At 48.3% G+C, this 226979-nt stretch overlaps 3 protein-coding genes and 1 long non-coding RNA gene across 26 annotated transcripts; 2 read left to right on the top strand and 2 right to left on the bottom strand.

Annotated features, from left to right (window-relative positions):
• Positions 1-19840: 19840 nt before the first annotated feature.
• LRRFIP1 (LRR binding FLII interacting protein 1) lies at positions 19841-162493 on the bottom strand. Of its 22 annotated transcripts, XM_049712390.1 has the most exons (26): positions 106424-106832; positions 86938-87024; positions 80802-80819; positions 77198-77245; positions 75534-75578; positions 74865-74915; positions 71495-71533; positions 67899-67958; positions 65593-65655; positions 63382-63459; positions 61994-62038; positions 60770-60835; positions 55892-55981; positions 46631-46666; positions 46060-46185; positions 44423-44494; positions 42496-42666; positions 39610-39702; positions 38564-38656; positions 37300-37392; positions 35855-35996; positions 26020-26069; positions 24350-24467; positions 23723-23802; positions 22528-22632; positions 19841-20701 (listed from the first exon to the last, which is right to left on the bottom strand). In XM_049712390.1, the coding sequence occupies exons 1-26, from the start codon at positions 106538-106540 to the stop codon at positions 20591-20593; spliced, it is 2097 nt and encodes a 698-aa protein (XP_049568347.1). In that variant the 5' UTR covers positions 106541-106832; the 3' UTR covers positions 19841-20590. The 22 variants fall into 22 exon arrangements, with proteins under 22 accessions (XP_049568347.1, XP_049568348.1, XP_033280359.1 ...); XM_049712391.1 differs by lacking the exon at positions 61994-62038; XM_049712374.1 differs by lacking the exons at positions 19841-20701; positions 22528-22632; positions 23723-23802; ... (1 more) ...; positions 26020-26069; positions 106424-106832 and adding exons at positions 30978-33962; positions 162310-162454.
• Positions 106386-107951, top strand: LOC125965026 (uncharacterized). The gene is made up of 2 exons (XR_007478479.1): positions 106386-106526; positions 106808-107951. It is a non-coding gene; the product is annotated as an uncharacterized LOC125965026 (long non-coding RNA).
• A 26846-nt stretch (positions 162494-189339) lies between the features above and the next one.
• Positions 189340-210716, top strand: RAB17 (RAB17, member RAS oncogene family). The gene is made up of 6 exons (XM_049712407.1): positions 189340-189510; positions 196173-196332; positions 205057-205208; positions 206455-206580; positions 209518-209611; positions 209881-210716. Exons 2-6 carry the CDS (start codon positions 196176-196178, stop codon positions 209991-209993), a joined length of 642 nt encoding a protein of 213 aa, XP_049568364.1. The 5' UTR covers positions 189340-189510; positions 196173-196175; the 3' UTR covers positions 209994-210716.
• A 5407-nt stretch (positions 210717-216123) lies between these two features.
• Positions 216124-219026, bottom strand: PRLH (prolactin releasing hormone). 2 transcript variants are annotated; one of them, XM_004286817.4, is made up of 3 exons: positions 218925-219026; positions 216893-217025; positions 216124-216394 (listed from the first exon to the last, which is right to left on the bottom strand). In XM_004286817.4, the coding sequence occupies exons 2-3, from the start codon at positions 216966-216968 to the stop codon at positions 216231-216233; spliced, it is 240 nt and encodes a 79-aa protein (XP_004286865.2). In that variant the 5' UTR covers positions 216969-217025; positions 218925-219026; the 3' UTR covers positions 216124-216230. The 2 variants fall into 2 exon arrangements, with proteins under 2 accessions (XP_004286865.2, XP_033278897.1); XM_033423006.2 differs by lacking the exon at positions 218925-219026 and adding an exon at positions 217864-218055.
• Positions 219027-226979: the final 7953 nt, after the last annotated feature.

Raw genomic sequence — 226979 nt, 5'->3', positions numbered from 1 at the left:
TTATGTCAAACCCAGTACAAAAATGTTTCCAAAACAAATTGTAGACTTATTAAAAACTAATGACATGATAAGTCCCTACAATGAAATATCTTTCAGCAACAGAAAGGAACAAACTACTGATATATGTAAACTGGTGGATTAATCTCAAAAACATTATGCTGAATGAAAGACGGCAGACAAGAGATCACATCTTGTATGATTCCATTTAAGTGAAATGTACAGAAAAAGCAAATTTATAGAGACAAAGTAGATTAGCGGCTTTGTGGGACAGGGGATGGGAAGAGGGGGTAATGGTATCATTTCAATTTTAGCATATGTGCTGCTGAAGCGAGCACAGAAGGGTTGACTGTAAATGGGCATAAGGGATTTTATCAGAGGGATTAAAACATTCTGAAACTGACTTACGGTGTGATGGCTGCACCACTTGATAAAGTGACTAAAATCACTGAACTGTACATTTGAAATCAGTGAGATATATTTCAATAAATCTGTTTTTAAAAAGTTAATGACAATGGTTCTTTGAACCCAGCTGCTACATGAGGAAGCCCAAGCTGGTCACCTGTCAGAAAACCAAGGCACCCTAATGGACACATGAGTGACCCCAGAGAAGACCAGCAGAAGAAATGTCCAGCCAACCCACAAAATCATTTTGAGCCTTCTGGACTCTAGTTATCATCACTGTCTACACCCCTAAAAAGTTGAAGTACTTGTCAAGGGATTCTGGTGACCAGGTATTACAAAGGTTCCTGATGAGTTTGGGGGAAAAAAAAAGAACTGATTTTGTTCTAATTCTCAATGAACTATTTCAATCGATGATCCTGAACAAATCCCCAAGTTTACTCTCCCTGTTCTACAATGAGAAGACATTATAAAGCAGAAGAACTCACTCCTTGGAGACAGTCTGTCTAGCTTTGAAACCTGATTTAGACACTTAATATTAACAGTGTGAAAAAAATTAATGACAATGATAACACGGGACTTCCAAAATATATGGGACCTGCCCAAAGTTATAGCCAAAAGAAGTCATAGCTCTAGATTCTTATTATTCAATAAAACTAAAATAAATGATTTAATAAGCAGTCAAGAATCTAGAAAAGAACTAAAGTCTTTATTTCAAAAAGTTGAGAACAGAATTATTTAAGACAAAAGAAAAAGTGACCAATTTAAAAACAGTAAAAATGATAACTAAAACCAAGAGCTATTCTTTGAAAAATGAATTAAATAGATAATATCAGACAAATCTCACTGACAGTACTGAAACAAAAGCCAGCAATGAGAAAAGAAGCATTTTAACAAGACATAAAAATGTACTTCTAAAAACTGAAATTGCTATATACACCTTTGATGGCTAATTTGCAAATTTAACCAAAATAGCCAATTTTGTAAGAAAATAGTTTAAAAAAAAACGTACAGAGGGCTTCCCTGGTGGTGCAGTGGTTAAGAATCTGCCTGCCAATGCAGGGGACACGGGTTTGAGTCCTGGTCTGGGACGATCCCACATGCTGCAGAACAACTAATCCCATGCGCCACAACTACCGAGACTGCGCTCTAGAGCCTGTGCGCCTACAGCCTGTGCTCTGCAACAAGACAAGCCACTGCAATGAGAAGCCTGCGCACCGCAATGAAAGAGTAGCCCCTGCTCACCACAGCTAGAGAAAGCCCGCACACAGCAACAAAGACCCAATGCAGCCAAAAATAAATAAATAAATTTATTTAAAAAAAAAACAACTTACAGAAAAAGCTAAACAGAATCAACAATAGAAAAAATTGAACAGGCCATCAAAGATTTATCCTATAACAATTCCTATCAAGCCTACTAAATTCTTAATTCATTTGTATAAGCAAAAAAGTTCTAGGTCAAGTGAACAAAACTCTAACCTGAGTCATAAAAAGAGTGACGGCCCCTCAATCAATTCCCAGACTTGTGTCAGTGTACAGACCTAGAAGCGCTTGAATGAAGGGGAGGCTGGGTTTCTTCTTCAGGAAGAACCCCAAATACACTACTAAAAATACTCTTCCCTAAATGGTCCCTAAAGCCTTTTACCGGGGTAATTGTACATTGGGGAAAAGAAAATAATCAGCGCACTCCGGGAGGGCTCACGCCAGAGAGTGCTTCCCACAGCTTCTGCTGCCGGTGTCTTGTCCCCGTGGTGAGCCACAGCCACCCCCCACCTCTGCGGGAGACCCTCCAACACTAGTAGCTTAACATTTTAGGCAGAAGAGAGATGTGAAAATGCCTCAAGATAGATAAAGTCTTGGCCTGCTGGAGAAACTCAAGAGTACTGTGTGATGGAAAATGAATATGGACATGATGGCTGGACCTGGAGCAGCTATCCTGAGCCAGCAGGTAACCTTGGTAATGGAGCTACATATGAATGAGCACTCACACAGAAGGCGCTGGATCTCTGAGGACTCTGTGGAACAGACTTACCATATCAGCATTAAACTACTTATCTCTAAAACCTTTCCCTATCCAAGAAATAAATTTTCGTTTTACTTAAAAAAAAGAAAAAAAGAAAATAACCACACCTTTCAGGAACACTGGCTCTGAACTGACACGGATTTTAGGAGACCCAAAACATCACTGTGGCCTTCCAGTCAGAGTAGGGGCTTATGGAGGTCAGGTGATCAATGGAATTTTAGCTCAGGTTCATCTCACAGTGCGTCCAGTGGGTCCCTGAACCCACATTGTGGCTATTTTCTCAGTTCCAGACGCATAATTGGGAAAGACATACTGAGCAGCTGGCAGAATCCCTGCAGTGGTTTTCTGACCTGTTGAGTGAGGGCTATTATGGTGGGAAAGGGCAAGTGGAACCATTAGAATTGCCTCTACCTAGGAAAATAGTAAATAAAAGCAATGCCACATCCCTGGAGGGACTGCAGAGATCATCCAAAGATAACTCTTCTCCTTTTGAGAAACAGCTCTTGGCCTGCTACTGGGCCTTGGTGGAGACTGAACACATGACCCAGGGCCACTGAGTTATCATGCAACCTGAGCTGCCTGTTACGAACTGTGTGTAATCTGACTCACCCAGTGTGCACAGCAACTTTCCATCATCAAGTGCATCTGGTACATATACATATGTGATCAGGCCCTAGCAGCCCTAAAGGCACAAGTAAGTTACATGAAGAGTGACCCAAATGCCCATGGCCCCCACTCCTGCTACACAGCCTTCTCTCTCCCAGGCTGCACCTATGGACTCATGGGGAGTTCCCTATCGTCAGCTGACAGAGGAGACGACTTGGGCTTGGTTTACAGATGGTTCTGTGTGATACGCAGGCACTACCTAAAAGTAAGCAGTTGTAGCATTACCAGCCCCCACCCCTCAAGGGCATCCCTGAAGGACACTGGCGAAGAGAAACTCTCCAGTGGGCAGAACTTTGGGCAGTGCACCCGGTTGTTCACTTTGCTTGGAAGAAGAAATGGCCAGACATGAAATTATATAACAAACCACTGGGGCCCGTTGGTTTGGTTGGGTGGTCGGGAGCTTGGAAAGAACATAACTGGAAAACTGGTGACGAAGAAATTTGGGTATGCAGATAGACCTCTCTGAATGGGCAAAAGACGTGAAAATATTTGTGTCCCATGTGAATGCTCACCAGAGAGTGTCCTCAACAGAAGAGGATTTTAATAATCCAATGGATAGGATAATCGATTTTGTCGACGCCAGTCCGTCTCTTTCCCCAGCTACCATGTCAACACCCCGCGGGCTCACGAGCAACAGCACTGTGGTGGCCAGGATGGAGACTCTGCACGCACTCAGCAGCACGGACTTCCACTCGCCAAGGCCAGTCTGGCAAACTGCCAGCAGCAGAGACCAGTACTGAGCCCCCAGTATGGCACCGTTCCCCAGGGTGACCAGCCAGCTACCTGTTGGCAGATTAATTACACTGGACTATTTTCACCATGGAAGAGAACAGTGTTTTGTCCTTACTGGAATCGATGCTTACTCTGGATACAGATGTGCCTCCCCTGCATACAGTGCTTCTGCCTAAACCACTATCCATCGACTTTGAGAATGCTTTATCCACTGCCATGGTATTCCACACCGTAACGCTTCTGACGAAGGAACTCACTTCACAGCAAGAAGTGGGGCAGTGAGCCCGTGCTCAAGGAATTCATTGGTCTTACCATGTCCCCCACTATCCTGAAGCAACTGGCTTGACAGCACAGTGGATGGCCCTTTGAAGGCTCAGTTTCAGTGCCAGCTAGGTGACAATACCTTGTAGTGCTGGGGCAAGGTTCTCCAGAAGGTGGCATATACTCTAAATCATCATCCAATATACGGTGCTGCTCCTCTGATAGCCCCAGGATTCATAGAACCAGGAATAAAGGGGTTGGAAATGGGAGTGGCACCATTAAATATTACCCCCAGTAATCTACTAGCAAAATTTTTGTTTCCACAACATTATGCTCTGCTGGCCTCAAGAGGAATGCTTCCACCAGGAGACACGACTCCACTGAATCAGAAGTTCAGACTGCCACCTGGACACTTTGGGCTCCTCACGCCTCTGAATCAACAGGCAAAGAAGGGAGTAACAGTGTTGGCCAGGGTGACTCATCCTGACTACCAAGGGGAAACTGGATGACTACCTCACAATGAAGGTAAGGAAGAACATCTGCGGAATACAGGAGATTCCTTAGGGAGTCTCTTAGTATTACCATGCCCTGTGATTATGGTCAATGGAAAACTAAAACAACCCAATCTAGTCAGGACCACTAAGGCCCGGACACTTCAGGAATGAAGGTTTGGGTCATCCCCCAGGTAAAAAGAATACACAACAGGTAGTAGAAGAATGCAGTTATAAATACCTGCTACAACTACGTGACAGGCTGCAGAAATGAGGACTGTAATTGTAATGAGTATCTCTTCCTTATTCTGTTATGAATATATATATGCATATATACATCTATTAAATAAACACCTTTGTTTCCTTTCCTCTCTTATTCCCTTACTATGTAACATAAAATGTACTGACCGTATCAGTATTTAAGCGCTGTCAACTTTACATAACAGCATTTATGGAGAAGAGTAAAATCACTCAAAATGTTACCTCCTCTTCTGAGGCCAAGGGATTAGCACATTTTCAGTTGTATGCATGATAGCTGTATCATATTAGGTGAAATTATGATCTTGTAATTGTCTTTATTTGGAGATTAAGCATGGTTTAAGGAGATGCGTATGGGTGCCAAGTTAACAAGGGGTGAACTTGTGATTGTTAATTTAATGTGTCAACTTGAATGGGCTAAGGGATGCCCAGATAGCTGGTAAAAAAATTATTTCTGGGTATGCCTGTGAGAGTGTTATTGGAAGAGATTAGCATTTGAATTGGTAAACTGAGTAGAGAAGATCACCCTCACCAGTGCAAGTGGGCATCACCCAATAGGTTGAGGGTCTGAATGGAGCAAAGAGGTGAAATAAAGGTGAATTTGCTTGAACTGGGACATCCACCTTCCCCGGCCCTTGAAAAGGCGACCACTGCTTTGCTTGGAATGTCAAGCTCCTTGTTCCATGGTCTGCAGTGTTCTTCTGGGCAGGAAGTCAGGCTACCCCAGGGCTCATGTTGCAGGTTTCCTTTCTTTCAGAAATCACAGTCCTGTGCTGTCCATTATCCGTCTGAAAACAGTTGTTTCACACACGTGGCCTAGTTTTCAAGTTGTTTTATGGCAACATGGTAAAACCAGTCTATTACTTCATCATGGCCAGAAACCTCATTATGCTTGAGAGTATGTTTTCTGACTATAGTACAATTAAGAATAACAAAAAGGACAATAACTTCCCGAATATTTGAAAATTAAACAACACACTTGTAAATAATTCATGGAGAAATGAATATATCAACAATGGAAGTTAGAAAATAATTTGAACTAAATGATTACGAAAATACATCAAAATTTCTGAGATGCAGCTAAAGTGCTTACAGAGTAATGTACAGCATTAAGTGCTTATATTAGAAAAAAAGGTTTAAAATTAATGATCTACCTTAAGAAACTAGAAAAGTTAGACAAAATTAAACCCTAAGAAAGTAGGATGGAAATAATAAAAGAGAGGTAAATAAAAAAAATAATTATAAAAAACACATCCGAAGTTTTTTAAAGAGATTAATAAAATGTATAAACCCTTCACAAAACTTATCTAAGAAAATGAGAAAACACAAATTACCAATATCATGCATGATAAAGGGGACATCACTACAGAACCTACAAATTTTAAAATGGTAATAGGGGATATAATGAACAACATGATCTGATAAACTCTACAACCTGAACATACTTCCATGAAAATACAACCTGGATGCAAGAAGAAATAAACAATCTGAATAGTCCCATATCTCTTAAGAAATTAAAACTGTAATTAAAACTTTTTCCTCACAGAAAACTCCAGATGTAGATGGTTTCACTGATGAAGTCTACCAATCAACTGAGGCAGAAATAGAGTCAGAATTCAATCCTAACCAAAGTCCACTAGAGAAATATGGATGAGGGACAACTTCCCAACGTTTTATAGGTCCAGTAATATCTTGATACCAAAATCTGAGGACACTGCAAGTAAAAAATAAAGAGACCAATACTTCTTATGTAGAAAGACTCATACATCCTGAAGTAATTTTTTACAAAACAAATCCAGCAACACATAAAAAGAATAATGCATTCTAATCAAATGAAGTTTATCCCAGGAATACAAGGTTGGTTTAACATTTGAAAATCAACTTATGTTATTCATCACAGTAAGAGAATAAAGGAGAAAAATCACATGATCATCTCAATAGATACAGAAAAAGAATTTGATAACATTTATTAAAACTTAGAACCAGGGACTTCCCCGGTGGTCCAGTGGTAAAGAATCCACCTTCCAAAGCAGGGGACACAGGTTTGATCCCTGGTCGGGGAACTAAGAGCCCACATGCTGCAGGGCAAGTAAGTCCGCAGGCCACAACTACTGAGCCCGCAGGCCTCAATTAGAGAGCCTGCATGCCGCAAACTACCGAGCCCACACGCTCTGGAGCCCATGTGCCACAACTAGAGAGAAGCCCGCACACCACAACGAAGAGCACGCACACCGTAATGAAAGATCCCTCATGCCGCAACAAAGATCCTGCAACTAAGACCCAACACAGGCAAAACAGACTAACTAAATAACTAACTAAATAAATATTTTAAAAAGGTAAAAAACAAAAACCCTTAGAACCAATTCATGGTAAAAAGCTCTCAGCAAACCAGAAACAGTAAAGATCTTTCTCAATCTAATAACAGGTATCTACATACAAAACAGCCCTGGGCTTCCCTGGTGGCGCAGTGGTTGAGAGTCCGCCTGCCGATGCAGGGGATATGGGTTCGCGCCCTGATCCAGGAAGATCCCACATGCCGCGGAGTGGCTAGGCCCGTGAGCCATGGCCGCTGAGCCTGCGCGTCCGGAGCCTGTGCTCTGCAACGGGAGAGGCCACAACAGTGAGAGGCCCGCGTACCGCAAAAAAAAAAAAAAAAAAAAAAAAAAGCCCCAATTAACCCTAAAGCTAACATCATACCTGATGGTGAAAAATTCAGTAACTTCTGTCAAAAACAACACAGTTATTCTCTCACCACTTATATCTGACGTACTAGAGGTCCTAGCCAGTGCAATAAAGAAATAAGAAGCATACATATTGGAAAAAAAGAGGTAAAACTGTCTTTATTCACAGACCATATGATAACATACAGGGAAAAACCAAAGGGATATTCAAAGAAACTACTAGAACTAATAGGTAAATTTAGCAAGATTGAAGAATACAAAGCCAATGTACAAAACACAAATGCACTTCTATATTCCAGCAAGAAACAATTGGAAAATGAAAATTTAAAAACAGTACCACTTACAAAAGCATAAAAAAACATGAAACAGTTGGTGGTTAAATGTAATGAAAGATATACAAGACTTTTATATTGAAAACTACAAAACAATGATGAGAGAAATTAAGGAGGAACTAAATAAATGGAGAGATATACCATATTGTCAGATCGAGACTCAGTATTGTTAAGATCTGTTCTCTACAAATTGAGCTATAGATTCAACACAATTTCACTCAAAATCGCAAGATTTTTTGGTAGCAGTTGACAAGTTGATTGCAAACTTACATGGAAATGCAATGAACCTAGACTAGCCAAAACAATCCAGAAGAAGCAATTTGGATGATACATATTTCAAGATTTACAAAGCTACAGTATTGGCAATGTAGTATGTTAAACTAATAGATTAAAGAACATATTATGAGAGGCAAGAAAGAGAGCCACTTGACTTTTAAGAAAGGGATTAATTCAATTCAATGTGTAAAGGAAGTTCTAAGGCATATCCTATAAATGGTACTGGCACAATTAGATTTCTGCAAGGGGAAAAAAATACTGGGATCCCTACCTCACATTATACCCAATAACAAAAGTGAGATGGCTCATACTTCTGAAGGTGAAAACCAAACCTATAAAGTTTGTCAAAGAAAACACAAGAGAACATATTCACGACGTTAGGGTAGGCAAAGATTTCTTAGAACACGAAAGGTGTTAATAAAAAAGTTGTTAATTTGAACTTCAGCAAAAATTTTTTTTTTGAATTTTGTTTTATTTATATTTTTATACAGCAGGTTCTTATTAGTTATCTATTTTATATTCATGTATATATGTCAATCCCAACCTCCCAATTCATCCCACCACCACCACCCGCCCCCCGCCACCTTCCCCCCTTGGTGTCCATATGCTTGTTCTCTACATCTGTGTCTCTACTTCTGCCAGGCAAACCGGTTCATCTGTACCATTTTTCTAGGTTCCACATATATGTGTTAATATATGATATTTGTTTTTCTCTTTCTGACTTACTTCACTCTAGCTGACAGTCTCTAGATCCATCCACGTTTCTACAAATGACCCAGTTTCGTACCTTTTATGGCTGGAACTTCAGCAAAATTTAAAAACTTCTGCTCACTACTGAAAAGTGAAAAGACAAGCCAAAGACTGGAAGAAACTCACAATTTATATATCCAACAGAGAACTCTTACATAGATTATGTAACGAACTTGCATAAATAGAACCTTTTAAAAAAAGACAATCTAATAAAAAAAAGTGGACAAAGTAGTTGGATACTTACTTCACATGTGCATAACACAAAGCATATGAATTGCTCTTAAGTGTATAAGCAAGTGCTCAACATCATTAATCAACAGAGAAATGCAAATTCAAACCACCAAGATACCACTTCACACTCATTAGAATGGAAAAAAAAAACAAAACCTGGTAATACCTAATATTGTGAGGATGTGAACAAACTGACACTCACACATTGCTAAAGTGAATACAAATTGTTAAGACCACCTATCTTGGAACACTGGCAGTTTCTAATGATTGTTAACCACATAACTACCCTATTACCAAGAAATTACATTCTAGTTTCAGGAATAAACACCCTTCTCTACAGAATCATTCTTTAATACACTATTCAATAATGACTGAACCCTTATTTGTTAAGTCATATGCTAAGTGTTGAAGACATGAGTTCTTGCCCTAATAGTTAATGATAAGCACACAATAAATAAGCAATTCCCAAAAGTCATGTGGGAGGATGGGAATGGAGCACATAAATCTTATTGTAGAGTACCTTTTCTCAAAGTTGCCTGACATATGAATCACTTGGGGCACTCTTTAAGAATACAGATTCCACAGCCTAATTTGGAGGCCAGAAATAATAGGAAATTTCTACAACCTGAAGACTTAGGGAAACATAAAAAGACCTAACCTAATCTAAGGCCTTCATGAGAAAGTGTCCTTTAACCTTTAACCTGAGATCGGAAAGAAGAGCAAGGAGGCGTTAGCTGTAATACGGATTATCATATCAATTTAGTATTAGATTTTTATATAAAGGATATATTGTCACACACAAAATGCATTTGGAGTTTTTAAAACTGAGAGTTGTATTTAAAAAGCAATTAAAAACTAAAATTTTGGATTTCACAGATAATTAAGTAGGAAGTAATATAGCATGCTTGCATTGACAAAGGCAAGGGAAAGCCTATAAAGAAAGTGACATCTATCTAAGCTAAATCATGGAGATCACATAGCGGCTGGCTAGACTAAGGAGCAGGGAAGTGAACAGAGCACCTCAACCTAAGGGGACAAATATGGGATGGCCCCAAGGTAAGAGAAGGGTAAGAAGAAGGGACAGGATAACTAGACTTATGTATAAAAGTGAACTCATTATTGTTGATGGTACACTCATTGAGCTAGGAAACTAGGAGGAAGAATACTTTTCTGTTCTTTATATTATTTTGATTTTGGGTAGGGAACAGTGGTGATGATGAGTTCATTTTTATACATAGTAAGTTCAAGGGCCTGTAACAATTTGAAATAGATATACAGATGTAAAGCTTAGGAATTATCTGGACTGGAAATATTCAACTTTCAACTAATGTTTCAGAAATTCTTTTTAGCTGGTAGCTGAAAAGATTTGGCCCAATATCAAGAGCTTAACAGCCTTTTATTTATTTATTTTTTTACTGCGATAAAACTGGCTAGCAGTTGTTAACGTTTGGGGTTATGGACTTTCTGAAGATTTGATAAAAGTCTGAGAAAATGCACATACATACACATATAATTTAAAGGATTTATGGACTTCTATACTACATTTAAAAACTGCAAGTTTGGACTTCCCTGATGGCGCAGTGGTTAAGAATCTGCCTGCCAATGCAGAGGACACAGGTTCGATCCCTGGTCCGGTAAGATCCCACATGCTGCGGAGCAACTAAGCCCATGTGCTACAACTACTGAGCCTGCGCTCTAGAGCCCACAAGCCACAGCTACTGAGCCCTCGTGCTGCAACTACTGAAGCCCACGCGCCTAGAGCTCGTGCTCTGCAACAAGAGGCCATCGCGATGAGAAGCGCGCGCACCACAATGAAGAGTAGCCCCCACTTGCTGCAACTAGAGAAAGCCCGCGCACAGCAACGAAGACTCAAAAATAAAAATTAATTAATTAATTAATTAAAAATAAATTTAAAAAAAAACTGCAAGTTTGTAACTCCTGGCTTAAGAGATTTTATTTAAGTCAGTAAAGATCCTACTATAGGAATGCCAGGTAAATGTTTAAAATAAACACTGGGTATAAAGAAAGCTAGTTTATCAAAATAACTAACAATAGATAAGGGGTTTTCTTACTTTTTGGACTCTGGTACTCTTCACATTCTTAAAAAGTACTGAAAACCCCAAGGAGTATCTGTTTACGTTGGTAATATCTATTAATACTTATATTAGAAAGTAAAACAAAAATTTGAAATTTACTCATAAACACATTACTTAATATAAGTAACACTTTCAATTTTAAAAACATATATTTTCCAAAAAATTAGCAAGAAAAACATATATTTTGCAAATCTCTTTACTATATGCCTTTACAAGCTGCAGCCTCATTCACATCTGATTCTGCATTCAAATCTACCTTCAATGTTTTGCAAGCTTCATTCTTAAATATGAAGACACCCAAGTTCAATAACTTTGACAAAAGGAAAAATTTTAGTATAAGAAAACTACTTGCAAATCATATATCTGATAAGGGTCTATCACCCAGCATATCCAAAGAAGTCTTACAAGTCCAACAAAAAGACAAACAACACAATTTTTTAAATGATCAAAGGATCTGAATAAACACTTTTCCAAAGAGAATACACAAATGGCCAATAAACATATGAAAAGATGCTCAACGTATTAGGTAAATGCAAATCAAAACCACAGTGAGATACCACTTTACACCCACTAGGATGACTATTAAAATAGAGAGTAAGTACTGTCAAGGAAATGGAGAAATTGGAACCCTCTTACAGTGCTGGTGGGAATGTAAAACGGCACAGCCATTCTGGAAAACAATCTGGCAGTTCCTCAAAAAAAAAAAAAAAAAAATACAGAACGACCATGTGATCCGGCAATTCTGCTCCCAGGCATATACCCCTTTTTATTCTGCTCTCCCAGCTCTCACTCATCAAACTATTCTCTCCTGTGTTTTCAATCCCGGAACCAAACCAGAAGCTGCTCTCCTCCCTCTGACACCTCCCTCAACCCTACCGGGTCTTGTCAGTTTTAACCCCTGACGCATCTTGGTCAAGAGACCACTTACTGTTAACATGGATCCAGGCAATAACCCCCTACCCGGCCAGAATAATCTTTCCAGAATGCAGATCTGGTCAGTTCATCCCACTGCTTAAAACTAAGCAACAGACTATCACTGTTCATTGGATAACGATTAAAGCTTTAGTACCGTCTGCAAGACACACACCCCCCCCCACCACCACCACCAACCAAGGGCCTGGGCTCTGCAGAAACCTTGGCACTTCGAGGGTTCCAGATGCACCGGCCACTGTGCTTCCTCACACAGGTTGGGCCACGTGCCGCACCTCCGCCTGCCGCACCCCGGCCCCCCCAACCACCTACAATTCCTGCTCAACCTTCAGACCTACCCCCAATATCCGTTTTTTAGGGAAATCTTCCTGGCCCTCCACACAACATCAGGAACGTCCGTCAGTTTGGAAAACATCCCACCCTTCTGCCGTCCGTCCCACATAGCAGGGTAATTAATGTTCAGCGTCCGTTTCTCGCTCTGGACCGTGGCTGGTTGCTGCCGTACCCCGCGCCCGCTGCACAGGCCCCATTCGTATTTGTCGCAACGATACACGCGTTGAGTGAATTCCCATCTTTCCCCGGAGAAATAAACATCAGGTCCCACAACGCAGCTCGAAAAGAACTTCAGGCGCGCAAGTCCGCCTCGGCGCCCGCGAAGCGAGGCTGGGGGACCCGCTTGGAACCGAATGCAAAGGTACCACATTGGGGGATTCTGGAACTCCAAGGCCCCCCGACGAACGCGCAAACCCTGCGGACCACGGCGGCGCCCCCGGACCCTGCCCGCTTCCCCTTCCAGGACCCGCTGGAGGAGGCCTCGTTGGCCTCCTTAACGCCGCGCGGCCCTCGGCGCCGACGGGCCCTTGGCGGGGACTCGCCGCCACTGGGCTTCGCTGCCCCGTCCCCCACACTCCCGGCCTCCGCCCTAGCCTGACCACAGCCGCCGGCCCCGCCAGCCCGACTCCCCGCTCGTTGTACCTCGGAACCGCGCTGTCGCCGCAGCGGTGCGTGCGGCGTCCCGCTTCGGCCGCAGCCTCAGAGGGAGTGGCGCTCCTCGTGCAGCCGCGGGTCCCGCCGGGTAACGGTCGTCCGCGGCCCGCCCACTGCCTGGCGAGGCGCTTCCATTGGCCGGCGCGCACAGGGGCGGCTCTGTGATTGGCCCGGCATGCGGGCGCGAAGGCGGGAACGGAGTCGCCCGCTGGGATTTTGCATTTCCCGTGGGCGGGGGGCGGGGGAGCGGGGAGAGGTCTGGCCCGTGGGCTCATCTCGCAGCGACGCCCTGAGAGGCCTTAACTGCTCTGCAGCCCGCGACCTGTGACCTTCGACCCGTCTGGACGGCGCGGCTGTGCAAAGACACTGGAGGAAAAAAGTTGGGCGGCGCTCCCCGCCACCGCCGGCAGGGGCCCAACTGGCCCCTGGTTTGGGCCCGGCGCCCGCTAGGTCCCGCGCTCACAGTGTCCGGACAGCCGGCCCTAGGCTACCCTCCTTGGACAGCTGTCCCCACCGACACGTGTCCCTTCTTCGTGTCTAACACAGCGTGTCCTCCCTCGGGCAGTCTTTTACAATATCATTAGCAGGGCCGGGGCTAGGGTGAGAGAATGAGGCATTTACTTGCCTTGGGCGCAGAATTTAAGGGGGCGTCAAAAATCTCGATAATCAAGATAAGTGATATTTTAATGCAGTCGTTGAAGGCAATCAAAAGTAATGAAAAATCCAAGATGGACAAAATAGCCCCAAAAACACTCCTAATTTTTCCTTCTGCCTCAGGCTCTAATATGGTTCCCCAAGGGACTGTTATCCTGTCTTTAAAAATGTTCATTTTTTTCATCATGAATTTTTTGCATGGATTTTGACCTTTGCTTAAATCATGTTTAAAATCGTTTCAGGTTGCATTAAAATCTTAGTTTTTTGATGCCATCTCCAGATACTCCCCACTAGCCCTGGGGCAGTGGGGTCCTTGCTTCTGGTAGTTTCTGGTGTCTGTGTGTGTAGTCTGAAGCACTGCGTTTGCTGCCAGGCAGCTCTTACATAATTGATTTGGGTCTTACATAGTTTGGATGTGAAGTGTGACGTTTTTATGAAATCTGTCCATCTCTTTGTGATTTAATGCAGTGATTTTAACCCCATTTCAGCTTCAGAATAATGGTATTTACACAGTAGTTTTTACTTGTTTTTTTTTTTTTTAAGTCAGGACAGTGGTTACTTTTATTATTTTTTTGAAGTAGAGTTGATTTACAATATCGTGTTAGTTTCTGCTGTACAGCAAAGTGACTCAACTATGCATATAATATTCTTATGGTTTATCATAGGATATTGAATATAGTTCTCTGTGCAATACAGTAGGACCTTGTTGTTTATCCACTGTATATACAAGAGCTTACATCTGCTAACCCCTTTACGTGCCTTTTATGATTTGATTATTTTAACATTTCCTTTTTTTGTATCTTTTAAATATTTTAACATTATTAAAGTCACATGTATTTAATGTAGAAAATTCAGGAAAATGTAAAGAAGAAAATAGAAATTCCCTATAACCCTACTTCTCACAGAACCTCACTTTGGAGGCTACAAACTTGACATTATTCTGCTGAATTAGTCTTTTACTGTGTTGTAGAATCTGACTTTTAAATTTTATTTATCATTTTTCATCTGTATTAAGATTGAGCTGTAGCAGGTAGTAGACCATGAAAATTGTCTGTATTCTCTGTTCTGCCCCCATTCTCATAAACGTTCTCAAACTCTCATAATGAGTTTGGTCAAAAACATTATGAAGGCTGTGATCAAAGTTAGTAACATAACAAGAAGCATATTTTCATTTATGAAAGGTTTAGAATCAGTCTTGTTAGTTCCCCAACCAGTGATTTAACCCAGGCCCCCTGCAGTGGAAGTGTGTAGTCTTAACTACTGGACCGCCAGGCAATTCCCAATGTTACTCTCCTTTCGAAAGTTGGGAAAATCATCTGTTTTCGTAAATTTGGATAACTGGCCTCTAGGCCTCTGAAAGAAACAGGAATGGTGGAACAAGGAAATTTTGATGAAGAAAAAAGTGAGGAGTGAGTGGTTCAGTGAATTAAGCTATGGTTTTGCTGATGGGCTTGTAACGTGGTGAACACGTTACACCTGAAGAACACATGAAGACCCTCGAGGTCGGTCCTCTCAAGCAGAGATGAGCCTTAAACACCCAAATTTGCAACTTCCAGGGCCTTCTGTAGAGGAAGAACGGAATCTTTCTCTCTGGACTGTGAAGTGTCGAGATATTGAAGAGCATCGTGGGATGCTGGGCTGCATCTGGAGGCCGACTTGGGAGCAGGGGACTCAGGCTAGGAACCCACACACTTGTGCCTGACCCTGTGGCTACAACAGTGATTCCTAAATTGTGTTCTGCAGAGTCCTGGTCCCAGAAGGCTCTGAAAAAAAAAAAACAGGTTCCATGATCAAACAGTTTGGGAAATTGTACCTAGTCCATTTCCCTCTTAAGGAATCCCAGTGACATTCACAAGTAAATACTCCTCAACAAGCAAACCCATTGAGTGTTATAACTGAGTGTTACCGAAGAATATTTATTTATAGAATTCTCTTTACTAACATTCCTAGGAATTAGTGGTTATCGTTGGGAAACACTGGACTTACAGTAATAGTAGTGGTCAGAATAATGAAGAAGCAACATGTGCTACCATTTCGTGAGTGCTGTGCGGCAGACACGGTTCTAAGCATTGAACCTCTGGTGCTGAACAAGACCTTGACCTCCCAGCAGAGCAGAATGGTTACAGGGGCGGGCTGGAATCCTATTGCTAGTTCTATCCAGGGCCCTTCATTTCATAGTTGTGTCCCTTTAAGCAAGTTGCCTGATTTTTCTGTGCCTGTTACCTTATTTATAAAATGGAGGCAGTAAGAGTGCCCACCTCAATGGATTATTGCAAAGATTAAATATCATTGTAGATGTAGGGGTGGTAGTGACATAATCAGATTTTAAAAAATTTTACTCTAATAGATTGGAGATGTGAAGAGCACTGAACAGAGAAGGCCAGGCAAGGGTAGTTTGCCAATGATAATGGCCTGGTCCAGAGGAATAGCTATGGTGATGGGGAAACGGATGGATTTGTGAGGTCTTTAGTAAGTAGAATTGATAGATCTGTGTGCTTGAGATCAGAGTGGAGGTGGGTGAGGGAGAGGAAGGGGTCAAAAATAACACGTGGGCTTCAGACTAGGCTGGTGGCACGACTGATGCTGCCTTTGTAGCGGTAAGAATCTGGGGAAGAGAATCATGCAGCTGGGGCTGGGGAGTGGGAGAGGGACAAGGAATTCAGTTTGTATCAGGAGACCTGGCTTTGTAAGCTGAACGGGATTTTGTATTTCTATACTCTGTTGTCTTTTGTAACCTCTCATTAAGTAACCCTTTCCTGATGCTCCTCAATGCCCTTTGCTGGGCCCTCCTCCTTCACCCAACCCCTGTCAGGTTGTTTTTGGCTCTTGCTGTGCCCTCTAATTATTTACACTTTCTCCCTAGGCAAGTCTAGTCCCAAGACTAGAAAATCCCCTCTTTGCTGATGACTCCCAAATCTACACCTCCAACCTGGGTCTCTTCCGCAAGTTCCACACTCAGTTCTCTGCCATCCTGGAGGGATGCAGGATGCCTTCCAGTGGAGGATGAGAGATGGTAAATAAAACAAAATCTCTTGTGTGATAGACAGTGATAATTTGAGAGAAATGAATCAGAAAAGGGAACGGGAATTGTTGAGCGCTGGCAATTTTAAATAGGATGGTCGGGGAAGCACCTCACTGCTCTACGGCGCAACCGTTCTTATGTTTCACTAGCTTTGCAAGCTTGATGTGGCCTAAGTGGAACTCCTAAGCCCTCCTCTTTGACTTACTGTTTCTGCAGGACTACATTTCACTTTCACTGTTGCATCAGGTAAGATCTTACTGTTACGCTGTAGTGTGCATCTCAGGCACGGGGGTCGTTTCTATTATTACACGTGAGCCCATCTGCTTGGTGTCAAGAGATTGATTCTGTGCGAATGATTTTTTCCTAGGTGCTCCTATAATATTTCAGTGTGTTTATTTGACTATTTCATGCAGAGAGCATAAGTTACATTCATACATATTAAATCATATTTGGTAAGTAAATTGAAACGCTTAGGTTTTTTAAATTATTTTTTTATTTTTCGGCCACACCATGTAGCATGTGGGATCTTTGTTCCCTGAAGAGGGATCGAACCCGCGTGCCCTGCAGTGGAAGGGCAGAGTCTTAACCACTGGACCACCAGGGAAGTCCCTGTTGGTTTTAATTATACTTAAATTATTTTTCTAATTCTAAAATAAGCATGGACACACTTAGATTTAAAACAAAGACGTGCTACTGATGCAGCATCGAGTGGACATGCAGAAGCTAGTGCTATGACTGAAAAAGTAAAGGAAAAAGAGACTGGGGGGAGGTGTGGTGTGAATTTCATGATGAATATTGATTTCAGTTTTCTGGGAAGAGCAAAATGAAAGCGTGCTTTGTTACATAAAAAGTGTTTAAAGGGCTTCCCTGGTGGCGCGGTGGTTGAGAGTCCGCCTGCCGATGCAGGGGACACGGGTTCGTGCCCCGGTCCGGGAGGATCCCACATGCCGCAGAGTGGCTGGGCCCGTGAGCCATGGCCGCTGAGCCTGCGCGTCCAGAGCCTGTGCTCTGCGACAGGAGAGGCCACAGCAGTGAGAGGCCCGCCTACCGCAAAAAAAAAAAAAAAAAAAAGTTTAAAGATAATGCTGACAATATTAAGAGAAATTTTCAGCAAATACATAGTATGATGGTTTAAAAAATATGTCCACAAATTCTTTGATACTCTTTCCTTTAATATCTAGGGATGCTGCTCTACATCCTACGATGCTCAGGACAGACACCCAGCACCCAGGAGTGATGTGGCCCTGGACGTCAGGGGTGTGAGGCTGAGAAACGCTGGGTTACAGGGATGAAAAAAGCCAGCAACAAATTCCCAATAGCCACAGGAAAAGTTTTATTCTATGAAATGAATTTAAAAATTGTGTTCTAGCTTCCTCTGGATGAGGAAGTTTGTGCAACGTGGATTTGCCGTGTCTGTAAGGATTGGCACAAGAGGTACCAAACTAAAGGTTTGACTTCCTTCAGAGCCACTGGTTTGAGAAATACCATCTTCCCAGGGCTGGCGAGACAAGCAAGAGTCGCTTCTTCACCAACTGTGAGATTCCCCAGGCTCTGGTTTCCTCATCGGTGATACGGATTTAATAACAGCATCTACCTCTCTAGGGCTTTCATGAAAATCAAATGAGTGAAAACATGCATCTACCTACCTGCCAGGCATGTCTAAATAATATACAAGTGTTTGCTGTCATTAGTGTTATTTGTGAGCCAGATGGATATTTCACTGGTTAAGCAAGTTTGTATTAAGATGTTGTGGAAGGAACATTAGAGGTAAGACAATGAAGTAAACGTTTCTCTTCTGCTGGCTGGAAGGACACTGCAGGAAGTGTCACTGCAGGAGCTCCTCTTTCTGGTTCCTTCTGTCGTGCTTTCTTCCTCCTTGTTTACGGGGCACCTGTGGTGAGCAATTCAGGTCACCCGGTGGTGCGACCCGCAACCAAAATTTCTCCCAGTCTCGGCCCAAGTTTTCCTGTCTCCTGATGTCAGCCCTCTGTCACCCCGTAACTTGTCTGCCCCTAGTGGGTAGTGGCCCCAACCCCTCCAATGAGGTCTCAGTCCCACTTTGTCGCATTCTCGGGTTCTTTAGATCCTCTTTCATCCGTAGTAGTTAATCCCCTATTATGAGTTAATCATTCTTTATATTACACTTTCCCTGTTCCAATTACTGGGTGGTTTCTGTTTTTGGAGCGGACCGATACACTGCATTCTTGAAACAACTTGGAACGTTTAATGCTCATTAAGTAGAATTTCAAACTAAGTCTTTTGAAACCAATCATCCTAAAATTTGTTCTAACAAATCTTAGGTAAATATAGAAACCTGTGGGGAGTTGGAGCTGTCCTGGGATTAATGCAGCGTAGGTTTCCACATAAAAGCATTGTTTTTTGGATATGCAGCAGCTATAGCACGTCTGTGGCACTGACGTGTGGATTAGTGATTGGATAGTTTTATCTATGGAACACTCAAGAAGATCTGAATATCCTCGGCACAAGGAGACCGAATTTCTCTTACCCAGTGAAATGTAGCTTTACGTATCCCAGATCCAGACAGTGCTGGGGGACGGAACTTCGTGACCTCTAGCACTCTGCTGGGAATGTTTTCTTAATTATATATAATTAAGAAAGATGGAATAATTATATATTCCAATTCATGTCTAGCAGTCCACAATGGGTATAGTTATGGATGATGTCATCTTGGTTTGCACTTGCTAATATCCTGAAAAGGTGGCCGGCTGAACCAGCCTTAAGTGAAACCCAACGTATACAAAAGAGTAACTGAGAATCAGCAAATAGCCCAACGTCCTCTACTTTTGTCCTTGGAGTTACTGCCTCTACTCTGGTCTGTCACTTCTTCAGTTTACTTTTTATTCTAAGACTGCTGATTCTTATAAGTGTTCTATTCTTATTCACTGTGAATACACCTTCTTTTTTAAATAGAGAAAGAAAAGTGCATTGATTTGATATGCTAAAAAAAGAAAAAGATGATCCAAAATATAGAGAACAATTAGGATGAAATAAAGCTTCTTTCTCAGTGGGAAAAAATAAAAACCATATTGCTGAAGTCTTTCAACATTTCATTTTTTAATTTTTCCAATAGTACACTCTTTAAAAGAAGTTAACAACTTCAATTCCAAACAGAAGGATTCAATAATGCGAATGAAAAGCTGTCATTTTCAGTGAAGCTGTTGCCTAATTACCCTGGAAAAAAGTATTCTTTTGATTGAACTGATGCAAAAATCCCTTAGAAAAGCTTCATTGTTGCCTGTAAAGAGTCTTCTTAAGGTCACTTTTACTTCTAGACCATCCCCCTTGTTTCTAGTGAAAGAGTTTTGCTTGGTAATGGCTTGTGGTTCCACAGTGTTTTGTGTATGAAAAGCGTAGACTAAGAGATACTACTGAAGTCGCTCAAATTGTAGATTCTGCCACAAAAGGAAGTCCCAACACTGAAACGTTTCCCCTTAATGTTCAGCAAGACACATGAAAAGAAAACTCAAGTCCCACTTTCATCTTTACTTTGATCACCATTTTAAATGGCGTGAAGAGGCTGCCGCACCGTCGGAAACAGAGCTCCACGGCCCCGTGTGCTTATTAAATGGCCTGCAGGTTCGGAGCGGCCGCCCCAGCCCCGGTTGCGGTCTGCAGACAGAGGCATCTGGTTGCTGCTGGGGGTCCCGGGGCCGAGCCGGGTGCTCCCCAGGGGTGTTCTCTCGGAAGCAGGGGAAGAAGCAGTGCTCCCAGACAGCAACAGAACAGCGCGCGAAACAATGCTCTCCATCCACCCAATCATTTCCTGTTCAGAGCTGGCCTTTACTGCTGGGACAAGAGGACACTCCTGTTGGCTTTCATTTTTTCCAGGCGCTTCACTAAGTGGCCGTTGCTCACCTCGAGCTCTTCTGTTTTGTCCAATGCAGAGCGAAGCTGGAAATCAAGGCAAAAGGCAGTGAGCTTGGATTCCAAGCCTACTGACAAACAAATGACGACCCAGACCCACCGAGACTCTAAAAATACACATATACCTACACGTGTGTATACGTGTATTTCTTTTTTTTTTTTTTTTTTTTTTTTTTGCGGCACGCGGGCGTCTCACTGCTGTGGCCTCTCCCGTTGCGGAGCACAGGCTCCGGACGCGCAGGCTGAGCGGCCATGGCTCACGGGCCCAGCCGCTCCACGGCATGTGGGATATTCCCGGACCGGGGCACGAACCCGCGTCCCCTGCATCGGCAGGCGGACTCTCAACCACTGCGCCACCAGGGAAGCCCACGTATATTTCCTAATTTAAAAAGGAACACAAGGCACAAGATTCTGGCCTCATGAGTAACTAGGGAATCTTCCTCTTCTGAAATAGCTAGACCCCAGACAGGGCGCAGTCTTGGGGATGGTGACGGTCTCACGGAAGGTGAGGCAAACGAACAAACAAGCGCTGAGCCAGACCAGCTGGAGGAGGTGATCCCCACAGCCCCGGGCAGCTGGCTGCTAGGGCTCTGCAGCCAGAAACCGAAGTGGGAATGGCTGAGGCCAGGATGACCGTGCCCGGGAACCAGGGGGGCACAGAGCCTGGGGGGCACAGAGCCTGGGGGGCACAGCAGGAGCCACATCAGCAGGGAGCTGCACGGACTGCAGGCAGTGAGGCAGAGTGGAGGTGCCCTAAGGCGGGGGTTCACAGCCCTGTGCTTGTGGAGACATGCATCATTAGAACAGAGTCTGCAGTTCTGCTTCTGATCCAAAACCCTCCAGGAGGGTGGGCGGGGTCCTGAGACAGGTTAAACGGCCCTGCCCTGCCTTTCACCAGCAGAGGCAGAAGCAGAAGCCCTTTTTTGTAGAAATTTCCCCAAGTCAGGCCTGGAGTATAAATTCAAGTATCTAAATTCAAATCAAGCATAATCTCATAAAACACCAAACACATGGTGGGACAAACCATTTGAGTCAACAGAAGCAATAAACAACAGAAATAGACCCCAAAGACTGAACATGTTTCAGTCCTCAGTGTGGAAAGCAGAATAGCTGTGTATGAAATCGTTAAAGAAATAAGGATACAATCAACAAAGGAACCAAAACAAGAAACAATCAGGAATGAGAATACGAAACAAAAGGAGGTGAAATGGAAGATCTACAAAAACTGTACATTATGCAACGTTGGGAGGTAAGGAGATGGGGAACGGAAAAGACAGATGGTAGAGAAATGCAGAAGGTCCGTGAGAAGATCTGGTATCCTCTGATCAGAGTCCCAGGGGGAAGGTGGAGTCTAGGGAAGAGGAGTTACTGAAGGAGATCGTGGTTGAAAATTTTCCAAAATTTATTTAGAAAAAAGACCTCACAGATCAAAGAAACACAACATATCCCCAGCAGAACAAATAGCAGTAAACCCACATATTAACACATTAGAGTGAAGTGTAGAAAGTCAAAGGCAAAGAGAATGGCAGAGCAGCTAGAGAGGGGTAAAAAAAAAAAGATCACCTAAAAGGAGTTAGAATGACAGATTTCTTAGCAGAAGCCGGAAGATGGTGGCATGATAGTTGCAATCACCGTAGACAGAAAAACCACTGACAGGTGATTCTGGCCCTGAGCTCCTAATTGGCTGAACTACAATTTCCTTTACGGTGTGAGCACAGCCCTTCAGAGAGGTTTGGGCAGATGTGACAATGAATGATTCGGCCGCAGATTTCCCGGCGGTAAACCCTCCCTCTGCTCTCCCAACTAGAATAGCATTACCCATTCTTTTCCTAGAAATAGCCTAGAAAATTTACCTCTCTTTGAAGTTTCCGTTTTTCAGCCTTAAGTTCATCTTCTATCTTTTCAGCATTTTCAGCAGCCAGTTTATAACGTGATACTTGGCTTTCTAACCTTATGACCTGAGAGGAGAGGAGAAATCATGTGTATAAGTTGATGGGCCTGTGTTCTTTCCCCGATTGCTTTACTATATTTGAGATCAAAAGGTATAACTTGATAAAATGAGAGAAAACACCATGACAATAGTTATGATCTAGCATTTGGGACTATTACGTAGGTTCTAGCCACGCAAGCTATTTGTTCATATTTATGAGCAAGCCAGTACTGACACCTATCAGGGACTCATTTCCTCCCTGACCCTTGTCCCAAGTGTGGTTCCCGCCATGCAGACCCCATGACACCATCTCTCCCCGATGTGGGTCGATCCTGCAGAACCAGGCTGGTGAGGCAACGGCTCCACCAGGACCTCAGCTCCAGTCTAATCTCTCCCGGGGTTGGGGGGTGGGGAATCAGGAAAGGGAGGAGAGAGGCAAGGAACTCAGAGAGCGGGGGTGACGGAAGGCGGCTCTGCGGTGGCATCTGCGGCCAGAGACTCAGCCTGCCCTCAAAGGCGTGCTTCCGAACACGCATCGCTTTCTAGGTGCGCTTCTCATCTTCGTCTCTACAAAAATTCCAGAAAGTTCCAGCCACATATACCCACAATGGAGGGGGCAAGAGTACCTGCTTGTATCTCTCCCTTCGGTTAGGACACAGTCTGTCCCAGGGCCCAGCACGCTGGAGGCATGAGTGCCCCAAATCTAGGGACCAGAGCGAGCTGCTGGGCTGGGATGGAAAGAGGGAAAATCCAGGCAAAAGGGACATCCCTGCATGAAGCGTTTTGTAATTAACCGATTTTTTTTTTTTTTTTTAAAAACAAACTGTCAAAAAAAACCCTAACCACATTAGGTACTTTCTGCAACTAACTTTGTCTATAAAGGATTAGTATCGATTATAACAGCCCAGATACTAGTTATGACCTCTCCCTCCCCACGTCCTCTCCTTGTAGGAAATACATGGAGAGACTTGCTGCCTTGTTTACCCCCCTTAGGACCTTTTTTTGGTTCTAAAATTCTCTGCTTCTTTTTGTCCTCAGCCTTCAAGCCTTTCTAGCAAATAAAACTTCAGTTAATCCTCAGTCGGGCGGCCAGTGATTGCGTACAAGTGTGCACGTACATTTTGTTCTAATGCAGTTATCTCTTGCTCAGATTTTGCAAGTTTAAATTTGAGGTCGCTGATCTGTCTGTTGGCATCCCCTAAAGGTTGAAAGAGAAGGAAAATCTGTTAAGCTCTTGGGCTTTGAAAATGTTAAAACAATGGTTACTGGGAACCAAGCCCTTACTTTATAATCGTCGCCCTTGAGCAAAGAAGGCAAAGAAATGGTAGGGGGAAGGGGGAAGGGGAGAGAGAGTGGGCCTGCTTTTGTCCTCGTAAGCCGCCTTCTAGTCTCCTGGCACGGAAAAATACCTTCCGATCTCCCCATACAATCGGCAGATCCAAAGACTGTATTCAGCGTAGTAAACGTGGTTTCTAGCCGCACGTCAGCTGGTGGTACCTTGGTGTATGTTTTGGGTCACCTGTTCTGTTTCTTAGGCTCAGACAGAAACATCCTTGCTCTGCCCACCTGCCCATCCTTGTTCTAGCCCACAAGGAAACATCTTTGTGCTTCTGTACTCAGGGCTTTTGGGGGGACGTTGGGAACACCGGCCGTTCCTTGCCACGACAGTTTTTCTCCTCCCGCATTAGTACAATAAAAATCACGCATGGCAAAGGGATTTCTTCTACAGGAGGATTGACATTTACTCTGCAGATCCATCATGTGCACGTCCGTCCCGTTTTGTAAGACCCCATCTTCCGGGTGCAGACTGTCTAATCTGATATTCCTCTGTCTCTCTTCCAGCTGCCCTTTGAGTTTCTTAATCTGCAAACATCCACCAATAAAGCACGTTAATTTCTCGATTCTAAATGAGATGAGAGCCTGTGAGAAAGGAAGCTGCATGTCACGTAAAAGCCCACACCCACTAAGCACAATCCGATGTTGCCTTGCAGTTATTCTGTGTGTCTCGAAGGGGCCAGAGAGACAGGGGTTCCGTAATGAAGCGGGAGAGAAATGTAGTAAGACATTACGAGCCACCAGGAAGATGGGGGAGTCTCTCCCGTTTCATAAAGGAACAAACCCAAATAAATAAATGAAAAACCTTGTGCCAGTCAGTACTCTTCTTAGAAAGTACTAGTAGTATACAGGATGAAAATGGAATTCTATTTACTGTAACAGGCATGCATTGTTTTGTAACTCTGGGCGAGAAGTTATTTCTAAGGTTGAAGTTCCTCTCGAATTCAGGAGGAGATTTTCCGTAAAAACGGTTCTGAGTGTTTATCTACAAGTTCATAAATCAGTACACGATCCACCTTTGCTTTATTCACTCAAAAGCCAGGAAGGGCCACCTGGAGCCTTCCAGGCACAGCAGTGCTGTCCCCAGCGGAACCCAAACAGGTTGTAGGTTTGCCACCTGCAGAGAGCTGGTCTCTACATAGCTTTCTTCCCTCTGAGAGAGACACACGCACACAGAGTAGCTGGAATGGCAGTTAGCAGCCGTGACTGTAGAATCTTCTGCTATGTAATGGGGTGTCTCCCAGCCCTCGTTCTGTTAACCTCTAATCTCTGCGGACTTGTTGGAAGTCCCCCCACACACCGACAGGAACAGAGCAGACCCCCGTGACATACACACCATCGGTGCGCGCTGCTCTAAGAAAACAAGTACAGAGTTACCATGGACACGTGTTTTTAAAAGATCACAGGCACTTCATGAGAATCCTCCCACCACATTTAGTGCCTTAACCCAATTTTGAAAGAAATCTTCAAATCTTGCAAAACGCGAGGCAAATACGCGGGGTTAGGCTTACGCGGGAAAATGAGAAAATCGAGCTTCCTTAGAAAGTGACTGTGGAATAATTTAGTACTACCCTGCATATGAAAAAGACCAAACAGGACAACTGTGTAGCATTTCTTGAGGTAGAAGAGGTCAAGGAAGGTAAACTATAGTGAAAACAACTTGGATCAGCTGTAACAAAGAAATACCTGCTGGACAGGTGTGCTGACCACTGAGGGATTACAAAACTGACTTTTACAGTCCAGCGGAAGAGGAAGGGTGTTGGAATGTCTGGGGAACACCCTTGCCTCTCAATGCTTAATCTAGGCCTTCTACATAAATCTTTATTGTAAGCAGCAATCCATGTAGCATGTACCAAACTCAGACCCTGGCCTTGAATCTTTGGGACAATCTCTCGAAATCTGATAGGATTTCTAACGTTTTACTTGGATAAGAACATTAAGAACACTGGCTGGCTTGGTAATTATTTTCAGCCACGATGCATCAGGGGTTTCCTGATGAAGCAAGAAGCTAGAATGGGAAGGTTCCCGGTTTCAGGTGCCCCGTTTTCCAGAACTCGGAAAGTAATAAAAAGATCGTTACCTGTTCCAATAAGCATTCCCGTTCATCAACGAGCTTTTTCAACCTAATATCTAAAGAAATCAGAAAGATACAGGTTTAGGTGACTCCATGGACTGCCCCTTTCGGCAGATTGCTAAACTGAAGAAGGAGCATTGGGGTTAGTGAAACTGATGATGAAGGTATTATACACGTACCACGGCGAATGAGGCCACAGACAGGACGGGGGAGGAATTCAGCCAAGGGGGGTGAACTGCATCAACCTCCCACACATGCTTGTCTCGTCAGGGCAGCATCCGGCTGCATGCAAACAGGCTAATCTTCTACTCTGGGTTAGCATGCAAGAGCTCTAGGGCCAAACCACACTGCAACACAAGATCTCACAAGGCTTCACGGTTTAACATCATTAGCAAGGTACAAACACACTGAGAATCGGGATCAAATATCACCAGCATTTTCGTTAGCCTTGACTTTCCAAGTTTCCATCCCACGAGCGTTGATCTTCCTTATTTCTCTCAAAGACTCACCAGTGTCAGAGTTCTGACTCTCCTTACGAACCCTAAGTGTCCTGACAGCACCTCCGGTAACCCACTTTGTTGCTATTCTTTTGAGGAAGAATGCAGTAATAACTTAGGTTTCTGTCATTCTTCCCACCCCAGATACAGAAGTTTGCATACACGTAAGCACCTAGAAATCCCCCAAACAACTCTCTGAAGGGGCGTTGAGTAATACATTCTCCAGAGCACAGAGAGGAAACCAAGACCCAGGGAGGATTTTAGGGGCAAAATCCTACACCAGTTTCAGGGCAAAATCAGGATGACGTGATGGTGGTGGGTGCTCCTGTGTGCCGTGCCCTCACTGTGTGCCAGGCACTGTCCCAGCCACTCACACCACCTCCTGCGAAGCCCTCCAGGCGGGCAGTGCTGCCACGTCCCTCTTCTACAGATGAGGACCCAGGCCCAGCAGCTTTCCTAAGGCCCCAGGGCTGCACCCCTAACCCCTGCACCCACTGTTTTCCTAAACACAGCCCTCTGAGTCGGACCGGACTCCTGGCCTGGCTCTTCTTCCCGAGGCGGCAGTGCTCTCACACTGCCCAGGTTTTGATTAGCCATGTGAAATGGAAATAATGCATACAAAGCGCACCTTTGTTTTCATTAAAAAAAAAATCATCTATCCACATTCTAATCCAAGTTACGTGTTTTCGCTAATTGTTTTTCCAAACATCCTAAATTGCTATTTTAAAGGCACAATAACAACATAAACGAAAACAGAAAATGTTACGTATAAGATACATTTATAATCCTTTTGAGTTCCATTTTAATTTACATACAAACTGCTTCTGACAGATGTTTTATTCTGTCCCTTCCATAAATGCACCCAACACTGAAACAAAAATGAAAAATAAATTGAAAACCTGGCTCTCTTATTCAATATCACTTTTCATTTTATCTTGTATATTTTATATTCCTATATACAAAAACCACAGGCATCATAAGAAACACTGAATATATCAGAAAGTGATTTGAGGCTCACATATCTATTTACAATTTTATTATTATTTTTCTATTAGAAGACTTCAAATATCTTAGACAGCAAGTAAAAAAAAAGTTAAAATGCAATAATAGTGCTAACAATAAAAAACAAGAGCAATCTGACCTTGAGTCTTATAGGGAAAATATGAAAAATGGAGAGAGACAAATGGAACTTTTAAGGAAGAGAAATTTTAAAGCAGAAGTGGAGAAGATTAAATAGTTTCAGGAAACTGGAAAAAAGAAAGAAGCAAAGTTGTTTGACATAAAGAAAATAAGCACTGAAATAAGTCAGAGAAAGACAGACAGTATATGTTATCACTTATATGTAGAATTTGAAAAATAGAACAAACAAATGAATATAACAAAACAGAAACAGACTCACAGATGGTAACTAGTGGTTACCAGTGGGGAGAGGGAAGGAGGGAGGGGCAAGATGGAACAGAGGATTAAGAGGTACAAACTACTATGTATAAAATAAATAAGCTACAGGGGTATATTGTACAGCACAGGAAATATAGTCACTATATTATAATAACTTTAAATAGAGTGTAATCTATAAAAATATTGAACCACTATGTTATACACCTGAAACGAACATAATATTGTAAATCAACTATACTGCAATAAAAAAAATTCAAAAGAGAAATGAAAATGAGTCCTGCTTTTTTTACAGTCTTAAAAGTCAACAAGTCTAACCTGTGACGTGAACAGTGACGCATGACTGGTAATTACCGTGGTACTGATCAGGAGCGCTGCAAATCTCTACTCACTAAGCAGCCCTGCTCACCGTTGGTCTCTAACACCCAAACGATAAGCATTAAAGAAAATAAAGTCACACTGTCTCGAACTCAGAGTTTTATTTTACACTGGGAAGTTAAAATCAATTGGCAATTGAAGTTATTTTAGTAACACTGTTAAAGGATTACATTTTTTAAAAATCTGTTTTTTATATATTAAACTCCACCACGCTTTCTGGTGTGAACTTTAGAGACCCGTGAAACAAGAAACAAGAAAGGTGGCGAGGCCGCACAGACCGCCACAGGGCAGCAAGCCAGCCCCGGGACCCCCAGCCCCGCTCCAGAGGGGCTTGCGTGTTGTGACTGCGTCTGTCCCGGCTGCGAAGGTCAACCACCAGCAACAACCATGGTCACTCAGCACTTACTCTCCCGTGCTTTACTGGGTCTGATCCACACCGCCACTCTCAAAGGCAGGTTCTAACCCCAATTTCAGAGAGTAAAATGAGACACGGTAAGGGTAAGTAGCTTACTCATAATAATATATTATCAGGAGGATAATTTTCATTCTGTGGGTTAATTTCACCCAATCCTGGGCCTCAGGCCTCCTCTCCCCGTTGCAGAGAAAGTCGCCTCCCTCCATATTCGCAAAGCTAATGATCAGAAGATTGACATCTCAAGAAACCCACTGAGTGTGGTCCTTTCTCTGCTCCCTCCTTGCACTGACTTAATTTGATTATAATCCACGTGGTCAGTTTTCAACTTCCCCAGGGCTAGCCTCCCATGCCAGGATCGCCCCTGCTTCCAGTAAAAGGCAGAACAGGGACAGGCTGCTCAAGAGGTCTGTACAGATGGCAACTCCCTACAGCAGCTGCTGCTTCAGGTCAGCCGAACAGCTGAAGCCTTTCATGTCTCAAAAAATTCGTTCATCTTTGATGTAAGAGGGGCAGAGAAGGTGAAAGGGAGAGAGCGAAAGGGTTTTTCCCCTGAAAGACTGTCCTCCCTGTATGAGGTCAGCACACTGGATACGCACATATTCTGAACGGAGCACGCTCACACGCCCCTGCCTTTGCTTCTGGAGCCCGGACACTTGGAGTGAATCTTACTGTTGTGTTCCCTTGTTTCGATGGCCGTGGTGGCATGTCGTACAAGGTGGTCTCCTAGAAAAGGAATCTTATCAATGGAAAACAGGAACCCTAAACTGTCTAAACACCCAGAAGCAGCATTCCAGGGTCCTAGTGACAGTGGAAATTTAAATGTTCAGGTCATTAGGTTTTCCATTAATTGGAAATACTCAATGTTATACAAAGTAGTCAATGCAAGATATCCCATTCTCAAACACTCTTTTCAAAAATTTTACTGCTTCCCAACCTTTTATGTTATAAAATAGCCTGTAATTCAAAATTCTCAGTTACCTTTCCCTATTTTTTACAGAAACTCATAGTTATACTTACATACTTTGGAAGGAAGATTAACATTTTACATACAGTAGCCATGCTCTGGTTTGGGGTTGAAAAATACCCCAGCTTTTTGATTTAAAGTATCAGTGATCGATGCTTTTCTCTGTCCTGCATTATAGTGAAACCTCAGTGGTCCAGGTTCCTCTGGGGCTGGGGCTGACAGGTCACCATTTGATTCTTTTCTGAGTCTGAATTGTTTGACACTGCGATCTTTCCAAATTGCCTTATGTACTTCCACGCCTTCCTACACTGAATATACCAAAGGTAACCATTTCTTGATAATTCAGGGGCCTTCACGTGCACATTAATTACTGTGTGGGGCCATAATATCACCTCGCCCTCGGAGCAGAGTAATTGGTGTGCATAATGAAGGCTCTTAGATTATCAGGGATGGTTTGGTTCTTCAGAATCCTTATCTTCCTTTTTGCTGACTTTCCAATTCTCTGTTGCTTCCACTAGAGGTTGGGTCCTATGTGCTTGTTCATGGGCAGAGCACCTTCCATATAGGAAGTGATCTTACATGTTTATTGATTAAATGAGGGATGAACACTGGAGACTGCTGGCTGGCTGGCTGGAGGGATGGGAAGCCTATAGCCCTTAAATGTGCTGTTGAAGAACATGGGAAAGAAAGGAAAGAAGTTAAAATGGTTTGGTGATCTCACCACTGAGTAAGTTTGGCTGTTCAATCACTTCCCCAGAGGCCTTTAACAGTAGGAAGGAGAGCTGTTCCCAATGTACATTCCGGTATGAACGCAGCTTTGCTAAAGTTATAGATACCAACTTTAAAGTCCTTTGCAGCCCTTGGACTTGATTCTCTAGCAAGCCCCATAGTTTTCTATTTATATGGCACAAGTGGAGAGAACTGATCAGTCCCATTATCCTCTGCTTCAGGACACTTATGCAGAAATAGTCAATGTTTATTTGAAATTCTCATCATCCTCTTCGAAACATTCTAATAAGCATTGGCACCTGTAAGCAACGCAACAAGATGGAGACCTTTCTCAAGTGGCCTCTTCATCACAACCACAGACCACAGGAGATTCTATGAGGAAAGATCTTACTCAAGGATGGTCCAACACTAGTCCCAGTCTAGACGCCGGGAGAGAAGCTCTTCACTACTGACAATGGATATTACGCATGAGTCCTCCACAGAACCCCAATCGGGAACTAGCAACCCAGAAGTAGATAAGAGTAGATTAAAGATGATATGATGTAGCCACAGTCAGAATTCAAGTAGCACAAGAGTGATCACAGGCTTGTAAAATTATAAAATGTTTTTATTTCAAATTTTGTTGAGGTATTGGTCATTTTTGCACTCAATTATATCTTGTAACAATAATACGAAGTCATATGATCTCATAAAGTGTCAACAGCATTCAAACTGTACATTCCCCTGTAATTTTAATATTCTATAATGGATTTTTATTTAACTTTACAATTATTTTTAAAATGTTTCTTTATATAGAAAATATATATCTTGTTCAGGAAGATCAAAAGAAGAAATTTCTGGTAAGAATACACTGAAAAACAACAAATGAAAATATTTATACCAGATACCAAGCGATTCGACTATTTAAAATATCCCGTTAGAGTCTAATCAGAAGTTTGCACAAGAATAGCATCTTTTTGTCTTGCTCTACTGAATAATGATTAGACAAATACAAAGAGAAGTAATTTTAAGGTTAAAAACATAAATTTTAGAAATGATTCTCCCTAGCCAAATACTGCAGTAGGAAATGCAATTACAACATGTATCTCTTCCAGAAAAGAATTAAAAAAAAAAAAAATGAAGTCTTTGCATAAAATGACTTTGGTACATAATTGTCATGAAGTCAAAATCTCCTACAAAATAAATTCAGATATCCTCAAGAATGAGATCGAAAAGTATTGGTCTGAGATAAAATACTTATATGAGGTAAAGGCAAGTAAGCTATCCCTAGTGCTGTAAGATGTTTATTTGCTATCCCTAACATGATTAATTATTGTCCTAACATGCAAATCTCATCACTCAGTGACCTATGTGCTGTCTGGCGTTTATGTACTTTTTAAATAAAATACCATACAGGTTATACTATACATATCAAGATCAAATATGAAAGCACATACATTTAAATGAGACACCTTCATTTAAATCATACTCATAATGTGGAAATCTCAGGAGACTATTTGGTCGCTTCAATTAGATGTTGATACATTTGGTCAAGAATATGCACATTCATATCAGCTTAAGGCCAAAGCTAAATATTTTGATGCTGATTTTAAGCAGAAATAAAACAGTGTACATTATTGTTTGATGCTCTCGGAACGCTCTCCATTAGAACTAACTCCAATAAGAGAAGTGTCCTTCTCATCTGGGTGATAACCTTAGTGATGAAATAGAAATCTACAGGTAACAGTCTACAGCTTCAAGGATTAGATAACTTGGTGGATTGGCATTCGGTGCGTCTATACCAATCTAGAACATTTTCTGTGTCTCACCGGTGGAGTCTCTCACAGTCGGACTTGCTGTGCAGTCCTGGTCCCCCCCTAAGACCCCGCCTCAACCTACGACAAGGCACAGTCCTCTTTGTTTCTGCCCTTCCCGTGTCCACCTGTCATCTCTTCCTTGCTTTCTGAATTAAAGTCCCCCACCTCGCCTGCTGGTGCCACGTCATCATTTTCTAGACTAACGCTGTCTGAAACCTTCCTGACTGTGTGACCTCGATTTTCTGATGTCACACGCTCTCCTGTGCCTTTTGTTCGACAGGCATCGTTAATGTCCTTCGAGGGACCTTCATGTTGGAGCAGGGCGCTGCCTGGCACTTCCTCATTGTCTGGACCTGGAGGACGGCTGGGAGCGGTGCCGTCTTCCTCAGCATCATCTTTTCTAGCACCTTCCTCTAATTCTTTATTACTGGCACTGGTGCCTGATGACTGAACTGTATTATCTTCAAAATCCAACGTGTCTCCATCAGCTACTGCTTTCCTTGTCTTAGTGTTTACGCCATAATCGTCTTGCTGAAGTCCTCCATCCAGCTCAGTTGTAGGATTTTCTGGCCCATCGGCGTGTTCACTGCTTCCTGCCGCGGCGTCCTGGTTTGGGGTTTGAGTGACCTCATTTTGCGCTTCTACAACTGGCTTTTTGTCAGTAAGTTCGACCTGCTCTTCGTTCACTTCACTTAAATCTGGGTTTTGAAATGTTAACTCTTTCTGAACCTCTTTGGTTTCTACAGGCGCTGGGGATTTTTTCTTGTTTTTCTTTTTCTTGTTCTTCGTTTTCTTGGGCGACGAATCCGGTGCCTCTCCCTGTTGGTCATTCTTTTCCTCATCGGGCTCTTTCACATCTAGGGATTCGCTTTCAGCATCTACCGTACTTGGACCTGTCACCTCCTGAGGGCTGCTTCTGGCTTCTGGAGAACAAGGAATGGCTTGGACTTCCGGCTTGATGGGTTTCTCATCCCTTAATTTTCTTCCTTTACCCTCCCCTTCACTGTTCTCCCCACCTACCTCTGTGCTCTGAATCGGGACCTCCTTGGGCTCAGCTACTTCCTGGTTGGTGAGTTCTTTCTCTAAATCATGCCCTGAGCTTGGGTCCAAGCCTTCCGGAGCATCTACCTCACACTTCTCACGGTGACTCACTGTGTCATCGATACCCCTTGGAGGACTTGAGGCTACTGTGCCCACCTGCTCCCCCAACCCAGTGAGCCCTGCCTCCGGCACAGCCTCTGTGGGGTTCCCACTCTGCTCCCCAGTGTCTGCACTGCTCTCCCTTCCAACTTCAGATATTTGCAAAGGAGCACATTCCTGACGTGGTTCTACGCTAACCTCTTCCACGTTGGTTTCAAAATCTTCCTGTTTTTCTTTTTCCCACTCTTCTGCAGATTCTTTACTTTGGTTTTTGGTATCCAAGGCATTACTGCTGCGCTGCCCAATCCCAGGACCTGGGATTTCACCATCTAGTTCACTGTTTATGACCTCACTTGACTCAACCTGCTGTGTGCTTTCAAAGAAGGAAGTGTTCTCCAGAATCTGGCTTTGAACCTGTTCCTCGTTCTCAGAATTTACTAACGTTCCTGGGGAGGGGGCACTGTCTTCAGAGGTTTTCTGGTCCTCGGCAGTGTCACCAGGATGTAACACCTCTGTGTCCACACAGTCCTCTCCTGGGTCCTCTTTGTGCTGTCTTTGCTCAGTGTTCTGCAAGATTTCTCTTTTCCCCTCATTCTCCACCATTTCATCTTTCACCTCCACTTCATTGGCTCTTCCTAAAAGACCATTGAGAAAATTGAAGGGACCCCATGACGTGGTTGACCACACAACATACATTACAATGTAAACACATGTTCTCTTTCCCAGCCAACCCCGCTCCTAAAGAGAGAGAGCCATCAGAGAAGCGCACGGACAGAAGCCTTTGCCAGTTCTGTGCGGCAAAGCAGCCATCGCGTTAGCAAACGTTGGATCAGCGGAGGCCACTGCCGCCATGTCAAAGGCAAGAGCGGCTGCTGGTGCCACCTGGGGTGAACTGACTTTCAAAGGTGAAGTTAAGTTTTAACAAATAAGAAAGAGCTCTGGATCAGGCAGCCAAACTCTCCAAGATGAGGGGATTCAGAAGGACGGAAGGTTCGTGGTCCCCATTCTCATTTCTGGATGCACACGGGGACCACTCCTACTTTTCCAGCTGTCAAACTGCACTGAGTATCACGCAGCTCTGAGAGCAGCTTTCAAATAATTTTTAAAAGAAACATTCAGGGCTTCCCTGGTGGCGCAGGGGTTGAGAGTCCGCCTGCCGATGCAGGGGATGCGGGTTCGTGCCCCGGTCCGGGAAGATCCCACATGCCGCAGAGCGGCTGGGCCCGTGAGCCATGGCCGCTGAGCCTGCGCGTCCGGAGGCTGTGCTCCGCAACGGGAGAGGCCACAACAGTGAGAGGCCCGCGTACCGCAAAACAAAAACAAAAACAAAAACAAAGCACATGAAGACCACTTACAAAACTGACGTTTCTAGTTCTTTAAGTGTTCATTACACAACAGTTATCAAGGATTTATAAGATGTATATTTGAACAAGAACAGCATGATAAATTCTAGCTGCTCAGGTAGGGAACATAAAGGTAGGATGGACATTCATCAGTTTATCTTCCCTCAGCAATTCTGACACAATGAAAAGAGCTGTGTTTCTTGAATAGTCATCAGGGTAATGAGGCACCTTCCCGGAAAGCCAGTCCTGGGAAGCTGGGGCCTACAGGTTTCTTCATGTCCATGAAGAACCTTCCAAGTGGAAACTACAGCCTTGGTCCCTGACCTTATCTCAGCCTCACTGTGAAAAGCTGGAAATGGTTGTGAGCGAGGCCTTATTTGCTGGCTACAACTTCAGGCGGCCCACCACATGCAGAAGGTTTATCCCAAAGCCAAGTATATTACGACAAATATTAATTGGTGAATCTTTTCAGATATTTGAAAACTGTGTAAAATATTCCTACAATATATTGGGTTTCCCAATTTACATTCTTTCAGAAGCAAAAATGTGACATACAAAGGAACATCACCTCCGACAAAGGGGCGGACGTTTTCAGACTCTTGCTGGTAAGGAAAGCCCTCCGCAATGACCGCACTCACCACCCAGGGCTCCCCGTCCATCTCACCTACACCCAGGGCTACTTGTCCATCTGCTGTCCACAGGCCCTTCAGACTCTCAAAACGCTTAATGGTGCACGGGATCTGCAGCACTGGCTTGCAAATACAGTCAACTAACTTACTTTACGGCTCTGCTATTCTGATCTTTTGACAATTCTGTAACAGAATAAGTCACAACGCCGTGTTTGGCACATAACTGAAGAAAAACAAATACAACGGAACCGTCAACACGGTCACTTAATTTTGAGATTATTTTCCTTGTATTCACAGTCTCGCTGGCAGCTTTGAGAAGCAAAAGAAACATAGTCTTAAGCCATCGGTGGTGAGCACTGAACAGAGGTACATGCCGGACAACACACGTGGGTGATGGCATCGTTTGACAAGGAAGTTCCCATGAAGTGACAGAACGAAGGGCATGCTGGGTGATTGTTAATCGATCAGTGATGATTATGTCAACTCTACCAATGCATGGAAGGTGAACCAGTGCTGACTGGAAGACACGAGGATCAAAAGAAAACAAGTACTTACCTAGCGTCCCATCTCCTGTTGCCTTGAGGGCATTTAACTCTTCCTTTGTCATCTTTGTAGAACCTTGGTAGCCAACATTATTTAGAGGGTCTGAAGTCTCTCCATTGGTAGCTACTTCTGAATTTAGGATTATTCCATGTTTCTGGGAATAAAAACAGGCTCATCGTAATACTCACTAAGTGATATAAGGTTAAACTTTCTTTTATAAATAATAATTAAGAAAACCCCTATTTTTCCCTAAGCAGAGGAAAACTCTTCAGAGACAGAGGAGCGCTAGGCTGCACCCCTGTAAATATTCTATCAACACACACTGATCTGGGATGTCTTCCTCCAAGGGTCCTTCCTTACATGTTCCCATCCACGTCTTAGCGTGCTGGTGACAAAACACCTTCCTTGGGCATCCTCTTTCACTGCAGGCTGCCAGGAAGCAGAGCATCGAGCAAACCACTATAGAGTGGTCTTTACCTCTAAAACCCCGGCTGTGCTCTTTGAAAGGATAGAGATAAAGAAATATGTACGTGTTCTGAGAGGAATGATCAAACTTGGATGGAAGGTTTGTGACATTCGAAAGAAATACAATTCGTGCTCACTACACAGCAAAACACTTTAAACCCGGCGACGCTTCACAACGCCAGGATGCCCCCCTCACCCGGGATCACCCCCTCCCTCACCCGCTCCTGCCGCCCATAGCTCTTTCTCTTCTGCTTGGAGGAATTCCCAACCCTGTACTCACACCCTGGCTAGAAGCAGCACTGCGAATGTGAGCTCTAAGCCTGTTCCCTGCTGGCTTACTGCTCTGGCCTTGACCCTTCATTATAAGTAGCTGACGTGGATGTTTCCATTGGCGATGCATGTGCCAGCCCGTGGCCATACCCCCTAGACTCAACACCACCTTCTACGGTGTCGAGAGTCCACCCAGAGCTCTGACCCCCGCGGCTGCCCGTTGGTTTATTTTACTCAGTTTCCAGCCAGCAGCTGAAGACCCCTTGACATGGCCCAGACAGAACTTTCCTACCATCCACGGGGTCTCCAAGTCTAACTAGCGTCAGCCACGCCACTGTCCAGCTACAGAGGTCCTTATGTTCGAGACTTTAATATAAGAAAGAAATACACTCTCTAACTTGGAGTAATGTCCTGGAGAATTTACTGGTGAGTTTGAGAAAAAATTTAGACAGCCTATCAAAAAAATTCTTGGAAATCAGAGTTGCTTCCAAGATCAGATATGCCTATAAACATCTAAAGACAAGCGGCACACCCCACGGAATCTACACTGACTTCACATGTCTCTTTGGGGGTCAGTTAACCCACGATTTGATTTTATTAACAGAACTAAAATCAACGACATAAAATCAATGAACACCACTATCCACACACATTCATCCTTGAGAATCCTGGAATTTGCTGTTGTCGCCTGGATTTTTAAAAACTGTACTTTGGCTTCATACCTTTAATTCCTCTTTCAGCACGACTACTTCTTCTCTAAGATCGTCTCGTTCACTCCTTATGGAATCAAAGAACTCTTTCTGCCTCTCTAATGCCTGAGTGTGTAGCGGAGCAAAGAGAGAGAAGATTCGCACAGGTGAGCAGACGACTTCAGAAGCAGGACTAGGAAGGAGGCTTCTACTATGTAAAAGGCTAACACCGGCAGGGCATTCGATAGACTATGCTTAAAGATACAAACACAATGCAGTGTTAAGCTCTGCACTCAGTTTACGCCAGCCAAGAAATGTCACTGTGCATGCTCCCTGAGAGACATTAACGTTCTGAAGGATGCTCTCTGCTTTACACCCTCTCCTGGCTTAGTCTGCTGTTTCACGGCATAGCTGGAGAAGCAACAGAAGCCATGCACCCATTTAAATGAGGGATAAATAAAGGAAAAGAAGAAACGTTTACAACCCCCCAGTGACAACTATTTTAGTCATTTAGACTGTTTTTGTACGTTGATTCTCGGTGTTTGTTGTCACAGATGAACGTAAAGTGGTCCTGAGGCAAACACAACGCACACACAGACATGCACACGAGATCTTAAATAAGCATCGGTGAGTGTATCAGAGTGAAGGCAAGGTGCAGCTTCACGCTGTAAAGGCGCTGACGTTCGCTTCAACATCTAGAGATTGCTATCAGAGCCATGGGGAGTGAGTCGCCGTGTTTGGGAAGCCATTTGGCATCGCGGAGCACAGCTGTCACTTTAGTAAGCGTGTTCTTTGCTCCCTACTCGTCACTCCTAAATGCAGATGGGCTGCCTCTTCTTTCCCTGTGGAGCGAGAGGGGCTGACATCTCCCTGGGGAGGCTCAAGGTGGGGATGCGTGAGGCACAGCACCTGCCACCTTGCAGCTTCCTCAAAGCCCTTGGAGAAAAAGCCCAGGCAACACGGGACAGGGAATTCCAGGAGGTCTGAGCCTCCACGCGTGGACCCGCCCAGCAGGCTCCTCACTCCTCTGATCTCTGTGCCGCCGGCTGCTCACAGGCAGGCAGGGAGCCCGGGAATGCTGACCAAAGGAGAATCTCCACATTGGAAGTCCACTTCCAATGTGGAGTTAATGTCAATTTGGGAAAGTTCATGTAGTCTCTCTTTTATTCGTTTTGTGTCCCACGGGGGTCACATGCAAACTCATACAAGGCTTTTTGCAAACCAAAGATTCTGAAAGCATTCAATTTGCTAAGCAGACTGCCCACTTGAACCGATTTCAAAGACTTGAGAATCCTACCCCTATCTTTTTGTCTTTCCATTCTATTGTTTCCTGAAGATCAGAAATCTCCCTGATATAACTCGCCTGTTTCTGCTGTAGCTGTCGGATTTCCTGAAGAATAGGAACAGATAGAAAGAAAGCAGATACAGGGTTAAACGGGAAGCAACTCTGCAGTGTAGACAACCCCTGAGCCAGCAAGCGCCCTTGGAGGTCCCGGCACCATTTTTTCTCACTGATCCCGAGTTCGTTCTCAGGATGCAGGGACTTTATCCTTGTCCTTTTCCCCAGCTCCAAGAGTAGGAAGAAAACCAGCTGGAGTGAACTTCTCACTTACAGGCACTAGAGTTCTAACCAAATTAAAAAAGTAAAAAGTCAAGTCTGTATTAGTTTCTTTTTGTCGCTGTAACAAATTACCACAAATTCAGTGGCTTAGAACAACACAAACTTATTTTCTTACAGTTCTGGCGCTCAGAAGTTCAAAATGAGTCTTATGGTGTCCCCAAGGCATGGGCAGGCCTGGGCTCTTTTCTGGAGGCTTGGGGCAGGGGAGAATCTATTTCCACCATTTTTTAGTTCCTAGATGTGCCCACAGTTCTTGGTCTGTGGCCCCTTCCTCACGTGGCTCTGACCTCTGCCCCCGTGGTCACATCTCCTATGCTGCCTTTCACTTTCCTGCCTCCTTCTTGCAAGGACCCTTTGGATCACTCTGGGTCCATACAGATGATACAGGATAATCTCCCATCACAAGGTCCTTAACTTAATCACATCTACAAAGTCCCTTTGTCTGAGTAAGGTGACATAGTCACAGTTCCAGGGATTAGGACATGGGCATCATGGGGGGCATTATTCGGTCTGCCACACCTCCTCAAACAAACACAAAACCACCAAAGAATGAGAATCTTCACTAATAAAAGGAACTGTCTCCTCAAACGAGGCATAGAGAATTCGCCTAAACTCAATTTTCAAGAAAACTGGTAGCTTTAGTAATGACCCAGCAAGATGCTTGTAAGTCACACACAAAGAGAAAAAAAGAACAGAAAAGAAGAACGGGAAAAACTACTCACCTCAAGCATTTCTTCTCTTTGCTTCAGGGCCTCTTTCACCTCAGCAAACTGAAACTGGAGGATACTGTGGGCATGCTTTTCCCTTTCAAATTCCTATAAGGGAGGAGAAGAACGTTCAAGTTCCAGTGGAATCACATTTTTCTGTCACTCTAGTTCACCTTCTTATGATTTACCTTTACCTGGAACAAATTACCTGTTACCATGTCATCACAGTTCTCAAGGCCTTTTTTAAAAATAAATTTATTTATTTTTTTTGTTTTTATTTTTGGCTGTGCTGGGTCTTCGTTGCTGCGCACGGGCTTTCTCTAGTTGTGGCGAGCAGGGGCTACTCTTCATTGCGGTGCGCCAGTTTCTCATCGTGGTGGCTTCTCTTGTTGCAGAGCACGGGCTCTAGGTGCGCAGGCTCAGTAGTTGTGGCACAGGGGCTCAGTAGTTGTGGCTCGCGGGCTGTAGAGCGCAGGCTCAGTAGTTGTGGTGCACGGGCTTAGTTGCTCTGCTACATGTGGGATCTTCCCGGCCCAGGGCTCAAACCTGTGTCCCCTGCATTGGCAGGCAGATTCTTAACCACTGTGCCACCAGGGAAGCCCTCAAGGCCTTTTTAACAACATGAACCAGTTTCTCTGGATTTTCTAGAAGACAACCCTACGATCTACTGTAAAATTAACCTGAGGACAAACATATGGACACCAAGGGGGGAAAGGGGCGGGGGTGTGTGTGGTGTGGGATGAACTGGGAGATTGGGATTGACATGTATACACTAATATGTATAAAATGGATGACTAATAAGAAACTGCTGTATAAAAAAATAAATAAAATAAAATTCAAAAATTCAAAAAAAAAATTAACCTGAGGAGTTGGCACAGCTGACAGTATGACCCGATTTCTTTACAGGTAAGCCGTGCCCTGGGAAGGCCCCCAAGCTGTCTGCTGAAGGCCTGGAGGAGGCAGCTTTGCAAAGAGTGGTAATAAAATCATCCCTGAGTCTGAAATATGCCGATGAATACTCTTTGTGGCAAAAAGGGATGGTCTATCTTGGCAAGTTTATCTCACTAACAGTAGGCGGCCAGCTCTGTACCTCAGAGACAAAACAGAAACAGGCGGGGGAAGCAAAGCCCTTGTCAGCACAAAGCCGCTCCCCCAGTCCAACCCTTCCCTGCATGAGACTCATCCCTGCAACCGGGCAACACGCTCCTCTCGTCTCCCACTCAGCTCAGCGCAGCAGCGCGGTCCCTGACGATGGTGTGGTTCCCACCTAGCTGCCAGCAGTTTAGGGAACAGCAGGGAACACCTTCCCTCGATTCGTGACCAGTTATTTCAGAAGGGATTTGACCTTAGCTCATCCTGGCATCATGTGCTCACCCACTTTCTGAAGTCTGGGGGTGACTGGATCCTCCTAGCTGTGACAAAGACATGTCTGTCGGGCTTTGCTTCGCCCATGGTCCCCACCTTGGGTCAACATTCCAGGATCACCCTATTTCTCTGGAACTAGATTTGGGACTTCTTGGTCTACTTCCTGATGCCTAAATGAGGGCATTCTAGGAGTAATTTAGAAGGCATTACAGTACTGTTCTACCCAAGTGGGTTCAGAATACGCTCTCTGCTCCTAAATTATGAATTAGTTTCAAAGAAAGCTTTCATGACATCAGGTCTCATGAAAAGCTTCTCCTTTGTTTCAGAGTTCAGTTACCAGGAACTTCATGGACAAAATTCTTCTTTAGCTTCTAACTCAACTACAGTAGTGAAAGAAGGAGGCCCCTGAGTTGTTTTGGTATTTGGCTTTAACCCTTGGGATTTAGAGGATATAGCTAGTTAGGGGAAAAAAAGATAATGACACTCACAAATTAAATTTTCTATTTATCTCAGCAACTCTGAAAAACTGGATAATATTCTAGGATTTGAAAAACCAGCTAATTCCTTAAAATATGAAAAACAAGTATTCCTTGCTGTCTCACAAAGAACAGCTAAGCCCAGCCTTCACCAAATCAGCCTACTGTCATTAATTTCAACATATGCTCATGCTTTTTGTTGATAACATAAGTTAACATATTAATTCCAGTGGTTCTTCATGAAAGCCCAAATAAGATTCTACCCTTTCCTGAGGTTAATGAAGGTTTTTAATTCTCAGGTGGAGGAACCATGTCTTTTCCCAATCAGCAGAAAACAAATGAATATAATTTTCTTAAAATCCTTGATACTTGCAACTAGTTCTCTCTGGTGTTGAGATAACAAAATAAGAATGAAGAAATGTATATTAACAGGAAAATCTTGAAGCCTCTAATTGTGCTTTGTCCAAGCATGCTGGGTCTTTCGTAGGCAGGTTTTTTCATGGTTATGATTTTACCTTATATGCAAAACACACAAATGTCCTCCTAGTAAAATTGTCTCTAGTTTACATATTGAAATTGTGCATACCAATATTGCAAGTCCCTCAGCAAAGAGCATGGTATTCTTATTCTTATATGTTTGGGCTTCCAGGGCAAGTGGAGAACTATTGTTTTTAAAAAAAACACACACGCAAATATATACATACACATGTATAACGTGTAGATACCATATACCAAATATATATACATACACACACACACATATTCTACCATTCTTACCTATACCGTATGTATATCCTCCCATCCTTATACATACCATTTATATATATAGTCTACAATAATTACATATACCATTTATATACATATGCCTGTGTATATATATATTCTCCCATTCTTATATATACCTTTTACTTGTATATTCTCCCATTCTTACATATATCATTTATATATATATTCTACCATCCTTACATACACCATTTATATATCTATATATTCTCCCGTCCCTACATATAGCATTTACATATATATACACTCCACCCTTCTTTCTCGCACTAGCACATACTTTGGTTTTCTCCTCGTACTGCCGCCTGGACTCAGCCAGCTGCTCTTCAAGCTCCAGCATCATGTCCTTTAGCGTATCGACCTGGTACATAAAGTTTGTCTTCTCATTGTCTAGCTGAGCGTTGGAAACCATGGCCTTCTTATATTTTTCTTCAACTTCTGCTAGTGAGTCCTGCAGAAAATAGGTCATGTTTTCGAAATTGTAGTAAGGAAACAAAAACACAGATTAGTTCAGTATTTTTAACAAAACCTCCAAAAACGCAGCCCTAAATTTAGACTTTATTTCTTGGAGCAAATGAATCAGAAGAAGAAACACATGGCAATTTGAAATGCCCCAGAAGTCTCCCTTTTCAATGTGTTCCGATTCTCATGACTCAGGAAATGAGTTATTAACCGTGTGTAGGGGTGAAGATACCTTACAGTCATCAGGACAAGGGGGACGCTGGGTGGAAGGGGCTCCGGTCACAGAGGCAGCAGAGCCCTGGCTGTGGGAATCTGATTCTGTAGCCCGCTGTACAGGTGTCTGAAGTAACCACTCAAGACACGTGACCAGAACCTGGGACAGAGCCAGTGCTGGGGAGGGGGAGTAGAACACCTGCCGCCAGCGGCCCACTGTCCCCATTGGGGCTTATGAACCGGGAAAGGCTTAGTGGAAGTTCACATGTTCAACCCAGAGGAAAACTCAACAAGGTACACAGGCCTCACGGGGTAGGTCCTGGAGAGACAAAGCTCATTCCTTTGAAAAGACAACCAGGGAAAGAGGCCTGCAAAGTGAACATGCCCCCCTCAACCCCCGGGCTCCCACACCGGCAGGGCAGGCCCCAGGGGACAGCAGCGTGTGGACCCCGAAGCACAGACCAGCGGGAGACGACTCTGGGAGAACACAGAGCAGCATCCCAGGTGCAAAGGACCCTGAGCTACAGAAAGGCGGGCACTGGCGGGTCGGGCGTGTGCCAGCTGCTACCAGGAGGCTCTGCGGAGACCAGCGCTGCTCTCGCCTGCACTTGCAAACCAGGGCAAGGATTTCAGGTGGGACCAGTGATTCCTGCGCTGCTTCCATGGCTCTCTTTCCAACTCCGGTAGGAGTTGAAAGCCAGAATCTTAATTTTCCCCCCTTTTTAAAGAGCGGTGACAAATAGGAAACTGATTAATTAGTCATGTGATTTGGCGCCCCTGGGATACCGAACTCAGACTGGTTTGGGGGTACTTTCTCAGGAGCTGAAAAGGAAGGAACAGAGTTACCATCTCTTGCTAGACTCCTGAGCTGCCCGAGCTGCCCGGTGAAGCCAGAGAATAAAGTCCCTGATGCCCCACCTCACTTCACGGAGCCTGGCAACTCAACTTCCTGGTCGGCACAATGCAGTAATTCCACTTGCTACGAGTACCGTGTTATTTACTCAAATAAATCCGAGAAGATACACATTCAGACATTGCTTCCATTAGTAAAATGGCGCAGTATGCAAATAATTTGTGTGTTTCAAAAGCACAGCAACAGAACTTCCTTATCGGGAGACATCAGGTGTTTTGAGAAGCAAATTAAGTTGAAGCCCTCCTTGTATGTAAGGACTGCGGAAAGTGAAGAAAACCAAAAACCCTTCTTCAGGTGTAGGGTATGCTTCTGTGGGAAATGAGAAACTGGTTTTAAGCCAGGTGTGGTGGGGAGGTGAGTCCAAGACATGCACCAGGAAACATGTTAGTAACATTTGCTAATGAGGAGTTACAATTTTCGAGTCTTGGTTTCAAAGCTGCCTTTGTTCCCAAAGCACACACCCTGAGCACACACACCCGTGCTACTAGCATTCCTGCCACTTTGAGGTCTACAGTCTGCGGCCTCTTTAGAGCGAGCATGCAGTCTGAATGTCTTCTGTAGGATTTTTTAAAGTTAAGCTGGGTTAATATCGTGAGTCCACACTTCCGTAAGCCGGTACCTTCATCTCCTTCAATCCCTGCATGTATTTGCCTTCTACATCCTGAATCTGGTCCTTTAACTCATTGAGCTCCTGGGGGAAATGGCAAAAAAGGCAAATGATGTCAAAGGGAAAAATGGACAGAGACCACAAGGAAGGAGAGGCGATTCTCTGATTCTTTTCTACTTCTGGGCGGTTTCCTTATTTGAGTAGTTGGAGCAGCGATCTTCGTTTAACTTTTTTAAGTGTTAAAAGGAAAATAAGATGAATTTCAACACTACAAAGATGAAAATGTAGGTGTATCTCATATGATATTTTCACACAATTTTATCAAAGCTATGTGGCTTCAAATATTTTTACGCAGTTTTATAAAATCAGCTTCTGAAAATGGAACAGGTTAACTTACTCATACTTAACAGTTCATTCAAGCTCTTTTGAGTTCTGCTCTGTGCTACACACAGTAAGATACAGAAGACAGAAATCAGCAAAGCCTTGTCCCTGCCCTTACAGAGCCCAAGGACTCTACTTTCCCATCTCGTTCACCGCCACATTCCCAGGGGCTGGTGTCTGGTGTGAGCTGGAGTTGCAATAAATCCTTACTGAACGACTGAGTCATGCTCACAACCCCAAGACCAGATGCAGATTATGACTGCAGCCAACTCCACTTCAAGGCGGGAAAGGATGACCAAAGGGCTGCAGGAGGCCGAGGGACCACACAGGGAGGGACATTTCAGGAACAGAAGTCAAAACATTGTTCTTATAAAGCACAGGAGTTGGAAGGCGTCTGCAGGGGGACCTAGTCCCACCAGCCCTGATGCTTAAGCTCTTCTCTGGCCTCCCTGGCGACTGCCATCCATCTGTTCAGGTAGCACCAATGGAAGTTGGTTCCCTTTCACCAGTTTTCATCACTAGAAAGCTCGTCCCTAAATGAAGCCAAACCTGACCCGGAAGAGCTTCCCTGCCCTTGGTGCCCCGGAAGAGCCTCCCTGCCCTTGGTGCTCTCTCCAGAGGACACGAGGTCTGGTGATTCAGCCTTCCCTCTGCACAGTCTCCTTTTCAGATGCAACGTCCCTAGTTACTTTAACAAGCAGAGGCCCATTTGTCTGTCACACACTCAGTGTTGAGGATGTAACAGAGAACAGTGTCCACAGACTAGTGGGAGAAGGAAAGATCACTAAAATACCATGATGGGGTCTACTGAAGGCATACTACGCATATGACAGAGGGAAAGGAAGGGCACGCTGCAGGCAGAGGGCGGGGATGCGCGAAGGGCAGGGTGGTACTGTCGGGGGCAGCGAGTGATCCGTGTCCAGCACCTTCCAGTGCTGTGGGCGGAATGTCCACTTCTGCTCTGTGTACAGAGGTGGCTGGGCACCTCAGGGCAGCGTGGTGAGGGGTCTCGCCCAGGTGTGCCCGGGGAGCTGAGGGATCCCAGCGCAGGTGTGCTGGCCCTACCGGGGCGGGGAAGTCGGGGCGGCTCCTTGCAGAACAAGAACCGGGCCGGGCCCTACTGTTACTAGAACACCAAGCTTAATGGGAGGGAGGGGAGACCAGACGGAGAAGAAAGAGCTGGAACTTCACAAATTAAATCCTACTTTACTTGAAGACTGATTTTCACAGAAGGTTTCTCTAGGTCACGAGTAAGTAGAGGGTCTTACCTTGATTTCCCTAATGGAGGCCTCAGTGTCAATGGAGATGGAGGTGTCCCCGCTGCCCCTTCGAGAGGAAGTCCCACCCAGGGAGGCCAGTGTGGCTGCAGACAGGCCAGGCAGCCCCCGAGACCCCTGCAAAGTGGCAAGAGCAAATGGGATTTCAGGCCAAACCAGGATTATTTCTCAGTCTACGAGGATGGTACCTTTACTTGAACTCAGGTTCCAAACTGCAACATCTTCGGTGGGTTTGTGGTGAGCAAGAAAAAGAGGTTCATCTCGAGGGGCCTCACGGACGCTCAGGGTTTGTCTGGAGTAACCGTAAGCTCCATGGCTGGGCCCATCGTGAATTCCTTCACCGTTCTGCAGGTTTAACATGCACACTGGAAGTGACCCCCGCCCCCGGGGACCCCAAAGGTTGTGTGTTGCCTGGTGAGCCACCCACTAGTCCTGTTCACTCCATGGTGAAATTCTTTATTAAAGATCAAGCAATATATTTTCTTGTTAGTTTCATCCATAAATTTCGGGACCCTCGTGGTTTATAGATGACACAATATAAAGCTCTACAGAAATTCCTTACCTTCTCCGTGAAGTCTTTTTCTGGTCTCTCTTCAACCTGGAGAGGAAAATGGATAAATATTAAATACTTAAAAGCATTAAACGGAGAATCTGGATTTAGGGGGTAAGATAATAATAAAATAAAGCATCAGCTTCCTTTGTGATTTTATTTTTTTATTTTTTGCATCATGTGGGCCTCTCACTGTTGTGGCCTCTCCCGTTGCGGAGCACAGGCTCCGGATGCGCAGGCTCAGTGGCCACGGCTCACGGGCCCAGACCCTCCGCGGCATGTGGGATCTTCCCCCGCTTTGTGATTTTAAACACTCCTTTGCCATGAGACTCTCGGATACGCTGGTGTCACAGCGGTGGCCCACGGGCAGCTCAGTGAGCCTGGCTGAATTTCACCGTGTGGTTTTTCAACTTTCACAACTTCCACAGGAAGATGATTTGTGAATGAACTGAACAGGATGACTTGACCAGTTTCTACATGTGTGCAGGACACAGTGTGGGACAGGACAGGCCCCAGCCTCGTTCACCCACCACAATGACTATGATCGGAACGTGAGAATATGACCAGCGTTCTGGGGGCTGGAAGATGCAACCACACAGTTTTAATTTTGACTCTCACTACACTTGGTCTCCAAAGCAACAGAAAGCAGTGGAGCCACAACTGTAGCTTTCCCACTGCTTCTGAGTAACTGAGTCAACGTGAAAATTCTAGTGTAAACATTTTGAGACAGACACCCAGATGTGGGGAGCTGGCTGGGGGTGGGTGACGGTACAGGAGAATTTGCTGGGTGAAAAGGGGGACCCCAAGAATTTGGCTTTTCAAAATCTTTCCTGTTTGGACTGTCTCTGAATCCTCTCTTTTCCCTCCTGCAAGCAGGGGTCTCTGCGGGAACCCCAGCAGCCTGTGGAGCCCCAAGACAGCACATCTGCTTCAACCGTACGGGAGACCCCTGCCCTGTGAGGGTCTGTTGGGGTCAACAGTCTGAGGCTGCACTGGTGCTATTTCTTTCTTTGCTTAGCATCCAACGAAAGGCCAACTTTCTCTTCTTTTTTTTTTTCTTCTTTTTTTTTTGGCACATTGAGGGCTCCTTTCCGAAAGTCCATGGGAAAGGTCCCAGAGGGCGAGAGAACCCTGCACCAAGTTGTCTCCAGACTCTCTGGATTTTCCCATCATGCCTCCAATCCCACCTCCTGTAGCTCAGCGGTTCTTAAATTTGATGGCCAGGGAGTCAACTGAAGATGCCCGTGACGGGTGGGATCACACCTTTGATCCAGGAGACCTCGTGAGTGAGCTGGGACCCTGCAGTCACCCTTGACTGTTTACGCCACAGACCACCCAGACTGCAGGTGGACAAATCCTAACGGGTCTGGGTCCAAGGCCACCGCAGAGCGGCTCGTGAACAGGTCAACTGCCCACGTCGCCGTCATGCACGGGGCATGTGGGTGCAGGCGCTAAGCACAGGTCAGGATGCCGTAATGGCGGTGATTTCCTGTAAAGACGCGCACTTCCTGTCCTCTGCCCACCCTGGGCCCGTGCTGGGCTGGATGCCCACATCCTCACCATCCTGTCCCCCACCAAGAAGGCTCACTGACTGCCACCTTCTCTCCTTCACGCTCCTCAAACCTGCTTTCCAAGGGCAGGATGCCTGAAGTAACCGCTAGAATAACACAGCAAAGCGTGAGAGCTAATCAGCCGACCAAGGGGATCAGAAGGAATCGTACAAAATACTTGATTAATTCAAAAGAAGGCAACTTCTGAAACCAGCTCTGAGCTCAGGAGAGTCGAGCTCAAGGCTCTTCTGCTTGACAGGTCCAATTCTGCCCCCGGATCTGCCTCCCAAATCCACTGCATCTGTTCTCACGCACCCAGCTCACATCTGGGGCTTCAGCAAGAACTTTCTACTCTCAGCTAACCAGTCTCCTTCTTGTCCTGAGGAGAGGGCGTGAAGGAGCTGCAGCCCCCAGGCCAGCGGGATGACCTGCGCTGGCCTCACTCCCAGCTTTTGCTAAATAAGCCCCTGGGCGGGTGGGGCTTTGGATTCTGGCGTTGCCTCCGCCCAGAGGACTCTCCTCTCCACTGGGCCACAGCCGGCTGGCCTCCAAGGACAGGAGATTTCCAGACACTCTTGGCCACGTGCATCCTTTTTCACTCGATGTGGCAGTCATAGCCTGTTAGATAAAGGCAGCTCACTCACTACCATGTCGCACACCGCCTGCCATTTGTTGGCACGTGCGTTTAGCATGTGTAAACTTATATATTTATATTTTTCAGATGTGCGTGTCACACCAGCCTAACTAGATATTCTGGAACATCTGTAGATGGCCCACAATTAAGATGGTTCTATCTCATCCTCCCTGGCAGAGCCCCAGGGAGCCCCTGACCGATGTTCTGAGTCATGAGGAAGATTTTAGCATTTCAAGTGTGGGTCTCCTCTCCACTTGGGAATACAAATATTCCTGAAAATTTCAAACAACAAAGGAAAAGTTACTGTCCAGCACTTGCTCTGCTGCAGAATCCATTCATTAGATCTCCTGGACACAAGGCCTTTATTCCCTAGAATAAGTTAGTTTGCAGAACAAATATTAATGAGATGAAAATAAAGAAGGTATTTTAACTGTTGGTGGAAAGAGAAGATTCAGTTGCACAGACCATCAAGCTACCGTGAGAAGCCTGTTGCTGTTTTGCTCTGCAGTTTAAATAGTGTCTTTCCTGACTGTTCCTCAGCAATAGATAAATACTGCCCAGAGAAATGAAGCTCCAGAAATCCTCTGTTCAGCTACAAAGATATCCGTGCCCACAAAATGAGGACCCCACTTTCTTTTTTGTAGTATTTCTTGTGAGAAAGATGAGAACTATACACCAGACCCCAAAGCACTGGTTTCCTGGGGGCCTTTAGCATAGCTTTGTTCTGCATTGTTTCACCATAAACACACACACTGCTTTTGTAATTTGCAAAACACCAAATAAGGGAGAAAAAACCCTAAAACCATAGCTTTCTCTTTAGTTTAAAAGTAGTTTGAAAAAAGCCTTTGTTCTGAAATAGATAACGAACTCAGAATGTGAAAATTCAGGACGTGTTTTTAAGTAGAGACCACGGAGGGAAAAATTAAGCTCTCAATGACAGTTATAGCCAATCTATGCTTGACTATTGTTTCCAATCTGTATTTTACGTATCAGGGTGACTGACGTTTGTCTGTTTTCTGAAGGACAAGGGACACGTGTATCTGCCAGCCTTCCTGCAACCTAAGAAGTACGCGGAGCCCCATGGAAAGTGGTGCAGTTTTGGTTGGGGGAGGGACAGATTGGGAGTTTGGGATTAGCAGATGCAAACTATTATATATCGAATGGATAAACAACAAGGTCCTACTGTATAGCGCAGGGAACTGAACTATAGTTAATATCCTGTGATAAACCATAATGGAAAAGAATATGAAAAAGAATATATATATGTATAACAATCACTTTTCTGTATAGCAGAAATTAACACAACATTGTAAATCAACTATATTTCAATAAAACAGAAGGAAGGAAGGAAAGGAAAGAAGGAAGGCAAGGCAAGAGGAAGGGAGGGATGGAGGGAGAAAAGCCGTGCAGCAGCATGGAGCCATTGCAGCCCCACCGGATGCCACTAGATGGCAGCCTGCGTCGAACGGAGTGGGACCAGCCCAGGGAGCCTTGGTCAGGCAGGGCACCCCTCACTGCCCCTAACAAAGGAACAGATAAGTAACCCTGACGGTGAGTTTAATTTGACATAAAGCATAGTACTTTATCTCTGAAAATAATATACAAAGAAACAGAATAGATGGAAGGGTTTTAAACACTGTCGTTTCTGCTGCATGACGTGACCCAGGGCATGCCGTGGACCACACGTGTCCCAACACGCTGCAGCCCACGGCAGCACGGGACCCGGGACGAGCCACAGGACCTCGTGGACATCGCCTTCTTATCTGAGGTCTAAGGGCGGCAGCACCACAGACCTTGCAGCCTGTTAGCCTTCTTACTCTCATTTACTGAGCAATACTAAACGTTTTAGGTCAGTGTGAAAACTTTATAGTAACGGCCTCATGAAACGTGCAAACCAGTATTTTATAATGACAATGGAGTGTATAAAAAGGTATCTTGTAAAATCTACGGGAGGTAGTCACTTCCAAACAAATTCTGTGAACTTTTAAATTATGGCAACTCTTCCTTTCAGAAACAAACGCTTAACGTAGCACGTTAAATATTTTGTTAATTCCAACCTTCTAAAATCGTGTCTAAATGAGCACACTATTTAGGCTCACTTAAATATAATGTCTGGTGAGGTTTCAAATTCCAAGTTTTCCATATCACCACCTGGCTTGCCCACCTTCCTCGAGACAGAGTACAGTAGGTGGGCGTGGGAAGACCCTAGCAAGGGGGCCAGGGACAAAGGGACTTTTCCTCATGGTGCCCCAAGCCCCAGATGGGAAATGGGATCATGGAAGCAGTGTCATCACGGGGTCCCTCTCGAGAAACCCACTGACAGTACTGAACGCTGCTCAGAAAACACCCATTTTAAGGGTAATTTTCCTTCAGATATAAACAGCAGTGGAGGCTACCATTAGAATGGAAATTTCTGGTTTAAATCCGATAATATTGACCTCATCCTGAATGACTGGTCCTTGAACTCTTGTATTTATAATTCAAGACCTGTTTTTCCACCTGGTTCCTGCTTCCACCTCTTCACACGACACAAAACATGAGTCATTACAGTCTTTTGTTTTTCTAACTCAGATGGGGCTGAGATTCCTGTTCACCACCAATGCTTCTCTGAAAACACACTGGCGCGTGAACCTGGGTGCCAAGCAGGACACCCCTGACCGGTGCTTCCGTGACCCGGCAGGTTCGCTGGGTTCTGAGGCCTGGGTGACACAGCTGCGTCGGGCCCTCCAGGCGAGGCCCTCTGCCGGGCTGTTCTCCAGGCCTGGATTACCCAGACTCCCGAGTCCAGCTCCCTGGAAGCATCCTGCCTCTTTCCTTCGAGCCCGTGCTCTGAGTTCTATACTGTATTGCGCCCATTTGCTGAGGTCTGTGAGGGGAGCAAGTGTGTTCCTTCACCACTGCAGCCCTGTGTCTAGAACATTCGATAAACACTGGCTGAATGAACGGACCCCAACTTCCTCAACAGGAAGGTTCTGGAGAAGAAAATAGGGCTCAGCTACAGAACGTGAAAAATGAGATGAGGTCCCATAGTGTATGCCCTTCTGAGATGGGGCGGGCACCCTCTCTGCTCCCCACGAGGCTGGAGGACCCAGGGGGTGGGGCACACTTCGCATCTTTGGATGCTGAGGTACCTTTATTTTCTCAAAGTGGGGCAAGCTATCATTTTCCCTCATTCTGGTTACTTTTGTTCTTGGGCAATGCTCCACTTGCCCGTCCCCTGGGGCACCAGCCTACATCCCACACCCAGAGCCTCCCAGGGCTGCCCCTGCCCCGGCTCCTACTTCCTCCCGGAGAGGCCCCTGCCCCCTGCCCTCACCCGTACCACCCCCTGGAACCATATTCCTGATGGATCACCAGGCGGGATCATTCTCCCCGAGCCATAGTGGACAACACTCACAGCCCTGGAAAACTCGCCCAGGAGAAGCAGGTTATCAACCCAAATCTTTTCTTGTTTTTGGTTTTCAAGCATATCATTACTCGTCTTTCCAGGTGGAGTTCAGGAAGCCTACGTGCCTGGCCAGGTGTCCCCAGCCAGGAATGAGAGCTGTGACATCTTAACCTGGGTCTTGGAACTCCCCCTTCCTGCTCTGCGTCCTTCTGAGAAGCCAGGCGGGGAGGATCACTCACCCCACGGGCCTCTCCCTGGGCACCGCCTGTCCCTGCAGGCCTCCCTCCCAGGCAGGAGGACCAGGGGAGTCTGAGCACAAGTTTCCTGGCCTCTTTCCAATCAACAAGGCCAAATGCATCCACTTACACTGTTCGTCTCGCAAGCCCAAAATGCAAACTCCCAGCCCTTTCCAGTGGTGTGACTGTGCAGGCTCAGAAAAGAGAAATGGGGCAGATTCCGTGGAAGAGGACTGCGGTTTGGAAGCACAGAGCAGAGGGCTCACTCAGCTCTGTCCTCCAGACTCTCTGCAGAGGCCAGGAATGCTGCCTGTGCTCTATCCTTCAGGTGACCAGGAGCCACCATAACTGCGTGGAAGTGCCCTGCGCGGCACACAAGTGTCTCTGCCTCCTGAGGGCCACACCCAGACACGTCCTCAGCTCTGACGCCCCACACCCGCGTGAGGTGCCCGGATGCTGACCTCTGCTCACTAACCGTGCCAGCCTGAGTCAGCCGACCTTTGTCAATGAGCAGCTGGGTCAGGGGAGAAAGGAGACGGAACTGATGACCTGTGTGTAATGAACTGAAAAATCAGCCCAGTCAAGCCCCTGGGAGTCTTGCAAACCCAGGGCTCTCCAGGGACCAAGGGACGGTGGCGGAGGTCTTGCCAGGCTCCCCAGTTACCAAGAGACCCCCGCCTCTCGTCCTCAGGTCCCAGGGACACGGGCACGATGAACGCTTACCTCTCTTGTGTCCACTAAACCCATTTTGTGGGAGTAAACCGTTGTCAGATTTAGGAAGCAGATGACAGGGGAATTCATATCTGGTTTCAGTCTCTTCCGTCCGGGGAACTAGACGTGTTGCTAGGCTGAGACTTCATTCTGACGCCCGAATAAACCCAAAGACGTCAGACCATCACGGGCGCACAGTTCCCTGCTTCGCCTGAGCTGCGCCAGGCAGGGAGCCCAGGAGGGGTCAGGCCTCAGCTTCTTCTGTCGACCGTGAATTTTCGTGTTCCCCAAAGTGAGCGCCAGAGAGCGAGCATCATGCCTGAGAACGGGCGGCTCTCCGCGTCGGGTCTATCATGGGAAAACACCGATGACTTCCGTCGGAAACACGCAAGCAAGGGCTTGAAGGCGGAGGCAGGCAGGCAGGCCCGCGCAGACGGGGGCTGCTCACCTCGGCGCAGGGATCCCTCAGTTCACAAACGCTGCGCTTCAGTCCCGTCTGACACGTGCAGAAGAAGCGACGCGCCAGGTTTTGAACACTGAACGTACGTGATACGGAACAGCTGGATATCTTACCGTCCCTGCTTGACCGGTCCTGGCTGGAGCAGTAAGCAGCGGACTTTGTGGGGTGTCCGCCATGCCACGTTTCCTGCCCCACCCCAGTGCGGTCAGGAAGCGGCTTCTCCTATTACCCTCATTGCTGGGGGGCGAGGGGGGCAGCCTTCAATTCCACAGGGAAACAGGCTCTCCTGCTCTAATACTCGCTTGCCTCATCTATCTTTTGTTTTCTCACCCTCGATGTGTAAACGGCGGAGAGAACATTTCTCTACTAGCAGGAAAGCATCCGGGCAAGCCCAGTGACGAATGGCTCTGGCCTTGGCCTTGGAGTCGGGGAAAGCAGGGCAGGCGTGGGGGGACTGAGGCCCCCGACTCAGCAATACGGGCTCAGTCTGCAAAAGGGATCCATTCCTTTGTTTTCGTCGCCAGGAGAAGCAGACGTCTGCATTTGGTGTGAAGCCTCCTGGCTTTAAAAGGCTGCATCTAATTTTAAAAGCAAATCAGCAGCACCCCATGGGTGCACGTGTGCAAGTGGGCGACTCAGCCCCATGGCCTCTTCTCTGATGACCAGGAACACTTCCTGAATTTTAGACATCGATGCGTCTAACTGTGGTGTTGTGTAAGTGAGTTACAAACCACAGTCAAGCTCCAAGTTCAACCTCGCCCATCTTTGCCTTCTTCTGCCCAGGGTCTATGAGGAGGGGTCCTGGCCCTCGGTGTGGCAGCCCCCGTGGTGCAGGGCTGGCATGCACACCGCTCGGCACACGGCCCAGCCCCTGTCCACTGGACGTCCTTCTCTGGTCATTGTCCCCCATCCCAATGGGGGATGGTCAGCCCCCCATCCCAAATGTCCCCCAGGCAGATGTGCCCTGCCAATCCCTTATGGTCAAGAGAACAATACAGGTGCCTCATACAAAGCATCAGATGCGGTGAAACTGTCTAAAATTCCAAGGACCACGGGAAAAACACACAATAATGAGACTTAAATGATGGAGACTAGGTAGCAGGACCCCTTGCTTTCTGAAGCAGAACTTGGGTCATCTCAGGCCGGGTGACAAACAGGAGAGCAGCTCTGTCATTTGTTTCACAGGCACTGAACAGAGGACCAACAGGACAGTGGGGGATGGAACAGAGCTAGGGATGCCGTGGCACTCGCAGGCCGATACTTTACCATAAAAAACTGTTGGGCTCCAATAACAGATACTGTTCCAAACAAAATGTTAAAAAGTGAACCCTTCAGGGGTTTCCCTGGTGGCACAGTGGTTGAGAGTCTGCCTGCCGATGCAGGGGACACGGGTTCGTGCCCCGGTCCGGGAAGATCCCACATGCCGCGGAGCGGCTGGGCCCGTGAGCCATGGCCGCTGGGCCTGCGCGTCCAGAGCCTGTGCTCCGCAACGGGAGAGGCCGCAACAGTGAGAGGCCCGCGTACCGCAAAAAAAAAAAAAAAAAAAAAAAAAAAAGTGAACCCTTCAATCTAAAAGAATGGTACAAATGAACTTACTTACAAAACAGAAATTGAGTCACAGATGTAGAAAACAAACTTATGGTTACCGGGGGGAAGTAGGGGGAGGGGTAGGAGGGGTAAATTGGGAGATTGGGACTGACATACACAAACTATTATACATAAAATAGCTAACTAATAAGGACCTACTGTGTAGCACAGGGAACTCTTCTCAATGGCCTATATGGAAAAAGAATCTGAAAAAGAGTGGATACATGTGTATGTATAACTGATTCACTTTGCTGTACACCTGAAACTAACACAACACTGTAAATCAACTATACCCCAATTAAAAAAAATAAATTAACTGGGACAAATACAAAAAGAGCCTTCAAATTTTTAAATCATAAGAACAACACATCCAGGCACATGGCTACATTTCTCCCGCACTGCGCAAAGTTCCCGTCTCCCAGTGAGACCCCCATCTCTTCAGCGCTGTCAGCAGCTTCCTAGATGGTCCTTTGCAAACTGAGCAGTGCAATTCTGAGCTCACTGAATAGTCATTTTCTAAATTTGGAAGCATCCTCCCCAATCCTGCTTTTGCTTAGACCTGAAATAAATCATGGAAAGCCTTCCTACTTTCTCCCGGTTCAGGCGTTTGGAGGTGGAGGGGTCTTCTTACGGGACAGAGGAGTGAAGGGTCCAAGGGGGGGGGAAGGGAGGAAGTGGACAGCAGCAAGGGCGAGAGGCCCACTCACCACTGGGCTGGCCCGCGCCGAGCTGCCTCTCGAGGAGCTGCGGGAGCTGGACTTGAAGTGGCCGCTGTGCTCCGAGGGCTGCCCACCCAGCTGGCCGCGGGACACGCAGATGGAAACAAAGGAACAGGTCAGCGAAGATGCAAGGAGGACGGAGGCCACGAGACAAAGGCTCCGGTTAGCTGTGAGGCCAGCCAGGCGCAGCCCAGAAGGGAAGGAGAGGTTAGTGCGGCTGCTGGCCGGCCCTGGGAAAGGAGGTTGTGTCTTCCCAGCATTCGACATGCGGCCACTCAGAACACAAAACTTAATCACACTATCAAAAAACACAGAATTCTTGGTTAGTAGGAAGAAAGTAACACAGAGCATCTGTTCAGCTGGGGTGTGGAGGACACCTAGTTTCTGCGCAGAAAAGCCTCCACGATGTGGAAGAGACAGGTCTTGAGAACGTGAGCTGCCTGCCGGCACAGAAACTGAAGACCGGGACAAGCGGGGCCGGCTTCGGGGCAATGCAAAAGTTTGCCTCTCTACTATCTTTGCAAGTGAATACAAAATAAGATTTAGGGTTAATACAAAATCAGGCAAGGCTTTTTAAAGTGCCGCAGGACCTTCTATCTGGTGGCCTGCGTGTACATCTGTCTGTCTACCCATCTACCTAAACTTCCTCTCTTCTAGTAAAGGAAAACACCAGCAACTCGTGTATCTGGAGGCTACGCCCTTAACTTTGATTTGTATTCACATTTGTGATAGGCCTAAATGCATTTTCAGTTTAACAACAATAACAACAAAATCTTACCTTCCTATATGTGTACATATACCCCATATCCCCTCCCTCTTGCATCTCCCTCCCACCCCTCCATCCCACCTCTCTAGGCGGTCACAAAGCACCGAGCTGATCTCCCTGTGCTACGCGGCTGCTTCCCACTAGCTATCTATTTTTCGTTTGGTAGTGTCTATATGTCCATGCCACTCTCTCACTTCGTCCCAGCTTCCCCTTAAGCCTGCCCCGTGTCCTCAAGTCCATTCTCTACATCTGCGTCTTTATTCCTGTCCTGCCTCTAGGTTCTTCAGAACCATTTTTTTTACATTCCATACATATGCGTTAGCATATGGTATTTTGTTTTTCTCTTTCTGACTTACTTCACTCTGTATGATAGTCTCTAAGTCCATCCACCTCACTACAAGTCACTTTGCTATACAGCAGAAGCTAACACAACATTGTAAAGCAATTATACTCCAATAAAGACGTTAAGAAAAAAAGTATGTACATATCTGAAAAGTATCATAAAAGCGGTTCATGAGACCTTAAAAAGAAAATCTTACCTTCCTCTTGAACAAGGCAGGGTGGGGGGAGGGTGGGAGGGGAGGTGGAACTCGAACACCATTTAGGACCACAGGCACCGGCAGACTGAGAAGCTGGCCTGCGAGGCCTGTGCTGACTGCCCGCTCCCTGCCCCCAGGCCCCCTGGAGGCCCGCAGGCATCATTCCTACTGCAAATTATGGGGCCACAAAACTTCAGGGGCGCTCACAGTCCTTATCGTAAATACCATCGTTTAGTTTGCCTGTTTTTCCACCAGAGAGGAATTCCCCAGGGCAGAGTCTGTGTCTATTTTGTTCCCTGCTGAATCCCCAGCGACCAGACGAGGCCTGGCACACAGTAGGTACTTGAGAAATACTTGTTGAATGAACCATTTCAAGTTTAGGCTGTTAACAGCCTTGGTCAAGATGAGCAAATTCCCCAGACCCATCTTGCCTGGACTCATTCCTATGTTGGATAAATATTTATTGTGTATTTACACGTAGGTGCAAGATGCTGTTTCTGATGCACAGATAATACAGCTGTACGTACACTGTGTGTAAGAATCACTGCCATGTATGGCACGTACAAGAAATCTACCAGCATTACTAGCCTCACCTTTTAGCTTTATTGTTCAAAATAAAGGAAAACACCTAACGTCAGCACTTTAAAGCAGAAGTATTTCGCCTTTGGGTTTGCTGATACAAGAGAGAGGAAAACTTCCTCCTGTAGACAAATCCTACTGTATCCTATGTCATTCGAGTCCTGCTTTATGGTGCTGAGATATGACAGGTTGTTGTCAATAAGGTTTATCTCTGACCCAGGTTTCCCCAACTCCTGAGTCTCAAATCATCCGATCTGACTTGATCATGCGGAAAAGAATCAGTGTAAAGTCTGTGTCACTGTGGTCCATGTGGCACCTTTGGAGTCGCCCATACTTTGGAGTCAGCGTGGTTAATGTGGGCTGAAGTAAGTTATTCAATAGCAAGATCTGAGTCCAGGGTCCATCTCTTATCGGCCACGAGAGCTTGAGAAAGTTACATATCTTGTCATCTATGTCATGAAGTAGAGACACTGACCACACAGGTTCTGAGGATTATGCAAGAGAATACAAGCTGGGCTTTTCTCAAGCTGTCACTTTCTGCTAGAAACAACTCTCACGGCTCCTGGACCAGCTGGCATCGGTGGTGATGACCGCTTCCCAGAGGGTCAGAACTAAGAAGGTCACTTCACACACGGCCAAGAGTCCTTCCTACAACATGCATACAGCTTACGAATGGTAAGGAAGGTACAAAATAGAAAGGTTTTGAAGCAAAACCGTTCTACTTTCAAGAACTAGTCATTTAATCACTTAACCGTAATTGTAATTAGTCCTTTAATTGTAAACACACACTGTGTCTGAGGCTAATTTCTTGGGAGAATGGAGACGGGGACAAGTCTTTGAAAGAGGGCTCAGGACTGTCTTGGGCAGGCCTGGGGCCAGCCTGGACTCAGCTCATAGTACTGCGGGTCAGGACAGGAGGGACTCCCAAGGCGCAGTGTCCTCACATTTTTGTGTGTGTATTTGTCAGCGGCCACAGCTCCTAGCTGCATAGAGAGCCTGGGGAGATAGCATTCCTGGGCGTGGGGAACTCCACATCCCCTTGCAGGGCTATCCTGAGGGCTGGGGGTGGGGCAGAGATGGGAAAGGATGAGAGGTCAGTGAACCTTCCCTCCCACCAGGCCTGCTCATCTGTGGCTGGCACACAGCTGATGGCCCAGAGATCTCTTCTGAGGGATTTTATCCCAGGGTTCAATTTGTCCCATTTAATCCAGCAAACGCGTGCTGTGCTCCTTCTGCAAGAGAGTGTGGTGTTAGGTGCAGAAAAAAAAAATCTTTTGATTCTCTTTTATTTCTTCAGCCTGGTGTGAGACCGGGGACGTGAGCCCTATTTTAGGCATTCTGCTGTCGGGACAAGAAGACCTTTTACCTCCTAACTCCCTAAAGCCATACCGCCCAGGCAGTTCCTACAGAAGGGTTTAAAGCACCAAATAACTGCTACACAAAAGAGCAATCAGCGATGCCAGTCACAGGGCCCCGAAGGTCAGCAATCGGCTACTTGAAAAAGCCCATCTACAGAGGCAACACTTAAAGAGAATCTAGGAGACGTACATCCCGCCAGACATTAGAAGTTCTGCTTTGGTGCTTGGGAAGATCCAGTCTCTTAAAGAGTTAGGCTGCTGCCTCTTACTGATAAAAGAAAATCATTTAGTTGCATTTTATCCGTCCTATGGGCCTGAGCTATTTCATCCATTAGGTATGGTTTATGAGCTTTTTAAGGGCCTACAAAAATATTTAAGAACTTGGAAAAAGACAATATAGCGGGTTCCACTGCATTAAAATTTTATGCAATATAAAATTGTTAATGCAAGTGTTCAATTAGATGTCGACAGAAATTCATGCTACGTGGGACTGACACACACACCACTACGTATAAAACAGATAACTAACACAGACCTACTGTAGAGCACAGAGAACTCTGCTCAATACTCTGTAATGGCCTATATGGGAAAAGAATCTAAAAAAGAGTGGATACATGTATATGTATAACTGATTCACTTTGCTGTACACCTAAAACTAACACAACACTGTAAATCAACTACACCCCAATAAAAATTTTAAAAAACTCATGTTACATCAATTATTATAATTAATATTTATAAAAACTACATTCTGAAGAAACCTGTAGGCTACCCTGGCTTACTGCCTAAGAATTCCTGAATATTCATGGCTGGAGAAACATAATAAATCATAAAGCTGGATCATTTAACCAATTGATTAAGTAGTCAATGACTTCCGAAAGCAAAATTATAAAAGCACTTTCAAGTATTTCCTCAGCCATCGTCGTTCATGTGGGGCGTGGATGCATCTTCCTAGGATTTGTGCAGGAGCCTCAGGACGCAGAAGCACCCGCCCCTGAGGAGGGCTGACTGGGTCCAAAGCCCAGTCAGCTGATCCTCAGGACAGGTCAACCAGTTTCCGCACTTCCATGGGCCCAGCCCATTTTGTTTTCCTTTATCCTTCACTCATCTTTTTCATTCAACAAGTATTTCTTGTACAACTACTACACCTTTATTGAGAAACCCTATCACTTCAAATCCTTCAAAGAGGTGAAAGGACAACAAAATAGGAAAAGGAAATTCCTTATGTGTAATATTCTAGTCCTTAAATTTGTTCATCTTCCTCGATCATCCAGAGGTGAGAATAATTTGTGGCCTGTTGAATTCCCTTTTGACTCTTTGACTCCTTTTATTATTATAAGATCACTTCATCCCTTGTTGCAGGGAAAGAGCAGATAAAACTCAATTAAGATGAATCTTTCTCCCTTTGACCTCAACATAAACTGATGAGTGAGGACATTAAACTAACCACCAAAGGCTGTATGACTTACGTTATCCATGACACTTATTACCATGGAAAACTGGGATGAGACAGTGTTTCCTTCCTATCACTCTGGTTAGTTATCTCCCAGGGCTGAAGCTGTGCTGAGAGAGTCACCCCAGGGTCATGCAGCAGAAAGCTCGGGAAACACAGAAAGTGCCTTACAGAGTGGGAACCGCAGGCACTGCTCCGCCGAGCCCCACCGAGACTGCTCTCATCCGACACAGACGCCTGTGACGAAAACAGACTGTCAGGACAGAGCACCTTTCCTCTCTCCATCGGCACCCAGGAAACACTGAAATGTAAGCTAAGGAAGAGTGACACGTGCCAGGAACACGTCCTGAAAAACAGCACGATGGAAGACATGCAGGAAAGGCTCAAAACCACCTCCACAGGCAAAGGCTGTGCAGCAAAAAAACAGGGTCGTGCAAAAGTCCAAGTGAGAGAAGTTTCAGTTGCTATCAACCAACTGGCATGCAGTGGAAGCTCCTTTAAATCTATGACTCTGAAAAATATTCCTTGCTAAGTAAAAACTTGTAAATCTAGATTTAAAACGAGCAGAGAGTTCAAACATCCTGGATTTTCTCATGGCATCCTCATAGTTGATGCTTAGAAAGTTACTCCAATATGAAGTGACTTTGTAATAAAAATAGCATGTTGATTATAGCTCAATTATCTTATAATTCTTTAAGAATTGCTAACTAGAGAACATTTCATTAACTTGAGAATCCTATGTAATCAATCACTGAGGGTAAATGAGGTAAATAGGAGCTTACAATACCATGAATGGAACTTTAATTTCCCCTATTTCTCCCTGAGGACACAGCGGGTTTGCTGGACCAGTTATACATCTAATTCATAAGTGTGCGATCTGATGGAAGTTCAGAAAGTTATTAACAATCAGAGTGTGGCTACTTTGAAAACTTAAGTTTCCTGCAGGGCATAAGTACCTGGTATTTAAAACTGGAAATTTCCAAGATAATATAACATAATGGATTAATATCTGTTAAGGCTACCAAAGCAATAAAAACCTATCTTTCTTTTTGCCAATAGATTAAGTAAATGTCGCCAATACTTTATTTCTGCCTAACAATCCTATACAAACACTTGTCTTCCCCAGCTACTGTCAACTGTCGGGAGAAATAAACCCCAGATCTGGCCAAAGGGGGCTGCAAGCGTAAGCTCCACATAAAGGGGTAATTCACCCCTAGAAGGGCTGCAAACAGGTTAAGTCCACCGCACTCAGAGCAGGTGTTCGGTGGGGGAGAGGCGCGCATGCGTGCTGAGGGGCCGTGGCGGGGGGGGGGGGCGGTTAGGCAGAGCGGGGGTGGGGGTGGGAATGGGCGGAGTGGGCAGAAGCGGGCAAGGGGTTGTGGGAAGCACACGCACCCGGTAACTCCCAGCCGGCCGGGCAGCGCCGTACATATAGGAGGGCTGGAGGATGAAAGCAAATGGCAGGTTTTTAAACCCTTGAAAAAACAGCAACAAGTAATAGTGACAAGGTAATTATGATGCTTTTGGTGATCATGACAGCCAAGTTATTGTACAACTGTTATAAGGAAAAGTCCACAAAGGCACCATGCCTTCAATAACTCTGACAGATGGAAATCCACATTTACAAGGAAAATAAACATGAGATGATTTCTAACTTTAAAAATAGTGAACTTCCCCAGAACCTCTGAAATATGGCTATTTTCTGGGCCTCTCTTTTCAGGCATTCCTAGAAGAAAGGGTCGGGGAGCGAGACAGAATGGTGACAACGTCAACGACACCAGCAAGAGTCCAAACCCACGACTCAAAATCCCAGGTGAAGAAAGCACTTGGGGGTGTTAATACACAGGAACAGTGCGGCAGGAAGAGCCTGTTTGCTTCTATCAGAGGATCCCAGCGACAGTCTCCAAGATACAAAGGAGCTGTAGAGGGGCTGCAGCTGCCCAGGGCTGGCACGTCTCTGGCACAGGGGAACCCACACCCGAACGGAGACAGAGCCTGTGCGGGGTGTGCTGGAACACAAGGGCAGCTCGCTCGTGTGACCTGAGCCTCACCTCCAAAGAGCATCATAACCTGTTTACCGGCAGAGGCCACGGAGAGCCCAAGGCAGGGGGCCCACGAGCTGGTCGGGGAACATGCAGGAACAGGGATGAATCACTCAGCAACGCCAAGGAACACGACAATACAGGGAGATGGCAGTTCAACCTCCATAACGTGATGTGTTCTTGGAGCTTGGCCTCTGACCTCCTCCTACGAGAGCAGGACTCCTATACCTGGAGCTAAAAAGGCCAAGCACCTCGGGGACGGCCTTGTATAAACAGGAAACACAGCGGAGAACGCCGTTCTCCCCACTTTCCAAGACGGAGGAGTTAGATTATGCACAAAAGCCTTCCAAATTGCTTCCTGGATACATTTACAGGAGAAAAAATGTGTTTTTAAAAAACAAAGGAAACCCCAAATGGGGAACAATTGCTGGAAAAGGAGGAGAGACCCAAGAGACCAATTTTTTGGACTTGAGCTTTTGAAAGTATACATTTAATAGAGCCTCCTTTTTCCTAAACTCCTTTTTTAAAAAAATTATAAGGTCTTAAATTATTTTTGATTTGCTTTAAAAGGATGAGGAAAGTCTTAGCCAGTTAGTCAAGCCAATTGAAACATCTACTAAGCTCTGCTCTTTGGACTTCACATGGAAGAGGTTGAAGTATCCACGTCCATTTAATCAGCAATTCAAGTGAAAACAGAAGGAAAGAAGAGGGAAGAATGATGTGAGAAGGAGGAGGACAGACCCGGTTTCCATTCTGGGCAGACACGGGTCTGGGAGCAAGGCCACGACTGAGAAGCCCGAAATCGGAGCAGGAAAGTCCCTGTAATCAGAGAAAACGGGCCGGAGGGGAAAAAGGCTCACAGCTTTATTTCATCTCAAAGGCATCATCAATTCACACGAAATTGACTTCTGCAACAAGATGGGTAAAGGACATGCACTTGCAGGGAAGAGAGAATGAGGGGAAGGAAATAAGGCAGTCCAGTTAACTGACAGAACTACTACCTGGGACTAAATTAGGACTTGAGAGTCTACACACAGGCAAAACCAGGTTTCATTAATTTGAACTGACAGCAAGGTCAGTGGGATTTTGAAGGTCTTTCTAAAGCAAATTCTAATGTTTACAGTTTGGTGGGAAAAACTCAAAATCAGGAATTTGCAGAGATAGTAACCTCTATTCTACGTAATAAAATATTTCATTGGAGATGATCTTGGGCTTGGTTAGGTATTTACACAATGCGCATGTGTTCAGGATTCATAGAAGACATGATAGATTCAGTGGGACATTTCTGAGACCAACAGTCTATACGAGATTTCTGGGGAATACTACTATATAAATTAGCGGTTTCCCCAAATACAATGTCCTATCCACATTAAAGGACCCTTGAAGAGGAGGCTAGCTGTTTCAGATTTCCATGTCAGCAGTATTCTACTGATTACGCAAACCCAGGGCAGCCCTCGAAGGGGATGAAGTAGTTCTGTTCGGGTAACTTGGTGGCACGCTAAGACATCTCCCCATCCTTTCGAGATCCCGTAACTTGTGCCTATCGTTCCTATGCCTCGGATCAGGTGCACCAGAATGACCTGAGGGGCAGGCAAGTGGAATCCTGGGGTGCGCAGGGAGAAAGTTTCTAATATTTTAACACAAACCCTGAAACTCGTTCCAGTGGTTGGGAGAATGCCCAGGGTAGAAGCCATTTTGTCAATTAATTTTGGTGAATAATTCACATCCAAGTATTAGATAATTAACACCATGTTCTATTTTACAGAAAGTATCTAAGCTTGGAAGTAAAGTTTTCTGAATGACGAAGTGCTCTTTCCAACAGCAAAATCTCCCGCTGAATTAAGAAAATGCACACAATACACAAAAAACTCAAGGTGTCAAAACCCACCAATCCTTTGGTGCTTACAGTTGATCTTATATTGTCAGAGTTCACATACTAGGGGAAGGAAGGGTTGGAGTATTTATTATTATGGGGGGCAGCGGTGGGGGTTTGGGGCGTGGGCAAGCTGATGGAGAGAGGGAGAAGCTGCGGCAGTGTCTGGAACGCCCCCTTCCGCCCTCCCCACGCAGCAGGAGTAGAAAGTTGGGGGCGGGGCTGAGGCACGACAGGGGTGAGGACGACGGAAGGACTAGGGTTAGACTACTGTGGCTCTACCTGGCTAGTTTCTATTTATTCTTTCTTTTCCCCTACGTATTCTTTAAGATTCAGTTGACATTCTTTGTTATGACACTTCCTGGCAAAATCAGTTTCTGCACTAGTGCGAGGGGCAGGGGGCGGGGGGGGGGGGTCTGTCTTCTGTTTTACAAGTAAATGCTTCCGGAGGACCTAACTCACCTGCTTGTCTCTGTGACTTCCCTACCTAAACTAGTTCCCTTATGTTTGCTGAGTGAATACAAATCTCACCTAGGTAGGATGAACAAGCCTTACCTATTAGGGCTCTTAAATAATTGAGAAATATTTGCCTATCAAGATTGGTGTATGTTCTTAAAGTACGGGAAGGAATGTTATTGTGTGGACGTTTGGATTTGATTTGATTTTCATTCCAAGTCTATTCCATCCTTGTGAAATTGCCCCAAGTATGCATGTACCCTGCAAAGTAATTCTGCTTTCAAGAATTCTCAAGGGAAGAATTTCAGGGCTTTCTTCTTTCCCTTTTGATTAATTCCAACTACTACACAGCCACATACCTTCTTTCACCGTGCCTAACTCAACCCCACAATCTGCATTCAACATTTGAATCTGAATTCAAATGCAAGAGAGTGGGCTAAATCCGAATTAAATATATCACGTTAATTACCACCCCAAAATGGACTTTAACAGTTATCCAAAGGAAACGTCATAAAATAGACATTCAAAGAGAAAAGAGAGTGGAATTTACACATATGGGATTGCATGCTACAAAACCTGTAGTTTCTGCAGAGAGGATGTGAAAGATTTAAATGGAAACCAACCAAGGTGTCCTCTCTGGATGACGACAAAGTAGAGAATCTGCTGTCACCGCTGTAGCTGGAATTCTGAGCAGCAAAGAAGACAAGGTAAGTGATGAGCACTTCCCTCCTCTCCCCAAAGCACCACCCGGTCAAAAGGCAAATATGGAATGACACAACCAAACCAGTACTGGTACTCCAGGAACGCAGAGGCAGCTAGAGAACTGATACCCGCTACTACAGCAGAAAATCTTAACCACTAGGGGTTCTAAGCTGTGTTTTACTTTTCAGTGTTTATATCTCAGTGAGGTCGTGTGATTTAACTATTATCATTACTTAACTATTTATATTTAAATTTAGCTATTATTATCTGTAATTCCTTATTAAGTCTCATGATGGACCATCTATAACCTTAGTCTAGACTTTCCATATGACATCTCTTCTTAGGTAACTAAAATTCCATGTACTGCACGATTTTCACTCTTTCCTCAGCCCAGCACGTCTGAGGGCTGCAGCTCAGCCCCGAGGCTCCAGGGAGGAAACAAACACCATCAGTCTTGGCCATCTCCTTCCTGCCCACAGACTGGTACTTCTGACGTCTATGAAATTTCCCATTTCCCATCCAATTTTTCTCCAAGCCCATCCTTACACTGTTCCTGGAGTTTCCTGCTCCTATATAAGATGCTACATTAGAAGTACGTTACTTGGTCCTTCAATCATTATATGGGGTCACCCAAAAAGTTTGGGTTTTTGTGACCCGAACGAACTTTTTGGCCAACCCAGTATTTCTCGATTATTTATTAAATCAATTTTATATCCAATTTCACTCTGTGGTGAACAGTTTTATAATCAAGTTCTTTTGTATCTGATTTCTAGAGGCATTACTTACTCTAAACTAAATCATAAGGCACACTTCTACCGTTTCAACGTAAAAATCAAAGATTAAACTATATGGAGATATGTACGACGTAAAGCTTGATGCCACCTTGTATGGTCACAAACATGCTGGCAACTACATGTTTGGGATGCTCTAGAGAAGGATGTAATATTGGGTAGAAGTTGGACTAAAGAACTTCTAAAGTAACTTCCAACTCTGAACTATGATTCTTTGTGATCGATATGGTGAAACTATGCATTTAGGGTGAAAAGTTACTAACTAGTCAATTTAAGCCCAACAAGCAGTGGGAAGCCATCAGAGCTCCTGTCCTATAAAGCCAGCACTGAACAGCCCTCAGGGATGCTGAGCACAGGAAGCAAAACTGTCAACATCCTATAAGAGCTGAATGGATGTCGCTTGCTTCTGTCCCCGGAGTGCTGTATGACCTTAAAGAAAAACATGACAGAGCTTGAAAAAGTCCAAAGGCTGTCAGTGCAAAAGGCAACATAAATAGGAAGACACAGCCTTTAAACTGGGAAGATTTTTTAGTTTGGAATGAGAAAAGCTGAGCTGAAACAGAAGTGTATGCAATCCTTCATAGGAACGAGAAGGCAAAACCTGACTGGCCAGTTTCAGAACGCTAAGGTGGTGTCCCGTTACCCCTTTGAACCCTGAAAATATAATTTAAACGTATATATGATATTGCTTAATATAATTAAGGCAAATGAAAAGAAATACTGTTTTATACAGCTAGTAAAATGTATTCCTACAAGAAAATAAATGAAGCAAATGCAGGAACAGGAAGATTTTAGATAATTTAATGTATAAGAGATCTGCGGCAGGTCAAGAAACTGAATTAAAATGTATCTGGTTTAACCACCTGAAATCCCCAATGACTTCCTTGGTAAACCGAGACCTCCCCCACTTCTTACTGGCTGCCCTGCTATTGGTTCATTTCTTCTTCTCCCCCCCTGCCCACAGCATCCCTCAGCTCGTCTTCTGCTTCCTTCCCTGGAGCTATGAGTACTGCGAGCATCTCAGTGGTCAGCAAAACACAGGCTCTAGGGTATGTGTCGTTGAAATTACGAATGAGAGAGGTGGGCAACAGTGGAAATGTTGAATTTAAGTATGTTTGAGAGTGGAATACACTTCATATGCACATTACACACATACACCCAGGGCAATAAAATAATGAAGGAGCTAGTACTTAATTCGACCTTTTAATACCTAAGAGATTCCTTTCAACGTCGATCTCTTACCTTAACACTTAGAATGTTAGAAGACGAACAGTCTAACATTGCTAACCAACTGAAAAACATTAGCTTTCACTCTATCATGCACACACACACAGAACTACTATAACAGAAAATAACCAAAGAAGCTAAATTTAGCGATATTTTAGAAAAGCTTTGCAGCAACCTGTTTGAATTTTGTGTCACGCAAATTTACTAACCCTGCCAGATCTTCTATTCAGGGACTGGGATCCGTATAATTCTCCATCATAACCATTTGTCTGTTTCAGCGAAGAAAAGGAGAAAAACGGACATCAGTATACAAAGGCAGACACAGGTACAGATGAGCAGGGAAGAATTAGCCGGGTACAAAGTGAGTTTTTGGAGTGGAGCAGATGGACACGGCCAGGGTAGCACACATCCCGGCAGGCCCCCCGCTGCCTCCACGCTCCTGATCTGCTCGACTACACCTCAGGAGAAACCAGCCCCGTCGGCGGATCACAGTGTCACTGTGACTACGGGGCACTCACTCGGGGACAGGAGGAAATGCCAAGTCCCCATGGAGTGAGGCACATGGGCCTGGGTGCACTTGATTTCCTCGGCAGTTTTTGGTTCCGGTTTTGTGCTGATGATGCGGGAATCCCAGCCTGTGAGGAGCCTGGATGTCAGGCAACGTGGGCTGATGACTTCCACCTGAGTCAATTCGTCTTGCGTTCTTGGTTCAGCATGAAGTCCTTAAAAACCACGGCTCATTATGAAGCTGTATTCAGAAGATTCAGAGAGAGCTTCTACTCAATTTATAATTAAATGCAAACGTTCATCATGGAAAAAATGTCTATCATGGCAGTACATCCTCTCTATCAGTTTTTCATTCATCCAGTCCTCCTACTTTATTTTTCAAAGTGAAATCTGAGCACATATTTTATGAGTTCATAATTTGTTCTCCAGAAAAAAAGAGAATGATTAAGTTAAGCATATGCTTGTCTTCCTTCTCTTCCCAATTCCCAGCCAAAGCTCGGGCTCTAGAACTGCTCTCATTCATCTATAAGGAAATTTCCGCTGATTCAAGATAAGAGCCGCCAAGTGTCAGGGACATGACCAGCTCCTGAGACAGAAAAAGGAGCAGTCCCCACAACTGCTAAACATGGAAGGAGATGCCAGGGGATCATGGACCTGAGTCCAGATTCCAAGTAGAAGCTTTGTCATATGACTTTGGGCAAGTTAATTTAATCCACTGAAACCTCTCTACCTCCTTGGCTGTGAAAACGTGCATGGTAATAAATACTTTACAAGGCCATTGTGAGGATTAAAGCTGCTTAGAATGGGTGCCCAGATCAGTGCTGACTGTATGGTTAAGTGCTTGGTACCGAGGAAGGACAGGATACGTTTCCTTGTTAAAAGTTCGGGGGAGGGGAGACGGTTCAGCACGTATTATGCAGCTGTGACGTCGATGAAGAATACATATATGGATTTCCGGGCAGATTATAAATCCAGATTCATGAAACCCTGACTATAAAACTGTGTACTTACTTGTGTTACAATTCAAAAGCAAGTCTATTCGAAGTTTCTAAACGAAAAAGAGTATGTAGAAATCCTTCAAAATTAAAATTTAAAACTATATTAAAACATTTCTGAAATAAATTTGCTAGTAAAAAAACCTTTGGAGATTGGCAGGAATTTTTATTCAGTCTAATTTCCTTTTTTTCTCTCTCGAGAGAAATAATCTTGCATGTCAAGGACTCATATATCTCAGACCTCAGTCTTATTCCTTTGATATCTGTTTAGAAGCTAGTTTCTGGAAAAAATTAATATTGAAGGCTAACGTCAATCAATTTTAGACGACTTTCCCCTTGCTAATAAATAAGGAAGAAAAATGTATTACATATATAAAGCCTCTGGCTTTCCACTGTTGCTTATAAAATACATACTGCTGTAGATGGATTTCTCCTTTTTGATCTTCTCATTCTCTCATTTAGCCTGCAGCGTAAAGCAGAGGGTGGGTGAAGGTTGGGAGAGCAAAGGCCCTCCTTCAGTTGTCCCTTTCTCTTCTGGCCTTCCATGAAAATGCAGGAAAAACCCTTCTTTTGAAGGCTTTGTGGAACCACACTTTTCTGTTGTAATGAAACTCTGTCATAGAGAACGTATCCCTACAACGTACTCCCAAATGTGAAGACCTCACCAACAACATCTCTGTAGTGAGAAGTACTGTGACCTTCTTAAATAACACACCAACTTTCTCCTCTTGGGTAGTTTTTCTGTGTTGAATTCAGATGGGTGGAGCTGTTTTTAGTGGCATAAGAGGGTAATAAGGAGAGTTGAAAATTAACTGTAACAACATTAGAGTAAAAAGTCCACAGAAGGCATATATCACCTTCACCTTAAGTCAGGTCTCGGATGTTCACCCAGCTTTGTTTTACAGAATTGTTTTTCAACACTCCTCAGACCACCTGCATCCTGGTCACGGGGCGTGCTTCCCATCCCAGGACATCGGAATACCCGGAGGCCCGGGAATATGCATTTTAACAAGTTCCCCAGGTGAATCTTACATATAGTAACACTGAGAAGCACTGCTCTAAGACAGAACAAAATAAAGACATTCACCAATCAGCATTTTCTAAAATAGGATAAGTCAGATATAAGAATAAATGTCCCATCAAAACCTATTATTCTAATGGTAACGTGATTAGTCAGAATGCTAACGACTCCATGCAGTGCTGTCAAAGCATAACCAACTTCATGCGTGACCATGCAAAACGCAACCGTTATTATTTTCATGAATAGTTTTAGGTATTCTTCCACTGAGTCAAAAGACAGAGCACCTTCAAGGGCATTAGAGATGGCAAACAAAATAAGCAAGGCAAAATCACAGCTCTGAAGTGCAATCCTTGATGCACTCAATCTAGTTTTAAAGGGGAGGACAGCAGCCTCACCGGGAGACTCCGGGTACAAGCGTGCTGTGCCGATGTATGGTCCTGTTAATTATCATCTTAAGGGTAAAAATATATTTTAAAAACCGGAGTTTGCTAGATAGATTTTCAATGCAATGGAATGAATGAAGCACAAAATCCTTTTGGAAAAAGTCCTTCAAGTGAAGAGGTGTATAATCTGCTCTAATAATTTCAGTGCTGAGTCACTTTAATGCTGAGTGTGATTAACGCTGGTGAGATTACATTTTTCTTCCTTTTAGTGTAATTTAAGCTTACAGGTTTTCAGAAAGCATAAGGCGTACAAACTCTTCTAGATGGATGTAAGAAGGGAAATTCTGAATTTAAATCTAAAGGCTTCGTTTTTGTTACTGGATTTGGGGTCTTTCTCAAAGAGCACTTTCTGGCCAAAGAGCCATCTGGGACATTTAATTTGAAAGGATACAGATTAGAAAATAATCAATTTTTCATTAGATAAAATGACTTTAAATTCAATCTTTTAAAGGAAATGTAGAGGCTTGGGAATTCTTGATCTGATTTGAGTTCCCTGAAGAAGACCCATCCTTCCCATCTGGTGTCTGCAGCTGCTACCCCAAAGCCTGGCAGACAGCGGTGCTCACAGGCCGCCGGGTGCGGGAGATGGTCAAGCACCCACACCTGGGTTCCAGACCCACCCATGAGGGTCAGAGCTGTACCCAGGAGGCTCTGGGAAGAAGAGAGCTCACTGTGGTGTGTGCACCTGCCCTCCCGCCCTCAGTCCCCAGGTAAGAACAGGTGCGTGGCATGTGTCTTTTAAAACAAAGGTGTACAAATGCTCATGAGATTACTGGAAACGCCACAGGTTATTATCTCCCACACAACACTATTAGGATCAGGCCACATGTTCGTCTCACCCAAGCGTAGGGACCCCCGTACTCCAAGTCAGGCTGCGACTGTCAGAGGTGGGATGGAAGAGAAAAACAACACAAAAGAGTTGCCCAAAATCAATTAAAAAGCTACCTAAGGCATAACACAAACATAAAACAAAAAACAGGCAATCTTGAAAATCTTAATGAAATTCAACTATTTTCATGACTTCTAGAATCTCGTATGTATTTACAAACGCAATTACATTAGCATTACCATAAAATCCATTAGCATTAAATGAAACTTCCGTGGCAGCTGTTGCCCTAATTCATGGAATCTGAAGCAGTCTGAGCAATCCTTTCTCCTCCTCTACCTAAAGCATTCTATTTACATTAGGCAAAAGGTCAACAGATTTGTCACTCTCAATTTTTAAGTAGAGAAAATTAAGTACTTATGATATCTAAATCTAGGTTTTCTGAGAATGTCCATACAAACGCTAGAAAAAAAAATTTCTTCCATTTTTAAGGGTTTATCATCACTGTCAGTGGAGTGAAGAAGGCCTGTATTTTGAGAAAGTCAAGAGATAAAAGATAGGGTCTTTGGGCTTCCCTGGTGGCACAGTGGTTGAGAGTCCGCCTGCCGATGCAGGGGACGCGGGTTCGTGCCCCGGTCCGGGAGGATCCCACATGCCGCGGAGCGGCTGGGCCCGTGAGCCATGGCCGCTGAGCCTGCGCGTCCGGAGCCTGTGCTCCGCAACGGGAGAGGCCACAACAGTGAGAGGCCCGCGTACCGGAAAAAAAAAAAAAAAAAAGATAGGGTCTTTGAACTTTGCAAACGGAAGATTTCCAAATATTAAAATATGAAAAACGGTAGAAACTGGCCCTACGCATTGAAGGCCTGAGATGAGCCCCCCTGGCGGGGGAGGCGCAGTGGGGAACCCTGCCCGCCCACCAACCAGGAGAGGCCACTTCCGGGCCCCCGACGGGCTTTGGGATTGATGCTGTCACAGCACCCTGGCCCTGAGCAGGCCCCCTCGCTGCTCTGGGCTTGTTCTGTGTCTGTAAAAATTAGAAGGTTTGACTCTTATCCCCAGGATCCAAGTTCTCAAGGTCTGTGATTTTTAACGAGAGTTATTTCTTTAGATCAAGTGCGTCACAGGAAAGAGCGGGGGAGCACGCCACCCGGCTAGCGACGAAAACCCATCCACTGCTGACTTTCCACCTTCCCCCCATCTCTTACTTAGCACCCTAATTGTGGAGCTCCTCCATAAACTTTTATATCCTAAAACAAATAGGCTTGTATCTTGGCAAAGAATGGTGTCCAGCACAGAAATTTAGCTCATTTCTGGTTAAAATCGTTGAAAATGAAATAAATGCTATAAACACCCAAACAACCACTAATAATACAATAGTTTTAAGCTTTTTGGGATCAGCTCTGAGAATCTTAAGAAAGTGACAGATTATTTTCCCAGAAAAATGCAAGTACAAACAAAATCTTGAATACAATTTCAAGGAGGATCGCAGATGGAAAATGCTATTTTATTTTATTTTATTTATTTTTTTGCGGTACGGGGGCCTCTCACTGCTGTGGCCTCTCTCGTTGCGGAGCATGGGCTCCGGACGCGCAGGCTGAGCGGCCATGGCTCACGGGCCCAGCCGCTCCGCGGCATGTGGGGTCTTCCCGGACCAGGGCACAAACCCATGTCCCCTGCATCGGCAGGCGGACTCTCAACCACTGCGCCACCAGGGAAGCCCGGAAAATGCTGTTTTGAAAGAGAGTTTGGGTTCTTTCTGCATCTCTCCTATTCTCCCTTGAGCCCAAAACAGTCAGGTTTTGCCCTCAATATTTCCATCAAAAGTGCCCTTGTCAAGCTCACCAACGTCTTGGCCAGTGGTCATGTGAGTCCTGTGCTCACATGATCACGCCCCTTCTCCTTGAAAAGGTATCTTCTTCATTTGGTTTCAAGGACCCGACCTTCTCCTGCACCTGCTGGACAGCTGTAATTTCTGACCCTTGTCTACAGATTCTGCAAACTGAGTTTTGCATTGATAATGTTTAGGTTACATAAATCTTACTTCCTCTCGTGTGAATCATGTCAGAGGGTATGTGAGGAAGTTACAACTACATGGCTAAGGAGAAAGTTTCAAATAGCAAGGAAGCTCTTTAACTGACTTCACCTTTGAACCGTAACTTTCTGGCAAAACCACGATGGATATGCTTTTGGCACCTTCAGGCCAATGACAGTTGTTAACAGCAAAGCAACAGTGTACAGCCATCCTTCGGTATCTGCGGGGGGTTGGTTCCAGGACCCCCCCAGATACCAGAATCTGCAGATGCTCCAGTCCCTTATATAAAATGGCGTAGTATCTGCATATAACCTACGCACACCCTCCTGTACACATTCAGTCATCTCTAGATTACTTGTAACACCTAATACAACATAAATGCTACATGAATAGTGTGGAATTTTCCCCTCTGAATATTTTTAATCCGTGATTGGTTGAATCATGCAGAACCTTGGGTATATGGAAGGCTGACTGTATCACCTTTATAGTTTATTGTTATAAACAGCTAAATTAAATGTACATTTGGTGCGTGTATAAGAAGGCTAGGAGTTACATCACGACTTAATTGCCACGGTGATTAAAAACAAGGCTTCTGCCCCATACAGTCCTTCCGTAAAATGGAGTGGCTGCGTCGAGACCGAATTATTACCAGCAGAGAGATGCAGCTTTAATCCAGGGGTAAACTAACCTGACACGCTCAGATTAATTCACTGACTTAAAGGACTAAGCAAAACACGTTTTTCTCTACTTCACTTCCCAAAGCATGCCTTGTTTTCAAGTATAATTATGAAGATTTTTGGAATGTTTAAGGAAAAATGTGTATTTGTGTTTCTCAACCATCAGGCTGTCAGTGATGAAGAGATTTCATTATAGTTGATGAAAGGAAAGGCTCCTGAGACCTCAGGCTGGACGGATTCAATGTGCCCCGGTGTTCCACCGGCAGCCTACAGCAGCTTTCAAGGAGCTATGGGAAACATCACTGAATAATAGTTCCTTTAACTTGTAGTTACTTTAACTGAGATTCCAATTTGCTGGGGAGCTTGTGCACTTCCATTAGGACAGAATGAGCCTTCGTGCTCCCCTTCACCACACTAGCAATGAGGCAACTTACTCTAAATGGGGCAGTTTTGTGATGTGGACCAACACGAAGAAAGGACGACTTCCACTCTGGGGAGAAAGACACAACAAAACTGCTTACGCTTATCACTAATCTCTCTACATCACAAAGAGACATCCCACCATTGAACAGAGGCTACAGGGATAATGAACAAGAACTTCGAACGCAGGGATGGAAGGGCCAGGAGCGTGGACACAGACTGTACCATGCAAACTCAACCATCTGGTTACTGACCCTCAGACTTCCGCGGCTACCCGCTGACACGCGATCATCTTCATCAGACGCCTAGTAAAAAGAAAGGATGAAAACAACCATGAGGCGATGACGTAACAGACACAGAGAAACCAGTGACCAGCTCTGAGGGAAGCGGCTGACCCGACACATGGCAGGGGGGCAGATCAGGCCCCTGTGAAAAACTCAGTGCACGTGAGCCTGGGTTTTCGCCAAAAGGGCTTTGTTTGTGCACCTCTGCTTAACATAAGACTGTTTCTGGATAACACGACTTTAACTTCACTACAGTGATGCTGTTCACTTCGCTGGTAACCTACAAACATGTAGCTTAATGCATATTACTCTGCAAATTATTCATGGGTATTTAATAGCGAAAAAAGCACTAAAACTGTCATGAAACTCAGAAAATTTTCAAACACTCACTCTCGCCTCACCAAAGTCAGGTCACAATGCTAAAGGCTGAGTTCACAGTCTTTGTTTAGGTAACAGTATCAGTGTTAGTTAATTTCTTTCATAAGTATCATTAAGATATAGATATAGATACAGATCTATAGATAGGTGTATATACATACAGACAGATGGATAGAGAGACAATTTATGTATTTCAGCCATTAAAACTGCAAATCAGACTTCAGTCAAAACGCCGAGGTAACGAATGAACACAGTACTAACCGACGTGTTTCTTCTGGATCTACGGGAGTAGCGCTCACTGTCTTCCTACCAAAGCAACGGAGGAAACAGCACAGAAAGGTTAGGGCAGACACAGGAGAAGGCTTAGATACTCCATAATACAGTATTTCTGATATAAATGTCAAACAAATATTTTCTTTGCTTTTGCTTAAAGGCTTCAATTAAACCACTGGGGGAAAATGTTTTCTTCTAAAAGTGGGTGGGGGGCTTAAGCACACAAAGAATCAGCATATTTCATTTTGGCTTTAAAAGCAAGTGCGTGTTGGGTGAAAAGCAGGGTCTTAATTTTTTCCGAATTGAATGTGGTCCATTGAAATCAGCCTACTTTTCTTCTTACGTTCAAAACCTTACTCACTTCTCTTCAGGAATTGGAAGAGAAATCACTTTCGTAAGAGATCCAATACGGATGCCACCCCATCTACCATATTTTGTGCATTCTAAGGTGCTCCATTTTGCATTTGGACGTCTCTGAAGTTGGGGCATATCTTATCATCAAAGTTGCTCACGATTATAATTAGCAACTTTCTGTTTCTTTCTCAGTGGTATATAGAACACTGACACATCTTTTAACTGTGTCTTACGACTTGATAAACGTACATCTCCCTGTGTCATATAAACTAGAATGATGGTTTACACATAACAGAGGTTGAAGTTAATAGTTTTTTAAATAGAGGAACTGTGTGCTCTTTATATGTCATCAACTGTTTTCTTTTATATTATACACAGATCTCTCAATGTTAGGTCATTTTATACTCCCTTAGATTATTTTATGTGTAAGGGACACCTAATAGGACAGTTCCATACTGGTCAGGTTCTCAAATGCTACAGGTACGTGATGATGTCCATGAGGCCAGTCAGCAAGGTGACAAGGACAGGAAGAGGTGGGGAGCACTCAGGTGGATGAATTCATGACAGGAGCCATGAAGCCGTGCTCCCTCGGGACCAGTGGACAGCTCTTGGAATCCCCCCTCTTCTAGAACCTCCCGCCAGGGGGCAAGATCTCCCCCTGGGAGGGTCGTAAGGACAGGGGTATCGTGAGGGGCGGGCCAGCTCTTAACCGACTAAGGAGGACAGCTAAGTCGTGCCAGGAAACAGGGTGAGAAGGTAAAGGAATTTTCTCACCAGAGGACAGTGGTTTCTCAGGCACAGCAGATGAGGTTGGGGCGGGGGGTACCCAGCAGCAAAGTATAGAGGTCGGAATGGGGTGACCGGGCAGCTGACTGCAATCGTGAGTGAAGGAATTGCAGCATCACGCGTCCCCCTGGATTCCAACTAGAGCTGGCTGGACCGGATGCTCATGGGAAAGTTCTCGCGCCGGGGCCACACGCCCAGCCTGAGTGTCCCCAGTGGGGAGTCCACTGCAGAGGAGATCGGGGTCCTGGTCGGGGTGGAGACCCTCACAAACGCTGGCCTGGAAGCTCCAGGAGTCAGCTGCTACTGAACAGACCTGACACCAGCCCTGGCCAGGGCACCTTCTAACCAGGTTTCACGTGGGATGTACACAACCAGGCCAGATGCAAGCACGCCCAGCAGGAAATCACTCAGTATCAAATTAGGGTGCAACAGGGATCTAGCCATGTAATTAAACTGTGGAAGAATCCAATTACAAACCATTTACGCTTTTCAAAATCAGATTCAAGGCCTACCATCCATTGCTCGATGTCGCCCCACTTTGTATCCAGCCCATAATATTTCTACAGACAGAAGGGAAAGAAAATTAGGCAAGAAGTGCAACGGTAATCGCACAGGACACTGTTCTGACATGCATTTCCAAACTGTTGCCAAGCCTCGGGGTCAAGGTAGCATGCCAAGGCAGAGCAGGGAAGCACATGGTCAGGCTCTGACCTCCACGCGGCCTGTGAGCCTGTGAAGACAGAGCCTCCCAACCCGCTCCCTCGGGGAAGACGAGAGAGCCCAGGACGAAGCAGTCCTGGGGCGAGGGGGTGGCCTCCGTAGAGACCAGGAATTCAAACTGAGCCCAGCAGCTTTCAAGCCCCTCTGTAAAGCTGTCCATGCCTTCGGAACAGGTGTACTGCAGGAATAAAGCACGATTTAAGAGAAGCTAAAGCCATTCCCGTGCTGCTACAACAGGAAGGAGAACACCAGAGGAAAGGGGGAGAAATGGTGTGCTGCCCCTAGATTTCTAGTACACTTGCTCCAGCTATCTGATAGCCATGCTAAATTTAGGCCCTCGAGAATTTCTGGGCTGTGGACGTCTTTATAACATGCCACTGATGGCAAGACGACCAAGCAGGTTGTTGCAGAAGAGGTCTTGGCCCAGGGAAGAAAAGTTCTGCTTGGTGTTTTCTTTAGCCAACACCTCCATGGTTTCAGCTTGCCTGTCTAAACCGCAATGGCCCAAGTTAGAAACAGAAAAGCAGATTCAGGGTGGCTACTACTGTTACTAAATACAGCAATTCCAAATTCAGGTGGGAACCCAGGTAGACTCTCAAGTAATGGGGTTTTGCTGTCCTCCTCACTCTTCCCTCAATTTCTAATAAGAAAAGCAAGAAACAACCATCCAAACCTCCCTATCGTATGACACAGATGGGATTTTCCTCTTACATGTGAAAAGCTTATCATCAGAAGAAAAAAACTGGATGCTAGAGTACACGACAATTTTTGAAATTGTTTTACAATGACCAAAACAGGCTGCTGCTATGTTTGGTTCAGTTTCCATTTATTTTGATGGGCGGCCAGATTTAGAATATATATATGGCTCTTCGATGGCCTTGCCCCTTTCTCCTAGAGGCGGCAGCAAGCAGAAAACTGGAAGAAGAAAATCAGGAGGGAGAATTTAACAGTGCTTTAAAAAGTCAAACAATACAGAACCTTAATATCCGCAGCACATAAGCCAAATCTTTTTCTGTAAGTTCCTTTCCTTAGACTATAAATCGAGAAAGGAAATAAACGTAAACACTTCCTAAAGTCACGTTTTAACATCAGTTTAAGTGAAATGCAACGGCTTAGAGCTATTCTGCGTTCAATTCATGTTAGCCCCACTCTCACTGTCAAATTCCAGATATGAAAATTTGATGCCATCAACCCTCCTTTATCCCACAGCTTAACTGCAAAGACAGAAAGAAAATGTGGTTTTTAAAAAGGAGGGGGCCTACAGAAATTGACAAAAAGTAAATTCCAAAAGAAGTCCGTGTTATCCGATTTTCTATTTCCATATTTCCCTTTTTGGCCAATTCTATACCCATATCACATACTGCACTCTACCTATTGCTCTTTTTAGGACAAAGATAAGAATCAGTATTTAAAGTCTTTCATCGAGTCCACAGGTGGCCTAATAAACAGCTGCTGTAACTCTACAGCTGCATCTCCACGCCATTCCATGGAGGGAGGACACCCCTGCCAACAGTAAGTGCGGTTAACGAGTAGTCCTGGTGTTAGCTGGCAGTGACAGCACAGCAAACTCTAGAAAGTGTAAGATATTGCACATGTAAACTGCTATGATTAGCCAGCGAGTCATGCAGAAGGAAGCAAAAGCCAGACGAACGCAGAAGTGCTCGACTTTCAGAAACAGCTTTGATTCCGCAGGAGAGAAACCGTGATGGATGCAGCCGATGGGCTGGAACAGAGCCTTACTGCTTCCTTTTCCGTTTCCTGAGTCTCCGTGACAAGGAAAGCCTTCCCTTCCCTTGGACACATCTTTATGATAAAAATGTGTATCTGTTTTCCCATGGAGGGCTTCCTGTGCTCCCTCTAGCTGTATTTGTATACAAATGACCATTCTGACAAAGTTCTAAGGGCGTATCCCTGGTGAGTTGGTGAAAGGAAAATAATCTTGATGCAGCACCAGATGGGAATGAATCAAAGTGGAAATGACCAGATAGGAGTCCCTTGTCTAGGTTTTAGGCAGTTATGTCCTGCTCTATCAGATACTGTGATGGTTCCCAGCCTTGTCTTTTTGTTTGTTTTTGGTTTTTTTCCGCGGTACGCGGGCCTCACTGTTGCGGCCTCTCCCGTTGCGGAGCACAGGCTCCGGACGCGCAGGCCCAGCGGCCATGGCTCACGGGCCCAGCCGCTCCGCGGCATGTGGGATCTTCCCGGACCGGGGCACGAACCCGTGTCCCCTGCATCGGCAGACGGACTCTCAACCACTGCGCCACCAGAGAAGCCCCCAGCCTTGTCTTTTACCTATGAAATCCCTACCTAGATTCTCTGTGTATGGGTTGGAGCTCTAGCTTCAATACACATTTCCAAGTGGACCCTGCAAAAACTAACCAAGTCCAAACAGATTCTGGCACCTACTTAACTGGTTTCTTAACACTCTGGGGGACAGTAGTTATGCAGAGTGAGAGAGGCAGGAAGGAAAGGCAATTTGGAACTGTAGCTGGCAAAGGAATCCAAAAGCAGAATTTTACATTTACTGATAGAGGGTGTTTAAAGGGTCGGCACGTTCTACCCTACGAAATTAAGTCACCTTGCTTTGATTTTCTTAGTTGCTCTCAAAGGCAAATATAGTCCTTCTTTATCTGTAAACTAAATAAATTTGTAAACACGAAGCTATTATAGGTGTCGTAAGTAACAACAATTCATTTTTGGGAAAGACTCACTGTAAACACTTTCTGTAAGTTCTCAGGGAACCGCTTACTCCTTCCTTCGTTATTGCTGGATCAGGAGTCACTGACTTGGTTGTTCTCCTCTTTATTTTCTGTGTCTGGCCTGCTCAGTGCATTTATTTCTAAACCTCAGCTGCTTTTACAAAATACTAGGAAACAGAATATTGGAGATAGAAGGCAGGTGTGTTTTAAGCTGTTGGATTTTACTGTTATATCACCATTTTCTTTTTTTACTCAGATTTTAAATCAGTATGTAATAATCTCCTCATGTATGGTAATATGCCTTGATAGCTTAAACCCCTTCTAATAAAATTATATGAGAGGATAATCTTTCTTTTTAAATATCTGATTTCAAAAGGTTTTCCGAACTCTGAGGTGTGATTTTTATTTTGTCTTAGAGTTCATTTTTCTTCTTCAACGATTTTCTAATTTCTTGAGAAAAGGGAGATGGGAAAAGCTTTCAGTACACAGAAATGTGTGCTGATGGCTGCTTTGCGTGTGGGCTGAAGTGGGGACCTAAGCATTCTTGTTCAAACCGATTCATAAATAAAGCAGTAAAAGAAGCAGTAAGAACTTCGATGAGTTTTCAATCAAAGGTGTTATTTCTGAAAGGTGGCCAGGTCCTTGGCAAGGGAAAAAGAGTACATGCAAATTAGAAAATAAAGAAGGAAGAGCCTACCTTTTGAACCTGATAGATCTATAGAGGAGGGCAAAAGAAATTGGGAAAGAAATATAAAATCCAGTTACAGAAGTATAAACATCAGAAAGAAAGGTTCTGTAAGTACCTAGGAATATGAATAAAAGCCATATTGGAAAAAAAGGTGAAAACTGGTGAAATATGAATGAAAAAAACCTCTTGAAGCCTCATTGAAATAATCAGTAATTTCATAACAGATTTTACATTCTATTTTAGATATATTGGTGAAACACAGGCATGTCCACACAAGTCTACAAGAATCCTGCTACTATTCTAATGCAGAAGTTTGTATAACCTGTTACCGTTAATGGGAAAAAGAACTTCATCTTCAATTTAAAATTTCTTTTCACTGTGATCAAAGTTTAACAAAAAAGTACAGAAATTTAATTGGAAAGTCAACTGGTCAAATTCACAAAGAGTGAAGAAAGAGGCTTTCACATTCGGATTCATGCAGAATACGTGGAAAATTCAACAGATACAAACAGAATACCAGGAAAATTCCAGCCAAATGGAGTGATCACTGGAATATAACTGAAAAAAAATTGAAAAGCTTATTATCATACCTTGACATATTCGTTTGCTCTAGAGCTTCCTCCTAATTTTGTAGTAATCTCTAGGTAAGACTGAGATGTCTACTCCACCCATCCGTTCATTCATTCATTCAACAAAACTTTGACTGAGTCAGGCATTGTCCAAGGCACTGCCACAACTACAAGGCTTGAGACTCGGTGCTTCTAGTCCTATGTGGGTGAGCACAGATCAATGTATTCAACACTATGACTACTGAACATTGTTCCTCCAACAGAAATGTTTATCAGGTCAGTAGCAACAAGAGATGCACTCTGACCATCATGAGATCACCTGGGCATCATACCACCATTTTTTTTTCCCACTAGTGTAGGTTCTCGAACAAAGTAAAAGGTTCACTCAGATTTCCCCAAGAATATCTACATATTCTCCTGAATAAATCCATTAAAAAGGAGCTCATAATCTTTGAAACAGCCCCCAAGCACAGCTAACGTAGTCGGTTCTCACCATCCGCACGGGTGAAAAGAACCATTCTGGGGGGTGCGGTGGGCGGCTAGGAGGGCTGGGGTGCCTGGGCCATCTGGATAGATCTGCAGCCGGCTCGAGGCCCCCATGTCCTCAGGGCCTGCTGGGGCTTGATGACAGGTCTACACTCCTCCAGCACTGATGACACTCTCATGCTGGCCTTGGAGGGTCCCAGGCACTAGTGTGGCTTCAACCATGACCCATCTCTGACACCCCCCAGTGGTGCTGCCAGCTTCCTGCTCTCCTGAGCCCCCAGCGACGGTCACTGCTCTCCAGGCATTCACAGCCTACGTCTGCCTGCAGCCGAGCTGACCTCCTTGTTAAGGAAAGCCTTGGTCCTGCTCAGAAGCACCTGTGCAGAGACAGGGTGGCTCGCCGGCCGGTGCAAACAGGGATTGTGTTTCTCAATTTTTACACCAAAATATCAACCCTACTAGTTAAACACGGGTCTTCCAAAGCATATTCATTTACACTTAATCAACAACTTAAAATGCCAGTGCCTGGGCTATCAGATTGTATAACCTCAGATTGTGGTGCTATTTCTAATAATAGGCCCGGAGATGTGATATGCAGAGGGGAGACCGAGGGATGTTGTCTGTACACCATCCTCAGTCCTAAAAGCGCGTCCCCAAACCTGCAAGCTTGTCTGTCTCCTCTCTCTAGATGTGCACGCGAACGCCCACGCGCACCCAAGGGCCCACTCGTGCCCCCTCCCCCAGCCCAGGACACAGGTCACGTCAAGAATCAGCTGGACGAACAGCTGCTGCTCCCGTGTTCTCGGTAACACTCAGTGGACACAAAGGTCCTTTCTGTGTTTATATGACAAGCCCTGAATCAGCACCAAGGAAAAAACTTGTTTTTCAAGGTGCACGTCTGCTTGCAAAACGCTAAGGACCACGTGGACCTTCCCCCGCCTTGGCGGCGAGTGGCAGCGTGCCCTCTGCCAAGGTTAATCCCAAGGGTGACACACTGACGCCGCCCTTTGTTTTCGCTGTTGGTCATACACTTGATCTGGAGGCAGAGGATGTAATGGGAAGCCTCCAAGCTTTGCAGCTTTTCCAGGTCCAGATCTGAATCCTGGCCAGCCACTCGCTCAGCTTTTGGGAAAGCTGTCTAATTAAGGTCCGTCTTCCTCGCCTGTCAATAAAACCCGGACAGACCCCTCTCCAGACTGTGGCAGCACCCAGTCCCGGCACCGCCACACGCCAGGGGCTCCAGGAGGTCCCTGCCAGGCCCCCCGCCCCACCCCAGATCTCTCTCTGACTACGAATAAAACATATGCGTATTTTATTTTAAACCTTTCAAATCCCTTTTTTGAGGAAGCAGACATACGCTTTAAATGGCAATGCGCTCCTGTCCCAAGCACACCGAATTTACGATAGCAAAACTGTCCTTTGTGTGAGTCAGTGCTCCTGGGCTCACACATCGATACAAACCACCGGGCAGAGCCGGGGCCCTCTCTCCATCCTCCAGGCCTCCGCCATCTGACTCTCATCACCCATGAGGCCTTCTTGCCTGTCCTGGCTTTCCCCACCTGCAGCTTCTTCATTCAGCACCTGCACTCACCCACCGTGCTGCCCGGAGTTACTTTCTCTGCTTCCTGCCTGACTGATACGGGCCCCCCACCCAGGGTGTCATTCTGCACCCAGATAATTCCCAGCGTGGGGCTGAGCCATCAGGCACATGGCCTGATCCTGAGAAAGGTCCCTGGAAACGTGTTCCCACGTCTGAAAGCATCTCTGCGGTGGCTGAGTGCTGAGGGCACCCAATTAGCAAACTGCTTTTGTGCGAGACCTTCCAAGGAACTTGAATCACGACAAAACATTTTCATCCCTGTGAACCACCCGAGTGTCTTTACCGCAAGAATAAAGAATTTCAATGCAAACTATTAGACAGAGAATGGATAAACAACAAGGAACTACATTCAATATCCTGTGATAAACCATAAGGGAAAAGAATATGAAAAAATGTTTGTATATGTGTAACCAAATCACTTTGCTGTACCGCAAAAACTAACACAACACTGTAAATCAACTATACTTCAATAAAATAAATTAAAAAAAAAGAATTTCAAGATTCTAATGCCATCTACTAACCAACGACACTGTGTGTCTCACCGAGTGAGGCAAACTATGGCATTTTTAATCGGATTTCCCAGGTTTTAATCAGATTTTCTCTGCAAAGCCCGAGGTCCTTAGCAGGTACCAGACACCCCAGGGCAGGCCACGGTGCACAGGAGCTGGGCTTGAATCTCAGCTCCTGCCAGGCCAGGATACTTCAGTCCCTGTCCTGAGAGCACAGTGGGGCTCCCAGGGCCTGGTGAGGCTGCTGTGAGGGGCAGGGCTGTGCCTGGCGTGGCAGGCGGCGGGGGGACCCTCCACACGATCACCCCCTCCCCCCACCGACATCCAATGCCCATTTAATGATACCAAGATTAAATGGCCCTGACTTAGTTTCCCATCTTTGGGTAGCAACTGCGGTTTTGCGACTTGAAATATTGCAACTGAAGTGCAGGAGTTCAGCAGCAGATCACTCTGCAGAATTAAATGCAATGGGAGGGGACTTTCTTTGACTCCAAGGGGGAAAAGGGTGCTTTGCTTTGAAAGGAGGCCCTTCAAATAAATGGTTTCTTACTTAGCCGAATTCCTCTTAACTTTCATTTTCTAAATCAAGAACTTCTGCCAAAGAACTCTGTAACAGGCTGCTTTTGTTATCAACTATATATTTAATTCAATTCTGCCCATAATTAAGGCTAGAATATATCATAATTTGGAAGATAGATATGTATGTATATACAATGCAATTCATTTTGGACTTGAGTTTGTAGAAATTTTACCTTTGTGAGAGTAACTTTCTCTCACTTGTGAGACAAATGATAAAATGATTATCATTGATAACACCACCAAGAAAACCAAAGGCAGGCCCCCTGACAGGTTCAAGGTCATCTTTCCCGAGTCCAGTGGTCCAGCTCCAACAACAGAGCGGAGGGGACAGCCACAGGCCACCAGAAACACTACCAGGCAGCCACTCAGTCAAATGTGGCAAAACCTGGAGGGGCAACAATGTATTTTGAAAAATTCTTCTTACAGCTCTTTTAAGGATTTAATATGAAAAAGACTGGGGGGTGGAGGGGAAGCAGGGGAAGCAGAGGAACGAATGAGCCTCTGCTGGAGCTGGAGAATGCAGCCTCACCTCGCAAACTGTGATGAAGCCACTGCATTAACCCCCGAGCTTCCCTGCCAGTTGGTTTCCAAAGCAGAGGGCAGGGGCTGGCAGTGTCCTACACACGGGGGCTTTGCAAGTAGCCACTGAATGGACAGGAATATTCTAAACAGACATTGATGCCAGGCAGTTTGAAAAATCAATTTGCTATTTAAAATCTCTAACTTAGGGAGTTCCCTGGCGGCCCACTGCTGGGGCCCGGGTTTGATCCCTGGTCAGGGAACTGACATCTCGCAAGCCACACGGCTCGGCTCAATCAATCAACCAATCAATCAATCAAATCTCTAACTTAAAAACCAGTCCAGGCTAAGAGAACTATTCCATTAGGTGGCCTCCAACGAGGACTCTTTATGTCAGAGTCTGGTGCCCGGCTGTTGGCTGCTGTCAGGGTGATTCCTAAAGCCCAGGTGACACTGTCTCAGACAGGTTAAGTGACAAAGGTCTACAAAACAACAACACCTGTCCCTTTTCTCCACCTTCCAGTCCAAATACTTCTCCCCATAGAAGTATTTCTTCTTCACATCCCCAAGTGATGCCTAAAATACGGTCGAGGTGTGGCTGCCCCTCTGCTCGGGCCACTTCCCAACATCGCCGCCGGCGTGTTGTGTGGCCTTTCTCTCAGGGACATGTCCCCTCCATCCCCATCACTCCGGGGCCCCCGCCCTCCTGTCATCAGGACCCAGGTATGACTCTCCTAACTAACCCCCTGGGCTTGAGTTTCTAGTAACCTTCAACAGATTCTTGGAGCCACGTGGGAGAGGTTTCCTCCTCAAGTTCAAGCCTGGCCACGCCCCTCGCCCCGAGTACACACGTCCACGCGGAGTGGCAAACCCCGCAGGGAACAACAGTGAGCACCTCGCCTCTACAGGGAACGTGACCTTGGGGACCTGGCAGAAACTGCAGTGGTTTTAGGAGAAACTGGAAATCCAGACTTTAACTGAAACCTCACAAGTTTTAAGACACCGGTTCGACTTTGAAAATTTGGCTACCTGAACCAAACCAGACTCTGAGTACGAAAATCATCCCTGGGGAAAGCAGCAGGCCGCCTCTCCAACACAATACATTCAAATCTTCAAACAAGCAGAGCCGCTGGTGGGCCTGGCACGGCTGCTCCCCAGACCCCGCGAGGCCGAGGCCCACGGGAGAAGGCGGAGACCGTGGAGAGGGACTCGCTCGTGCGCTGCGTGGGCTTCAAGGTCACAGGGAAGCCCACCCCTTGAACTGCGAGTGAAAGAGCCCTCACGCTGCCCACGTGGCTTCTGGCTGCGGCTCAAGGTGGTGAACGAAAGTAGCAAACAGCATTAACAGGTGTGTAAACACATTACTGTCCACCTTCCCAGGAGGGCAGTTTCTATCCTGGTTATTTCATCCAGTGTGTATTCTGTTCTCTGTATCACACATGGGCTTCAGGCCTCATGAAACCTATGAAAAAGTGTAAAAACCACAGGGGAAGCATTTTAAACGAGACTGCTTAGCCTAAATAAATAATAACCTGTTCTGCTTTCACATTTTAATTCAGAGGATGGGCATCCTAGCTCAACAGCTAGAACCTCAAGTCCACAGCCAGCACCTCTTGGCTCCTGGCCAGAAGGCTGGGCCGGGGAGATCCACGTGGGCACGTGCTCTGTGCGCAGGCTCGTCCCAGGATCCGACAGGCTGAGTGTCCAGGATGGGCCATCTGGCATCTGTATGCTATGCCATGCCCTGGCCTGACCTTGAACCAAAGTCACAGGCACAGGTGCCTTCAAACCGAGAGCAACAGCAGAGGGGCAGGTGCCCCCGTGCGGCCCGCTCTGCCTGGAAGGAACGCTTCCGCGAGAACCGATGAGGAGCCCCGCGTTACCTCTTTCTGCTGTCGCTCCAGCTCCTTCATCCTGATCTCTCGGGCCTCTGCTCGTGCCGCACGCTTTGCCGCCAGCCTGGCCTCCGCCTGCAACAGACCAGAGATGGCATTAAGAGACAGACCAGCGGCTCCTGTCCAGGACACGGTTAACCATGATGCTCTTGTTCAGAGGTTAATAAATAGTAACACAGACTTGTAAGCGTTAAAAGGGTCCAGGAATCACAGTCACCATAGTTACAGTAGTCACGATTGACCCCTTACTAAATGCCAATGGGTGCTATTCTGAGGGCTTCGTGTATATTATGCCGTGGACTCCTCGTAACAGCCCTATTGGGGAGATGGTGTTACCATACCCAGCTAATAGATAAGGGAACTAGGGCACAGAGAGGGTAGGGCGCCCACCGTCACACAGCCCATAAGTGGCAGGGCTGGGCTGTCTGCCTCCCTCTGGAGCGATGACAGATTAGTGCACGGAGCAAAGCACTAGAGCTGGACAAGACCCCAGGTCACTGGTTGAACCCCTCCCTTTACAGACCAGGAAGCAGAGGCCCGGAGACGCCACCAGACCTGTCCAAGGTCACTGGGCTGAGACTCTGCCCCTGCTTTCCAGAACTCCTGTCCAGTCACCCTTCACTACTCCCCGCTGCCCCCCAGCTGCCCCTCAGCACCTGAGCCCTGGGAAGCCCATCTTTTCTCAAGCAAGACATCTTCCACCAGAGCAGAGTGGTTCCAGCTGTTACATTAAAACAAAATCTGGCTCCATTTAACTACCTGTCAACTTGCAGCTGATTTGCCCTATTCTACTCAAGAGCATCTAAGACGCTTGACCAGGACCAACCGACGTCGTCAGACCTGGCACCTGAGCCCTGTTTCTCATTCTACAAATCTCGAGCTTATTCATTATCGCAGGTGATACAACGGCCCAGTGAGGTGAACGGTGCAAGGGGACCAGGATCCAGGTTTTCTGGTGTCAAACAAATCCATCCTTTCCACTTAATTTTTTATGGGAATACACTTGTGATTCTTCCAACAGTTCTGACAGCTTTCGCTGCTCCCTAGGTCATCTTAAAACGGGGCCTTTGGAGACGGCCACGTGCTTCTGATGTGGTCATTGGGGCCAGCAAGCAGTGAGGTGGTCCAAATGTCCTGTTGTCCAGTTTCTTCCCAAAGGCCAGGCACCCTGTACCGCAGGCTCCCACCAGGACCGTGGCTCCTCACGTCAAGGACGTCCCTCGGCCTCAACCCACAATTACATTACAAAGAACTACAAATTCGTCTTCTAAGTTCTAATCTAAGTTGAAAACTGACCACAGCTGATCTGTCAAAGATTAGCTAGCTAATGTCCTCATAAGGAATTTATTCTATAACCCTCTTCGTTCATGCGGGTTTTTTTTTTGTCTTTTTTGCGGTACGCGGGCCTCTCACCACTGCGGCCTCTCCTGCTGCGGAGCACAGGCTCCGGATGCGCAGGCCCAGCGGCCATGGCTCACGGGCCCAGCCGCTCCGCGGCATGTGGGATCCTCCTGGACCGGGGCACGAACCCGTGTCCCCCGCATCGGCAGGCGGACTCCCAACCACTGCGCCACCAGGGAAGCCCCATGTGGTTTCCTTATCAACCCAAGCCCAGGTCCTTCAAATCAAGGATATCAAAAATCACAACTGCATCAGAACTTTGATACCTCATTGCCATTTTCAATTTTCTAAACCATGTTACATTGTGTGATGAGCCACTCGCTCAGGGTCTATAAAGAGATCCAGCCAAAACGGAGGGGAGAGGAGGGGAGGGGAGGGGAAGGTTTGATAGACTGACATCTGGGTACACTGGCTACCTATAGCTTCATCAACGGGCCAGCAAGAGGTCTGCGTCCACGCTGAGTGCAGCTGCCTCTCCAGCCCTTCCTGGGCTCCCTGGCTGTTGGCCCAGGTTCTAAGCCGGTGTGGACCAGGCAGCCACAGCCCATCAGCTTGGGGAGGGGGCGGTGAGGAACAGCGAGGGGATTTAGGAAAAGAGAAGGGAGGGCATGGAGGAAGAAGAGGCGGGTGGAGGAGTGAGAACGTGAGAAAGAGGCTGGAAGCAGGAGGGGCTGCCAGAGGGGGACAGGGGAGAGAGGCGTGTGGCAGGCAGGATTCTAGGATGGTCTCCGAGATTCCCGTCACTGCTGTACATGCTCTTCATTCTCCTCTCCCCTTGAGTGTGGCTAGAACGGTGAGTATGACAGATGTCACTCCTGTGACTGGGTTACATTATACTGCAAAGAGAAATGCACTAGTAATGAAGGTCCCTCGTCAGCTGACTTTGAGTTCATCAAAACAGAGCTCCAGGGTGGGCCTGACCTCATCAGGTGAGCCCTGGAAAAGTGGGCCTGGAGGTCAGACAGACTCCTGCCGGCCTCGCAAAAGCAAGCTGCCACGTGCGAGAGGGCCTGTGAGGGGTCGCATGACAAAGAATGAGAGCGGCCCAGCTGACAGCCAGCAGGAAAATGGGACCTCAGTCCCGCAACAGCAGGACGTGAACGCCACCAACAACCACGTGAGCTGGGAACAGGACTCTGAGCTCCAGAACGGATGCAGCCTGGCCGAGACCTTGACTGCAGCCTCGGGAGACCCTGAGCAGAGGGACCCAGTAGGCTGTGCCCAAACTCCTGACCCACGGGAGCTGTGAGATAATCAGCATGTGTTGCTCTAAGCTGCCACATTTGTGGGTATCTGTCCTGCATCAGCAGACGACTGACATGAGGTGGTGAGGTCTGGGATGATTCCTGCTCACACAGCGTGGGTGCCTCTGTGACTAAGGAGCCCGAGCCCCTGCACGCCCACCTCCTCCCCAGCCTGTCCGGCCAGCCCCCTCCTCTGCTCGAACTCCTCTTGGGACCGGAGCAAAGATCCTCGAAGAGACCACCTCTCTGAGCAGGTGGTCCCTGCCACCTGAGACGGCCTCCCCACCAGACTGGCAGGCCTCCAAAATCATGTCCCATCAGACCCCAGCTACCCTGGTGGGCCTCTACCCACCAGCAAAGGGCTCCCGTCATGGCCCACCCCCTCTCTGGTCCTCACGTCCACCCAGCATGTCTGTCCTGTCCATGAGAACAACCCCCGACCTGAGGGACCTGGGCTTGGGTTGAATGAATCAAGTTACAGGACAAGCTCCCTGTGAGGACACGAGCTAGCCAACCCTGAAGACAGATCGATATGGTCAAGCTTCACCTTCGATTAGAATGTGGAAAGGAGATAAATAATTCAGTACAGTTTCAAATGCTTGCAGTCACCGCCACACGAAGCACCTCCATCTCACAGGATTCTTATATGACTCATATGTGGAGAACAAGGTTCTCATAACACAGGAAGTGGTAACAACCATGCTTGCTTCTGGGACTCTGGCTAAAAGCTAACAGATACACAAGCCAACGTCTGAAGGGGCACAAAACCTATGCACAGCCAACTTCATTAGCACAAAACCAGTATCAGCAGAATAACCCCAACACAACCTGAGATGCCTAAAAGAAAAACCACACGGAGCTTCGACAACACAATTCACTCTAAAACGCCGACACTGCCAAGAACACAAAACAGCCAGACACAGAGCATCACCGATGATGCTCATTTAAGACAGCATCAGGGGAAATGTTTGATAAGATCAGTCGTTCAATGAACAGAAAGTACAAAATAGCGATGGTCCACCCTGGTGACCTGCAGGCACGAGTTCATTCCCCCCAAAATTTCCAGGGAGGTCCAGCCCTGCCCTCCAGTTGCCAGCCATCAACCGAGCAGTTCCAGGGGTCGATGTGCCCCCGGCCAGGGCTTCGGTGATGCAGGACAAACCCGTTGTGGACTGACGCTTTTGTAAAATATAAACTCACACGCTTGAGGTCACAGCCAGGTCACACTGTTTGAGTCTCCAAATGCACACTTTCACTTTCTGTCCCTCGCCTGTAGGGGACTGCAGCTTCCTGGCCACCAGCACTCCAGCCCAGGCCTCGCAGCACTGCCGAGACTGCAGGGGAAGGACTTTCAACGTGCAGTCTGGGGCCCCAGTCTCAGGGGGTGCACACAAAGCTCTCGGGGACCATGTACAAGTGACAAGCGCTACGGTGGGTGAAACCGTGCTGGGGCTGCCCTGGAGGAGAACGTAACCCGTCCGGGTGTCGGGAAGGCGTCCTGGAGGACGGGGGCCCGAAGCCAACGCCGAGGGGCAAAGAGGAGAAGGCCAGGCGAGGGGGCGGGCGGCAAGGGGCCAGGACGGGGCGGCGGAGTCCCGAGGGCCCGGCTGCCTGCGCTAGCCTCAGCCCTGCTACCTGGAACCTCATCTTGAAGGAACGCGGAACCACTGACGGGTCTGAAGAAGGCAGAGCACAGCGGGGTCTGACTTTCACTTTAGAAACGTGTCTCTGGCTGAATGTGGGGACCAGGGGCGGGGTGGGGAGGGCGGCATGAGACTCGGGAAGTACGGAGAGGCTGCTTCTGAGCGGGGGCGGGGGGGGGGGGACGAAGCTGGGCGGAGAGGCGAGAGGGCCCTGGAGGGAACGTCAGGTGCCCAGGGTCCCGAGGAGGCCCACGCGGCCCCAGGAGCCAGCCCGCGCCACGCTGGATGCCACTCACCCAAACCCGAACCCGGGCACACGGTCTGCTCACGCCTCCGGCCTCGGAGGTGGGGCATTTCTCCACCCTGACCCCCTCCCCGCTGCGCTCCCAACCTCAAGGGAGACGACAGTGGCCGAAGGGAAAGGATGGGGCCAAGGAGACGGACCTATGGCATTTAGGGCACAAACGATAAACTGCACAGGCCTGTAAAGCAAGGTTTGGGAAACGAGACTTCCCAGGCTCCCCCTCCCCACGCCCGCGATGGCTCTCAGCCGTCGTCCTTCAGCTCCCACTGGAGGTCAAGGTCAGTGGGCCTTCCACTGGCTACTAGCCCCCGGCCTGCTCGCTGTGACCGCACGACGCTGGCAGGGCCGCGCTCCCACCCAGAGCTTGGTGGCCGGGCCGGTCCAGCTGCTCGTCCCTCAGCCCACCGTCCTCGAAAGGGGCTCTGGAACAGGCGTAGCTCCGGACACCAAATCCCCCTTTTCTGGCCCAAGAGCATCTTTGTTGAGATACACGCTGAGACATTCAAGGATGACGTGATACGACCTCGCTCAGGTGGGGAAAGTGGCCGTAGGCTGGCAGCTGTGGGGCTGGTGGCAGGAAGGGGGGGCCCTTGTGCCCCAGCGGCAGCCTCTGGGGCTTGTGAAAGATGCAGTCTCCAGCTCCACCCCAGACCCGCTGAGTCAGGGCCTCGGGTGCGGCCAGTCTGGGCTTCAACCCGCCCCCAGGGAGCTGGCTGCTCCCCCCAGTGCGACGACCTCTGCTTTCTGTTATCCCATCTCCGCTTGGGTTATGTTTGACGTTTTTCATAATAAATAGCAAACATTTTTTGAAGGAAGGAAGGGAGGGTGGGGGAAGGGAGCAGAGGCTGAAAGGGAGAGAAAGAGAGGGAAGGAAAGAAATGAAGAAGCACCAGGCCAAGCTCACTGCTGCGAGAAGGTCGCCTGGCGCCATCGCTAAAAACCCTTGCAGTGTTGCCCCCCGGCCCTCACCATCGGGCCCCCTCCCTGTTCCCGCGCACCTCCAGGATTAGGGAGGAGCTGACCCAGCCGGGCCTCCTCTGACGAGATGCAGGCTCCCTGGCTTTCTCAGGACCGCCCAGTGTTGGTGAGGAACGAACGCCAGAGTCCCAGCCCCCTCACAGGGGACACAGTCCCCCAGGATCCTACCGTCCTGACCTGGAACCTCATAAACAGAGCTTTACAGACATGGGGCTTGCAAGCAAGGCACGCTTTGATGGTGGAGATGGTTGGGAAGAGAAGATTCCTTTTATCACCAAAGTTGCCTCCTAATAGTCCTAAAAAGCTGAACCCTTGATTCCGAAGTTCCACTTTTACATTTAATTTTGCCAGAGATAAATAAATAAGACAACGCTCTGACACTAAGGTGATATGTATGGTCTGAGAGATGCTAAAACCACACAAAGCAGCACAAGTCCGAGCCCCAGGGCCTCCTGAACAAATGGCTAAAAACAGCCAGGCGCGCCCAGCCAGGGTCTGGGACACCAGCCCTACGGCACCCTGCAGGTCCAGGGGCGGAAGCATGGAGGCCACCGGCCAAGGGCCCGGCCACAGGGGCGCACAGGCTGGTTGAGGAGGTAGACAGCCAAAGTGATGCTTCTCTCTGAAATACCCTCTCTCGGCGGCCCAGACCCGGGCTGGGCTGGAGAAAGGCTGGAGGGTTATGTGAAAACGTCACTGGCAAAAACAGGAGTTACTTTGGTGATGGGTCTCTGCACTGGGCCGAGGGCTTGATCAGCTCTAGTTCTAGATCGGACCACAGAGCAGAAATGGCTTCTACCAGAGCGGGACACAAAAGTCAGTGGATAAACAGACGCACGCCTCTTCTACCAGTGACCCTGACAGGACTCCTGCTTGGAGCACCAGAAACTCCCGGCTGCAATAAAACTGTCATCCAGAGACAACGGCTGCTCGTTTCTTCAGGGTCAGGGAACTCAGGGACAGCCCCCTGCTTGGCCTGGGGACTGAACAAAACTAAAAGAGAAGTTATGCACCAGGATGGGAGGAGAAAGCCCTGGGTGAGGCGTGTCCTTCCCTCCGAGCCCGGCCCCTGCACAGCTTCCTTCCTCCCTGACCTCCTGTCTGTGCTGAAGGTTTTGTAAGCAGTGGTGGACACTGCCCGAGGGTGCAGCAACCACACACCGCCCCCAGTACCCTGCACCCCAATTCCAGTGATGTCGGGGGCTCTAAGAGCTCTGATAATATCTGTATCCTTTTGTGGCTCCTACCCGTTCAACCCCACATCATGATCTTCGAAAAGCAGAAACGCAATAAACATTGGTGGAACCAAAGTCCTGCCTGCTTGGAGAGGACAGAGGTGCCCAGGACGTAGTCTCAGCAGCTTTCTAAAAAGCCCCACATGACTTCCGGAGTCCCGACTCTGTCTGCATACTTCCTGAGCTTCGAAGCTTTCCTGGGATTCAAGCATGGTGCGGAATTCTATATGCCAAGACCTCTCCCCCGCAGTCCCAGAAAAAGTTCTTATTCTGTTCTTAAATTCTCCTGGGGTTCCAGAATTCTACATGGAAGCTGGACGGGGTTTATGAGCTGTAACTCTAGGACGACTCTTGAGAAATGGGCCTGAGCTGCTTCGTCATTTCCTCCACCTAGGAGAAAGCCCTGGAGCCTGGAAAGGCACCGAGATGATGCTCTGGGAGCCGCTCCCCGTCGGCCAGGCAGAGCCCGGGGAGACTTACTGCTCATTACTGACGTGCGGATCAGTGACCCTAATGCTCTGTGATGGCAGAATTTTCTTCAGGCCACGTGATATGTTACCACTGTAGTTTATAACCTCTTGGGAAAAGTTAAAGGATGTATTTAAGGTTCACTCATGTGAATATAATAGGAATATCATGCAGTTGAAGCCAGCAGTGTGACAAAGAACCGGTTCTGTTTAGAAACAAGCAGGGGCCCTCTGTCTCCACGTGTGACTGTTCCTGGGAATGAGGAAGGACTACAGCTCCTGCTGGGCAAGGCTGAAATCTCAGAGTCGCTGGTGAACACACACAGCCCCGTGTTAAAGTGATTTACAACATGCTGCAGACAGTGCAAAGGAACCATGAGGCTGTGATACAGAAGCCCTTTCCTGACTTGCCATTTCTTTTTTCTTTTTTTCTTGAAGTAGAACTGAGTTACAATGTTGTGTTAGTTTCAGGTATACAGCAAAGTGATTCAGTTATTTTTTTCATATCATATTCTATTATAGGTTATTACAAGATATTAAATATAATACCCTGTGCTGTAAGATATATCCTTGTTGCTTATCTATCTTATATACAGTAGTTAGTATCTGTTAATCCCAAACTCCTCATTTGTTCTGCCTCCCTCCCTCCCTCCCTTTCCCTTTTGGTAACCATAAGTTTGCTTTTTAAGTCTGTGAGTCTGTTTCTGTTTTGTACATAGGTTCATTTGTATTATTATTAGATTCCACATATAGGTGACATCATACGGTATTTGTCTTTCTCTGTCTGACTTCACTAAGTATGACAATATCTAGGTCCCTCCATGTTGCTGCAAATGGCATTATTTCATTCTTTTTTATGGCTGAGTAATATTCCATTGTGTATATACACCACATCTTCTATCCATTCCTCTGTCCATGGACATTTAGGTTGTTTCATATCTTGGCTACTGTAAATAGTGATGCTATGAACAGTGGGGTGCATGTATCTTTCTGAATTAGAGTTTTTGTCTTTTCTGGATATATGCCCAGGAGTGGGATTGCTGGATCATATGACCACTCTATTTTTGGTTTTTTGTTTTTTTTTGTTTATTTTCAGTACGCGGGCCTCTCACTGTTGTGGCCTCTCCCTATTTTTGGTTTTTAAAGGAACCTTCATAGTGGCTGCACCAACTTACATCCCCACCGGCAGTGCAGGAGGGCTCCCCTTTCTCCACACCCCCTCCAGCATTTACTATTTGTAGACTTTTTAATGATGGCAGTTCTGGCTGGTGTGAGGCGATACCCCATAGTGCTTTTAATTTGCATTTCTCTAGTAATTAGCGATGTTGAGCACCTTTTCACATGCCTGTTGGCCATCTGTATGTCTTCTTTGAAGAAATGTCTATTTAGGTCTTCTGTCCATATTTTGGTTGGGTTGTTTGTTTTATTGAGCTGTATGAGCTGTGTGTATATTTTGGCTATTAAGCCCTTGTCAGTCGCATCCTTTGCATGTATTTTCTCCCAGTCCGTAGGCTGTCTTTTCCTTTTGTTTATGGTTTCCTTTGCTGTGCAAAAGCCTTTAAGTTTAATTAGTTCCCATTTGTTTATTTTTGCTTTTATTTCTTTTGCCTTGGGAGACTGCTTTTGGGAGATCTAAGAAAATTTCGCTATAATTTGTCAGAGAATATTTTGCCTATGTTCTCTTCTAGGGGTTTTATGGTGTCATGTCTTATATTTAAGTCTTTAAACCATTTTGAGTTTATTTTTGTATATGGTGTGAGGGAGTGTTCTAATTTCACTGATTTACATGCAGCTGTCCAGTTTTCCCAGCACCACTTGTTGAAGAGACTGTCTTTTCTCCACTGTATATTCTTGCCTCCTCTGTTGTAGATTAATTGACCGTAAGTGTGTGGGTTTATTTATGGGCTCTCTATTCTGTTCCATTGGTCTATGTTTGTTTTTGTGCCAATATCATGCTGTTCTGATTACTGTAGTTTTGTAGTACTGTCTGAAGTCTGGTAAGGTTATGCCTCCAGCTTTGTTCTTTTTCCTCAGAAGTGCTTTGGCAATTCTGGGCCTTCTTTGATTCCATATAAATTTTAGGATGATTTGTTCTAGTTCTATGGGTATGGTGTCATGGGTATTTTGATAGGGATTGCATTAAATCTGTAGATTGCTTTGGGTAGTATGACCATTTTAACAATATTAATTCTTCCAGTCCAAGAGCATGGGATATCTTTCCATTTCTTTGAATCATCTTCAGTTTCCTTAATCAATATTTTATAATCTTCAGCAGATAATTTTTTTTTTTTTTTTTTGCCGTACGCAGGGCTCTCACTGCTGTAGCCTCTCCCATCGCAGAGCACAGGCTCCGGACGCACAGGCTCAGTGGCCATGGCTCACGGGCCCAACCGCTCCGTGGCACGTGGGATCCTCCCGGACCGGGGCACGAACCCGCGTCCCCTGCATCGGCAGGCGGACTCTCAACCACTGCGCCACCAGGGAAGCCCCAGCTTATCACCTTGGTTAAGTTTATTCCTAGGTATTTATTTTGACGTGATTTTAAACGATTTTTTTTTACTTTATCTTCCTGATACTTCCTTATTAGTGTAAAGAAATGCAGCAGATTTCTGTATATTAATCTTGTATCCTGCTGCCTTCCTGAATTCATTTATTAGTTCTAACAGTTTCTGTGTGGAGACTTTAGGGTTCTCTATACAGAGTATCATCTAATCTACAAATAGTGACAATTTTACCTCTTCCCTTCCAATTCGGATACCTTGTATTTCTTTTTCTTGTCTGGTTGCTATGACTAGGACTTCCAATACTATGTTGAATAGAAGTGGTGAGAGTGGGCATCCTTATCCTTTTCCTGAATTTAGCTGGAAGGCTTTCAGCTTTTCACTACTGAGTATTATGTTGGCTGTGGGTTTGTCGTAAATGGCTTTTATTATTTTGAGATATGTCCCCTCTATAACCACTTTGGTGAGAGTTTCTATCATGAATGGAATGTTGAATTTCGTCATATGCTTTTTCTGCATCTATGGAGATGACCATGTGGTTTCTGTCTTTCCTTTAGTTGATGTGGTGTATCACATTGATCGATTTGCGTATGTTGAACCATCCTTGCCACCCTGGAATGAATCCGACTTGATTATGTGTATGATCTTTTTTAATGTATTGTTGTATTTAGTTTGCTAATATTTTGTTGAGGATTTTTGCATCTATATTCATCAAAGATATTGGCCTGCAATTTTGTTTTTTTTGTAGTGTCTTTGTCTGGTTTTGGTGTCAGGGTGGTGGTGGCTTCATAGAATGAATTTGGGAGTGTTCCCTCTTCCTTTCAATTTTTTTGGAATAGTTTGAGAAGGATACCTATAATGAGTTCCTCCTTGTATATTTGGTAGAATTCCCAAGTGAAGCCATCTAGTCCTGGACTTTTGTTTGCAGGGAGGTTGTTTTTTGTTTTTGTTTTTGTTTTAATTACAGATTCTATTTCACTTCTAGTAATCAGTCTGTTCAAATTAGCTGTTTCTTCCTGACTCAGTTTTGGCAGGCTGTATGTTTCTAGAAACTTGTCCATGTCTTCTAGGTTGTGCAGTTCGTTGGCACGTAACTGTTCATAGTATTTTCTTACAATTCTTTGTATTTCTGTGGTCTCAGTTGTTATTTCTTCTCCTTCATTTCTTATCTTGTTTATTTGGGTCCTCCCTCTTTTCTTCTTGGTGAGCCTGCCTAGAGGTTTGTTGATCTTGTTTATCTTTTTAAAAAACCAGCTCTTGGTTTTATTGATCTTTTCTATTTTTTAATCTCTATTTTATTTATTTCCTCTCTGATCTTTATTATTTTCCTGAGTTGACTTTGCTACAGGAAGTGGCAACCGCTACCAACTTCTGTTTTCTATGTAAACCCCCAATTCCTCATATGCAGTAGATTCTAAAAATAGTTTGCTGTTCAAAGCAACCAAGCAGACTGGGCAATGTGTTCTCCTGCACAGGCAGGAACAGGAGCGGAAGCGTATACCAGCTGGCAGCTCGGAAACAGTGGCGATCCTGGCCTCTGTACCACATGTGTCCACGGCCCCCGTGTCCCTCAGCTGCCACGTGCATTTTACTCCACTCTCAACATCTCATCTTTCCAACCCCTCGCTCAGGCAATCACGATAAGTTCCCCCACGAGGGGGCCTGCTCTTTACAGCCATGACTGTAATTATGATGGCCACGGAGAAGAAGGCACTTTGGGATGACAGTTGTCAATGGGGGAAGTGCCAATGCTTGAGAGGGCATTCTGGAACTGCTGGGGGGGGTGGTGCTGGGAAGTCACAGTGACTGGAGGAGGGGACTGATGGCATTTAGGGGCAGGGCGTGGTATGCCAACCATCCTGTACTCAGACAGGCCCACACAATGAGGAACTTCCCCATTGGCTACTCAGGCAGATAGAAAAACCACATTATAACTTTCAGACCTACAAATTCATTCCAACTCACTTATAAATTCAAAATACATTCTGAGTAGTTTTAACATACACTGAATATTCCAGGAATGCAATCTGCATGGAAGTCAAGGGAAGATCATACACGGCTTTGTTCAGAACCTTCCCAAGAGTTACTCTCAATATTCACATTCTGTCACTGCAATTTACTTTCATTTTATTTCTTTTCAATGTTACAGTTAAAACATTATATTGACCTGAAATTATGTGTGAAGGAAGATTGTACCACCTAGGAACTTCATTTCAGGTTAGTAATAAGGATGTTAAAAACTTGTTATAAAAAAGGGGCACTGGGTCTGACAGAGCTGCAAACCACAGTTTTAAAACTTCGGGGTGGGATGAGGGGGAATGAACCCCGCTACTGCACAGCCATGCTTGTTGAAACAGCCCAGGCACAGGTTCAGGGCACAGGTCTGGGGACCAGTGCTTAAGCCACAAAATAAACAAGACACGTTATCAATTTTACTTGACGATTTGGAGGACATAAAGTTAAGGACTAAAGTTTAACTGGTTATTTAAAACACTATGTTTCCATCAAAATCAAATCAGATGAGTTACGGACTGTAAAATGATCACGGAATTTTATGATAGAACAGCAGCCTTCAAAGAAGCCTTTACCTCGCAAGGCCACTTTACGTCACTGCTTGTGAGGGGCTGGCTCGTGGGGGACCAGGTGGAAAAGCTACCTCTCGCGGCTGTGACTGTGGTGTTCTCAGCGGGGCCCTGAGTTTCCGAAGACAGAGACTGTCCAGAGAGGGGTCTCGAGACCAAGCTACCAGCGCTGGCTCTGTGGCTGACCCATTATGTGAACTTGGACAAACTGCACCACTTCTGAACACTAGCCCTCAATACCGGGGGCAAGGGGACCAGGTGACGTGATCTCTGGGTGCTCCCTTTGCCTCTGAAATGCTATGTCTCTACACTGGGGTGAATTCTTTGCACCCTGAGACTGTCCATAGAGTTCTCTTTCCCCATTTTGCTACTGGAAATCTCCTGACTTTGCTTCTCAGAAAAACATACCAGAATAACAAACAGTTTAATCAGGAACAAAATTATTCACAGTCCTTTATCGACAGCAGACTAATAACATTTACCTCTTCAAACTTCACAACACAATCCTAGGCTTAACAACGACCCACAAGCTGATCCATCGACCCACAACGATGCATCAAGCTGATGAATAAAAAGCGTGCACAGTACCTTCCATGCAAATAAATTCTCTTGTTAATACATTTAAAATGTTTTTCTGAGATCAGTGATGTTCACACTGCCTTCAACATATTGGAGTAAAAAGCAAGGGCGTGATGGCCACAAATAACCTTGTGTGTGACCGACAGGACCGACGGGTGACAGGTAAGAGCAGCCTGGCCTCCCCTGTGCAGCTCTCCAGGTGACAGGTTCCCTCCAGCCAATGCCTCTGGGCTCCATACCCTTCACTTCACCTGGTCCACTCAGGGTCTTCCTTGCAAACTCCACACCTTTAAGGTGACACAAAACACTAACACTGTTCCTTCTCAGAATAAGGCTGGACCCTCCAGCAGCTCCACACTTTCCCACGTAGGCAGCACACAACTACTGACAGCCTTTCCTATGCTCAAGTGATTCTCCTGGAACCAGCTAGGAAAGAGCCAGAACGCGTCATTTCCATCCTCAACAAGCTTGTCTGTCTGTATGGTGGTAGGAGCCGTACAGCACGCAGGAATGAGGTTGGCGCCCAGCAGCTCCCGGCATGGCTTGACACAAGTGACAGCTAAAAAGCTGGTACAGTATGAAAAACAGAAAGATGAAAATTTCTGCAGCTCTGTCATTTCTACTATGCCTCTCCTTACTTAGAAAAAATACAGTTCATTGAGTGTGCTTTTGTCTGATAAACTACCAGATATAGAAAGGAAACGTTAATCAAATGAAGACTTCTCAGTATGCACTCCGGAGCAAGGTCTTGTGTCCTAACAGGCTGCCTTAGTAAAAAGAAACCCTTCAGCCCTGATACTGGGGTTGTGAGGCCCCAGGGCTGCAAAAGAGAGCCTGACAAGAGCAATGATGCTCGCTGACTGCCTGCCGGACCCTGCCCGAGCATCGTGTATGGTGGTGACATCACCAGCTCCAGCGCTGAACCAGCAGGGCTGGGTGTGAACTGGCCCCCACTGCCTGCTGGCTGTGTGGCCTTGGGAAAGTCCCCTGAACTTTCTGAGCCCGTTTTCTCTTTATGGGTAAGTGGAAATAACCAAACCACCGCTGAGGTTATGCAAGGGGGGAGGGAAGACTTCTACAGAAAACACTTAACAGGGCTGACACGGCAGGGGTTTGGGAGATGCTACCTACTGTTACTACCTACACAGTGTCTTCTATGACGACAGTGTGAATTCAGCTCACAGGAGGTTGAAAGCAGCAGGAGAAGACAAGCATGCTGAAGCACTCACCAGGAGAAAGAGTGCTGGGGAAATGCCAGAGGAGGCAGGGGGAGACGCCCCACCCGCAACAAAAGCCCACTCCTACTTCTCTTCCCACAGGAAGATTACACACCCACTGGCCAGAGATAATAAAACAGATGTCAGGATCAGAAATGATGTTGCTTTAGGGGCTTCCCTGGTGGCGCAGTGGTTGAGAGTCCGCCTGCCGATGCAGGGGACGCGGGTTCGTGCCCCGGTCCAGGAAGATCCCACATGCCACAGAGCGGCTGGGCCCGTGAGCCATGGCCGCTGAGCCTGCGCGTCCGGAGCCTGTGCTCCGCAACGGGAGAGGCCACAGCAGTGAGAGGACCGTGTACCGCAAAAAAAAAAAAGAAAGAAAGAAAGAAAAGATGTTGCTTTGATAAGCTCTATTACACAAACATATAAATGAAACATTTTAGTTAAAACGAAAAGTAAATCTTCCTTATAGTCATTTAAACTACAACTAGAGTAGTTGTACTTTAGCGTCCAAACAAAACTATTTATATGGCTTTAAAGTTGTCAAGTTACAGTATTAAGGAGAAAACCACTTGAAACTCTGGCCCTCCCCCAAATGAATACATGAGGCGCAGAAAGGGGATTTTAGTGGTGGTATGCAGTCAAGCACATGGCAATTCTGCATCACTTAATCTTGGATGGAGTCAAAATAGTGCTTTGTTTAACTCAGAAGAAGTTCATTTACTTAATTTTATCTAGACTGTCTGAATAATGAAAGTTCTGGTAAATCCATTCCATGAAAATATGGAAATAAGCTGCTTTAAAACACACACACACACAGAGTAAAATTTGGGTGGCCCAGAGTAAAAGCAGTAAAGTAAATAAAAGTTCCTCTTCTCCCTGACCCACGTCTAACATACAGTGAGATGTCACAGGCTTACTGCCTTAACAGGTTAGCATTTCGAACCTTATGGCCAATGGGGCTCCAAGATTAAAACTTTTAAATATGATCAGATATTTCGGAAACACTGGCATGTGAGTAACGAGTCATAAACACTTCCTTTCCATAAAGATGTTTAATAAATAAATAAATAACTAAAGTCTGTGGGTTCCGGGAAAAACAACAACACATTTCCTTTGCTGAGTCACACAGCCTGATTTTTCAGGGATAAGAATTTCCTCTTGAACGCTGCCTTTTGAGGGGCAAACACACCGCACCAACTTGTGGCCTCATAATTCTGTAGAAACCAGATAAGAACCTCACTCTAATCAGGTAATACACCAATCAACTTTGCCTGAAAACACTTCAGCTGCTATAAATAACTCGATTTCCTGTGCTCACTGTAAGTGGCAGTTTAGACGGCAGGGTTTACAAGAAGTTTGCTAAGGAGGCTTCCACTACTTTGATACTAGCTCAGGCTGAACAGAAACTAACCCTTAAAGAAAAAGGGAAGTTGAGTCTCCATCTTTGCCCTAGTGGGACACTCTTACTACTATGAGGAAAGAACTAACTTACTGTTTTTATATCTTAACTGTTTGGGAAAACGATTCGTCTAAAGCAAACCATGATTCCAATGCTCAAAGGTCTCCTGTTGAGCCCAGCAGGGTCGGCCCCCCAGCACTGTGTTCACCCACCCCCGTTCATCCACATGTCCCCTCGCCACCAGGACCTGGGGACCTGCGCACTGGTACCTACAGTAAGATGAGACTTGGGGGTTCACGTTCTACCCTGATAGCCTCTCTCAGAATGGGGCTGGTCGTCTGTGAGGACTTAGTGCTAATCAGTATGTGGAAAACTTCCAGAGGTGACACAACCCGGCAGGAACATGGGGAAGTTACAAAAGTTAAAGAAACATGGTTTCTACGCTGTCCTCTCCTGCAAGGAGCCTGGACTTCCTGCTCGGATCCTGCTTTTTTCTTTGCCCCATGAGATGGAGCTGGACAAGTCCATCTCCTCCTGCCAACCCCAGCTCTGGCCTCACACCCAGGTGGCCCCAGCCCTCCTCCTCCCCTGGTGACCCCTGTTCCCGGGACACAGGGTCTCTGGGCACAGAACACAAGCCAGCACAAGCCAATCTGATGCCCACCGTTCTCCCGCTGGAACACTACCGCCCAGGGTGGCTGCTGAGCGACTCCTTCTGACACACCCCACCCCACCCCACTGGTCCTTCAGCAACAGTTTCCTTTCCTTTTTTTTTTTTTGCGGTATGCGGGCCTCTCACTGTTGTGGCCTCTCCCGTTGCGGAGCACAGGCTCCGGACGCACAGGCTCAGCGGCCATGGCTCACGGGCCCAGCCGCTCCGCGGCATGTGGGATCCTCCCGGACCGGGGCACAAACCCGTGTCCCCTGCATCGGCAGGCGGACTCTCAACCACTGCGCCACCAGGGAAGCCCAACGGTTTCCTTTTCAACCATTAACCTCAAAAAACAGTCCTACTCTAAAAAAGTTTTTGCTGCTATTTACTTGAGCAAGTTCACAATTGATTACTGAAAACCCCTAGAACCAAATGTGTTTCAGAATTCAACATTTTTGGATTTTAGAAAGGTAACAAGATGCATACACCATATATTCTGTAACAACCCAGAGTAACAGCCCTTAATCAAGAAACTTAACAGGGCTGCAGAGAAATGTACGAATATTCACACTGAGAAGAATAAAGACTGAAAATAGCCTCCCATCGGCCAAATGGGACCTGGGGACCTTGGCACAGATACCTACAATAAGATGAGACTTGGGGGCCGCGAAGAGCCTCCCATCACCGCCAAATGAATCCTGCTGACAACTTACAAAAAAGAGAAACAACTTCTGATTTTCAGAGCTTACTGGATCCTGGAACTCGGGGTAGGAGGTGGGCTGTGCCCACCGAGCACCTCCTCACTCGGCAGCTGTCCCCGTCTCTCCTGTCACCAGCTCCCAGCAGCATCTCTGTGAAGCACGCATCTCGACCAGATCCAGTCCCAGGGTTAAGTTAAGGGTTAATGAGAGCGTGCAGCCAGCGCCTTCGGGCGACAGGTGTTATTTCTACTCCTGCCTCTGACGGCCTGGCGCTCCCTTCCTCACATCCTGTTCTCCATGGTCACTCTTTTCTTCTCCTTGCCCAGCAGTTCATTCCTCTGAGCTCAGATCTTGCCCAGGATTAACATCAGCCTGTTCTTGCCATCTATGGTTTGCCTAGGCGGCTCCTCGGGAGCTTGGGCATCTCTCAGCGGCGTTCCCATCCTTCTTTCCTCCAAGGGCCCTTCCCTGATGGTGATTCAAGGATCTCTCTGTAGGTTCCCAAGTAGGTTAAGGGGTAGGAACCAGCTCCAAAGGCCTGGTCCAGGGGTGGAACATTATGTCAGGTCAGAGGAGCACACTAAAGAGGACCTTAAAAATACCCACCCGCCTGTCCTCAGCAAGGAGTGTCATTTTCAAGCGTGTATTCATCAGAATCTATTTCTACACTCCTCTCTGGTGTTGACCGGGAAGCTCAGGGCAGGGCAGTCTTATTCATCTTGAATCCTCCACAAACACTCAGTAGGTGACTAATTCCTACCTGCTGAAGGAGTGATTATTTGGGGTTCACACTTTTATCAAGGTTCCACACAGGCCGGATAAAGTGGAAATCTAGGGTCTCTCTCCCTGTCTGCGGTACTAACTTAATGATGTGCTTCTTTTCCAAACTACGCCCTTTCACCTTTAAATATTCCCATTCATCATCAACCACAAGCCACATGAAAAGTTACTAACCTTCCCCACCTCACCCCCTGCCCGATTTTAACGCCAAACTACTCCCACATCCATGGTTCCAACGCTGGGTGCTGAGCCGGATAACTGCAAAATCCCCCAGAGGGAGGATCCCCTTCGGACCCGGTGACCCCAGGAGACCAGTCAAAGTGGATCTGGGAACTGGGGTCCTTGGGGGAACTAGAGAAACCGGGTGCAACGCATTGGTTCTAAGGTCCAGCGCAGGGTAAGTGCTCCAAGCCACCCAGCCACTGGGGGCGCCAGCCTCAGAGCGAGGGCACCGCCTCTGGGCACCAGTTCCTAGGCACTGTATTTTATAAAACATCAAACTAGAAGCTCTGAGCGAAACTCTAGACCACGCGCAGGTCTCACACCTCGGCTGGATCCGCGGCCGAGTCACGCAGCTGGGCAGAGCCCGTCAAAAGGCCGTAACTGCGGGCAGAGGGGACCAGACGAAGTTCCTTTCCGTCCTGCTGAGGGGCGTTGCCCAGGGAAATGTGCTTTCCAGAGCGCAAGGCGGGGGGGCAGTGCACACCGAGCCGCGAACTGAACCGAGAGCAGGCCACCACCCCCCGCCCATGCTCGCGTGGGGACGTTCGTTTAAGGGGGTCCCCGGCCAGGCGAGGCAGCCCCACACCTCCCCGGGCACAGATGATTGCGGCGGAAGGTGCCGCCTGCCCTTGGCTCCTAGAACATCAATAAGGACCAAACACTGGCAATCAGAACCAAAAGTTTCGAAAATGTGTTTTCTTCTTACCAGTCTCTGAGCTTCTGGGCTCAGACAGTCAATTTCCTGGTTCTGCGCGGCCGCAGGGTTGGTCATCCTGCCGGCTGCAGGTCCACCTTCTCACACAGCAGGGAAAGGGAGCCAACGCCCGGCTCCCCGGATCCGCGAGCGGGCCGGCTCTCAGCGCAGCCACATGCCGAGAACGGCGGGGCTACTGCCCAGAGACAAATCCGCGCGTCGGGACGGGAACCTCGCCCTTCCCAAGGCGGGGTCGCGCCTCCGCGGTTCCGGGGCTGGAGTGCGGCCGAAGGGGCGGGGCGCAGGTGGCGGAGCCCGGGAGCCCGCGGGCCTGGGGTGGCGGCACCCGGGAGAAGAGCAGTTGGGGCCGCCCCCAGCCCTCCTCCCACAAGCGTCCCGCCCGCGCTCCACCACGCACCCCGCCCGGCCCGTTCTCAGCGAGCGCTCCTCCCCGCGCCCCAGCGGCGCGGTTATTAATCATCACCCAGCCCTCCTCCGCCCCCCACCCGAAAGGCGATGGGGAAAAAAAACCGTAGCCGGCCCCGCCCACAGCCCCCGTCGGCCGCCCACCCACCCGCCGAGAGAGGGCGAGCTGAGAGGCCTCGGAAGACCGGGGAGAAGTGGGGAGGCGCCCGCGCGTGGCCTGGGTCGCCCCGGGGAGGAGCCTGCGCGGGGGAGGGTTCTGCGCGAGGGGCGGGGTCCTCTGGTGGAGGAGCCAGAGCGGGGCGGGGCCCCCGGGGCGGGGCCCGCGCGGGGGTGGGGCGGATTGCCCCTCAGACCCCGCCCCCGGCCCCCTCGCCGTCGGTGCTGCGCTCCCGCCCCAAGGTGTTCTCCAAATTCAGGCCGAAGTGAGCTTCTGCGGACGCGATTACCTCGCCCGAGTCCCGCAGCACCTGCTGGTCGGGGTACCCAGCTAACGCGTCACACGGAGAAAGGGCCGGCTTCCAGGGCGACCACACCGCGCGGCCCGCGGGGGTAAGAGCAAGCATCCGAGGGCCGGTGCGGCCCCGCCTGCCTCCCCCTCCGCAATAGGCGGCAGAAGAACGCGGTTTGGCGCGGATGCGGCGTCTCAGAGCCGGGGGGCTGCACCGGCCAGGGATCCGGCGGGAGGTCGTGCGGGGCAGGGGCCGATCCGAGGTCCCCGCCGGGCGCCGCGCGGGGAGGGCGTGGAGAGGAGCGTCCAGCGGCGGGACGGGGCCCCGGCCGCCCAGCACGCGCCTCCTCCAGCCGCAGAACTCGCGTCGCTCGTTCTTTAGCAGTTCTACATGCAAAGCAACGAAACGTCTCCTGACCTCGCCAGGCCAAAGCAGAAGCGACGGGCAGGAAGCGACGCAGATTTTCATCGGAATGCCAACCTGCCCCGGCCCAGCCCGCTGCCTGTGGCGCCTGGAAGCTTTCCGCGCCCCGCCCCGCCTCCTACCCTGCGTCCAGGCCGTCCCGGGCCCTTCCTGCCCATACCCTGCGGGCACGTTTTCGGAGGCCGTTCTCAGAAAGACCACCTCCCCGCCCCTAATTCTCTGCAAAGGCGGCTCCAGCGAAATCCTCGACAGACCGCAAATATACATTTAAATGTTACAGTCCCCCAGTTCCCCACTCTGCCCCACTCACCTCCTCCTCGGTAACACGTTAGCGCAAGGCCCGTGTGCACTCGCCTTCCCGCTCTGGCTTCAGGGCAGGGGGCTCTGGAAGGAAGGGTGTATGTGTCGAGGGGCGTAGCGGGGTGGGGAACAGAGAAGGTTCTGAGGGACCGAGGTCCTAACCTAGGAGAGAGTAGGGACAGCAGAAAAGCAAGGCCGAGTAAAGACCCAAAGTGGCCTCTGCGGGAGAAACAGCAGGTTTCCACTTTGATGAGCGGGAACACAGCGCCAGGCCTCGATGGATAGCAGCGTTAGGTTGGCAAGAATAATTTTCAAAGATTGAAATGCGTACCTTTAATACCTTGTTTTCTTGCTATAACACTTTTAAAATACGTCAGTGCATTACAGTTCTTGATTCTATAGAGTTAAACTAGTTGGCAAAAATAATTTTAAGCTGTTCTACATAAACAAGTACGGGACTTAGAGAATCTATGGTGGAAAGCAAAGATGATTTTAGTTAAGAGCTCCACAGATGAGAATGATAGCCAGTTAATAAAACCGCCTTCTGGGAGTCTTCAGTTTGAATATTCTGATCTAGATAAGCAAATTCTAGAGCTTCTTGCCACCTGGAACCTTATGACCACATCTCCCTGAGCAGGGCACAGGGAACAGGCTTCTTTTGTCCTGACTGTCACAGGGCAATGCCTGTAGACACCTGCACCCTCCCCAGCTCCCAGGTGGCCGTCCAATGGCTACTTACCAGTTTTGTGAAAACCGCATAGGGAAGGGGTTAGGTGGCTCTGGAATTAAACCATCTGGCTCAGTTCTTGCCTCTGCCACTTACTGTGGGATCATGACTAAGTTATGGAGGCCCTGTGTCTCGAGTCTCATCTGAAACATGACAGTGATAATGAAAGCGCCCAGGGCAGAGGGGAGGACCGCCACTGAGCACAGTCAGGGGAGCCGCCTTGCTGCCCCTCAGCCCGCTCTCTTCTCCTGGCCTCCAGGCGCCCAGGCCTTCCTGCCCTTCTCTGCAGCAGGAAGGAAGCTGGGCAACAACAGTTTAAATGGCTGAGAACCGGGAGAGATTGTGGGTAGCCCCGGAGAAGACAACAAACCCACAGCCTCCATGAAAGCTGTGAGAGGGCCTGGCTGGAGGGCACTATCGTGGAGGGAGAAGCAACTGGTTGACCAGTTTTATTCCCAGGAACAAACTAACAATACCAACAATAAAATAATGATAGTAAAGGCACAAGAGATTTCTGATTCTACTAAGCAGTAGCAAATTAGAGAAAACTGCTTTGCTAACATCCTTCTAGATGACAGGCCTCTATGTTCTGACATGTGTTCCAGCCCAGCCATACCGTGAAGATGGCTCAGACCCGTCCCAGCTGTAGGGAAATGTCAGTCTGTATTTTAAGTGGTGCTGAATTCACACTTCTTGGTGTTACTTAGACCCCGGGGCCCCAGAACAAAGTGTAGAGGGTCTAGTTGCCTTCTGTTCATTTTGACATAAGTAGCTCTCTAGTGAAAAGGGCCCCTTAGGAAGCCCCTTCCCAGGCAGTCTCCATCCCCCCCCCCTTTTTTTTTTTATGCGGTACGCGGGCCTCTCACTGTTGTGGCCTCTCCCATTGCGGAGCACAGGCTCCGGACGCGCAGGCTCAGCGGCCATGGCTCACGGGCCCAGCCGCTCCACGGCATGTGGGATCTTCCCGGACCGGGGCACGAACCCGTGTCCCCTGCATCGGCAGGCAGACTCTCAACCACTGTGCCACCAGGGAGGCCCCCAAACATAACTTTTATATGCTCTGGGATGCCGTAAAACTCGTGTGACTCCCTTTATTGTGATAAGCACTTTACTGCGGTGGACTGGAGCCGAGCCCACAATGTCTCCGAGGTGTGCCTGTGTAACATGCTTTGTAAACTGAAAGGTGCCGTGCAAATCTGGGTAATCCCTTCATGAACCAGCTTTATAATATGAAGTGGTTTTTATATTAGTCAGAAGGATCCATATAAGGTTACAACATACATGTAAGCTCACTGTTTGTAGAAGCAACATAGAGATGTTTATTCCGCTGTAATCAGTAAGGCTGGGAATTCACGTTCATGCAAAACAGCTGTTATGGCTGGGATCTGGAAACTGGTTTTGTGTGGGTTATTAACTAGGGGTGCAGCCAGGAACCACTGTGCCCTCCCCTGCCCGCCCTCTACCTTGTGCTACATCCTGGAAGGATTTGCCTCCGTTGCTCTAGCACTCAGCACTGACCACAGCAGGAGGCAAAGCTGGTGAACCCAGAAGCAGCCCAGCACCACGAAGACCCGTAAACCATGTTGGGGTGTGACCCCAAAGTGGTTAAATGTTGTGGCATTTGCTGGTTAGCTATGAGTCTGAGGTTCCCAGAGCACAATTAGATCATTCTACTTACCTTTTGTTCTCTTCTAGGGGCCCCCTTAAGAAATTAAGTTCCTGTGTGTAACCTTGTTGCACGTCAGAGAACTGCTTTTGAGATTTTCGACATTACACTTCTGTTGGGAGGGCTCAGAGCACCACAACCATGGTGGCTTTTAGGGATGCCCGAGACAGAAGCTGCCACAAAACCTAAGGTGCCTCTCAGGACAGAGTCCCTGGGTTTAAACGGTGACTAGGTGCTTGCAGGTCAGTGACTGCCCAGCAGCTTGGAAGGGGCTGGAAATAGAGTCCACCTGCTAGAAGTGGGATCTTGACCTAAAGAAGGGAAAACTGAACCTGTCATTGGCCTCACAGCTCTTTATATAAAGACCCTGGGCCCACACTGGTGCAGTCTGAGCCTTCAGCAAGCCATAATCTTTTTGCTGGAGGAGGGTCCTGCCTCTGTGCTGGTGGCTGCTGACTGATCAGGGTGGTGGGTGCTGAAGGCTAGGGCGGCGGCAGTGATTTCCTAAAATAAGACAATGAAGTTCGCTGCATCGAGTGACTCTCGCTCTCATGAACGATTTCTCTGTAGCACGCAATGCTGTTTGATAACACTTTACCCCCAGTAGCACTTCTTTCAAAATTTGGAGTCCTTCCTCTCAAACCCTGCCACTGCTTTATCAACTCAGTTGATGAAATAGTCTAACTCCTTTGTTGACATTTCAACAATCTTCACAGCATCTTCACAGGAGCAGATTCCATCTCAGGAAACCACTTTCATAGCAAATCCACAAGAAGCAAAATCCCTCAGTCATCAGCTCTATCATGAGATGGCAGCAGTTCGGTCCCATCTTCAGGCCCCACTTCTGAGTCCGGCTCTCCTGCTGCTCCCACCACATCTGCAGCCCTTCCTCCACTGAAGACTTGAGCCCCTCAAAGTCACCCATGAGGGCTGGAATCAACTTCTCCCCAACTTCTGTTAATGCTGATATTGGGACCTCTTCTGGTGAATCACAAATGTTCTTAATGGTGTGTAGAAGGTACCCAGACCCATCAGAGGAATCACTGTCTATGGCACCTATAGCCTTAGGAAACATATTTCTTAAATACAAGGTTGCTACAAACATTCTATTTGTAAAACAACACAGTATCTTTGAAACACAATAAAGTGAAGTACAATAAAACGAGGTCTAGGCAGGTGTACACACACGGAGGCCCACAAAGGTTGTATAACTCGTCCACAGATGCACACTGGCAGAGTGAAGTCAGGTTTTTAACCCAAGTCCCTGCTAAAAGTCCAAGCCCTTAGCATCCGGTGCACTGCCTGACACAGAGGTGCTCCCTCCCCCCAGCCACCCAGGGATCCTCACTGGGAACAGACAGTCACCAGACAGGCTGTCTCCCTGGGCTGAACCTGGACCAATAACCCCATCTCCTGCTCCAAGGGTGTTGGCAAAGCAGTGCGCGTACCCAGGTCCAGACCGTAGCTCGCTCTCCTGGTATGACCCAGGGCACTGGTAGGAACATCAGATGAGGGAGCCAGTCCCTGCCTGCCATTCACAGAGAAAACTGTACCCCACAGTCAGCTGGCCCAGATCAGGCCCACGGTGAACTTGACACTCGGGCCTGGGTCCTGCCTGCCTCCAGTGGACAGAAATATTGGGGGCAAGAGTGGCTAGAAAGCAAGAGAGCTGGTTTCTAGCATACAGACAGCTCCTGCTTGCTGAGCACCCGCCCTGTGCTGGGTGTCCTACAGCCACATACTTCATACTCACCGCTGCCTGTTACTGAGTCCTCACTCTCCCCAGAGACTCTGAGTGGGCTCTTCCAAAATGGGAGCAGGGGCTTCCCTGGTGGCGCAGTGGTTGAGAGTCCGCCTGCCGATGCAGGGGACGCGGGTTCGTGCCCCGGTCCGGGAGGATCCCACATGCCGCGGAGCGGCTGGGCCCGTGAGCCATGGCCGCTAAGCCTGTGCGTCCGGAGCCTGTGCTCCGCAACGGGAGAGACCACAGCAGTGAGAGGCCCGCGTACCGCAAAAAAAAAAAAAAAAAAGGGAGCAGATGCTCACCTCACAGATGGATGGATGGATGGATGGATGATTCTCCCAGGAAAATGGAGGACTTTGATAGTTTATCATTAACTCTCATTGATCTTAAGTATGTTATATTTTTGGTAGCAACTGAGAATAGAAACTCTCTTTTTAAAACGGCATGACTTTTGGATTTTTTTTTTTTGCATAACTACCTGGCACGCAGCAATTCACCACTTTTTTTTCATTTAGTATATATTTAGTATATATTTTGAAAATCCCTTTGGATTTTCTAAGGAAGGTGATGAGCTTGAGTTTTGGTTGCCCTGAACTTGAAGTGGGGCAGAAAGCCTTGAGGAAGGTGTCCAGCAGGCACTTTGGCACCAGCAGTATGAACCGGTTTAAGGTGGTGATAAAAATGGTAGCATGCATATAACAGAAAAGAGGCTGAAGGAAGGAATCTGGGGACTCCTACATTTAACGAATAAGAGAGTGTCAAGAACAAGCCAAGACAGAAGACGGGTCGTTAGGGAAACAAAATCAGAGGCGCCTTCTGGAAGCCACTATTCAGAAGGCTGGCGTGAATACTGGTGTTAGGGTAGATGGAGTGGAGAGGCCAGGGTCGAGAAAGGCTTTAATTTGCAACTAGAAAAACACCGGCTATTGTATCCTCTTATTGAAATTCTACATTTAAGCATTTTCAACGGTTCATGCACACAAAATAAATGGCACGTTACAGCCTCGGAGGAAGACAGAATCAAGAAGGTTTTGGGTGGGGAGAGATTTGTTCATGCGTCCGTCTGTTTTTAAGGATGGAAGAGACTTGAGGCAGTTTGGAGGCTGGAAAGTGGGAGTTAACGGAGATTGAGCTAAAACAGGGTGGGCGTGTGGGAGACTGTTGACTAAGGGACAGTGGTGAGGGCATTTCTGGACTTTCAGGATTTGGCCTGATTCTGAGCTAAATGGGGATGAGAAAACCAAAGTGGCCAGGAGAGGACAGATAACAAGAAGCACAGTCCTGGTGCAGAGACTGTGGACACAGAACTGAGGGACGACGAAGGTTGGGAGGAGCAGAGACTGAAGGACCCACCAGACAGCCAACTCTGGTACAGCCAGGGTGATGCTATTTTCAGTACCTGAGCCCAGAGCCCTTCCACGGGGCTCCAGAAGGCCCAATAATGCTGCCGCAGGGTAAAATCTGTCCACATTTAAAATAATTTCTGACTTATTTTACTCTGGAATTAAGTTCATCTCCAAAAGCGTCCAGCAATAAGTCCATAGCAATCTTGGAGGGGGGAGGGATGTAGCCATTTTTTCAATCCATTCCTCAGAACTGTTGACCCTTAAGACAAGACCAGATGATCACAGAAACCCCACCACCACCACCACCATATATTGTGTCCAAGGAAATGGCCACAAACACCTCCAATAAAGCACCTCTTAGGAAAACCAGTCCTGTTTTTCATGAACACAACACACTGCAAATACCACCCAATTATTTTCTAAAAATATTGAGAACAAAACAACTCAAATCCATTACATATTTCTCAATCACATAGGAAAAGACTTGGAAAAGTCCCTGTAAGTCAACCCTAATGCAAAGAAAAAATATCTATATATGTACTCAGAATAGTCCATTTAAGAAACTTTTGATCAGAATTGATAGTAAAATAAGGAAAATAGGCTTTACTTTCAACAACTGTATTCACTAGCTAACAGAACACCCCACTGATAAGAAATACACGAAATGCTTCAAAATATATTTAGGAACATAAAATGATGGTTAAAAAAACAGAAGCAAAATTTCTTCTAGATTCTCACCGATTTGTTTGGCTCCGGTCTCAGTAATCTTGCCTATGAGTTTAACATTCTAGGAGAGATAGAATGTGCCTAACAGTCAGAGCCATGAAACAAGTCTCTACCCTGCTGGCTGAAAACTCCAGAAATCCATCAGGCTACAAAGGTGACGGACAAATGTCAGTCACAGAAAGGAAGTGTGGGGAACACAGGAGTTTATAATCTAAATTTAAACAGTACCCATAGCAAACAGGGAAATTTGAGGGCACACAGGGTGAATTCAAAGGTTTAAAATCCAGGCACTCCCACTAAACAGCTTGCCTTGAAGACAACCTGACTTCAGGACAGACAGAAATGTCAGAAGTAAGCAACCTTCCAACCTAAGGTACAGAAATTTCTAAAAGAACATCCCTAAAATAATCCTTCTAAGAAAATGAAGTTTCCTAAAGGAAAATAAAGACTGGAACACACTTTAGCACAGCACTAAACACACATGCCCACACCCTAAAATAAGGGTTTTCCCCTCTGCATTTTAGCCCCTGAAACAAAGGGCAAAGAAAAGTCATCAACTGTTAGCCTCCAGGAAAGTACCAGATTATGGGCACCTTTTTTATCATCAATCCGTATGAACCAGGTATCTCTCCAGCGGACTTAACATAGAACATAAAAGCCTCACCTTTGAAAAATGAAGATTTTAGATGAAGTTTAAGGAAGAGCGAAGAACAGCCATCTGGAGAGACATGTTTAGCGTGAGAGTGGAAATTCTGGAAAAGCAGGAGATCAAATAGCCACTCCTGAGCACGTCACCTCTGAGTGCCAGCCGAGAGGTCAATTAAAGGCACCTTTATACCTGCCACCTCACTGGGCAGCTTCGACCCGCCTACCTTAATGGAAGGGCGTGGTTCCCTAAGCCCATTGTAGATTTTCCAAACGCCTCTTCTGACCCGTGGGTTTGACTTTAGTTACTCAGATTACACTGAAGCCCCTTCCTCTTATCCCCACTTCTGTCGAGGCGTTTGTATTAAATATGGGGTGAGACTTTATGAGGAAACTCTAATATAAGTATAGAGCAGGGTTTCTTAATAGCGGCACTATTGACATTTTGGGTGAAATAATTCTTTGCTGGGGTGCTGTCCTGGGCATCAGAGGATGACTGGCAGCATCCCTGGCCTCCACCCACTAGATGCCAGTAACTCTCTGCACCCTACCTGGATGACCAAAGGTGTCTCCAGACGTGGCCACATGTCCTCTGGGAGGGAAAGAGAACCCTGTTGAGAACCCCTGATCTAGAGGGTTTCAGCCTCCATCCAAGGCACTCACACTGTAGAAGGACACTGACTTATCAACTTACACAGACAAGTCACCTCAACAAATGCACAGCTAAACATGCACAGAAATAATGATCAAGACAGAAATATTTCAACATGGGCTTCCCTGGTGGCGCAGTGGTTGAGAGTCCACCTGCCGATGCAGGGGACACGGGTTCGTGCCCCGGTCCGGGAAGGTCCCACGTGCCACGGAGCGGCTGGGCCCGTGAGCCATGGCCGCTGAGCCTGCGCGTCCGGAGCCTGTGTTCCGCAACGGGAGAGGCCACAACAGTGAGAGGCCCGCGTACCGCAAAAAAAAAAAAAAAATTTTAACACGTTCTCTAATGTCCGTAGCCCTCTTTTTTTTTCAAGTAAGAACTCAAAAGCAGGGCTGGTGCTGTAGTCAGGAAGGAAGTCAGAACCAGACACTGAAAGGTAGGAAGTGGGAGCCACAGGGTGGGAAGTTTGAGGTTTCAGATGTACAGTCATGCCAAGACCAAGGGTGTAATGGTGGAGCTGGGCTGGAAGGAAGAACGTTGTAAGTGAGAAGGTCGAAGAACTGAGTTCTGCCTCCTGACCCTTTGGGAAGAGGCCCAATCAAAAAGGGGCAAATGATGGAGCGCAAAGCCAGAGCCGGGGCGCGAGCAGCCGGCACAGTCAGCACAGCACAAGAGTCCTCAAACCTCCAAAGCAGAGGTTTGGGAGAAAAGCTGGTTGGAATCCCTGCTCTGTCGCTTACTAAGGTTGGAGTTTCCGGCAACTCCTGTGACCTCTTCAGCTTCCCACGTGACACAGGAGAGACGCAGCCACCAGGCAGGTGGCAGATAAACGGTGGGACCCCAGGCTGGCACCTGCCACACACTCTGCCTGTTATTCTAAAGAACGCAGATTAGTTTTCCTGCAGATAAGAGACTCTGGAATTACAATTTACATACAGGTTTAGAAAAGCCATCGGTGGAGTCCCGAGTCACTTAATTGGCTCAGATTAGGTTTAAGCCTTAGTGTCAGCATTTTTGAGCACGTGGAGCTTTGCCCTCTTTCTGGAACCTCCCCTCCTCCAAGCCCCGAATTTTGGGCTTATTGATCTCCCCAGAGCCAAGCTTTTGGCATCGTTGGTCCTTAGACAAGTGTATTGTGAATACAACTCTGTACAAATGTACGAATGTAGACAAAGACTGGAAGGAAATGCGGTAAACAAAAGAGCTTGCTCTATTTAAGTGGTGGATTCGTGGGAATTTTATTGCTTTTCAGAATACCCTTAGATATTGTTTGAATGCTCTTTTTTTATATAATAGTTTAAGGAACTTGAACTTTATTCAGGAGGCAGTAAAGGACCCACTGAAAGTGTTTGAACAGGGAAGTAGGATTTTGTTTGAACAAAGAACCTGTAGGCTACAAAAAAGTTAAAAATCACCCTCATTATTCTTTTGCAAGAATTTCTTGGCTCGTCTCACTATTTATTCTTCCAAGTTAGCTTTTAACTTTAAGCCAACCTTGTCCCCTAAACTGGGATTTTCTTTGAATTACGTTATACTTATAAATTATTTGGGATGGATTCACATCTTTTTAATACCGAGTCTTCTAATTCAGAAACAAGGTATCTCTCTCGCCACTTTTTAATCTATGTCCTTCAGTATATTGTTATACCTTCCTTCATATAGGTCCTACATATTTCTTTATTCCTAAATGCTCTTTTGAATGGGATCTTATCTTCTTGCCGTTATTTTAAAAAATTATTGTGGCATATGTATTTTTTTTGGAAGTAGGGAATTAATCTTTAATTATTAAATTATAATATAAAATTATAAAATTATTAAAATAATTTTAATTAATTAATATTACCTTTTTATTTTATATTGGAGTATAGTTGATTAACAATGTTGTGTTAGTTTCAGGTGTACAGCAAAGTGATTCAGTTATACATATACCTGTATCTATTCGTTTTCAAATTCTTTTCCCATTTAGGTTGCTACATAATACTGAGCAGAGTTCCCTGTGCTATACAGTAGGTCCTTGTTGGTTATCCATTTTAAATATAGCCATGTGCACATGTCAATTCCAAACTCCCTAACTATCCGTTTCCCTCACCCTTCCCCCCTGCTATGGATTTTTGTTTATATCATCACAAATTATTTCATTGAACTCTCAGTTTTAGGCTGATTTTTTTGGATTAGCTATGTACAAATCTGCAAGTAGTTACAAAAAGTATAACTACTTTTCAGTAGTTCTATTGCCGATTTCTTTATCCTGTCTGAACATCAGAACTCCCATCATTATAATGTTACACTGGCCCTGGTCTGCCATCTCTTCTTAAATCGGATACTCTGCAATTAGGGAAGTAGTAAGGACTCAGCAGCTTTGTGGGTTTGTGCTTGCACTGTAATAACACAGGACAGGACACCAGCCTTATTGGCATTTAAACAGCATTAAAGCTGCCTATACAGTAAACAGAGAATTTGTTGTCAGTCACCTGATAAAGCCCCTGAAAGGAAAGAAATTATAAGTCTCAGAACAAGACACTCTTGCCCAAAGGCCACAATCTAATTTTGACCAATAAAAGATAAACAGGCAAAGCGACTTGAAGAAAGATTAGTACTGAAGTCAGTGAAAAGTTTATTATTGTGAGTGTTACCATACAATTGTGTTCTGCAGGGAGAGGCCCTGTGGAGGGATGACACTCAGATTCTGGGGCCAACACTGCGTGGGCAGGAAGCCGCACCCCTGCCTAGAACTTGCTGTTGGTCTCGGGCCAGTTAACCTCTCTCTATGTCTCGGTTTCCTCATCTGTCAAATAGGAGTAACAATGGCACCCAGTTCATACCATTTATAAGGATTAAATGCGTGATTATTCATAATCAGTATTTAAATAAATAAAATGCTGGCTGTGAGCATAGCGCTTGGTTTACAAAATGCACAATGTTACAAAGTACTTCAGGGCGCATTTCACCTAAATCTAATGTAACCAGTCACCATTTACAAAGGGATGTGGGAATTAACTTTTGTCCCAGACCAAGGGCCCCTCCCTCTTGCCTTCCGGCCCCACCCCACTGTGGCTTCTATCTCAGCCTGCATCTCTGCAGCCCGGAACCCACAGCCTGCAGGGCACACCCTGGTGCAGGGGAAATATATAAGCTTGTTAAGCCCATGGAACTGGAAGACTAACTGGAATTCTAAGTCGTGAGGCTCTAGTAGGAGCAACCATTATTACTTTTCTAGAACAAGTGGCCTGAACTTTGGGACAGTTATTGTCTTTCAGGCACCCAGTCACTTCCTAGTTGAACGTTCTGCTCCGGATGGCTGGACTTGACTGTGTCTGCAAAGAATGGTATTAGGCAATAGAAGCCCAGGAACTTCTCTTTTTGGGCAAAGAGACTCTCTTATGGTACAATTTTTGAAAAAGAAGAAATTGTTCCACAGTGAAGCAACTAAGAGTTTTGAATAAAAATATTCAAAGTTTTCACGTCTAATATTCTACGGTTATTTAAAATACATTTAAAATAAAATGTAGTAGAACTATCTCTATCTTTCAGCGTGGAAAGAGGCTGGAAGGAGGCAAAGGGGAGTAGGCAGTGAAGAACAGGAGAAAGCAGGGAGACACAGACACACTTGGGAGAGGGTCGGACGCCAGCGGCTGCCTCTTGGTGGTCACCGGCAAGCATTCCCGAGGGGCCTGCGCTAAAGGTTTCATGTTGGCTTAATAATGTCAGACAACCCGAGGGTCCACTGAATGGATAAATACATGTGGTGTGTCCATACGATGGAATATTACTGGGCCTTAAAAAAAGGAAATTCCGATACATGTTTCAATGTGGATGAAGCCTTGAAAACATTATGCAAAGTGAAATACACCAGATGCAGAAGGACAAATATTGTATGATTTCACTCACGGGAGATACCTTGAATGGTCAAATTTATACAGAAAGTAGAAGGTGGCTGCCAGGGGCTGGAGGGGACATAGGAATGAGGTTTAGTGTTCAATGGATATGGTTCCATCTGGGAAGATGAGAAGAGCTCTGGAGACGGATGGTGGTGATGGCTGCACAACAGTGTGAATGTACTTAATCCTACTGAATTGTACTCTTAAAAATAGTTAAGATGAAAAAAAATAGTTAAGATGGTGAAATTTATGTTATGTGTATTTTACCACAATAAAAAATAATTTATATTAAAAGTTTTACACTGTAAGAAAGTGGCCAAATCGATCTTGGGATACCTACTTTATGGCATCCCTCTGGCTATAAACATGGTGTCTATGATGAGTATGTAATAGGATGGAAAATGCTTATGACAATGTTGAGTGCACACACACTCAGTACACACACACACACACCAATAACATCTATGAAAAAATAAACAACAAAGACCTTAAAGAAATAAATCAAAATAGAGCCATGGTTGTCTTTATGTTATAATGCTTTTTGTTTCCTTCTATTTTCCCATGATTATTTTGTTATGCATGTACTACTTTTAAAGGGGGAAAATAACACAGAATTTCATTTTTCTCTGTAACTTTATTTGAAAAGAAAGGAAGAATGAAAAACCTTTATGCCTTTTGTTCCTAGAGGCTTTTAAACCTAAAAGGAAACTGAAATTAATTAGGCTGCCCACCACTTTCACTTCTTTCCTATTTTTGTACCATGGATGCCCCTGGCAGGCTGGTGAAGCCTGTGGCCATTCTCAGAATGGTATTTTTTTTTAATTAATTAATTTTTGGCTGTGTTGGGTCTTCGTTGCTGCACGTGGGCGTTCTCTAGCTGTGGCAAGTGGGAGCTACTCATCTTTGTGGTGCGCGGGCTTCTCACTGCGGTGGCTTCTCTTGTTGCAGAGCCTGGGCTCTAAGCAGGCGGGCTCAGCAGTTGTGGCACGCGGGCTCTGTAGTTGTGGCGCACAGGCTTAGTTGCTCCGCGGCACTTGGGATCTTCCCAGACCAGGGCTCAAACCCACATCCCCTGCATTGGCAGGCAGATTCCCAACCACTGAGCCACCAGGGAAGTCCCAGAATGGTATTTTTAAGTGCTTAAAACAAAGTGTATAGGGTTACAAAGGAAAGTGATTATTCTGAAATATATTATCAAAATATATTTTTAAATTGTGATATATCGTATCAATCACAGTCCAGAGAGGAAAACAGGAAATGACACCAGTTCTATTAATAGGAGCAATTCAATACAGATGTTGGATGACTGAGACGGCAAAGGGGACTCGGGTAACACAGAGGTAATACTTTGTGGAACAGCTAGGGCTGGGGGAACAAAGGGCTCGGTTAGCGTACCCCGAAGTCTCGGAAGGCACTGTGCTCCAGAACCTACTACGGGGCTCCATGACGGTCGTTTCTGGGAGCATGAAAAATACTAGAAATGGAACCGACGGCGGCTGCCTGGGTGGAGGCCGTTGCTGGGGTGATGCTCACAGAAACAGGAGGCAGACAGGGAGGAGTGGTCCTGTCTCCTTCCTTGGCCTCACAGCTGCCCTCTAGGGCCTGGGCAGAGCCCGGGGAGACGAGGTGTGTAGGGCTCCAGCCCCAGCATCACAGGGCTGGGAAGAAGCCGGGTTTGGAGCAGAGAGGCAACAGCTTAATAACCAGCCCCAATACGAGCTTCTTTCTTCGTGTACTGAGTGACAAGAGCTCATATCCACCATAATATCGACACAGCTGTCTGCAACCACCGAAAACGGACATAAACATAGCTGGTCCTTGGTGATGAAATCACACACACTTCTAAAGTTTTGGGGCTACATTCATAATTGGAGGTAACGCTGCTCTTTTTTTCTGATCCAATTTCAGGGATCCTTTGAAACCTAAACAAAGACCCCTGGAGGATGATTGGACCCAAAGTTAAGAATCCTTCTGGGTGTTTCAAGATGTCGAATACAGTTCTTTTTCTTCCTTAATTTTTGCTTAAAAAAGTCACATGACTGATCACATGATCACATGACTGATCACCAATACCAGGTTTCTTTTTCTGTTTTGAAAGGGAAAATAATACACCCCAAATGCATGCGTTGGTGCGTCTCTCTAACTGATATTATCAACCATCCTGCAAATAGTAAACAGTAACTTGTGCATTTTATTGATCATATTGCCTATTTCTGAATGCCACAGAAAATAAAGTAGACACACAACCGTGCTTACATCCTCAACCACTCTCCTGGGGGACATGGATTCCTGGGTGGTCTTCAGAGTTCTTTCCTGTAAGGTCCCCTCTCAGCCCCACCACTTTGACTGTGACCCAGATGTCCCCCAACACCAGGTCTCTATTTCTTTTCTCTTGACTTATCCAAGTTTCAGCCCACCTGCCAGGTGGACATCTCTACCCAGAGGTCCCAAAGTCACCTCAAGCTCGAGACGTATTCAGAACGGAACTTGTGTCGCCTCCAAGGGTCTTTCCTCCGCATTTCCTCCTCCGAGAGGGCACTACCAGCCACTGCCTCCCAAGAAGGCTTTCTCTAATGTGTCTGGGCTTCAGTTCCCTCATCAGTGAAGGAGAGGCAGTAACAGTCACAACCTCCTGGGCTGTTGTAAGGGCTAAATGTGCTGCCAGGTCTTGACATCAGTAAACGCCCGCCCCTGCGAGGTTGGTGCTCTCCCCCCTCCGCCGGACGTGCATCACCGAGTCGGCTTCCTCTCCTAATGTCACTTCAACGTGCCCCAGAGCCACTGCCTTAACCCAGCCTCAGCGTGACTCCCAGAATGATCAGAATTGTCCCCAGTGCCCACCCCACCCCCCACACTGCTGCAGAGTCTTCTCATCCGCTCATTCCGTCAGTCATCACGTGTGGCTGAGGGCTGCCACGGGTCAGGACCACGGACGTAACAGTGAGCAAGGAGCAGCCACACCTCCGGGGGAAAGACTGATGTTAAATAATTGCCGAATAAGTAATTAATTGTCATGGTGAGCGCCATGACCTTCAATGAACATATCCCCAGACGCAGACAGAAAATACAGCTTTGTGTTTCTAAGGAAACAAGAAGTGATTCCCAGCGGGGAGGGCTGGGGAAGGAGAGCCCTCCTGTGAGACCTGTGAGGCTTCCCTCTGAGAGCTGGGCAAAGGGCAAACTCCCAGACATCACCAAGCCTTCTAGATGCCGGCCTGGCGTCCTGCCACCAGCCACTCCACCATCGCCCTTACATCCCACAGACGAGCGACAGAAGACTGCCTCCTGGTGCTGACTTCAAACCTTTGAGACTGAGTCCCCATGTTTCTTTTTTTCCACGAAGACAATTTATAAAAACGTAACGGTAATTGTAATCAAAGAGGACCCACCCCTCAGCTGAGGAACTTTAGTAACAAGCTCATTTATGTCAGAGTTTTAGTTAATATAGAAACAAGATCACTCTTCTGTCCCCCAGATGGAACGTACACGCATTGATACGTCTCCTCTTACTCTACAAAGCTTGAACAATTCCACCGACTGTGAAAGCATTTCATCATGCTCTGTGAACAAATGAAACACTGCAACTATTTACTAGAGTCACTGAAAGTCAGTATTTCCTGGCTTATCTATAGCACTCCTTGAAAATACAAGGTAAATCACATTGCAAGGTTTTGTTTAGAGTTTCAAGCTAAGGGAAATACTTTAAAATATATATCATCAATTCTAAGATATTTGTAAGGTCTTATTTCAATATGTGATAAAGTAGGTACTCTCTTAGAGTAACCAGAATAATAAACCAAATATAAAACGAACTTAAATTTAGGTCAATTTTTTTTAAGGGCAAGATAAAATCTGTGTTATGCAGGTGCAGAAAATTTTCTGCTTTCCAGTTTGAACAAGTAATATGATCATAATGGATACCTAAGAATTTTTAAATCTTTGATTTCTATTCAATTTTTTATTTTTCAAATCTTAAATTTCTCATTGAACACAAAAGTCTAACTCACTTGCCTAAGAACCACATTTTCCATTTCTATTTTAAGAAGTTTTATGTTGTCTACCACATTTAAAAAGTCACTAACAAGACAAGAAATGGAGGGCACTGACCCTTCCTCTGTAAAGGGTCCATCAGTGACTATATGTCCTGAGACTAAGCTGCTTGTTGTGGGCTTCCGTAGACTTCTAGAAACTGTGAGGACCCAATACAGTACCGTTCATACCGCTGCAGAGATTAGAATGAGGAGAAGAAACTCTCAACCTGGCGCACAGTGAAAAAGCCTTAAGAAAAATGTTGCCACACCGGTCATTCATGTCACTCTAACTGTAATTTACTTAGAGAGGTGGTCTAAGATATTTCACAAGGGAAACACGCACACGCATGCCCAGACACATGTAAGGCCTGTACTGAGCAGGGGCCCTAGCCCCTGGCCAGCTGGCCAGCTTCTCCGAGGGGACCACGGAAGTGCGGGGAAGGAGCAAGGAGCTGGCGGGCGGCCCACTGCAGCCCCTGAGCTTTGGCAGGGCCCCCTGAACCGGCCCCTTCCCCTGCCCCCAGCTCTCCCTGCCGCATTTCTCTGTCATTGTCGTGAGAATACGGAAGACTCGACACAAATGTCATTGCAGTGGTTCACCTCTGATTGGAAAGTGCCTGACTTAAGTGTCCAACAGCGGGAGAGAATCTGTTCTGTGCCATCCTGGGTTTCTGACGTGTGACAAAAAAATAGCTTTCGTGGGACCATGGGCGGTGCCTGGTTTGTTTTCATAGGTTGAGGCTAAGTGCTTCAGAGCCCGAACTGATGTGGAAAGTCTCCGGCTCTTGGATTTGCACCTCCGTGGCAGCCTAGAACCACCCACTACCACTTGCAGGGTACGTGAGCAGTGCATGTGTTACACGGTCCTCGGCTGGCACCACGAGCCGACACAAGTTCACTACTCATCACTTGCAAAGGCGGATGCCGGTGTTACAGCAATAACTGTCCCGCGAACCAGAAGGGGTTCCCTTAGTTCAGGATCCCGGGACCCTTTTTGGATGCAATGGACTGGTTCTCCATATACGACCTGAAGATATGGTGAGTCTCTTCAGATAAAACAAGGGGGTGGACGGGAACCTTGGAAGGGGAAGGTTCGCTGTAAGCACCCCCCTGGCCCCCGTGTGCTATGCTCAGCACCTCCGCTGGACTCTCAAAGGAAACATTTCTCCATGAGGCTGATGATAAAAACAAGCGATAACACTGTGTACCAGATGCTGTTGAAATGCCTGACGTGCTTTATTCTGCTATTTCTCACAACGGCCCCATCAAGGGAAAGGATCCCACTCTCCGATTTGGGACCAAGGCAGAGACGGGGTGAGTGGCTCGTCAACGTCCTGTAACCAGGGGGCAGTGCAGCCGGATGTAGCCCAGGACGCAGAACCGGCAGGAACGTGGTCCCCAAACCTTCACCAGATGGTCACTCAACACTGTGTCAGATGCTGCGTTGGCATTTTATGGGTTGATCTCATTTAAGCCTCAACAGCCCTGAAAGGTGGGTATTACTAAATCCCGGGCATCTATGCGGAAACCGTGGCTGGGAGTTGAGTGATGGACTCCAGCTGACACAGTTTCGAGGCCGCAGGGCCGCACCAGGAGCTCAGCTGTGCTGCCCTCCCCACAGTCCTGGTTCTTTCCTACCCCATCCCTGCCTCCATCGAACAAATGTTTTCTCTCTTTCTTCAAACCACAGCTGGAAGGGGCCTCCAGACATGATCTGGCCTGGTTGCTGCTTCCAGCAGATGTCACTATTCCAGTCTTGACAAGTGACCTGTCCAAGGTCACACGGCCAAGCAGCCACACCTAGAACAGAGCAATCTCCGTTTCAACAACACCGCTTTCTGCCCTGCCAGTTGCGTTATAACAACGGCAAATAGCTTCACTGGGGACATTTCAGACTTTTTCCTCTCAGTGAAAAAACCCAGTTGACAAATCATCCTTAGATTATGCGTTATTTTTTCCCTTTTGGAATTACAACCATCTACCACCATTTGTCAAATGTCCAAGAACACAGGAAACGTACTCCTCCCAGCTGGTTTTTGTTAATGGCTCAGCGTCTAATACTCAGATCTGTCCAGACTCTCGTGATCTCGTGCCAGAAGCTGATTCAAGCCCACTCTCCAGGCAGTGGTGAGCGAGGCTTTGTGTCCAGCAGACACATCTCACACAGGGGTGGAAGCTGAGGAGACCTTGTAGGCTTCTGCTCGTCAGCAACTGTTTCCTAGGGAACAATGTGATGGAACAGACAGTCGGTGTTTAGAGGGATTGTGTTCCTTTTAAAGAGAGGAGTGTGCGTATGCATTTACCAGAGGTGGAGTCATCTTTGTGGTCCCACTTAAGTCCAACCTTCTGCTCTCATTCATGTGATCAAAGTACTGTGACGCTTCAACATCTTATAAGATAAGCCCAGTGGAGAACCTATTTTAGGGCTATCAAGCACCTGGGTAGGCATGTTTCTTTCAGGCAATGAGGAAGATGTTCAACTCCTAATCTCAACTGAGAAAACATATTTGCAATAGCTATGAAATGGGTTAATAAGCAACCTACAAATCACCAAAAAACAAAAAAATTAAATAAATACTAACACTCCAAGATGTGTCTTGGCAATTTGAAAAGGAACTTCCAAAAACGAAGAATCAAAAAGCCACCAGCTTTTAGCTCTCAAATTTACAAAGGCTAAGAATAAGCACAGCACTTAATCTTGTGGTGAGGAAGACACTTTCTTTCAGACAACACAGATGCCAACGTAAACTGATATAGCCTTTCAGGAAAGCAGCTTGAAACAAATATCAGGGTTCTCACACATGTTTTCACTTTTAAAATCTATATTTGCACTTCCAATATTCTAATTTAAGGAAATCATTTGAAGTACAAAACAATATTTACTCTTAAAGACATTCACTGCAATGTTACTCACAACTGAGAGAAAAAAAAAAAACCTGTAAAAAAACCTTTCCAAGTCCAACAACAGGAAAACGAAGACATGATAGAACATCCTCAGTGCCATATTCTGTGGCCATTAAAACGTTTTTCAGACCATTCGATACCAAGGTTGCACTAATTTCTTTCCTTAAGAAAGACAATAAAGAATGCAGAGGGGAGGGGAGGGGAGGGGGAGGGGAGGGGGAGGGGAGGAGGGGAGGGGAGGGGAGGGGGAGGGGGAGGGGAGGGGAGGGGAGGGGGAGGGGAGGGGAGGGGGAGGGGAGGGGGAGGGGAGGGGAGGGGGAGGGGAGGGGAGGGGGAGGGGAGGGGGAGGGGAGGGGGGGAGGGGGAGGGGAGGGGAGGGGAGGGGGGGAGGGCGGGGGGGGGAGGGCAGGGGGAGGGGGGAGGGGAGGGGAGGGGAGGGGGGAGGGGAGGGGAGGGGAGGGGAGGGGGGAGGGGAGGGGAGGGGAGGGGAGGGGAGGGGAGGGGAGGGGAGGGGGAGGGGAGGGGAGGGGGAGGGGAGGGGAGGGGGAGGGGAGGGGAGGGGGAGGGGGAGGGGAGGGGAGGGGGAGGGGAGGGGGAGGGGGAGGGGGAGGGGGAGGGGGAGGGGGAGGGGAGGGGGAGGGGGGAGGGGAGGGGGAGGGGAGGGGGAGGGGAGGGGGAGGGGAGGGGGAGGGGAGGGGGAGGGGAGGCTGAGAGGCCCTTGGTGTTATCCTAAGGCTTGTAACTTTACCCTGGAAGCTACAGGGAGTCATTCAGGGTGGTAACGAGGGAGACTGTGGCGTGAGGTGTGTGTTTGCTAGGGATCCCTGGGACACCAAGATGAAGACCGGTTTGAGGCGGGGGTCAGTCTGGGAAGCCCACAGGCTAGGAAGCTACCAAGGCAACCACGTGAGGTGAGCAGGCCTCAGCCAGGCCGTGTTCACACCTCCACAGTGGGAGGAACATGACGGGGGCGGTCCTGGCTCAGGTGGCCGTGAGCGGGTAAGGACGCGAGACACCGGAGGGGCAGCGGCTGGTTGGAGAGGAAGAGCCTCAGAGTTGGGGGTCGGGGATGTCGGGTAGTCAGGCCGAGTTCAAAGGGGGGTCAGGGCGGGACGTGGAGAAATCGTGAGGGGTGTTAACGCCGTAAGTGTGGCCGGAGAGGCACAGAGAACAGCCTGGGACGGGGCAATGGAGAAGGACCGGGGCGGGGGCGGGGCGGGGGGGGCGAAACACATGGTCGGAGGGTCAAAGGGCAGGAGGGGAGGCTGAGAGGCCAGTCCGGTGTCACAAACACGGCTCCCCGGCTCCTGGTTAGGTGGTCTCAGGTCCGTGTCAATCCCAGGTGGACACCGTGGGTACCACACATTGGACGGCGACGGGCGCGCGAATGAATCGTCCTCCCGTGTATGACGTCAGGAAGAAGAAGGAAGCTTCTCCGCCCTCTCTGTGGCCTCCGCAGAGCAGCCGGGCTTGCCTCCCGCCCCCAGGCCTCCTGCCCGTCCTTCCCGCCGCCCGCCCCATCTCCATAAGAGAGAAAATTCCCAGCGCCCGAGGGGCCGGAGGAATAAAGGGCCAGTCAGCAGGGACTGCCCAGTACCTGTACAGCAGTAACGACGGCTGTGCCCTGCTTGCCCTGCTTCCCAGGCGGTGGCGATGTCCTTACACAGCCAGCCTGCCCGAGTGCTCGACGTGGGGGACAGGAGTCCGACTCCAGAGCTTGTCGCGGGCCTGGGTTCTCTTATTTAATTTTTACCACAGCCCCTGAATTACAGCCATTTTCCAAGTAAGGTCGTGGAGGCAAAAACAGGCGAGATAACTTGCCCCAAGTCATGTGCCTGGTCAGTGGTGTGGCCGGACCCTGGGGGCTCCTCCACCAGGAAGGCCCTGGCGCCTGGGTGTTTTGAACCTTGAACAGAGACACACGGGTCAGGGGCCATGGGAGCAGCAGGTGAGTTGCCATGGAAACCCTGCGTCAGAGGCAGCCCTGTAAATCAAGCCCCAGGGGAAGAACGGGCCCCAAGACCCCGAGAGCTGACGGCTGTCCCAGCTCTTCTGGACAGGAAGGATTGCCTGCCCCCCTTGCCGCAGGGAGATGGTGTCACCTACCCAGGCTTGGGGGCTTCTCTCTGCTGCACCTGAAGGATGTCGAACAACCCCCCTCTGCAAACACACAAGATCACTTCTACAGTTTTAATACTAACAAAGTTTATAAAGAGCATATATGTGTTGCTGTACACCTGAAACTAGGACAACATTGTAAATCAAGGATAGTCCAATATAAAAGAAAAGTCTTTTAAAAAGAATATGTTTGCTTTGTTTTTGTAGTACCTTTTGGCAGTCTCATGGCAGGAAACGAGTTACTCAGAATAAAAACCCTCCTTTAAATGTTGTGCTGATAATCAGTAAGGCATCAGATTAAGGTGCCTTCTTACCTCCCCTACCTCTCCCCTCCCCTCCCCCTCCCCTCCCTCCCCTCCCTCCCCTCCCCCTCCCCCTCCCCCCCTCCCCCTCCCCTCCCCCTCCCCCTCCCCTCCCCCTCCCCCTTCCCTACCTCTCCCTTCTTATGAGAAGAGTGGATTCCCATGCTGACTCTGAAATCTGGGAGAAATGTCAGGATCCCTCTGTTTTGTAGATTACACATTATTTATATGTTTTATTCAAAATCACAGGCTCTTAAATTAAAATTATTTCAAAGTATAAAAACATCAGAACAATTCACTCCAGTAAATAAGAAAATCAGCATTTCTTTCTTTTTAAACTAAATTACTATTGTATTTTACCTTACTGTTTATTTGAAACCCTTAGACTTTAGTTTCACTAACTTCAAAAAGCACCAGTAAATAGTTTATTCCACAATAAGAAATGCTGCATTATTTAACAGTAAGAAGCTTATTTAAATGTTTCATAAATAATTTAAATTGTACGCGTTCTTTACGATACGTGAGAAACTTCAAAATCTTTCAGCATCAGCACAGTGCAGTGGGCTGATAATAACCCTCAAGTCGTTTATTAGTTTCCAGAAAAAACCCTACATGCAATTTTATGAATGGAAATTCTTGGCTGTCATGAAACTCTGCAAGGTAATGGAAAACTAAATCAAGGGGGCATGAAAATCAGTACGCTCCAAAAAATGCTCACATCCTTTGAACCCAGTGATTTCACTTCCAGCCACGGCCAGAGATGCAGGCAAAGATGATTAAATGTGAATGTTTGTCTCCATATTATTTATAGCAGAGGGATATAGGGGCGGAAGGAAACCAACGGTGGTAAATATAGATAGAACACTATGAAGCCACTGGGTATAAAAAGTACATTTAGAATGGATTATTTTATAAAATGATATTTTATCAAATTCTAAAATTTATCAATTTAAAAATTCTATAAAATGCTCAAAATTCTAGAATTCAAACAAAAAAAGTTCAAAGAAGGCAGCAAAACACACTCCCAGAGACCAGACCTTCACACCTTCAAGGAAGTCCATTCAGTGTCTGAGCAGCATTACTTGCTGGAAAGTTCCTTTTTAAACAGAATGAAGTCCAGCTTCCTCAGAGCTTCTGAACCTTGTACAGAACGCAGCTTGTTTCTCCCAAAGGCGGCACTGATGCCCTTGAACATGCTGTCTCATCAGCAGACCCCGGTCCCTGGACATCCGCTCCTACAGGGCTGTCTGTTAGTGGAAGAGGGGTGCCCACCCTCTGGCCAGTGACCTGTCAGTCTCTGTTTTCTTTTCCCCTGTCCACACCTATTCACAGCACTGTCAGGAAGGTGAAAGTAAAAGGCCTGGTTTGTAACAAGCACTCGGTAAAGTCCAGTCATGATTTTTACCAAGATTTTCAGCTCCTAGAACAGCCTTTTGCCTTGAAGTGATCCTTGTGGGGACAGTAGGTCTGAGTATCCAACAGGAGATGCAGGGGATGCTGCCTGAAGCAGCAAACTGGTCTGAAAACCAAGGTGCTTTCAGAGCTCGGGGCAGAACCATTGTAGCTGGACCAGGGGATCGGCAGTGGAGTCAGGGACTGAAGGGCAGCCATCAGCAAAGCCTTGGGCGGGCGAACCACGTGGGGACAGAACCATGCAGGATAGGAATCCCGGGTCCCCACCACAAGCCCGACCCTGATCTCTGCCCCTCCATCTCCACTCCTGGCCCCCTGAGGTTCAGTCCACCGTGGTCCTTCACTGAACCCTCAGGCTCAGATAACCAGGCAACTCCCTACCGCAAGGTCCCAGTGACATCCTTCTACTTGTGCCCCTTTGGGTCTTTCTGCAGCATGAGACACTGCCAGCTTCCCTCCCGAGTTTGGATGACTCTCCTCTGCCCCTGGCTCCTGGTGTGTGCCAGGTCAAGCTTCTGCTCCCCTCTGTCCGTCCAAGGCCCCCAGCGCTTCATCCGCAGCACCCCACTCTCCTGATCTCCTTAGGAGACCTCATGGGCACACGTGGCTCTGACCATCCCTGAATGAGATGACTCCCAACTGTAGGCCAATGTGTCTGAACGTTTGCTAGATCTTTCCATTTGGGCAGCCCTCAGCTACCTCAAACACAACACTTTCAGAAGGCAACTGAACTCTTCCCTGTTCCCCAACCTGCCCCACCAACCCACCGGCTCCCCAGTCTGAATAAATGGTACCATGACAGTGCACCATCCTCCCCGAAGCCCGGAAGTCAAGCTGTTCACCTCTTGTCTTGTTTACCTCCTTGTCTTACAGAATGGCCACAATCTTTATCAATCATGTTTTAAAGCCAAAACTTCTAGTCATTTTAGTTAAACCAGTTCCAGGTGTTAATGGTAACCAGTGCATTTTAATTCAGAGAAAATAGGTTTCACTATAAATAGCCAGGTGGAGAAAGGGGGCATAAAACTGTCCTAGTTATAAGGTATTATTAATGGATTTTACTGCAGAGCAAACAAGTATTTCAGGTCAGCTTATGACCTATGGTTATACATCTTCAAGTCCCAAGAGAAAGGAAAAAAATACTTTCAGTAGTTGGGCCTGAAAAAGAAAATGTCTTTCCTTATCTTGTTGAAGGCCTTACGAACACAGGACACACACCACACACTTCAACCCCAAAGAACAAAATCATACGTGTGACACTTAAGGACACTGTCCCAGGTTGCATACTCTCCTCCAAAAATTCACGTCCACCCAGAACCTGTGACCGTGACCTTATTCGGAAACGGGCTAAGATGCAATGAAGCTAAGACGAAGTCATCCTGGATGCAGACGGGCCCTCATCCGATGGCTGGTGTCCTTATACGAAGAGAGAAGCCTGAACACAGAGACGCAGACAGACAGGGAGAAAGCTCTGTGAAAACGGAGGCAGAGGTTGGAGGGATGTGTGTACAAGCCAAGGCACCCCAAGGTTCCGGTGACCCCCAGAAGCTGGAGAGAGGCAATGAACAGACTCTCCCTCAGAGCTTCCGGAAGAAACTAACCTTACTGACACCTTGATTTCAGGCTTCTGGCCTCCAGAACTGTGAGAGAAGAAATTTACGCTCTTAAGCCACCCAGTCTGTGGCAGTGACGGCAGCCTCAGGACACTAATACGAACACACTGTCCTATGTTGCCCTGGGCACACCAGTCTTCAGAGAGATTTTATATTTTGCCCAGAGGAATCTTGGTGACTCCTATTCTGGGGACTCACAGGTACCTGGGTCGGGAGAGCCTTTGCCAGGCAGCCTGGCCATATAACTGCAGATGGTGGACTCAGAAGACAGAGAAACGCTGCCATCTTTCTTTCTGCACCTGTCCCTGGGCAGGGCACGCTGGATGTACTCCCCATGACTGGTATGTCTCTGTCACAGACCTCAGCTTCATTTTAGAATCCCACTGATGGCGACAAGGCCGTCGGTATCCTCATCACTCCTCTGCTTCTGCCCGAGAGGATTAGCAGTAAGGACAGAGACGGCACCATGGGTGAGGACAGAGGCACCCATACAGCAACGTCCCCTGGGCAGGGACTGCAGGTGGACCAGGGGCCCAGAGCAAGACAGAGGGGTAAGGAAGAGTGAGCGGCCAAGTCCCAGACTCAACTAGGATCCAGAAGGAGAGAGGGGGTGCTGGGGAGGGCAGCCCGACAGCTGAAGACCAACCCTCCTTTATACCAGGGTGCCAGGGCCATGCCTGGGCTGGGGATGCAACAGAAAGGGTCCAACCCCACATCACGAGCTGGGTGTCTGACTTCCAGAAAGATGGAGACAGGGGTTCTCTCTCGAGAGTGGCCTCGATTTCTTGTGCTTATTCTTATCTTGTATTGTTGGTCTTTACAACTTCTCAGAGTTCTTTTTGTATCAGGAAAATCAGCCTTAGTGATACAAGTTGCAAATATTTTTTTCTCTTGTTTGACTTTCTTTTGACCTATTTTTTTTTCCCTGCGGTACGCGGGCCTCTCACTGCTGTGGCCTCTCCCGTTGCGGAGCACAGGCTCCGGACGCGCAGGCTCAGCAGCCATGGCTCACGGGCCCAGCCACTCCGCGGCATGTGGGATCTTCCCGGACCAGGGCACGAACCTGCGTCCCCTGCATCGGCAGGCGGACTCTCAACCACTGCGCCACCAGGGAAGCCCTCTTTTGACCTATTTTTAATGTTGGCTTTCACCATAATGAATACACGTAAACATTCACGTTTACATAAGACAAATGTAAACATCTTTTCTTTTGTAACTCCTATGTTTTGTATCTTACTTTGAAAAGCTTTCCAATATTATTTCAAAATTCTCTCATTATTTCTTCTTGTAATTGTATGGTTTCATTTTTTTATATTTAAATCTTTGATTTTCTTATTTTAAGTTGTGAAGCATCAGCTGACTTAATCTTATTCCACATAATTTGCCATTTGTGCCCAAGCAATTATTTAATAATCTATCTTTCCCCAATGGTTTCCCCAATGGCTCCTTTTGCCATATATTTCTTTATTTACTTCTGCATTTCCTATTTTGTACCTCACCTACCTGCCTGTTCTGAGATGTATGCCCAGGACCATACAGTTTTATTTATTATAGATTTATAATGTGTTTAATATCTTAAGGCTAATCCCCCTAGGAATTTTACTTTTTTGGAATTTCCTGGTTATTATTGCTTGCTAATTTTTCTGTACAAAACTTAGAATCAGGTTGCCTAGTTCCAGAAGAAATCCTATTGCATTTTGATTGGAACTGGCATTATGTAGATTAATGTGGGAGGCTTGATCTTTTTCTGAAGTTAAGTCATCCCATTGAAGAACACAGTATGCCTGTCCTGCTACTGAAATCTTTGGCATCTCTAGGTAATGTTTTAAAGATGACTTCACATAAACTGTGCTGGTGTTAGCCTTATTCCTTGGTATTGTAGGTATTTTGCAGCTATTAAATGAGGCTTTTTCTTCCATTAGAGCTTCTAACTGGTCATTGCATGATTACATGGAGGCTACTGATTTCGGTGCAGTACTTTACAGCCAACCAACCTACTGGATTCTTGCATGGTTTGTAATCGCTTTTCAGGTGGTCCTGTTGGTCACTGCATTTCCACACTGGTTTTAACCTTAGTCCTACAGCTCAGTGGGTACAATGTTCACTGCCAGTTCTTTTGTGTAGTGTTTTACTTACTTCTTGGTTGCACTGATTCTCAAACTTGGGGTTTCAAAAACTACCAGTAACTCGGTGGCAACAGCAGAGCACCTGACTTAATTAGTATGGGGTGTGGCCTGGGCACAGGGATTTGTAAAGGATCTCCAGCTGATTCCATTGAGCAACATTACATGGAAGACACTGTCTTTAATAGTTTATTCAAGAAGGGCTTATGGGAGTGATATTCCTGAATTCTTGCATTTTCAAAACTGGGATTTTATTTCCGTACACATCCTTTCAGAGAAACTCTATGCATATATAAACAAATACAACATTTTTCCTCCTCAAATTTGAATGACAGTTTGGGGTATACCACTCTTGGTCATCCTTCCTTTTCTTAGCTTTGTGGCCATTACTCCAACTGTCTTTCACTTTGGTTTCTTTTTTTAATTTTTTTTTGGCTGCGTTGGGTCTTTGTTGCTGCGTGCAGACTTTCTCTAGTTGCGGCGAGCGGGGGCTACTCTTCGTTGCAGTGCGTGGGCTTCTCATTACGGTGGCTTCTCTTGTTGCAGAGCACGGGCTCTAGGCGTGTGGGCTTCAGTAGTTGTGGCACGTGGGGTCAGTAGTTGTGGCTCATGGGCTCTAGAGCGCAGGCTCAGTAGTTGTGGCGCATGGGCTTAGTTGTCCCGCGGCATGTAGGATCTTCCCAGACTAGGGGTCGAACGTGTGTCCCCTGCACTGGCAGGTGGATTCTTAACCACTGAGCCACCAGGGAAGTCCCCTTTCTTTTACTTTGATTGTTACCATGGAGAAGTCTGAGGCCAGCATGAATATTTTTCCCCTCATGTGTGACTTGATCTCTTTGCCTAGTTTCCCATGGAAATCTTTATTATGGCTGTCTAGAAACTTTATTAGACTATGTCTTGGTATTGACTGTACTATGACTCTATTTTCTGGGTCACAGTGTAAATTTAAATCTTCTTTTCTTTCTGAGACGTTTTATTAATTTATATTTCAAAATATTTATGCTGTCCTGTTTATTTTGGCTCCTTCAGAGATTCTAATTTTGCATATGTTAAATCTCCTCTGCCTGTCTTACTGATCACAGCAGCATCTACAAACGCTTAAAAAGTCAAAGTCTGTACAGGTATAAGGCATGTTTATTTTTGTCCTATAGGCCTACTTCTCCAAAGTGAAATGTATACTCTTCTCATTATATTTTTTCTCATCCTTTTTTAGTTTCTATTTTTATTTGTACTGTACAATGAATTAACTTTCATTGTGGTAGTGCATGTATAATTTATGAGTAAGTAACCATACGTGTGTTGCATGGATATTCCATCAGAAACCTGCTGCTGTCCTCCACAATGCTTGGTGTCGATACAGAAGTACTGAGCACTGTGGCTTTGAGGTGTCTGAGAACCACTGCTTTCAAAATCTAGCCAAAGTCTTGTACCTATGGTTGCTCAATAAATATTAGTCATTTTACTGATCTTGGAAGGTAATATTTCAATAATATAATAAACCATGTATCTCAACTTGGTCCCCCAAAAAGGGCATAAATGTTATTTGAGTAAATCTATTCAAAGATTTCAAAATCCATGCCCCCCCCAAAAAAATCCATGCCTCACTCCTGCCCAGTATAATAGCTAGTACATTTTCTTTAATTATTCTTACTTTAACACTTAACTGCATAAAAAAGAAGGCTGCGATCTCAAACAACCAAAAGGGAAAATTATGTAGGTAGCACTGATTTGCTTAGGCAATGTTTGCTTTATTTGGTTTTTAATATATAATTACAATTGCCACCAAAAATTGGTCTTTTTTTTTTTTAAGGCTACACAGGTAATTCGTGCCAGGGAGATCTTCCTCCCCATCTTCCCAATCCCTACACACAAATGACAGGTGCAGGGAGTCAAGGTCAAAACCCAAAGGAAACAAGAAACAACCTTAATAACAAAACTGACAGAGTCTCCTGCATGAATAAACCTCAGACTGGGAACCAAGAGCTTACATTTCAGAAAATAAGAAGAGACCAGAAAGAGATGCCTGCCCTGTTGGAATTACGGGTTTTTTTTCAATAATAATCTGAGGAGAAAAAAAGTAGTCTCTCTTGTTTTGTCTTTTATTATTTCAACTGAGGGTTTGGATATTTTTGGATATAAAAAGATATAAGGGCTTCCCTGGTGGCGCAGTGGTTGAGAGTCTGCCTGCCGATGCAGGGGACAAGGGTTCATGCCCCGGTCCGGGAAGATACCACATGCCGCGGAGCGGCTGGGCCCGTGAGCCATGGCCGCTGAGCCTGCGCGTCCAGAGCCCATGCTCTGCAAGGGGAGAGGCCACGACAGTGAGAGGCCCGCGTACTGCAAAAAAAAAAAAAAAAGATATAAAAATATCTTTGGATACTTTTCCTTTTGTTCATATGATTGGGTTTCAATCAACACTGAGCTGCTATGTTTTCTACAGGGAATACACGGAACTGTCTTTGGTTAAATCATATGATGAGGTTAAGAAGATGAACTATATACATCCAATCACAACACAAGCAAGAAGATCAGCTTCCGTGGATTTAGGAGATTTAGACGACCTGCCCCACGTGCTCTGGTGGCCTGGAGCGTCTTCTGAAATCACTGTAACCTTGCTAGGCAACTGTGATTTCAAAAAAGTATTTTTGATTGTTGTGCCCTAGAATAGTAGTTCCTAAGTCAATCTGGGCACAAACATAGTTTTGTCAGTCGTCCGAGATGTCCACGCCCCAGCCCGGGCTTGCCCCCAGCTCTGAGCACCCCTGGCTGAGTGACCCTCCCAGAGGGGCCACGTCTCAAGCCACCATGTGCTGGTTTCTAAGCTACTGACTCACATGGTAAAAGAATAACTAACAGTTTAAAATGCCTTTCATGTGCCAGACACCCTTAACATTGAAAAAAAGTCACTTGTAAACTGAAACCAACTAAATATCATAAATACCGAAATAAATTGAAAACATTGAGATCATGTGGATAACAACTCGATCCACTGTCGGGACCGACCTGAAGTTTGAGCTGAAGTAATTTCATTCCAGATTAAGATTTTACTGCCACTGCAAGTCACAGCCATTTTTCCATTTCCTAAAATTGTCAGGTTGCTGTAATGATGAACGTGTAAGTGATCTCCTCCCTGAACAGACAGGCCTTGTCGGGGCTAAAGGACTGTAAGCACCTCCTCACTGAAGCATTTAAATATAGTAAGAAGGGGACATCAGGCCTGATGGAGTGAGGTCAGCCCTGCCCGGGAGAGCTGCCAGGAAACATGGCAGCACGTCTGGGTCCTGACAGCGAATCGATGTGTATCCTTGGGCGAGTCCTAGGCCCTCTGAGTCTTGTTTTCCAAATGAAGGAGATGGGCTGGAAATAAATAAGCCCTAAGACCCCTTCCAGCTCTAAGTTATTACGATGGCTTGATTTAATGCCATGCACGTAGGAGAGCACTTGTCACCTGGCCCCGTTTGATCTGAGTGGAGAGCTTGTGATGCCTTGTGCACCATTTATAGAGCCAGAACTTGGGCGGGAACAGCTGCTCTCCACCAAGTCACCGAGCCCAAGTGCCTCCCCGCTAAGAAGCACCTCGGGGTCGGCCCGCCCTCGTGGCATCCGCAGGCCGGCTGACAGAATGGAAAGGAATGAGGTGATGAATGGCTCTCAAACAAAAAGCTGGGCTCAGAGCTATTTGCAGACAGACAGAGACTCAGGAAAGCCTGAGGTCGCTGGCCAGGCTTTCCTATCTGCTAACCCAGCTGCTGCTTCCGGGGCAGATGACAGCAGTGCGCCAGGCCGAGTGACAGGCCAGAGGCGTGGAGGAGCCGGGCGCACCCTCAAGCCTCCCCAGGGGCTGCCCACCCCACGGCCCGCGAGCGTGGCTGACACCCGAGAGCTGTCACCTGCTGGCACCGTTCTGATGGTCCCCGACTGCGGGGAAGCCTTGACCGTGGGTGCCCAGAAGTGAAGCAGACTCGCCAGGTCCCCAGGGAGCCGCCTCTGATGAGGTCACACATCTAGATTAGAACGCTTTCCAGTCCTAAGACTGTGAAGGGACCCGGACAGAAGGGGAGGCTCACTGCCCACGACCACCTTCCCTTCCTGGTGAAATGGGGGCGACGGACAGGGTGCCTGTGGATAAGGGCGGTTACAGGGAAGCATGATCATGTGTGTGTGTGTGTGTGTGTGTGTGTGTGTGTGTGTGTGTGTGTGTGTGTGTGTGTGTGTGTGTGTGTGTGTGTGTGTGTTTAACAGCTTTACCGGGGTATATTTCACACACCAGTCATCTCCTTTGGGTGTACAATTCAGGGATTTTCGGTACATTTACAGAGCAGTGCAACCATCGCCTCACTAATTTTAGAACATTTCCATCACCCTAGAGATATCTGTTTTATATAATCTGTTTGGTATGATCTGTTTGTAGACACACTCCCTGGAAGCATATTTAGCCTGGCCTGAAAATTATACCAAATCAAGAGTTTACTGGATTTTTTGCTGCCTCCAAGGTCACCATGGAGAAGTGGCCCAAAGTGATCGCTTTCTCTCCTTAACTTTGTACATTTTTAATGTATTGCCCTCGATCTTCTATACAGCTAAACTCCTTCACAGAATGACCCCCATTTTCTCTTTTTTAATTCCTTTCTCATCCCCACCTCCCATCTGGCACTCCCCACCTCGCCCCTGCAGTCCGACCCTGCCTCAACTTCCCTCTCTCCCTACACCCTTTTCTTTTACGGTAAAATACACATAACATAAAATTTACCATCTTAACCATTTCTAGGTGTACACTTCAGTGGCATTAAGTACATTCACGTTGTTGCACAACCATCAGCACCACCCATTTCCAGAACTATTTTCATCTTCCTCAACTGAAAGTCTCTTCCCATTAAAGACCAACTCCCCCTCGTGCTCCCCCAGCCCCTGGCCCCCACCATCGCCTTCCTATCTTTAGATTCTACCTCATACAAGAGGAATCATGCAGTCTTTGTCTTTTTGTGACTGTCTCACATCACTTAGCAGAATGCCTTCAGGGTTCATCCATGATGTAGCATGTGACAGAGCTTCCTTCCCTTTTTCCAAACTTAAGTCATCCCCATGACTCATTTACTTTCTAACTGAGAGTTGGTACCTCTTAATTTCCCTCCCCTATTTCACTTGTCCCCCCTCCCCCTCCCCTCTGGTGACCACCTGTTTGTTCTCTGTATCTATGACTCTGTTTCTATTTTGTTATGTTTGTTCAGTTGTTTTGGTTTTTAGATTCCACATTTAACTGAAATCACACAGGATTTGTCTTCCTCTGACTTATTTAGCATAATACCCTCTAGATCCATCCATGTCGTCGCAAATGGCAAGATTTCATTCTTTTTTATGGCTGAGTAGTATTCCATTGTGTGTATATGTATGTGTGTGTGTGTGTGTGTGTGTATATATATATATACACACATATATATACGTATATATATACATATATATATACGTATGTATATATGTATACACACACACACACACACAGACACCGTCTCTTCTTTATTCATTTGTCTATCCATGGAAACTTAGGTTTCTTCCGTATCTTGGCCATTGTAAATGATGCTGCAAAGAGCACTGGTGTGCATATGTCTTTTTTTTTTTTTTTTGGCTGTGCCACATGGCATGCAGGATCCCGACCAGGGATCCAACCCCTGCCCCCTGCATTGGGAGAGCAGAGTCTTAACCACTGGACCTCCAGGGAAGTCCCACATATGTCTTTTTGAATTAGTGTTTTGGTTTTCTTTGGAAAAATACCCAGAAGTGGAATTGCTGGATTGTACGGTAGTTTTATTTTTAATTTTTTGAGGAAACTCCAGATTGCTTTCCATAGTAGCTGCACCAATTTACATTCCCACCAACAGTGCACAAAGCTTCCTTTTTCTCCACATCCTCGCCAACCCTTGTTATTTCTTGTTTTTTTTAATAATAGCCATTCTGACAGGTGTGAGGTGATATCTCATTGTGGTTTTGACTCTCATTTCCCTGATTAGTGATGTTCCTCATGTGTCTGGAGCTATCTGTATGTATTCTTTGGGAAAATGTCTATTCAGGTCCTCTGTCCATTGTTTAATTGGGTTGTTTGTTTTTTGGATATTAGTCTTATGAGTTCTTTATATATTTTGGATATTAACCACTTACTTATTGGACATACCATTTGCAAATATTTTCTCCCATTCAGTAGGTGGCTTTTGTTTTGTTGATACTTTCCTTAGCTATGCAAGAGCTTTTCAGTGGTCCCATCTGTTTATTTTTGGTTTTGACTTTGGTTTCCCTTGCCTGAGGAGACAGATCCATAAAACTATTGCTAAGTCTGATGTCAAAGAGAGTGCTGTCTACGTTTTCTTCTATGAGTTTTATGGTTTCAGGTCTTATATTTAAGACTTTAGTCCATTTTGAGTTTATTTTTGCATATGGTGTGAGAAAGTAGTCCACTTTAATATTTTTGCATGTCGCTGCTGGTGTTCCTGACACCATTTATTGAAGAAGTTGTTTTTTCCCAACTGTATATTTTTGTCTGCTTTGTTGTAGATTAATTGACCATATAAGTGTGGGTTAATTTCTGGACTCTCTATTCTGTTCCATCGATCTATGTACCTGTTCTTGTGCTAATACCATACTGTTTTGATTACTGTAGCTTTGTGGTATAGTTAGAAACCACAGAGCATGGTTCAGGAAGCAAGGTTAGGTTGTTTATTTGAGATTTTTCTTGTTTCCTGAAAAAGGTTTGTACTGTTTCAAACTTTCATCTTAGAACTGCTTTGGCTGTGTCCCATAGACTTTGGGTTGTTGTGTTTCCATTTTCATTTGTCTCCAGGTATTTTTAAATTTCCTCGTTGATTTCTTCCAGTGACCCATTGGCTGTTCAGTGGCATATTTTTTAGCCTCCATGTGTTTGTGTTTTTTACAGGTTTTTTTCTTATAGCTGATTTCTAGTCTCAGGGCATTATAGTTGGAAAAGATACTTGGTATGATTTCAATCTTCTTAAATTTACTGAGACTTCTTTTGTGGCCTAGCATGTGATCTGTCCTGGAGAATGTTCCATGAGCACTTGAAAGGAATGTGTATTCTGCTGCTTTTGGATGAAATATTCTATATAGATCTATTAAGTCCGTCGGGTCTAAAGTATTGCTTAAGGCCAGTGTTTCTTTATTGATTTTTCTGTCTGGATGATCTGAGAAGAATTTCCTTCTTTTTAAAGGATGGATAATATTCCCTTGTAAATATATATCACACTTTGTTTATCCATTCATACTTTGATGAAAACTTGGGTTGTTTCCACCTCTTAGCTATTGTGAATAATGCTCCTATGAACAAGGGTGTACAGATATCTGTTCCAGATCCTGATTTCAATTCTTTTGGATATGTACCCAGAAGTGGAATTGTTGGATCATATAGTAATTCTATGTTAAATTTTTTAAGGAACGCTTTTCTCTTGAAACTACTCCAATCGGGTGTCCACCCCTACTACTCCACCGAACCAGCTCTCATCAAGGTCACTTCCAAATCCAATGGTCACTTCTCAGCCCTAGCCTTCCCCAACCCATGGGTGTTACCTGACACAGGTGATCCCTTCTTTCTATAGATAGTTTCCTCACTTGGCATCTGGGATAGCATTCAGCCTGCCTTGCTGGTTCCTTACCTTAGTGACCTCTCAACACTGGCCCTTGTTCCCTTGGTGATGTCGTCTATACTCACACCATCAACACATTGGTGACTCCCAAGTTTATATCCCCAGCTGAGATCTTGCTCTTGAGTTCCAAGCTCACATCCAACTGCCTCGTTTGCTTTCCCGATTGTGTGTCAAATAGGATTTTCAGATGTTACATGTGCAAAAGTCAGCTCCTGACTCCCTGATTTCTCAGTTTCCCCAACTCAGAAAGTGAGAGCCCCATAGCTTTCCGGATGGGCAGGTTTGCAGTGGAAGGACCTGCGCCCACAGATCACTAAAAGCGGGACCACCACTGGGGAACTCCCGATGTGACACTACAGGAAGCACACAGCACCACCTATGAGGGAAAGGTTCGCCAGAACCTGCAGGAGCCCCTTGAGTCACGCTGCCCAAGGCACCTCGCCACAGGTGGCTCCTGGGCAGGTGAGCTACCAAACAAGTGTGCTGCCAGTGCAAACTGCACTGGATTTCAAGGCTCAGTGCCTCGGAAAGAATGTAAATCTAGGAATGTAAATGTAGGACAGGCTAATGGTCGGGTAACTTGGTTTCTGAAAGAACATGGTGGGGAGAAGGGAGCTTCCATGGATTAAAAGATGCTTAGGGGCAGCCCTTGATGTTGGACTACGTGTAGATCCTGATTTGAAGAAACTAATTGTAAAATGATATTTTTGAGATAATAAAAATCATAAATTTTTCCTATGTTTGGGTATTAGACGATACAATGAATTAATGTCAGTTTTGCCATGTGTGAAAGCATCGTGGTCACATAAGAAAATGTTCCTGCTGTTAAGTTACGCATACTGACGTGTAAGAGCGAGGCAACACAGTATCTGGAATTTGCTTATTATGAGCAAATGAAAAAAGAAAAAGAGAGCTGGATGAAGCAAATATGGTGAAATCTTATTGAATCTAGATGACGGATGGATGGGTGCTCATTGTACTAGTCTCCCTAATTTGGGGTACGTTTGAAATTTTTTACATTAAAATTCATTTTTATAAACCTCCAACTTAAAGAGTGTGATACAACTTGTAGAAATGAACGTCAATGTACCCCTTAGGGACCATGAGTTAACCTCTGGGTTCCCTGCATCAAAAATCCACACCCCAGAGGGACCCGGGGAGCATTTCAGAGGAACATGTGGGGGAGAGCAGAGTTGTCAAGAGAGGTAACTAGGTCTTCCCCCCTAAAACTGACATGTACTCAACTCCCAGACTGGCTTCTGTCAGACCTCAGCATCCCTCTTCCGGTCGCTCAGGGCAAAACCCCTGGGGTCTTCTTTTGGTGTCTCTTTTCCTCTCCAATCCCATGGCCAATCTGGGCTGCACAGGCATGTGGAATCCGACCACCTCTCACCACCCCCACTGCTCCTCTCTGGTTCAGCGACCATCACCTCTCACCCTGGGTCACTGCATCCAGCCTGGTCCCTGCTGCTGCCCTCACATCCTCCTGTCTGCTCCTCATGCAGGGCTAGACCTGCTCAGGCAGGTGATGGCCATGCATACAAGAGTCGGTCTGCAGGGTGTGCTCTGGGGTTCTGCGGCGCACAAACTGCACGGCCATCCACGGTGGTCCTGCACGTGGCGCCATGAAGAACCCTCTTAAGACACAGGCCAGAGCGGGCCGTCCTCCACCGGAGCTGTGCAACAGACACCCATCTCACGAGGAGAGAAAACTCAAGCCTCACAGCGTCCTGGAAGGCCCCACAGGAGGCAGCCCCCAGCTGTCTCTCTCCCTGGGTGCACTGTGCTCAGTGCCACAGCCTCCCCGCTCAGGCCTGCTCTCAACCTGTGGCCTTCGCACCTGCTGTTCTCTCTACCTGGGATAGCGCCTTGTCAGGGAGCCCCCCCCCACCGATAAGCCACCACAAGGGCAATCCCATTTCCCTCCTTACACCTCTCCTCCTGCTTTTCTGCAAAGCCCTTTCAACCCCTGACATTGTTGCAGAGCTGCCCGTTCAGAAGTTTATCTTTAGGGTTACAGAGGGTGGGGACTTTGCCTGAGCACTGCTGTGTCTCCAGCACAGTGGACGTGATCAGTAAAATCGGCCCAGTGGCCGGAGGGCCATTTGTGAGTGAGGTTGTTGAGATAAGCACCACATCTTCTCCTTCTGTGGCCCCAGCACACTGTACCTGTAGGGGCTAGTCAAGACTTGTTTGTCAGGTCAGAGAAGGAGTGAATACCTGAGGCAACAGGGACAAGAACAAAAAGACAACCCAGGGGTTCATACCAGCCCCATGGCTGTTCCACGGGGGGAGAAAGGAGACAGTGAACAGAGGAATAAATAAAATGAAAAGTAAAAAATGTCAAGCTCCTTTGCAGTCCGGTATCAACAGTGGCCTGAAAAATACCATCTTCCTTTTGAAAATAAAATCTAAAAATACATGGAGAATGCCCTCAGGTTGACCTATAATTGCATCTACCATCACCGTGCTCTCAGCTGAGTACAGATAATTAAATAGCGCTCATTCCGTGGGTGGGGAGAGACGGACCTGGTCCGGGGCCGGGCTGTCTACCACCAGCTCTGAGCTAAGTGGGGGTCCCCAGTGGGGGCCATGGATGCTCCCAGACTGTGGCCCTGCCTCTCCCCTCCAGCTCCTGCAGAAGCCACGGGCCCGGCAGCCACGCCACTGACCACGGAAGTAAGGCAACGGATGACAGCCTCCTCTCCGTTTTCAGCCCTGGCTGTTCTGAGAATCCCTTTGGGGCAGCCAGAGAGGCGGAACGGATGTATCTCACGGCAATGTGGTACCCAGAAGGGAGAAAGAGAAAAAAATCCTGAAAAGGTGTGAGTCTTTCAGGAATTTGAGAAAATGAGGGGAGAGGTAATAAACTGCTTGATTTCAGTGCTTCTCCCTTCCTTTCCATGGCAGCCTGCCATCGCTTCCTGCTTGGACGGGACCCTCTCCAGATAGTTCCTCCCTGGGTCTACACAGCTGGGGTGGTGATGGGGGCACAGGTGGCTTCTAGGAAAAATGGTTTCAGTTGCTCATCACCAGAAAGCATGAGAGGCGAAGAAAAGTTGGAGTCATGTGACTTGTCCAAGTTCACAAAGCAAATATCCCGAGAGGCGAGATTAAACTTCAGGTCTTCTGAACTGAAGGTGTCTTTTTTTTCTTTTTTTTTTCTTTTTTTCGGCTGAGCCTGGTGGCATTGGGATCCTAGCTCCCCGACCAGGGATAGAACCCAGGCCCCCTGCATTGGAAGCGCAGAGTCTTAACCACTGGACCGCCAGGGAAGTACCTGAAAGGTGTCTTTTATACCAGCCTGTGGTGGGCACTCTGGACACCATTGGTGAGCTGCCACAAGATTTCAGAAAAGGAAATCCCTCAAGTAGGGAAAGAGGAGAATTATGGCATCAGGAAAGAGCCGGCAGGTGCCAGGAAGATGTGCCGGACAGTCGTGGCCGCTCCCAGGCTCCTGCAATCTAAAAACACAAGTGCCACGTGGGACATGCAGGACGAGGTCAGGCTCAGGGCTTGCCTCCACCCACATTAAGTCGTTCAAACGTAACTTTAACACGGGAACAAAATGAGGGCGATGTTACAGTCCAAACAAAGAAAGCAAAACAAAGCAAAAGGACCGGTGTCCTCAGATACTGCCTCAGTTTGAGGTTGGGACGCTGCTGTAGCCAGGGGCAGCCCTCAGGACTTCAGAATATCAAGGAAAAGAGTAAGTTCTTCCCCCAGGTTCTGGAATATTCAACAAGCAGAGGTGGCTTCTACGTCAAGAAGAGTCTGAAAGGCAGTCTCGGCAGCAGCCCCGACCGCTCCTAACAATTCCTGTGAAGGCTGAGAAGAGGCAAAGGCCCATCCCATCTGAGCTGAGACGCAGCCCAGGGCCGGGCCCGGGGGGCCCTCCCGCTAACTAAACGCTGGCTCCCTGCGTGGTGCTCCCAGGCTCCGTCTTAAGGGACAGAACATGCTCAGAACCAGAGCCCCACGCAGCCCCTCCCCCAACTCAGCCACACCCCCTGGGGGCTGCCCCACCTAAGGGGAGGGGCCCTCTCCTGTCCCAGCAGCGCACCTGTGGGGCGGGTCTTCCTTCCTTTTCTGCTTTGCACAGAGGCCGTCCCATCAGCCGGGGGAGCCATTCAGCACACTCCCTGCCGCCTGTGCCTGAAACGTGTGCCATTTCAGGGCAGAGGTGTTAAGAGCCGGTGAACAAGTCGCTGCGGCCCCCGCCCACTGCTGTGATGACAGCAGAAGCCCTTGGGAAGGAAGCCACTATCGGGCAGTGTCCCTGCGAGGCCACAGTGAGCCCCTCAGACCTGTGATGGGCGTCTACCGTGGGCAGGAGGGAAACTTCTGTCGTGTCAGACCTCTCAGGCTTGGGGTGTTTGTTACCACATTGAAACCTAGCCTATCCTAGGTTTCAAATATTAACACTAAAGAAAAGAGAATTCAATGTGAAAAGTCAAACATGGAAAATACTAGTATACTGTAACTGGGTAGGTTTACAGTTAAGCTAATAACTGTTGAGAACCTTTATAAACTGAAGATTTCACCAAATGCATAAAGCAAAATGATGAGAAGTAAAGGAAAATCCACCAGATGGATAAGGCAAGTCATTTCCCCTTTGTACGACTGTCTCTTCACTTTTGATATGGGAATGATATTACCAACCTTAGTCTGCTCAGGCTGCTATAACAAAAAGCCACATAAACGACTTAAACAACAGTTTAAACAACAGTTCTGGAGGCTAGAAGTCCAAGATCAAGGTGCCAGCAAGCGAGGCTAATGGTGAGGGCTCTCCTCCTGGCTTGTGGACGGCAGCCCTCTCCTGTGTGCTCACGTGGCCTCTTCTTTGTGTGCACGTCGAGAGCGAGCTCTTCACACAAGGACACCAGCCCTATAGGATCAGGGGCTCACCTTTATGGCCTCATTTAATCGTAATTACTTCCTTTGAGGCCTCATCTCCAAATACAGCTATACTGGGGATTAGGGCTTCAACATATGAATTTGGGGCAGGGGTTGGGGTGGGGACGGACATTCAGTCTATACACGGCCTTATAGTGTCACCCTGAAGATTTAGGGAGTTAATCAAGGAGTATTAACCACTCAGTAAATGCTGCTACCACTCCCTCTGTTGTTGTTATTCTCATCTTACTACCAAGGGTGCCCTCAATGAGTAATCAATCTCAGGAAAAGAAAAAAAGGACCGTTATCACAGATGAAGAGCTAGGCCAGAGCTTAGGGAGAACTGCAATTCCGAACGTTCCCTGGAATCCGATGAACGCTGAGTTGTGCGGATTTCAATTTTCTAGGCAAAGGTTTATAATTCTCGGCAATTTAGACATTTCGTCTTTAATAGTCTGGTCTGCATTTTTTTCTCTGATTTTTCTCACATTCTATGGCTCATTGTTATTTAAGATAATTTCTAAAAGACAGGTACTGTATTTTCCCTTCTTTCCACTAGACTTTTCCCCTCAAGTCTTTGCTCACTTTAACAGTAGAAAAGCAGGGAGCAAAATTAGCAAAAAACATGTCCACTGAACCGCAGGTATTTAGGTTTAACTGCAAAATGAGCTTCAGCTGACTGAAGGTGATCGTTTTCCGCGTGTAGATTTCTTTACGATGTCACACGTTCAAGAGCACTTCTAAGCCAGACTTGCGCTTTTAAAAACTGAGATCTCGTCTCAAACTAGGCAATAAGTGACTCGACTATGAAAAGTGACAGTGAGTTAAGATGAAAAAAATCATTATTCTTTCTATTCGTGTAAGACCTCCATTCAGTAACGATCCACTCTTTAGACTCCCCCTACCCCCTCCAAAAAAGAAAGAACTATCTTCCCAAGCATATCTCATCCCCACTGGGGAGGCAGCAAGGCCTCTCCTGGCTGCACCACGAGAGAACTGGAAGATGGAGATGAAAACTGGGAAACGTTCCTTCTGGTGGAAGGTGGGAGAAGGGGGACCGGGTGGGGGGCAGGGAGGTGTCAGCATATCCAGGCCACAGCAGTGAGTGAGTAGAACACTCAAAGGGGCGGGAGACCCCGAGACCCTCCCCGCCGGCATCCCCACAGCGAGGAGAAGCAGAAAAGGCCATGGGGTCTGGCCGGGTAGAGGCCGGGTCAGGTGCCACAACACACAGGGCTTCCCAGCCCATACTCTCAAGTTCACTGGAGGCACCAAATAACTTGCTTTTTGCATTCACACTTAAAGAAGAATGACGCACCCACCGACGAGCTTCAGGGCGACCCAGGATATCTGCATAGCATCTGCTAATGACTGTGATGGTTTCAACCTGGGACCACACATTCTTTGATACCCCTCCTCCAGGACGTGGAACGGAAGTCCCCTCCCCTGAGATGGACTGGATTTAGGGCCTTGCTTCCTGAGGACAGAGCAGGGAAAGGGAAAACAGTAACTCTGCAGTGGAGGAACCTGGCAGACCCCACCTTAGGTCAGCAGTCAGGGTTGACGTCGTCAGGGATGTCACGCTGGTATCACGTGCCCCCGATGTGATATGAGCTCTGAATTCTTCCCCAAATCCACAACCTCAGTCTAATCAGGCAAATCCAAACTGAGGAACATTCTACTGAACGCATAGCTAACACTCTTCAAAAGTGCCTGGAAACCATCACAGATTGGAAGAGACAGAGGCAACACAATGACAAAATGCAGTGTGCGATCCTGGAATGGATCCTGGAACAGAAAGAAGACTTTAGGCAAAAAACTGGGAAATCTGTACAAAGTCTGTAGTTTAGTAAACAAAAAATCGCTTAGAACAGGTTATGCCTTCTCTTAATTGTCAGTCTAGCTAAGCTTTCTGGTTGACAAGGCACGTCTCCAACATTTAATCGTTTTAATTTCCATCTGTTTAATTTGCCCAGCCCGCCTCCGACATGTTACACCAGCATCACTCCCCTCCTAATGTTTTCAGTTCCTCCTGGTGTGTGCTAGGCTTTTTAGAACCACAGCACTTAGGTGAGGTTAAGGTCGGGCAAAGACAGCTATTTATTGCACCTGGCAGGGTATATGAATACACCTAAATTCCTCTAGTCCAAACCCTGCTCCCCAACAGGGAAACCGCACAGGAGAATGTTCTACGAACCTGCTCCAAGTTACTTCAGCCCCTGGTAGAGCGCCATCAACCTTAGCAGAGCTAAGGACACAATGAACGTCTTTTTAGGGAGTGCAAGCTTGGGGCTCTGGCAACGTGCAGTGGAACCTGATGGCCCACGTGCTGTCCAAAGGCCCACCGCCAGGATCGTTCAAAGATCATTGCCAAGTGCCGACATCACAAAACAAGTCAAAGGAGAAACATGGGGGGGAAAAGTCTAAAGCGGAGGAGTTGGAAGAGGGAACGATCGTAAGCATGATCAGGAAAGGATTGAAAGTTCTGCTTCATTTCTCCTTCCAACTCCTGGTACATGAACGGTGGCTAAGGTCACTGACCAAACCGGCCAAGGTGGAGGTGGGGGGAATCAGAACGGACACTGCATGAGTCAACACCTTGCCAGATTGGATCCTGCTAGCGACAGCTTTCTGGAAAATACTGACACCCAAGCGACCATCAAAGATATTTAATAATCTTGTTCTAGTTTCAAAAGAATCTGTATTTTCAAATGTTACTGTGAAGTAGGGCTAATTCCACCCACCCATCCATCCATCCATCCATCCATCCAACCATTCATCCATCCATCCATCCATTCAATCATTCATTCATTCATCCATCCATTCATTTGTTCACTCACTCACTCACCACCAGGAGAAAATTGCATTTCACTGGTTTCCGTTTCCCACAATGCTGTCCACCACACGAAAAGTATCGCACGTGCCAAGAGGAGCTAACACAGACCCGGCCTTGGTGGCAGAGTTCAGTGTGGTTTCTGGGTGGTGCTGGCCTCTCTCTGATGAATTCTGATGAAGTTACCAATATGACGACAGAACAACGCTACCTCCTGACCTATTCTGGTAACTGATGAGGTCGTCACGACTTGGAATGAGTTACCAATGAAACCCACTCCATATAATTAAGGTAGTTTAAACTATTGATACTTAGAAGAAAAATACCACATTCAAAGGCTTTCATCTTAATAAGAAGATAGGAGTCACCAGCAAACCGCAGAGAAATTCCCATTTATGCTTTGACTCACATTCATTCACCAGGTGGTCCCTGAGGGCCTCCCGTGTGCCAGGGGCAGGGTTCACTAGCAACTGGACCAGGCACGGCCCCCAGAGAGCACGCAGTCTGCCTGGGAGGGGAGAGCCGAGTAAAGGACATAGCAACCCAGCCGACACGTGAGACGGGAGGAGCTGGGGACACTGGAGGGATGCACGTCTCAGGCCCGGGGTGGGAGACAGGTGGGCCTGGGTCTTCCCAGAGGAAGTGACCTCTGTGGGGAGGGAGGCCCAGACCTCAGCTGCTGATGGGCATACTCTCGTGAGTGCTCCCAACCACCACTGTCCTCATCCTACAGCTGAGGAACTGAAGCTTCAAGACAGCGAAGGACCCACGTCCCAGATCCAGCTGGCGGCAGAGCTGGGCCTTTATACGTCTCTGGAAGAAATGAATCAACCACCACAGAACGCGGCCAGGGCCCGAGACAGGGAGCACGATGCCCATGAAATCCTCTGACGGGTCAGGTGTATCTTCAACCGACAGAATTCAAAATTTAAAAAGTTGAATACAGAACAGTATAAACAGAATTCATTATAATTGGACAATATATGATGTATATTATATGCTGTGCTTTTCACCTGTTACATTGTTCTAGATTAAATCGTATTTAAAAAGCAGGCTAGTATAGAGCACAACTGCAAGGCAACTCCCCACTCTGTCCTGTACTCAGGGTAATTTATTGTCTGCCCCATGCTGTTTAGGGAAAGTTGGAAAAGATGTTTAGGAAAGAAAAAACAGATTAAAACTGTGACACTATTCACAAACAAAAGTCTAAGTAAAAAAGATGGATTAAACTCAAAAAAAGATGGATTAATCCTAAAGCTGAATTTTCAAAGAATGAGAGGGATGCTGTATGTGTACATTTTCCTTTGCAAACTGTACATAAAAACAGAAGCAGGAGGCTTCCCTGGTGGCTCAGTGGTTAAGAATATGCCTGCCACTGCAGGGGACACAGGTTCGAGCCCTGGTCCAGGAAGATCCCACATGCCGCGGAGCAACTAAGCCCGTGCGCCACAACTACTGAGCCTGCGAGCCACAACTACTGAGCCTGCGTGCCACAACTACTGAGCCCGTGCGCCTAGAGCCCATGCTCCCAACAAGAGAAGCTACCGCAGTGAGAAGCCTGCGGACCACAATGAAGTAGCCCCCGCTTGCCGCAACCAGAGAAAAGCCCGCGTGCAGCAACGAAGACCTAACACGGTCTAAAATAAAATAAATAAAATAATAAATAAATAAATAAATAACGAACAGAAGCGGGAGGTCTAAACGTGGGAGGGGAATATGATGGAACACAGAACATCAGCGTGGCTAACAGTCTCTTCCTGTCTCATCCCTGCAGCCTCAGCGGTGACTCACAGGCCTTTGGGCCAAGGGAATCCAGAGGGAACAGAGCCCCGGGATGGGCGAGGGCGTGGGGGGGGGGAGGGGGAGGGGGGAGCCACTGGGACGGCTGATTTTTCCAGTTCTTTCCCTGGGAACAGGAAGAACGGGGCGATGGAGGCTGCACAGAGCTCTCTAAAGAAAGGAAAGAGCTCTCTAAAGCCGCAAGGAAAGGCAGGTGTCCTGCTGCATGTGGGCAACAAGGACCCTGGCGCGCAGTGGGGTCCTCGCAGGGCCCAGGTCTGGTCATCTATTTTAACAAGTTCAGCTATGAATGACAAAAGCAACATGCCCCTTAGGAGACACGGGCACAGTTTTAACCCTATGGAATTGTGCTGGTCACTGGTCTTCGTGTTGCTTGACACCCAGCCCCCTTGTGATCTGGGGGGCCTCTCCAGGGGGTCTGGAGTTTTAATGGGCCGCCAGCGCGCTCCCAGCGGTGAGGCTGAAATGGGGTCCTCCCTGTCGCTCCACCTGCAGCGCACCTGGGATTCTGCATGAGCAGGTGATGCAGGCGGGCGCGCTAGGGTCATGCCCGGCCTCAGAGACCTCCTGGTTCTTAAAGAACAAGGTGGCAGCTTGGACCCCCTCCCTCGGCTGTGGGGGGCTGCCCTGTCCCTGCCCTTTTGGGCACGTCACGTCCACCAGAAGCATCATCCCAGGCCTGGCCACTTACTGGCCTGACGTTCCTTCTCCCAGGCTGTGGGTGTCCCTATGGAAATGCCACCCTCAGGGTTACAGGATGGCGGGGTCACAGGCGGATGTGCTTAGCTGAGTCCAGGCGGCGCCCGGCAGCGTCTCTCCTTCCTCGGTGGCCTCTTGCTGAGTCCCCAGCATGAAGCTGACAGGCACCAGGCAGAGCCCGTGGGCTGCGGGGACTGGACCCTAGCTGGCTCGAAAGGTCAAGCCTGTGGCCCCCCGACCTCTGGGCAGAGCTGGCTCTCGGAAGTGCTCACGGGAGGGCCACGTGAACGATGCCACCATGGCCCTGTTATCCCTGGAGCACGCCTGAGCCGTCGGCCTGGGGCCTTTCCTGGAGAGGAAGACAACACAGAACTGACACAGCCTGGTGGCCTGCATCATCGCTCTGCGGTCCCAGCGGAATCGGGCCTGACGCTGGCCTGGCTGGCCTCGAGCACACCCATGATCGGGGGGAAACGGGTGTCTGCGACGGGCAGAAGGGAGCCACGAGGGCCCATAGGATGTCACGCAAAGCACCCCCTCTCACCAGCTCCCACCTTCATGTCAACCCATCTTCCGTAGGCCTGCCATTCAGGGTCCATTCCATCCCCCCCTTTTTAGCCTCTCCCCACGCTGCTCCCACGCCACCGTCAACTCAAGTGCCCTCTGGCACACAGCAAGGTGTAATCAAATTCGCAGCTGAAGTCCCAGCTTCTGAGTCTGCACAGCTTTTCCTAAAACAGCTCCACCACAGCCTTCCAGAGTACGCAGACCCTTCCTACTAATTTCCGGGAGGGGTATGTGGGGAAGCTCCAGGGAGAATGTCGTTTGGTCACAGCTGGTGCTTTTTGCCCTCCTGGGGAGCAGCACTGACAGGAGTTGAGAGCAAAGGATCCAGTTTCTGGAGATGAGGCGTGCAGTTCAGAGCTAAGGTGCAAACCCAGTGGAGATGCGGAACGTACAACAAGGGTCCTCCATGGGGCCATTTTGCCCCCTGGGATGCTGTCAATACCCCACTACGTACAGACACCTCCCAGCATCCGGTCCAATGTCAGTAATCCCGAGGCTGAGAAACCCCGACTTAAAAGTAAGAGGAAAAACCTAAGAAACTGGAATGAAGATTTGGAAGGCTGCATGGCCACCACCTTATCCCAGCTCATGTGGCCATTTCAATCTGGAGCTGGCCCCAGGCATGGGTGAAAAATAGTACCTACTGAGAGGTCAGATAAGCCCAGAAATAAACGGTGCAGGACACGGCCTCGGTGAAATGGCCCGTTATCTCCAGGAAGGTAACCAGAGGCGCGGCAGCAAGGCTTGGCTGCCTGACCATGAAGAAGCTCGAAAAATCTGATGGCATCTTACTACTGGTTCCTCAGTTCAAGGCCAAGAAGCACAACTACTGTTGAAAACAGAGGGTCCTTTCCATCTAAAGGCCAAAGAATTGTAATAAGCTCTAAACTATAAGAAAGTCCACAGCCGTCTGACACTAAAGAATACTTATCTACTGAGTGTATTGAAAGCAGCAGCCGTTAGTGCTTTTTCTGAGTTCACGGAACCAGTCCCAAGGGCCGCCTGTATCCTCCTGACACAAAGGAGATTGTCTCTCCTGTATTTTTCTCACAACTTTTGTACAGACTGCTCTCTTTTCTCTCCCCTTGACCCCCGCCTCTCACTCCAGCCCTCAACTTATGAGGGAGGGATTCACCCCTGCCTCTGCATCAGTAGTTCCTGAGGCACGCCCTGGCCAGTCCAGCAGGACTGCTGTCCCCTGGTAGAGATGAAGGGAGAAAATAACTACCGTTGGGTTAGCACCTACCAGGTACCCGGGAGATGCTCTGCATTTCCCGGCACGGCTCATTACTACAACCACCGGATAATGTTTTCCCTCTGTCACAGACAAAGGAAAGGAGGCTGGGATACGCTAACTTGCCTACAGACACACGACTTCAGAAGGCTGACTGTGCTTCTCCCACTGCCCCGAACCTTCTCCCCACGCCGGACTGACTTCCGGCCTGTGGGACGCCAGCCCTGTCCACCTGCACTCCCATTTCACTCCTCTCCTATCATGAGACTCAATACCTTCTGCACTATAGAGCACACCTCTATGACAGCAAATTTCAACAAAGAATAAGTCATTGCTCTAGAGCTGTGCTGTCCAATATGGCAGCCACCAACCATAGGTGGCTATTTAACTTGAAAGGAATTAAAATTAAGTACAACTTAAAATGCCCTTTGTCAGCTGCACTAGCCACATTTCACGTGCTCAATTACTACACAGGGCTAGTGGCTGCCGTGACACACAGCACAGAGACGGAACGTCTCCATCGACACAGAAAGCCCTACTGGCCATCACTGCTCTGCAGGATTTCAAAGTATATCTGGGTGATTTCCAGCAATATCTAAGTCCAGCAATATCACTCCCTAAGGGTGGAGTCATATTAGTTGCAATATCTAAGTCCAGCAATATCACTCCCTAAGTCCAGCATATCTTCCAGCAATATCACTCCCTAAGGGTAGAGTCATATTAGTTGTTCAATCAACATGGAAATGCCATCTCTCCGAGTGTCAACTTGGAAAATTCCACATCTTCCCATGTGCCTAAGGGACATCACAAAAGAAGGTGAAAAGTAAAAAGCAATCCAGAGTAAGGGTGGAAAAGCTGATAAACTTATGTGCGGGAGGTTGAAAGCATAATGAGCAACTTTAGATCTCCTGGGTTCTTTCTGCTGAAATATTATCACGACCACTGTGTGATTTTTCACTCACTCCCCGAAGCCAAGAAGTGGGTGGAAACACTGCAATATAATACGCCAGCGGAGGTTCTGGACGGTTCTGGCGCTTCCATACTTGCTGATCCAGGGGTTTACCCATTGCCAAGACCATATCACATTCTGCCTACCTAAACTCTCCAGGTATTTTGTATTTGTTTTATGGAAAGTATATCTCACATCGTAGAGAATTTTCCGAACAAATAAATGAATGATGCCTGAAGCTCTGAAAATCTTATTTTTTCATAACTTTCTTTGTTTGCTCCCCTAATTTGACATGGATTCCACTCTCAGGAAAAGCACTGTGATGACTAGTTCTCTTGTTTGCGCTGTATGGACATTACATCCTCCTTGGTACATCTCAGATTATTTTTCAACTTTCTTCTCAAACCCTTCTACCCCCTTAATCAAAACCCAAACTCCATCTGTAGGTACCAAATTAGAGAGGTTTGCCTTGTTAGCATTAAGCAGCATTTCCTCCCAGCACTGACCCTGGCCTTGAAGGCACTGGCCTTGAAGACAAGGGGGCTCGGATTCAAGTCCAGGCTGTGTGCCAGTGTCCTGAGGGACGACTTAACGTCTGGTGCCAACACTTCAGCCACCCCACTGCACCCCAGGTGGTGTCCTGGTCACATCTTCTGGCATCTCCCCTCCTGGCCTTTGCTCAAATCGTTCTCACAGTTTTTTAGTGCCTCATTCTCACATCTGAATGGATCCAAGGATCACCACCCATCTGGGAAAGGCTCCAAGATGAAAGACAGAGGCCATAGCACACAAAGGGCAAAAAGAAACAGACCATAATGTAGGGAACAAAAGAAATTTTCAGGAAAACCCAGAAAACCAAAAATGAATATTCCTCAGAAGGATAAGAAAAGGTACTGCATCAGTGAATCAAAAAGGATGCTATAAAAATGGAACAAAGACCCAAAACAAACAAACAAACAAAAATCTTAGAAATTAAATATAGAACAGGTAAGTTTAGTAGAAGGAGTGGAAGATAAAGTTGAGTTATCACCCATAAAGTATCACCAAAAGACAAAAAGCTAGAAAATGAGGGGGAAAGGGAAGTTATTTCCAACAACAGGAGTTCCTTTAAAAGAGAACAGAGAAAATGGTGGGAAGGGGACAATTTTCAGAAAATTTTCCAGAATTTTAGGATACAGATTTCCAGACTGAATGAACCCAGTAAATGCTTAATAAATAGAAAAATAGGACCTAGAATACTGAGGATCAAGAGAAGACCCTAAAAGCTTATAGATATTATACAAGATACTGAAAATATATAAGGCATCAAATTCTCAAAGCAATCCTGAAAGCTAGAATCAAATGGAAAAAAGTCTTCAAAACTGCAGTAGAAAATAGTCTGTTAATTATATTTTTGATATTTATTATTTTATTTTATCAAATAGGTAACACAGTCGCATGGTTCAAATATCAAAAGCGTATGAAAAGTTACACTTAACAAATCTGCTTCCACTTACATCTCCACGTTTCTTTTACTATACTTTCTGCCAGTGTTTCTTTCTGTAAATGCAGGCAAGTTACAGCTTTTCTCACGTAAGGGACAGCATGCTATCTACACTTTCTGTACATTGCTTTTTTTTAGTTAACAGTACATGCTGGAAATCATTTCAAAGAATACATAGAAATCTCTGTCATTCTTTGGAAAATTATTTTTAACCTAGAACTCTACGCTCAGACAAACTATCAAGTATTAAGGTAGAATAAAGACATTTTCAGACATGCAAGCACTTAGAAAAGGCGTTCTCTCTCAGAAAGCTACTGAAGGATGTGCTCCAGCAAAATGAGTTAGTATCGATCCAGCAACAACAACAACAACAAAGAAGTGGCAAAAGGAGTTCTCAGCATGGCGGCAAAGGGAACGGCAGCTGAAGCAAATCCTAAGAGCACTCAGAGCAGACTGGGTCTAGAGGACAGAGCCCTCCAGGGGGTAGATTTCCAGGAGGGAATAAAATGGAACTGATAGATTTGTTTAATCACATAGAAAATAATATTGTGAGGGGGTCCTATTGAAAACTTTGTGAGGAATTAGGTATGATAGATATGCAGAGAGATGAGCAGTTGGGAAAAAAAAAAAAAGAGAGAAAGAATTAACCCCAGAAAAAGCAGAAAGTTGTACAAGGAAAAAGGTTATAGTATACTACTTGGCTCTGCAGTTAACACTATCATGTTACATCATCTTCACCACTAGTGTTTACTGAGCATGTGCCAGTCACCATTCTGAGGTCTTTTCATGAAATACCTCATATACCCGTATAACCACCTTGTGAGAAGTATGCTGTTAAAATATTCCCATCTTACATATGAGGGAACGGCAGCACAGAGTGGTTAAGTAACTTGCTCTAGGTCATGGAATAAGTGGAAGGACCAGGAACTGAACCCAGGAAACCTGACCCTAGGACCCATACTCTTAACCAGCCTATTGTTCTGCCAGTGCCCATTCATCTCACCTAAAAGTACAATGTAATATGGTGTGAAGATAAGGAGAGAGAAAGGCGGGGAGAGGACCTGAGCTAGACCTACAGATCCCAAGTCCTCATCCTCAAACCAGGGGGCCAGCAGGTAGTACCTAACATTGAAAAATCAATAACTAGTGCATATGCACATTATTTACAAACACGGAGCTACTCACCAGATCATGTAGGGTCTTGTAAGGCCATTAGGAGCTTGGCTTGTACTGAGGGATATGAAAAGCCATTATGACACGATCTGACATATTTTAAAAGGACCACCAGCTGCTGTGTGGAGAACGGCCTGGAGTATGGGACCAGGGTGAAAACATATATTACTTTAATTCAATAAAAATTAAGTTTTAAAGATGAAAGAATGAAAAAAAGAAGAGGAGAGACACAGTGAGGCAGAGAAGAATATGGGACTCTCCCACGAAATGTTATGCCTGATGGCTCAGAGGTCAGCTGGGGATGACAGTCCCCAAGATGGGAAGCAAGTCAGCTCGACTTCAGGGCACCACCTGGAATAGGGCCTTGGCTGGAGCCAAGACACTGATCCCAGGAAACAGCCTGGATGACGAACTGGCACCTCTTAGTTAGCAGATGACCTTAGCATCTAGGACCCTTTTTCTCTATGTCAAATAGAGATACTCTAAACTCTTCTGATGGGATATCATATAGTTACGGGGGTGAAGTTTCTGGGAGTACCTGGCACACCTTAGGCCTTAAAAGCAACCTCAGGGACTTCCCTGGTGGTCCAGTGGCTAAGACTCCGTGCTCCCAATGCAGGGGGCCTGGGTTCGATCCCTGGTCAGGGAACTAGATCCCACACGCTGCAACTAAGAGTTCGCATGCCGCAACTAAGACCCGGCACAGCCAAATAAATACATAAATAAAAATATTAAAAAAAAAAAAAAAAAGCAACCTCAGTCCCCATCTCTCCCCTTTCCCCTCCTGAACCCTGACAAGGCTCACAGGTTAACTGGCTCAACTAGAATCAAGGCCTTCTGATATCCATTCTACCAAGCAGACCCTTCAGGTCCTCCACATGCATTCACAGTCCTGACTGCTGAACCCATGAGTCACTGAAGATTCACCCAGAAAAGGGAGAGGGAGAGAGCTGGCCCTGTGACAGAAATAGCTGTGGGGGGGGGGGGCCCACAAGCCATCGGGGGCCAGGGGGCTGTCCACCCCTGAGTTTCCAATTCCAACTCCATCCAGAATCATCTTGTCGGGAATCACGGCAACAGCTCAAGGTCACAGGCATGGTGCTCGCCATTCCCCTGACAGCTCAGACTGTGATAAAAGTCCGCCTGGAACGCTGGTCCTGTCACATTCCTAACGCTTGTTATTGATCCGCCAAGATGTGTGTGGCTGTCTTAGGAAGATCAACTATGCAAGGGCCTGGTAGTTGTGTTAGAGTCTGGGGCAGGGCGGTGTGTGCAGTGCCAGGCGCTGAACGCCCCTCACATGTTCCCAACCTGGAAGGTGGGGCCCTGACACCACCCCCAGTCCCAAACCACTGGCCACGCCGGATTTCACCCTCCAGTCAGTGTCTGACAGGTTTGCATCCACCAGCCAGCCTCAGAAAAGCAAATTCACTGGAAAAAAAGGTATGAAGGTGATGGTTCACATGAAGTGGGACTGGCTGCAGCAGCAAGCCTGTGTTGTAAATGCCGGTGTGATCGCAACGGAGGTCAGGGACTGCACCAGGGTACCTGCAGCGTGCGTCACACCAGCTGGGCTCCCTCCAGACTGCATGACCCCAGAGGGGCCAGACCTGCTGAGAGCCGGACGAAGGTGAAGTGGAGGCCCAAACTGAACCAGATTTCCAGGCCACTCTGCAAAAGGGCTTGTGCACCCAACCCCCAGACTGGCCCTCGAATGGCCTTGAGGCTTGAGGAGAAAAGGAGTCAGGGTCCCTCAAGACAGGGTGACCTGTGGGCACTATTTGGGAAGGACGGGAGGTGGGGGGACCGCAGGTGAAAGGGGGCTTTAGGATTAGAATGTCCTTTATTCATGGGACCACACAGAATGAGACATGGAGACTGTCCTAAGTTGGGGTGCCCAGAAGCAGAGCCTGAGGCAGGGATTTGGATGTGAGTGATCTACCAGGGAGCACGGCCAGCAGCGGGGTGTGAGGGGGCAGATGGGGCAGGGAAGGAGGTGGACTCAGTCTGCCCTGGGGCCCTCCCACGGGGAGCCCTGGAGTGTGAACTGCACCACAGAGTTGGTTCCACTGGGAGGCAAGTGGGCTGGGGGTGGAGCTTTTTGTGTCCTCACATCCCGGGCTCAGTCGCTGTGGGCCACCCCTGGGGTGGGAGGTCTTACACCCCCCCCCACAAAGTGACCCCACCCAGTGGCCATGGGCACTTCTCTAGTGAACTGGGGCCACGAGCCCAGAACAGCCACACTCACAGGCCAGGGGTCGGCACCCTCCAACAGGGGGGATCTGGGAGGTGCACCAGCGCCCCCGGGGCAATCATGGGCCCAGAGGGCAGCGTCCCAGTGGGACCACCTAGGAGAGGAGGCCACGGGAAACAGTCATGGGGGAGGTCTCCGTGCTGTGAGCGAGGAAGGGAAACCGACCGGCGTTCACGGCCGCAGGGAGGATGCCGGGCTCGCTGCGAGGACCGTCTAATGCCGCCTGCACAGCTTGCACAGCCGCCTTCCTCTGTACTGGAAAGGCCTCCTCCGCTGGAGAGGAACACTTTGAATTGCCTCGGGCACTGTGAGAGCAAAAGATCATTTCACGCAGCACAGAGCGCTGAATGAGAGGTTTGGGATGCTACCAAAAATCATCAGCAGAATGTTCAAGGCGGTGGGAGAGAAAAACATATCTGCTTGCAAGACACCTCTCCCTGGGATGTGAGAAACGCTGCTCGAGCTTCTCAAAGTGCTTACTGGACCCTCCTCCTGAAAACATCTTGCCTGAATCCCGCCTCAGTCAAGACCGTGAGAAACAAGCTACTCGTGCTAACGCAGCTGCAGCGTTTGAAAGTTGCAACTCCATTTACTACAAACTTGCCGGGAGTGAAACCATAAACTAACTGCAGAAATATAAATGCAGCGCTTCCACTGGGTTCCTGTTTCCAGCTCCTGCCCAGAGAGTCCAAAGCCCTCAGCAGGGAAGCCAGCTCTCCAGCAGGGCCCTGCCTCGGCCGCTCCGGGCTCCCCGTCCCAGACTCCATCACCTCCGCCTGGAACTCTCCACTTATCCTCTGAGTGCACATTCCTGGGGGCCTGACCCGAGTCCACCCCACCCCCTGCCACTTTCTTAAGGCCTCCTGGGTTTGTCCAGGCCCCCCCCCCACCCCTCCCCAAGCGCTTCGGGGGAAGCCAACTCCCCCCATTTCCAGGATGGGCCTGACTGATCACAGGGTAAACCCCCTCTGCCCCACTGCCACGCCGCTGAGTCCACCGTCCTGGTCACAGAGCTTGGCTCAGGGGCGGCCTGGGAGATGCTTCTAGCTCTCAGGACGGAGCCACCGGAAGAGACGGGGTGTGCGCTCAGGAGCGGCAGCCTGGGAACGCGGCAGCCAGTCTGCCGAAAGCAAAGCGGCCTGAGGATGAGGCCACCCGCAGAGGACGGCCCGGGAGAGCCAGCTGCACAGAGGCCATGGAGAAAAGGGGCCACCGCACCGGTGAGGCTACCCGGGAATCCGTCCTCCAGCCAAATCATGTCCCCTTGTGGAGGCCAGTCCAGGTCAGGGTTTCTGTCACTGCAAGACTAACTCAAAATGCCACTTCCCCCGGGGGGCCTCCTCTGATTGCCTGTCTTAGTCCCGTCAATAAATTTTAACTCTCTCATTTCGAAACCTTCAGGGAACGATATCCTTTAAATCTCAGATTCCTGTCTTCTATTTTTGTTACTGATCTATGTCAGGCCCCAACTCCTGGAGGGCGATGCTCTTCAGGTCCATCCCTGAATCCCAGTCTCCCTAGGACAGGGCTCTGGAGAGCATGTATCTGCTGAATCAACGAGCAAACACGAAAGCACGGAACTTAAGACGATTTTGTTAATTTTTATAAGAACTCTCGAGAACTTCATGCTGAGTAGATATTTGCCATTTGAATAGTGACTCTAAGTTTCACAGCTGGGAAATAGAATCCAATCTGTAGTAAAACATAAAGTGTTGCACCAGCTCCTTCCAACACCACAGATACGTGCCATTCAGCACTTGGAACAACCACATCTATGGTTGGTCTTATTGGGAGGATGTGTGTGTGAATAGCCCTCGCATTTAGCTAGTCAGTCGCTTTATGTCTGCTACTCACTTCCTTTAATCCTGACAGCCCCGGGGATTTCTTCTTCCCCATTTTCGAGGTGAGAAAATGGAGGCTGGGAGGGGCTGGGTAGGATCGCACAGCTCGCGAGGAGCTCTGCACGGTTTCGAGCCCAGGTCTGATGCTCACGTCTGAATTTGTCACTGCCAACTGCGTCCCCTGGCTGGGAGGCAGGACCGCGGGTTCCCAGTTACTCAGGACCTCAAGGCCGTCCACCCAGGAGCAGCCCCCGGCCTTCCTTTTCCGTCTGTCTTTATACAATCCAGCAGATATGAGGTGGACTTAGGGAACCCTCCTTCTCCTTCCTTTGACCGTAACCACTGCCAGAAAGACAAGGCTCACGGATCGTGTCACCTCAGGCCTCCCAGAGAACACCTGTTTGGTTTTATGTTTAAATACGTACTTAAAGGACCGTCTTCACAGGGGGTGGGGATCATGTTCAAGCTACTACATTTAGCAAATGTCTATATTTAGCCAGACATACTGTAAGTGCCTTTTTGTACCTCTTTTGTTTTTCAGGCAATGCAACGGAGACTTAGGAGCACCTACTATGTGCCTGGCTCTGTGCTGAGCTCTGGGGATACGAAAGGAAGACATTGCCTGCCGGGTGGCCACGTTCTACGGGGGTCGGACCAGTGAACAAATAATGCTGAGGCCACGTGACTACCACAGCAGGCGTAGGGAGTGAGAGCTAGTGGAACCCGAGTGGAGGCAGGGAGACTTCTGCCCCGGGGCGATGTAGGAGGTCTCACAGAGGAACACAAATCTACCGTGGGCTTTAAGGGTTGAATAGGAGTTTTCCTGGAAAGCCTTTCTCTTCGCATAGGGAGAAAAACAAAAGTGTTCATTCATTCAGGAGTCAACAAATACTGATTGACAGCCATGTGTCCATAAAAGCAACATCACCTAAGAACTGGTTACAGAGTAGACCTCCATAAATAGCTGACTGAGGCAACCAGACGCCTCGGCCTAAAGCGCCTGGAAGTTTTTCCAGGTGATAATAATGACAGGCAGACAAACTCCATCACATTCCAGCACCTGGAGGAGAGGGTATCAGGAAGGCGGCACCGCCTCTGCACGTACATTCTCTATAGTTAGCACACTGGGTGCACAGTTCAAAAGGTACAGAAGGGTATACGGTAAAAAGCAAGTTTGTCCACTGTCGGCCCAAGGAAGCACGCCCCTTCCCAGGGAGGCTGCTGCCACCAATCTGCTGGGCATCTTTGCCAACGTCACCGTTTGTTTAACCTGAAGGCCGAATCCTTGTGGGAGAAAAAGGCACTTGTACAGCTACGCGGGCGGTGCACCTTTTGTTCGCCACACTTCAAGTTCATCAGCGACCATTATAATAAACTCTGCCCGGGGAAACTTTGAGGGGAACCTCTCGGCGTGCCTGAACCCGTCTGCACGCGCGGTCCAGAAACAAGATTCACGGGGACCCCGGTTCGCGCCCAAGCTGCGCCTTGTGTGTCAATCGAGTCGGCAACTGGTTATCGACAGGAGCGGGTCATTTCGCCAGGGCCATGTGGCCTGCGGGGACTGTCCTCGGGCCTCCAGGGTCGGGCCGACATCACCCTCACCATGCGGCGCAACACAGCGGGGCGCTCGCTCGCCCCCCACCCGGCCGGCCCGGGGCCACCTTGCGCGTGGCGGGGGGGGGGCGGGCGGCGGCCAAAGGGAGTTGGCGACATGGGGGGAGGGGTCGGTGCCTCCGGCCTGTCCCCGCGGCGGAGGACCGGCGCCCGGCCCACCGAGGTCCCGGCCTGGCCCGCGCCCCGTCCGCGGCGCCGGCGGACCGACGGACAGCGGACGGACGGATGCCTGACAGCTACGGCGGCGCCCCCAGCGCCCGCGCCCCGGCCCGGCCCCGCCGCTCACCTCGCGCGCAATCTGGTTCAGCGCGTCGTCCTCCGCCGTCAGCCGCTCGCGGTTGGGGAGCCGCTTGCGCCCCGAGCCCTGGGTGCCCATGTCTGCCGGCCGCCTCGCCCGCTGCGCTGCGGGACCGTGGCTCCCGCCGCCCACGCCCCTCTCGGTCCGGCCGGGCCCCGCTCCGCCCCTCCCTCCGCCGCGGCGTCATGGCGTCAGCGGGCGCGGGCCGGGGACGCGGGGACGCGGGGACGCGGGGGACAGGGGCTGGGGGCGCCGGTGGGAGGAGCACGGGAGCTCGGGCTCCGGGGACAGCAAGGACGCGGGGACGCGCCGAAGAGGGGACCGGGGAGCCGGGTGCCGGGGACGCGGGCGCTGGGGGCTGGGGGCGCGGGGACGCCGGGGGACCGTGAGCATGCAGATGGCGGGAGGTTTGGGATGGCTGGGGGTCGGGGGCGCGGGGACGCGTGGGGCAAGGACAACTGGGAGTGTCGGTGGAAACTGGGGCTGGGGGCGCGAGGTCACGCCGGAGCGGCGGGACACGGGGACCAGGACGCCGGCGACCCGCGGGGACAGCAAGGGCTGGGGATGCGAGTGGGGAGTGGGGACGGGGGTGCGGGGATGCTGGGGGACAGTGAGCGTGGAAGCGGCAGCAGACTTGGGATGGCTGGGGGTCGGCGGCGCGTGGGCTTAGGGGACGGGGTGATGAAGGCTTGGGGTGCCGGTGGGGATAGGGGGCAAGGGCCACGGAGGGTTCGGAGGCGCGAGGGCGGGAGCCTGGAGCTCGAGATGGCTGGAGGGGTCTGGGCCGGCGGGGCGGGGGACACTGGAGGGTGGACCCCCCTGGTAATCGTGGGCTGACCTCACCAGGGCAGCGGTCACTTCATCAGGGGCGCTGGAGGGCTCTCAGGGAGGGACTGGGCTGCAGAGAGGGGTTTGCACCCAGGGGTGGGTGCAGGGATGTGGTTCAAACCTGCGCCCCAGGTGAAGTGGGGTCTGGCCTCACAGATGGGTGAAAGCTGGGTTCTAGGGTCAGGCTCAGGGGAGGTCAGATCCCGCTCTGTGGGATCTCGCCAGCCCCCTGAGCCTTACAGCACGTTCAGAACCCCCGTGTTGGTGTGGGCGTTTCCTTCTTCACCGGCGTGTTTTCTGGGACCTGCCACTTCCCTCCTGTGTCCCCAGCTTCTAGGAAAAGGTCTGAACCGTCAGCTGCTCTCAAGAAGTAGATACTGAAAAGGGAATGACTACTTGAGCTTTACCTTCCACTCTCTAAAGGTGGATTTAAAATTGAACAGGAGGATCAGATGAGGTTTACAAAGCCATTACCTTCTTTTCCAGGGTAAGGACCCGAGTAACTGTTAGCTGTCGGTACTGAATTAAGGAAGAAGACATGTGCTGGCGGAAGCACAGTAACCAAAAGTTCCTGGTGTATTTGGGGTACGGGGAGATCTTTAATGCGGCTGGGGAAGAATGGAAGGGCAGGGCCGTCCTGAAGTCTCCTGTCGTTTTCCCCCTAGAGATGAGTACAGTTAGCATTTTGGTATATTTCTAACCAAGTGACATGACCAGGTTGGTTTGGGTTCTTAGAAAGTAAGCTGGGAGCTGGATGGAGGAGGGAACAGAAAGGGGACCCAGCAGTGGCAGAGAAGGATGTTGGAGGTTTACTGCAGGGAAAAGATGGTGGGGGAGTGACACAGGAGGGAGGAACCAGGTTCCATTGCTCAGGACACCTGAGTGGACTTCAGTGGGGTGGGTCGACAGGGCAGATGGTATTAGGGCTGTGACCTTGTTCATTACTGTACTCCTGGAGCTTGCATACACCTGACAGCGGAGGGACTGAGGAAATACCTGTTGATTGAGTCTTCTATGTCACATTACACCACTTAGGACCCCCTACTCCTTAGGTGACATGGTCCTGGTTGGAGGACCATCTCTTGCTCTGCCCTCAGCCCTGCTGGAGGCTCGCTGCTCCCTTAGCCCGTGATGCCTGGTGAAGACTCTGCCTTTGCTCAGGCTCATTCCCACGGCTTCACTCATTCATTCCCCCACACCTGCTGCCTGGCAGGTGCTGCGCCGGAAGCTGGGGCAGGACTGCAAAGGACACAGACAGAGCGGCTGTTCTCTCGGGACTTACCTGAGATACCTGGAACTCCTTATCCAAAGCCACATCCAAGCTCCAACATCTCCTTTCTTTTTTGATTGACATATATACACTAATATGTATAAAATAGAGAACTAATAAGAACCTGCTGTATAAAAAACTAAATACAATACAATTCAAAACAAATTTTAAAAAATTTTTTTTTTGGCTGTGCTGCGTGGCATGCAGGATCTTGGTTCCCTGACCAGGGATCAAACCCGTGCCCCGTGCAGTGGAAGCGCCGAGTCTTAACCACTCTTAACCCATCTCCACTCTGGAGGAAGTCTTCCCAACTCTCCAGGCTGCTCCTTGACTCTCCTCACTGGTCTTCCTCAGAACATCAGGCGACTGTTCTAGCCCTTGAATGCTTCTGTGCTGATCTGATGATGTGCTCATCCTTCCGCCCTCACTGGGGACTGAATGTGCCACTGCTTCAATCACAATGAGAGCGTCTGGCTGACTTTGGGGACTGAGTCCAGGTTCCAACCCCTCCTCACCATCCCAGTTGGGTTTTGTACAGAGACAGGGGACTCACTGCCTCAGGGACCGACTGGAGGTATTTCTGAATAGTTCGGTCCCTACACAGTGTTCGCAGACACTAGGGTGAATTCTGTCTCCCATCTCTCCCCCATCAACCACCCACATCTGGGAAAGGCCAACCTTTTGGGAATCATCAGAACTCATGTTGCTGCTCCTCAGGCGGTCCCATGATGTCATGACCTCCTGAACCACCATCCGCATGCTTCCTCCTTCTTTGGTGATGTGCTCTCCAACTGCCTGCTTCTCCCTCTGGAATCAGTTCTTGCCTTTAAATGGAGATATGACCCCTGCATTGTCAGGGTGGGGGCAGTCCGTGTAAAGATGTATCTCAGGGCTTGACCCACGGGCAATCAATAAGTGGTTCTCCAGCTCCTCTCCGCAGAGGCCTGGGTCTGGAATGAATAGGGCAGCAGCTCCTGCTGGGGCGTGGGGAGGTGGGCAAGGACATTAGGCAGCTTTCGCCTGTTCTTGGGGTGCCCCTTGAGGGATACAGAAGCCTGCGAGACCCCATCCATCAGGCTGAGCCGCAGGCTTACCGAGAAGCTGTGGCTTTCTACTTGCTCTGGACTCTCCGCCTCTCCTGCGTGGTAGTCCACGAACCTGCTTCTACCTAGAAGACTGTATTGTGCCACCAGCACTACCGAGCCCCTCCCATGTGGCCCTTTTCTTATTCCAGGTGATTATACTACCCACAAGGGGTTACTTCAGAGAAGCCGCGTCAGAAGGCTGATGTCGCGGGCAAGAGACTCTCCAAGCCTGGAACTGAGGCTCTTCACGAAGATACAGATGCGCTTCAGGAAGCGTCCATGAATGCGTGAAGGCAGCCTCGGTGAGGGGCACCACACAGGGGACCCCACGTGGACTTTCCACTCACGACACAGTGTTCCTTTTGTTTGGGACCTCATTAGGCAAGCCTGTGAGCCGGCTGGGGGAAGAAGTTAGTGGGCATCTCTGGAGGAGTCATCCAGGCTGGAGGGTGACTCAGAGCTGCTCTGATAGGGACCTCTGAAGGACAGTCACATGGGCCGTGAGCTGACTCACTGGGGTCCATTGAGAAAGCCTTCCATGTGGTTGAAACATCATTCACTCGTGTTCCAGCCTTACTCTTCCAATTAACAGAGGATGGAAAAACCTCCCTTGGATTACAGCTGGAGAAAGGCTAGGGAGAATCACAGCCACTCACAAGGATGGCTTGAAGGGCAGTGGACAGACCATGGAGCCAAAATCATGCCCAGAGGGGAGCTAGCTGAGGTCACGGTCGCCACCACGCCGGGGAGGTTAATGGTTTGTCTCCAGTGGCCTGCTGGTCTTTGTCTCTTTCCTCTCTCAGCATCTCAAAGCAGAAAATTGGACTGATCCTTCACCCAACCCAATCTTGTCATTCTAAATGCCTCTTCTCTCCCAGGATACCACCACTTCCAGTTATGTTTTCATGTCTCTTGGAGTTAAAACTTTGGAATCACGTTGGATTTTTAAATTTATCTTATCCTTCATCCCTGATTGATTCTGTCCCTATCCCCCTTCCGCATCTTTGCTGACTCCATGATGTTCTGTACCTGGTTCACCTTGCCACACCTGTGGGTGACTTGCAGTAAATCATTTCCTGAACTTGAGGTCTCCAGGGTGGGGTGCATGAGACAATACACTGGGGTGCAGGAGAAACATACTAGAACTTCCATTAATATGTATTTTAAACTAAAAATAAGAATGTTATAGATCAAATGTTAATGTATGATCTATAACCTCACTTTAAGTGGTCACAGGTCATGTCATAATGATACATAAGGTATTCCCAGGGGCTGCTAATGGCATTCTCTCTCATTAGACCATTTTCAGAATATTTTGATGTATTTGCATGAAAAAGAAATGGATTTATGGGTTACATAGTCTAGTTTTAACTAAAACTCAAAGGGTAGATAAATGGCTTCAAAGGATTTAAAAGATTCTCAAGAAAATATTTCCCCCAAATCACAGACAAACAAGAGAATGAGAGACATATTTCTAACTCAGGAGGGACTCTTCACTGGTCTCAATATCAGGTTATTAGATATGATGAGAACAATGAATAATCATCCCAAACAATTTGAAACACAAATTTACATTTCCTATTATTAGTGATTAACCTCATTTTTAATGGATATTGTGCCCTGATATAACAGAGGAAAATAGATTATGAACATAATTTACACATAAATAAATATATAAAATTTGGGGTGTATTTTAAAATATTTGGTGATTGAGTTCATGATAAAAAAAGGTCTGGTTTCTAGATCAATAATTCTTAAATTTGGGGGGATTGTGAACTCCTTTGAAAATCTGATAAAGGCTGGATTCCTCTCACCCACCAAAAAAAAAAAAAAAAGAGGGAAGAAAGTAAAGGGCACCTAAACAGGAAATTGAGCACAATTTTAAAGGGTGATACGTTGAAGTCCATCCGTGGGCCATCAGAGCTCCCATTCTGTGCTGTCCCTATCTGAGCCTTCCTAACTACCAAAGCCAGAACAACCCTCTGAAGTACACTTCCATCACGTTGCACGCTCCAAACTCCAGAATGGCTCCATCGTAGCCTTTGCAGTAATTCTGGAGCTTCCCGATAGGTGTCAAATGTGTTACTGGTAATTCATGACTAGTGATAGTTAAAATGCTGAAGTTTGTGAAATTATTGGCGATAAGTGTTATTACCGTAATAATTTTACCTCCACTGAGTGCTACCGAGGGGCAGGAATTTTGCACAAATGAGGTACTTTGGCAGGAGGATGTCACATTCGGGATAATTACATGCCATGCTTGTGTCCAGGGAGAAAAGCTGAGAGTGGCTGTCCTCTTGCACACAGAACCGGCTCCTTAGCCAACCCCTTCAGTCAGCTCTCCGCAGCACTCTTGGGATAGCGTTCCTGAGCCCCAAACCCAGGATTGTCTTTTCATCCCCCAAGAGAGCCTTATTCAGGGTCATGGGTCCATGAGTGTTTAGAAAATGTTCGTGGCCTGACTGAATAAAGAGCCCTTTCACATGGTGCTATATAAAATAGGACGTGAAGACCAATTTTCTTTTTATTTGTGCAAGAGAAATGCTACAAATGCTCACTGACTGGCAGTGATACCAATTTTCTCCTCGCATGGGATTTATTAACTATTAATTCAGTTGGTTTTTAAAATAAGGACTTTTCACTTCTAGTGATGGAGAGGAAGCTTACCTCAAACTAATCCTCCTGTCAATAATCATTATAAACCTCGAACAAAATATAAAAGTACCCCCTGAAGAGTAATCAAAGCAGATAGAGACTGGAGTGGCTACAACCTTTGAATTAAGGGAAGTGAAAGGTGACATCCGCTTCCCCAGAGGAGGTTCTCCAGTCCTCAAGGTGCACTGGGAAAAGAATTCAAGAGTTATTGGATTGGGAATAGATGTTAGGGTCTCAGACTACAAGTATGGCTGGCAATTCAGTGAGGAAATCCCAGAAAAAGGGATGCAGAGAGGGTTAAGCCTCAAGATCTGCATACTAACTTATATAGAAGCCGTGGCTGAGTCCTGAACAATGCGTGTGTGGAGTGAAACTCCAGGAAATTCACATGGAAGCTGGAAGCCTGGAAGAACTGAGCAGAGATTTCAGCAGCTGTCCCATGCTAGGAAGACAAAGTTAGTAATTCAAGTCCTATCAAGTTAGAGGGCTTGGCAAACACCTTGAGCCTTTCATGGAAACCACAGAAGGACTATGCCTTAATAGTAAGATGACATAAGAGGACTAAGGGCTATGACAGGAAAATCAAAATACACATGCTGTAGCAAAGCCTAGAACCAAGTCTCTACAAGATCAAGGTGCTATGAAGGGTTGAGGTAACTCCCCTCCCTGATAGAACCAAATTCAGCACTATTCAAAAGAAGGCAATAGAATCCAGAGTCTCTGAAATGTAATGTCCTCTATGTCCAGTACACAATAAAGAATTACTAGACACAAGAAGAAGCAAGAAAATGAGGCTCACAGTCAAGAAAAAAATAATCAGTTGGAAAAGATTCCCAGATGACCTCGATGTGGAAATTAGCAGAGGAGTACTATAAAATAACTATGAGAAAGATGGATATGATGGAAGAAGACATAGGAAATTTAAGGAAAGATTTGATGACTCTAAAAATGAACCAAATGGAAATTGTAGAACTGAAAAATACAATGCTTTCCAATTTAAAAAATCTTTGAATAGTATTAGCAAAAGATTGGATGATGTAGAAGAAAGGATCAGTGAACTTGAGGAATGGTCAGTAAAATTACCCAAACCGAAGGACAGAGAGAAAAAGACATTTAAAAAAAACAGGTTACGGGGATTCAGGCTACCACGGTGGTCACTTGATTTTAACAAGGTACCAAGAAAATTCAGCGAAGAAAGGAAAATCTTTTTTTGATAAGTGGAGCCCAAACCGCTGGATATCTATAGAGAAAATAAAGTTTGACCCTTAACTAACACCTTACACAATAATTAAATCATGAAATATTTTCGACCTAAACTTAAAAGCTAAAGCTATAAAATTTCTAGAAGAAAATCTAGGAGAAGACTTGGGGTAGGCAAAGATTTCCTGGACAGTTTTTAAACAGCACTAATCATCAAATCCAAAATTGATAAATACGATTTTGCCACAATTAAAAATTTCTGCTTATATAAAAACTTCAGTAAGAAAATGAAAACACAAGGCACAGACTGGGAGAAAATATCCTCAGTATGTAAATGTGACAAAGCACTTCTATCCAGAATGTAGAAACACTTCCCACAAATCAATAGAAAAAAGATAAGTAATTTATTTAAATAACAGGCAAGAGATTTGAATACTTAAACAGACACTTTATATAAGAAGATATACAGAGAGTGTGGAGCAAAGGGAACCCTCTCACACTGTTCGTGGGAATGTAAATTCATGCAGCCACTGTGGAGAGCAGTATGGAAGTTCCTTTAAAAAATTAAAAATGAAGTTACCATATGATCCAGCAATCCCACTCCTGGGCATATATTCCAGAAAAGATGAAAACTCTAATTTGAAAAGATACATGCACCCCAGTGTTCATAGCATCACTATTTACAATAGCCAAGACATGGAAGCAACCCTAAATGTCTATCGACAGATGAATGGATAAAGAAGATGTGGTACGTATATACCATGGAATATTATTCAGCCATAGAAAGAAATGAAATAATACCATTTACAGCAACTTGGATGGATCTAGAGATTATCATACAAAGTGAAGTAAGTCAGAGAAATACAAATACCATAAGATACCACTTATATGTGGAATCTTAAAAAATGATACAAATGAACTTACTTATGACACAGAAACAGACTCACAAACATAGGAAACAAATTTATGGTTACTGAAAGGGAAAGGGAAGTAGAGGGATAAATTAGGAGTTTGGGATTAATAGATACACACTACTATATATAAAATAAATAAACAAGGACCTACTGTATGGTACAGGGAACTATATTCAGTATCTTGTAATAACCTATAATGGAAAAGAATTGGAAGAAGAATATATATATGTATATGTATAACTGAATTACTTTGCTCTACGCCTGAAACTAACACAACACTGTAAATTAACTACACTTCAATAAAAAATTGTTTGTTTAAAAAAAAAAAGAGGATATACAAATGACCAAAAAGTATAGGAAAAGTGTTGAACATGCTTATCGTGCAAAATGAAACCACAGCGAGAGACCACTCCACATCCGCTGGAATTCTACCATTGGAAAGACTGACAAGACCACATGTGTGCGAGGATGTCAAGCAACTGGGACTCTCACTCGTTGCCGGTGGGAGTATGAAATTGTATCGCTGCTCTGGAATGCTGTTTGGAAGTTTCTCAGAAACATAACTTACCCTGTAACCCGGTCATTCAAGTCATTGGTATTTACCCAAGAGACATGAAAGCATGTCCACAAAAAGACACGCACAAGAATGTTCATAATAGCCCAAAGCTGAAATCAACCCAATGTCCATCAACAGGTGAACAGATAGGCAAATTATAGTTACAGATGTACTACTACTCAGCAGTATAAACTAACAAACCCCGAATACAGTCAACAATGTGGATGTAGCTCCGAAGCATGATGTTGACTGAAAGAAGCCAGACATAAAAAAGTACATATTGAATGGTTCTCTTTATATGAAATTCTGGGACGGGCAACACTAAGCTATGGCGACAGAAATTAGAATAGTGGTTGCCTTGGCAGGGTGAGTGGATTGACTACAAAGGGGCACAAGGAAACTTTTTGGGATGATGGAAATATTCTGTATCTTCAGTGAGGTGTTTGCTGCACAGAGAGACGAACTGTCCAGTTTTATCTGGGGACAAGGGGCTTCCTGAGACGTGGGACTTTCAGATTTCAAACAGGGATAGTCCCAGGAAAACTGGCACCAGTTGGTCACCTTACATATGTGCATGTAAGCATTTGTCACAACTCGTAGAATTTTTGCATGCATGTCTACATGCATGTCCAAGAGCATGCACACTTAAAATTTGTGCATCTTATTAAGTGTTGATTATACAATTTAATAAAAAGAGTATTTAAAGAAATGATGATGGGAAAACAACCAAACCAATGAAAATGTAAGCAGGCAACAGAAGAGAGCATCTGTCCTTTAGGCATCGTATTAAACTCATGGTTTTAACGTAATGGCATTTGGAAAGACCATAACCTAACACATCGCTGACTACCCATCACTGACTACACATCACTTCCTCCGGGATGTGGAGATGCTGGATAAAAAGAGGCGCTGTGAAGGGGTATTTGGTGTCAGCCTATTTGACACCTGTCTCCTGGGAGGGTTTAAGAGGTTGGGGAGGTTCCATCCATTTCTCCCCTATTACTTGTTGTGGGGTCTCAGATACCCACTGGCATGCTGTTTTCCTGCAGAAGGACCACAGGTAACGTCAGGACACGGAAACAAAAAGGTGATTTTCTCACAGTCCAGTTCGGCTCACTGTGGCAGCTGTGAAAGGAATCGTGAAGCTCACTCCTTTTTTTCCTCTCCTGCCAATCCATCCCAGTTCCCCTGGTCCTTTCTACCTGTGAGCTTTTCTGTTCTCGTGGTCACTGAGCATCTGTAACCTGGAGGGCAGAGCCATGGAATATTCCAGGCTGTGTTTGATCTGCGCTGTTTTCTGTTCGGTACCGCACAGGTGATCATAGCTGTGGGCTGGTACCTGTGCAGGGTTTGACAGTTTGTACGCATCTGTACATTTGGTGAGCCCTTTTTTTCTTCTGCTTTGCAGCCACGCCTAATTATTTTTTAATTGAAGTATAGTTGATTTACAATATTATATTAGTTTCAGGTGTACAACATAGTGATTCAATATTTTTATAGATTATACTCCATTTAAAGTTATTATAACGTATTGGCTACATACTCCATGCTGTACAGTATCTCCTTGTAGCTTATTGATTGGTGAGGCGTCTTGAGTAGGAAGTCACCGAGTTTCTCCACTACTTACATGGACCAGTTAGTGAGTGTAGCTTTTCCCCTTGAGGAATTGCTGTATTTATGAGCAAAACAGCAACCTTATCAACTACTCAACTCCAGTCCTCCAAAGCGGAAATTGAGCACAGATGTTTCAGATCTTTTTCATTATTATAGGAAGATGCTCGCCATATTTTTGGCAGTAGCTTTTAAGAGTACACTGTATGCTGGATTTGCCAATTTTTAAATCGGACAAACATTTCACCAAGTTTTGGTTATACTGAATAGCGCTCTGAAGACGTTCTTGTGAGGAATTCACCGGAAATTTCTCTACACGAAGATAACGCCGAACAATTGAAAACACTCCGGAGGGTCCCGAGCTTTACCTTGTTTTACTCTCCGCCATAACAGCGCTCAAGGGTTCTGGGCCAAGATGAAGCTCTCTGTGCCGGCACCCGGGCTATTTTAGGAACAGAAGAGAAAAATAGTTTACCACTTACTCATTTGCTGTCTGTGCTCAAGTTAAGTTCTCTATATCTTTGTAACCCAGACAAAGAACAGTTTATAAAATTTGCTACAAGCAACCTGTAAAATTTAGCTTTGCCTCAAGCAGAGGAAAGGTTATATAGTTTTCTTCTTAGGAATTTTTTTTTTCTCACAGTAAAATCTAATCGCAATGCAAGTTAGCATCTCTGGGATGATTAAAAGGAATCACAGCCCTGCAAAGTGCCTGGCAGAGTCCAGCACGCTGGAAATGTACATCAGGGCACCTACTGTGTGCAGCAGAGAGAGGCCTGAGGAACAGGAGGATGAACGAGACCCCGTTCCTGTCTCCAGTGGGTCTCAAGGTGGCAAAAGGAGGGATAAAACCGCTTTGCTCCAACAGAGCACGTCGCTGGGAAAATCAGGAAGGAGCATTTGCTTTGTGGATGGATAGGACTTATTCCCACAGGAAGAAGCTGTATCCATGGAAAGCCCGGGCAGGGAGGCTGTGAGCTGCACCCTTGCTTTTATATGGGCCTCGCGGCCGTGGTTTCACTGCCTGAAGGGGAAAATTTAGTGTGAAACCTCGAAGGGTAGCAGGATGCACTATCTCCAAATATGCCTTTTTGGCTTGAGGTTTATTCTGAGCTGATCATTTTGAGAAACAGCAGACCCAGGGGAAGCCCAGCAAACAGGGTAGAAGCTGCCCCTTTGTAAGTGAAATCTACACGTGTAAAGGGTATCTCCACGTAGAAGGGGGTCTCCTTCCCTGTACCAGGAAGAGAGGATGACTTTAAATCACAAGAAACGCCTATCAATGGCGAAGACACAGCTTAGAGCTGCATAATAACCTCACCCTGTGTACCTGCTCATCTCCCGTAGGAGCCTCCCACCTTTCCTCTGTGTCATTAGCTGAAGATGGTATTTAAGCTGGTGGCTGAGGCCCCCTGAAGAGTTACTCCTTTTTTCCCTGGGGATCTCCCACGTATACCTGAGGTAAACGTGTTAATAAACTTCCATTTGTTTTTCTCTTGTTACTGTTTTATTTTAGGGACCTCAGCCAAGAGCTCAGAAGGGCAAAGGGAGGATTCTTTTTTCTGCCCTGCAGCCGTCTCTGTCCCTCTCCAGGGCGAGAGAGAGAGAGAGAGAGAGAGAGAGAGAGAGAGAGAGAGAGAGAGAGAGAGAGAGAGAGAGAGAGAGAGAGAACAAAGAGACCAGCAGGGCCATGTGTCCACAGGTCTGCTTGTGTGAGTGTGTGTGTGTGTGTCTATGTGTGTGAGTGTGTGTGTGTGTGTGTGTGTGAGTGTTTAAGGTACATCATCAACGTCCCGCTTCCCAGTCTTGAGCAAGGACTTGTTTCTGTCTTTCTGGGTGGACTGGCTGGGGGGGAACCATCCTTTCAAATGATTTCAAATTATCAAAATGTATTCCATATTCAAATGATTTCATTTCCTAAAGGAGGGACATTCATTCATTCATTTATTCATTCATTCACATGGCCCTTTAATTCTGTGCTTGGCCTTGCTTCAGGTGGGAAGCCTGACTTCTGTGTTTTTGTGGTTTTCACTTACCCACCATTCACTCCATCACTCACCAATGGGATAAGTATTTATCGAATGTCCCCTGGGAACAAGGGAAGCGGGAACCCTCCATCCTCTGGTGGAGCCCAGGGTGAGCAGAGCCTTTTCCGGTGTCCTTGAGAGACCCCCTTCCTCACTCTCCATCACAGCGTTTCCTGTGTTATCAGGGCTTCCACAGCTACCATTCCTGGTGGGAAGAATCGTCTGCTGTGGAGGCTCACCGCAGCCTCTGCTCCCCGTCCTGCCTCCTGGGAAGGTGTTTTCCACACTCTGCCATGCTCTGGGGAGACTAACTGTGTCCTCAGGCCGCAATATTTAGGGAGAAGAGTCCTTCACAGCAAACCTGGAGAGCAAGAAAGAGAAACGGAGTCAGATCAGACATCTGCCTTCCCCTGCCTGACTTTCCGTGTTGACATCTGTTCCAATGTATCTGCTGCACTTTTCTTGGGGGGGTGGGGGGGGGAGGTGGGCACTGTGTGCTTTTGAAGATTCTGATTATCTTTTATACTCTTGGGGGCCTTACCCGTCTATTCTTTTTTTTTTTAAATCTTTATTAGAGTATAATTGCTTTGCAATGGTGTGTTAGTTTCTGCTGTATAACAAAGTGAATCAGCTATATGTATACGTATATCCCCATATCTCCTCCCTCTTGCATCTCCCTCCCACCCCTCCATCCCACCCCTCTAGGTGGTCACAGAGCACCGAGCTGATCTCCCTGCGCTATGTGGCTGCTTCCCACTAGCTAGCTATTTTTCATTTGGTAGTGTCTATATGCCCATGCCACTCTCTCACTTCGTCCCAGCTTACCCTTCCCCCTCCCCATGTCCTCAAGGACCTCGGGGCAGGACAGGAATACCCGTCTATTCTTATTGCAACATGTATTATGCTGCTGACATGAATAATGTACTTTTTATATTGTTGTTGTACTCTGTGAAGTTTTCTTTGGCCTCCTCAGTACACAGGAAGCTCCCCAAGGGTATTTCTCGGTGACCCTGTAGGTTTCTGACACAGTTCTGGGGACTCGGGAAGGTTTTTGATAAGCACTGAATGAAGGATAAGTTTTGAGATCTACTGTGTTAGAGAAGAGAGGTGTCCGCTCCATCCTGTGTTGGTCGGACTGCTCTCGGGAGTTTGGTCTAGTTCAGGAAGTAAACTTGAGTGGGACACAGGCAAAGCGTCCAAAAGTCAACTGGGAGCACTTCGTGATGGGAAGGAGCTGAGCAGAGCGGACTGTCCGGGGTGAGGGGGCCGAGGAACAGGCGCGGGTGCAGTGGAAGGAAGGAAGGAGCTCCTCAGCATCAGGTCCCGGGGGAGGACAGGGACGCCTCGGCCAGCATGGAGAGCCTCCAAAGGACTCCTCTCCCCACCGAGGAGGGGCTGGTGTCGGGCTGGGTGAGTTTGCCCCACCGTGTGTTTCCTGGACCACTAATTCCGGGGCATGATAATAGGTGCTCCATGAAAAATGTGTTTGGGCTCCAGTAAATGTGGGAAATGCTGGTTTAAACAAAGTTGAACAGGTTGCAATGCAGGGGCTTCTCGGGGTCTTCTGTGTACAGATGGGCATTGAGTCTCCGAGAAGGGATTGCAAGGAATAGTCATTCCAAACCCATCTGACCTCGGACCCTTGCCCTGCAAACACATCACAGGTCTAGAATTCACAGAGCCCACTTTGGGGATAACAGAGTACAGTCTGACAAGACCGAGGCCAAGGGCTCTTCCAGTTGCGACTTTGCAACAGAGAGGTTCATCCACTGAGCTGGTGCCTCACTGGAGCTTTCTGTGGCTGTCTCCATCCATTCGGGCTGTAAGAACACCACCGACTGGGTGACTCACAGACAACACCATTTATTTTTCACGTCCTGGAGGCTGGGAAGTCCATGATCATGGTGCTGGCAGGCTTAGTGGCTGCTGGCGTCTGCTTCCTGGTTCAAAGACCGTCATCTTCTCACTGTGTCCTCACAGGGTGGAGGGGATGGGAGCTCTCTCTGGGGTCTCTTTTATAAGGACACCAATCCTCCACCCTCATGACCTAATCCCTTCCCAAAGGCCCTACCACCCAATACCATCACACTGGGGAGTAGGTTTCAACACATGAATTTTTCACGGGTACAGATATTCAGTCCATAGCAGTGGCTTTCTGAACAGGCTCGGGCATATGTCCTCTCTGGAATCAGGATGCATTTTAGGCCCACCTGCTCTGAGGAGTTGAAACAATATGAGAGCAGATTGGTGGTTGTGCTCTGGAGTTTGTAGGTCATGTGTGACAGTTTAAAGGTAATTGTTAATGTGACAGCCATCACTCTGCAGGGGACCCGTCCTCCTCATGAGGGCCCCTTCTGCTCAGAGCTTCCTCCTTCCACCGTGTTTGTTCACGGTCCCCCACCCTCAACCACCTCCTCCAGCTTCCTCAACCGTTGATGGGCTCTGGGTGACCGTGTGGGACTTTGGGAAGAAGAGGGGGAGAGACTGACGGTCAGGCAGGGCCAGTCCCTTGTCAATTCCAGAACCGCAGGCTGCTGCGAGTGCAGAGAAGCAGACAAGAGATGCGGGACGCAGAGAGGACCCCTGGGGGTGACAGCTCTTCACTTACTGGTTCCAGGCCTGGCTGCCCTCCGCTTCCATGAACAACCTCGGTAGATATCTAATAAAATCCCTTTTACTCCAGCTAGCTTGAATTGGTTTGGTAACTTGCAACCAAAACAACTGTTTTCAAAATCCCCTTTCGAGACTTCCCTGGTGGCACAGTGGTTAAGAAGCCGCCTGCCAATGCAGGGGACACAGGTTCGAACCCTGGTCTGGGAAGATCCCACATGCCGCGGAGCAACTAAGCCCGTGCACCACAACTACTGAGCCTGCGCTCTAGAGCCTGCGAGCCACAACTACTGAGCCTGTGTGCCACAACTACTGAGCCTGCATGCCTAGAGCCCATGCTCCGCAACAAGAGAAGCCACCGCAATGAGAAGCCCACGCACCGCAACACCCCGCTCGCCACAACTAGAGAAAGCCCGCGCGCAGCAACAAAGACCCAACGCAGCCAAAAATAATAAATAGATAAAATAAAATACATTTATAAAAGAAAAAAGAAATATAAAAAAATAATCCCCTCTTGAGTGCATTTTTTAGGCCCTGTGCTGGGTCTTATCCACACCTGATATTTCAGTACTCACAACTTCCTGTGGCTAAGGCCCAACTTTCTTCTTTTTTTTTTTTTTAAAGGATAAGCACTTTAATTAATTAATTTATTTATTTATGGTCGCAGCACACAGCATGTGGGATCTTAGTTCCCCGACCAGGGTTTAAAATCTTGCCCCCTGTGTTGGAAGCGCGGAGTCCTAACCACTGGACCTATTCATCTTTTACAGATGGAGGAGCTGAGGTTCGGAGAGCTCATGTGAACTGCCAAGGTCACACAACCAGTGAAGGTCAGAGCAGTCTCCAACCCCAGTCTGTCAGACACCAAGGCCATGCCCTGAACCTCTCTCTGTGCTTGCCGAGCTGTACTTTTCTCTCCTCAGTGGGGAGGGCCAGGCGGAGGCCAGGTGGGCCCTAGACTGGCCCCTAGACTGGCCCCTAACGGGGGGAGGTTGCAGCTTCAGGGGTGAGAGGTGGGAGTCCCACTGCTCCGAGGCTTCCCCTGTCCGCAGAGCAGGTGGAGGGAGCTGGGCAGCCATGGGGAGCCCCACCCCTGCTGGAGGCTGGGGAGGTGATCTCCAGGCGAGGACCCCTGCCCGGTGCCCGGTGCCTGGTGCCTGGTGCCCGGTGCCCGGTGCCCAGTGCCTGTCACCCACGGGGCTTTGAGGCACCAGCTCAGCCTACACCCCCGCCTGCCACTCCGTGTTCAGCCAGCAGGGCAGGGACTCTGTGTTGCCAATTCTTCAGCTGTTAAGAGTGACGAAGATGTCAGTGGCAGGGAATGCTGGCTACACAGCAGATCTCATGGGAGCAGGACTGAAGTGATTCAGGGCTCTCTGCAGTTCCAGGGACCAAATCATAGTCTGCCACCTCTCTGGAGTGCCACGCTGTCACAGCTCCACTGCCCTCTTCCTTCTCTCCGCCTGCCTTCTTGGTTTCCGCTGTTGTGGCCAAATGCTTAACCAGAGACTAAGCTGTCTTAGTCACTTGGAGCTAACAAGTGACATAGTGAGTGTGCATTCGTGTTACCAGCATTACCTCTGCTGGGTAAACTTTGTGCACAGCCTCTGTCACCTGGGGCCCAGGTGGGGGTCTAACGGGGGGCTAGCATCACGGAGTGTGACCTGTGCAGACACGCAGTGCTGTGCTCTAGAAGACTCCAGGATTGGCCTGATGTTCTGTGTCGGGCTAGTAACCTCCCAAAGGGCACGGGTTCTGTACTGGTGTCCTGGGGCTGATGTAGCAAACCTCCACAGACTGGAAGCCTTAAAACAACAGAAATTTGTGGTCTCACAGTCCTGGGGCCTTGGAAGTCAAGGTGTGGGTAGGGTTGGCTCCTTCTGGAAGCTCTGAGGACAGTCTGTTCCATGCCACTCTCCTGGCCTCCGGTGGTTACTGGTGATCCTTGATTTCCTTGGACACGAATCTGGGGGACACTCTTCAACGCAGTACAGTCGTCTGGAGTCCAAAGGCCTCCAATTGATTCAGGAACCCGCAAAGGACCAGGCCTGGGGCAAATGCCCGAGTTGCTTTTCACAGAGACAGACCTACACAAAAGCACGTTGGTTGACCTTCTCATGAGTATTTATGATGTACAAGGTGTTAGGAGTTGAACTGTGTCCCTCGAGAATTCATATGTTGAAGTCCTAAGCCCCAGCACCTCAAAATGTGACCTTATTTGGAGAGAGGGTCTTTACAGAGGTCATCAGGTTGCGGTGAGTTCGTTAGTGTGGGCCATGGGCCCATATGACAGGTGTCCTTATCAAAGGGGAAGTTTGGACACAGACACACAATCACGGGGAGAAGGCCTCCTGAGGATGGAGCCAGCGATGGAGGTGATGCTTCTATAATACAAGCCAAAGAATGGCGAAGGTTGCAGCACGGCCCCTGAGGCAGGGGAGAGTCCTGAAACAGCTTCCTTCTCTCAGCCTCAGAGGGAACCGACCGGCAGACACAATGGTTGGGTGGACAAAGTGCTATTTCTCCACTTTTTATGGGAGATGTGTTTTCCCGATGTCTGGATCTTCCTTTACTCCTGCCTGGGTGCCTCTGGACATGACCAAGAGCATCCTGGCTGAGTCGCCCTTGCCTCGCCCGCTCACTTGCCCTGCCTGAGAACGTGGGCACGGCATCCTGTGGCCTCTGCTGTTGGTCACGCCACCCAAGGCTCCTCAGGAGTAGAATGTGACCCCTCCAAAGAGCCTCTGAGCTTGGGAGGGTCAGGGGTGGGTGGGTGCTGGAGAAGGTCTATTCCAGAGCCTCTTCCTTAGGGAGGTCAGCCAGGGAATCTCAGTGAAAGCTGAGGAACCCCTGGAAAAGGAAAGGAAACCCAACAGCCTGGGGCTCAGACAACCCTTAGATACAAGGAGCTCACGTCTCAGACATGTATCTAAATTGAGCTGAATTCCTGCCCCTCCTCCACCTTCCTTCACTGTCAGCTTTGCGTTTTCCCAGGGCTGCCTTGTGTGCATCACAGCCGGCTGGGCAGGAGGGTGAGTAATTTTACTGTCAGCATGAAGTGTAGCTAAAATCAGCCGATGAACTAAAGAACTGAATCATTTCTTCGATTCTGCCCTCCGGGTCCTAGGTGCTTTCTGTGTGCGGGGAAGCAGCTGAGTCAAAGGCTGTATTATTGTCCAGCCCATAGGTACATATTCCCAGTTTACCCTCCAGAAAAACGTACGTTCTCAGTGGCAGTTTCTGGAAGTGTCTCGACTCTCCTTCAGCGAAAAAGTCTGTGTATGGAGCTAGTCCCCCAACAGATAAATAGGTGTTTAACCTACATAAGTCCCAGCACCCCATGGCCCAATCACAGCTTGGTTTCCCCCTTAAACAAATACAATCCAACAACTAAAGGCAATTTAAAAAGTGATTCCAGGGGGAATTCCAGTTCTAGTAACTGTGCAGGAGCTCGTACTGGACTAATCTCCCCATAAAGAACAATAATAAACTCTGGATAAAACGTAAAACACTGTTTCCGGACACTGGAGAGTGATGTGAGAAGCAAAAGCTGGAGGGGATTTGACCCTTGAAAGAAGGGAACTGATCTGGATGAGATCCATGTGAATAGGATGTTCCTCAGAGGGGGAGGGCCCTTCCTGGTCTGCTCAGGGAGGGACAGCTAGAACTTACAGGTCTGAGGAGTCAGAGGATGGAGTTTGGCTGCCTGAGTGGCTGGAAAATGAGAGGTGAAATCTTGGTTTACTGAGAGTTTTTGTCATGAATGGGAGTTGGATTTTGTAAATGCTTTTTCTTTTTTTCTTTTTTTTTTTTTTTCTTTTGCGGTACGCGGGCCTCTCACTGTTGTGGCCTCTCCCGTTGGGGAGCACAGGCTCCGGACGTGCAGGCCCAGCAGCCATGGCTCACGGGCCCAGCCACTCCGCGGCATGTGGGATCCTCCCAGACCGGGGCACGAACCCGCGTCCCCTGCATCGGCAGGCGGACTCTCAACCACTGAGCCACCAGGGAAGCCCCTGTAAATGCTTTTTCTGCATCTACTGATAGGATCATGTGATTTTTCTTTTTTAGCGTCTTGATGTGATGGATTGCATTAACTGATTCTTGAATGTTGAACCAGCCTTGCACACCTGGGATAAATCCCACTTGGTTGTGGTGTATAATTCTTTTTATCATTATTGGATTTGATTTGAGAATATTTTGTTGAGGATTTTTATAGCTATGTTCAGAAGAGATATTGGTCTGTAGTTTTCTTGTAATATCTTTGGTTTTGGTATTAGGATAATGCTGGCCTCATAGGATGAATTAGGAAGTACTTCCTCTGATTCTATCCTCTGAAAGAGATTGTAGGGAATTGGTATAATTTCTTCCTTAAATGCTTGGTAGAATTTACAAGTGAATTACAGGCATCTGGGCCTGGAGCTTTCTGTTTTGCAAGATTATTAATTATTGATTCAACTTCTTTATAATAACTATAGGCCTATTTAGATTGTTTATTTCTTCTTGTGTGAGTTTTGGCACGCTGGGTCTTTCAAGGAACTGGTCCATTTCATCTAGGTTACCAAATTTGTGGGCATAGAGTTGTCATAGCACTCTTTTATTTCATTAAATATCCATGGGATCTGAGTGATGTCCCCTCTTTCATTTCCAATATTAGTGACTTATTTGTTCTTTTCATTTTTCTCAGCCTAGCTAGAGGCTTTTGGTTTCTTTGATTTTTTCTATTGATTTCTTATTTTCAATTTCATTGATTTCTGCTCTCATTCTTATTATTTCTTCTGCTAACTTTGTATTCAATTTGCTCTTCTTTTTCTAGTTTCTAAGGTGGAAACTTAGATTATTGATTTTCAATCTTCTTTTCTAATATATGCATTCAATGCTATAAATTTCCCTCTAAGCACTGCTTTTGCTGCACCCCACAATTTTGATAAGCTGTGTTTTCATTTTCATCTTGTTAAATATCTTTTGAAATTTCTCTTGTGATTTCTTCTTTGACTCATGTGTTATTTAGCAATGTGTTGTTTAATCTCTATGAATTTGGAGATTTTCCAGTTATTGATTTCTATTTTAATTCCACTGTGGTCTGAGAGCAGACATTGTATGAATTCTATTATTTTAAATTTGTTAAGGTGTGTTTCATGACCCAGAATGTGGTCTATCTCAGTGAATGTTCCATGTGAGCTTGAGAAACATGTGTATTATGCTGTTGTTGGATGCAGAGGTGAAATCTTAAAAAGAAGAGAGGTCCAAAATATTGCATATTAATGCTCCTCAAATCCTTAACTGACCCCTCAAGAGCTCATACACAGGTGAGCCTTCAAGAAACCCAGAGGAAAGCAATGTCTGTAAGGTTCAAAGAGCTGAGCAGAGATTTCAGCTGCTGCCCCCTTGCTGCAGGTGAGAGTGAGTTTGGAGTTTAAGTTCTGCAGAGTAGAGGGGCCTGGTGGACCCCTCAGACTTTCCACCGAAACCCCAGAAGGGCCTCAGCTTAGGAACAAAGCCTATGTGCCAGGAATAAGATTCACCCTAGGATTAAAGGCAAACCAAGCTCCCCAACAAGGTGTAAAGCAAAGTTTCCACACGTTCAAGATGATCCACAGTAATTTAACTGGCTTCTAGAATCAGCTCAACACTTGTCAAAGGAAAAGAATCCAGAATCTCAGCAACAGATCATTCACAATATCTGATACACTATAACATCATTCACAATATCTTATACACTATAACATCATTCACAATATCTTATACACTATAACATCATTCACAGTATCTGATACACTATAACATCATTCACACTATCTGATACACTATAACATCATTCACAGTATCTGATACACTATAACATCATTCACAATATCTGATAAACTATAACAATTCCCAGACATACAGAGGATCAGGAAAATGTGACCCATGGTCAAGAAAAACACAAAACAACCAATCAGTAGGAAAAGACCCACAAACTAACCATATGTTGAAATTAGTAGATAAGGAGTCTAAAATACTATGGTGAACACGGTAAAGAATCTGTAGGGAAGGATGCATATAGCGAGCGAAGAAGTGGCGAATTTCAGGAGAGATTTAGAGATTCTAGAAAAGAACCAAATGGAAACCATAGAACTGAAAAATACAGTCTAATGTACTTAAAAAACCAGTAAAGAAGATAGAATAGAATACTAAAAGTACTTGATTAAATCAAAAGGAGAAGGACAGAGGAAAAAGAACGGAGGGAACAAACAGAAAACAAACAGCAAGATGGCAGACTTAAGCAGAACCCTATCAATAATTATATTAAAGTTAGACGGACCAGACGCTAAACTGGAGGGCAGACAGGATCAAAAAGTTAATACTCAGCTCTGTATACTGTTTCTAAGAGATGTACATTAAGCATGAAGACAGGCTGAAAATCAAAGCATGGAAAAGATATATTGGCTCACTTTGCCCTGCAGGGGGTGGGTCCCTACCTCTTTCCTTCCTCGTGAGTCCCATGCCTCACTCTCCACTTTCCCAAGTCAGCCCCGTAAGGCCTGGAGTCTGGCTGGCCTGGAAATATGCTTCATGGAAGGCAGGGTGACGGGAGGAAGCAGAGGAGGCAAAGACAGAGTTCCCTTTAAGGGAGGGGTCCCCAGCCCCCGGGCCGCAGACCAGTACTGGTCCATGGCCTTGGGAGCCAGGCCGCACAGCAGGAGGTGAGCGGTGGGCGGGCGAGCGAGTGAAGCTTCATCTGTATTTACAGCCGCTCCCCATTGCTCCCCACCGCTCCCCATTGCTCCCCACAGCTCCCCATTGCTCCCCACCGCTCCCCATTGCTCCGCACCACTCCCCATAGCTCCCCACCGCTCCCCATTGCTCCGCACCGCTCCCCATAGCTCCCCACCGCTCCCCATTGCTCCCCACCGCTCCCCTGGCTCCGCATCACTTGCATTACTGCCTGAACCATCCCCCCAACACCCCCCCCCACCATCCATGGAAAAATTGTCTTCCATGAAACCAGTCCCTGGTGCCAAAAAGTTTGGGGACCGCTGCTCTAAGGTATACAGTGGGAAAGATGGGACGGGAAATGTGTTCACACTAATAAATGTTCCCCCCATTGGCAGCTGCACTCAAAACATTTATTTACAAGTGGTGTACTTGGAAGTTAAAACATAGTGTCCCCCTGAGACAAGAAATGAGGCCTAGGTTCTTAAGCCCCAGGCTATGATGTACAGGTAGATTGTTACATGTTGTATCAAGCATATTCAGGAAATGGTAACTCATTGAACTGAATGAGGTGGGGTTAGGGGCAGTGTCAGCTTCAGGATATCAATGTCTGATCTGGGAGCAGACTGAGTTCTTCAAGTATCAAGTCTTTCTGCATCTCCAACCACTCTGCCCACCGGCTGCTGCCTCCTGGCCTGGGTGCACACACTGGTGGCGTGGTTTGCTTTCGGGGGGCAGACCCAGCCCCGAGGCCTGCAGGGAAGTGGGCTTAGGTCTACTAGGGAATTCTGCCGTCTCAGAATCTAGAAGTCAGGGGCATGGGTTTTAAGTAGTCATGCCCCTTGGTTCCGTGGACTCCTCTCTGCTGAGGAAGGCATGGCTGGCAGAAGGCCAGCAGAGGGCCCTCTGGGGGGTGGCCCACAGGCTGGGGTTGCTGTGGGGATGAGGATGAAATCAGAGACTCTGAGTTAAGGACTTAGCACAGTGTTGGTGCATAATCTGTGCTCAATAAAGAGTGCCTACGTTGGTTTGCTATGTTTCTAGTCTTTATGGAATCGTACAAGGCCTCTCCACCCTCACCCCGGCTACCCACCCAGACTGCACTCGCTGGCAGTCTCCCCTAGCGCCCCCTAGCGCGCGGTTCCAGGACTCGCGCTGTGCTCACACTACCTCTGGGGCTGGGAAAACCCTTCCTTCTCTGGGCCAGTGCATAAGTTTCTCATCCGTCTGTCCATCCTTGTGTCAGTATTTCCCCCTGGAAATACCCATCTCTCTTCCCTCCGGCCAAGCGAGGTGTCTCCTCTGCCTGCGCCCTCTGCCCCTTTTGGACCGTGTCTGAACCAGGGCGGCCCCCTTGCTCGGTGTGGTCTTGTCGCATCCCTGCAGCCCTGGGCACCCCGGGGCAGGGCTTTGCTTTCCTCCGCTCTGCTCTGCCCAGCCTGGCTGGCAGCCATGCACTGAACTGATTGTTGAGCTGAGGAATTTCACTTGGTGTTCAGAAACCCCTGCTGGAATTTTCCATTGAGATAAGTGAGGGTGCAGGTTTCGGGGCAAGGCTGGAGGTCATTCCTGCTTATCTTAAAGGCCTTAGGAGATAAGAACATTCTGGAAGGTCTGCACCTCAGATGTCTATCACACTATGAGGTGGATCCTTAGCTACAGCCCAGCAAGGAGGCCTCAAGGAAGGGGAGGCTACTCTTCCTCCAGATCCCTAGAGTGGGTCACTGGGCACATCTACTGGAATGCTGTGTTGATCATCTGAGCCATGGGGGGTCCTTTTACAAGGAGGTCTGGGCGGGCAGCTGGCAGTGTTGGTTACAAGCCCTGATAACAGCTTCAAAAATATCAGAAATGTTTATGCCGCAGTGGGTCAGGCGGGTGGGAAGTTACAAAGGCTGATGTTTGAACCGTCTCAGGATTTCAAATCCTAGAATCTAGAATCCACCGTGGATATCTGAGCAGGGACTGACTGGGACATGAGTCAGCAGGGCTGTTGCTGGGTTCTTCAGCCACTGGGTGCTCAGGACACATAGTCCCCAGAGGCCCCTTCAGCTCCAAAATTCTGTAATTTTGCATTTCTTTTGAAGGGGGAATATGCCCATGAGTGTACCTGTCTGAATCTGTGGCCTGATTAATTGGTGCAGTGGAAATTCTTCCTGTTAATGTCAATACAGGAAAGTTGACAAATGCCAAGATAGAAAGTTAAAAGTTAGTATGGCCATATAAAAATAATATTAATTATGGTCACGTAAGCAAATTTCTTATGTGCTGTCTTTGATTAGTTTCCACCATAAGCAGTGATAATTCTGGGGTGCAGGTCTCAGTGGGGTTAGAAGGTCTGTGTTCTAAGTCTCCATCCTCCCCACCAGGGACTTTGTTTGTCCCCGAGCCTGACTCACACAACCTCACGGGAAAGCCTCCTCTGATTTAAGCATGAGTGCCCCCCGCTTTGCTCTCTGTGCCGTGAGACCAGATCACAGAGGCCAGAGGTGAAAGGAACCCCCTCACCTTAGAGGTGAGGAAACAGGTGTCGAGAGGGGAGTGATTGCCAAGGTCTCTGCAGGAGGAATCCTAAGGTTTCAGGGAAAAGACCCACCCAAATGACAGCTGTGCAGGGTGACCCTGAGACCACAGAAGCAATCAGCCCCCAGGCCCTCCTGAGTATCTGAGTCCTGGCCTCTCATGGTGCCCCTGGGCCTTTCGAGGTGAGAAAAGGTCGGCTGTTGGGGACTGGCCTGAGTTCAGGCCCTGGGGTGGGGGGTGGTTCTCACCACCTGCCAGTGGTGCGCTTTCCCTCTGCGTCCCTGGTGGGGGGAGCAGTGCCCCCCCTCTGTGTGCTCTGGCTCAGGTCCGAGGCAGACAGGATTCTAGATGGCTCTCGAGATGCCCACACTAGGTGTCCACACGCTGGCTAATCCCCTCTTTTGAGGGTGCCCAGGGCCTGGATACAATGATGCCAACTCTTGAGATTAGGTCATACTACATGCCAAAGGGGAAGAGGTTTTTGCAGATGCAACTAATGTCCCTCATCAGCTGACTCTGAGTTAAGGAAAGGGAGATTGTGCCCGGTGGGCCTGACCTAATCAGGTGAGGCTGTGCTAGTGGGTCTGGAAGTCAGCGAGAGATCCTGATGGCCTCGAGGAAGCAAGCTGCCGTGTGTGAGGGGGCCTGGGGGCCTGGCGCTCTTTCGGGGCCTCTAAGAGCTGAGAGTGCCCTCTGACTGGCAGCCAGTAGCAAAACGGGACTTCAGTCCTACAACAGCAGAGGACTGGGTTCCACCAAGGTTACATGAACTTGCAGGGGACCTTGGGCTCCAGAAAGGATGCAGCCCTGCCGACACCTTGACCGCAGCCTGTGAGACCCTGAGCACAGGACCCATCAGGCTGTGCCCAGATTCCTGACCCATGGGAACTGTGAGATAATACGCGTGTGTTGTAGGCGACCGTGTTGGTGGTTGCTTGTTACAGGCTGACAGCCAAGTACCCAGGCCCCGAGCCCCTATCCACCCAGAGGCTGTCAGAGCGCTGGGTTGGCTCTGCTCCAGGCTGTGGTGGGAGCATCGTGAACTTGGGGCTCTCTCCTCTGCGCCCGGGAGTGACACGTCCTCCCCTGGGGCAGTCATTGAGGGTTCTGCGGCCACAGGTCACAGAATTCTTAACGCAGTTTTATTTCATAGCGATTAACCAGAACTTCTCTGCGAGGCCTCTTCCTCTGGAAAATTGAGGGAGGGCTTCTCAACCTGTGTCCAGTGCAGGGACCTTGGTCTCCCGCAGTCACAGAAAGGATGTGGGTGAGATGCCCGCTCTCTCAGATGCCTTCCTTCTACTCCCACTCCTCTGCGAGACGGACGCTGGGGACCTCGGTGGGCAGGGTGACCGGAGACCTCATGGCAACGTCGGGAGGGGAAGGGACAGAGAAGACTGGCACGAGTGGCTCTTCTAGGGGTTTCTAGCCGGCCCCTGGCGTATCTGGGCTCCCCAGACCTCTCCAGGATTGCAAGCCCTTGCCCTCGAGGGTGGGCAGGAAAGGCGTGTGCGCAGCTGTGAGCAGGGGGCCTCTGCGTCCCCGTTCCCCCCATCTCCCCCTCTGCCCGCCAGGTGGGACCTTCCCTAACGTGGTCCATGGCGGCTGGAGAGTCACATGGGAGCTTCTTAAAGGACCCCCAAATCTATTCTTTGGACAGGGTCTGGCTTTCAAACCTGCTGTCTGACTGCGGGCGCAAAACTCCCATTTGGGGTGTTAGACGCTGGTTATTTACTACTTTGTCTCTTGCATTCCTGCCACCAAGCTGATCTCTACACCCCCCTCCCACCTTGTGCCCCTATCAACCTGCAGGAAGGTGGATGCTTCACGATAACTGGGGAGACGCCCATCCCCGTTAGAGAAAAGCACCTTCACCTGCATCAGAGCTGGACCCACTGTCACACGGGTTCTCTGGGCAGGGCAGCGCGTCAGCACCCAGACCTTTGGTTCCCGGTCTGCGGGTCGGGGATGAGGACATCATTCAAAAGGGGAGAGGGGTTCTCAGTCTCCAAAGTGACAGGACAATTATGTGGTGGTACCCGGGGAGGCGGCTGCACCCCGGACGAAATGATTGTGTGGGGGAAGAACCCCTGTCCCCAGGGTGGTGTGGGTGCAGCCGAGAGAGGCCGGCCCTGGAGGGATGGTGGGAGGGAGTCCCCACTGGGACTTACACAGGTGTCCCCTCCAACAGAAGACCCCAGGACCCCGCAGGGCGTGGGGGAACCACGGAGCTGACAGAGCGTGTCTCACTGAAATTAAGGTGAGTCGTGAGAACATAAAGAAAGCCAGCTTTCTGCACACTGTGTCTGCAGACAGATGCGTGGCCCACAGATTTCTACCTTTCTCAGCATCGGGCTCCCCCTTCCCCAGTGCTCGGAGACGCTGAAAATCTTATCTCAAAGAGGCTCTTCCATCATTGCTGAGGCGGGAAATTCCGCAGCTAGAGTCGTGTGATGAATTTGGGAGGACGAGGAAAATGTCCCCTGCCCTCGTCTTGTGCCTAGACCCTCCCACCTCCGGGAGATGCAGTCAGGTTGCTGGGAGAAGGCATCAGGGAAATACAGCCCCCCACCCCGAGGCATCCAGGCAGGATGGGCTGGTCTGACCCCAGGACCAGCACACCCTGCCTTGCCCCTGGTTCCAGGCTCAGGGCCCCCAGTGCTGGCGCCCAGCTGTTTGTGGCAGGAGTGAATTCATTTGACCCAAATACTTCCTTCTCTTCTGGGCTACTAGTTTCAAGCACAACAAAGAGCCCCACAGCTCGAGGGAGGAGCAGAAGGAAATAAATCAGCATTGAAATGCGACTCGTAACAAAACTGAGAAACTCAGGCGCAGCTGGGTGACCGGATGGGAGTGTGACTTCCGGCAGGCGCCCAGGTGCACCCGCAGCGCCTGCATTAAGGTCCAGCCTCCCGCTGCCCCAGGTGGCCACCTGACCACGGCGGACCTTGCCCTGAGAGCCTCTCGGGAAGGGAGGAGGCCTTGGGGGAGGGGGCTGGGCAACGCCTTGGCCCGAGGCTGCTGCCTCTCACCTGTTTTCTGTGAGCCTCTGCCTGGCCCCGGGGCCACGGCCACGCCCCAGCCCGCCTGTTGAGGGAACAAAACTTTCCCCTGGCCAGAAGCGGGGAGAAAGGGGACACACGTAGGGGCCCTGTGGGACCCGGTGATGATAGGGTGTCAGGCTGTCTGGAAGTGACCAGGCCTGGGGAACAGGTGAGTCATTGTTTAAACTTCTGCGTGCTTTGTCGACTGTGTGTGTGTCATTGTTTAAAGTTCTGTGTGCTTTGTCGAGTGTGTGTGTGTGTGTGTGTGTTTGTGTGTATCTGTGTGCGGATATCGATGTGTGTCTGTTTGTATCTGTGTGTCTGTGTGCATGTATGTGGGTGTGGGTGTATCCGTGTGTGTCATGTGTGCCTGCACCTTTGTGTCTGACGTGTGTCCGTGCACGAGCCCCAGTGCACAGAATCAAAAGGGCGAAGTGAAGAGCCAGGAGTGTGTCCTGAGCGCCAGCGGTGTCCTTGCTCGTCCCCGATGGCTTGCTAGGTCAGGGTCCTGGAAGGAGATTCCTATTTAAAGAGTGGCCTCTGGGAAAATCCATTTAAAGGCTTGAACGTAATGAATAGGGGCCCTTACAGGAATCCATTTCAAATGGATCACGGTGCCCAAGTGCTACCGACTGACCTCAGAATAGACAACTGCACAGTAAGCCCTGCGTTCCTTACACGCCTGGGCGGGGAGAGCTGGAGGAGGACGTGCTCGCTGGCGACGAACTCGGCAGATCAGACGCTTCCCTGGAGCGACCCTCCCCCAGGAAGACTGGTTTGGACTTGCAATCTCTCCTTTTTCCCTTGGTGCAAGGAGATGAGCTTGTCAGAAATGAAAAGCCCGAAACCGAAATGCTCCGCAGGGTGTCCCTGTTGGCCCCGATCACAAACGTGGCATTCTTGAGATCGTCTCTGCGTTTAGAGACACTTCAGTAACACTGTCTTCATGAAATTACAGGGGCCGGGTCAGGAGTCACATTTTTCAATTGGAGTCCTCTCTGAACAGAGGGCTTCAACCTCTAATCAACGTGTAATCACACGAAAACTCATACATGAAAATGCTTACTGCAGTCTTATTTATTACAGAGAAAAAACAATTAAAGCCAAGTAAAAATCCAGTAACAGAGAAATAGTTCAGGAAATTGGAATCGTTGTAGGGGTATTATGTGGTCATTAAACACACATAGGTCAAATGCATCTACAACATATGCAGTAATGTGGAAAACCGCCCTTCATATGTCTCACTTTTTTTTTTAATGTAGGATGCATAATTTTATGTTAAAATGATGGTTTGTTTTTAAGATTCTTATACAAAAAATTAGAAGAAAGTAGGCAAAATACCATCCCTCGTTGTATTAAGGGTGTGGAATTACGGGTAATTTCATATTTTTCATATGGACAATTATGTGTTTATATTTATTGAAAAATAATGTTTTTAGATAAAGAGATGTGTCACCTGTATGTGGTATCATAGTAATGGCATGTTTATTCATACTCCACCGATTTTGGTTAATTCAGACATGTTTGGGGCTAAAGATTTTCTTGACTTAAGGAGAGTTTTATTAATTAGTGCACATAAATAGCAAGGAAAACTTAAAGGGGTATCTTTAAATACTTGAGAATTGCTGTAGGTGTGTTAGAACTTTCTCTTTATGTAAAATTACAGCACAAATCAGTGGAATATCTGCTTCTAAGCAGGTGCCTTAAGTACTTTCGCAAGAAACAAGGTATTAGCCTGGGGTGGCACAGAAACCTGGGGAATTCCATTTTTAAAAGCGTTTCTTTTTTCCAGCTTTATTGAGACAATTGACATATATATAACATGGGGTAAATTTAAGGTATGTTACGTGCTGATTGGGTACATTTACATATTGCAAAAACACCTCCACCCCGTCACATAATTACCATTTCTTTTTGTGGTGAGAACACTTAAGATCTACTCTCTTAATACTTTTCGAGTGTATAATACCATATGAGCTTTAATCATCACGCTGTACATGAGATCCCCAGAACCTGTGAATCTTACAACTGAAGTTTGCACCCTTTTACCAATATCATCCCACTTCCCACACACACCCCAGCCTCTGGTCACCACCACTCTACTGTTTCTCTACATTAGGCCAAAAAAAAAAAAAAAAAAAGTGGTTTGTAAGTGAGGGCTTGCTACTGAGATGACCATCTTTTGGGCAATGAGGTCCGGCCAGCGGCTCCCCGGCAGGCTCATTGCACCAGCGGTTCTTGATGTGGGTGGAGCGCAGGTCCTGCTGCCTCTGTAAGTGACTGAAATGATGCTCGTGCCTGGTGAATCCAGTGTGGACGTGAAGGCAGCCTGTTCTGACTTAAAAAAAAATTTTTTTTTTAATTTGTTTTATTGAAGTCTAGTTGATTTACAATGTTGTGTGAATTTCTGCTGTACTGCAAAGTGATTCAATTATACATATATATACATTCCTTTTCATACTCTTTTCCATTATGGTTTATCCCGGGATAGTGAATATAATTCCCTGTGCTATACAGTAGGACCTTGTTGTTTATCCATCCGTTATATAATAGTTTGCATCTGCTGACCCCAAACTCTCAGTCCATCGCTCCCCCGCCCCCATCCTCCTCCTTGAGCCTGCTCTGGCTTGGACTCCTGCATCTTTCTCTTAGAAAAGCTGCTGGGCCTCTCTGTAAGGTGGGGTAACGCCAGGACCCCTGGAGGCTTCTTGCTCTGCTTCAGTAGAAACCTGTGTGCCGCCGAGCCGTGCAGGGGCCCTGAGCACACGGTCACCCTGCGCCTCAGTGGAGATGGCGGGTCCATTAGCCTTGGTCCCCCCCTCCCCCGCAGTGTTGTAGGGCAAGGGCTCCCTGCCCAACAAGCATAGAAGCAACACTATGGCACTGGCTTTTGAGAAAAGACAGAGGTTTAATTCGAGGTCGACCGGCAAGGCTCTCAAACGTGTCTCTACAATCCACGTTTGGGGCAAAATTTAAGGGCTTCGGGGAATTTTAAACTTGGAAGCGAACCGGCTAGTCTTGAATCTCCCTATAAGCTACGCGAGCGCTCCAGGAAGCCAGCTTTTCCTTATTAAAGGACCTGTCCTTCCTAAAGGGCTCTGGGGGCAACATTTCTATTCTTTGAGTTTCCTAGTCTGGAGCTTTCTGGTTTGGGAGTCATCCTGGAGACGTGGGTTCCCGCCTTGCGCATGCGCAGTGCTGTCTCTGTACAGTGACTCCGGGTTTGATTAGTCAACCCACCTCTTTAAGGAGGCAAAAACCACTTTAAGTTGGTCCAGGTTTTACGTGCTGTTACAGCAGCCTCATCTGAATACGTTGCCTGAATCTGAATGCCGGGTTGCCTTTAAACCTGTAACTTTCTGCTTTTCTTGGTCACTCGGGCTGAGCTGCCTGGAGGAAGCGGGTCCCAGCACCTCCTGGATGCCCCTCCTCTGGTTTCTCTTTCTGCAGAGATCCCAGCCCACTTTTTTTTTAATTTGCGGTACGTGGGCCTCTCACTGCTGTGGCCTCTCCCGTTGCGGAGCACAGGCTCCGGACGCGCAGGCTCAGCGGCCATGGCTCACGGGCCCAGCAGCTCCGCGGCATGTGGGATCTTCCCGGACCGGGGCACCAACCCGCGTCCCCCGCATTGGCAGGCGGACTCTCGACCACTGCGCCCCCAGGGAAGCTCCCAGCCCACTTTTTGACAAGCTCCCTGGGGTTGGACTGGCTGTGCAAGCTATGGGGTTGAAGCAGCGTGTCTGTCTAGTTATGACTTGCTACGCCATCCCTACGGATATGCGCGAGACATTTATTGAGCACCTACTGTCATCTCAGTGAACACTGTCTTTGCTTTCGTGAGCAGTTATAGCCCGGCGAGAGAGAGAACCAAGAAAAAAATAATTCTACGAATTAAGGGAGAGCTGGAAACAGATCATTTCCGTCAAGAAGAGGAACAGGGAGCTGTGGGCCCCACAATGCAGAGAATTTTCTCTCTTTTATGCACTGCTATTTATGGGGACTGGACACACGATCGGGGGTGAGGGGGTGGGGTAGGGGTGGCAGCTGTGAGACCAGACAGGAGGCTGCGGTGGGAGAGGGATTGCATCGAGGTGAACAGAGAGAAGAGAGCAGATGTAGCAGCTTCTTCACCGTAAGGCAAATTCCCCAGATGATTAGGCCGTGGGGTTGACAGATAAGCGACTCTAGCAACCTCTGAACTTTGAGCCAATATCTTTTTGTTATCTTTCCTGCGGCTTCTATCCTCATTCCGGACTCTGATTTGCCCTTTGGCCTGTAGAGCTGAATCCTAGGCTGTCATTTTATCCGTGAGGGCCAGCCACTTTGGGGGGCGCCCCCATTTGTTCCCGGTGTTTATTTTATTTTGCCTTTGAGTTTAATTTCTACCAGTGGATCGGAAATCTGTAGAAGGACTGCTTTGAATTCCTGCATGGGTGGTGGGTTCTGGAGAGAGGACCGGCCCCTGCAGAACTGCATTCCCCAACCCCCGGGGCAGCTGCGGGTCTGCGGGATGCAGAGGAAGTCGCAGGGTGCCCTGGTGGGATGTCATCCGTTGACACAATTAAGCATCCTCCCCGATGGTGAAACTTGACAGCATCCCATGGAAGATGGGGCTCCAGACATGCTTTCCAGTAACCATTCAGCTCTGCTGTGTCCCTTTCGCCAGGGAGTGGATGGGCCTGTGAACCCTTCTCTGCCAAACCCTGTAACTCCAGTCACCTTCTGTTTAGAAAGTCTTGTTGGTATTTAGGACTCCGTCCTGTTTGCTTTTAAACTTTGATCCCAAACTCGATTCTTTTCCTTTTGTCCCCACAGCGCAGACCAGACCAGTCTGTGGCTGTGGCTGCCTGTTGGGGACAGCGAGGAAACAGGGTCTGCTTCCTACTGCTCTCGTTTTTCTCCCTCCCTCTTCAAAATCCCTTCCCTTCCTCCATTCCCACCCACTGCAATGAGGTGGGAGAGGCTCTGTTCACTGAACGGGCTAGCTCTGAGGTGGGTTTGGGTATTTTTCAGGGGAAGTTTTCTCTAGATGCAATCCAGATAGTAGACGAAGACAAAATGATAACAGTGGAATGCCACCAGTTTGCAGACCCCGAATGAGACAGTGGACATAGGGACAGTTTTCAATGGCTGTTGCCTCCTGAGGAAATGCCCACCACACTCATGACAGTATTCTTGCCAAAAGACAGCCTATATCCAATCAGATTTCTGTTCTGAGCCACCAGGCTACAGAAAATCAGGGTTCAAGGGAACACATTCAATGACAACTTAGGGATGCAATCAGCAAAATCCAGACTGGAAACTACAAGGCAATCTGATTTCAACAAATAAATTACAGAGAAAAAGAGGATGCATGTACATATACCGAGATTTGCAGGAGAATTAATAGGATGTCTAGGAATTCCCTCAAACTAATCTTCGGAGGAAGGAGGGTTTGGGGGTGTGGGTGAAACAAGATTGGCTACAGCTTGTAAGGTCGGATCTTAACAAACGGCACCGCGAAACAGAGGACAGCTTCAAGTGAGCTTTATTAGGGAGCGCTCCCGGGCGAGATGCACTGGTCCGAGAGAAAGGGGCCAGAGAAGTCGCGCCCAGGCGAGGGTTGGGCAAGATTTTATAGGGGAAGAAGGGAAAGGGATGTGGTGAATCTGGGAGGGCGCAGGGCATTCCTTATTTGGTGGTCTTTTCGGGTATCCTGGTGGACCGTTAGTCCCGCCCCTCGAAAGGCGGGAAGGCTGGGCCGGGTTCAAAGTCCCCAGGTCAGTTCCTGGAACTGGGTGGTGTGGATTGTCTCCAGGGCAGTTTCTGGAACTGGTGGTCCAGAGAATTTCGGTCTGATGCAACCTGTGAATCTGATTGTGTTCCCCTGCCTCGGGCCAGTTGGCCTTACACAGCTGATTCTTGTGGAGGTGGATGATGGAGGTCTGAGGTCCACCAGAGCGACCTCCATCCTCTCTGTTCTGGTACATGCGTGAAATTTTCTACAATGAAAACATGTGCAGGGTTTGCCCAAATTAATTTTGATCACAGAGCCGTTTTTCTCCAGGGCATATCGCTGTGGGTTCTGAGGCTTTCAATACAGTGGGAAGGAATGCAATGTTTTGAGATCCTTGAAACACCAAGCTTTTTCTTGAAACACCAGTTTGAATCCATGAACCACAGCTGAGAGAGTGCTGTAACTTTTAGGTATTTCAGATCCTTTTTGGAATAAGTCATAGGTTTTTCAAAAGTGAGAGGTGATGGAAAGAGGGCAATGAGCCAGTATGATGACTAGCACACAATCACTACTTTGCAGGGTACGAAGCTGTTCATATGCGTAGGCCCGTGCCGGGCACCGTGCACACGCTTTGCAAGAACCTCACAACATTTCCACCCTGTCCGGGGGTGAAAAGCCCCACTTACCACCTAAAATAGGGAAACCCAGTGTGTGCTGTGTGCCAGTCCTCTCAGGAGGCAGCCGTCATGGTGGAAGAGACACCTCACTGGGAACGAAAGCTTCGGTATGAAATTTGGGCTCCGCTATGGAAAAGCCTTCTGTTTCTCTGTGTCCACTCACTCATTCATTCAGTCACCCATCCATTCATTCACTCACTCATTCGTTCAGTCACTCATCCATTCACTCACTCACAGCAGGCGTATATTATAGCTATTGCTCACCCCACTTTCCAGAAGGGGAGATGGGGTACAGAGTGGCAAGCCAGGTGCCTCTGACGTGGAGCTCCTTTCCGTTCAAGGCTGTCTGTATTCATCCAGGGCAGCAGCGTCCCGGGGGCCCACTTGCTGAGAGTATTTGGTATCTGACATTCAGCCTCCGTCCATCATTGTCTCTCTGCAGGGCATGGCGCAGGTGGATGGGGTCCCCCAGCCCGGGGCTGCCCTGGGCCAGGCCTGCATCTTCAAGCTGGTTCTCCTGGGCAGTGGTTCTGTGGGCAAGTCCAGCTTGGCTCTCCAGTATGTGAAGAATGATTTCAGGAGCATTCTGCCGACCGTGGGATGTAAGTGACGGGACAGGGCACCCTTCCTTCGTCTCCTGGTGGGGGAGGCAGGGCTGCTGACCCACACGTGGGGCACCTGGGGATGAGGCTGCCTGGGAATTTCCCAGGCTCTCCTGGAGCCTCGGGCAGTGCCTGGCACGTGCAGGGAGGGCATGAGGTCCACCCCAGGCAGGCATGCACACGGGATCCAGAACCCAGACAGGTTTCAGCTCAGCTGGAGTCTGCGGGGGCCGGGGAGGGGGCGGGTAGTGTATCCGCGACAGAGTTTCTGGCCCCGAAGGGTTGGGTGTGTGAGGGCTTCTGCTGGTGGAGGGGGGAGCCCAGAAGAAGAACCTGCCTCCCGGCTCTGCCACTCAGCCCTCTGAACAAGCCGGCCTCTCACCCTGGCTGGTTGCTCTCCTGCCGACACTGCTCCCTTTCTGCCTGGACTCGGCTTACCCGCCTGGCCTGGGCTGGCGGGTAGGGTGGGTGCTGTAGGGAGGGACGGCAGGGAGGGAGGCCTCTCTCACTGCACTGCTTAAAGAGGATAGCAAGTCGTGGCTTTCAGAGGGGAGGGACTTTGGCGCATCTGTGGACAACTGGTCTCCTTCACATCCTGTCTGGGGGTGAAAAGCCCCACTTCCCACCTAAAATAGGGAAACCCAGTGTGTGCTCTGTGCCAGTCCTCTCAGAAGGCAGCCGTCATGGTGGAAGAGACACCTCACTGGGAACGAAAGCTTCGGTGTGAAATTTGGGCTGCGCTGTGGATAAGCCTTCCGTTTCTCTGTGTCCACTCACTCATTCATTCAGTCACCCATCCATTCATTCACTCATCCATTCATTCATTCACTCACCCATCCATTCGTTCAGTCACCCATCCATTCATTCACTCACTCATCCATTCATTCACTCACCCATCCATTCATTCACTCACCCATCCATTCATTCACTCACTCATCCATTCATTCACTCACTCAGCAAGTATCTGTTGGGTGTGGCCTCTGTCCCAGGCCCACATTAGGTGTGGAGGATTCTCTAAGATGCCAAGCAGACACACCAACATAGAAACAGAGCACAAAATTCAGCAAACGGTATTAACTCCTTGGGGGCCCTCAATCTTCTCAGAAGGGTGGTTCCTGAGTCCCTGAGGAATATGCGGCCCGAAGGGATCTGCCAGGGCCAGGCCCCCAGAAATAGTGGTGAGAAGGGCAGAAGCAGGGTGAAGGGCTGGCCCCAGGACGGGAACGCGGGGAGAGCTGGTAGAGACCGTGGATTCAGGCCGGCTGAGGGGCGCGCAGGGCCACCTCTTCTCCATCAGCAGGAAAGTTGACACCGCTCACCCGTGATATCAGACTGGGCTTTAAAAAAATACGACAGAGTGCCAAGTCTGGCTTCAAGTGGGTTTCGTTGAGAGCAGAGACCACAGAAGGGGGCCAGGCCAAGCTGGGATTTTGAGGGCTGTGTCCCTGGGTGTGAACCTGGATTCCAGTTCAGGGGAGGGAGACAGCAGGGACCAGACCGGGCGGCTTGTCGGGCTGGATCTCACTCTAAGACCGAGGTCTGAGGCCATGGCTCCCAGGGCCCTGCTTGTTTATGCACATAAGGTTCTATGGGGACACAGCCCCGCGCATGCCTGTGTGTCCTCTGTGGCTGCTTTCCCTCTGCAAGGGCGGCTTTGAGTTGATTGCTGGCAACGGTGACAGTACATCCCTCGAAGCCTAAAATGTTTACTACAGGGAACTTCCCCCCAAAAGTTTAGGACCCCTGCTCGAGAGCCAGTATCCCGGGAGGCAATGGGCGGCCACGGGGTGGGCTCCAGCAGGCATGGAGTGGCCTGGGGACTCACGGTGAGCCGAGAACTTAGCTCAGTGGGCCCAGGGAGGCCTGCAGCTCTGACCTACCTTGTGGGGCAGAAGAGGCCCCACACACAGAGCCAGGCCGAGGCTGCAGGCGGTGCTGGCGTTCTGTATTTCCAGGGAGGGAAAGGGGAGCGCAGGCAAGTTCGCTAACGCTCCCAAGCGAGAAACCCGCAGGTCCAGCGCGCTGCAGCTCGTGGACGGTGGGTGGGGTGCCCTGTCTCCCCAACCCCAGTCACCTCCACCGCTTCCTTTAGCTCCAGCAAGTCGGGGGCCAAGCTGTCACCCTCCCCAGGCTGTCCAAGTCACCGTGCTCTCTTCAGGGGTCCTACGAGGGTCAGGAGGGTGCACAGAGCCTGGGCTCGGGTCAGGGTGGGGGGGCCTTTGCTTGGGTGGCAGGCCAGGATGCACCCTCTCCACTCTTGGTCCTCTGCCCGGTCCGGCCGTCCTCCTCCTGCCCGTGCCCCTTCCCCAGGCCCGGGCTCATCTCCCCAGGACCCCGCCTCTGCCCTGGGGCTGGTGCCCTAGGCCTTGGCTTCCTGGGCTGCCATGGCCCGCAGCTCTCTAGGTGGGTTTAGCGGTCCTTTATTCAATCAGCAACCAGCCTATTTGTGGAGCACCTGCTAGGTGCCAGCCACTGAGCTGGGTGTAAGGGACGTAGAGATGAGTGCGCCCTCCTTTGCTTTGAGGAGCTAAATCCCCTGTGGGAATGACGGTCTCCGCCACGTACATCTCTGGGCCTACTTCACATGCCTTGTACACCTTGTGATGTTCTTACGACCTTTGCAGGTGGATATTATAACGATTACTAAGTTTTTATAAAAATAAATAAATAATATTATTTATTATAATATGATATTTAATCACATATTATATTCTATGTGTTTTTATTAATTATTATGCTATGATAATTATTATATTATTATAAAAGCAGACATTCCCCCCTTTTTTGTTTTTTCTGGTTTGGCCACGCCGCACAGCAGGTGGGATCTTAATTCCCTGACCAGGGATCGAACCTGTGCCCCCTGCTTTGGAAATGCAGAGTCTTAACCACTGGACCTTTATTTTATTTATTTTTGGCTGCTTTGGGTCTTCGTTGCCACACACGGGCTTTCTCTAGTGCGGCGAGCGGGGGCTACTCTTCGTTGTGCTTCTCATTGCGGTGGCTTCTTTTGTTGCAGAGCACGTGCTCTAGGCCCACGGGCTTCAGCAGCTGTGGTATGTGGGCTCAGTAGTTGTGGCTTGCGGGTTCTAGAGTGCAGGCTCAGTAGTTGTGGCGCACGGGTTTAGTTGCTCCGCGCCATGTGGGATCTTCCCGGACCAGGGCTTGAACCCGTGTCCCCTGCATTGGCAGGTGGGTTCTTAACCACTGTGCCACCAGGGAAGTCCCTCTGTGTATCCCTTGAGGCGGAACCAGGACCCTGGCCCAAGGCTGCTCTATTGCTTCTTGGCTGCCCCTCCCTTGTCTCTGCATCCTCTCCCTTCCCTGATTAGCAACGGTTCGAATCTGCCCTCTGGAACTCAGGGAAGGTCATGGGGGCTGGAGTCTGTTCCCTACAAACAAAAGCGAGGGGCATGGAAAGGCTTCTGTGCCCAGGAGCCCCCCAGGGTCCTGCTTGGTTTCAGTTGTCATCCTTTCCTGCTGCCCCCTTTCCTCAGACGGCCACCCTCACACTCCCGAGGGCAGCGGGGGGACCAGGGCCTGGCATGTCTTTGGTGGTGCTGCCTTCAGGGCAGGCCGGCTGCAAGACACTCCAGCCCTGGGGAAGAGCGGGGGTCCCTGGGCCCCTCCAGAGGGTCTGGATCTGTCGGTGAGTGTGTGGAGTGGCCCCGCAGTGGAGGGTTACACAAGCACTGGGCACAGCTGTGCAGAAGAGCGCCCGGGCCGAGACAGGGTTCCAGCCACCCTGCGGCAAGACCTGTTCTTCCAGAGGAAGCTGGAGCCGTAAGTGTGGCAGGCGGTGACAGACTCTTGTACCCGAAGCAGAGCCTGAGTGGAATTGAGCACAGCCTCCCGAGGGCGTGGCCTGCTGGGAGGAGACCAGAACCCCCTGAACTCCCGGCTGCCCCAGCACCACAAAGCCCGCCAGGCCCATCTGAGAGACGGGCTGGCAGGGGAGGTGGGCCGCTGCCAGACGCGCTTATGGTGGCTGGGAGCTTGGAGCACCAAGAGCTCCTGCAGACCCCTCATCCTGGAATCCTGAAAGGCAGCAGCAGGGGAAATTCCAGCCCAGTTCCCTGCCCTGCACGTTGTAGTGACATCTTTGGAGGGGTGGTGACATCTAGTGCTTGCGTTCGGATTTGCTGGCAGAAGCCAGTTTGGACCAGCTGGGCCTTGCCTGGGGCGGCGAAGGTGCGAAAGGTGCTGGATTTCGCCCCACCTCCCTTCGCTGCTGCATGAAACATTGCTGGAGCCCAGGTGACCCTGAGAAGTCACCCATGTTGTGTTCCCTTCCACCGGGAAGCAGCTCGTGACTTTTACAGAAAAGAGAGCGCCGCAGAGAGGGCTCCAGTGAGCAGGATAGGACGTTTATTTAAATTAAAAGGTCAAAAAGCAAAACGTTTCCTTGTGTTAACATTTAGTTGAGACACCTTTTAATTGGGGGCAACAGAATGCAAGTTGAAGAACAACCCCCAGTGAATTCTCTTGTCATTCGTTGCCCAGGGGGGGTCCATTCAGCTCAGCAAGTGGAAGGCACGCCCGCTTCCAGAGGCTGGGGAGGGGGCCGGAAGCGTCCCCAAGTGTCCCCACTGCTGGGGCTCCTGTGTTGAGGTCTGTGCTGGGGCCAGAGGAGGCTGGAGCCCTGCTTTGTGTCACCATATAAAGCAATGCCAGGTGGCCCCGGTTCAGAGTATCGTCTGGTAAAAATGTGCCGGTGTGTCATCTCCACCAGCGTATTCTAGAAACGTGGACAATTCTGGGTTCTAGGCCTGGTCCTGCTCCCACATCCCAGCTTGTTGCCAACATCATTTCAGGAAAAATCTCCCAGTCTGTTTGAATATCTCGGAAGTTTACTTTTTAATCACTTTTTGGCTTTAGCTGTGAACAGGTAGAAAATGTGGTCAGTGGGTTTCTGAACAAGGAAGGTAATACATGTGGGCTCTTTTGTGGGTTGGAGCCAGGAGTTCACGGGGCAGGGGGTGGAAGTTTGCTTTGGATACCAGCCCAGGGGCCCACCTGGGGGGTCTGTGTCTCTCTCCAGGGGAGACGAGGTGCTGCGGTCTGTGAATATCCAACAGCCACTCATGCCACATCATTGCTCGGTGTGAAAACCCTGCGCTCCTTGGAAATCGGTTGGGATTTTGCATTGATTTAAACTCAACCACCAGCCATCGTTTTCAGAGTAGAAAAGGAAAGTATCAGAAGCTAAGATTGTTAAGCGAAGGAGGCAAACCTGAATTTTATGCCCACCTGTAACCTGGCAGGGATGACTTTTAGGATGAAACAAAAATCGCACACGGAAGTGTGATTTGACCTGATAGCAAACAGACAAAGGGTGTGGATCAAAGGCTGCTTTTCCCAGGCAGTGACCCGGGAGAGTGGAGAGGGAGGGGAGGAAGGGGCGTCAGGTGCCACACCCTGCACCTCGTCTCTTTTCTCCTGGGTTTGACAACCGCCCTGGGAAGAGGGCACTGTTGACTCTTGGTAAAGGAGGAAGCTGGGATCTCTAAGGTTGAAGCAAGCCGACAGAGTTTGTTGCAGCTGATAGACTTCCCTCCAAGGCCCAGGCGTGGCCCTCACCCTCAAGACCTCAACAGTCTTAATGGAGCTTCTGTCCTGCTCAGTCCTGACAGTAGCCCTGTATGAGCTGGGAGCTGTCAGTCCTACTGTTGAGCTGAAGACGGCAGCTTTCTTTGACCTGGTGTGGTGTTCTGCTGGGCTGTCATAATAAACACCACAGACTGGGTGCCTTAAATAACAGAGGTTTATTCTCATAGTTCTGGGGGCTGGACGTCCAAAAGCGAGGTGTTGGCCAAGTAGTTTTCATCCTGAGCTCTCTTTTGGCTTATGGGTAGCTGCCATCTAGGTAACTGGCTGTGTGCTTCCATGGCCTCTTCTTTGTGTTTGCATGGAAGGGAGGGGAGAGAGAGAGTGAGAGAGAGCAGACAGACAGACAGAGACAGAGAGACAGAGAGAGGAGACAGAGGGAAGAAGACAGAGAGAGAGAGAGACAGTGAGAGAGAGGGAGTGCATTCTTACAGAGGCACTAATCCCATCCTCAGGGCCCCACCCTCATGACCTCATGTAACCCTAATCGCCTCCCAAAAGCTCCATCTCCAAATACTATCATACTGAGGGTTAGGGCTTCTATATGTGAATTTTGGGAGGATACAATCATTCAGTCCATAACACCTAGGAAGTGTATCTGACTTCGAGTTTGTGGACGAGCAGAAAAATCCAGGATGTGCAGGCAGAGGGTGGATCAGCGGTTTCCATTTAGGAGTCACCCCAAACTAGATTCTCATGAGAGAGAATCATGATCTTACCCTTTCTATGCTAAAAATCTCAGCCCAGACTTGTCTCTTATTCTCTGTCGGTAGCAAATTGAATCGTGTCCCCCAAAAGATTCGTCCTCCTCCTAATTCCCAGTGCCTATGAATGTGGCTTTATTTGGAAAAAGGGTGTTTACAGATGTAACTAGTTAAGGATATTCCTGGATTTCGGGTGAGCCCTGAATCCCATGACCAGTGTCTCTGTAACAGGAAAACACAGATGCAGAGGGGGTGGCCATGTGAAGACAGAGGCAGAGACGGGAGAGATGCACCTACAAGCCAGGGACCACCGACGGTTGCTGGTCCCCACCAGGAGCCAGGAGGGGGTGTGGGACAGATTCCCTCTCAGAACTTCTGGAAGGAGCCAACACTGGAAACTCCTTGATTTTGGACCTCTGGCCCCCAGAACTGAAAGGATAAATGTCTGCTGTTTTTAGCCGCCCTTTTTGTGGTTATTTGTTATGACAACCCCAGGGCACTAACACACTGGCCTTGGAGTGAAAAATTTAACTTCAAGCATGTGGCTACGTTTACCAGAATCTCCCAGCAAGCTTCCAACCCAGCCCGGGTCTGGGCAGGACAGAAGCTTTGCCTGGAGTCTCATCCCTGGCCCCTCCCAGTCCCTGGTCTAGTTCTGTATATGACATACCCTATACGCTATGGGGGCAGAACATCTTTTTTTTTTTTGCGGTACGCGGGCCTCTCACTGCTGTGGCCTCTCTTGTTCCGGAGCACAGGCTCCAGACGCGCACGCTCAGCGACCATGGATCACGGGCCCAGCCGCTCCACGGCATGTGGGATCTTCCCGGACCGGGGCACGAACCCGCGTCCCCTGCATCGGCAGGCGGACTCTCAACCACTGCGCCACCAGGGAAGCCCAGAACATCTTTTTTAAAATTTATTTTATTGAAGTATAGTTGATTTCTGCTGTACAGCAAATGACTCAGTTATACATACGTATATTCTTTTTCATCCTTTTCCATTATGGTTTATCACAGGATATTGAATACAGTTCCCTGTGCTCTACAGCAGGACCTTGTTTATCCATCCTGTATATATACTAGTTTGCATCCATCCCTCCTTCACCTCCTCTCCCCCTTGGCAACCACAAGTCTGTTCTCTATGTCTGTGAGTCTGTTTCTGTTTTGTAAATAGTTCACTTGCGTCATGTTTTAGATTCCACATATAAGTGATATCATATGGTATTTGTCTTTCTCTTTCTGGCCTGCTTCATTTAGTATGATAATCTGTAGGTCCATCCATGTTGCTGCAAATGACATTATTTCATTCTCTTTATGACTGAGTAATGTTCCATTGTATGTATGTACCACATCTTTATCCGTTCATCTGTCGATGAACATTAGGTTGTTTCCATGTCCTGGCTATTGTGAATAGTGATGCTGTGAACATTGGGGTGCATGTATCTTTTTGAATTATAGTTTTGTTCGGATATATGCCTAGGAGTGGGATCGCTGGATCACATGGCAACTCTTATTAGTTCTTTGAGGAACCTTCATACTGTTTTCCATAGTGGCTGCACCATTTTACATTCTGGGGACAGAACATCCTGGTGTTAGTAAATAACTATTTTAAAGTCACAACACTTTGGAAAGCTATGCTAAGGGGAAAACAGTCTTCAAATGAAAGGTGGATTGCCCAATATGTTGAATGAATGGTTTGTGGGTAGACCTTTCGTTGTGTGTACTTATTAAGCAGGGGCAATAGTGCATAAAAGTCCTGCTCTCCAGGTGCTCCCTGTCACCAGGGTGACAGATGAGAACACGGAAGTCTACCTGTGCGGTGGGTGAGTGATAAGCACAGGCGGGCTACTGTAGACCACTCCCAGGGAAGGGGGCCCCAGCACCGCCCCAAGGGCTCACACTCAGAGACCCGGTGGACATGTAGGGAGGTGGGGAAGAGGAAGGATTCCAAGCAGAGAGGTCAGTGGAGAAGGGAGGTCAGCAGGGAGAGGTGTGGGTCAGGCCGGGGGTTAGCAGGAGGCTGGGAAGGTTGCAGGGGAGGAGCTGGTGTGACCGTCAGCATGCCAGCTACCTTGCTGGACACCCACGGGGTGACCCTGGTTGTCAGAGACCCTTCCATGCCTCACATAGTCCAGAGGATTTGAATAGGACCCTGAGAGTCTATCTTCCCACCCAAAGCCTCTGTGGAATCTGCAAAGGTCTGCAGCAAATTCCTTGTCACTCTTTGCTTTTTCTGGAAAATGCCATCTTCTAGAAGAGGTGTTTGCTGAGCCTTCCCCACTGAGGGTGACAGGAAGCACAGGGCTGGCTGTCTCTGGCTGGTTTGCTGAGCCCAGGGTTCACGCTGGTCCAGGCTGAGCTGTGGATAAAGACCTCGTCCTCCATGTAAAACTCCTTCTGGGCTTCTGTTTCAGGTGCGTTCTTCACAAAGGTGGTGGATTTGGGGGCTGCGTCTCTGAAGTTTGAGATCTGGGACACGGCTGGCCAGGAAAAGTACCACAGCGTCTGCCACCTCTACTTCAGGGGTGCCAATGCTGCGCTTTTGGTGTATGATGTCACCAGGAAGGTGAGGCTCACCTGGGTGTGTCCCCGCCCTCCCAGACACATGGACGCAACCTTCTGGCGGCATTACGTGACTGACCTGTGCTGGTGCTTTATGTTAAAATCGTGAGCACCAGTGGAGAATCCTTCAGTGAAAGTCAGTCACCTCCTCCGGGAAGCCCTCCCTGACAATCCCTTTGCCTGCTGCACAGTTAGGTTTGTGCCCCTCCGTGGTCCTCTTGGAGTACCCAGAACAGTGCACCCCCATCCATCACTCACGATTCCTTGGGTGCCCACTGAGCTGGTGAGGGGGGGGTTATGAAAACAGGATACAGCCCCTGGCTGCATATCCACTACAGAATCTCATCGGGCCAAACAGCAGTGAGCAGATGCTTAGTGTACCAGCAGGGAAGGGTGGGGTTCTATGGGAGTTGACAGGAGGGGCACCATACTGCCTGCAGGAAGGCTCTAGCTGAGACGTTGGGAGAAACAGGATTAGCCCTGTTGGGCAGGGCCGGGCAGGGAGGTGGTGGTGGGCGTGTGAGTGGCGAGGGGGAAGGGAGTTCCGGTCAGAGGGCAGCGCTGGTGGAATTAAGGAGGTCGAGTGCCATGCGTGGAGCCCCTGCAGTGCTGAGAGCAGGCCTACTGGGTCAGCATGGCTGCAGGGGAGAGGGGCTGCGTGGGACCCAGGACAGAGGCCCCGTTCCCGGGTCTGTGGGGCACTGCAGTTAGGATCAGGGTTTGGTGTGACAGCCACTTCCCCACAGAGTGGTCCTTGAGGGTATCGTGGAGCAGAGGCCTCTAGGGTTCCAGGTCTGACTCGGAACCTCCTGCAGCCCCCAGCCTCCTGCTGCCTGGGTGAGGACAGAGCTGCCTTCGGCCCAGACCACCCAAGGCCAGAGAAAGACCAGCTACCCCTGCTCAAGGGGCAGAACAGCCCTTGGGGCCCGATATAAGGCCAGTTGGATCATGTGCCATTTTATGTTAAAATCGTGACAACCAGTAGATTCCTTCAGTGAAAGTTGGTCACCTCCTCCAGGAAGCCCTCCCTGACAGCCCCTCTTCCTGCTGCACGGTTGGGTTTGCGCCCCTCTGTGGTCCTCCCGGAGTACCCAGAACAGAGCACCCCCATCCATCCCTCACGGTTCCTTGGGTGGGTCACTTGGATCCTGTGTTTTACGCAGGGTAGCTACTGACACTTGCCTTGTCCTTCCTGGGATGGCTGAGGAAGACCACCAGGTTTGCCTGACAGTCCTGTTTTCCTTTCTCAGGCTTCCTTCTGCAAGGCGCGGCAGTGGCTGAAGGACCTGGAGGAGGAGTTCCACCCGGGAGAAGTCGTGGTGATGCTGGTCGGCAACAAGACGGACCTCAACCAGGAGCGGGAGGTGACCTTTGAGGTGGGCCTGGAGATGGTCATTATGTCCCCGGTGCGGGAGGGGGGAGGAACCCCAAACACACACGCCCACCTACCGACACACTCATACAGCCCCCCCCCCCCCCCCACACACTCACATACCACTTTAGATTCCCTCCTGGGCAAAGGTTTCTGGTCTCTCCTGGGAAGGTCAGACCCCCAGGTGTCTGCTCCTGGCTGCGGGGAGAGCTGCAAGCATGACCGCAGCCTCCCGAGGGCTGGCAGGGGCGGGCGCAGTGCAGGGAACGGTTTCCATGAGGAAACCACGACCCTTCCCACCCTCGCTCCTTCTTTGAGTAATGGCGGGTTTCAGATCTTTCTCTTTGTGTTCAATAAACTGTTCAAGAAGGGGCAAATCCAAATTTTTTGCTAGGAAATGAGCAAGGGAGAGAGAACCTGAAAGCTGCAGCTCTTCTGTAAAACGACCAACAGCAGAATAAATGCTCTAGGTAGTTGCTTGTAAAGCGGGGAGAACCTGAAGCAGGGAGCAAGGGGTTCGCGCGCGTGTGTACAGGACGCGCGTGTGTGTACAGGATGCGTGTGTGTACAGGACGCGCGTGTGTGTACAGGACGTGTGTGTGTACAGGATGCATGTGTGTGTACAGGACACGCATGAGTGTGCAGGACGCGTGTGTGTGTACAGGACACGTGTGTGTGTACAGGACGCGCGTGTGTGTACAGGACGCGTGTGTGTGCAGGACGTGTGTGTGTACAGGACATGTGTGTGTGTACAGGATGCATGTGTGTGTACAGGACGCGTGTGTGTACAGGACGTGTGTGTGTGTACAGGACGTATGTGTGTGTACAGGACACGTGTGTGTGTATAGGATGCATGTGTGTACAGGACGTGTGTGTGTACAGGACGCGTGTGTACAGTGGTGTCTGTGTGTGTGTATGTGGGGGTGTGGGAGGAGGGGCAGATGAGGGGCGAGCGGGACGGGGAGGGTGCTGGGCTACAGCGCAGGGCAGGAAGGGGAGGAGTCTGGGGGCAGGGGGTGGCCGGCGGAGGCCATGCTGGGTAGGCGCTGGGGCTCAGAGGCGGAGATCCCAGCGCTGGTGCTGGGATTGGGGGCTTTATTCCGGGGCAGCCTTGAGTCCCTGGGGTGGGGGCCTGACGGGTGATTTAGGAAGAGCGTGTGGGGCCCAGGTCAGGCCGAGTTGGGAGACGGGGCCTGGGTGGGGAGACCCACTGGAGGCCGGGGGCCCAGCTCAGGGGCGGGAGGGGCCTCCTCTCCGCTCTCCCAGGACCCCTGCCCGCGGGAGGGGGACCCCGTGGCTTAGACTGCACGGAAGCGGCCACCCTGGGGCCTGGGCTGTAGACCCTGGGCCCCCAGACCCCACCCTGGCTTCTTGTTCCCTCTGAGCTCCCACTGAGCTGGGCCTTGGGGGCGGGGGGCAGACCCCGGAGCCGCAGGTGCCTCGGCTGGGCAGAGGCCAAGCTGACCTGTGGCCAGTGCAGCTTTCACATTGATTTGGGGGCTTTTCATCCTAAAATAATTTCAGAATTACAAAAATTGTTGCAAAAATAGTACAAAAAGTCCCCGTCGGCCCTTCTCCCGGCTTTCCCGAATGTTAACATCTTACGTAAGCTCAGAACCACGAGCAAATCAGGAAACGAACGTTCAAGCTACTTTACAGCTCTCGCTCAGATTTTGTCATTTCCCCACTAACGCCCTTCTCTTGGTCGCGGGAAATCTGCTCCTAGCTTTGGCCGTTGAGAGCGCTCCCCTCCGCTGGCCCTGTCACCCGCCCTGTTATTCCTTGAGCGCTTCCTTCCTTTCTGGCTCACCAAGTTGTTCCAGGTTCACCTTTGTCCTTTCTCGGCCCCAGCCCTGGAATCAATCATTTCCCCAAAGAGCCCTGGTTCCTAGTGCCGGGGAATGAGTTTAGGAGTCAAGATCTGTGCACTGGATGTGCTCATTCCACGGAGGGTGAGGTAACTGTGGCTCCCATCCTGGGGAGCCTCCAGGACAAACTGGCGGACGGAGGGCTGGGGACCTGCAATTTAGGGGCCAGAGGCTCATTGGACCCGAGGACAAACCCCTAAAATGACCCCATCTGGAACCCCCAAGCTAGTTGGGCAAAGGGGGGTATTTGAGTTTCATTCATGTGACCCAGATATGAGCTACCTGAAGTCACCGAGTCTTCAGCTGTACCAGGTCACCTTGTCCTTTAAAATACAAGTAATAATGTCCCCATCACTGTGTCTGGGAAAGGGCTGAGAAGCTCGTTGGGGGGTGGTGAAGAGCAAAGCTCTGCGGGCCAGGCTGGGGGTGGGGGGAGTAGACACCGCTGGGCGCCATGCTGTGGGCACGGCCGGCCCAGCCCCCAGGGGCCGGCTCAGCGTCACTCACTGAGCACTGCGCCTCCTGGGAGGGTCGGGAGGCGAGGGGCCTGCATGGGGAGGCCCCCAGCTCCTCCTTCACCCCGGCCTTCCCATGAACGCTTCTCTGCTTCTCGGCCACACGAGCAGCCCTGGTGTTTCCCAGACGCCCTTGCTCTGTACACCCTTCACTCCACGTAGGTCTGACCCCTGTGGGACGGTGGTGGGGGACCCAGAGAAGGGCCGGGCTCCCACCAGGCTGTCCCCACTCCCCTTCCATGTTTCCTCTGTTCTCACTTGGTTTCAGAGCCCACCGGTGCCAGAGAGCCGTGGTAGGGGCAGGAACCTCGCCAAGGAAAGCATCCTTGGACCCCGCTGCGGGTGCCGGGCTCCCCTGCCAGCGAGCACCCTCCCTGCCCTGCTCCCTGGTCTGGGCCCCCTTCTCTGGGAGACCCAGAAACAGAACTTGAGGAATGACGTTCTCTGCTGGTGCAATTGTTTCTCGGCGTTTCTTGGGTCTTCCTGTTAGAAGGCGTCTAAGTGTTCTTGGGAAATTTCTGATGGTTAATGTGGGCTTTCTGTGGCCATTTCTGTCAGGAAGGGAGGGAGTTTGCAGAGAGCAAGGGGTTGCTGTTCATGGAAACCTCGGCCAAACTGAACCACCAGGTGACTGAAGTCTTCAGTGCTGTCGGTGAGTGACCAGCCTCCGACCCCAGAGCAGGGGGTGGGGGGACCATCACTGGGTCTTCAACAGGTCTTCTTCTCTGGCAACCTGGGACCCAGCAGAACGTCTCCAGGGCCTGGAAAGTGGGCAGGAGTCAAGGGTCCGTGTTTCCTGCTTCCTGGAAAACATCAGGGAGGGTGGGACCCTGGGGGATGCCACGTGTGCAAGGCGAGTGCTGGGCTGGGTTGGGGGATTTTCCTCCCAACCAGGCCACGTCCTTCTCCTGTCGTTCACAGCCCGAGAGCTTCTGCAGAGACAAGAGAAGCAGGAGGGCCAGAGGCAGCAGGGAGATGCACGGCTGGCTCTGAATGAGACGCCCCCGGAGCGGGGCAGATGCTGCGCCCGCTAGAAGGGGCCACTCCAGGAAAGGCCGTGGGGAGGATGCGCCCAGCCACAACCCACTGGTCCTCAGGGTGAGCCACCGCCAGCTCCACGTCGCTTGTGGTGCTTATCCTGATTCAGTGTTGATGCTGGCTTGCTCCTGAGTCCTAGAGGCTCTGCAAGAGGGCATCCCTTAGAATAACCACCTCCCAAGCTGGTGGGAATCATTCAGGAGAGGGTCCCATGTCCAAGGCTCCCAGAAGGTGTCAGCTCCACCTCTCAGACACCAGATACCGACTGAATCCCTGATGTCCTGGGGGGTGGGCACGCATGGCCCTGCCCTTAGCTGCCTGGCCACCGGACACTGGAGAATGAAATGGTCAGAGGGGAAATAAAGATCGGAAAATCACCCAGCATGCACTTGGTGTTGGGCAGGGGGCTGCCCGGGGGCTTGGGGCCCCCCTGCTCCTGGGAGGTGGGAGAGGGGACAGCAGGCCCAGCTGCAGGGGGCAGTGCCAGGGAGAGATGGCATGACCATCATGGGGCTGGGCCTGTCGTCATGGGATCTCTGTGAGGTTCCCCCGAAGGACGGTGCCTGACAGAGGGCAGCTGGGGATGGGGGTGGGGGAGTCAGGCCCCCTACTCTCTGCTCCTCTCTGTGAATGCGAAGTGGTGCTTGTGCAAAGCACGCCAGGACTCAGACTTCAAGCCGAGGTGCAAATTGTATCGCGTATGAGTTTTTCTCCGAAAAGTAAACCGATTTCTATCATGTGGTCCTTTTTGTTTTTCCAAATGTTTTTTTATTGTGGTGAAAGTCACATAATATAAAACATACTATTTTAACCACATTTAACTGTACAGTTCGGGGGCACTAAGTACATTCACATTGTTGTGCAATTCTCACCATCATCCGTCTCCTGAAGTTTTCACTTTCTTAAACGGAAACTCTGTCCCCATTACACCCTGAGTCCCCATTCCCCCTCCCCCCCCTCCCCCGACCCTGGAATTTATCAGTGGACTTTCTGACTCTATGAATTTGGCCATTCTATGTACCTCATGTAAGTGGAATCAAACAGTATTTGTCTGCACCTACTGTCTATTGGAATGCATTTTTAGGGTTAACTTTATATCACATGGTCTTCGGTGAGTTTGTAAGCTGGGGGTCTGTTCCTGCACATCCTCTAGGAGGGCTCATGGTGAGTAAATACTGAGGGGCCCCAGGCGCGGGCTGTGGCTGAGGTGGGCACAGGACATCTTTCTAGTGGTGACACATCATGGGCTCACCTCGTTCCTGCCTTTAGAGAGGCCCGATGGCTCTTCTGTATGAAATTTTAAATAAGACGACATTGTCATCCCCTGAAAAAGATGGCTTCACTATATCAACTAACTTCTATATCAACGGAAACGTAAAGCATCCTTCCGCATTGACGCTGAGCTCCTGGACGTCCCAAAAGCACTCACGCGGTCTTTTTTCTAGACAATTTCCAGGTGAAACCCGACAGCTTGGTGCTGTGTGCCCTGCAGTTTCTGACTGCAGTGAAGTTTTGTATGCGACTGTTCCCTTGTAGGTGAAGTACGTGAGGTGTGAGCCCCTCTGTGTAAGGCTGAGTCCTCATGCTGTCTGTTCCCCCACGCTGGGGTAGCAGGGCTGGGATCCCTTCTGCACAGCGCGGGACCCACTTCAGAGGTGGCGGGAGGCTGAGGTGGCCCCTGGCCACTAGATGGCGCGCCAGCATCGCTGAAGGCAAACCCCACCGCCCCTGGTCTTTGCGTCCTGAATGCTGCTTTGCTGACAGTAAGGCTTTCAGAGGAGTATCTGACCCCTCCATGATGAAATAGGGAGTGGGGAAATAATATTTGTAGGATGCCCACATTTCTGATTTTTTTTCTCCCGTCTTGCCAGGCTGGTAACACTGTGCTAGAAGTTATTATTAAAACATACTCTTTGACTCATTGCCACTTGGCATCCGTTCACGCTTCCCTCCCTTCCCCCAAGATGGGATGGGGTGCGTTGTGATCCTGGAGCTGGGTTGCCCATTGCCGGTTGTGACAGCCCCTTTTCCTCCCCTTCTCCCCCACGAGGCAGGTGGGGCTCAGCCCTGCAATGGAATCACCTAGGAGCCTTTGCAGGCAGCATCCCTGTGCCCACCAGAAGCTCTGGTTAAATCCGTCTGCAGTGCGGCTTGAGCCCTGGGAGTTTTGAGCCCTCCTGGTGACCTAATATTCAGATAAGGGGGAGCTCTGCCATGAGGGCAGGGGTTCTGTCTGTCCTTCCTCTCGTGGGGCTGCCGGTGCCTGGTACGATGTCTGGTACATGCCAGGCACTCAACAAATATGTGTCCAAGAGAGGACAGGAGCCGATATTCCCAGTGATGTAAAGAAAAGGCATGTTCTTCTACAAACAGCCTCCACCCCAGCCACCGCAGGCGTTTATGGAAGCCTCTCTCTGCGTCAATGCTTCTCCCACCTGATCTCAGCCCGTCCTGGACCGTGAGGTGGTGGTAGGGGGCGTGGGCGTAGAGCCTGGGAGGCGATGAGCCCGCGGGGTTGCAGGTGCTCAGGGGAGGCTGGTGGGTGAGCTCGCCGTCCTGCCCGCATCCGGGGAAGCCGCCCCAGCCCTTCTCATGAGCCGGGCTGTGTGTGCGCGTGCGTGCTCGTGATGGAGGCAGGAAGCACAGAGAGGACGAGAAGCGGCGTGTGGGCGCAGCCCTGCTGTCCTGCCTGTAGCCGTGACCCTTTCCATCCCCCTCGGCTTCTAACGCCTCCTTCAACTTCCCTGGAAGAGCCCCCAGTGCCCAGAGGGCTGACTCAGGAATCCATTCTTTTTCTTTTTTTTTGGTACCTTTTTTTTTTTTTTTGCGGTACACGGGCCTCTCACTGTTGTGGCCTCTCCCGTTGCGGAGCACAGGCTCCGGACGCGCAGGCTCAGCGGCCATGGCTCACGGGCCCAGCCGCTCCATGGCATGTGGGATCTTCCCGGACCGGGGCACGAACCCGCGTCCCCTGCATCGGCAGGCGGACTCTCAACCACTGCGCCACCGGGGAAGCCCCGTTGGTACCGTCTTTAAAAAATTAATTATTTTTGTCTGCGTTGGGTCTTCGTTGCTGCGCGCGGGCTTTCTCTAGTTGTGGCGAGCGGGGGCTACTCTTTGTTGTGGTGCGCGGGCTTATTACGGTGGCTTCTCGTTGCGGAGCACAGGTTCTGGGCGTGTGGGCTTCAGTAGTTGCGGCACGCGGGCTCAGTAGTTGGGTCGCACGGGCTTAGTTGCTCCGCGGCATGTGGGATCTTCCTGGATCAGGGCTCGAACCCGTGTCCCCTGCATCAGCAGGTGGATTCTTAACCACTGTGCCACCAGGGAAGCCCCAGTCTTTTTCTTTTAAAATGTATTCCCTTTTTGAAGGTCTCACTGGCCAAACTTAGGACAATTTGAGCATCAAGAATGATTTGTAAGTTGCTGAACAAAAAAGAAAAAAAAAAGGGAGGAAAGGAGAAAAAAGGAGAAATATCTCCTTTAGAAGAATCCCGCTCATACACGTGGAAGGAATTAGAGAATCACCATTGTACAACCCATGATGTAACAGTTGATCCCAGCGAAGGTATTCCATAAGGTTTACATCACTGGCTGTGAGCCCTTTGGGAAACAGCCTAGTGCCGTGGGTCCCCAGGACCTCTGTGGATCGCATAGTGAGCAGACGGGGAACCTGAGAGATTTTTACAGTTGAGAGATCCTCTCCGTAAAGGGCCAGACTTGGCACCGGTCAGAGCGGGGCCCAGAGCCCACCATCAGGTATGATGCTGTAGGACAGACACAGAGCATTCATGCCCTCAGTGGTAACCGAGTCCAGTTCTGCCCCTAGACCCACTGCTCAGATTACAGGAAATACAGTGGGGGGGGGGGGACAGGAGAACAGGGTGACAGCACTTGGGGGAGCAGTTGACAGGTCACACGTGTGGATCCGTTCTACAAGATAACACATCCGGGCCTTTGTGAAAGTCAATGTCGTGACAAAATGAGATGATCCAGGAGTGATGAGAAATAACTGAGGGTGACCTTGAAATTAGATTGGAGCCTGGCTTCCAAAAAAAAAAAAAAAAAGAAAAGACAAGTAAGATTTTGTTGCCCTATTTGGGGATTTTTGTGTATGGACTAAAAACTGGATGACATTAGGGAATTATTACAAAATGTTTTAGGCATGGTGATAATTTTGTGGTTATGTAGGAGATTGTCCTTAGTTTGAGGAGAAAGATGCTGAGATTTCTAGGGGAAATAGGATGTCTACAGCTTACTTCCAAGCGGTAGAGAGAGAGGAGGGGAGGTGGCAGGGAGAGAAAGTAAATACAGTGATAATTGCAGAATTTAATGCAAGGTATTAGATGTCATAACATTTTTGTGATTTCTTGTAAGTTTGCAAACTTTCATAATAAGAATTTGTAGAAAACATAACATCTTCCATCTCTCTACTCCTCTGGGCTCAGAAGATGTATTTGTTTCCTGGGGCTGCCCTGACAGGGTATCATACGCTGGGTGGCTGGAATCCGGAGCCCTTCATCACACTGATGTTGCCATGTCTGCGTCCTGTGGGGCTGTGAACTCTTTTGTTTAAAGTGTACGATTGAGTGGCGTTTAGCACACTCACCACCTCGGGCCAGTTCCCAGACACTTCCATCCCCACAAGGAAAGCCTGTAGCCATGGCGCAGACCCCAGCCCCTGGCAACCACCGAGCTACTCTGTCTCTGTGGATTTTCCTCTTCTGCACCTTTCCATCCACTGTGGGACCTTTTGTGTCTGGCTTCTTTCCCTATGCGTCATGCTTTCAAGGTTCATCCATGTGGTAGCATTTGAAAGGACTCCTTCCTTCTCATGGTCGAATAATAATCCGTTGTGTGGATGGACCGCGTTCTGTTATCCATTCGTCTGTCGATGGGTATTGCGTTGTTTCTACCTTTTTGGCTGTTGTGAACTGTGCTGCTGTGAACATTCCTGTACAAGTATTTATTTGAACACCGGTTCTCAGCTCTCTGGGGTGTGTACCCACGAGTGGGAGGGGCCGTGTGCTAACTCCAGGTTTAACTTTTGAAGAACCGCCAAACTGCTTTCCTGGGCTCTCCACGCTGCCTGCCCTGGCCCAGCACCTGCCTGCCCCGGAAGCAGACCCGGCCGCTCTCCTGTTCCCCCGTGCGCATCCACCCTGGGGAGGTGCCGACGCTGCGGTAGCTCTCCCCTGGGAGGGGACTGGCCTCTGGCCTCCCTCTGGCCTCCCAGTGGCTGGGAAGGGGGGCAGCCCTGGTGCAGCTCCATTTGGGTGGTCTGGGCCAGCTCAGCCTCCTCCAGCTGGCCAGGGAGTGTGACCCGCCTTCCTTGATTTGGAGCAGGGATGGCTGGTGTCTGGGGTCCTGCGGGCTTGCTCTGCATCCTGAGCCCTCCTGAGTGTGGATGGACAGAAGGAGTCCCGTGGTCCGGGCAGGCTCCTGGGACCCTGTGGGCAGAGGCCTGACGGGCCCTGAGCTCTGGGCTCAGAAGCAACTGGTTAAACCTGCCCTGCCCCCCACCCCAGTGCTGGACTAGGGGGTGCGCCTTGGAGAAGGGGGTTCACGCTCAAAGCGCATCCACACTTGCTGGCTGCACCAACCTGAGCTCAGGAGTGAGGGGGGTGGTCATTAGCCCCAGGTTCAGGCGTGGGAACCGGGGCTCCGAGAAGTTAGCGGCTGTGTGTTCCCCGATGCCAAAGCGAGTTCCCTTTGAGACAGGACACAGGGACGTCCCCGTGCGATTTGAAAGGGATGCAAGCTGGGGTTGAAATATGTGAACCTAAGAGTACTGGAAACAAGCCACCCGTGCTTCTTTTTCTCCCCCGAGTACCAACAGGGAGGTGAGAAGACCTGGGGCAGAGAGAGGGCAGGGCAGGCCGGCGGGCGGGGCTGCCCTCCACTGGGGCCTCCTGCGTGGTGGCCTCGTGCAGTGCACAGCCTGAGCAGCCATTCAGGGCGGCTGGGGGAGGGTGGTAGGAGCTGCAGCGACCAAGGACATCCCAGCCTCCCTACTCCATGCTGGGCGCCCTTGGACAAGTCCTAGAGCCTCTGGGCTCTAAGGGTCCTCTAGGCTAACGTCCCACGAGGGAAAGCACCTCCCACTTTGTCCCCACACAGACACTTGCAAACAAGGCCAGCTGCTTTTATTGGGACTGAAGGGGACGTAGCCTGTGGAGGATGGGGCGGGGGTCTGGAGACAGGCCCCTGGGGCTATTCCTGGAGGAGCTGAGCTGTCAGCCCCCCTGGGAGGGCTCAGCGCCTCCTGCCAGGGGGAAGCAGGCCGGCGGGCGCTGGAGGCCAGGCTTTGGTCCATCCCCCAGGGCTGCTCTCCTCCGGCCAAAGCGGCCCACAGGCCGGATTCCACGGCCCGTGTACCAGGCAGGATTGATGTCAGGGGCTGGAAAGAGAGAGAACAGTGTGTGAATGCACGTGCCCCGGTGTGTGCAACCGCGGTGGCAGGGCCCAGTGCACGCAGCTCACTGCTGCCCAGTCGCCAGGCCATGCTGGGACCTGCCCGTGCAGGAGGGGTGCCCAGAGGGCCTGGCCAGGCCGTTTCTGGGGGGTGCGGTGGCTTCGGGAAATGGGAATTCAAGCTCACACCAGGACGAAGTCCCCCTTCCCTTCCTGTCCCCACAAGCCCGTTCTCATGGGCAAAGTGGCCTCAGCCCCAGGCTGCCCTGGTAGTGAGGAGTGAAGCCATCCCCCGAACGTCGGGCAGGGCCCTTGGGAGCAGGTGTCAGGGACGCTGTGGGGAGAGGTCTGGTGGGCAGGAGGCCGAGCCCCCAGCCCTGGGGCACTTAGCGAGGATGGTGCCCCAGCTCAGGAGGCGGCCGGGCCCCCACCGTGACCCCGGGGCGGAGGGGTGGGAGGGCAGGCCAGGGGTCCGGGCACTCACTGCGGAGCTCCGTGGAGTGCTGGTGGGCCAGGCCCAGCAGCAGCAGGCACAGGAGCCAGGCCCCCGGTGCGTTCATCCCTCTGGCTCCTTGAGAGGCGCGCTCGAGCTGGGGTCCCACACGGGAGGGCGCAGCCTGGGGCAGGGGTAAAGGTGAGAGCGCATGAGGGCGCGTGCGCACAGAGCTGGGACCTTCAGATAACGTGAGTGCTGTGCATGTCAGAGTGGACGTGCCCATGTACGTGAGCATGTGTATGTGTGAATGCACGCGTGCATGGGTGTGCACCTGTGTACGACAGGGTGTGCGTGTGTTTTCACGCCCCTGTGTACGTGAGGGGGTGTGCCTGGGGTTACACGCGTGTGCAGGCAGCTGTGCTCTGCTGCGCGTTTCTCTGCTCTGCTGGGATGGCAGTGAGCACAGAGGCAGCAGGCGACCTGGCTCTCTGCACAGTCCCTTGCTCCCCTGGGGACCCCAGCCTCTCCTCCGTACAGTGAGCACTGAATGAGGTGACCACGTGTGTGGTGGCCTCTGCCGTGCTCAGCCATGTTTGCAAGGACCCTGTGTCCTCAGAAGGAAGCCGGGAGGAATGTGAGCTGTGGATGTAGAGAGCGGGGCTCTCTTGGAACGGCCCCCCTCTGTCTGCCTGTCTGTGTCAGGGAGCCAGGAGTGCGGGAGGGCTCCGCACCACTGTGGGTGTGCACACCTGGCCTCGGCAGGGAGGGCAGAGGTGAGCGCATTGTGGGGGAGCTGCCCGGAGGAGCCAGGGTTGCTGCAGAGGTGGACGGGGTGCGGCCCAACCTCAGACCTGCCCAGGGAGGGGAGCTGGGGGGCTGCTGAGCCTGGACCACGCTCAGGGGCCGGGACCCTGGTGCAGGGTTCTTTCCCTCCCTCGGCCCGCTTCCATCCTGCCCTGTGCCGCCCGCCGGGCACTGCAGAAGTGTCATCATCTTCCATCCTTCCCAAGAGCACTTACCCTCCCCACGACCCCAGATCCCAGCTGCTGAGTCTCCAAGATCGACATGCAGCAGGTGGGACCTGTCCTCGTGCAGCAGGACACCCCCAGTACCGGTGCTGGGGGAGAGGATGCTGAGGGCAACAGAGAAAACTCACTTCTCACCCTGCCGGGGCCGAGGCCCTGAACAGCGTCCATCCCGCAGACCTGGCAGCTCCTTCCGCAGGTGCCCCCAGCTCATGGGGCTGGCTCCTCCCACCCCACCCGCCCTTGGTACTTCAGGAACCTGCAGAAGATGCCAGAGAGGCTGCCTGTTTCAGGGAGGACCCCTCTGCCGACCTTGGCTTTCCTGTTTCAGGGAGGACCCCTCTGCCGACCTTGGCTTTCCAGCCCCCGGAAGGTGCTCTCCATCCAGGAGATTTAAGATGCCCACCCCTTTCCTTTCCAGAGACGTGTTGGGGTGTCTCACACTCAGTGGCAGGGGGACTCCGACTTAGAGGAAATGGAGGTACCATCATCAAAGCAGAGTAATAAAGGGCGCCCCCTGGCGGTCCAGTGGTTGGACTCGGCACTTTCACTGCTGGGGCCCAGGTTCAATCCCTGATCGGGGAACTAAGATCCCCGCAGCCAAAAAAAACAAAAAAAACAAAAGCAGAGTAATAAAGAGATGCACCCAGAGACACTGGGGTGTTTGCTCCTCCCCCTGGGCTGGGACCCTCGCTGGGTGGAGGGCGTCTTAGGAGAACCCTGACAGCACCTGATACCAGAGGAAGGACCTGCCTCCTGAGAGCTGGAGGTTGCCTGTCGCCTGGCCGGCAGGATTCCTGGTCTGCATTCCCAGCAGAGCTGCCTGGACGGCTTCACCTTTTGTCTCCACCACGGACAGCCTTGTGCACCGGGGCCCCGGCAGGCCGGTATGGCCCTCAGATGCACAAGCAACGTGGTGGCTGCCCCTTCCGTCCCCGCCAGCGCTGGTCCTGGCTGCCAGGACTGACCCCTGCCCGGATGCGGAGGGAAGGTTGACAGAGGAGGGTGGAGTGTCAGGGACCCCCACCCTCTCCAGCACCCTGGGAGCTACTCACCGAGGCTCGCACGAGGCTGGCAAGTGCTGTGACCAGGAACAGTGACCCAGGTAGCAGACAGCTCCCCGCTTTTATAGTTCCAGGAGGAAGCAGTCGACCCGACACCCACCCGTCCCTCCCCGCCCGCCTCCCTCACTGGGCGGCATCAGGAGAGAGTTGGTTTTTTTTCTTTTCTTTCTTCTATTTTTTTTTTTTTAACTCTCATCAGCGATGTGATGTGTCCCTTCCTGGGTTATATAATTTCATTTGGGCTGAGTGGTTTTAAAACACATTAGCCTTCCTCCTTCATGCTTTGGGCAATTGCAGTCAGGTGCCACCAGCCTGGGTGCTTGCAGCTGCGTGACGGCTGACACAGAGGGGACCCTGCGGCTGTCTCCCTCCTCCTTTAAGTCCCAGTTTCCAATGCAAAGGTGAAGGGACAAGCCACCCGAGGCCATCACCACTGAATGATATCCTTGTAATCCTTCCCAGGCACCTTTTCATAGCTGCATTCATTACATGCAAGCCACTTTCGTCCTGTTCCGATCACTGAAAAATTATTTTTTCTAGGATTTTCCAGAATTGTCATAATTACTGTTTAAAATAAACAAGTTTATTATTATGATAAAACAAATACATGTATTTCCATTGTAAAATAAATAATAAACAAGTTTATTTTTATTATAAAAGCTATTTATATACATGTGGAAAGATTTAGCACATACAGAAAGCTAGAAAAAAACCATCCGTCATATCAGGGAATCCAGCCATTTATCACATGTGATATGTTTCCTTCTCGTGGGCTTTTCACATACTTTCTGGGTAGATTCATCAGACTCGTGCTTTCCACATACTTTCTGGGTAGATTCATCGGACTCTTTTCATTTAACAACCATGTCCTCAAGTTGTTAAAAAAGTTGTATACTTATGCTATTTGAAATAACTGAACATTGTTCTCCATTTCACTTGGCCCTCAGAACTGAACTCATTCATATACTGAATAATCATAGATTATAGCAAAGGTCATTTAAGCGCCGTTGAGCCTCATCTCAAGGAGCCTGTCCTGGGGAGGACACCTCCCGGGTTGTTCTCCTTGGACGTGCGCAGGGGCCACGCGGCCCTTCCTGGGCCTCCGTCAGACTTCGAGGGAAGTTCCAGAGCAGTACCTGGACCCCAGAGGGCCAGTCACGGGCGCTTCTCCTTCCTGTCATGGCTGCCCGTTCCTGGTGATGGAGGTTATATGGGTGGTGGGCTCCCAGAAAGTCTGGAGTCGGGGGGCGCTGATGAGGGGGGGTGTATAAGGAGTGTGGTGGGTGGCTTCTACCCCGGGCTGCAGGCTGAGGCCACTGGGATGGATTCTGTCGGAATGCCCAGGGGAGCTCAGGGTCCGCGGTGGTCAGAGTGGCTCTTGTGAAGAGCGGTGATGGTGGAGAAGCAGTCACATGAGGTGTGGTCCTGTCTTGAGGTGGGTCCTCTCCCTGCAGATGTGCGCACAGCACCTGGGCCTCGGGGGCAGTGGGCACTGTGAGACCACAGCAGCTGGAGGTAGCTTCCTGGGCACCATCGTGGGAGCCTGCGTGTGTGTGCGCGTGTGAGTGTGTCTGTGAGTATTGTGTGTGCGAGTGTGCACGTCACGTGTGTGCACGTGTGAGTGTGACTGCATGTGCGAGTGTGCAGCGTGTGAGTCTGTGTGTGTGCGCGTGAGTGTGCACACGTGTGCAAGTGTGCAGCGAGTGTGAGCACACGTGTGAGCGAGTGCTAGCGTGTGACTGTGAGAGTGCACACGTGTGTGAGTGTTGTACGTGTGTGTGCACGAGTGTGTGTGCATGTGTGTGTGCATGTGGTGCGTGTGGTGTGTGAGTGTGTATGTGTGCATGAGTGTGTGTGTGTGTGTGTGTGGAGTAGTGAATCCTCTTTCAGCCAAGCAGCTTCGTCTCAGTGCGGGTTGGTGCTGATAAAAGAAATGTTCACGTATTGAGGTCTGGGGGAGTCGTTCTGGCTTATACCTGTGTTAACTTGAATTGTATGTCAACTAGAACATCCTGTTTGTGGCCCATCAAACATACATTGTACGTCTGCTCTAATCATTAAAGAAAAGGGCGCACTGACTAGAAGTAAAGCATGTCCACATTAAAAATAAAGATGAAATGCCTCCCTTGCTGGGACGCCGACGCTGGCGCTCCTTTGAGGATAAGACTCCCTTCCCAGGGCCAAGGCCATGCTGGCTCGCTGTGTACCTGCTGCTCTGTTTTTTAAAAATACTTTGGAAGAATGTATCCCTGACTTGTTTAATGTTAATGTTTTTTGTTCTGACGAGGTGCACAGCTGTTCTGAAAACCATGCTCCTGCAGAGCAGTTCTGGGTTATCTGGGAGGCTGGCTTCCGGGCTGTAGCCCTCAGCTTGGCTCAGATGAATCTCTTTCCTATTCCTAGTATAGACTGTCGATTGATTATTTTGGTCGACAGGGTGGCATTGCTCCAGCCCCTGCGCCCACGGCTCTCTGCTCCGCCCTCCTGACAGAGGGGAATGATGTCCCCCGTGGTCTCTGGTGGCAGCCGTAAGAGGACCCAGAGTTACTGAGGGGGCACTTTGAGAACTGGAGGTGCTACTCTACTGCTTTCGCCAGGAGCCCCCGAGCCCCAGGGGGCACCTGCAAGACGTTATTTACGAGAACACCGGGAGCCACAGTCCACTGCTCCCTGGTCTGTGTCTCTAGCTAGAAATGATTTATGACAGGTGTGGGTGAACAGGACTCCACACAGGGAGGCCTCAGATCTTTGGGGAGAGATGACAGTCTGGCTCCTGGGACCCCATGTGGGGTGTCTGTGAGGTGTACATGAGTGGATCCAGTGACCCGCTCCCCGCTGGTCCAGCGGAGGGCTTCTCAGCAGGCTCGGTCCATCCCTGACTGGCCAGCACCCGGGACACACATGACCCTGCTCGCTCTTGTGTCTAGAACCATGAGCTGTGGCCGCTGCAGGGCTACAGTCAGAATCTGGGCTGGAGAGGCAGGGGCGGGGGTGGAGACTCACCTCCTGAAATGCGCGACGAGCGGCTCATGGTCAAGAGGGACGCTCCGAGAGGTCTCAAGGGCATGGCTGCCCTGAGCCACCCTGGCCCCTGCCCTTCCCTCCGTCCTGAGAGGGTGCTCCAGGTGCACCAGGCTGCTGTGAGCAGATGACGCTCCTGCACTGGAAGAGCCACGTGGAGGAGACCCCCGTGTTGTCAGCATGGTTAGGAGAACCCCAGTCTTTGGGGTGGAAGTCACAGCTCTGAGGTCTTTGAGCTCACACACTCACACGGTAGATTACCGGGTACCCAGCGAGCACGCAGTAAGTAGCGTGATGGTGGATGGTTTTGTTTTGGCTTTTGGACCTAATGGTGCTTTGTAGGGGGTTGAATAGTGTCCTCCCAAATTCATGTCCACCTGGAACCTCAGATGCGACATTCTTTGGAAATAGGGTCGTTGCAGATGTAATTTGTTAAGACGAGATCATTCTGGTGTAAAGCGGGCCCTAAATCCAATTGCTGGGGTCATGATGAGAAGAGGACAGACAAGCAGAGACACACAAGGGAAGAGGCGATGTGGATTCTGAGGCAGAGATGGGAGGGATGCAGCCACAAGACCAGGAACGACGTCAAGGCTGCCGGAAGCACCTGAAGCTGGGCGAGAAGCATGGGGCCATTTCCCCTGGCCTCCAGAAGGAACCAAGCCCGCCGATACCTTGATTTTGGACTTGCTCTCTTGACCTGTGAGACAATGAATTTTTGTTGTTCTCAGCCACCTTGCTTGTCGTCCTTTGTTATGGCAGCCATGGGAAAATATGCAGTGCTCTATAAAGGTGTCTGAGTGACTGATGACATGTTTCTTTCTGGTCCTTGTTCCTAGAAGAAACTGGAGTCTTTGTGGCTTTGGTCTGTGTGTTTCTTAAACACAGGATTCCTCTGGACCCCTGGAAAGACACTGTCCTATCTGAGGTCTAGCTGCAGAAGAGCCCTGGTGAGTGGAGTATTCAGTTATTGGCAAGGCTGTTTCTGAGGTAGAGGGCTTCTGAAAATCCAGAGAAAATGTTAAAGCACTCATCTATAAATTAGAAAGCTGTTTTTGAAGTCTGAGTCGTGTGGAAAGTGAGGTCCCTGAGGCCTGAGTGGGATGAAGTTATATTGAGAGGTGGGTGGGCAGCAGTGGGGGGTCCCTTCCTTCTCCAAGAGGCAGTGGCTCTGGGGACCTGACTCTGCATTTGGGATCTGCAGCAGCGCCTTACTCATGGCTCCCAGTCAACTGGTTTCCAAGCTTCAAATGCGATGATGATGTGAGAAACATTATGTACGTAGGAGCTGTGTATTAATCAGGGTTCTGCAGAGAAACAGAACCAATAAGGGGTGTGTGTGTGTGTGTGTGTGCGCGCGTGTGCGTGTTTTCAAGGAGAAAGAGAAAGGGAGAGAGTGGGATTTTGTGGAATAGCCTCATGTGACTTTGGGCCTGGCAAGTCTGAAATCCTCAGGGCAGCCGGCAGCCTGGAGACGAGGGAAGAGTTGACTTTGCCACCGGAGTCCCAACATAGTCTGCAGAATTCCCTCTTCCTTGGGAACCTCAATCTTTTTCCTCTTAAGGGCTTCAGCTGATTAGACAAGGCCCACCCACATTATGGCATGTCTTCTGTTAATCTCGCCTGAAAATCACCTTCACAGCAACATCTTGACTGGTGTTTGACTAAACATCTGGACTCCGTGGCCAGGCCAAGATGACGCATAAAATTAACTGTCACAGACTGCTGTGTTCGTGGTGATGGAGCAAAGCACTACTTTCTCCAGTGTGACTATTCCCTTGGGATTCTGAGCCCAGGTGCCACTGAGCTGCGAGCGTGGAAGGACTTGAGGGGTTGGCTCGTTTCTTTACCCAAAAGGCTGCCTCTGGGCAGACTTTGCTGTAGATGTTTTCAGGGGAATCTGGCAGCATAAGATTCCTCAGACCGGCCCTTTCCCGAGAAGCCACAGCTGTCAGGTAACTTCTGGAATGGACTTCACCTACTTACCCGTAAATTAACTTGCAGGAGTCTTGGCTAAAAGTTAATATGTGAATGGATGTCCAGAGGAATGAACACGATTGCTGGTTGAGAGAGGATTCTGACTTTTGCTTTTCTTACCTTATTTTCTTAGCTTATCTATTTTTTCTGCTTTCTTCCCAATAAAGCATAAAGACATCTCATAGGTAATAAAAATCCTCTATAAGAATAACTTTGGAGATACAGGCATTGTGAGTATGTTGAAAGATTTCTTGGCCGTAGCCGGCAAGCTGAACGCAGAGCGCCTGGCTGGCAGAGGCCAAGCACTGAGATTCCTAGCGCTCCTTCAGCGACGGGTTATGAGGCCCCAGCAAAGCAGCTTCTTCCTCACGGTGCTGCTGAGAAGTGAAAGTCCTTGGAACTTTCTGAAATGATGGTTTGGTATAAAATTGTGGAATTGCAGCCCTTTAACTCATGGTTGGCTTGGAGTTGATGAGACCAGGGAGGTGACCTGTGAAATCACACTCCTCCCTAAGGACTTGCAGGAGACTGGGCGTCCTTTGGCGACCTGGGTGCTGGATGCTAGGTTATCTGGGCAGAACGATTTGTGCTGCCCACTCACAGCCCGCCTTTAACCGTGGAAGGTCTTTGGTAGATTCCTGCATTCAACTCCTCTTAATGCTTTTTCTCTTTTCCGCATTAAGAAGACTGACAGAGAAAAAGACTCTGGAGAAGTATTTTAAATACTGTTTAAATAGTGTCTCTCATGTCCACCCGGGGTCACAGTGAAGCCACTGGCTTCTCTTGCTTCCTGGCTGGAAGCAGGGGTATGGCTCTCTGCACACCAGGGCCACTGGTCCCTGACCTGTGTTCCGCTCCCAGGAGAGATGTCTCTGGAATGGCCATCTGGGAGAAAAAGGAACTCGGGAGAATTCTCTCAAACAGTGGAATTTATAAAGACTATTGGGAATTAGATGAAAAATCCCCTCTTATTAGATGCCCTGGGAGCCAGAAACACAGCTGCCAGTGTGGCTTCTGTGTCTCCTGGAAATACAGAGGTGCCTGACACCCAGCAAAGCACTTTGGAGCTGAACCTTGTTTTTTTTTTGTGGTGCGCTGGCCTCTCACTGTTGTGGCCTCTCCAGTTGCGGAGCACAGGCTCCGGACGCACAGGCTTAGCGGCCATGGCTCACGGGCCCAGCCACTCCGCGGCATGTGGGATCTTCCCGGACCGGGGCACGAACCTGTGTCCCCTGCATCGGCAGGCGGACTCTCAACCACTGAGCCACCAGGGAAGCCCCCTTGTTTTTTTTTTTTTTTTAATTGCAGTATAATTGATTTACAATATTGTGTTAGTTTTAGGGGTACAGTAAAGTGATTCAGATACACACACACACACACACACACACACATATATCTTTTCCATTATAGATTATTACAAAATATTGAATATAGTTCCCTGTGCTATGCAGTAGGTCCTTGTTTATCTATTTTATATGTAGTAGTGTATATCTGTTAATCACATACTCCTAATTCATCCCTTGCCCTCTTTCCCCTTTGGTAACCAGAACTTTGTTTTCTACGTCTTTGAGTCTGTTTCTGTTTTGTAAATAAGTTCATTTGTATCATGTTTTCTAGATTCCACATGGTATTTGTTTTCCTCTGTCTGGCTTACTTCACTTAGTATGATAATCTCTAGGTCCACCCATGTTGCTGAGAATGACATTATTTCATTCTTTTTATGACTAATATTCCACTGTATGTATATATATGTGTGTATATATATATATATATATATATATATATATATATATATATATACACCACATCTTCTTTATCCATTCATCTGTCAATGGACATTTAGGCTGATTCCATGTCTTGGTTATTGTAAATAGCGTTGCTGTGAACACAGGGGTGCATGTATCTTTTCGAATTAGAGTTTTCATCTTTTCTGGATATATGCCCAGTAGTGGGATTGCTGGGTCATATGGGAACTCTATTTTTAGATTTTTAAGAAATCTCCTGACTGTTCCCATAGTGGCTGTACCAGTTTACATTTCCACCAGCAGTGCAGGAGGGTTCCCTTTTCTCCACACCCTCTCTAGCATTTATTGTTTGTAGGTTTTTTGATGACGGCCATTCTGACTGGTGTAAGGTGATACCTCATTGTAGTTTTGATTTGCATTTCTCTAATAATTAGTGATGTTTCGCATCTTTTCATGTGCCTGTTGGCCACCTGTATGTCTTCTTTGCAGAGATGTCTATGTAAGTCTTCTGCAGATTTTTGGATTGGGCTGTAAGCCTTGGCTTTGAGCGAGAGATTGGAGAGCAAGTCAGGAAGTGTCCTACGCAGAGAGGGCAGGAGACTCAGCTCTTGGGGACACGGGCTTGGCTCTGTCCCTGTGCCTGTTTGACTCCAAAGGAAGCCCCCTCCCTCATCTCGGGGATGAGCCTTGGGGCTCTGTCTGGACCGAGCCAACAGCGTCACCCGTGGCAAAGCCAGCAGAAGGTGGGCAACGTGGGAGCCCTTTGAAATTACAGCCTCCCTTGCTCTGCCTGGCGAACTCCGGTCCTGCTCTGCCTGAGACTGTCCATGTGCCATCACTGTGTCACTGTATTGTCCTCACGTCCTGCCACCCCTTGGAGGACAGGGGTGGAGCCAGGCCACCGCCTATCCTTATCCTTAGGTCCGCACCCATCTGTGCCACACGGCAGGAGCTCTAGGGACCCCCATCCACGTGGGCCCTGGCCAGAGACCCCTCGGTCCCCAGAGAAGCTGGCACCAGCAGGGGTCCAAGGTGTGCCCGGAACCTTCCCCTGCACCTTTCAATCCTTGGTCCTTTGCATATGAATGTTTACATACGTTACCTGTCATTTAAATTCTACTCTTTATATTATCTTAGTTTTTCATTTATGTTTTCAATAGCATCCCTGAACAAACACCACCCCTGCTCTGCTCTCACCCCAAACCCCGTAGCTTTTACACAGGGGCCAGAAAGACACAACCACCAACCCCGAGAGAGCCTGGATTAGGGATGAAGAGCTGGGGTGGTGAGTAAGCGTCCTCTC

The sequence above is a fragment of the Orcinus orca genome, chromosome 7, assembly GCF_937001465.1.
Source record: "Orcinus orca chromosome 7, mOrcOrc1.1, whole genome shotgun sequence".
In the NCBI taxonomy this organism is placed as follows: Eukaryota; Metazoa; Chordata; class Mammalia; order Artiodactyla; family Delphinidae; genus Orcinus; species Orcinus orca.
Note: the sequence above shows the minus strand (reverse complement) of the source record. Positions and strands in the feature narration are given on the sequence as shown.

Coding starts and splice junctions, on each gene's coding strand:
- LRRFIP1 (XM_049712374.1), bottom strand. CDS start 162,399: ATGGGCACCCAGGGCTCGGGGCGCAAGCGGCTCCCCAACCGCGAGCGG. Junction 62,039..63,381: donor CTGCCCAGAATGGAAACCGG/GTCTGTCCTCCT, acceptor TTCATCCTCCAG/CCCTCCTATATGTACGGCGC. Junction 44,495..46,059: donor CCTCCATTAGGGAAATCAAG/GTAAGACCCTCT, acceptor CATTTCCCCCAG/GAGCTCAATGAGTTAAAGGA.
- RAB17 (XM_049712407.1), top strand. CDS start 196,176: ATGGCGCAGGTGGATGGGGTCCCCCAGCCCGGGGCTGCCCTGGGCCAG. Junction 196,333..205,056: donor CATTCTGCCGACCGTGGGAT/GTAAGTGACGGG, acceptor CTTCTGTTTCAG/GTGCGTTCTTCACAAAGGTG. Junction 206,581..209,517: donor AGCGGGAGGTGACCTTTGAG/GTGGGCCTGGAG, acceptor CATTTCTGTCAG/GAAGGGAGGGAGTTTGCAGA.
- PRLH (XM_033423006.2), bottom strand. CDS start 218,040: ATGGACGCTGTTCAGGGCCTCGGCCCCGGCAGGGTGAGAAGTGAGTTT. Junction 217,026..217,863: donor GATCTGGGGTCGTGGGGAGG/GTAAGTGCTCTT, acceptor CCCCTGCCCCAG/GCTGCGCCCTCCCGTGTGGG. Junction 216,395..216,892: donor GCACTCCACGGAGCTCCGCA/GTGAGTGCCCGG, acceptor CTCTCTTTCCAG/CCCCTGACATCAATCCTGCC.